The 273,697-nt window shown below is 46.2% G+C and overlaps 6 protein-coding genes and 10 long non-coding RNA genes across 20 annotated transcripts in view; 6 read left to right on the top strand and 10 right to left on the bottom strand.

The window, feature by feature from the left end:
- The window catches only part of LOC135823287 (uncharacterized), a 15,174-nt gene extending 10,708 nt beyond the window's left edge, over positions 1-4,466 (top strand). The window contains exons 4-5 of the long non-coding RNA XR_010554649.1: positions 3,491-3,545; positions 4,300-4,466. This is a non-coding gene — a long non-coding RNA (uncharacterized LOC135823287). The remainder of the gene's footprint in view (positions 1-3,490; positions 3,546-4,299) is intronic.
- Positions 4,467-6,250: 1,784 nt separating this feature from the next.
- On the bottom strand, positions 6,251-17,420 carry LOC135822317 (uncharacterized). Of its 2 annotated transcripts, none has more exons than XM_065335057.1 (10): positions 14,446-17,420; positions 13,655-13,807; positions 12,900-13,056; positions 10,968-11,105; positions 10,456-10,629; positions 9,874-10,023; positions 9,041-9,207; positions 8,721-8,795; positions 7,916-8,116; positions 6,251-7,163 (listed from the first exon to the last, which is right to left on the bottom strand). In XM_065335057.1, exons 1-4 carry the CDS (start codon positions 14,711-14,713, stop codon positions 11,060-11,062), a joined length of 624 nt encoding a protein of 207 aa, XP_065191129.1. In that variant the 5' UTR covers positions 14,714-17,420; the 3' UTR covers positions 6,251-7,163; positions 7,916-8,116; positions 8,721-8,795; positions 9,041-9,207; positions 9,874-10,023; positions 10,456-10,629; positions 10,968-11,059. The 2 variants fall into 2 exon arrangements, with proteins under 2 accessions (XP_065191129.1, XP_065191130.1); XM_065335058.1 differs by having other exon boundaries at positions 12,900-13,053; positions 14,446-17,414.
- A 13,675-nt stretch (positions 17,421-31,095) lies between these two features.
- On the top strand, positions 31,096-43,427 carry LOC135822315 (uncharacterized). The gene is made up of 3 exons (XM_065335056.1): positions 31,096-35,180; positions 39,000-39,194; positions 42,857-43,427. Exon 1 carries the CDS (start codon positions 34,605-34,607, stop codon positions 34,911-34,913), a length of 309 nt encoding a protein of 102 aa, XP_065191128.1. The 5' UTR covers positions 31,096-34,604; the 3' UTR covers positions 34,914-35,180; positions 39,000-39,194; positions 42,857-43,427.
- Positions 43,428-46,641: 3,214 nt separating this feature from the next.
- On the bottom strand, positions 46,642-161,699 carry LOC135823436 (uncharacterized). Of its 3 annotated transcripts, XR_010554704.1 has the most exons (11): positions 161,639-161,699; positions 160,561-160,618; positions 160,194-160,251; positions 159,826-159,883; positions 159,460-159,517; positions 159,093-159,150; positions 50,037-50,094; positions 49,668-49,725; positions 49,302-49,359; positions 48,749-48,806; positions 46,642-47,240 (listed from the first exon to the last, which is right to left on the bottom strand). It is a non-coding gene; the product is annotated as an uncharacterized LOC135823436 (long non-coding RNA). The 3 variants fall into 3 exon arrangements; XR_010554703.1 differs by lacking the exons at positions 49,668-49,725; positions 50,037-50,094 and adding an exon at positions 158,726-158,783; XR_010554702.1 differs by lacking the exons at positions 46,642-47,240; positions 48,749-48,806; positions 49,302-49,359; positions 49,668-49,725; positions 50,037-50,094 and adding exons at positions 158,172-158,230; positions 158,726-158,783.
- On the top strand, positions 131,147-151,742 carry LOC135822313 (uncharacterized). Its single transcript, XM_065335055.1, has 4 exons — positions 131,147-131,356; positions 144,337-145,011; positions 148,796-148,990; positions 151,263-151,742. Exon 2 carries the CDS (start codon positions 144,457-144,459, stop codon positions 144,763-144,765), a length of 309 nt encoding a protein of 102 aa, XP_065191127.1. The 5' UTR covers positions 131,147-131,356; positions 144,337-144,456; the 3' UTR covers positions 144,766-145,011; positions 148,796-148,990; positions 151,263-151,742.
- A 7,766-nt stretch (positions 161,700-169,465) lies between the features above and the next one.
- Positions 169,466-174,820, bottom strand: LOC135822837 (uncharacterized). The gene is made up of 5 exons (XR_010554553.1): positions 174,761-174,820; positions 174,394-174,451; positions 171,563-171,620; positions 169,833-169,890; positions 169,466-169,523 (listed from the first exon to the last, which is right to left on the bottom strand). It is a non-coding gene; the product is annotated as an uncharacterized LOC135822837 (long non-coding RNA).
- A 6,170-nt stretch (positions 174,821-180,990) lies between these two features.
- LOC135823378 (uncharacterized) lies at positions 180,991-186,722 on the bottom strand. The gene is made up of 3 exons (XR_010554687.1): positions 185,469-186,722; positions 181,357-181,414; positions 180,991-181,048 (listed from the first exon to the last, which is right to left on the bottom strand). It is a non-coding gene; the product is annotated as an uncharacterized LOC135823378 (long non-coding RNA).
- A 3,345-nt stretch (positions 186,723-190,067) lies between these two features.
- Positions 190,068-193,430, bottom strand: LOC135823406 (uncharacterized). The gene is made up of 4 exons (XR_010554697.1): positions 193,371-193,430; positions 190,802-190,859; positions 190,435-190,492; positions 190,068-190,125 (listed from the first exon to the last, which is right to left on the bottom strand). It is a non-coding gene; the product is annotated as an uncharacterized LOC135823406 (long non-coding RNA).
- A 6,893-nt stretch (positions 193,431-200,323) lies between these two features.
- LOC135823745 (uncharacterized) lies at positions 200,324-205,222 on the bottom strand. Its single transcript, XR_010554742.1, has 3 exons — positions 205,125-205,222; positions 203,288-203,345; positions 200,324-200,381 (listed from the first exon to the last, which is right to left on the bottom strand). It is a non-coding gene; the product is annotated as an uncharacterized LOC135823745 (long non-coding RNA).
- A 26,479-nt stretch (positions 205,223-231,701) lies between these two features.
- Positions 231,702-237,576, bottom strand: LOC135823907 (uncharacterized). Its single transcript, XR_010554797.1, has 5 exons — positions 237,094-237,576; positions 235,611-235,652; positions 232,434-232,491; positions 232,068-232,125; positions 231,702-231,759 (listed from the first exon to the last, which is right to left on the bottom strand). It is a non-coding gene; the product is annotated as an uncharacterized LOC135823907 (long non-coding RNA).
- A 2,282-nt stretch (positions 237,577-239,858) lies between these two features.
- Positions 239,859-259,282, top strand: LOC135822312 (uncharacterized). 2 transcript variants are annotated; one of them, XM_065335054.1, is made up of 4 exons: positions 239,859-240,069; positions 248,852-249,652; positions 253,995-254,189; positions 258,760-259,282. In XM_065335054.1, exon 2 carries the CDS (start codon positions 248,972-248,974, stop codon positions 249,278-249,280), a length of 309 nt encoding a protein of 102 aa, XP_065191126.1. In that variant the 5' UTR covers positions 239,859-240,069; positions 248,852-248,971; the 3' UTR covers positions 249,281-249,652; positions 253,995-254,189; positions 258,760-259,282. The 2 variants fall into 2 exon arrangements, with proteins under 2 accessions (XP_065191126.1, XP_065191125.1); XM_065335053.1 differs by lacking the exon at positions 239,859-240,069 and having other exon boundaries at positions 240,643-249,652.
- LOC135823624 (aspartate and glycine-rich protein-like) lies at positions 253,646-256,153 on the top strand. Its single transcript, XM_065336469.1, has 3 exons — positions 253,646-253,707; positions 253,995-254,189; positions 255,823-256,153. Exons 1-3 carry the CDS (start codon positions 253,646-253,648, stop codon positions 256,151-256,153), a joined length of 588 nt encoding a protein of 195 aa, XP_065192541.1.
- LOC135823623 (uncharacterized) lies at positions 256,388-258,792 on the top strand. Its single transcript, XM_065336468.1, has 3 exons — positions 256,388-257,106; positions 257,974-258,271; positions 258,760-258,792. The coding sequence occupies exons 1-3, from the start codon at positions 256,388-256,390 to the stop codon at positions 258,790-258,792; spliced, it is 1,050 nt and encodes a 349-aa protein (XP_065192540.1).
- A 2,384-nt stretch (positions 259,283-261,666) lies between the features above and the next one.
- LOC135823837 (uncharacterized) lies at positions 261,667-264,236 on the bottom strand. The gene is made up of 3 exons (XR_010554775.1): positions 264,144-264,236; positions 263,777-263,834; positions 261,667-262,291 (listed from the first exon to the last, which is right to left on the bottom strand). It is a non-coding gene; the product is annotated as an uncharacterized LOC135823837 (long non-coding RNA).
- Positions 264,237-264,540: 304 nt separating this feature from the next.
- Positions 264,541-265,645, bottom strand: LOC135822287 (uncharacterized). The gene is made up of 3 exons (XR_010554467.1): positions 265,613-265,645; positions 264,877-264,934; positions 264,541-264,568 (listed from the first exon to the last, which is right to left on the bottom strand). It is a non-coding gene; the product is annotated as an uncharacterized LOC135822287 (long non-coding RNA).
- Positions 265,646-273,393: 7,748 nt separating this feature from the next.
- Positions 273,394-273,697, bottom strand: part of LOC135823424 (uncharacterized) — an 869-nt gene continuing 565 nt past the window's right edge. Inside the window, exon 3 of the long non-coding RNA XR_010554699.1 lies at positions 273,394-273,527. This is a non-coding gene — a long non-coding RNA (uncharacterized LOC135823424). The remainder of the gene's footprint in view (positions 273,528-273,697) is intronic.

The following is a 273,697-nucleotide window of genomic DNA, read 5'->3' as shown; positions in this document are numbered from 1 at the left end:
GAGGAGGCAGGTTTGGCCCTCGACTCTTTGGGCGCGATCAAAGTTTGTCGGAATCAGAAAGAAAAGGAGCACGGGACATCACGTTGCTGATGCTGGGGCTCACGAAATCAAAACACATCATTTTCGACTTGCAAAACCAACGTCGGTGCGAAAATTCGACATTTTGATGTTCGACAAATGACCGAAGAACGCTGAGCCGAAATTCGGAATGCAAAACCTCAATATTGCGGAGCTTTCCGGAGCTCCGAGTTGTTGTTTGGAATCCAGCAAGAGAACAACATTACATTGGCGCTGCGAGCAAACGCCTGATCCTCGCCATGTCCCTACTGTCACTACCGCCTCCGAAGCCATTCCCGATCTACAGCAGAAAACCCGGCCGACGTCGTCGGTCGCAACCCGCAGCCTCATCCCGACTTACCAAACATCGGCGCACAGGAAGACACTGCGTACATACATGCCCTAGCTACAGCAGCTAAGCCGAATGCGTTGGCTCTGAAGGAGATTGCGGACGCCACCACCGCAATCAAACCACCGCAGACACCACACTGCAAGCCATCCTTTCCTCTCTGCAATCTGGCCGCTGGGATTCCAACCACACCACGGTCCGCCCGTACTTTGCCCTCCGCCGTGAACTGTCTGAGAGTGACGGTCTACTACTCCGCAACGACCGTCTCGTCATTCCCACGGCCCTCCAACGGCGTACCCTGCAGCTTGCACATGCGGGCCACCAAGATATTGTCCGCACCAAGCAACGGCTCAACAGCAAGGTTTGGTGGCCCAACATGGCTACTTAAGCCGAAGCACTCTGCCGGCAATGTATTCCGTGCCAAGCAACTCTCTCAACGACACCGCTACGTCCGGGAGTCCGTGCCCACACCACCGTCCACCAAACCAAGAGCTAGTCTCGGACAACGGTCCTCAGTTCCGTTCTTCGGCTTTTGCTGATTTCCTCGCGCAACACGCTATCCAGCACCGCCACACCCCTCCTTTGTGGCCACAAGCAAACGGAGCAGTCGAGCGCCTCAACCGTACCATTGGCAAAGTTCTGCGAACTGCCAAACTAGCTGGCGAAGACATCAATGTTGCATTAGACCAATCGCTCCTAGCGTACCGCACCACGCCACACCCTGCCACTCACGAGGCACCGGCAACACTCATGTTTGGTCGCCCCATCCGCGACAGCATACCCTGCATTACGCCAGCCGCACCAGACTTGCCTTCAGCTGCCCACCGTGACCAGCAATTCCGCCAATCCCAGTGCGACGCTGCCAATGCCACCCGCCGGTCAAACACCCCCATCCTCACTCCTGGTCAGCGCGTCTTACGCCGCAATGAGCAGGCACACAAGCTCTCACCACAGTGGGATCCCAACCCCTGGATCGTGGACCAGACCTCTGGGTCTACAGTGACGATCTACAACTCGGCAACTGGCCAAAGATCGACTCGCCATAATTATGTCGTTCGTCAAGCCCGTAATTGTTGTCACGCCGCCAGCCCATCACCCACTACCAGCTGAAAGTGCTGCCACCACACCTTACAAAATTACAACAAAATCACATGCAAGAAGTCCTTTCACTTTGACTACTGCTCGTTGCGTGACATCACTCCTCACCAAAGGACTTCCTGGGGATCACAATCCTAAACAGACAAATGTACGAATACCGCAACTGACTCCGGTGTTCTGCACGCCACGATCAATACGACTGCGTGCCAGACACAGCTGATCATCGTCGCTGTACTCTTCCCTGAGCACGTTACCCTGTCGCTGCATCCTGCGACGGACATTACATAGTTCCACCAACTTGGTGGCTTGATGTTCCCATTGACGTCGACCATGCGGTGTTGCCATTGACGACCTTCAACTTCAGGTCCTTGCCGTGGTCCGCACCATTCAAGAGATGGGCCACATTTGGTGTACTTTCACCCAGTTGGTCACTTATCTTAACCTTGCCGACTTTCCACTGCCGGACTGTTGCTTCAACAACTGGCGGAGAGCACATACGCATATCATCACTCTTCCTTGCAAACATCATTTCCGTCTCCACCACGACCTTGGCTGACACCCCCAAGGCACTGTCCACTGTGCCGCCGGGCTGGTGGAGCGACGGACCGATTCTCCAGTGACGGTCGTCGTCCACAAGGCTGTTGGAGTGCGCATCCAAGATGTGCTAGAGCTGTTCAGTGTCGTGCAATGTTATCGCATGAGCTGATTGTTTAGTAACTGGTGGTGTTAGTGGACAGTATAGCGTAACTTGTAGTTCCTTGGTCTTTTTCTTGTGTATAAACAAACCAGTAAGCTAACGATAAACTAGTTACACTGAGACAATTCGACTGGCACAAATTACAACAAAATCACATGCAAGAAGTCCTTTCACTTTTACTACTGCTCGTTGTGTGACAACCACCATCATCAGTGTGCGCATTGCGCCTGGTTTGGTGCATGCCTGGTGGAATCTGACATAGCGGCAGATGCATTGGGCACGTCGGGTAACACCTAACGCATTGAAAATGACTCAACTATGACTTGGTTCGATTGCAACAAACCTAATGATAGTGGTACCGAAACATTCGGGTAACCGGAGTAAGTGCCAATTGATATTTTTGCCTCCAGTCAGTCAAGTGATTCAATTGCAATAAAATTATATACTTAACACACCCATCTGCACGCACACTACACAGCATTGAGAGCATTGAGTTGTGGGGATAGGAGTGGTTTGTCAATCGCTGTTTGCCAGGCTCGCAGTGAGTATTATTTTTAGTGGCAGCAGGGTGAGTGACCCTGGCCGCATATTTATGTTGGCGTCCGACCCTGTCGCATCTTTTGAGAGCCGGGTGGGCTATGTGAGCCGCACTGGCAGGATGAGCCTGGTGAGCGAGATTGACTCCCCTCTTTATTCAGTTATTTAAACTGAAGAGATGTGATATTGAATGTTGGTTATTGTGATACAGCCGTCCCTCTCTAATCCGGCACTTTATAATCCAGCACCCTCGATAAACCAGCACAATTTTCAGTAGCCAAAATGTCCTCTTCATGCACATTGCAGCAGTAAATCAGATTTGTTAATCCAGCACCCTCCCTAATCCAGCAGATTTTCGTGGCACAAATGGTGCCGGATTATAGAGGGACCACTGTACCAAGAGGAAAGTGAAGATGTGCCTCAGCATGATGCAGCACAGCAGAAAAGAAGCAGAGGGCATGGGAGGGTGGGCTTTGAAGAGAGTCACCAGTCAGCCATGCAAATCTGAGCAGGAAGCCAACTGTGAAGTGTCCGGCGCGGCGCATGCGCCTTCTGTGTTAACTTATTTTTGCGAGCTCGCAAAAATTATATACGTACGGTGGAACTCACTTAGTACGTACCCGGGTAAGACATACACCTGCATAGCACGGTCCTCTTTTGTCGCACGGATCGTCCTCCCATAAGCGCATATTCAGATGTGTACGGATACCTTCTGTTCATGTGATTCATTGTCGCTGTGTTACTGTATGCAGATCTCACTCAGCTCTGCTCTCCGAGCATGCTGCTTCCAACACGACTTCCCGAAAGGTATGTATGGTGGCTAATAATGCGAGAGTCTTTACAGATTCCAGTGCTCTCATGCCTTTTGCGAGTTCCTTTTGTAAGTCAAATGGAACATGGTTTGTGGTCAATACTTCAGCAGTAGTGGTGCGAGAATATTCGGGTGTCAAATTGCTCGGAATTGATGTATGATAACGGAGAATATACCAACATGTGAATCACTTGGAGATATGGTTTGCCTGGTTCTGTTCACACTCACTAGGCTAGACCCTCTCGAATATTGTACCACAGTTTTGGCCCAGGAGTAGTAAAGGGCACGGGGCAAGCTATGTCGGGACCTGCTGTAAAGCCCGCCATACACGAGCTGTACGTCTTATCGGATGGGATATACCCCTGATATTGCTGATAATGAATGGCCCAGTTTCATTGTACTGCTGTCCGCGATATTATATCCTTAGTGGCATTGTTAACTTCTCATTGCTTGTGGGGACGCATGGATCATACGTCCATCCAACACCTGCCAATCGGAATCCACCGACAACGCTGTCGGTTGGGTTGGACCACAATCGGTTGGATTTTGAGTCCAAGATGCCGCCTAGGTAGCACACAGCATTGCTAATCTGATTTTAAATTCGCTGCGCAAATCCTAGCATACTGCCCGTAAATGCATCTAACTCCCAGGGTGCTTATGAGTTTTTAGGTCTATGTGGTACTTGTGTCGCATTGGCAGCCACTGTTCTGTTCTGTATTTTCTGGTGTATGTGTCGTTGAATCTCCACAGAAAATGTGCTCGCGCATTAGAAGGAGGTGAAAGATGCACCTGCAGGAGAATACATGCTGAAGAGAAGGCAGAAACATGCCCGGATCCACCAGAACTAGTGCTGGCAAGTCAACAGAGGCGAGTACTGATAATGTTCCAGATTGTGGTAGGATCACATAAGCAAAATTGACACTGGGAGGCACGGCGGTGGGTCAGCTCATGGCCAGCGCCAATTCCAGTGGATATCACGTGCATCCAGTTCTAGTACTATAGTATGACTGCTACAAAGTAGTGCGGCCCAAATAGAACTCGGGTCGGGTGCCGAAGAACTGGGGGGGGGGGGGGGGGGGGCATGTGTCGATGAATGGTAATAACTCCGGAAATCATGCTGGTGTATCGAGGGCGTTGGCCAATGAAGTGCTGGATTGATGGTGGACGACTGTACTGCAATCTTGACTGGTCCCACTATCGCAGAGACAGCACTTCCTGGTGCAACCACCCTATCCTGCAATCTATATAATAATTATTATAAGAGATTAGTGTGAACGATTTTAGCATGATGCAAGTCAGCTTATTGTGCTGGGGGCCTGGCTACATGTCACTATAGCTTTTTATGGACTCAATCACCGCATTACGCTGCCTTGCGTTGACTTGATTGAGCACTCCTTTTGGTTAGTGTCAAAGGTATATGTAATATGTATCTGCCTTCGTGCAAAGCTCTCTTTGTACGTGTCTTGCAGATAGCTCGCTGACTTTGATGCTTTGAGCCATTTTCGCTGACTTTGATGCTTTGAGCCATTTTCAAATTGCTTTTTTTGTTCATTTCATATAGACCGTATTGCCATTTGTTTAACCTCCCGCTCTGAGCTCCACTGATGAGACCTAAAAAGGTTGAAACAGCTGTCCGGAGATTGAGCGTCAGTATTATGGATTTAGAATACACGACCTGGGGACAGCACTAGTACTGTCTAGCTGTTTCGTCCTTTGTGGACTCATCAGCGAATCACGGAGAAATAACTCTCAACTAAGGATGAACCTAGCAGCCATGAAAATAGATAAATAATGCCTCCAAGCCAGAATTCAAGGCTACATGTGTAGGCCCGAATGTGCCTTGCCCGAGTGCTGAAACTGATGTCATTGAGATAAGCATAGAACATCTGGCAAAGGAACTACTAAAGCCCCCACGAGCACGATATTCTACTTCAACAAGGAAGAATTTTGAAAGCATGCACAGCCCTACATGTATAATGTTGGTATAGGTAAGCCTTGTTTGATAAATTAACATGTTGATCGGTTGACAGCATGTTACAAGGCAGGGGACGCACCGTGTAAGAAAACAGTGCTCCTGATACACTAGTGTGTCCTCGGCTTTGTCACATGCTGTCAACCGATCAACACATACAACGTTGCATGCAAAACGGCTGCAGCCTCGAAGTACGGAGTGCTATTTTGGAAAATGCTAGATAAACAGCCTGTACATATACAGGTGTTCTATCAACTAGTGCCATTATGACAACGGTAGCTGAATGATACATGTACATAAACCCGGGGTCATCATTGCAAGAACCTGCCCGAAGTAATATTCAACTACATGACTGTATACACCATCATGTATACGCCATCTTCGTAGTAACCGAGTCTACCCCTCACCCACTTCACTACTGCCACTGTGACCACAAGTGCGCACAAACAGAGGACCTTAGAGGACCTACTTCTAACTACAGTGCTGGCCAAAGAAATCCAACCTTATGAATAAAATTGCGCCGGGCAATACGCAGCCCTAGTAGTATACATGTACATACTGGACCGGTCTGTGCTCTCGAACGCGGCACTACTTTATTAACGAGGTTGGATTTCTCTGGCCAGCACTGTACAAAATACACACATGCACACACACACAACACTGCTAGGCTTTCCACCACACTAGGTTTTGAAACCGAAGAGTGGCAAAATTCAGGGCCAGACTAGAAAATCTGGGGAGACCTGATGGTTTTTCTTAAGCAAAACACAGGCAACACTCTGCAGCCTCACAGCCTCAGGCAGGTTCACGAGTGCACAAAATTAAAAATAATTGTTGATGCACCACGAATACAGTCGGGCGTCACAGACCGTGACCCAGGAATGTACGTGTATACCTCTAGGAACACCACAGCCAATAACGTTTTAAAAAGAAACGCAGTGTCAATAGACTCGAGTCTCTGCTTTTCTGGAATACAGATTCTGCTACACACGTATTGCTCACTATCCAGTGGGATGTGCATCTAAGAAAGTGGTACAAGAAGTCAAGGAACTAAGCCTAAGGCCAGATTGCTGAAAGGTCTTGTATAACTGACGAGCCTGACCCCTTGGAAACAACAGTCGTGGATGCGTGGCTCTACTGTAATAAATGTACAGGTACACAAACAATTTGAATGCAGAAATAACAACAACAAACTGGGAGAGGTGTAGGAAAATATACTCGGACCCTAGTGAATTTGCTTGTGTATTAGCTTGAAAACTTTGGGTACACTTGTTGGGTACACTTGTTGAGAGACCTATCTGCATGCAGATAAAAATTAATATGGAGTGCCGTTGTCACCGACGACTTTTCCAGTAAAGTCGCGGCTAACATCTTCTCAGGTATTCCCAGGTCTTCGCTAAGGGGGAATGATATCATGTGCGTCTTCTATTGCTGATGTCGCTACGCTCGATGGTGGTGCTGATGTACTGATTGTGGTGGAAGATATTGAGATGCCGTATGTCTCAAACCTTTTCGCCAAGTCTCCGCGGCCATCGCGCAAGAGGGTCGGGAGCACCACAACTGCAACGCCACAGATCCAAGGATCGATTCTCGGACAAAACATTCTTCAGATTGCCAAAGGTCCCCAGTGCTTGGCAATACTGGCCTGTACAGCAGGAACACACCACACATACGCCCACACACCATGTACCATGTAAACGCCCGTTGCAGGAGAAGCACGCAAATCTGCAAATGAATTGAATGTGCTCCCACAGATTTTCTCGTATAGGAACAATAGCTGATCTGAATCTGAATATAACAGATCAAGACTAGTGCCAGATAACAGTCTAATCCGCACAAGGCAACTGGCGCAGCCATGTGAATCTCGAGCCAAATGGACAAACATGTCCCCAATTATCAGCAAACGGGTGTGCGTTACAGGATTGGCCTGGCAACTTCAAACAGGCACAATCCACTAACGTGGTGCCCCGTCAACTTCAACGGGAACACACCGATACAAACACAGCCCCACAACAGCAAAACGGGAACGCCGTTACAAATATGGTGCCCTGGCAACTTAACGGGAACGCACCAACGCACGCTGGCCTGGCACCTTCAAACAGGCACAACTGACAAAACACGGCATCCGGCAATAGCAAGTGGGTAGGTACACCGTTACAAGAACAGTCCATCGCACCAAAATGCTAGTGCCACAACATTATAGCAGCAGCACGCCAGACATGCATACATGGCACTCCCAAAAGCAGATACCTGGAGTCAAATTCATCCATCACACTGTTTGTTAGGGCTGAATTTTCCAGTGACAATAGCAAATCCCGCCTAAGGCACATGTGATGAGATCTGTACACCAACTATAGTCACAGAATCAATGCACATTAGCAGAGCATAAGAACTCACTTGCGCTCATACCCTGTCACGTAGAGATGCTACTCTACGTGTACTGGTCCGATGTCCATTGGTGTGGTATGCCGGCCACTTGCCAGATGTAGAGCTTTTAAGCCGTCCTTTGCCACCGTCTGCTTGCCGTATCACCATCTCACTTGCAACTCTGGACTCCAGGACTGTCGCTCCAACAATGGGCATGGAGCGAGAGCTAACCTGATAACAGTTGAGAGCGTGACAGAGTATCTTATTTAAATAAGGCCGAGTAAGGTGGATCCCTTTGGCAAAAGTGAACACAGGCTTAGTGCTACAGGCATGGGCTGTCATGTACCGGAATAGCCAATACCGGGCATGTTTCGTCGACAGTAGATGGAACTGCGACGGCTCCACCGTATATGGCCGCATCTTAGTGACCTTCAGGCACAACGTGACCAAGTCAGGTGCGAGACTTTTTTTTAACTGTGGTATCTAGTTACAGTGGTGGACAGTTACTCATAACTCGTATCCATATGTCCTTTTCCCTTCTACTAAAAGCTCTATCCGCGAATATGCCGAGGCGGCTTGCCGTCTCTCTCTCTATACCATGCAACACCGCTGTTGAGCGAGCAGCTTTTAGGCCAGCCCCATTGCACAACAGGTAATAGGCTACTAATAGCCTAACGCAGCTAGGTAAACACGAATCGATGAAAGAGGCAGACTTCTTAGAACAAAGAGACTAGTTGTGAAGGACACAACATTTTCAGCAGTCAGCATTAGGAGAAATTGCCACAAGGAAATTGTTCTGGCAAAACTCTTAATTATGCAGCAATACTAGGCTTACATGTTTGTGTCATGCGTTCTGAGACGGAGTCCTTGACTAGCTCGTCACTGGCCGCACTCAGAGCAGCAGTCGTCACTACACATGGGTTGGGAAGCAATGGACAAAATTAACACTTGCCATGCACACATGCACTGCTTACCAGCTAAGTTAATATGTCATACTGTACTGCAGCAAGCGAGGAACTGGCAATACCTGCACCAGGCCTATCTACTGTGACCCATGCCATTGTGAATGAGAAGAGGCAGCATTTGACAGTATGAGCGGTGTGATGAACGGGAATGCATAATACAAGCCAGTCGAGCATTGGTACATGTACTTACGGACGCAAGTTGGCTGCACACTGCTCCACTGACCGTTGATTTCACAAGCACGCCCAAAAGGACATAGGGAGATGTGCACACAAACGTGGTCGTGTTGCTGAACATCAAGCCGTTCACGGTCATTGAGCCCAGTGCCGGTGGTGACAGGGCCCGGCAGTCGGTTTGACCTGCACAAGCACAGAGTGCACAGAGCAGAGGCATTCAGTGCATGCATGTTTGGCCTAGGGGTGAAACGAGTGCCAAAATTGAGGACTTGAGTACTCTTTGAAAAAACGAGCGAGTATTTGAGCGAGTACGAGTATTTTACTGACAACATAAAACAATGTACTGTACACACTCTCGTAACACTGAACGTACTACACCTGATACACATGTAGTCTTGCATGCAGCCTAGTGCAGGAAATAGTCTGAACTACTGTCTTTTGTTGGTAAGTAGGGACAAGTAATAATTTCACGCTTGCATGGGTTATCAGTACTGGTCAGAGTAACAGAAGTGCTTGATGTACAAGCATACAGTACACGGTGCATAAGATACTTTGAGTATTTTGCGAAACGAGTACTCACTCCTTTCGAATTTTCGAGCGAGCGCTCGAGTATTCGATATACTCGTTTCACCCCTAAAACGTTTGCGTTTGTGTGCGTGGCACAGACGTTGGTTTTGAGTACATTGTAGTACACGCATTGTGTAAAGGAAATTGATGCGAAGACTGCCTCAACATGGCCATGCAAAGTAATAAAATGGATACAGCAGTGAATAGCGGTCAACAGTAGCTCTACATTTTGCTTGTAATAGAAGTCATGGTACTACTATCAGTGCTGCTGCTGGTGCTTACCTGGAGCTGGTGTGACCTTGCCTGGGCAGTACTGTGCATCAGAGCCATCAGCACAGTCGTACCAAACACCGTCGCAGCGCTGTGATGGCAGGATACAGCCACTGGAACGCAGGCAGGGCAGGTAGCCAGACTGGCACTGCAGTTGAATGGCTGGATACACGTACCCATACACACAACACACAAAGCAGTCAAGAGATGAAGAAAGTGTCTGCTCGGCACATCTTTCGTACAGTCAAGAGATATTAGTATATTTGGAGGAGGTGGTAGCCTAAAACAGGCTCGACAAAAGTTACCGGCTTATGCCAACAACTCAGTGTTCTGGTACCCGGTGAAACACCCTAACCATACACCTACAAGTATAACATAATTATATCCTAAGGACTCAGGCTGAGATGCCCGACTGGTCCTGGGTCCTGTGATTAGCACGATCATCATTTGTGATGATGAAAAGTGGCAGGTAACACCCAGACTATTACATGCTCTGTAAATAGGAAAGATCAACGCCACCAGAATCTGCCTTCCTACAAGCCTGAAGCTTCTCTACACAAGAGGGATATATTGGCTCTCTTGAAATCAACTTACGATTACAGGAGGCAGCTGCCCCACTCCAGGAACCGTCAATCTGGCAGATGCGCACAATGCTTCCCTGCAGGTTGTATCCGGAATTTCAGCCGAAGACGACGCTGCCTCCAGCAGAATAGTTTGTGCCCTGGGAGTAGCTGTTGGTCGGTTTAGCTAGCGGTGTGCACACACCGGCTGTACACGTCACAGGCACGTACACACACACAGGCACGTACACACACAGGTACACACAGGCACGTACACACACAGGCACACACACACAGGCACACACACACAGGCACACACACACACACACACACACACACACACAGGCACACACACAGGCACACACCATCAGGAAACCAATGCCAACAATTAACATCTGCCATTGTGTGTACTTTGCGAGCACAACGTAAGGAAATCCAAGAAGAAGTAAACCAGTGTCCTGGAGAAGCAGTGGCCTTGTAATGTCCTTACTCCACAATATGCATTCATTGTGATACATGCCGATTTGATCACATGCTTCAACTTACGTCCAGTCGTGCCGCATTGATATTCGTCTGTCTTGTCGGGACACTCAAAGAAAATGCCATTGCAGAACTTGGAAGAGGCCAGGCAGGTACCATCACGATAATATGGCTGGAAGCCACTCTTGCAAGTGAGACAGACCACTGTGCACACAAAAGTCAACAAAAAAATCAGTAACAACGCAAATGTAGAGTATCACATCTTTACCTATACTCAGCAGGCGAAGAAACAACACTTTTAAAAAAGAACATGCCAAATAAACATTTCTTGCATGTACGCACAAAAAAAGGTTAGGGTCAAGGTTAGGGTCAGCACAACAAATGCACACAGTGCGCGAGCAGCACTGACTACAGTCCATTTCAAAACTATAGACGCGTACCTAGGCAAAAACCGTTATGCCAGCATCTATACCACATAAAATCTGTGATCACTTTGTGCATAAATTTTTCCAAATTGGGCGTCTGTTATCCAATCCTTTAGAAACTATATGAGAGTAATTGTGGAGCGATCCTGAGCAATATTCCGAAAACTATTCTCAAAAAGTTCCAGCCAAATTTGAAATATTTCAAAAACCCTACGCGTCTATAGTTTTGAAATGCACTGTACATTGCAGTACAGTCACGTACATGGTCCCAGTGTAGATCACAGAAGTCACAGCAAAGAACATCAGTAGTAGTAGTAGTATTCTTTTATTTTCCATCGGAAGCCTCAACAGTGATGAACACAACTCTTTTAAGAGGGCCGATAACAGAGTAGAGGGGTGTGGGGTGAGAAAAATAATAATAAGAGATATTTAAACTAAACTAAACTGATACTTCGAACAATAAAGCAGCAGTAAGCAGTAAGCAGTAAACACAGGTATACAATACAAGCGATGCAGATTAATGAGGCCGTTTGCTGAAAAGAAGATCAAAATACTTCTGAAAAGACGCTGCGTCTTTAAGCATGGTCATCATGGATATGTCATGACCCGGATCAGACTCGTTGTGAAAGCGACCATGCATTGAGTTCAGCAGCCAAAAGCTGGGCTCCGAAATATCCTAGAGTTCTGTAAGAACCATGACTAGTCCTACGAAGGATTTGGCACTTTCGTTAGTTGAGCAATCATGGCTTACAACTCGTGGCTTAGAGTCGCAAGTGTTGTCGTACGTCGGCAACACCTTCAGTACAAGTCGTCAGCATTGTACTCACTACACTGTTGAGCTTGAGGGGACCCTGCTTAGTCCTGCAAGGGAGCTGATACCTTTGTTAGTCGAGCAAGCATGGCACCTCTTCTCGCGTCGTACGACGTAAAGGGTCCTGCAAGTGTTTCGCGCACTGCGGACTCCGTTATCCCTTTTTGGGAGAGGTCGCGGCTTGACCGTGCAGCGCCCTACGGGGTAATGAGAGGGAAGAGCCTACGGGGCAGAAGATGAAGGGTGACCCAATCAAGACACCGTACGAAGGCGGCGCGCTCTAGCTGCGGCAACATCCGACAGCGTACTCCAGGCTCCGTCGCACGATCGCCGTACGAATAACCTCGGACATCACTCATAGTTGTAACTCTTTCATGTAATGTGGGTGAGCGAGCTCCCCGAAGCTATACTAATATTTCCTACTAATTATTATATCACAATTATACTATAACCAAAATCACATAAAATCCGCCTTCTTCCAACTAATAAAGGCATCTTTGATCGCTCCCCTTCAACCTTCGACTACCTTGTGTGAGCCGGAAAACAGGTGTGAGCTAGCAACTTGGATGGCGACTATATTGGTCGTCTACCTGGGTAGCCACTAGACTGATCTAAGCCTAGTCACAAACCCGCCGAAGCGCGGCCATGACAGATAATGCAAGAATTAAAGAGATGTTTTTAAAAACGAATTTAAACTAGGAACGCAGTAAACACAGTTATACAATACAGGCGGTGCAGATCAATGAGAGTAACGTTACTTACATGTGCAGACGGGTGGTACACCATCCCACTTGCCACTCAGCTGGCAGGTGTGGGTGGCAGGTCCCTGGAGAAAGTATAGCTAGTAGCAGCCAAACGCAATCTGGCTGCCATAGCTGGTCATGCTGGCTCCCTGGATGTAGCCATTTGGTGGAGTCTGCTGGGTCAGACAGTCACACACACACACACGCACGCACGCACGCGCACACACACACACACACACACACAAGAAAGCAAGCAAGAAAGCAAATGAAATAGAACACAAATAATTGTCTTTCAAAGATATTCATCCAGCATCTAACAGCTGAGCAAAGGCCACTTACGAGTTCAGTAAGGGAGGAAGCATGTCTTTTGGTACCAAGATGGAAAGGAAATCATTGAAGACTGAGGGAGTTGCAATGAGCTCTCCAGAGACCGACAGCAGTTTTTATGCCATCAGCTGGTAAAGATTTGGTGGGGAAAAAGGTGTCATACGTAGCAGACCAACTGACACTTCACTGGTGCTGCATTAGCACCTTTCACAGCTGTAAATCACCTTGCAGCTGAGCACACAGCCCATGTCACACTCCATAGGCTGTAGCCTGGCAGGCTAAGGTGTGAATACCATCCATTGCATCCAGAACACCTAGCTACACTCATACACATGCAAGCCATGCAGTGGGGCTGCATGCCTGTCAACAGTGTGTGACACATGCATGCACATTCAGCCGCGATGCAGGAGTCACAGAACTATTTCACCCTCTACACGCTCGTCTTACCTGGTGCTGCAGTGCCGTGTGTGCTAGTGCGGTTGCTCTCGTCGGAGCCATCCGGGCAGTCATACCACACACCGTCGCAGACCTTGGTGGTCGAGATGCAACCACCACTGCCACCGCACTTGAACTCGTGGTACTTGCAGGGAATATCAGGGACTGAAGATAAAAGAGAAAGAAAATGAACACATCCGTCAAGGGACAATTGTTAATGATACGCTGCTACAAGAGCATGCTTCGTTTATCTTTGCACAGCAGTAGCAATTTAATATCATTCAAATAGATACCGTAAAGTCGCGGATAAAAGCCGGGCTTATAAGCACATAAGCCGGTTTCTGCATCAGGCTTCAATGCAAACCAGGCTTGTATGCAAACCAGGCTTATATGCACCACTGATATTTTTGCTAGGCTTGTATGCACATCGGCCGATCCGGGCTTGCATAGACATGATAGAAGCCAGGCTTCTACCTGCGACACGCGTAGATCTACCACTGACTACCGGTATGGCGGCAGTTTTACTATGCACTGTACATAGCGCATACACTCTTGACCTACCCGATCCGCGCTTGCATAGAAGCCAGGCTTCTACGCGCGACAGGCTTATATGCATTTGACCCGTTTGATTTTCAGGCTTCTATCCGTGATGTGCTTGTATGCAAACCCGGCTTTTATCCGCGACTTTACGGTATTCAACACAATACTTGGCCTGCCAGCCTGATAGCATGATAACATGATAACATGATAGGAGGTATTAGGAAGTATTAGGAACACATGACAATAGCATTGGCACCGCTTACTTGAGCATGTAGCAGGAACGCTGCTCCACGTTCCGGAGACGTCGCAGTAGCGCACGACGCTGCCCTGGAGTACGTAGGGTACATTGCAGGCGAAGAAGAGACCAGTGCCGGGCGTGACACCTGTTCCGGTCACCTTGCCGTTGAAAGGCGCTGTCAGTGCTGTGCAGTTCTTACCTACAGGGGCCAGGGTAGGGCAGGGCAGGGCAGGGCAGCAATGTGCTGTCTGAATTTTTTTATTGTTCAGACAGCACATTGCTAGTTTTAACATGTAATTGCCAGACTCAGCTTTAGCCAGCAAACAAGTTAAAGTTTTTGCCGTAAGAAGAATGCAATGGCCATAATTTTTTTTCGGCAAGACCAATGGTTGGATGCAGTTTGGTTGGTCCTTTCCTACGGACTAGTCGACGCTGATGGGAAAAGTGGCACCCCTGAGGCAGCTACGGATGCTAGAACTCTACAGCCAGACCAGCACCAATGATAAAACCAAAGGATACACCACACCAGGAAGCAAGTCAAATAAAGATGTGTGAACAATGACCACACACCACAGAAAAAGACACAGAACAAAAACTCAATTACGGACACCATAGACACTGCAAAATCCAAACAGAAGCAAAATACCAACTCCCTGAGGACACTGAGCATGAGGCAAACGAGCAAGCAATCTCTTGCCGATGTTCCACCTTGTAACAACAATTTGCCGGGCCGCGCTGGCCACCGGACTGTATGGTAGGGATATTACACCTGGACCTCAAGACCAACGGGCGAAGGACAGCAGGCCGGGCCCAGGTAAATACAATGAGGAACACTGTATACAACTACAGAAATAACTAGTGTTTAAGCCGAACACGGATTCTTTGAACGAATAATCTATCGACCAATTTCGCCCTCCATCGAACGAATATTCTATATTCTATCGTACGCATGATGGCATTTTTCAACACTTTTTCAGCACTTTTTAAGTAGTTAAAAAAATTGCTGATTATCGGGTTTTGTTATGTGGAGGTGCAAAACCGGATAACATGTACCGCCAAGAGTACATAACCCCCCCCCCCCCCCAGAGTGTGCAACGCCTGATCCAGCTCTGCATATCGCATAGGGTCTTGGTCGAGCGTAATTGGATCTTCACTGCATCCATGTTTCCCTCGTATGGAAAGAACAGAAGTATTACTAGATACCGATAGGCGATAGGCGATAGGTGATTACAACTTAGAGGAGAAGAGATTGAGAAGAAACACTGCGAGCAGATCTACGCAGTGCAAATATCAGTAGGGTCAGCACTGAGCATAGATCTTTTTTTTTCTTCTTTTTTTTTCGATTTCTGATAATTCCTACGACTATTCGATTATTCGTTCACCCCACGAATATTCTAAATTATTCGATTATTCGATTATTCGTTTCAACACTAGAAATAACCCAAACCCATGCCAATCTGACCAACATACCTTCCCTGCGCATCCATGCCAGGCCCGTCGCACCGACTTTGGAGGTGGGGCGGCCATGCAAGGGGGTCCGGGGGCCCTCCGCGGTAAAAATGTCAAAAATTGAAGCCAATTGCAAGCATTTCCGGGCATTTGGTGCCATTTCAGTGTAACTACAATGAAAGACTCTTTTATTCTGTAACAAACCACGGGGATCGGGGATGGGGATCGGGGACGGGATCGGGGATCGGGGACAAGGATTCTTCATTATTTGCCACGTTTGAGCTGAGCTGCGATCATCGCGCTTTGTTGCAGTGTGCTAAAAAAAACAAGAACAAAAAACCGCCAAAAAAGTGGGGCGGCCCGGCCTTGCATGCCTGGTGTACGGTGTGAAAGATGAAAGATGGAGCTCTTGTATACACGGGCCCGGAAAGCCTGCTTCGGCTGCTCGGCAGCAGCTTCGTAGTGGTGGTCAAGGGTCGAAGACCGACGGATACGGATCAACTCCCCAGTGATCACACCTTTACCCATACTACGGGGGTGGTCACTACCGGCAAGCAGATACAGGAAACGATTGGTGACCTTGAAATGAGGCTTCACCGCCATGTATCTCTTACTACGGGAAACTGTGGTGTCCAGGAAATCAATGTCATCATGTGCCAGTTCATGCGCAAACTCGAGGGCCGAACACTTATTAATCCTGTCTAAAGCACGCTGAACTTGACCTTCGCAACCATGCAATGAAACAAAAATGTCACTGATAAAGCGTCTATAAACCTGAACCTCTAACCCCTCCCCCTCTAAGATCGGCAAAATGTACCGATTCTCCAAATACAGCATAACAATGTCGGCATAGACCACTGCTGCAGGCGAACCCATAGCAGTCCCTTGGATCTGCGGACACAAATCGTTATCATACACGAACTCGTTAGTCTTCCGAATGACTGACATCAAGGAAGTCAATGCTGTTGTTAACCGTGTACGAAGGGCCGGGGCATCCACCTTGTATACCTGTGTGTGATATACCACGACAATGCCACGTGACCGAGCTCGTTGGGGATGTTGGTGTTAAGGCTGGTCACATCTATACTCAAAAATAAATGATCGTCCCGCACAGACAAACCTTCTACCAAGTTGATGAAATCCGTAGCTCAGGCCAGAACAGTAATTTCCTCACGTACATACAGGTTCAGTAGAAAGTCAATGAACTTAGCGGGATAGGAGCCAAGACTATTCAGACTAACAATAGGCCTAACCTTCAGGGCACAGGGCTTATGTGTTTTGATAAGTCTCCTGAAAACGGGCATGCGCCCCCGGTGCGACTAAGAACAGTGACATATAGTAGTGGTCATACGATGCTCAATGCGATGCCTAGTCATGGTGAGTGAACAATTGACTCGGGTCGCGCACACGAAGTCCCAACACAGCCTTGAGCCTGTTGGTTGCCATCCGCACTTTCTATGGTCTTTTGAAATCAAACCGCGACCATTACAATAATGCGATCTAAACCATAATGAGCATAAGCATGCTAACGCAAGTTAGCAGGCAGCCCAGCGAGCTGGCCCGACTGCACGCATGCGCGAGTCACATGGTCATGCGCCCTCCAAGATCCTGTACAATGTCTCTAGCATGTCATTGCTGTTTTCGACTTTCGAGCATGCAACTTGCGGAACATGCGTTCCCAAACAATTTCCTCCACAATTGTGCTCGCCCCGGTGTATCTTGCTAAGCTCAATGTTAAAAGTGCATTCTGCCGAATTCCCGTCCGCCCGGAGGATTGGTCCTTGTTGATCCGCTGGCAGGATCAATACTTTTATGAGAGTGCCCTGCCCTTCAGACTGTATTACACTCCAGTCCAGCTATATGGAACTCTGTCGCATCCGCCAGTGAATGGATTATGTGCTAGCAGTCCGCACTCCCACGCCTGTTGCATTACGGGGAATACCTCAACTAACGTTACTTCCTCAGTGCATGCTCTGGACTTGTGTTAGCTTGCCAGCAATTCGCTATTCTGCTCCGAGCGTTTACATACTTCGATGTTTCTCTGGTCCCAGCAAAAGTGGAGGGTCCAGCTCAAGTCCTGACGTTATTGGCATCATCCCATTACGGGGAGTACCTCGACTAACGTTTCTGTCTCCATGCATGCTCTGAATGCTTGATGTTATGGCCTGGAGAGCACGATGAAAGTGGTGCTCTTCAAGCGCAGTATTTCTCAAGCTCAACTGATGAGAGATAAATTCCACGAAACACTGTGCATTGAACAGTGACTGGTGCTTTCTTGCACGTTTGCCGGTCGAAGGCTCAATGGGTATGGCGTGTGCCCTGGATGACAGTCGTCAAGCCGTCAACTGGCGTCGAGTGTCAAGCCGAGTCACTGACAATTCACTGACACTGACAGACTCAGTGGATAGCACGATATTCAGTCTAGGGAGCAACCAACAGTTTCCATGGTTACGTTCCTCGTATTGTTGGTTTGTCTTGTTTGATGACGTCAACAGAATACGTATCTAATATTGACTGAGTACGAGGTCAATATAGGAAATAAAAGCCGAGTAAAAGCCCGAGGCGAAGCCGAGGTCTTTTACGAGATTTTTATTTCCTATACTGACCAAGTACGAAGTCAATATTAGATTTATCACGACAAACAGTCCGTATTTCAAATTCCAGAACGACAACCTCATGAATCCCGGTTTTATGATTGCACAATTGTTGCACCACCACCTACTCATGCAGTGACAATGCTGCACTAGGCACAGTTCAACTGCGCAACCCCTAAGCAGTCAAATATAAGCAGTCAATATAGCCCTAAGGAATGAAATATGCAGGAATATTGGACTTCTTAGGTATCGAAAATCAATGGGAGTCAATACTAAGAGAGTGATAAAGGCATAATATTATCTGCCTACTCGCCACTCGTCAGTCAGTTTGTGGTCGGCCGCCCAGCTAGCCAGGCAGGCTAGCTGTCCATGATCCATGTCAGCTTCATTTTTATGCGCTACTAGTACTGCACTGGGTACTGGAGGATCGCTTTCCGAAATGTTTACGAACGGGGCGTTTTCGGCATGCGGCTGCGCCGTTTGTGGTACTGGTGCAGTGGTGGCCGATTGCGATCAAAAAGTTCACCACCTAGTGTTGAGGCGAGAGAGAGAGAGAGAGAGAGAGAGAGAGAGAGAGAGAGAGAGAGAGCTCTTCATGTCTGTACTTGTAGGTCCATGACATGTCATTGTATGTGTACTACTACTACTAGACTGCAAACAGGGAGGTGAGAACGGGAATGCATACGGTACCCAGTGCGGAACTGGACTACACTACAAGTCTGTACTGTAGTCTACAGACTACACACACACACACACACACACACACACACACACACACACACACACACACGCACACACACGCACACACACACACACACACTCAATGCAGTGTACGTCTAACGCCATAACAAGGTGCTGAACACTCGCAGACACAATCAAACACTCAGTTGCGAGAGCAAGACGATTGTGTGTTACACTATTATATTAGTGCAATGGCAAGGTTCAACTTTGAGACTCAGCTCCAAGAGAGACTTGGTGTCCCAGACTCCATTTGGCTTGGATTCGTCCAAGTTGACCTGAACAAACCCGAGATATGCCGTGGTTCGGATGCCACGGTTTATACAAGTGAGTTGGAGGGTCTCCCTGTTGCTGTGAAGGTCTTACATAGTATTCTACTCCAACAGGGCAATGTCGGGCGTACAGCTCTTTTGCAGCAATTCGGCACTGAGTGCCTAGTCATGCGCCGACTGCAACATGAAAGAATTGTGCGACTCCTCGGGATCGGCATTGCTCCCAATCAATCTCCGTGTATAGTGGTAGAACTGATGGCCGGCTCGCTATTTGATCGAATTGGAGTTGAGCCAAGAGAGCCATTCGCTCAAAGCCTTCAGTATTTAGTCGACGTGGCAGAAGGCTTGCGCATTCTACACGGCAAGAACATTTTGCACCGCGATTTGAAACCACGTAACATCTTGGTCACGGCAGGGCGAGCCAAGATAGCTGATGTTGGTTTGGCCCGCACTCTTCATGGTAGTCAAGGTGCGGACGTCACGGCTTTGACCCGGTGCCCCGGTACGCCTTATTTTATGCCGCCAGAGAGCCTACAAGTAGGAACAGCATACGACGAGAAACTGGTTGTGTTTTCTCTAGGAGTGGTGATGCTGTCGCTGCTTGTGGGACGACCACCATCCCCAACTGAAGCTACTGTTCTCCTGGAAAATGGAACGCGGAGATCAGTTCCGGAGGGTCGCCGACGCAAGGCAGACCTGGATCGACTGGGCTCGGATCACCCACTACATTCTCTAATCTTGTCGTGTCTGCATGACAATCCTGGGTCTAGACCCACATCGGCTGATGTTCACATGCACTTACTGCAGACCTCACCTCACTCTATGGTATGGATGTACTCACATAGTATTACATGACTTTGTACTCACTGTGCTGTACTGTTACCATACAGCCTAGCTGGGTATACCGTAAAGTCGCGGATAAAAGCCGGGTTTGCATACAAGCACATCGCGGATAGAAGCCTGAAAATCAAACGGGTCAAATGCATATAAGCCTGTCGCGCGTAGAAGCCTGGCTTCTATGCAAGCGCGAATCGGGTAGGTCAAGAGTGCATGCGCTATGTACGGTGCATAGTAAAACTGCCGTCATACCGGTAGTCAGTGGTAGATCTACGCATGTCGCGCGTAGAAGCCTGGCTTCTATGTGCATACAAGCCTGGCAAAAATATCAGTGATGCATATAAGCATGGTTTGCATACAAGCCTGGCTTGCATTAAAGCCTGATGCAGAAAGCGGCTTATGTGCTTATAAGCCCGGCTTTTATCCGCGACTTTACGGTACATGAACTTTAGCCTGCCTGCGCGTGAAATCCAAAAAAATCCTCGTGTTCTGGCCTGTGCAACGAATTAAAATTCCCCCGAATAAAACAATTAAGTGCGGGAAACAATGCAAGCCGTGACCGCGGCTTGCATTTTTTGTATCAAGCAGCGAAGCGAAAGCTGGTGATGAGCCGCGGCCTCGCTGGACCAGCTCGTAATGATGACGGTTCATGCCGTGGATGATGTGCGGCGGAGCGGCAGTGGAACTCAGCCCTTAGGCAAAGGAAATTTTTCATTAATTTGTTTATGCTGCATAGATGGAGAGCTGCACACCCTGGCTTATGGACTCTCGCCTACAGTGTAGACGTACTGCTAGTGTTATGCATTACAGAAGACACGAAAAACGAGAACATAATTATGGCGAGAAAGTAATTACTGGCTAAGAATTGCCCTAAGACTTACCGATTCTCAGTGCTCCATACCAGGAAGTAGTACAATACCTACTCCCTGCTCCATACGAGTGTTTTCGCCTCATTCTCTGCATCCTTTACCCCAGGAGTCTCGTCCATTTAGCGGCTCAAATGCTTGAGCTCCGGATAGCGGAAAATAGCTCGTCGTCCATTAGCGGCTCTAATAGTACCTGGTCTGAAGTGTCGCAGTCTAGCAACTATGATTTTTTCCAGGAGGGTACGGGTTGCAAACCCAAAGAGACCCTAAGCTTCGTCTATCAAACAAAACAATTGCCCTAAAAAAATAGAAGAGGAAAAGAGTGAGCGAGCTGGTCTGAGCGCGCTACTTTTCAAAAAACAGAAGCTGAAAGCCATCAAAGTCAAAGCATTCTGGCTTGCGCATTTGTGCAGGTCACGAGCGCTAGCGCGCTAGTCGCAGCAAACGCTCGCAGGCCAGAGTTGGCGCTACTTGTGCTGTTTGCCGCACGCGGCAGCTGGATGGATCACGTGATCCAAGCTGACAAATAAGGTCCGATGGTTCAGCTACATTGAGCCACAAGCATACTAGACTGTAGTACTACTAGTACTACTACTCGTAGCCGTGGTCTACCAAGTACTGAAGTAGGTCTACCATGGTCTACTGCCTGCTACTGTGCTACTGCTAAGTGCTACTGTGCTACTGCTAAGTGCTAGTGCTGGCAAAACAACTGCATTTCAGGTCAGTGAAACCATAGTAACCACGCAAGCGGAGCACGGAATTTCGGAAATACTCGGAAGTGATCTGATCTGATCTGAGTGCGTACAGGTCAAGTAAGTTCCGGACCCAGTGTAAGAGTTACACCCAGTTCCAACCGGTTTCATCCAGTTCCAACCACTTTCATCAGGTTCTAACCAGTTTCACCCAGTTCCAACTACATAGCCCATAGGTAACCATGCAGCGACGACCGGTCCTTGCACGTTTGCACTGGTTTCAACGGGTTTTCGCGCCGGAACGAAAATAATGGCACAACACCGACTCAGCACGCATGCGCCTCATAATGGATGAGAACTGCATCTCCGTCTTTGCAGCTGTCCTAGGCTAGCGCCTGCATTTGCATCAAACAAACTACCATTTTTTTGTTTGTGAAAAAGGGAGAGCCTGCTTCCATGCGACAGCTAGCTGCCGCTTGAATGGACCGTACAATTATTTGATTAGTTTACCAATAACGACGCTGGGACTGTCGAAAGAAATCGTTCACGGAAAAAGGACCCCACTAGTACTTGAACAAATTCGGAAGAGAAAGATGAAGTGAACACATCAACCGATAGAGAAATGTCGAGCGCAAAAAGGTAGGTAAGTTGCCTTTATTGGAAATGGTGGAAATCTGTGTTCCCGCATTGTAGATGTCCTTTTCTTAGTACCTTGTGAACGGTAGGGCCAGCCTAGTAACTACAAACCCAGTAATTCGGTGTGTTAGTTGCTCAGTGCTGAAGTGTGCGAGTCTGATATGCTTGATAATGTGGGGCAGCCAAATGCTTCCAGGCCAGTTTATTTGCCATATGTTTTGCTTCGAAGTCAGTCGACGAGTCAGTCTTGCATTCAACCTCACTCCTTCAGGGAAAGTGTGGGGCTTTGATATGCTTGATAATGCGGGGCAGCCAAGTGACTCCATGCCCGGTGATTCGGGATGCATGTTGCTTGGCAGTGAACGAGTCGATGAGTCAGTCATGCATTCAACCTCACTCCTTCAAGGGAAGTGTGGGGCCCTGATATGCTTGATAATGTGGGGTAGCCTTGTCACCCATTACCTGGTGATTCGGGATGTGTGTTGCTTGGCAGTGTACGATGACTCCTTCTTGCGTTCAACCCCACTCCTTCAAGGGAAGTGTGGGGCTCTGATATGCTTGATAATGCGGGGCAGCCAAGTGACTCCATGCCCTTTGATTCGGGATGTGTGTTGCTTGGCAGTGAACGAGTCGATGAGTCAGTCTTGCATTCAACCTCACTCCTTCAAGGGAAGTGTGGGCCTCTGATATGCTTGATAATGCGGGGCAGCCAAGTGACTCCATGCCCTGTGATTCGGGATGTGTGTTGCTTCGCAGTGAACGAGTCGATGAGACAGTCTTGCATACAACCTCACTCCTTCAAGGGAAGTGTGGGGCTCTGATATGCTTGATAATGTGGGGAAGCCTTGTCACCCCATTCCTCGTGATTCGGGATGTGTGTTGCTTGGCGGTGTACGATTACTCCTTCTTGCGTTCAACCCCACTCCTTCAAGGGAAGTGTGGGGCTCTGATATGCTTGATAATGCGGGGCAGCCAAGTGACTTCATGCCCGGAGATTCGGGTTGTGTGTTACTTGGCATTGAACGAGTGGATGAGTCAATCTTGTATTCAACCTCACTCCTTCAAGGGAAGTGTGGGGCTCTGATATGCTTGATATGTGGGGAAGCCTTGTCACTCCATTCCTGGTGATTCGGGATGTGTGTTTCTTGGCAGTGAAGGAGTCGATGAGTCCTTCTTGCGTTCAACCTCACTCCTTCAAGGGAAGTGTGGGGCTCCGATACGCTTGATAATGCGGGGCAGCCAAGTGAGTCCATGCCCAGTGATTCGGGATATGGGTTGCTTGGAAGTGAAGGAGTCGATGATTCATTCTTCCTTTCAACCTCACTCCTTCAAGGGAAGTGTGGGGCTCTGATATTCTTGATAATGCGGGGCAGCAAAGTCACTCCATGCCCGGTGATGCGGGATGTGTGTTGCTTGGCAATGAACAATGAGTCCTTCTTGCGTTCAACCTCACTCATTTAAGGGAACATTGGGGCTATGATATGCTTGATAAAGTGGGGAAGCCTTGTCACTTCACACCTGGTGATTCGGGATGTGTGTTGTTCGGCAGTGAACGATGAGTCATTCTAGCGTTTAACCTTAATCCTTCAATGGAAGTGTTGGGCTCTGATATGCTTGATAATGCAGTAGCCAAGTGACTCCATTCCCGGTAATTCGGGATGTGCGTTGCTTGGCCGTGAGCGAGTCGAAGAGTCAGTCTTGCATTCAACCCCACTCCTTCAAGGGAAGTGTGGGGCTCTGATATGCTTGATAATGTGGGAAAGCCTTGTCACTCCGTACCTGGTGATTCGGGATGTGTGTTGCTTGGCAGTGAACGAGTCGATGAGTCAGTCTTGCATTCAACCTCACTCCTTCAAGGGAAGTGTGGGCCTCTGATTTGCTTGATAATGCGAGGCAGCCAAGTGACTCCATGCCCGGCAATTCGGGATGTGCGTTGCTTGGCCGTGAACGAGTCGAAGAGTCGGTCTTGCAGTCAACTTCACTCCTTCAAGGGAAGTGTGGGGCTCTGATATGCTTGACGATGTGGGGCAGCCTTGTAACTCTATACCTGGTTATTCGGGATGTGTGTTGCTTGGCAGTGAACGGTGAGTCCTTCTTTAGTTCAACCTCGCTCCTTCAAGGGAAGTGTGGGACTCTGATATGCTTGATAATGCGGGGAAGCCAAGTGACTCCATGCCTTGGCAATGAACGAGTCGATGATTCAGTGTTGCATTCATCCTCACTCCTTCAAGGGAAGAGTGAGGCCCTGATATGCTTGACCATGTGGGGCAGCCTTGTAACTCCATACCTGGTGATTCGGATGTGTGTTGCCTGTCAGTGAACGATAAGTCATTCTTGCGTTCAACCTCACTCCACCAATGAAAGTGTGAGGCTTCTATATGCATGACAATGCCGGGCAGCCAAGTGACTCCATGTCCGGTGATTCAGGTTGTGTGTTGCTTGGCAGTGAACGAGTCGAGGAGTCAATCTTACACTCAAGCTCACTCCTTCTAGGGAAGTGTGGGGCTCAAATATGCTACATAATGTGGGGAAGCCTTGTAACTCCATAACTGGTGATTCGGGATGTGTAGTGCTTGGCAGTATACGATGAGTCCTTCTTGCGTTCAACCTCACTCCTTCAGGGGAAGTGTGGGGCTCTGATATGCTTGATAATGCGGGGCAGCCAAGTAACCCCATGCCCAGTGATTCGGGTTGTGTGTTGCTTGGCATTGAAGAAGTCGATGAGTCAGTCTTGCACTCCACCTCACTCCTTCAAGGGAAGTGTGGGGCTCTAAAATATGCTTGATAATGCGGGGCAGCCAAGTGACTCCATGCCCTTTGATTCGGGATGTGTATTGCTTGGCAGTGAACGAGTCGATGAGTCAGTCTTGCATTCAACCTCACTCCTTCAAGGGAAGTGTGGGGCTCAGATATGCTTGATAATGTGGGGTAGCCTTGTCACCCATCACCTGGTGATTCGGGATGTGTGTTGCTTGGCAGTGTACAATGACTCCTTGCGTTCAACCCCACTCCTTCAAGGGAAGTGTGGGGCTCTGATATGCTTGAGCAGCCAAGTGACTCCATGCGCGGTGCTTCGGGATGTGTGTTGCTTGGCAGTGAACGAGTCGATGAGTCAGTCGTGATTCGGGATGTGTGTTGCTCGGCAGTGTACGATGACTCCTTGCGTTCAACCCCACTCCTTCAAGGGAAGTGTGGGGCTCTGATATGCTTGATAATGCGAGGCAGCCAAGTGACTCCATGCCCGGTGATTCGGGATGTGTGTTGCTTGGCATTGAACGAGTCGATGAGTCAGTCATGCTTTCAACCTCACTTCTTCAAGGGAAGTGTGGGGCCTGATATGCTTGACAAAGTGGGGAAGCCTTGTAACTCCATACCTGGTGATTCGGGATGTGTGTTGCTTGGCAGTGAACGAGTTGATGAGTCAGTCTTGCATTCAACCTTACTCCTTCTTCAAGGGAAGTGTGGGGCTCTGATATGCTTGATAATGTGGGGTAGCCTTGTCACCCATTACCTGGAGATTCGGGATGTGTGTTGCTTGGCAGTGTACGATGACTCCTTCTTGCGTTCAACCCCACTCCTTCAAGGGAAGTGTGGGGCTCTGATACGTTCGATAATGTGGGTCAGCCAAGTGAATCCATGCCCGGTGATTCGGGATGTGTGTTGCTTGGCAGTGAACGAGTCGATGAGTCCGTCTTGCATTCGACCTCACTCCTTCAAGGGAAGTGTGGGGCTCTGATATGCTTGATAATGTGGGGCAATCAAGTGACTCCATACCTGGTGATTCGGGATGTGTGTTGCTTGGCAGTGTACGATGACTCCTTCTTGCGTTCATCCCCACTCCTTCAAGGGAAGTGTGGGGCTCTGATATGCTTGATAATGCGAGGCAGCCAAGTGACTCCATGCCCCGCAATTCGGGATGTGCGTTGCTTGGCCGTGAACGAGTCGAAGAGTCAGTCTTGCATTCAACCTCACTCCTTCAAGGGAAGTGTGGGGCTCTGACATGCTTGATAATGCGGGGCAGCCAAGTAACTCCATGCCCTTTGATTCGGGATGTGTGTTGCTTGGCGGTGAACGAGTCGATGATTCAGTCTTGCATTCAACCTCACTCCTTCAAGGGAAGTGTGGGGCTCTGATATGCTTTACAATGTGGGGTGGCCTTGTCACCCATAACCTGGTGATTCGGGATGTGTGTTGCTTGGCAGTGTACGATGACTCCTTGCGTTCAACCCCACTCCTTCAAGGGAAGTGTGGGGCTCTGGTATGCTTGATAATGCGGAGTAGCCAAGTGACACGATGCCTGGTGATTCGGGATGTGTGTAGCTTGGCAGTGAACGAGTCGATGAGTCAGTCTTGCATTCAACCTCACTCCTTCAAGGGAAATGTGTAGCTCTGATATGCTTGATAATGTGGGGAAGCCTTGTCACCCCATTCCTCGTGATTCGGGATGTGTGTTGCTTGGCAGTGTACGATGAATCCTTCTTGCGTTCAACCCCACTCGTTCAAGGGAAGTGTGGGGCTCTGATATGCTTGACAATGCGAGGCAGCCAAGTGACTCCATGCCCGGTGATTAGGGTTGTGTGTTGCTCGGCATTGAACGAGTCGATGAGTCAGTCATGCATTCAACCTCACTCCTTCAAGGCAAGTGTGGGGCCTGATATGCTTGACAAAGTGGGGAAGCCTTGTAACTCCATACCTGGTGATTCGGGATGTGTGTTGCTTGGTAGTGAACGAGTTGATGAGTCAGTCTTGCATTCAACCTCACTCCTTCAAGGGAAGTGTGGGGCTCTGATATGCTTGATAATGTGGGGTAGCCTTGTCACCCATTACCTGGTGATTCGGGATGTGTGTTGCTTGGCTAAGATGACTCCTTCTTGCGTGCAACCTCACTCCTTCAAGGGAAGTGTGGGCTCTGATATGCTTGCTAATGTGGGGAAGCCTTGTCACCCCATTCCTCGTGATTCGGGATGCGTGGTGCTTGGCAGTGTACGATGACTCCTTCTTGCGTTCAACCCCACTCCTTCAAGGGAAGTGTGGGGCTCTGATATGCTTGATAATGCGAGGCAGCCAAGTGACTCCATGCCCGGCAATTCGGGATGTGCGTTGCTTGGCCGTGAACGAGTCGAAGAGTCATTCTTGCAGTCAACCTCACTCCTTCAAGGGAAGTGTGGGGCTCTGATATGCTTGATAAAGCGGGGCAGCCAAGTGACTCCATGCCCTTTGATTCGGGATGTGTGTTGCTTGGCAGTGAACGAGTCGATGATATAGTCTTGCATTCAACCTCACTCCTTTAAGGGAAGTGAGGGGCTCTGATATGCTTGATAATGTGGGGTAGCCTTGTCACCCCATTCCTCGTGATTCGGGATGTGTGTTGCTTGGCAGTGTACGATGACTCCTTCTTGCGTTCAACCCTACTCCTTCAAGGGAAGTGTGGGGCTCTGATATGCTTGATAATGCGAGGCAGCCAAGTTACTCCATGTCCGGTGATTCGGGTTATGTGTGGCTTTGCATTGAACGAGTCGATGAGTCAGTCATGCATTCAACCTCACTTCTTCAAGGGAAGTGTGGGGCCTGATATGCTTGACAAAGTGGGGAAGCCTCGTAAGTCCATACCTGGTGATTCGGGATGTGTGTTGCTTGGCAGTGAACGAGTTGATGATTCAAATCTTGCATTCAACCTCACTCCTTCAAGGGAAGTGTGGGACTCTGATATGCTTGATAATGCGGGGAAGCCAAGTGACTCTATGCCCTTTGATTCGGGATGTGTGTTGCTTGGCAGTGAACGCGTCGATGATTCAGTCTTGCATTCAACCTCACTCCTTCAAGGGAGGTGTGGGGCTCTGATCCGCTTGATAATGTTCGGTAGCCTTGTCACCCATCACCTGGTGATTCGGGATGTGTGTTGCTTGGCAGTGTACAATGACTCCTTGTGTTCAACCCCACTCCTTCATGGGAAGTGTGGGGCGCTGATATTCTTGATAATGCGGGGCAGCCAAGTGACTCCATGCCCGGTGATTCGGGTTGTGTGTTGCTTGGCAGTGAACGAGTCGATGAGTCAGTCTTGCATTCAACCCCACTCCTTCAAGGGAAGTGTGGGGCTCTGATATGCTTGATAATGTGGGGCAGTCAAGTGACTCCATACCTGGTGATTCGGGATGTGTGTTGCCTGGCAGTGTACGATGACTCCTTCTTGCGTTCAACCCCACTCCTTCAAGGGAAGTGTGGAGCTCTGATATGCTTGATAATGCGAGGCAGCCAAGTGACTCCATGCCCGGCAATTCGGGATGTGCGTTGCTTGGCCGTGAACGAGTCGAAGAGTCAGTCTTGCAGTCAACTTCACTCCTTCAAGGGAAGTGTGGGGCTCTGATATGCTTGATAATGCGGGGCAGCCAAGTGACTCCATGCCCTTTGATTCGGGATGTGTGTTGCTTGGCAGTGAACGAGGCGATGATATAGTCTTGCAAGTGACTCCATGCCCGGCAATTCGGGATGTGCGTTGCTTGGCCGTGAACGAGTCGAAGAGTCAGTCTTGCAGACAACCTCACTCCTTCAAGGGAAGTGTGGGGCTCTGATATGCTTGATAATGCGGGACAGCCAAGTGACTCCATGCCCTTTGATTCGGGATGTGTGTTGCTTGGCAGTGAACGAGGCGATGATATAGTCTTGCATTCAACCTCACTCCTTCAAGGGAAGTGTGGGGCTCTGATATGCTTGATAATGTGGGGTAGCCTTGTCACCCATCACCTGGTGATTCGGGATGTGTGTTGCTGGGCCGTGTACGATGACTCCTTGCATTCAACCCCACTCCTTCAAGGGAAGTGTGGGGGTCTGATATGCTTGATAATGCAGAGCAGCCAAGTGACTCCGTGCCTGGTGATTCGGGATGTGTGTAGCTTGGCAGTGAATGAGTCGATGAGTCAGTCTTGCATTCAACCTCACTCCTTCAAGGGAAATTTGGGGCTCTGACATGCTTGATAATGTGGGGAAGCCTTGTCACCCCATTCCTTGTGATTCTGGATGTGTGTTGCTTGGCAGTGTACGATGACTCCTTCTTGCGTTCAACCCCACTCCTTCAAGGGAAGTGTGGGGCTCTGATATGCTTGATAATGAGAGGCAGCCAAGTGACTCCATGCCCGGTGATTCGGGTTGTGTGTTGCTTGGCGTTGAACGAGTCGACGAGTCAGTCATGCATTCAACCTCACTCCTTCAAGGGAAGTGTGAGGCCGTATATGCTTGACAAAGTGGGGAAGCCTTGTAAGTCCATACCTGGTGATTCGGGATGTGTGTTGCTTGGCAGTGAACGAGTTGATGAGTCAGTAGTGCATTCAACCTCACTCCTTCAAGGGAAGTGTGGGGCTCTGATATGCTTGATAATGTGGTGTAGCCTTGTCACCCATTACCTGGTGATTCGGGATGTGTGTTGCTTGGCAGTGTACGATGACTCCTTCTTGCGTTCAACCCCACTCCTTCAAGGGAAGTGTGGGGCTCTGATATGCTTGATAATGCGGGGCAGCCAAGTGACTCCATGCCCGGTGATTCGGGATGTGTGTTGCTTGGCAGTGAACGAGTCAATGATTCAGTCTTGCATTCAACCTCGCTCCTTCAAGGGAAGTGTGGGGCTCTGATATGCTTGAAAATGTGGGGCAGTCAAGTGACTCCATACCTGGTGATTAGGGATGTGTGTTGCTTGGCAGTGTATGATGACTCCTTGCGTTCAACCCCACTCCTTCAAGGGAAGTGTGGGGCTCTGATATGCTTGATAATGCGAGGCAGCCAAGTGACTCCATGCCCGGTGATTCGGGTTGTGTGTTGCTTGGCATTGAACGAGTCGATGAGTCAGTCATGCATTCAACCTCACTCCTTCAAGGGAAGTGTGGTGCCTGATATGCTTGACAAAGTGGGGAAGCCTTGTAACTCCATACCTGGTGATTCGGGGATGTGTGCTGCTTGTAAGTGAACGATGAGTCATTCTAGCGTTCAACCTCACTCCTTCAAGGGAAGTGTGGGGCTCTGATATTCTTGATAATGCGGGGCAGCCAAGTGACTCCATGCCCGGTAATTCGGGATGTGCGTTGCCTGGCAGTGAACGAGTCGAAGAGTCAGTTTTGCGTTCAACCTCACTCCTTCAAGGGTGGGGCTCTGATATGCTTGATAATGCGAGGCAGCCAAGTGACTACATATCCGGAAATTCGGGATGTGTGTTGCTTGGCCGTGAACGAGTCGAAGAGTCAGTCTTGCAGTCAACCTCACTCCTTCAAGGGAAGTGTGGGGCTCTGATATGCTTGATAATGCGGGACAGCCAAGTGACTCCATGCCCTTTGATTCGGGATGTGTGTTGCTTGGCAGTGAACGACGCGATGATATAGTCTTGCATTCAACCTCACTCCTTCAAGGGAAGTGTGGGGCTCTGATATGCTTGATAATGTGGGGTAGCCTTGTCACCCATCGCCTATTGATTCGGGATGTGTGTTGCTGGGCAGTGTACGATGACTCCTTGCATTCAACCCCACTCCTTCAAGGGAAGTGTGGGGGGCTCTGATATGCTTGATAATGCGGAGCAGCCAAGTGACTCCATGCCTGGTGATTCGGGATGTGTGTGGCTTGGCAGTGAATGAGTCGATGAGTCAGTCTTGCATTCAACCTCACTCCTTCAAGGGAAATGTGGGGCTCTGACATGCTTGATAATGTGGGGAAGCCTTGTCACCGCATTCCTCGTGATTCGGGATGTGTGTTGCTTGGCAGTGTACCATGACTCCTTCTTGCGTTCAACCCCACTCCTTCAAGGGAAATGTGGGGCTCTGATATGCTTGATAATGCGAGGCAGCCAAGTGACTCCATGCCCGGTGATTCGGGTTGTGTGTTGCTTGGCATTGAACGAGTCGACGAGTCAGTCATGCATTCAACCTCACTCCTTCAAGGGAAGTGTGGGGCCGTATATGCTTGACAAAGGGGGGAAGCCTTGTAACTCCATACCTGATGATTCGGGATGTGTGTTGCTTGGCAGTGAACGAGTTGATGAGTCAGTCTTGCATTCAACCCCACTCCTTCAAGGGAAGTGTGGGGCTCTGATATGCTTGATAATGTGGGGTAGCCTTGTCACCCATTACCTGGTGATTCGGGATGTGTGTTGCTTGGCAGTGTACGATGACTCCTTCTTGCGTTCAACCCCACTCCTTCAAGGGAAGTGTGGGGCTCTGATATGCTGGATAATGCGGGGCAGCCAAGTGACTCCATACCCGGTGATTCGGGATGTGTGTTGCTTGGCAGTGAACGAGTCGATGAGTCAGTCTTGCATTCGACCTCACTCCTTCAAGGGAAGTGTGGGGCTCTGATATGCTTGATAATGTGGGGTAGCCTTGTCACCCATTACCTGGTGATTCGGGATGTGTGTTGCTTGGCAGTGTACGATGACTCCTTCTTGCGTTCAACCCCACTCCTTCAAGAGAAGTGTGGGGCTCTGATATGCTTGATAATGCGGGGCAGCCAAGTGACTCCATGCCCGGTGATTCGGGATGTGTGTTGCTTGGCAGTGAACGAGTCGAAGAGTCAGTCTTGCATTCAACCTCGCTCCTTCAAGGGAAGTGTGGGGCTCTGATATGCTTGATAATGTGGGGCAGTCAAGTGACTTCATACCTGGTGATTCGGGATGTGTGTTGCTTGGCAGTGTACGATGACTCCTTCTTGCGTTCAACCCCACTCCTTCAAGGGAAGTGTGGGGCTCTGATATGCTTGATAATGCGAGGCAGCCAAGTGACTCCATGCCCGGTGATTCGGGTTGTGTGTTGCTTGGCATTGAACGAGTCGATGAGTCAGTCATGCATTCAACCTCACTCCTTCAAGGGAAGTGTGGGGCCTGATATGCTTGACAAAGTGGGGAAGCCTTGTAACTCCATACCTGGTGATTCGGGGATGTGTGCTGCTTGTCAGTGAACGATGAGTCATTCTAGCGTTCAACCTCACTCCTTCAAGGGAAGTGTGGGGCTCTGATATGCTTGATAATGCGGGGCAGCCAAGTGACTCCATGCCTGGTAATTCGGGATGTGCGTTGCCTGGCAGTGAACGAGTCGAAGAGTCAGTCTTGCATTCAACCTCACTCCTTCAGGGGAGGTGTGCGGCTCTGATATGCTTGATAATGTGGGGTAGCCTTGTCACGCATCACCTGGTGATTCGGGATGTGTGTTGCTTGCCAGTGGACGATGAGTCCTTCTTTCGTCCAACCTCACTCCTTCAAGGGAAGTGTCGGGCTCCGACATGCTTGATAATGCGGGTCAACCAAGTTACTCCATGACTGGTGATTCGGGTTGTGTGTTGCTTAGCATTGAACGAGTCGATAAGTCAGTCTTGCATTCAACCTCACTCGTTCAAGGGAAGTGTGGGGCCTTTGTAATGCTTGACAATGCGGGGATGCCTTGTCACTCCTTACCTAGTCATTCGGGATGTGTGTTGCATGGCAGTGAAGGGGTCGATGAGTCCTTCTTGCGTTCAACCTCACTCCTTCAAGGGAAGTGTGGGGCCCTGATGTGTTTGACAATGTGGGGCAGCCTTGTAACTCCATACCTGGTGATTTGGATGTGTGTTGTGAACGATGAGTCATTCTTACGTTCAACCTCACTCCTTCAATGAAAGGGTGGGGCTTCTATATGCATGATAATGCGGGGAAGCCAAATGACTCCATGCCCGGTGATTCAGGATGTGTGTTGCTTGGCAGTGAACGTGTCGAGGAGTCAAACTTACACTCAACCTCATTCCTTCAAGGGAAGTGTGGGGCCCTGATATGCTTGACAATGTGAGGAAGCCTTGTAACTCCATACCTGGTAATTCGGGATGTGTGTTGTTTGGCAGTGAACGATGAGTCATTCTTGCATTCTACCCCACTCCTTCAAGGGAAGTGTGGGGCTCTGATATGCTTGATAATGCTGGGCAGCCAAGGGACTCCATGACCGGTGATTCAGGTTGTGTGTTGCTTGGCATTGAACGATTCGATGAGTCAGTCCTGCATTAAACCTCACTCCTTCAAGGGAAGTGTAGGGCCCTGATATGCTTGACAATCCGGGAAAGCCTTGTAACTCCATACCTCGTGATTCGGGACATGTGTTGTCTGGCAGTGAACGTTGTGTCATTCCAGCGTTCAACCTCACTCCTTCAAGGGAAGTATGGGGCTCTGATATGCATGATAATGTGGGGCAGCTAAATGACTCCATGCATGGTAATTCGGGATGTGCGTTGCTAGGCAGTAAACGAGTCGAAGAGTCAGTTTTGCATTCAACCTCACTCCTTCAAGGGAAGTGTGGGGCTCTGATATGCTTGATATTGTGGGAATGCCTTGAAACTTGTAACTTGTAACTCCATACCTGGTGATTTCGGATGTACGTTGCCTGTCAGTGACCGATGAGTCACTAAACAACCTCAATCCTTCATGGGAAGTGTTGGGCTCTGATATGCTTGATAATGCGGGGCAGCCAAGTGACTTCATGCCCGGCAATTCGGGATGTGCGTTGCTTGGCAGTGAACGAGTCAAAGAGTCAGTCTTGCATTCAACCTCACTCCTTCAAGGGAAGTGTGGGGCTCTGATATGCTTGATAATGTGGGGCAGCCAAGTGACTCCATGACCGGTGATTCGGGTTGTGTGTTGCTTGGCAGTGAACGAGTCTATGAGTCGGTCTTACATCAAATATCTGGCGACACTTTGTCTAAATAGGCAAACCACTTAGGGTCCAGCAATTCGATTGTGGAGTCTGATCCTCTGTCTGCCTGTCTCTCCCTCTCTCATTGTCTCTCTCTCTCTTTCCCTGTCTCTCCCTTTCTGTCTCTCTTTGTCTGTCTGTCTCTCTCTCTCCCCCCTCTCTCTGTCTCTCTCACTCTCTCTCACTTTCTCTGTCTTTCTCTCTCTCTCTCTCTCTCTCTCTCTCTCTCTCTCTCTCTCTCTCTCTCTCTCTCTCTATCTATCTGTCTATCTATCTATCTCTTCTACGACGTCATCGAGGTCTGCTGCGGCGTCATCAAGGTCTCCTACAGCATCATCTTGATCTGCTGCATCATCATCGAGGTCTGCTACAGCGTCATGGAGGTCGGCTACAGCGTCATGGAGGTCTGCTAAAGCGTCATGGAGTCCTGCTACAGCGTCAAGGAGATCTGCTACAGCGTCATGGGGGTCTGCTACAGCGTCATGGAGGTCTGCTACAGCGTCATCCAGGTCTGCTACAGCATCATCGAGGTCTGCTACAGCGTCATCGAGGTCTGCTACAGCGTCATCAAGGTCTGCTACAGCATCATCGAGGTGTGCTACAGCGTTATCGTTATCTGCTGCATCGTCATCGAGGTGTGCTACAGCGTCATCAAGGTCTGCTACAGCGTCATCGAGGTCTGCTACAGCGTCTTGGAGGTCTGCTACAGCTTCATGGAGGTCTGCTAAAGCATCATCGAGGTCTGCTACAGCGTCATGGAGGTCTGCTTCAGCGTCATGGAGGTTTGCTACAGCATCTTGGAGATCTGCTACAGCGTCATCGAGGTCTGCTACAGCGTCATCGAGGTCTGCTACAGCGTCATGGAGATCTGCTACAGCTTCATGGAGGTCTGCTACAGCTTCATGGAGGTCTGCTACAGTGTCATCAAAATCTGCCGCAGAGTCATCGAAGAGACCATCCACACGTGATGCTGGCTTCCGTTGCTCGTCACACTGGTAAGTTAGCTCATAATATGTTTGCTTTCAAAATGTTTGAAATGCTTACAGGGCACTGGTAGCCTGTCACAAGCGTTTACGTACGTGTACATCAAATATCTGCAACACAATATGACCCGCGCTCTGCGAAAACCGACCTTAGGTGCTTCGTATTTTTTTCGAGAAAAAGATCAAAACGTCACGGTCTGTCGATTTTTGAAGATCACAACGTCAGAGTCATGGCGGAACGAAGCAGAAGACGGTCGCTCGCTCAAATAATTGCTGTGGGCTTCTCCCAGGGGTTTCATCCGAACTCCTTCACGATGAATAGTCATTTTTTGCCCTGGTCCAATCGCAGTTTTGATGACAGCATTGCTGAGGAGAGTCGAATGTGGAGTCGCAGGTCGCAACGCTGATCGAGCTGGACGGCCATGCGGAGGAGAATTTCGATCAGGCGTCAGTTTTGCCACCAGCCCAGGCCCTCAATGCCGGCAATAAACAGAGTGCAGACCAAGAAAAATCGGTTCAAGTACTGTCTACAATCCAGGAGGCGCGCGACAAGTTTGACAAGGGCTGTAGTTGTTCCGCTCTGGTGCTGTTTCAAGAGCGTGACACTTGAAACCTTGCTTTACATTTACAGCGCACACAGCGCACGTCCTCACCAAGTCAGAGCGCTGCTTGTGTGTAGGCGGAAAGCTAGACGTGCTCAGGAGACGTGGTGAGGCTACCCAGCGCGTCCAGCATGCTGGGAGATGTGATAGATGGGGCTCAACAATACTACTCTGAACTACTGAAGGCTACAGTCAGTGGCTGGTGTGGAAGTCATGTACATGCATGTCAGGAAGTCTTTGTGTATGCCTCCAGCCCAGAATCAAGCCCTGGGTGCTGAAATCTGTGCAGGCTGCTGTCAGTGCAAGTGAAATCAGCCCAACACAGGAACTGAATGAACTCTGGAATGAACTGCCTGTGGAAGATGTTGTGGAGCTGAAGCATTTTATAGAGCATTATGATAGCTCATGGCCTCCCTTAACCTGCAGATCCACATGGGCACAACAAGCCAGTACCAACCTACATGTATTTGCCCAGTATCACTACGAAGAAGCTTGTTCATCAGGCGTTCACAAAGCCTGGTGGCAAACCTGTATACAGTACGTTTGGCAAGATTTGGAAAAGAGACTGCCATGATATCACCGATTATGAAACAATGTGTGCGGCAGATGTAGACATAACTAGATCAGTGTTCTACTACCAGTACCAGATATAACTATCAATATCCTTTAACCCGGCATTAATCTGAGCTTCTTCACTACTTTGCACCTGCCTCTACCCATCACTCCGGCTGCCATATCCTCATACAGAGCCAAATACCTCTTCGAGCAGATTCGTGAACAACACCATCCACAGAACAGAGATAGAATGTGTCTATCTCCACAACAGGAAGATCCAATGCCATCATAAACCTTTCCTTTTGAAGATTATGACATACAGATTTATTCTGCAAAGTTTGGTTGCAATCATGCTGCTTGAATTCTCACAGCATTGGCTCTGTCAGGGCCGCGCTTGGCGGGTTTGTGACTTGGCTTAGATCAGTCTAGTGGCTACCCAGGTAGACGACCAATATAGTCGCCATCCAAGTTGCTAGCTCACACCTGTTTTCCGGCTCACACAAGGTAGTCGAAGGTTGAAGGGGAGCGATCAAAGATACTTTTATTCGTTGGAAGAAGGCGGCTTTTATGTGATTTTGGTTATAGTATAATTGTGATATAATAATTAGTAGGAAATATTTAGTATAGCTTCGGGGAGCTCGCTCACCCACATTACATGATAGTGTTACAAATATGAGTGATCTCCGAGGTTATTCGTACGTCGATCGTGCGACGGAGCCTGGAGTACGCTGTCGGATGTTGCTGCAGCTAGAGCGCGCCGCCTTCGTACGGTGTCTTGATTGGGTCACCCTTCATCTTCTGCCCCGTAGGCTCTTCCCTCTCATTACCCCGTAGGTCGCTTCACGGTCAAGCCGCGACCTCTCCCAAAAAGGGATAACGGAGTCCTCAGTGCGCGAAGCACTTGCAGGACACTTTACGTCGTACGACGCGAGAAGAGGTGCCATGCTTGCTCGACTAACAAAGGTATCAGCTCCCTTGCAGGACTAAGCAGGGTCCCCTCAAGCTCAACAGTGTAGTGAGTACAATGCTGACGACTTGTACTGAAGGTGTAGCCGCCGTACGACAACACTTGTGACTCGAGGCCACGAGTTGTAAGCCATGATTGCTCAACTAACGAAAGTGCCAAATCCTTCGCAGGACTAATCATGGTTCTTACAGAACTCTAGAATATTTCGGAGCCCAGCTTTTGGCTGCTGAATCTCATTGCGTGGTCGCTTTCACGACGAGTCGAGTCCGGGTCATGACAGCTCCAAAATGTAGCATAAAATCCAGGATTTTAGCTTTTTTTCCTCAAAAATTGTAGGAAAAGTGCAAAGAAATTGTCATTGTATCTAACTGAATATGTATGCAATCCACCTCAAACTTCACCAGAAGTTGAAGAAAGGGTCATGGGTCAACAATCCAGCACAAACTCAATTTCGCCAAAATAGCTAAGGTCGGTTTTTGCAGAGCACTGGTCATATGACTTTATAGGCAAACCACTTAGGGCCCAGCAATTCGAGTTTGGAGTCTGATCTTCTGTCTGCCTGATTCTCTCTCTCTCTCTCACTCACTCTATCTCGCTGTCTCTCTCTCTCTCTCTCTCTCTCTCTCTCTCTCTCTCTCTCTCTCTCTCTCCCGCTCGCTCTCACGTTCGCGTTCTCTCTCTCTCTCTCTCGCTCTCTCTCTCTCTCTCTCTCTCTCTCTCTCTCTCTCTCTCTCTCTCACATACACACACTTTGGTGATGTGGCTGGACCTCTCGTGGAAATCCCTTTTGTATGGTGGTACTGGTAACGATTTGAAATTTCTTCTTCCGTCAACCCTTGACGTACTACCTTCTCCGACGAACCTTCACCGTTGGGGAAACACGGTAGTGGATCCGTACTGTAGTTTGTGCCGTGCATGGGCCTGTACTACGCACCACGTGCTTGGCACATGCCGCGTAGCACTGGACCAGGGACGTTACACCTGGAGGCACGACAACGTACTCTGGGTCATCGTCAGAAACATGCGTGAGGAGATTCGAATCCGCACTGCTGCAAACACCGTACAAACCGAAATTCTAATGAGCTTGACTTCATCTCGTTTTGCAATGCGGGAGAGAAGCCAGTTCGCGTTCAGCCAGACGAAAGTTGGTTACGACTGATCTCCTGTCAGCGGCCTCAGACTGGAAACGTCTTGTCGACTCAGTGCAACAATTTCTTTCCCTAGCTGTGTTGCACTTACCACCCTAAGACCAGATAATTATAGTTCTGTACTCTACGAGTCGTAGGATTGTATTCTGGATGGAGTTGACAGTTTTTGCTGAGGACAGATTCAGTGTTAGTAACCAGGACAGGCGGCGGCATGCAGATCTGGCCGATCAATGCCGAGCAAATGGGTGGCAGGTTGTTTGTTTTTTGGTTGAGGTAGGTGTGCGTGCTTTCAATGAATTTCAATTTCCACAACAGTAGTTTCCAGCAACAAAAAAAAAACAGAAAAGAAAATGTGTATGAGCAGAGCTGTGAAGCCAAGACATCACTGATGGCATCATGCAAAAAAACAAAGACAAGAAAACGCAGCCGAAAAGGTGTGAAACACTTCTTGTCTACTCGCATTTTTTGAAATGCACTCTCTCCGGGACGGCGATTGGGAGGCCACAAGAACATGCTGAATTCACGCTGTGTATGTCTTCATTTTCAACTTCCTCCGCAGACGTGCATCAAACTGGACAGTGGACAAGTGCAACACACTATCGCTATTGCAACCAAGGACTGTGATGCAGTGGGCATCGGCATCCAGCTGGGGATCGGACACAGAGCAGAGTTGCGGACATGCAAGCCCAGTGCACACGTGCTGCGTGGAGGAGACAAACTTCACTTTGGTTGCCCTTCATGGAGCGTTGGAAGAGTAAGTCGTAAAATGGCTTTGACGTGATCTTCTAGTCTTGTAGACGACATTTAGCTAGTACATATCCTGCCAAGTGTAGTTGTGAGACTTCCAATGCTGTCTGTCAATAGTCAGTGTGTGTACTGCAGTTGCGCTCGCTGAAATCCCACATGAAATGTATATTTGGCGCTCCGTAACGATAAGGCCCTCGACCATGTTGACACCATGTTAAGCGCGATGCACAATATCGCTCCTGCGACGTGATGAGTGACGAGCGATGTGATCGACGGTCATTTTCTGCAAAACGTTGCATTGAAGGCTGCCGCAGCTCCGCCGAAGGTTGCATCGCGGGGAAAATGAGCCAAGTTCAACTTCTGCGACGAGCGACGAGTGATGCGCATCACTTTCTACACGGCAGGCGCACGTGACACAAGTTTTGCGGCTCGCGTACGGTTTTGGACTGTGCGTGCACTCCTGGATTTCGCTGGGATGTGCCGTGCATTGTGCATCGAAGATTCTTTGCACGATATGAAAAGACTGTCTTTCGACGCTCATCGCCTCGGAGAAGTGATATAGTGCATCGCGCTTTAGTTGTACAAGTACTGGTGTGCATGTCCAGCTGTACATTCATCCATTTACTGTAATGCTGTGTGAGGTTTATCCTGTAAAACACGCAGGAAGTCGCAAAAGTTGCACTTTGGTCAACTACTGTGGCAGTGGCCTTGCGACTGCATGTGACTATACGCAATGAGCATTTCCTTGTCTCGAGTATCACATGTCACATAACAAAATACAGATAGTGTCAATGGTGCTTCAAGCGAGGTTCTCAAGAATAACGCGGCCATTTCATTCTGTGTGAGCCCGGCGAATGCCATACTAGTAATATGCTGTGGAAAAGAATGCAATCATTCAAAACGAATGTTTACCGCCATCTTCGCAGCACAAACTGGCTCTGGGCAGTCGATTCCCTATGAATAGTATGACGCTAAGACAGTTTCTCCCCCACAATCGCTCGTGTTAAGCCTTGGGTTTTTGCATCTTTCTCACCTGTACAGCTCTATCTTCTTCTTTTTTCATTGTTTTTGGTGCGTGTTTTTGGCCGTGACGCCGAGACCTCAGGTCGGCAGAGTCATCAATGCCCCACCATCACTGCTGCGTCTCGGTGCAGCGCCTATCTTCTTCTTTTTTCATTGTTTTTGGTGCGTGTTTTTGGCCGTGACGCCGAGACCTCAGGTCGGCAGAGTCATCAATGCCCCACCATCACTGCTGCGTCTCGGTGCAGCGCCTGCTCATTAGTTGTCACGTTTGTCCTAGTCTCCGTACCATTGTCTTTCCTTATTCTTTTCGAGCTGGTTATGTGAACGTAGTAAAAAAAAAATAAAATAAATAAAAAAAAAAGTGCTGACGTCACGCTGCTTGAACACTCCTACTTACACGAAACACGGAATATGTGAAATAGGTCCAGTTTGGATTTGTCGTAACTCAAAGTTTCATGCCACTGCAATCATCAGACAAATGATAATAAAAACCTAAGACTAGTCATTATGAATCAGATCATGCGTGATACTTAGCACTTAGATTGACATTACTCTACTCGATTCAACGAATGAAGGCCAATATCACACAGATGTTATGGATGATGTGAGGGATAAGTAATGGAATAATGTTGGCACTGACATATGAGCCGCAATCAGCGAAAACGACCCTTAGAGATTTCGTAATTTTTTTCGAGGAAAAGGTCGATTTGTGATCAACGATTTTTTGATCGCGCTGCAAACATGCACAGCGCGACACGACTTCTTGAACTCTTTGCTTGAAGTAATTTATTTTGAAGTTGAAGGGGTGTCGAGTGGCGACTCCAGTGTTCCTTGATCTTGTTGCGATGGCTCCGGACGCCAGACCTGTTCGCAGAGCACACACGGCAGTCATTGTCTACAGCTAGCTCGAGCCTGGTGGGGAGTGGATGCTGAAGTAGCCGCTGAAGTTCAGAATGAGGATGAAACGTTCTTTGGTGCCGACATCGATGTCGACAGCGAGGCGGATCGCAGCCGTCATCTCCTGCTGCGATGCGGCTCAAGGTGGCCTATGACTCGTCAGAGTCGGAAGATGAGGAGTCGTCACCTGAGATAAATTCTGTGGCTGGGGCTAGTGACGGCAGCGACGTCGTGTCTTCAGCTGCGGAGGAAGAAATGGAAGACGAGATTGCGGAACGACTCCACGCAGGATGAAGCTGCGAATATGTCGATCATCTCTCCGCACTCATTAGCTATTCTTTGTCATTATAGCTGCTTACTTCACTATTTCAAAAGTATTCAAGCTGCCCACCCACCTTCGAATGCTGAATATTCATTGTACACATACATCGTATACATACATTGCACCAATTTGGAGTACATATTGTATATTGGTGTATACACCCGTTTAGAATCGGAATATTGATTTTTTTCTTGGCTGAGGTCCTTCAGTAGATGTGGTTCAACAAATTTCTAACCAAAAAGGAATTTTGAAAATGTTGACCCTAAGGGCTGTTTTCGCTGGTTGAGGCCCATATGTCAAACTAGTCTTAGTTGTGATGGATAAATATAAATATTAGCACTGATGAATGCCAAAACCAGTCATGACTGTGCCGGGTACTGTCCTTGCGTGGCAGATACGACTGGCTACTACTTGTTCTAGTATGTCACGCTAGGTGTGAAGTTTTTTATCTACTCCCTCCACGTCCTTAAAATTGTCGCTTCCCAGAGCGATTTTTCAAATCTATTTTGTCCACTCGAAGGGCAAAGAAATCAGCTAGAAATTGAGGCAGAGTATTGTGGACGGACGGGCTTTAGTTTGCGGCCTGCGCATAAGACATGCTAGCCAGTTCACACCGTAATACTGGTGGGTGGAACTGTACATAATCAGTCCAGTATGGCCGCACTCTCCGAACAGGTGCTGGTCTTCTGCATTCAATTTTATAATAATTATTATCCCGTACTGCAGTTGAGTAACTCAATCTAAACTCCCACATCACACATGCTGTAATAGAGCTGGTAGTCAACACAGCAGCAGGGATGGTGATGGTGATGGGGATGGTGATGGGGATGGGGATGGTGATGGGGATGGGGATGGGGATGGGGATGGGGATGGTGATGGGGATGGGGATGGGGATGGTGATGGTGATGGTGATGGTGATGGTGATGGTGATCTATTCACTGTACTTTATGGTATAACAGGGTTGCCGCCGGGGTTGCCACGCTACAAGAACATGCCAAATTCTCAGTTTTGTAGGATAGCGTCAATCATATCCCAACCCTTCTGGGCAGACATTGTTCAGAAGGAGCTCAGATGGGGAAAATGTTCGTATAATGAGAGAGTGACATAGGGCTCATACAAGGACTATGTATATGTACATGCATGCCATACAGTTTCATCGTCGAAAATGCATACCACCCTGCATTGACGCCGGGCATTCTAGCAGCACACACTTACCTGGTATATCTACAGACTACACGACTGCACTGGTGAACTCAAGTACTGCATTGTGCATCTTTTTTTGTTTTGTTTTTTCGAAACTTTGGAGGACCTGCCATTCCAGGTAATCGGCCTTCCGGCTGCCATTCCAATACTTGATCTTGCGGATAGATGATGTGGGGATAATCTATGTTCCACTGTATTCGTGTGATATTTTTCTTTGCCTTCAGACGTGCATCGGACTGAACTGTTGGCCACTGTAATGCATGCCATTGCTGCTGCAAACATCTACAGTGATGCAGTGGACATCAACAATCAACTTTTAATTTTTCATGTGTCTGAAAAAATATTTTTTCCGAGTGTGCTGCTTGTTTGCCGCTTGTTGCCGCTATCTTGGTTGTTGTGTGTGGATCATGGTCGTCGTTATGTCATAGCAGTGGGCTTGTGCACGTGTGTGTGATGAGGAGATGCTCCCCGCATGAAACTAACGGTTGCCAGCATGACTGCTTGTACCCCATGGCCTTACAAGGAGCGCAACATGTATTCTTCCCCTATTGTCAACCACTCAGCAGTTTACAGATTGTTGAATTCTAATGCCAGGAGAGCTGGGTGATTGGATGTGACATCGTTGCTTGTAACGTGCAGTGTACCATGCTTCTGTGGCATTATACTGTGCAGGGCCTCGGGGGCCTTCCTGCCGCTTGAAACGTACACCCCATGCTACTGTCATATTCGATTAGTTGTTCAGTATAATTCTATTGTTAGCAGTAAGGTGAGTGTGTGTGTGTGTGTGTGTGTGTGTGTGTGTGTGTGTGTGTGTGTGTGTGTGTGTGTGTGTGTGTGTGTGTGTGTGTATGTGTGTGTGCCAGCTAGTTCGGTTGGTTGGTAAACTTATGCCTGATTGTGTTGGGTCTGTTGCCAACTGGCTTGGCTGCTTGAAGGTGTAATGTTGTACCTGCCACCTTTGTTGGTTCCAGGGTTCATATACTTTCTATTTGAAGTATACATACCTGTTAACCATGGACTGCTTCTGGCTAGATTAACTCTTGTGTAATCAATGGTACTAGTGAAGCTTTTATCAGATCCACTCTGACTTAGCCACTCACACTAGTAGCAAGTATTACCTTCACGGGGGGGCAGGGGTAACTGCAGTTGGATCCCGGGACGGATACCCTGATGCCGTCAATCCTTTTTCTGCACCTTGTCCTCACCCACTTACTGAGGTGTGGTGAGCCCATAAGTGGGGTCATTTTCAAGTCCACCCAGAGTTTTGGGGATTTCAGGGGGTATCGGCCGTTGGGCGGTTCAATAACCAATTGAGTCATCTTTCCAAGATTCCTTTTGAGTCTCTCTCCCCTCTCCCGGGGAGACTCACGTGACCAGTTTTGGCAGTGAGCAACAAGTACAGTGTGTGTGTGTGTGTGTGTGAAAGAAATGAAAAAGACCAAAAATAGGGATTCACTGGCCAGAAAATGTCACTCCAAATAGCTGTATGGTGTAGACCAGGCTGAATAGTGACGGTCAATTCTTCAGCTTTGCAAGCTGTTGAATGGTGTGATCCCAGCACAAGTTGCTATGGCTTCTGCCGTAGCATTGCTATCATCGCCTCTGGCGATGGGCGTCAAAGGTGTGTGTGTGTGTGTGTGTGAGCGATGGGAGAAAGGAGATATTTGGATGTTACGGCATTCAGTGTCTGGTTTGAGTGCTGTTTGAAATAGGGTTGTGATTGGGTACTAGGGTATCCATACCGGTATGGTTGCCTCCACGGAATTGCAGCTTTTAGCAGAGTGTGCTTATATGTGTGTGGGGGGGGGGGGGAGGGGGGCTATGCAACCCTGCTTTGGTTGTAGAGTTGGTCAATGAAATCCTTTCCCGTGAGTCAAGTAGGCGCTGCCCTATTCGCAGCCCAGCCCGGTGGGCACAGGTCTAGGGCAACATACTTTTTAAGTGACTCGTTCGTGGGATTTAATTGCACGGTAAAGGAGTAAGGACTTCAGCCCTCGGCAATCCTTCTTAGTGTGCTGATGACCGAAGTCCCTACTCATACTGAACTCTGATTGCTTGAATTTTAGAATTCCCCAAGCCGGCGAAGAGAATTCTAATGTCGGGAGAGCTGGGTGATTGGATGTGACATCGTGTACCATGCTTCTGCGGCATTGTCCTGTGCAGGGCCTCGGCGCCTCCCTGCTGCTTGAAACGTACACCCCATGCTACTGTCATATTCGATTAGCTGTGCGGTATAATTATAATGTTAGCGGTAAGGTGTTTGTGTGTATGTGAGCGTGTGTTTGTGTGTGTGTGTGAGAAAGCGATGGCAGAAAGGAGATACTTGGATGTCTGGCTCGAGTCCTGTTTGAAATAGGGTTGTGATTGGGTACTAGGGTATGCGTCCCTGCTTCAGGTAGAGTGTTGCTCAAAACCATGCCAGTTAGAGACACTGTGGCACCGAAAACAGTCCTTCCTACTTCCTCATACTGAACTCTGATTGACTGAATTTTAGAATTCTCTAAGCCGGCAGGGAGAATTCTGAAATGACTGGTCAACCGCCCTCAGCCAATCATAGTTCAGCAAGTGTTTTCTTCTTGGCCTGCTGATGTCTGAACTCTTGCTGTTTTTTTTGCATGAGGGAGGAATGTCTGAACTCTCGTTGTTTCTGCCCTAGAGAAGAAAATGATTACTTGTATAGCCTATCCTTGCACTGCACTTCACACCTGAAATGACTGGCCAACCGCCCTCGGCCAATCAGAGAGCAGCAAGTGTTTGCTTCTTACATTTTCTTCTCTAGGCCTGTTTCTCCTTCCTCACGCAGAATGCTGATGGCTGAACTCCTGTTGTTTCTGCGTGAGGAAGGAGAAACAAGCCTAGAGAAGAATGCTTCCTCATACTGAACTCTGATTGACTGAATTTTAGAATTCTCTAAGCCGGCAGGGAGAATTCTGAAATGACTGGTCAACCGCCCTCAGCCAATCATAGTTCAGCAAGTGTTTTCTTCTTGGCCTGCTGATGTCTGAACTCTTGCTGTTTTTTTTGCATGAGGGAGGAATGTCTGAACTCTCGTTGTTTCTGCCCTAGAGAAGAAAATGATTACTTGTATAGCCTATCCTTGCACTGCACTTCACACCTGAAATGACTGGCCAACCGCCCTCGGCCAATCAGAGAGCAGCAAGTGTTTGCTTCTTACATTTTCTTCTCTAGGCCTGTTTCTCCTTCCTCACGCAGAATGCTGATGGCTGAACTCCTGTTGTTTCTGCGTGAGGAAGGAGAAACAAGCCTAGAGAAGAATGCTGATGTCTGAACTCCTGTTGTTTCTGCGTGAGGAAGGAGAAACAAGCCTAGAGAAGAATGCTGATGTCTGAACTCCTGTTGTTTCTGCGTGAGGAAGGAGAAACTGGCCTAGAGAAGAATGCTGATGTCTGAACTCCTGTTGTTTCTGCGTGAGGAAGGAGAAACTGGCCTAGAGAAGAATGCTGATGTCTGAACTCCTGTTGTTTCTGCGTGAGGAAGGAGAAACTGGCCTAGAGAAGAATGCTGATGTCTGAACTCCTGTTGTTTCTGCGTGAGGAAGGAGAAACAAGCCTAGAGAAGAAAATCTAAATTCTGGCCATCCCAAACCCCGACCACCATCCCCTCCTGGAATGATTACTTTTATAGCCTATCCTGGCACACTGCACTTCACACCTGAAATGACTGGCCAACCGCCCTCGGCCAATCAGAGAGCAGCAAGTGTTTGCTCTTGGCTTGCTGATGGCTGAACTCTTGTTGTTTCTGCATGAGGAAGGAGAAACAAGCAGGAAAATTCTACCGGAGAAGAAAATCTTAGAAGTCTCTTCTCCGGCTTGCTGATTGATCTCTGTCTCTCTCCCCCCCCCCCTCTCTCTCTGTCCATTTACAAAAGGAGTTAATTTTGACAAAATCTATCTCCGAATTGGAATATTTGAACAGGCGCTTTAGCTGATTCTGTTTATTGCCATCTTTTAAAATCTATCTCCACTAATCTATCTCACCGTGCTGGACATGGCAATCTTGGCTGAGGTATCGAAAAGTTGGAAACTCAGATTTACAAGGTTTTGTCTAGACTTTCCCGTTAGCAACAGTAAATAGCGTGCACCAAGGTCATTAGAAATCTCCATACATAAAGTACACTACATTGGCACCAGCAATGCAATGCAGTATTATAATCCAGTGGAGTGCGGGCCAGCGGATTTTGTCCCGTGACCAAAGCAGTCGAGTGTGCACATCTTTAGCAGCCCGGCAGTATATTATTCATAGGAGTGAAGTACAAGTTCCATTATAATCGAACAGGCCACCCATCCCAATACAATGAAGTGCTGGTCATATTTCGCTATACCAGACACAATGTATCTGCACAGTAACACAAAGCGTATGTATATTCTAAAATGCAAAGCAGTGTGCGTGCGGAGTGTTCTTTCAAGAGGGCACGAGTCATTGTAATCTCCAGGTACCTTGTCAACTCTTCCTTATAGAAACATGTTCAGATGTAATTAAAGCTGCTCGAGGTCCTGTTCATTTGGCTCCCGGTCTGCAGGGTTGTGGTTGGAAATTCTTTGCACAGCCTTTCATCACCACAACTTTTGTGTCTCAGTTGGCCTCCTCCTGAGAAAAACGAGAGTAACGAACAAGAAAATACACCCGTGCATACACACATGCATGCAAAAGTGCACACATTTATACACACACACCAACACACACACACACACACACACACACACACACACACACACACACACACACACACACACACACACACATCTTTATTATTATTTATTTATTTATTACAGCATCTCATAGCACAGTGAGAACACCGGCCAATATACACACACACACACATATACAAACATACACAAACATATACATATACAAACATACATGTTCATACATGTACACACACATTTTGTAATTGTACTTGCTTCCTTCCATAACTGGTCACATGAGTCTCCCCGGCAGAGGGGAGAGAGATGAAAAAGGAATCTTGGAAAGATGTCTCAATTGGCTATTAAACTGCTTAACGGCCGACACCCCCTGAATTCGTCAAACTCTTGGTGAACTTGACTTGGACTGGGTGGAAAATATTCCACTTCTGGGCTCGCCACACCTCAGTATGTGGGTGAGGACAAGGTGCAGAACCAGGGTTGACGGCATTAGGGCATCCGTCCCGGGATCCAATTGCAGTTACCACTGCCCCCGGTGACGGTCATACTTACTTACTTACACACCCACACACACACAAACACCATGTACCATGTACCATGTACCATGTATACAACCGTCGCAAGAGAAGCACGCAAATCTGCAAATGCACTGGATGTGCTCCCACAGATTTTCTCTTATAGCAACGATAGCGAACAAGACACACACACACACACACACACACACGATTGGACCATTGGATGCCCATCGCCAGAGGCAATGGTTGCGATGCTACGGCAGAAGCCATAGCAGCTTGTGCTGGGATTGCACCATTCAACAGCTTGCACGGCTGAAGAATTGACCGCCACTATTCAGCCTGGTCTACACCACACAGCTATGAAGTGGCTTTTTCTGGCCAGTGAATCTCTACACACACACCTCAGACCTCAGACTTGCCCATCGCGGAAGCGATGATAGCGAACAGCTATGTTAGGCATAGCAACTTGTACTGGGATTACACCACACACGCACGCACGCACGCACGCACGCACGCACCAAACATGGCAATGAGCTACACATATCTTCCTATTACAGTAGAGTCGCGTGTCCAAGAATGTTGTTTCCAAGGGGTTAGTCTGGGGCATTCTTATTTTGTTGGGCAATCTGGCTGCGTTCTTATAGCACGTTCTAGGAAACAATTCGTACTGGATCATATCTATCCCAAAAGCCGCCGGAAAATCAACACTGCCATTCTTAACTTAGGGCTGTGGCGTTCACAGCATTTCATGCAGGACGTTCTAGGGCTCGACGTTCTTCATTGCGCGACTCTACTGTACTTCACTGTACTCTACTGTACTAAAATTACCTAATGCCCAAATCAATGCGATCCCTCACATCACAACCGGGTCATGTTATAGAGAGGTACGTTGAAAGTGACACGTGGGTACAAATGGTCAAAAGCGACAATTTCTCACCTTTCTTCCCGTTTGAAGCTCAAGAACTGACCATCGCCACCCTCCTCTTGTTGTGTAGCTGGACATAGGGAAGTGCACCAAGAAAAAAAGCCACATTTCATTAAACAACTCGCCCCGGGCTGCTGAAAGCTGAAAAGAAACAATCTCCCAGTTTTGGGCCTTTTTGCCCGTGATTCTTCACTTTGCGACTAAAATATTCACAGCAGTGCCACATTTTCGGCGTCACTGAATGCGGGTGCCAGCGGCCTGCAAGCAAACCAAAAATAAAATCAATGCGACCACTCACATCACAGCTGGGTTATGTTCAATGCGACGATACGTGACTGGCTTGAGGACAGTTCCATAGTGCACGGTAGGGCGCCCAGCTCTGGTTGCACGCCGTAGCGGCGTGAGCTGGGCGCGGTGAGGGTTGGTGACAACTACAGTTTCCGTCTTCCTCCTCCGGAAACTTCCATTCAATGCGACTACTCACATCACTGCCGGATCATGTTATAGAGAGGTACGTGGAAAGTGACACGTGGGCACAAATGGTCAAAAAGCGACAATTTCTCACCTTTCTGCCCGTTCGAAGCTCAACAACTGACCATCGCCACCCTCATCTTGTTGTGTAGCTGGATATAGGGAAGTGCACCAAGAAAAAATGCCACATTTCAATAAAAAACTTGCCCAGGGCTGCGGAATGCTGAAAAGAAACAATCTCCCAGTTTGGGCTTTTTTGCCCGTGATTCTTCACTTTGCGACTAAACTATTCACAGCAATGCCAAACTTTCGGCGTCACTTAATGCGGGTGCCAGCGCCCTACAAGCAAACCAAAACTAAAATCAATGCGACCACTCACATCACAGCCGGGTCATGTTATAGAGAGGTACGTTGAAAGTGACACGCGGGCACAAATGGTCAAAAAGCAACAATTTCTCACCTTTCTGCCCGTTCAAAACTCAAGAACTGACCATCGCCACCCTCATCGTGTTGTATAACTGCACATAGGGAAGTGCACCAAAATAATGCCACATTTCAAAAAAAACAACGCCCCCAGGGCTGCTGAATGCTGAAAAGAAACAATCTCCCAGTTTTTGGGCTTTTTCTGCAGGTGATTCTACACTTTGCGACTAAACTATTCACAACAGCGCCAAATTTTCGGAGTCGCTGAATGCTGGTGCCAGCGGCCTACAAACAATCCAAAAATTAAATTATCACTCCCCCTCACATCACAGCCGGGTCATGTTATAGAGAGGTACGTTGAAAGTGACACGTGGGCACAAATGGTCAAAATGCGACAATTTCTCACCTTTCTGCACGTTCGAAGCTCGACAACTGACCATCGCCACCCTTATCTTGTTGTGTAGCTGGACATAGGGAAGTGCACGAAGAAAAAATGCCACATTTCAATAAACAACTCGCTCAGGGCTGCTGAATGCTAAAAAAAAAACAATCTCCCAGTTTTGGGTCTTTTTGCCCGTGATTCTTCACTTTGCGACTAAACTATTCACAGCAATGCCAAATTTTTGGCGTCACTGAATCCGGGTGCCAGTGGTCTACAAGCAAACCAAAAATCAAATCAATGCGACCACTCACATCACAGCCGGGTCATGTTATAGAGAGGTACGTTGAAAGTGACACGCTGGCACAAATGGTCAAAAAGCAACAATTTCTCACCTTTCTGCCCGTTCGAAACTCAAGAACTGACCATTGCCACCCTCATCGTGTTGTATAACTGGACATAGGGAAGTGCACCAAAAAAAAGCCACATTTCAATAAACATCGCGCCCAGGGCTGCTGAATGCTGAAAAGAACCAATCTCCCAGTTTTGGGCCTTTTTGCCCGTGATTCATCACTTTTGCGAATAAACTATTCACAGCAGTGCCAAATTCTCGGTGTCACTGAATGCTGGTGCCAGCGGCCTCTTTTTGCCCGTGATTCATCACTTTTGCGACTAAACTATTCACAGCAGTGCCAAATTCTCGGTGTCACTGAATGCTGGTGCCAGCGGCCTACAAGCAAACCAAAAATTTAATTATCACTCCCCCCCTCACGTGACCGCGGACTCCTGCATATACACTCTCACAATAACCACACAACTGTTTGGGGATAGCGCGCTTCTTGTATCATGCCAAACTTGACACAACGAGTCCAGCTTGACTCAGCTGAGTCCCTAACTGCTATTTACTGCTCTAACCTGAAGCCGTGCCTGGAAGAAGGGAAAGAGCGAAAAAAGAAAAAAAATCTGGCCTTCTGCAAGCAATAGCAAGTAATGAGTGCCGGCTGTGTAAAGTCGCACAACCGTGAAGTCGACCGGATGATGGTGTGTGTCTGGCACACATCTTGCTCTGCTGCTCCACCTGCGCATACCTGATATGGTGGTGCGCTTACGGGCGGGATGCCTGGGCCCCAGATGCCTCCCTGATGCGCCACGGGGTGCAGTCGAAGCACCTGTATCACTTCGGTGATCCAAATGCGAATGCAGCCTTGCCGGTCACCCGCCGGCATGCCGTCTACGCGACCAGCCTGAGACTGGCCCTGCCGCATTTGGCGCTTCTAAAATCTGCAATCCGGTAGAGAGCTCACTGGGCTGCCAAATACGTGACTGGCTTGAGGACAGTTCCATCTATCTCCTATCTAGGAGTTTGGGGCTTTTTACCCCGTGAATCTTCACTTTGCGACTAAACTATTCACAGCAGTGCCAAATTTTCTAGGTCACTGAATGCGGGTGCCAGCGCCCTACAAGCAAACCAAAAATGAAACAAATGCGACCACTGAAATTACAGCTGGGTCATGTTATAGAGAGGTACGTTGAAATTGAAAGGTCAGCACAAATGGTCAAAATCCGACATTTTCTCACCTTTCTGCCCGTTCGCAGCTCAGAAAATGACAATGAACATCCTCATCTCGTTGTGTAGCTGGACATAGAAAATAGCACCATGAAAAAGAACCACATTGCTCTAAAGAACTCACCCAGGGCTGCTGAAAGCTGAAAAAGAACCTATCTAGAAGTTTGGGGCTTTTTACCCGTGAATCTTCACTTTGCGACTAAACTATTCACAGCAGTGCCAAATTTTCTGGGTCACTGAATGCGGGTGCCAGCGCCCTACAAGCAAACCAAAAATCAAACCAATGCGACCACTGAAATTACAGCTGGGTCATGTTATAGAGAGGTACGTTGAAATTGAAAGGTCAGCACAAATGGTCAAAATCCGACATTTTCTCACCTTTCTGCCCGTTCGCAGCTCAGAAAATGACAATGACCATCCTCATCTCGTTGTGTAGCTGGACATAGAAAATAGCACCATGAAAAAGAGCCACATTTCTCTAAAGAACTCACCCAGGGCTTCTGAAAGCTGATAAAGAACCTATCTAGAAGTTTGGGGCTTTTTACCCGTGAATCTTCACTTTGCGACTAAACTATTCACAGCAGTGCCAAATTTTCTGGGTCACTGAATGCGGGTGCCAGCGTCCAACAAGCAAACCAAAAATGAAACCAATGCGACCACTGAAATTACAACTGGGTCATGTTATAGAGAGGTACGTTGAAATTGAAAGGTCAGCACAAATGGTCAAAATCCGACATTTTCTCACCTTTCTGCCCGTTCGCAGCTCAGAAAATGACAATGACCATCCTCATCTCGTTGTGTAGCTGGACATAGAAAATAGCACCATGAAAAAGAGCCACATTTCTCTAAAGAACTCACCCAGGGCTGCTGAAAGCTGAAAAAGAACCTATCTAGGGGTTTGGGGCTTTTTACCCGTGAATCTTCACTTTGCGACTAAACTATTCACAGCAGTGCCAAATTTTCTAGGTCACTGAATGCGGGTGCCAGCGCCCTACAAGCAAACCAAAAATGAAACCAATGCGACCACTGAAATTACAGCTGGGTCATGTTATAGAGAGGTACGTTGAAATTGAAAGGTCAGCACAAATGGTCAAAATCCGACATTTTCTCACCTTTCTGCCCGTTCGTAGCTCAGAAAATGACAATGACCATCTTCATCTCGTTGTCTAGCTGGACATAGAAAATAGCACCATGAAAAAGAGCCACATTTCTCTAAAGAACTCACCCAGGGCTGCTGAAAGCTGAAAAAGAACCTATCTAGAAGTTTGGGGCTTTTTACCCGTGAATCTTCACTTTGCGACTAAACTATTCACAGCAGTGCCAAATTTTTGGGGTCACTGAATGCGGGTGCCAGCGCCCTACAAGCAAACCAAAATGAAACCAATGCGACCACTGAAATAACAGCTGGGTCATGTTATAGAGAGGTACGTTGAAATTGAAAGGTCAGCACAAATGGTCAAAATCCGACATTTTCTCACCTTTCTGCCCGTTCGCAGCTCAGAAAATGATAATGAACAACCTCATCTTGTTGTGTAGCTGGACATAGAAATTAGCACCATGAAAAAGAGCCACATTTCTCTAAAGAACTCACTGAGGGCTGCTGAAAGCTGAAAAAGAACTTATCTAGAAGTTTGGGGCTTTTTACCCGTGAATCTTCACTTTGCGACTAAACTATTCACAGCAGTGCCAAAAAGAGCCACATTTCTCTAAAGAACTCACCCAGGGCTGCTGAAAGCTGAAAAAGAACCTATCTAGAAGTTTGGGGCTTTTTACCCGTGAATCTTCACTTTGCGACTAAACTATTCACAGCAGTGCCAAATTTTCTGGGTCACTGAATGCGGGTGCCAGCGCCCTACAAGCAAACCAAAAATCAAACCAATGCGACCACTGAAATTACAGCTGGGTCATGTTATAGAGAGGTACGTTGAAATTGAAAGGTCAGCACAAATGGTCAAAATCCGACATTTTCTCACCTTTCTGCCCGTTCGCAGCTCAGAAAATGACAATGACCATCCTCATCTCGTTGTGTAGCTGGACATAGAAAATAGCACCATGAAAACGAGCCACATTTCTCTAAAGAACTCACCCAGGGCTGCTGAAAGCTGAAAAAGAACCTATCTAGAAGTTTGGGGCTTTTTACCCGTGAATCTTCACTTTGCGACTAAATTATTCACAGCAGTGCCAAATTTTCTGGGTCACTGAATGCGGGTGCCAGCGCCCTACAAGCAAACCAAAAATCAAACCAATGCGACCACTGAACTTACAGCTGGGTCATGTTATAGAGAGGTACGTTGAAATTGAAAGGTCAGCACAAATGGTCAAAATCCGACATTTTCTCACCTTTCTGCCCGTTCGCAGCTCAGAAAATGACAATGACCATCCTCATCTCGTTGTGTAGCTGGACATAGAAAATAGCACCATGAAAAAGAGCCACATTTCTCTAAAGAACTCACCCAGGGCTTCTGAAAGCTGATAAAGAACCTATCTAGAAGTTTGGGGCTTTTACCCGTGAATCTTCACTTTGCGACTAAACTATTCACAGCAGTGCCAAATTTTCTGGGTCCCTGAATGCGGGTGCCAGCGCCCTACAAGCAAACCAAAAATGAAACCAATGCGACCACTGAAATTACAGCTGGGTCATGTTATAGAGAGGTACGTTGAAATTGAAAGGTCAGCACAAATGGTCAAAATCCGACATTTTCTCACCTTTCTGCCCGTTCGCAGCTCAGAAAATGATAATGAACAACCTCATCTTGTTGTGTAGCTGGACATAGAAATTAGCACCATGAAAAAGAGCCACATTTCTCTAAAGAACTCACTGAGGGCTGCTGAAAACTAAAAAAGAACTTATCTAGAAGTTTGGGGCTTTTTACCCGTGAATCTTCACTTTGCGACTGAACTATTCACAGCAGGGCCAAATTTTCTGGGTCACTGAATGCGGGTGCCAGCGCCCTACAAGCAAACCAAAAATCAAACCAATGCGACCACTGAAATTACAGCTGGGTCATGTTATAGAGAGGTACGTTGAAATTGAAAGGTCAGCACAAATGGTCAAAATCCGACATTTTCTCACCTTTCTGCCCGTTCGCAGCTCAGAAAATGACAATGACCATCCTCATCTCGTTGTGTAGCTGGACATAGAAAATAGCACCATGAAAAAGAGCCACATTTCTCTAAAGAACTCACCCAGGGCTTCTGAAAGCTGATAAAGAACCTATCTAGAAGTTTGGGGCTTTTTACCCGTGAATCTTCACTTTGCGACTAAACTATTCACAGCAGTGCCAAATTTTCTGGGTCACTGAATGCGGGTGCCAGCGTCCAACAAGCAAACCAAAAATGAAACCAATGCGACCACTGAAATTACAACTGGGTCATGTTATAGAGAGGTACGTTGAAATTGAAAGGTCAGCACAAATGGTCAAAATCCGACATTTTCTCACCTTTCTGCCCGTTCGCAGCTCAGAAAATGACAATGACCATCCTCATCTCGTTGTGTAGCTGGACATAGAAAATAGCACCATGAAAAAGAGCCACATTTCTCTAAAGAACTCACCCAGGGCTGCTGAAAGCTGAAAAAGAACCTATCTAGGGGTTTGGGGCTTTTTACCCGTGAATCTTCACTTTGCGACTAAACTATTCACAGCAGTGCCAAATTTTCTAGGTCACTGAATGCGGGTGCCAGCGCCCTACAAGCAAACCAAAAATGAAACCAATGCGACCACTGAAATTACAGCTGGGTCATGTTATAGAGAGGTACGTTGAAATTGAAAGGTCAGCACAAATGGTCAAAATCCGACATTTTCTCACCTTTCTGCCCGTTCGTAGCTCAGAAAATGACAATGACCATCTTCATCTCGTTGTCTAGCTGGACATAGAAAATAGCACCATGAAAAAGAGCCACATTTCTCTAAAGAACTCACCCAGGGCTGCTGAAAGCTGAAAAAGAACCTATCTAGAAGTTTGGGGCTTTTTACCCGTGAATCTTCACTTTGCGACTAAACTATTCACAGCAGTGCCAAATTTTTGGGGTCACTGAATGCGGGTGCCAGCGCCCTACAAGCAAACCAAAATGAAACCAATGCGACCACTGAAATAACAGCTGGGTCATGTTATAGAGAGGTACGTTGAAATTGAAAGGTCAGCACAAATGGTCAAAATCCGACATTTTCTCACCTTTCTGCCCGTTCGCAGCTCAGAAAATGATAATGAACAACCTCATCTTGTTGTGTAGCTGGACATAGAAATTAGCACCATGAAAAAGAGCCACATTTCTCTAAAGAACTCACTGAGGGCTGCTGAAAGCTGAAAAAGAACTTATCTAGAAGTTTGGGGCTTTTTACCCGTGAATCTTCACTTTGCGACTAAACTATTCACAGCAGTGCCAAAAAGAGCCACATTTCTCTAAAGAACTCACCCAGGGCTGCTGAAAGCTGAAAAAGAACCTATCTAGAAGTTTGGGGCTTTTTACCCGTGAATCTTCACTTTGCGACTAAACTATTCACAGCAGTGCCAAATTTTCTGGGTCACTGAATGCGGGTGCCAGCGCCCTACAAGCAAACCAAAAATCAAACCAATGCGACCACTGAAATTACAGCTGGGTCATGTTATAGAGAGGTACGTTGAAATTGAAAGGTCAGCACAAATGGTCAAAATCCGACATTTTCTCACCTTTCTGCCCGTTCGCAGCTCAGAAAATGACAATGACCATCCTCATCTCGTTGTGTAGCTGGACATAGAAAATAGCACCATGAAAACGAGCCACATTTCTCTAAAGAACTCACCCAGGGCTGCTGAAAGCTGAAAAAGAACCTATCTAGAAGTTTGGGGCTTTTTACCCGTGAATCTTCACTTTGCGACTAAATTATTCACAGCAGTGCCAAATTTTCTGGGTCACTGAATGCGGGTGCCAGCGCCCTACAAGCAAACCAAAAATCAAACCAATGCGACCACTGAACTTACAGCTGGGTCATGTTATAGAGAGGTACGTTGAAATTGAAAGGTCAGCACAAATGGTCAAAATCCGACATTTTCTCACCTTTCTGCCCGTTCGCAGCTCAGAAAATGACAATGACCATCCTCATCTCGTTGTGTAGCTGGACATAGAAAATAGCACCATGAAAAAGAGCCACATTTCTCTAAAGAACTCACCCAGGGCTTCTGAAAGCTGATAAAGAACCTATCTAGAAGTTTGGGGCTTTTACCCGTGAATCTTCACTTTGCGACTAAACTATTCACAGCAGTGCCAAATTTTCTGGGTCCCTGAATGCGGGTGCCAGCGCCCTACAAGCAAACCAAAAATGAAACCAATGCGACCACTGAAATTACAGCTGGGTCATGTTATAGAGAGGTACGTTGAAATTGAAAGGTCAGCACAAATGGTCAAAATCCGACATTTTCTCACCTTTCTGCCCGTTCGCAGCTCAGAAAATGATAATGAACAACCTCATCTTGTTGTGTAGCTGGACATAGAAATTAGCACCATGAAAAAGAGCCACATTTCTCTAAAGAACTCACTGAGGGCTGCTGAAAACTAAAAAAGAACTTATCTAGAAGTTTGGGGCTTTTTACCCGTGAATCTTCACTTTGCGACTGAACTATTCACAGCAGGGCCAAATTTTCTGGGTCACTGAATGCGGGTGCCAGCGCCCTACAAGCAAACCAAAAATCAAACCAATGCGACCACTGAAATTACAGCTGGGTCATGTTATAGAGAGGTACGTTGAAATTGAAAGGTCAGCACAAATGGTCAAAATCCGACATTTTCTCACCTTTCTGCCCGTTCGCAGCTCAGAAAATGACAATGACCATCCTCATCTCGTTGTGTAGCTGGACATAGAAAATAGCACCATGAAAAAGAGCCACATTTCTCTAAAGAACTCACCCAGGGCTTCTGAAAGCTGATAAAGAACCTATCTAGAAGTTTGGGGCTTTTTACCCGTGAATCTTCACTTTGCGACTAAACTATTCACAGCAGTGCCAAATTTTCTGGGTCACTGAATGCGGGTGCCAGCGTCCAACAAGCAAACCAAAAATGAAACCAATGCGACCACTGAAATTACAACTGGGTCATGTTATAGAGAGGTACGTTGAAATTGAAAGGTCAGCACAAATGGTCAAAATCCGACATTTTCTCACCTTTCTGCCCGTTCGCAGCTCAGAAAATGACAATGACCATCCTCATCTCGTTGTGTAGCTGGACATAGAAAATAGCACCATGAAAAAGAGCCACATTTCTCTAAAGAACTCACCCAGGGCTGCTGAAAGCTGAAAAAGAACCTATCTAGGGGTTTGGGGCTTTTTACCCGTGAATCTTCACTTTGCGACTAAACTATTCACAGCAGTGCCAAATTTTCTAGGTCACTGAATGCGGGTGCCAGCGCCCTACAAGCAAACCAAAAATGAAACCAATGCGACCACTGAAATTACAGCTGGGTCATGTTATAGAGAGGTACGTTGAAATTGAAAGGTCAGCACAAATGGTCAAAATCCGACATTTTCTCACCTTTCTGCCCGTTCGTAGCTCAGAAAATGACAATGACCATCTTCATCTCGTTGTCTAGCTGGACATAGAAAATAGCACCATGAAAAAGAGCCACATTTCTCTAAAGAACTCACCCAGGGCTGCTGAAAGCTGAAAAAGAACCTATCTAGAAGTTTGGGGCTTTTTACCCGTGAATCTTCACTTTGCGACTAAACTATTCACAGCAGTGCCAAATTTTTGGGGTCACTGAATGCGGGTGCCAGCGCCCTACAAGCAAACCAAAATGAAACCAATGCGACCACTGAAATAACAGCTGGGTCATGTTATAGAGAGGTACGTTGAAATTGAAAGGTCAGCACAAATGGTCAAAATCCGACATTTTCTCACCTTTCTGCCCGTTCGCAGCTCAGAAAATGATAATGAACAACCTCATCTTGTTGTGTAGCTGGACATAGAAATTAGCACCATGAAAAAGAGCCACATTTCTCTAAAGAACTCACTGAGGGCTGCTGAAAGCTGAAAAAGAACTTATCTAGAAGTTTGGGGCTTTTTACCCGTGAATCTTCACTTTGCGACTAAACTATTCACAGCAGTGCCAAAAAGAGCCACATTTCTCTAAAGAACTCACCCAGGGCTGCTGAAAGCTGAAAAAGAACCTATCTAGAAGTTTGGGGCTTTTTACCCGTGAATCTTCACTTTGCGACTAAACTATTCACAGCAGTGCCAAATTTTCTGGGTCACTGAATGCGGGTGCCAGCGCCCTACAAGCAAACCAAAAATCAAACCAATGCGACCACTGAAATTACAGCTGGGTCATGTTATAGAGAGGTACGTTGAAATTGAAAGGTCAGCACAAATGGTCAAAATCCGACATTTTCTCACCTTTCTGCCCGTTCGCAGCTCAGAAAATGACAATGACCATCCTCATCTCGTTGTGTAGCTGGACATAGAAAATAGCACCATGAAAACGAGCCACATTTCTCTAAAGAACTCACCCAGGGCTGCTGAAAGCTGAAAAAGAACCTATCTAGAAGTTTGGGGCTTTTTACCCGTGAATCTTCACTTTGCGACTAAATTATTCACAGCAGTGCCAAATTTTCTGGGTCACTGAATGCGGGTGCCAGCGCCCTACAAGCAAACCAAAAATCAAACCAATGCGACCACTGAACTTACAGCTGGGTCATGTTATAGAGAGGTACGTTGAAATTGAAAGGTCAGCACAAATGGTCAAAATCCGACATTTTCTCACCTTTCTGCCCGTTCGCAGCTCAGAAAATGACAATGACCATCCTCATCTCGTTGTGTAGCTGGACATAGAAAATAGCACCATGAAAAAGAGCCACATTTCTCTAAAGAACTCACCCAGGGCTTCTGAAAGCTGATAAAGAACCTATCTAGAAGTTTGGGGCTTTTACCCGTGAATCTTCACTTTGCGACTAAACTATTCACAGCAGTGCCAAATTTTCTGGGTCCCTGAATGCGGGTGCCAGCGCCCTACAAGCAAACCAAAAATGAAACCAATGCGACCACTGAAATTACAGCTGGGTCATGTTATAGAGAGGTACGTTGAAATTGAAAGGTCAGCACAAATGGTCAAAATCCGACATTTTCTCACCTTTCTGCCCGTTCGCAGCTCAGAAAATGATAATGAACAACCTCATCTTGTTGTGTAGCTGGACATAGAAATTAGCACCATGAAAAAGAGCCACATTTCTCTAAAGAACTCACTGAGGGCTGCTGAAAACTAAAAAAGAACTTATCTAGAAGTTTGGGGCTTTTTACCCGTGAATCTTCACTTTGCGACTGAACTATTCACAGCAGGGCCAAATTTTCTGGGTCACTGAATGCGGGTGCCAGCGCCCTACAAGCAAACCAAAAATGAAACCAATGTGACCACTGAAATTACAGCTGGGTCATGTTATAGAGAGGCACGTTGAAATTGAAAGGTCAGCACAAATGGTCAAAATCTGACATTTTCTCACCTTTCTGCCCGTTCGCAGCTCAGAAAATGACAATGACCATCCTCATCTCGTTGTGTAGCTGGACATAGAAAAAAGCACCATGAAAAAGAGCCACATTTCTCTAAAGAACTCACCCAGGGCTGCTGAAAGCTGAAAAAGAACCTATCTAGGAGTTTGGGGCTTTTTACCCCGTGAATCTTCACTTTGCGACTAAACTATTCACAGCAGTGCCAACTTTTCTGGGTCACTGATTGCGGGTGCTAGCGCCCTACAAGCAAACCAAAAATGAAACAATGCGACCACTGAAATTACAGCTGGGTCATGTTATAGAGAGGTACGTTGAAATTGAAAGGTCAGCACAGATGGTCAAAATCCGACATTTTCTCACCTTTCTGCCCGTTCGTAGCTCAGAAAATGACAATGACCATCCTCATCTCGTTGTGTAGCTGGACATAGAAAATAACACCATGAAAAAGAGCCACATTTCTCTAAAGAACTCACCCAGGGCTGCTGAAAGCCGAAAAAGAACCTATCTAGAAGTTTGGGGCTTTTTACCCGTGAATCTTCACTTTGCGACTAAACTATTCACAGCAGTGCCAAAATATCTGGGTCACTGAATGTGGGTGCCAGCGCCCTACAAGCAAACCAAAAATCAAACCAATGCGACCACTGAAATTACAGCTGGGTCATGTTATAGAGAGGTACGTTGAAACTGAAAGGTCAGCACAAATGTACAAAATCCGACATTTTCTCACCTTTCTGCCCGTTCGCAGCTCAGAAAATGACAATGACCATCCTCATCTCGTGTAGCTGGACATAGAAAATAGCACCATGAAAAAGAGCCACATTCCTCTAAAGAACTCACCCAGGGATGCTGAAAGCTGAAAAAGAACCTATCTAGAAGTTTGGGGCTTTTTACCCGTGAATCTTTACTTTGCGACTAAACTATTCACAGCAGTGCCAAAATATCTGGGTCACTGAATGCGGGTGCCAGCGCCCTACAAGCAAACCAAAAATCAAACCAATGCGACCACTGAAATTACAGCTGGGTCATGTTATAGAGAGGTACGTTGAAATTGAAAGGTCAGCACAAATGGTCAAAATCCGACATTTTCTCACCTTTCTGCCCGTTCGCAGCTCAGAAAATGACAATGACCATCCTCATCTCGTTGTGTAGCTGGACATAGAAAATAGCACCATGAAAAAGAGCCACATTTCTCTAAAGAACTCACCCAGGGCTGCTGAAAGCTGAAAAAGAACCTATCTAGAAGTTTGGGGCTTTTTACCCGTGAATCTTCACTTTGCGACTAAACTATTCACAGCAGTGCCAAATTTTCTGGGTCACTGAATGCGGGTGCCAGCGCCCTACAAGCAAACCAAAAATGAAACCAATGCGACCACTGAAATTACAGCTGCGTCATGTTATAGAGAGGTACGTTGAAATTGAAAGGTCAGCACAAATGGTCAAAATCCGACATTTTCTCACCTTTCTGCCCGTTCGCAGCTCAGAAAATGACAATGACCATCCTTATCTCGTTGTGTAGCTGAACATAGACAAGACCACCAAGAAAAAGACCCACATTTCTCTAAAGAACCCGCCCAGGGCTGCTGAAAGCTGAAAAAGAACCTATCTAGAAGTTTGGGGCTTTTTACCCGTGAATCTTCACTTTGCGACTAAACTATTCACAGCAGTGCCAAATTTTTAGGGTCACTGATTGTGAGTGCCAGTGCCCTACAAGCAAACCAAAAATGAAACCAATGCGACCGCTGACATTACAGCTGGGGCATGTTATAGAGAGGTACGTTGAAATTGAAAGGTCAGCACAAATGGTCATAATCCGACATTTTTTTCTCACCTTTCTGCCCGTTCGCAGCTTAGAAAATGACAAGGACCATCCTCATCTCGTTGGTTAACTGGACATGGAAAAGAGCACCATGAAAAAAGTCATACTTCTCTAAAGAACTCGCGCAGCGCTGCTGAAAGCTGAAAAGAACCTATCTAGAAGTTTGGGGCTTTTTACCTGTGAATCTTCACTTTGCGACTAAACTATTCACAGCATTGCCAAATTTTCTGGGTCACTGAATGCGGGTGCCAGCGCCCTACAAGCAAACCAAAAATGAAACCAATGCGACCACTGAAATTACAGCTGGGTCATGTTATAGAGAGGTACGTTGAGATTGAAAGGTCAGCACAAATGGTCAAAATCCGACATTTTCTCACCTTTCTGCCCGTTCGCAGCTCAGAAAATGACAATGACCATCCTCATCTCATTGTGTAGCTGGACATAGAAAATAGCACCATGAAAAAGAACCACATTTCTCTAAAGAACTCACCCAGGTCTGCTGAAAGCTGAAAAAGAACCTATCTAGAAGTTTGGGGCTTTTTATCCGTGAATCTTCACTTTGCGACTAAACTATTCACAGCAGTGCCAAAATATCTAGGTAACTGAATGTGGGAGCCAGCGCCCTACAAGCAAACCAAAAATCAAACCAATGCGACCACTGAAATTACAGCTGGGTCATGTTATAGAGAGGTACGTTGAAATTGAAAGGTCAGCACAAATGGTCAAAATCCGACATTTTCTCACCTTTCTGCTCGTTCGCAGCTCAGAAAATGACAATGACCATCCTCATCTCGTTGGTTAGCTGGACATAGACAAGAGCACCATGAAAAAGAGTCACATTTCTCTAAAGAACTCGCCCAGGGCTGCTGAAAGCTGAAAAAGAACCTATCTAGAAGTTTGGGGCTTTTTACCCGTGAATCTTCACTTTGCGACTAAACTATTCACAGTAGTGCCAAATGTTTTGGGTCACTGAATGCGGGTGCCAGCGCCCTACAAGCAAACCAAAAATGAAACCAATGCGACTACTGAAATTACAGCTGGGTCATGTTATAGAGAGGTACGTTGAAATTGAAAGGTCAGCACAAATGGTCAAAATCCGACATTTTCTCACCTTTCTGCCCGTTCGCAGCTCAGAAAATGACAATGACCATCCTCATCTCGTTGGTTAGGTGGACATAGACAAGAGCACCACGAAAAAGAGTCACATTTCTCTAAAAAACTCGCCCAGGGCTGCTGAAAGCTGAAAAAGAACCTATCTAGAAGTTTGGGGCTTTTTACCCGTGAATCTTCACTTTGCGACTAATCTATTCACAGTAGTGCCAAAGGTTTTGGGTCACTGAATGCGGGTGCCAGCGCCCTAAAGGCAAACCAAAAATGAAACCAATGCGACCACTGAAATTACAGCTGGGTCATGTTATAGAGAGGTACGTTGAAATTGAAAGGTCAGCACAAATGGTCAAAATCCGACATTTTCTCACCTTTCTGCCAGTTCGCAGCTTAGAAAATGATAATGACCATCCTCATCTCGTTGGTTAGCTGGACATGGACAAGAGCACCATGAAAAAGAGTCACATTTCTCTAAAGAACTCGCCCAGGGCTGCTGAAAGCTGAAAAAGAACCTATCTAGAAGTTTGGGGCTTTTTACCCGTGAATCTTCACTTTGCGACTAAACTGTTCACATCAGTGCCAAATTTTCTGGTTCACTGGATGTGGGTGCCAGCGCCCTACAAGCAAACCAAAAATCAAACCAATGCGACCACTGAAATTACAGCTGGGTCATGTTATAGAGAGGTACGTTGAAATTGAAAGGTCAGCACAAATGGTCAAAATCCGACATTTTCTCACCTTTCTGCCCGTTCGCAGCTTAGAAAATGACAATGACCATCCTCATCTCGTTGGTTAGCTGGACATAGACAACAGCACCATGAAAAAGAGTCATATTTCTCTAAAGAACTCGCCACGGGCTGCTGAAAGCTGAAAAAGAACCTATCTAGAAGTTTGGGGCTTTTTACCCGTGAATCTTCACTTTGCGACTAAACTATTCACAGCAGTGCCAAATTTTCTGGTTCACTGAATGTGGGTGCCAGCGACCTACAAGCAAACCAAAAATGAAACCAATGCGACCACTGAAATTACAGCTGGGACATGTTATAGAGAGGTACGTTGAAATTGAAAGGTCAGCACAAATGGTCAAAATCCGACATTTTCTCACCTTTCTGCCCGTTCGCAGCTCAGAAAATGACAATGACCATCCTCATCTCGTTGTGTAGCTGGACATAGAAAATACCAGCATGAAAAAGAGCCACATTTCTCTAAAGGACTCACCCAGGGCTGCTGAAAGCCGAAAAAGAACCTATCTAGAAGTTTGGGGCTTTTTACCCGTGAATCTTCACTTTGCGACTAAACTATTCACAGCAGTGCCAAATTTTTAGGGTCACTGATTGTGGGTGCCAGCGCCCTACAAGCAAACCAAAAATGAAAGCAATGCGACTGCTGACATTACAGCTGGGTCATGTTATAGAGAGGTACGATGAAATTGAAAGGTCAGCACAAATGGTCAAAATCCGACATTTCCTCACCTTTCTGCCCGTTCGCAGCTTAGAAAATGACAATGACCATCCTCATCTTGTTGTGTAGCTGGACATAGACAAGAGCACCAAGAAAAAGATCCACATTTCTCTAAAGAACTCGCCCAGGGCTGCTGAAAGCTGAAAAAGAACCTATCTAGAAGTTTGGGGCTTTTTACCCGTGAATCTTCACTTTGCGACTAAACTATTCACAGCAGTGCCAAATTTTTGGGGTCACTGATTGTGGGTGCAGGCACCCTACAAGAAAACCAAAAATGAAACCAATGCGACCGCTGACATTACAGCTGGGTCATGTTATAGAGAGGTACAGTAAAACCTGTAACTAACGACCACCCCTTGGTGCCCGGAAAAGTGGTCGTTAGTGGCAGGTGGTCTTTAGTTAGAGGTTTGCACCGCGCGACCATATATGGATCCCATTATATGATATGTATGTCAAAATGCAGATAATACAATCCCCCACCACTTGCGCACTGACATTCTTCTTTCAGATCATACAACACTTGGAGAGAGAGAAAATCAAGTTTTTTATACACCGGAAGCGATACGACCTTTTGACACGTATGTCGACTCACCGGGTTTCCAGAGCAGCGCTGGCCTGGCCAGGCAGTGCAGTGAGTAGTGTGTACCAGTACGTGATGCGGCGATGTTGCGATGTTGCGAGTTTTCGCACCTTTCACTGTAGACTATTATCCGCCATCGTATCCTGGCCTGTGTCACAGACTGTCAGTGTGACCTGGTGTAGTGGTGAGTCTTGTGACTGAGCTGTGTGATTGCACTTCGACAGAGAGCCGCTCAGTCTTAGTTTCTCCTTCGAGTAGTAACATCGATCAAAGAGCGCCTTGGATGGGCTCTCCAAGACGTTTCCTATCATGTTTGTTCTTGACAGCATTTGAAATTATGACAGGTGTAGTGCAATCCACACTGATTCCACAGTAAAAATGAGACTGCGCTCATTTGTCCAGCTGTAGTATCGGCTAGCTTGTGTGTTTCTGAACATTCAAGCGATGCCAACGCGAATCCCGCGAATTATTATTATTATTATTAGTATCGAAACGACCATGGAAAATCATCAAAATTTCGAGAAGGAGCTTCAAGCAATGCTTGATTTGCTACATCGCGGTCGCTAGTTACGGGTCAAAATTCGACATTGGGACAAGAAAAGGCGGTCGCTGGTCGCGTTCAGCAGGTAGTCGCTAGTCACAGTGCATTTTGAATGTGAGACCGTCCGTGCCTGACGAAGTGGTCGGTAGTACCAGGCCGGTCGCTAGTCACGGTGGTCGTTAGTTACAGGTTTTACTGTACGTTGAAATTGAAAGGTCAGCACAAATGGTCAAAATCCTACATTTTCTCACCTTTCTGCCCGTGCGCAGCTCAGAAAATGACAATGACCATCCTCATCTCGTTGGTTAGGTGGACATAGACAAGAGCACCACGAAAAAGAGTCACATTTCTCTAAAAAACTCGCCCAGGGCTGCTGAAAGCTGAAAAAGAACCTATCTAGAAGTTTGGGGCTTTTTACCCGTGAATCTTCACTTTGCGACTAATCTATTCACAGTAGTGCCAAAGGTTTTGGGTCACTGAATGCGGGTGCCAGCGCCCTAAAGGCAAACCAAAAATGAAACCAATGCGACCACTGAAATTACAGCTGGGTCATGTTATAGAGAGGTACGTTGAAATTGAAAGGTCAGCACAAATGGTCAAAATCCGACATTTTCTCACCTTTCTGCCCGTTCGCAGCTTAGAAAATGATAATGACCATCCTCATCTCGTTGGTTAGCTGGACATGGACAAGAGCACCATGAAAAAGAGTCACATTTCTCTAAAGAACTCGCCCAGGGCTGCTGAAAGCTGAAAAAGAACCTATCTAGAAGTTTGGGGCTTTTTACCCGTGAATCTTCACTTTGCGACTAAACTGTTCACATCAGTGCCAAATTTTCTGGTTCACTGGATGTGGGTGCCAGCGCCCTACAAGCAAACCAAAAATCAAACCAATGCGACCACTGAAATTACAGCTGGGTCATGTTATAGAGAGGTACGTTGAAATTGAAAGGTCAGCACAAATGGTCAAAATCCGACATTTTCTCACCTTTCTGCCCGTTCGCAGCTCAGAAAATGACAATGACCATCCTCATCTCGTTGTGTAGCTGGACATAGAAAATACCAGCATGAAAAAGAGCCACATTTCTCTAAAGGACTCACCCAGGGCTGCTGAAAGCCGAAAAAGAACCTATCTAGAAGTTTGGGGCTTTTTACCCGTGAATCTTTACTTTGCGACTAAACTATTCACAGCAATGCCAAATTTTTAGGGTCACTGATTGTGGGTGCCAGCGCCCTACAAGCAAACCAAAAATGAAACCAATGCGACCGCTGACATTACAGCTGGGTCATGTTATAGAGAGGTACGTTGAAATTGAAAGGTCAGCACAAATGGTCAAAATCCGACATTTTCTCACCTTTCTGCCCGTTCGCAGCTTAGAAAATGACTATGACCATCCTCATCTCGTTGGTTAGCTGGACATAGACAACAGCACCATGAAAAAGAGTCACAATTGTCTAAAAAACTCGCCCAGGGCTGCTGAAAGCTGATAAAGAACCTATCTAGAAGTTTGGGGCTTTTTACCCGTGAATCTTCACTTTGCGACTAATCTATTCACAGTAGTGCCAAAGGTTTTGGGTCACTGAATGCGGGTGCCAGCGCCCTAAAGGCAAACCAAAAATGAAACCAATGCGACCACTGAAATTACAGCTGGGTCATGTTATAGAGAGGTACGTTGAAATTGAAAGGTCAGCACAAATGGTCAAAATCCGACATTTTCTCACCTTTCTGCCCGTTCGCAGCTTAGAAAATGATAATGACCATCCTCATCTCGTTGGTTAGCTGGACATGGACAAGAGCACCATGAAAAAGAGTCACATTTCTCTAAAGAACTCGCCCAGGGCTGCTGAAAGCTGAAAAAGAACCTATCTAGAAGTTTGGGGCTTTTTACCCGTGAATCTTCACTTTGCGACTAAACTGTTCACATCAGTGCCAAATTTTCTGGTTCACTGGATGTGGGTGCCAGCGCCCTACAAGCAAACCAAAAATGAAACCAATGCGACCACTGAAATTACAGCTGGGTCATGTTATAGAGAGGTACGTTGAAATTGAAAGGTCAGCACAAATGGTCAAAATCCGACATTTTCTCACCTTTCTGCCCGTTCGCAGCTTAGAAAATGACAATGACCATCCTCATCTCGTTGGTTAGCTGGACATAGACAACAGCACCATGAAAAAGAGTCATATTTCTCTAAAGAACTCGCCACGGGCTGCTGAAAGCTGAAAAAGAACCTATCTAGAAGTTTGGGGCTTTTTACCCGTGAATCTTCACTTTGCGACTAAACTATTCACAGCAGTGCCAAATTTTCTGGTTCACTGAATGTGGGTGCCAGCGACCTACAAGCAAACCAAAAATGAAACCAATGCGACCACTGAAATTACAGCTGGGACATGTTATAGAGAGGTACGTTGAAATTGAAAGGTCAGCACAAATGGTCAAAATCCGACATTTTCTCAACTTTCTGCCCGTTCGCAGCTCAGAAAATGACAATGACCATCCTCATCTCGTTGTGTAGCTGGACATAGAAAATACCAGCATGAAAAAGAGCCACATTTCTCTAAAGGACTCACCCAGGGCTGCTGAAAGCCGAAAAAGAACCTATCTAGAAGTTTGGGGCTTTTTACCCGTGAATCTTCACTTTGCGACTAAACTATTCACAGCAATGCCAAATTTTTAGGGTCACTGATTGTGGGTGCCAGCGCCCTACAAGCAAACCAAAAATGAAACCAATGCGACCGCTGACATTACAGCTGGGTCATGTTATAGAGAGGTACGTTGAAATTGAAAGGTCAGCACAAATGGTCAAAATCCGACATTTTCTCACCTTTCTGCCCGTTCGCAGCTTAGAAAATGACTATGACCATCCTCATCTCGTTGGTTAGCTGGACATAGACAACAGCACCATGAAAAAGAGTCACAATTGTCTAAAGAACTCGCCCAGGGCTGCTGAAAGCTGAAAAAGAACCTATCTAGAAGTTTGGGGCTTTTTACCCGTGAATCTTCACTTTGCGACTAAACTATTCACAGCAGTGCCAAATTTTTAGGGTCACTGATTGTGGGTGCCAGCGCCCTACAAGCAAACCAAAAATGAAACCAATGCGACCGCTGACATTACAGCTGGGTCATGTTATAGAGAGGTACGTTGAAATTGAAAGGTCAGCACAAATGGTCGAAATCCGACATTTTCTCACCTTTCTGCCCGTTCGCAGCTTAGAAAATGACAATGACCATCCTCATCTCATTGTGTACCTGGACACAGAAAATAGCACCATGAAAAAAAGCCACATTTCTCTAAAGAACTCACCCAGGGCTGCTGAAAGCTGAAAAAGAACCTATCTAGAAGTTTGGGGCTTTTTACCCGTGAATCTTCACTTTGCGACTAAACTATTCACAGCAGTGCCAAATTTTCTGGGTCACTAAATGTGGGTGCCAGCGCCCTACAAGCAAACCAAAAATGAAACCAATGCGACCGCTGACATTACAGCTGGGTCATGTTATAGAGAGGTACAGTACGTATCGCCTATAAGGTTGGCGGCTATAGTAATATACCGGATATAGTGATCAATTTCTCAAATTCATTTTCATTTGCCATAACTAAGTATACACAGTTATCGCGTATAGTAATAATCGTCTATAGTAATATATCGCCTATAGTGATCAAATTCTTATTTCAAAAGACATTTATTACATTATTTTTGCATCGATTATAGTGATTGATGTAAAATCAAGTGGTGTCAGAGGAAAACAGGGTGTTACTTCTTCGTGAAGAACTAACTTGTCCAGTGTTGTTTGGTGAGTTCTGCTTGTACAAGTTGCCAAATATGCCTCCATCGTGAGGAAATGCTGATGCTGTGTGACATGAGCTGTAGCCACCCATGCAGTGCGTATGTGCACGGCGCCCTGAGTCGTTTGACACCCCACTCGCATACATTGTATGCAGTATCGGTCATAGTGATATATCGCTTGTAGTGATAAAATGCTCAAAATCAAACACCAACGCTATAGGCGATACTGACTGTACGTTGAAATTGAAAGGTCAGCACAAATGGTCAAAATCCGACATTTTCTCACCTTTCTGCCCGTTCGCAGCTTAGAAAATGACAATGACAATCCTCATCTCGTTGGTTAGCTGGACATAGACAACAGCACCATGAAAAAGAGTCACATTTCTCTAAAGAACTCGCCCAGGGCTGCTGAAAGCTGAAAAAGAACCTATCTAGAAGTTTGGGGCTTTTTACCCGTGAATCTTCACTTTGCGACTAAACTATTCACAGCAGTGCCAAATTTTTAGGGTCACTGATTGTGGGTGCCAGCGCGCTACAAGCAAACCTAAAATGAAACCAATGCGACCGCTGACATTACAGCTGGGTCATGTTATAGAGAGGTACGTTGAAATTGAAAGGTCAGGACAAATGGTCAAAATCCGACATTTTCTCACCTTTCTGCCCGTTCGCAGCTTAGAAAATGACAATGACCATCCTCATCTCATTGTGTAGCTGGACATAGAAAATAGCACCATGAAAAAAAGCCACATTTCTCTAAAGAACTCACCCAGGGCTGCTGAAAGCTGAAAAAGAACCTATCTAGAAGTTTGGGGCTTTTTACCCGTGAATCTTCACTTTGCGACTAAACTATTCACAGCAGTGCCAAATATTCTGGTTCACTGAATATGGGTGCCAGCGCCCTACAAGCAAACCAAAAATGAAACCAATGCGACCACTGAAATTACAGCTGGGTCACGTTATAGAGAGATACGTTGAAATTGAAAGGTCAGCACAAATGGTCAAAATCCGACATTTTCTCACCTTTCTGCCCGTTCGCAGCTCAGAAAATGACAATGACCATCCTCATCTCGTTGTGTAGCTGGACATAGAAAATAGCACCATGAAAAAGAGCCACATTTCTCTAAAGAACTTACCCAGGGCTGCTGAAAGCTGAAAAAGAACCTATGTAGAAGTTTGGGGCATTTTACCCGTGAATCTTCACTTTGCGACTAAACTATTCACAGCAGTGCCAAATTTTCTGGGTCACTGAATGCGGGTGCTAGCGCCCTACAAGCAAACCAAAAATGAAACCAATGCGACCACTGAAATTACAGCTGGGTCACGTTATAGAGAGGTACGTCGAAATTGAAAGGTCAGCACAAATGGTCAAAATCCGACATTTTCTCACCTTTCTGCCCGTTCCCAGCTCAGAAAATGACAATGACCATCCTCATCTCGTTGTGTAGCTGGACATAGAAAATAGCACCATGAAAAAGAGCCACATTTCTCTAAAGAACTTACCCAGGGCTGCTGAAAGCTGAAAAAGAACCTATGTAGAAGTTTGGGGCATTTTACCCGTGAATCTTCACTTTGCGACTAAACTATTCACAGCAGTGCCAAATTTTCTGGGTCACTGAATGCGGGTGCTAGCGCCCTACAAGCAAACCAAAAATGAAACCAATGCGACCACTGAAATTACAGCTGGGTCACGTTATAGAGAGGTACGTCGAAATTGAAAGGTCAGCACAAATGGTCAAAATCCGACATTTTCTTACCTTTCTGCCCGTTCGCAGCTCAGAAAATGACAATGACCATCCTCATCTCGTTGTGTAGCTGGAAATAAAAAATAGCACCATGAAAAAGAGCCATATTTCTCTAAAGAACTCACCCAGGGCTGCTGAAAGCTGAAAAAGAACCTATCTAGAAGTTTGGGGCTTTTTACCCGTGAATCTTTACTATGCGACTTAACTATTCACAGCAGTGCCAAATTTTTAGGGTCACGGATTGTGGGTGCCAGCGCCCTACAAGCAAACCAAAAATGAAACCAATGCGACCGCTGAAATTACAGCTGGCTCATGTTATAGAGAGGTACAGTACGTATCGCCTATAAGGTTGGCGGCTATAGTAATATACCGGATATAGTGATCAATTTCTCAAATTCATTTTCATTTGCCATAACTAAGTATACACAGTTATCGCGTATAGTAATAATCGTCTATAGTAATATATCGCCTATAGTGATCAAATTCTTATTTCAAAAGACATTTATTACATTATTTTTGCATCGATTATAGTGATTGATGTAAAATCAAGTGGTGTCAGAGGAAAACAGGGTGTTACTTCTTCGTGAAGAACTAACTTGTCCAGTGTTGTTTGGTGAGTTCTGCTTGTACAAGTTGCCAAATATGCCTCCATCGTGAGGAAATGCTGATGCTGTGTGACATGAGCTGTAGCCACCCGTGCAGTGCGTATGTGCACGGCGCCCTGAGTCGTTTGACACCCCACTCGCATACATTGCATGCAGTATCGGTCATAGTCATATATCGCTTGTAGTGATAAAATGCTCAAAATCAAACACCAACGCTATAGGCGATACTGACTGTACGTTGAAATTGAAAGGTCAGCACAAATGGTCAAAATCCGACATTTTCTCACCTTTCTGCCCGTTCGCAGCTTAGAAAATGACAATGACCATCCTCATCTCGTTGGTTAGCTGGACATAGACAACAGCACCATGAAAAAGAGTCACATTTCTCTAAAGAACTCGCCCAGGGCTGCTGAAAGCTGAAAAAGAACCTATCTAGAAGTTTGGGGCTTTTTACCCGTGAATCTTCACTTTGCGACTAATCTATTCACAGCAGTGCCAAATTTTCTGGGTCACTGAATGCGAGTGCCAGCGCCCTACAAGCAAACCAAAAATCAAACCAATGCGACCACTGAAATTACAGCTGGGTCATGTTATAGAGAGGTACGTTGAAATTGAAAGGTCAGCACAAATGGTCAAAATCCGACATTTTCTCGCCTTTCTGCCCGTTCGCAGCTCAGAAAATGAAAATGACCATCCTCATCTCGTTGTGTAGCTGGACATAGAAAATAGCACCATGAAAAAGAGCCACATTTCTCTAAAGAACTCACCCAGGGCTGCTGAAAGCTGAAAAAGAACCTATCTAGAAGTTTGGGGCTTTTTACCCGTGAATCTTCACTTTGCGACTAAACTATTCACAGCAGTGCCAAATTTTTAGGGTCACTGATTGTGGGTGCAAGCGCGCTACAAGCAAACCTAAAATGAAACCAATGCGACCGCTGACATTACAGCTGGGTCATGTTATAGAGAGGTACGTTGAAATTGAAAGGTCAGCACAAATGGTCAAAATCCGACATTTTCTCACCTTTCTGCCCGTTCGCAGCTTAGAAAATGACAATGACCATCCTCATCTCATTGTGTAGCTGGACATAGAAAATAGCACCATGAAAAAAAGCCACATTTCTCTAAAGAACTCACCCAGGGCTGCTGAAAGCTGAAAAAGAACCTATCTAGAAGTTTGGGGCTTTTTACCCGTGAATCTTCACTTTGCGACTAAACTATTCACAGCAGTGCCAAATTTTCTCGGTCACTGAATGCGGGTGCCAGCGCCCTACAAACAAACCAAAAATGAAACCAATGCGACCACTGAAATTACAGCTGGGTCATGTTAAAGAGAGGTACGTTGAAATTGAAAGGTCAGCACAAATGGTCAAAATCCGACATTTTCTCACCTTTCTGCCCGTTCGCAGCTCAGAAAATGACAATGACCATCCTCATCTCGTTGTGTGGCTGGACATAGAAAATAGCACCATGAAAAAGAGCCACATTTCTCTAAAGAACTCACCCAGGGCTGCTGAAAGCTGAAAAAGAACCTATCTAGAAGTTTGGGGCTTTTTACCCGTGAATCTTCACTTTGCGACTAAACTATTCACAGCAGTGCCAAATTTTCTCGGTCACTGAATGCGGGTGCCAGCGCCCTACAAGCAAACCAAAAATGAAATCAATGCGACCACTGAAATTACAGCTGGGTCATGTTATAGAGAGGTACGTTGAAATTGAAAGGTCAGCACAAATGGTCAAAATCCGACATTTTCTCACCTTTCTGCCAGTTCGCAGCTCAGAAAATGACAATGACCATCCTCATCTCATTGTGTAGCTGGACATAGAAAATAGTACCATGAAAAAAGCCACATTTCTCTAAAGAACTCACCCAGGGCTGCTGAAAGCTGAAAAAGAACCTATCTAGAAGTTTGGGGCTTTTTACCCGTGAATCTTTACTATGCGACTTAACTATTCACAGCAGTGCCAAATTTTTAGGGTCACTGATTGTGGGTGCCAGCGCCCTACAAGCAAACCAAAAATGAAACCAATGCGACCACTGAAATTACAGCTGGGTCATGTTATAGAGAGGTACGTTGAAATTGAAAGGTCAGCACAAATGGTCAAAATCCGACCTTTCTCACCTTTCTGCCCGTTCGCAGCTCAGAAAATGACAATGACCATCCTCATCTCGTTGTGAGGCTGGACATAGAAAATAGCACCATGAAAAAGAGCCACATTTCTCTAAAGAACTCACCCAGGGCTGCTGAAAGCTGAAAAAGAACCTATCTAGAAGTTTGGGGCTTTTTACCCGTGAATCTTCACTTTGCGACTAAACTATTCACAGCAGTGCCAAATTTTCTCGGTCACTGAATGCGGGTGCCAGCGCCCTACAAACAAACCAAAAATGAAACCAATGCGACCACTGAAATTACAGCTGGGTCATGTTAAAGAGAGGTACGTTGAAATTGAAAGGTCAGCACAAATGGTCAAAATCCGACATTTTCTCACCTTTCTGCCCGTTCGCAGCTCAGAAAATGACAATGACCATCCTCATCTCGTTGTGTGGCTGGACATAGAAAATAGCACCATGAAAAAGAGCCACATTTCTCTAAAGAACTCACCCAGGGCTGCTGAAAGCTGAAAAAGAACCTATCTAGAAGTTTGGGGCTTTTTACCCGTGAATCTTCACTTTGCGACTAAACTATTCACAGCAGTGCCAAATTTTCCGGGTAACTGAATGTGGGTGCCAGCGCCCTACAAACAAACCAAAAATGAAACCAATGCGACCACTGAAATTACAGCTGGGTCTTGTTATAGAGAGATACGTTGAAATTTAAAGGTCAGCACAAATGGTCAAAATCCGACATTTTCTCACCTTTCTGCCCGTTCGCAGCTCAGAAAATGACAATGACCATCCTCATCTTGTTGTGTAGCTGGAAATAGAAAATAGCACCATGAAAAGAGCCACATTTCTCTAAAGAACTCACCCAGGGCTGCTGAAAGCTGAAAAATAACCTATCTAGAAGTTTGGGGCCTTTTACTCGTGAATCTTCACTTTGCGACTAAACTATTCACAGCAGCGCCAAATTTACTGGGTCACTGAATGCGGGTGCCAGCGCCCTAAAAGCAAACCAAAAATGAAGCCAATGCGACCACTGAAATTACAGCTGGGTCATGTTATAGAGAGGTACGTTGAAATTGAAAGGTCAGCACAAATGGTCAAAATCCGACATTTTCTCACCTTTCTGCCCATTCGCAGCTCAGAAAATGAAAATGACCATCCTCATCTCGTTGTGTAGCTGGACATAGAAAATAGCACCATGAAAAAGAGCCACATTTCTCTAAAGAACTCACCCAGGGCTTCTGAAAGCTGATAAAGAACCTATCTAGAAGTTTGGGGCATTTTACCCGTGAATCTTCAATTTGCGACTGAACTATTCACAGCAGTGCCAAATTTTCTGGGTCACTGAATGCGGGTGCCAGCGCCCTACAAGCAAACCAAAAATGAAACCAATGCGACCACTGAAATTACAGCTGGGTCATGTTATAGAGAGGTAAGTTGAAATTGAAAGGTCAGCACAAATGGTCAAAATCCGACATTTTCTCACATTTCTGCCCGTTCGCAGCTCAGAAAATGACAAGGACCATCCTCATCTCGTTGTGTAGCTGGACATAGACAAGAGCACCAAGAAAAAGACCCACATTTCTCTAAAGAACTCACCCAGGGCTGCTGAAAGCTGAAAAAGAACCTATCTAGAAGTTTGGGGCTTTTTACCCGTGAATCTTCACTTTGCGACTAAACTATTCACAGCAGTGCCAAATCTTTAGCGTCACTGATTGTGGGTGCCAGCGCCCTACAAGCAAAGCAAAAATCAAACCAATGCGACCGCTGACATTACAGCTGGGTCATGTTATAGAGAGGTACGTTGAAATTGAAAGGTCAGCACAAATGGTCAAAATCCGACATTTTCTCACATTTCTGCCCGTTCGCAGCTTACAAAATGACAATGACCATCCTCATCAAGGTTGTGTAGCTGGACATAGACAAGAGAACCAAGAAAAAGATCCACATTTCTCTCAAGAACTCACCCAGGGCTGCTGAAAGCTGAAAAAGAACCTATCTAGAAGTTTGGGGCCTTTTACCCGTGAATCTTCACTTTGCGACTAAACTATTCACAGCAGTGCCAAATTTTCTGGGTCACTGAATGCGGGTGCCAGCGCCCTACAAACAAACCAAAAATGAAACCAATGCGTCCACTGAAATTACAGCTGGGTCTTGTTATAGAGAGGTACGTTGAAATTGAAAGGTCAGCACAAATGGTCAAAATCCGACATTTTCTCACATTTCTGCCCGTTCGCAGATCAGATAATGACAATGACCATCCTCATCTCGTTGTGTGGCTGGACATAGAAAATAGCACCATGAAAAAGAGCCACATTTCTCTAAAGAACTCACCCAGGGCTGCTGAAAGCTGAAAAAGAACCTATCTAGAAGTTTGGGGCCTTTTACCCGTGAATCTTCACTTTGCGACTAAACTATTCACAGCAGTGCCAAATTTTCTGGGTCACTGAATGCGGGTGCCAGCGCCCTACAAACAAACCAAAAATGAAACCAATGCGACCACTGAAATTACAGCTGGGCCTTGTTATAAAGAGGTACGTTGAAATTGAAAGGTCAGCACAAATGGTCAAAATCCGACATTTTCTCACCTTTCTGCCCGTTCGCAGCTCAGAAAATGACAATGACCATCCTCATCTCGTTGTGTAGCTGGACATAGAAAATAACACCATGAAAAATAACCACATTTCTCTAAAGAACTCACCCAGGGCTTCTGAAAGCTGATTAAGAACCTATCTAGAAGTTTGGGGCTTTTTACCCGTGAATCTTCACTTTGCGACTAAACTATTCACAGCAGTGCCAAATTTTTGGGGTCACTGATTGTGGGTGCCAGCGCCCTACATGCAAACCAAAAATGAAACCAATATGACCGCTGACATTACAGCTGGGTCATGTTATAGAGAGGTACGTTGAAATTGAAAGGTCAGCACAAATGGTCAAAATCCGACATTTTCTCACCTTTCTGCCCGTTCGCAGCTCAGAAAATGACAATGACCATCCTCATCTCGTTGTGTAGCTGGACATAGAAAATAGCACCATGAAAAAGAGCCACATTTCTCTAAAGAACTCACCCAGGGCTGCTAAAGCTGAAAAAGAACCTATCTAGAAGTTTGGGGCTTTTTACTCGTGAATCTTCACTTTGCGACTGAACTATTCACAGCAGTGCCAAATTTTTAGGGTCACTGATTGTGGGTGCCAGCGCCCTACAAGCAAACCAAAAATCAAACCAATGCGACCACTGACATTACAGCTGGGTCATGTTATAGAGAGGAACGTTGAAATTGAAAGGTCAGCACAAATGGTCAAAATCCGACATTTTCTCACCTTTCTGCGAGTTCGCAGCTCAGAAAATGACAATGACCATCCTCATCTCGTTGTGTAGCTGGACATAGACAAGAGAACCAAGAAAAAGATCCACATTTCTCTAAAGAACTCACCCAGGGCTGCTGAAAGCTGAAAAAGAACCTATCTAGAAGTTTGGGGCTTTTTACCCGTGAATCTTCACTTTGCGACTAAACTATTCACAACAGTGCCAAATTTTTGGGGTCACTGATTGTGGGTGCCAGCGCCCTACATGCAAACCAAAAATGAAACCAATGCGACCGCTGCCATTGCAGCTGGGTCATGTTATAGAGAGGTACGTTGAAATTGAAAAGTCAGCACAAATGGTCAAAATCCGACATTTTCTCACCTTTCTGCCCGTTCGCAGCTCAGAAAATGACAATGACCATCCTCATCTCGTTGTGTAGCTGGTAATAGAAAATAGCACCATGAAAAAGAGCCACATTTCTCTAAAGAACTCGCCCAGGGCTGCTGAAAGCTGAAAAAGAACCTATCTAGAAGTTTGGGGCTTTTTACCCGTGAATCTTCACTTTGCGACTTAACTATTCACAGCAGTGCCAAATTTTTGGGGTCACTGATTGTGGGTGCCAGCGCCCTACATGCAAACCAAAAATGAAACCAATATGACCGCTGACATTACAGCTGGGTCATGTTATAGAGAGGTACGTTGAAATTGAAAGGTCAGCACAAATGGTCAAAATCCGACATTTTCTCACCTTTCTGCCCGTTCGCAGCTCAGAAAATGACAATGACCATCCTCATCTCGTTGTGTAGCTGGACATAGAAAATAGCACCATGAAAAAGAGCCACATTTCTCTAAAGAACTCACCCAGGGCTGCTAAAGCTGAAAAAGAACCTATCTAGAAGTTTGGGGCTTTTTACTCGTGAATCTTCACTTTGCGACTGAACTATTCACAGCAGTGCCAAATTTTTAGGGTCACTGATTGTGGGTGCCAGCGGCCTACAAGCAAACCAAAAATCAAACCAATGCGACCACTGACATTACAGCTGGGTCATGTTATAGAAAGGAACGTTGAAATTGAAAGGTCAGCACAAATGGTCAAAATCCGACATTTTCTCACCTTTCTGCCCGTTCGCAGCTTAGAAAATGACAATGACCATCCTCATCTCGTTGTGTAGCTGGACATAGACAAGAGAACCAAGAAAAAGATCCACATTTCTCTAAAGAACTCACCCAGGGCTGCTGAAAGCTGAAAAAGAACCTATCTAGAGGTTTGGGGCTTTTTACCCGTGAATCTTCACTTTGCGACTAAACTATTCACAGCATTGCCAAATTTTTGGGGTCACTGATTGTGGGTGCCAGCGCCCTACATGCAAACCAAAAATGAAACCAATGCGACCGCTGACATTGCAGCTGGGTCATGTTATAGAGAGGTACGTTGAAATTGAAAAGTCAGCACAAATGGTCAAAATCCGACAGTTTCTCACCTTTCTGCCCGTTCGCAGCTCAGAAAATGACAATGACCATCCTCATCTCGTTGTCTAGCTGGTAATAGAAAATAGCACCATGAAAAAGAGCCACATTTCTCTAAAGAACTCGCCCAGGGCTGCTGAAAGCTGAAAAAGAACCTATCTAGAAGTTTGGGGCTTTTTACCCGTGAATCTTCACTTTGCGACTAAACTATTCACAGCAGTGCCAAATTTTGGGGTCACTGATTGTGGGTGCCAGCGCCCTACATGCAAACCAAAAATGAAACCAATATGACCGCTGACATTACAGCTGGGTCATGTTATAGAGAGGTACGTTGAAATTGAAAGGTCAGCACAAATGGTCAACATCCGACATTTTCTCACCTTTCTGCCCGTTCGCAGCTCAGAAAATGACAATGACCATCCTCATCTCGTTGTGTAGCTGGACATAGAAAATAGCACCATGAAAAAGAGCCACATTTCTCTAAAGAACTCACCCAGGGCTGCTAAAGCTGAAAAAGAACCTATCTAGAAGTTTGGGGCTTTTTACCCGTGAATCTTCACTTTGCGACTAAACTATTCACAGCAGTGCCAAATTTTTGGGGTCACTGATTGTGGGTGCCAGCGCCCTACATGCAAACCAAAAATGAAACCAATGCGACCGCTGACATTGCAGCTGGGTCATGTTATAGAGAGGTACGTTGAAATTGAAAAGTCAGCACAAATGGTCAAAATCCGACATTTTCTCACCTTTCTGCCCGTTCGCAGCTCAGAAAATGACAATGACCATCCTCATCTCGTTGTGTAGCTGGTAATAGAAAATAGCACCATGAAAAAGAGCCACATTTCTCTAAAGAACTCGCCCAGGGCTGCTGAAAGCTGAAAAAGAACCTATCTAGAAGTTTGGGGCTTTTTACCCGTGAATCTTCACTTTGCGACTAAACTATTCACAGCAGTGCCAAATTTTTGGGGTCACTGATTGTGGGTGCCAGCGCCCTACATGCAAACCAAAAATGAAACCAATATGACCGCTGACATTACAGCTGGGTCATGTTATAGAGAGGTACGTTGAAATTGAAAGGTCAGCACAAATGGTCAAAATCCGACATTTTCTCACCTTTCTGCCCGTTCGCAGCTCAGAAAATGACAATGACCATCCTCATCTCGTTGTGTAGCTGGACATAGAAAATAGCACCATGAAAAAGAGCCACATTTCTCTAAAGAACTCACCCAGGGCTGCTAAAGCTGAAAAAGAACCTATCTAGAGGTTTGGGGCTTTTTACTCGTGAATCTTCACTTTGCGACTGAACTATTCACAGCAGTGCCAAATTTGTAGAATCACTGATTGTGGGTGCCAGCGCCCTACAAGCAAACCAAAAATCAAACCAATGCGACCACTGACATTACAGCTGGGTCATGTTATAGAGAGGTACGTTGAAATTGTAAGGTCAGCACAAATGGTCAAAATCCGACATTTTCTCACCTTTCTGCCCGTTCGCAGCTTAGAAAATGACAATGACCATCCTCATCTCGTTGTGTAGCTGGACATAGACAAGAGAACCAAGAAAAAGATCCACATTTCTCTAAAGAACTCACCCAGGGCTGCTGAAAGCTGAAAAAGAACCTATCTAGAAGTTTGGGGCTTTTTACCCGTGAATCTTCACTTTGCGACTAAACTATTCACAGCAGTGCCAAATTTTCTGGGTCACTGAATGCGGGTGCCAGCGCCCTACAAGCAAACCAAAAATGAAATCAATGCGACCACTGAAATTACAGCTGGGTCATGTTATAGAGAGGTACGTTGAAATTGAAAGGTCAGCACAAATGGTCAAAATCCGACATTTTCTCACCTTTCTGCCCGTTCGCAGCTCAGAAAATGACAATGACCATCCTCATCTCGTTGTGTAGCTGGACATAGAAAATAGCACCATGAAAAAGAGCCACATTTCTCTAAAGAACTCACCCAGGGCTGCTAAAGCTGAAAAAGAACCTATCTAGAAGTTTGGGGCTTTTTACCCGTGAATCTTCACTTTGCGACTAAACTATTCACAGCAGTGCCAAATTTTTGGGGTCACTGATTGTGGGTGCCAGCGCCCTACATGCAAACCAAAAATGAAACCAATGCGACCGCTGACATTGCAGCTGGGTCATGTTATAGAGAGGTACGTTGAAATTGAAAAGTCAGCACAAATGGTCAAAATCCGACATTTTCTCACCTTTCTGCCCGTTCGCAGCTCAGAAAATGACAATGACCATCCTCATCTCGTTGTGTAGCTGGTAATAGAAAATAGCACCATGAAAAAGAGCCACATTTCTCTAAAGAACTCGCCCAGGGCTGCTGAAAGCTGAAAAAGAACCTATCTAGAAGTTTGGGGCTTTTTACCCGTGAATCTTCACTTTGCGACTAAACTATTCACAGCAGTGCCAAATTTTTGGGGTCACTGATTGTGGGTGCCAGCGCCCTACATGCAAACCAAAAATGAAACCAATATGACCGCTGACATTACAGCTGGGTCATGTTATAGAGAGGTACGTTGAAATTGAAAGGTCAGCACAAATGGTCAAAATCCGACATTTTCTCACCTTTCTGCCCGTTCGCAGCTCAGAAAATGACAATGACCATCCTCATCTCGTTGTGTAGCTGGACATAGAAAATAGCACCATGAAAAAGAGCCACATTTCTCCAAAGAACTCACCCAGGGCTGCTAAAGCTGAAAAAGAACCTATCTAGAGGTTTGGGGCTTTTTACTCGTGAATCTTCACTTTGCGACTGAACTATTCACAGCAGTGCCAAATTTGTAGAATCACTGATTGTGGGTGCCAGCGCCCTACAAGCAAACCAAAAATCAAACCAATGCGACCACTGACATTACAGCTGGGTCATGTTATAGAGAGGTACGTTGAAATTGTAAGGTCAGCACAAATGGTCAAAATCCGACATTTTCTCACCTTTCTGCCCGTTCGCAGCTTAGAAAATGACAATGACCATCCTCATCTCGTTGTGTAGCTGGACATAGACAAGAGAACCAAGAAAAAGAGCCACATTTCTCTAAAGAACTCACCCAGGGCTGCTGAAAGCTGAAAAAGAACCTATCTAGAAGTTTGGGGCTTTTTACCCGTGAATCTTCACTTTGCGACTAAACTATTCACAGCAGTGCCAAATTTTTGGGGTCACTGATTGTGGGTGCCAGCGCCCTACATGCAAACCAAAAATGAAACCAATGCGACCGCTGACATTGCAGCTGGGTCATGTTATAGAGAGGTACAATGAAATTGAAAAGTGAGCACAAATGGTCGAAATCCGACATTTTCTCACCTTTCTGCCCGTTCGCAGCTCAGAAAATGACAATGACCATCCTCATCTCGTTGTGTAGCTGGTAATAGAAAATAGCACCATGAAAAAGAGCCAAATTTCTCTAAAGAACTCGCCCAGGGCTGCTGAAAGCTGAAAAAGAACCTATCTAGAAGTTTGGGGCTTTTTACCCGTGAATCTTCACTTTGCGACTAAACTATTCACAGCAGTGCCAAATTTTTGGGGTCACTGATTGTGGGTGCCAGCGCCCTACATGCAAACCAAAAATGAAACCAATATGACCGCTGACATTACAGCTGGGTCATGTTATATAGAGGTACGTTGAAATTGAAAGGTCAGCACAAATGGTCAAAATCCGACATTTTCTCACCTTTCTGCCCGTTCGCAGCTCAGAAAATGACAATGACCATCCTCAGCTCGTTGTGTAGCTGGACATAGAAAATAGCACCATGAAAAAGAGCCACATTTCTCTAAAGAACTCACCCAGGGCTGCTAAAGCTGAAAAAGAACCTATCTAGAGGTTTGGGGCTTTTTACTCGTGAATCTTCACAGCAGTGCCAAATTTTTAGGGTCACTGATTGTGGGTGCCAGCGCCCTACAAGCAAACCAAAAATCAAACCAATGCGACCACTGACATTACAGCTGGGTCATGTTATAGAGAGGTACGTTGAAATTGTAAGGTCAGCACAAATGGTCAAAATCCGACATTTTCTCACCTTTCTGCCCGTTCGGAGCTTAGAAAATGACAATGACCATCCTCATCTCGTTGTGTAGCTGGACATAGACAAGAGAACCAAGAAAAAGATCCACATTTCTCTAAAGAACTCACCCAGGGCTGCTGAAAGCTGAAAAAGAACCTATCTAGAAGTTTGGGGCTTTTTACCCGTGAATCTTCACTTTGCGACTAAACTATTCACAGCAGTGCCAAATTTTTGGGGTCACTGATTGTGGGTGCCAGCGCCCTACATGCAAACCAAAAATGAAACCAATGCGACCGCTGACATTGCAGCTGGGTCATGTTATAGAGAGGTACGTTGAAATTGAAAAGTCAGCACAAATGGTCAAAATCCGACATTTTCTCACCTTTCTGCCCGTTCGCAGCTCAGAAAATGACAATGACCATCCTCATCTCGTTGTGTAGCTGGTAATAGAAAATAGCACCATGAAAAAGAGCCACATTTCTCTAAAGAACTCGCCCAGGGCTGCTGAAAGCTGAAAAAGAACCTATCTAGAAGTTTGGGGCTTTTTACCCGTGAATCTTCACTTTGCGACTAAACTATTCACAGCAGTGCCAAATTTTTGGGGTCACTGATTGTGGGTGCCAGCGCCCTACATGCAAACCAAAAATGAAACCAATATGACCGCTGACATTACAGCTGGGTCATGTTATAGAGAGGTACGTTGAAATTGAAAGGTCAGCACAAATGGTCAAAATCCGACATTTTCTCACCTTTCTGCCCGTTCGCAGCTCAGAAAATGACAATGACCATCCTCATCTCGTTGTGTAGCTGGACATAGAAAATAGCACCATGAAAAAGAGCCACATTTCTCTAAAGAACTCACCCAGGGCTGCTAAAGCTGAAAAAGAACCTATCTAGAGGTTTGGGGCTTTTTACTCGTGAATCTTCACTTTGCGACTGAACTATTCACAGCAGTGCCAAATTTTTAGGGTCACTGATTGTGGGTGCCAGCGTCCTACAAGCAAACCAAAAATCAAACCAATGCGACCACTGACATTAAAGCTGGGTCATGTTATAGAGAGGTACGTTGAAATTGAAAGGTCAGCACAAATGGTCAAAATCCGACATTTTCTCACCTTTCTGCCCGTTCGCAGCTTAGAAAATGACAATGACCATCCTCATCTCGTTGTGTAGCTGGACATGGACAAGAGAACCAAGAAAAAGATCCACATTTCTCTAAGGAACTCACCCAGGGCTGCTGAAAGCTGAAAAAGAACCTATCTAGAAGTTTGGGGCTTTTTACCCGTGAATCTTCACTTTGCGACTAAACTATTCACAGCAGTGCCAAATTTTTGGGGTCACTGATTGTGGGTGCCAGCGCCCTACATGCAAACCAAAAATGAAACCAATATGACCGCTGACATTACAGCTGGGTCATGTTATATAGAGGTACGTTGAAATTGAAAGGTCAGCACAAATGGTCAAAATCCGACATTTTCTCACCTTTCTGCCCGTTCGCAGCTCAGAAAATGACAATGACCATCCTCATCTCGTTGTGTAGCTGGACATAGAAAATAGCACCATGAAAAAGAGCCACATTTCTCTAAAGAACTCACCCAGGGCTGCTAAAGCTGAAAAAGAACCTATCTAGAGGTTTGGGGCTTTTTACTCGTGAATCTTCACTTTGCGACTGAACTATTCACAGCAGTGCCAAATTTTTAGGGTCACTGATTGTGGGTGCCAGCGCCCTACAAGCAAACCAAAAATGAAACCAATGCGACCACTGACATTACAGCTGGGTCATGTTATAGAGAGGTACGTTGAAAGTGAAAGGTCAGCACAAATGGTCAAAATCCGACATTTTCTCACCTTTCTGCCCGTTCGCAGCTTAGAAAATGACAATGACCATCCTCATCTCGTTAGTTAGCTGGACATAGACAACAGCACCATGAAAAAGAGTCAGATTTCTCTAAAGAACTCGCCCAGGGCTGCTGAAAGCTGAAAAAGAACCTATCTAGAAGTTTGGGGCTTTTTACCCGTGAATCTTCACTTTGCGACTAAACTATTCACAGCAGTGCCAAATTTTTGGGGTCACTTATTGTGGGTGCCAGCGCCCTACATGCAAACCAAAAATGAAACCAATGCGACCGCTGACATTGCAGCTGGGTCATGTTATAGAGAGGTACGTTGAAATTTTAAAGTCAGCACAAATGGTCAAAATCCGACATTTTCTCACCTTTCTGCCCGTTCGCAGCTCAGAAAATGACCATCCTCATCTCGTTGTATAGCTGGACATAGAAAATAGCACCATGAAAAAGAGCCACATTTCTCTAAAGAACTCACCCAGGGCTGCTGAAAGCTGAAAAAGAACCTATCTAGAAGTTTGGGGCTTTTTACCCGTGAATCTTCACTTTGCGACTAAACTATTCACAGCAGTGCCAACTTTTTAAAGTCACTGATTGTGGGTGCCAGCGCCCTACAAGCAAACTAAAAATGAAACCAATATGACCGCTGACATTACAGCTGGGTCATGTTATAGAGAGGTACGTTGAAATTGAAAGGTCAGCACAAATGGTCAAAATCCGACATTTTCTCACCTTTCTGCCCGTTCGCAGCTTAGAAAATGACAATGACCATCCTCATCTCGTTAGTTAGCTGGACATAGACAACACCACCATGAAAAAGAGTCACATTTCTCTAAAGAACTCGCCCAGGGCTGCTGAAAGCTGAAAAAGAACCTATCTAGAAGTTTGGGGCTTTTTACCCGTGAATCTTCACTTTGCGACTAAACTATTCACAGCAGTGCCAAATTTTCTGGTTCACTGAATGTGGGTGCCAGCGACCTACAAGCAAACCAAAAATGAAACCAATGCGACCACTGAAATTACAGCTGGGACATGTTATAGAGAGGTACGTTGAAATTGAAAGGTCAGCACAAATGGTCAAAATCCGACATTTTCTCACCTTTCTGCCCGTTCGCAGCTCAGAAAATCACAATGACCATCCTTATCTCGTTGTGTAGCTGGACATAGAAAATACCAGCATGAAAAAGAGCCACATTTCTCTAAAGAACTCACCCAGGGCTGCTGAAAGCTGAAAAAGAACCTATCTAGAAGTTTGGGGCTTTTTACCCGTGAATCTTCACTTTGCGACTAAACTATTCACAGCAGTGCCAAATTTTTGGGGTCACTGATTGTGGGTGCCAGCGCCCTACATGCAAACCAAAAATGAAACCAATGCGACCGCTGACATTGCAGCTGGGTCATGTTATAGAGAGGTACGTTGAAATTGAAAAGTCAGCACAAATGGTCAAAATCCGACATTTTCTCACCTTTCTGCCCGTTCGCAGCTCAGAAAATGACAATGACCATCCTCATCTCGTTGTGTAGCTGGTAATAGAAAATAGCACCATGAAAAAGAGCCACATTTCTCTAAAGAACTCGCCCAGGGCTGCTGAAAGCTGAAAAAGAACCTATCTAGAAGTTTGGGGCTTTTTACCCGTGAATCTTCACTTTGCGACTAAACTATTCACAGCAGTGCCAAATTTTTGGGGTCACTGATTGTGGGTGCCAGCGCCCTACATGCAAACCAAAAATGAAACCAATGCGACCGCTGACATTGCAGCTGGGTCATGTTATAGAGAGGTACGTTGAAATTTTAAAGTCAGCACAAATGGTCAAAATCCGACATTTTCTCACCTTTCTGCCCGTTCGCAGCTCAGAAAATGACAATGACCATCCTCATCTCGTTGTGTAGCTGGTAATAGAAAATAGCACCATGAAAAAGAGCCACATTTCTCTAAAGAACTCGCCCAGGGCTGCTGAAAGCTGAAAAAGAACCTATCTAGAAGTTTGGGGCTTTTTACCCGTGAATCTTCACTTTGCGACTAAACTGTTCACAGCAGTGCCAAATTTTCTGGTTCACTGAATGTGGGTGCCAGCGCCCTACAAGTAAACTAAAAATGAAACCAATATGACCGCTGACATTACAGCTGGGTCATGTTATAGAGAGGTACGTTGAAATTGAAAGGTCAGCACAAATGGTCCAAATCCGACATTTTCTCACCTTTCTGCCCGTTCGCAGCTCAGAAAATGACAATGACCATCCTCATCTCGTTGTGTAGCTGGACATAGAAAATACCAGCATGAAAAAGAGCCACATTTCTCTAAAGAACTCACCCAAGGCTGCTGAAAGCTGAAAAAGAACCTATCTAGAAGTTTGGGGCTTTTTACCCGTGAATCTTCACTTTGCGACTAAACTATTCACAGCAGTGCCAAATTTTTGGGGTCACTGATTGTGGGTGCCAGCGCCCTACATGCAAACCAAAAATGAAACCAATGCGACCGCTGACATTGCAGCTGGGTCATGTTATAGAGAGGTACGTTGAAATTGAAAAGTCAGCGCAAATGGTCAAAATCCGACATTTTCTCACCTTTCTGCCCGTTCGCAGCTCAGAAAATGACAATGACCATCCTCATCTCGTTGTGTAGCTGGTAATAGAAAATAGCACCATGAAAAAGAGCCACATTTCTCTAAAGAACTCGCCCAGGGCTGCTGAAAGCTGAAAAAGAACCTATCTAGAAGTTTGGGGCTTTTTACCCGTGAATCTTCACTTTGCGACTAAACTGTTCACAGCAGTGCCAAATTTTCTGGTTCACTGAATGTGGGTGCCAGCGCCCTACAAGCAAACCAAAAATGAAACCAATGCGACCACTGAAATTACAGCTGGGTCACGTTATAGAGAGGAACGTCGAAATTGAAAGGTCAGCACAAATGGTCAAAATCCGACATTTTCTCACCTTTCTGCCCGTTCGCAGCTCAGAAAATGACCATCCTCATCTCGTTGTATAGCTGGACATAGAAAATAGCACCATGAAAAAGAGCCACATTTCTCTAAAGAACTCACCCAGGGCTGCTGAAAGCTGAAAAAGAACCTATCTAGAAGTTTGGGGCTTTTTACCCGTGAATCTTCACTTTGCGACTAAACTATTCACAGCAGTGCCAACTTTTTAAAGTCACTGATTGTGGGTGCCAGCGCCCTACAAGCAAACTAAAAATGAAACCAATATGACCGCTGACATTACAGCTGGGTCATGTTATAGAGAGGTACGTTGAAATTGAAAGGTCAGCACAAATGGTCAAAATCCGACATTTTCTCACCTTTCTGCCCGTTCGCAGCTTAGAAAATGACAATGACCATCCTCATCTCGTTAGTTAGCTGGACATAGACAACACCACCATGAAAAAGAGTCACATTTCTCTAAAGAACTCGCCCAGGGCTGCTGAAAGCTGAAAAAGAACCTATCTAGAAGTTTGGGGCTTTTTACCCGTGAATCTTCCATTTGCGACTAAACTATTCACAGCAGTGCCAAATTTTCTGGTTCACTGAATGTGGGTGCCAGCGACCTACAAGCAAACCAAAAATGAAACCAATGCGACCACTGAAATTACAGCTGGGACATGTTATAGAGAGGTACGTTGAAATTGAAAGGTCAGCACAAATGGTCAAAATCCGACATTTTCTCACCTTTCTGCCCGTTCGCAGCTCAGAAAATCACAATGACCATCCTTATCTCGTTGTGTAGCTGGACATAGAAAATACCAGCATGAAAAAGAGCCACATTTCTCTAAAGAACTCACCCAGGGCTGCTGAAAGCTGAAAAAGAACCTATCTAGAAGTTTGGGGCTTTTTACCCGTGAATCTTCACTTTGCGACTAAACTATTCACAGCAGTGCCAAATTTTCTGGTTCACTGAATGTGGGTGCCAGCGACCTACAAGCAAACCAAAAATGAAACCAATACGACCACTGAAATTACAGCTGGGACATGTTATAGAGAGGTACGTTGAAATTGAAAGGTCAGCACAAATGGTCAAAATCCGACATTTTCTCACCTTTCTGCCCGTTCGCAGCTCAGAAAATCACAATGACCATCCTCATCTCGTTGTGTAGCTGGACATAGAAAATACCAGCATGAAAAAGAGCCACATTTCTCTAAAGAACTCACCCAAGGCTGCTGAAAGCTGAAAAAGAACCTATCTAGAAGTTTGGGGCTTTTTACCCGTGAATCTTCACTTTGCGACTAAACTATTCACAGCAGTGCCAAATTTTTGGGGTCACTGATTGTGGGTGCCAGCGCCCTACATGCAAACCAAAAATGAAACCAATGCGACCGCTGACATTGCAGCTGGGTCATGTTATAGAGAGGTACGTTGAAATTGAAAAGTCAGCACAAATGGTCAAAATCCGACATTTTCTCACCTTTCTGCCCGTTCGCAGCTCAGAAAATGACAATGACCATCCTCATCTCGTTGTGTAGCTGGTAATAGAAAATAGCACCATGAAAAAGAGCCACATTTCTCTAAAGAACTCGCCCAGGGCTGCTGAAAGCTGAAAAAGAACCTATCTAGAAGTTTGGGGCTTTTTACCCGTGAATCTTCACTTTGCGACTAAACTGTTCACAGCAGTGCCAAATTTTCTGGTTCACTGAATGTGGGTGCCAGCGCCCTACAAGCAAACCTAAAATGAAACCAATGCGACCACTGAAATTACAGCTGGGTCACGTTATAGAGAGGAACGTCGAAATTGAAAGGTCAGCACAAATGGTCAAAATCCGACATTTTCTCACCTTTCTGCCCGTTCGCAGCTCAGAAAATGACAATGACCATCCTCATCTCGTTGTGTAGCTGGACATAGAAAATAGCACCATGAAAAAGAGCCACATTTCTCTAAAGAACTCACCCAGGGCTGCTGAAAGCTGAAAAAGAACCTATCTAGAAGTTTGGGGCTTTTTACCCCGTGAATCTTCACTTTGCGACTAAACTATTCACAGCAGTGCCAAATTTTCTGGGTCACTGATTGTGGGTGCCAGCGCCCTACAAGCAAACCAAAAATCAAACCAATATGACCGCTGACATTACAGCTGGATCATGTTATAGAGAGGTACGTTGAAATTGAAAGGCCTGCACAAATGGTCAAAATCCGACATTTTCTCACCTTTCTGCCCGTTCGCAGCTTAGAAAATGACAATGACCATCCTCATCTCGTTAGTTAGCTGGACATAGACAACAGCACCATGAAAAAGAGTCACATTTCTCTAAAGAACTCGCCCAGGGCTGCTGAAAGCTGAAAAAGAACCTATCTAGAAGTTTGGGGCTTTTTACCCGTGAATCTTCACTTTGCGACTAAACTATTCACAGCAGTGCCAAATTTTTGGGGTCACTGATTGTGGGTGCCAGCGCCCTACATGCAAACCAAAAATGAAACCAATGCGACCGCTGACATTGCAGCTGGGTCATGTTATAGAGAGGTACGTTGAAATTTTAAAGTCAGCACAAATGGTCAAAATCCGACATTTTCTCACATTTCTGCCCGTTCGCAGCTCAGAAAATGACAATGACCATCCTCATCTCGTTGTGTAGCTGGTAATAGAAAATAGCACCATGAAAAAGAGCCACATTTCTCTAAAGAACTCGCCCAGGGCTGCTGAAAGCTGAAAAAGAACCTATCTAGAAGTTTGGGGCTTTTTACCCGTGAATCTTCACTTTGCGACTAAACTGTTCACAGCAGTGCCAAATTTTCTGGTTCACTGAATGTGGGTGCCAGCGCCCTACAAGCAAACCAAAAATGAAACCAATGCGACCACTGAAATTACAGCTGGGTCACGTTATAGAGAGGAACGTCGAAATTGAAAGGTCAGCACAAATGGTCAAAATCCGACATTTTCTCACCTTTCTGCCCGTTCGCAGCTCAGAAAATGACAATAACCATCCTCATCTCGTTGTATAGCTGGACATAGAAAATAGCACCATGAAAAAGAGCCACATTTCTCTAAAGAACTCACCCAGGGCTGCTGAAAGCTGAAAAAGAACCTATCTAGAAGTTTGGGGCTTTTTACCCGTGAATCTTCACTTTGCGACTAAACTATTCACAGCAGTGCCAACTTTTTAAAGTCACTGATTGTGGGTGCCAGCGCCCTACAAGCAAACTAAAAATGAAACCAATATGACCGCTGACATTACAGCTGGGTCATGTTATAGAGAGGTACGTTGAAATTGAAAGGTCAGCACAAATGGTCAAAATCCGACATTTTCTCACCTTTCTGCCCGTTCGCAGCTTAGAAAATGACAATGACCATCCTCATCTCGTTAGTTAGCTGGACATAGACAACACCACCATTAAAAAGAGTCACATTTCTCTAAAGAACTCGCCCAGGGCTGCTGAAAGCTGAAAAAGAACCTATCTAGAAGTTTGGGGCTTTTTACCCGTGAATCTTCACTTTGCGACTAAACTATTCACAGCAGTGCCAAATTTTCTGGTTCACTGAATGTGGGTGCCAGCGACCTACAAGCAAACCAAAAATGAAACCAATGCGACCACTGAAATTACAGCTGGGACATGTTATAGAGAGGTACGTTGAAATTGAAAGGTCAGCACAAATGGTCAAAATCCGACATTTTCTCACCTTTCTGCCCGTTCGCAGCTCGGAAAATCACAATGACCATCCTTATCTCGTTGTGTAGCTGGACATAGAAAATACCAGCATGAAAAAGAGCCACATTTCTCTAAAGAACTCACCCAGGGCTGCTGAAAGCTGAAAAAGAACCTATCTAGAAGTTTGGGGCTTTTTACCCGTGAATCTTCACTTTGCGACTAAACTATTCACAGCAGTGCCAAATTTTTGGGGTCACTGATTGTGGGTGCCAGCGCCCTACATGCAAACCAAAAATGAAACCAATGCGACCGCTGACATTGCAGCTGGGTCATGTTATAGAGAGGTACGTTGAAATTGAAAAGTCAGCACAAATGGTCAAAATCCGACATTTTCTCGCCTTTCTGCCCGTTCGCAGCTCAGAAAATGACAATGACCATCCTCATCTCGTTGTGTAGCTGGTAATAGAAAATAGCACCATGAAAAAGAGCCACATTTCTCTAAAGAACTCGCCCAGGGCTGCTGAAAGCTGAAAAAGAACCTATCTAGAAGTTTGGGGCTTTTTACCCGTGAATCTTCACTTTGCGACTAAACTGTTCACAGCAGTGCCAAATTTTCTGGTTCACTGAATGTGGGTGCCAGCGCCCTACAAGCAAACCTAAAATGAAACCAATGCGACCACTGAAATTACAGCTGGGTCACGTTATAGAGAGGAACGTCGAAATTGAAAGGTCAGCACAAATGGTCAAAATCCGACATTTTCTCACCTTTCTGCCCGTTCGCAGCTCAGAAAATGACCATCCTCATCTCGTTGTATAGCTGGACATAGAAAATAGCACCATGAAAAAGAGCCACATTTCTCTAAAGAACTCACCCAGGGCTGCTGAAAGCTGAAAAAGAACCTATCTAGAAGTTTGGGGCTTTTTACCCGTGAATCTTCACTTTGCGACTAAACTATTCACAGCAGTGCCAACTTTTTAAAGTCACTGATTGTGGGTGCCAGCGCCCTACAAGCAAACTAAAAATGAAACCAATATGACCGCTGACATTACAGCTGGGTCATGTTATAGAGAGGTACGTTGAAATTGAAAGGTCAGCACAAATGGTCAAAATCCGACATTTTCTCACCTTTCTGCCCGTTCGCAGCTTAGAAAATGACAATGACCATCCTCATCTCGTTAGTTAGCTGGACATAGACAACACCACCATTAAAAAGAGTCACATTTCTCTAAAGAACTCACCCAGGGCTGCTGAAAGCTGAAAAAGAACCTATCTAGAAGTTTGGGGCTTTTTACCCGTGAATCTTCACTTTGCGACTAAACTATTCACAGCAGTGCCAAATTTTCTGGTTCACTGAATGTGGGTGCCAGCGACCTACAAGCAAACCAAAAATGAAACCAATGCGACCACTGAAATTACAGCTGGGACATGTTATAGAGAGGTACGTTGAAATTGAAAGGTCAGCACAAATGGTCAAAATCCGACATTTTCTCACCTTTCTGCCCGTTCGCAGCTCGGAAAATCACAATGACCATCCTTATCTCGTTGTGTAGCTGGACATAGAAAATACCAGCATGAAAAAGAGCCACATTTCTCTAAAGAACTCACCCAGGGCTGCTGAAAGCTGAAAAAGAACCTATCTAGAAGTTTGGGGCTTTTTACCCGTGAATCTTCACTTTGCGACTAAACTATTCACAGCAGTGCCAAATTTTTGGGGTCACTGATTGTGGGTGCCAGCGCCCTACATGCAAACCAAAAATGAAACCAATGCGACCGCTGACATTGCAGCTGGGTCATGTTATAGAGAGGTACGTTGAAATTGAAAAGTCAGCACAAATGGTCAAAATCCGACATTTTCTCGCCTTTCTGCCCGTTCGCAGCTCAGAAAATGACAATGACCATCCTCATCTCGTTGTGTAGCTGGTAATAGAAAATAGCACCATGAAAAAGAGCCACATTTCTCTAAAGAACTCGCCCAGGGCTGCTGAAAGCTGAAAAAGAACCTATCTAGAAGTTTGGGGCTTTTTACCCGTGAATCTTCACTTTGCGACTAAACTGTTCACAGCAGTGCCAAATTTTCTGGTTCACTGAATGTGGGTGCCAGCGCCCTACAAGCAAACCTAAAATGAAACCAATGCGACCACTGAAATTACAGCTGGGTCACGTTATAGAGAGGAACGTCGAAATTGAAAGGTCAGCACAAATGGTCAAAATCCGACATTTTCTCACCTTTCTGCGCGTTCGCAGCTCAGAAAATGACAATGACCATCCTCATCTCGTTGTGTAGCTGGACATAGAAAATAGCACCATGAAAAAGAGCCACATTTCTCTAAAGAACTCACCCAGGGCTGCTGAAAGCTGAAAAAGAACCTATCTAGAAGTTTGGGGCTTTTTACCCCGTGAATCTTCACTTTGCGACTAAACTATTCACAGCAGTGCCAAATTTTCTGGGTCACTGATTGTGGGTGCCAGCGCCCTACAAGCAAACCAAAAATCAAACCAATATGACCGCTGACATTACAGCTGGATCATGTTATAGAGAGGTACGTTGAAATTGAAAGGCCTGCACAAATGGTCAAAATCCGACATTTTCTCACCTTTCTGCCCGTTCGCAGCTTAGAAAATGACAATGACCATCCTCATCTCGTTAGTTAGCTGGACATAGACAACAGCACCATGAAAAAGAGTCACATTTCTCTAAAGAACTCGCCGAGGGCTGCTGAAAGCTGAAAAAGAACCTATCTAGAAGTTTGGGGCTTTTTACCCGTGAATCTTCACTTTGCGACTAAACTATTCACAGCAGTGCCAAATTTTCTGGTTCACTGAATGTGGGTGCCAGCGACCTACAAGCAAACCAAAAATGAAACCAATGCGACCACTGAAATTACAGCTGGGACATGTTATAGAGAGGTACGTTGAAATTGAAAGGTCAGCACAAATGGTCAAAATCCGACATTTTCTCACCTTTCTGCCCGTTCGCAGCTCAGAAAATCACAATGACCATCCTCATCTCGTTGTGTAGCTGGACATAGAAAATACCAGCATGAAAAAGAGCCACATTGCTCTAAAGAACTCACCCAGGGCTGCTGAAAGCTGAAAAAGAACCTATCTAGAAGTTTGGGGCTTTTTACCCGTGAATCTTCACTTTGCGACTAAACTATTCACAGCAGTGCCAAATTTTTAGGGTCACTGATTGTGGGTGCCAGTGCCCTACAAGCAAACCAAAAATGAAACCAATGCGACCGCTGACATTACAGCTGGGTCATGTCATAGAGAGGTACGTTGAAATTGATAGGTCAGCACAAATGGTCAAAATCCGAAATTTTCTCACCTTTCTGCCCGTTCGCAGCTCAGAAATTGATAATGACCATCTTCATCTCGTTGTGTAGCTGGATATAGAAAATAGCACCATGAAAAAGAGCCACATTTCTCTAAAGCACTCACCCAGGGCTGCTGAAAGCTGAAAAAGAACCTATCTAGAAGTTTGGGGCTTTTTACCCGTGAACCTTCACTTTGCGACTAAACTGTTCACAGCAGTGCCAAATTTTCTGGGTCACTCAATGCGGGTGCCAGCGCCCTACAAGCAAACCAAAAATTAAACCAATGCGACCACTGAAATTACAGCTGGGTCATGTTATAGAGAGGTACGTGTAAATTGAAAGGTCAGCACAAATGGTCAAAATCCAACATTTTCTCACCTTTCTGCCCGTTCCCAGCTCAGAAAATAACAATGACCATCCTCATTTCGTTGTGTAGCTGGACATAGAAAATAGCACCATGAAAAAGAGCCACATTTCTCTAAAGACCTAACCCAGGGCTGCTGAAAGCTGAAAAAGAACCTATCTAGAAGTTTGGGGCTTTTTACCCCGTGAATCTTCACTTTGCGGCTAAACTATTCACAGCAGTGCCAAATTTTTTAGGGTCACTGAATGTGGGTGCCAGCGCCCTACAAGCAAACCAAAAATGAAACCAATGCGACCACTGAAATTACAGCTGGGTCACGTTATAGAGAGGTACGTTGAAATTGAAAGGTCAGCACAAATGGTCAAAATCCGACATTTTCTCACCTTTCTGCCCGTTCGCAGCTCAGAAAATGACAATGACCATCCTCATCTCGTTGTGTAGCTGGACATAGAAAATAGCACCATGAAAAAGAGCCACATTTCTCTAAAGAACTCACCCAGGGCTGCTGAAAGCTGAAAAAGAACCTATCTAGAAGTTTGGGGCTTTTTACCCGTGAATCTTCACTTTGCGACTAAACTATTCACAGCAGTGCCAAATTTTTGGGGTCACTGAATGTGGGTGCCAGCGCCCTACAAGCAAACGAAAAATGAAACCAATATGACCGCTGACATTACAGCTGGGTCATGTTATAGAGAGGTACGTTGAAATTGAAAGGTCAGCACATATGGTCAAACACCGACATTTTCTCACCTTTCTGCCCGTTCGCAGCTTAGAAAATGACAATGACCATCCTCATCTCGTTGGTTAGCTGGACATAGACAACAGCACCATGAAAAAGAGTCACATTTCTCTAAAGAACTCGCCCAGGGCTGCTGAAAGCTGAAAAAGAACCTATCTAGAAGTTTGGGGCTTTTTACCCGTGAATCTTCACTTTGCGACTAAACTATTCACAGCAGTGCCAAATTTTCTGGGTCACTCAATGCGGGTGCCAGCGCCCTACAAGCAAACCAAAAATGAAACCAATGCGACCACTGAAATTACAGCTGGGTCACGTTATAGAGAGGTACGTCGAAATTGAAAGGTCAGCACAAATGGTCAAAATCCGACATTTTCTCGCCTTTCTGCCCGTTCGCAGCTCAGAAAATGACAATGACCATCCTCATCTCGTTGTGTAGCTGGACATAGAAAATAGCACCATGAAAAAGAGCCATATTTCTCTAAAGAACTCACCCAGGGCTGCTGAAAGCTGAAAAATAACCTATCTAGAAGTTTGGGGCTTTTTACCCGTGAATCTTCACTTTGCGACTAAACTATTCACAGCAGTGCCAAATTTTTAGGGTCACTGATTGTGGGTGCCAGCGCCCTACAAGCAAACCAAAATTGAAACCAATATGACCACTGACATTACAGCTGGCTCATGTTATAGAGAGGTACGTTGAAATTGAAAGGTCAGAACAAATGGTCAAAATCCGACATTTTCTCACCTTTCTGCCCGTTCGCAGCTCAGAAATTGATAATGACCATCTTCATCTCGTTGTGTAGCTGGACATAGAAAATAGCACCATGAAAAAGAGCCACATTTCTCTAAAGCACTCACCCAGGGCTGCTGAAAGCTGAAAAAGAACCTATCTAGAAGTTTGGGGCTTTTTACCCGTGAACCTTCACTTTGCGACTAAACTGTTCACAGCAGTGCCAAATTTTCTGGGTCACTCAATGCGGGTGCCAGCGCCCTACAAGCAAACCAAAAATGAAACCAATGCGACCACTGAAATTACAGCTGGGTCATGTTATAGAGAGGTACGTGTAAATTGAAAGGTCAGCACAAATGGTCAAAAGCCGACATTTTCTCACCTTTCTGCCCGTTCGCAGCTCAGAAAATGACAATGACCATCCTCATCTCGTTGTGTAGCTGGACATAGAAAATAGCACCATGAAAAAGAGCCACATTTCTCTAAAGAACTCACCCAGGGCTGCTGAAAGCTGAAAAAGAACCTATCTAGAAGTTTGGGGCTTTTTACCCGTGAATCTTCACTTTGCGGCTAAACTATTCACAGCAGTGCCAAATTTTTCGGGTCACTGAATGTGGGTGCCAGCGCCCTACAAGCAAACCAAAAATGAAATCAATGCGACCACTGAAATTACAGCTGGGTCACGTTATAGAGAGGTACGTTGAAATTGAAAGGTCAGCACAAATGGTCAAAATCCGACATGTTCTCACCTTTCCGCCCGTTCGCAGCTCAGAAAATGACAATGACCATCCTCATCTCGTTGTGTAGCTGGACATAGAAAATAGCACCATGAAAAAGAGCCACATTTCTCTAAAGCACTCACCCAGGGCTGCTGAAAGCTGAAAAAGAACCTATCTAGAAGTTTGGGGCTTTTTACCCGTGAATCTTCACTTTGCGACTAAACTGTTCACAGCAGTGCCAAATTTTCTGGTTCACTGAATGTGGGTGCCAGCGCCCTACAAGCAAACCAAAAATGAAACCAATGCGACCACTGAAATTACAGCTGGGTCACGTTATAGAGAGGAACGTCGAAATTGAAAGGTCAGCACAAATGGTCAAATTCCGACATTTTCTCACCTTTCTGCCCGTTCGCAGCTCAGAAAATGACCATTGTCATCTCGCTGTGTAGCTGGACATAGAAAATAGCACCATGAAAAAGAGCCACATTTCTCTAAAGAACTCACCCAGGGCTGCTGAAAGCTGAAAAAGAACCTATCTAGAAGTTTGGGGCTTTTTACCAGTGAATCTTCACTTTGCGACTAAACTATTCACAGCAGTGCCAAATTTTTAAAGTCACTGATTGTGGGTGCCAGCGCCCTACAAGCAAACCAAAAATGAAACCAATATGACCGCTGACATTACAGCTGGGTCATGTTATAGAGAGGTACGTTGAAATTGAAAGGTCAGCACAAATGGTCAAAATCCGACATTTTCTCACCTTTCTGCCCGTTCGCAGCTTAGAAAATGACAATGACCATCCTCATCTGGTTGTGTAGCTGGACATAGAAAATACGAGCATGAAAAAGAGCCACATTTCTCTAAAGAACTCACCCAGGGCTGCTGAAAGCTGAAAAAGACCTATCTAGAAGTTTGGGGCTTTTTACTCGTGAATCTTCACTTTGCGACTAAACTATTCACAGCAGTGCCAAATTTTTAGGGTCACTGATTGTGGGTGCCAGCGCCCTACAAGCAAACCAAAAATCAAACCAATGCGACCGCTGACATTACAGCTGGGTCATGTTATAGAGAGGTACGTTGAAATTGAAAGGTCAGCACAAATGGTCAAAATCCGACACTTTCTCACCTTTCTGCCCGTTCGCAGCTTAGAAAATGACTATGACCATCCTCATCTCGTTGGTTAGCTGGACATAGACAACAGCACCATGAAAAAGAGTCACATTTCTCTAAAGAACTCGCCCAGGGCTGCTGAAAGCTGAAAAAGAACCTATCTAGAAGTTTGGGGCTTTTTACCCGTGAATCTTCACTTTGCGACTAAAATATTCACAGCAGTGCCAAATATTCTGGTTCACTGAATATGGGTGCCAGCGCCCTACAAGCAAACCAAAAATGAAACCAATGCGACCACTGAAATTACAGCTGGGTCATGTTATAGAGAGGTACGTTGAAATTGAAAGGTCAGCACAAATGGTCAAAATCCGACATTTTCTCACCTTTCTACCCGTTCGCAGCTTAGAAAATGACAATGACCATCCTCATCTCGTTGTGTAGCTGGACATAGAAAATACCAGCATGAAAAAGAGCCACATTTCTCTAAAGAACTCACCCAGGGCTGCTGAAAGCTGAAAAAGAACCTATCTAGAAGTTTGGGGCTTTTTACTCGTGAATCTTCACTTTGCGACTAAACTATTCACAGCAGTGCCAAATTTTTAGGGTCACTGATTGTGGGTGCCAGCGCCCTACAAGCAAACCAAAAATGAAACCAATGCGACCGCTGACATTACAGCTGGGTCATGTTATAGAGAGGTACGTTGAAATTGAAAGGTCAGCACAAATGGTCAAAATCCGACACTTTCTCACCTTTCTGCCCGTTCGCAGCTTAGAAAATGACTATGACCATCCTTATCTCGTTGGTTAGCTGGACATAGACAACAGCACCATGAAAAAGAGTCACATTTCTCTAAAGAACTCACCCAGGGCTGCTGAAAGCTGAAAAAGAACCTATCTAGAAGTTTGGGGCTTTTTACCCGTGAATCTTCACTTTGCGACTAAACTATTCACAGGAGTGCCAAATTTTTAAAGTCACTGATTGTGGGTGCCAGCGCCCTACAAGCAAACCAAAAATGAAACCAATATGACCGCTGACATTACAGCTGGGTCATGTTATAGAGAGGTACGTTGAAATTGAAAGGTCAGCACAAATGGTCAAAATCCGACATTTTCTCACCTTTCTGCCCGTTCGCAGCTTAGAAAATGACAATGACCATCCTCATCTCGTTGTGTAGCTGGACATAGAAAAAACCAGCATGAAAAAGAGCCACATTTCTCTAAAGAACTCACCCAGGGCTGCTGAAAGCTGAAAAAGAACCTATCTAGAAGTTTGGGGCTTTTTACCCGTGAATCTTTACTATGCGACTAAACTATTCACAGCAGTGCCAAATTCTTAGGGTTACTGATTGTGGTTGCCAGCGCCCTACAAGCAAACCAAAAATGAAACCAATGCGACCGCTGACATTACAGCTGGGTCATGTTATAGAGAGGTAGGTTGAAATTGAAAGGTCAGCACAAATGGTCAAAATCCGACATTTTCTCACCTTTCTGCCCGTTCGCAGCTCAGAAAATGACAATGACCATCCTCATCTCGTTGGTTAGCTGGACATAGACAACAGCACCATGAAAAAGAGTCACATTTCTCTAAAGAACTCGCCCAGGGCTGCTGAAAGCTGAAAAAGAACCTATCTAGAAGTTTGGGGCTTTTTACCCGTGAATCTTCACTTTGCGACTAACCTATTCACAGCAGTGCCAAATATTCTGGTTCACTTAATATGGGTGCCAGCGCCCTACAAGCAAACCAAAAATGAAACCAATGCGACCACTGAAATTACAGCTGGGTCATGTTATAGAGAGGTACGTTGAAATTGAAAGGTCAGCACAAATGGTCAAAATCCGACATTTTCTCACCTTTCTGCCCGTTCGCAGCTCAGAAAATGACAATGACCATCCTCATCTCGTTGGTTAGCTGGACATAGACAACAGCACCATGAAAAAGAGTCACATTTCTCTAAAGAACTCGCCCAGGGCTGCTGAAAGCTGAAAAAGAACCTATCTAGAAGTTTGGGGCTTTTTACCCGTGAATCTTCACTTTGCGACTAAACTTTTCACAGCAGTGCCAAATATTCTGGTTCACTTCATATGGGTGCCAGCGCCCTACAAGCAAACCTAAAATGAAACCAATGCGACCACTGAAATTACAGCTGGGTCATGTTATAGAGAGGTACGTTGAAATTGAAAGGTCAGCACAAATGGTCAAAATCCGACATTTTCTCACCTTTCTGCCCGTTCGCAGCTCAAAAAATTACAATGACCATCCTCATCTCGTTGTGTAGCTGGACATAGAAAATAGCACCATGAAAAAGAGCCACATTTCTCTAAAGAACTCACCCAGGGCTGCTGAAAGCTGAAAAAGAACCTCTCTAGAAGTTTGGGGCATTTTACCCGTGAATCTTCACTTTGCGACTAAACTATTCACAGCAGTACCAAATTTTCTGGGTCACTCAATGCGGGTGCCAGCGCCCTACAAGCAAACCAAAAATGAAACCAATGCGACCACTGAAATTACAGCTGGGTCACGTTATAGAGAGGTACGTCGAAATTGAAAGGTCAGCACAAATGGTCAAAATCCGACATTTTCTCACCTTTCTGCCCGTTCGCAGCTCAGAAAATGACAATGACCATCCTCATCTCGTTGTGTAGCTGGACATAGAAAATAGCACCATGAAAAAGAGCCATATTTCTCTAAAGAACTCACCCAGGGCTGCTGAAAGCTGAAAAAGAACCTATCTAGAAGTTTGGGGCTTTTTACCCGTGAATCTTTACTATGCGACTAAACTATTCACAGCAGTGCCAAATTCTTAGGGTCACTGATTGTGGTTGCCAGCGCCCTACAAGCAAACCAAAAATGAAACCAATGCGACCGCTGACATTACAGCTGGGTCATGTTATAGAGAGGTACGTTGAAATTGAAAGGTCAGCACAAATGGTCAAAATCCGACATTTTCTCACCTTTCTGCCCGTTCGCAGCTCAGAAAATGACAATGACCATCCTCATCTCGTTTGTTAGCTGGACATAGACAACAGCACCATGAAAAAGAGTCACATTTCTCTAAAGAACTCGCCCAGGGCTGCTGAAAGCTGAAAAAGAACCTATCTAGAAGTTTGGGGCTTTTTACCCGTGAATCTTCACTTTGCGACTAAACTATTCACAGCAGTGCCAAATATTCTGGTTCACTTAATATGGGTGCCAGCGCCCTACTAGCAAACCAAAAATGAAACCAATGCGACCACTGAAATTACAGCTGGGTCATGTTATAGAGAGGTACGTTGAAATTGAAAGGTCAGCACAAATGGTCAAAATCCGACATTTTCTCACCTTTCTGCCCGTTCGCAGCTCAGAAAATGATAATGACCATCTTCATCTCGTTGTGTAGCTGGACATAGAAAATAGCACCATGAAAAATAGCCACATTTCTTTAAAGAACTCACCCAGGGCTGCTGAAAGCTGAAAAAGAACCTATCTAGAAGTTTGGGGCTTTTTACCCGTGAATCTTCACTTTGCGACTAAACTGTGCACAGCAATGCCAAATTTTATGGGTCACTGAATGCGGGTACCAGCGCCCTACAAGCAAACCAAAAATGAAACCAATGCGACCACTGAAATTACAGCTGGGTCATGTTATAGAGAGGTACGTTGAAATCGAAAGGTCAGCACAAATGGTCAAAATCCGACATTTCTCACCTTTCTGCCCGTGCGCAGCTCAGAAAATGACAATGACCATCCTCATCTCGTTGTGTAGCTGGACATAGAAAATAGCACCATGAAAAAGAGCCACATTTCTCTAAAGAACTCACCCAGGGCTGCTGAAAGCTGAAAAAGAACCTATCTAGAAGTTTGGGGCTTTTTACCCGTGAATCTTCACTTTGCGACTAAACTCGTCACAGCAGTGCCAAATTTTCTGGGTCACTGAATGCGGGTGCCAGCGCCCTACAAGCAAACTAAAAATGAAATCAATGCGACCACTGAAATTACAGCTGGGTCATGTTATAGAGAGGTACGTTGAAATTGAAAGGTCAGCACAAATGGTCAAAATCCGACATTTTCTCACCTTTCTGCCCGTTCGCAGCTCAGAAAATGACAATAACCATCCTCATCTCGTTGTGGAGCTGGACATAGAAAATAGCACCATGAAAAAAAGCCACATTTCTCTAAAGAACTCACCCAGGGCTGCTGAAAGCTGAAAAAGAACCTATCTAGAAGTTTGGGGCTTTTTACCCGTGAATCTTCACTTTGCGACTAAGCTATTCACAGCAGTGCCAAATTTTATGGGTCACTGAATGAGGGTGCCAGCGCCCTACAAGCAAACCAAAAATGAAACCAATGCGACCACTGAAATTACAGCTGGGTCATGTTATAAAAGAGGTACGTTGAAATTGAAAGGTCAGCACAAATGGTCAAAATCCGACATTTTCTCACCTTTCTGCCCGTTCGCAGCTTAGAAAATGACAATGACCATCCTCATCTCGTTGTGTGGCTGGACATAAAAAATAGCACCATGAAAAAGAGCCACATTTCTCTAAAGAACTCACCCAGGGCTGCTGAAAGCTGAAAAAGAACCTATCTAGAAGTTTGGGGCTTTTTACCAGTGAATCTTCACTTTGCGACTAAATTATTCACAGCCGTGCCAAATTTTCTGGGTCACTGAATGTGGGTGCCAGCGCCCTACAAGCAAACCAAAAATGAAACCAATACGACCACTGAAATTACAGCTGGGTCATGTTATAGAGAGGTACGTTGAAATTGAAAGGTCAGCACAAATGGTCAAAATCCGACATTTTCTCACCTTTCTGCCCATTCGCAGCTTAGAGAATGACAATGACCATCCTCATCTCGTTGTGTAGCTGGACACAGAAAATAGCACCATGAAAAAAGCCACATTTCTCTAAAGAACTCACCCAGGGCTGCTGAAAGCTGAAAAAGAACCTATCTAGAAGTTTGGGGCTTTTTACCCGTGAATCTTCACTTTGCGACTAAACTATTCACAGCAGTGCCAAATTTTCTGGGTCACTCAATGCGGGTGCCAGCGCCCTACAAGCAAACCCAAAATGAAACCAATGCGACCACTGAAATTACAGCTGGGTCACGTTATAGAGAGGTACGTTGAAATTGAAAGGTCAGCACAAATGGTCAAAATCCGACATTTTCTCACCTTTCTGCCCGTTCGCAGCTCAGAAAATGACAATGACCATCCTCATCTCGTTGTGTAGCTGGACATAGAAAACAGTACCACGAAAAAAAGCCACATTTCTCTAAAGAACTCACCCAGGGCTGCTGAAAGCTGAAAAAGAACCTATCTAGAAGTTTGGGGCTTTTTACCCGTGAATCTTTACTTTGCGACTAAACTATTCAGAGCAGTGCCAAATTGTTAGGGTCACTGATTGTGGGTGCCAGCGCCTTACAAGCAAACCAAAAATGAAACCAATGCGACCGCTGACATTACAGCTGGGTCATGTTATAGAAAGGGACGTTGAAATTGAAAGGTCAGCACAAATGGTCAAAATCCGACATTTTCTCACCTTTCTGCCCGTTCGCAGCTTAGAAAATGACAATGACCATCCTCACCTCGTTGGTTAGCTGGACATAGACAACAGCACCATGAAAAAGAGTCACATTTCTCTAAAGAACTCGCCCAGGGCTGCTGAAAGCTGAAAAAGAACCTATCTAGAAGTTTGGGGCTTTTTACCCCGTGAATCTTCACTTTGCGACTAAACTATTCACAGCAGTGCCAAATTTTCTGGTTCACTGAATGTGGGTGCCAGCGCCCTACAAGCAAACCAAAAATGAAACCGATGCGACCACTGAAATTACAGCTGGGTCATGTTATAGATAGGTACGTTGAAATTGAAAGGTCAGCACAAATGGTCAAAATCCGACATTTTCTCACCTTTCTGCCCGTTCGCAGCTCAGAAAATGACAATGACCATCCTCATCTCGTTGTGTGGCTGGACATAGAAAATAGCACCATGAAAAAGAGCCACATTTCTCTAAAGAACTCACCCAGGGCTGCTGAAAGCTGAAAAAGAACCTATCTAGAAGTTTGGGGCTTTTTACCCGTGAATCTTCACTTTGCGACTAAACTATTCACAGCAGTGCCAAAATATCTGGGTCACTGAATGTGGGTGCCAGCGCCCTACAAGCAAACCAAAAAATGAAACCAATGCGACCACTGAAATTACAGCTGGGTCATGTTATAGAGAGGTACGTTGAAATTGAAAGGTCAGCACAAATGGTCAAAATCCGACATTTTCTCACCTTTCTGCCCGTTCGCAGCTCAGAAAATGACAATGACCATCTTCATCTCGTTGTGTAGCTGGACATAAAAAATAGCATTATGAAAAAGAGCCACATTTCTCTAAAGAACTCACCCGGGGCTGCTGAAAGCTGAAAAAGAACCTATCTAGAAGTTTGGGGCTTTTTACCCGTGAATCTTCACTTTGCGACTAAACTATTCACAGCAGTGCCAAATTTTCTGGCTCACTGATTGTGGGTGCCAGCGCCCTACAAGCAAACCAAAAATGAAACCAATGCGACCACTGACATTACAGCTGGGTCATGTTATAGAGAGGTACGTTGAAATTGAAAGGTCAGCACAAATGGTCAAAATCCGACATTTTCTCACCTTTCTGCCCGTTCGCAGTTTAGAAAATGACAATGACCATCCTTATCTCGTTGGTTAGCTGGACATAGACAACAGCACCATGAAAAAGAGTCACATTTCTCTAAAGAACTCGCCCAGGGCTGCTAAAAGCTGAAAAAGAACCTATCTAGAAGTTTGGGGCTTTTTACCCGTGAATCTTCACTTTGCGACTAAACTATTCACAGCAGTGCCAAATATTCTGGTTAACTGAATATGGGTGCCAGCGCCCTACAAGCAAACCAAAAATGAAACCAATGCGATCACTGATATTACAGCTGGATCATGTTATAGAGAGGTACGTTGAAATTGAAAGGTCAGCACAAATGGTCAAAATCCGACATTTTCTCACCTTTCTGCCCGTTCGCAGCTCAGAAAATGATAATGACCATCTTCATCTCGTTGTGTAGCTGGACATAGAAAATAGCACCATGAAAAAGACCCACATTTCTCTAAAGAACTCACCCAGGGCTGCTGAAAGCTGAAAAAGAACCTATCTAGAAGTTTGGGGCTTTTTACCCGTGAATCTTCACTTTGCGACTAAACTGTTCACAGCAGTGCCCAATTTTCCGGGTAACTGAATGCGGGTGCCAGCGCCCTACAAGCAAACCAAAAATGAAACCAATGCGACCACTGAAATTACAGCTGGGTCATGTTATAGAGAGGTACGTTGAAATTGAAAGGTCAGCACAAATGGTCAAAATCCGACATTTTCTCACCTTTGTGCCCGTTCGCAGCTCAGAAAATGATAATGACCATCTTCATCTCGTTGTTTGGCTGGACATAGAAAATAGCACCATGAAGAAGAGCCACATTTCTCTAAAGAACTCACCCAGGGCTGCTGAAAGCTGAAAAAGAACCTATCGAGAAGTTTGGGGCTTTTTACCCGTGAATCTTCACTTTGCGACTAAACTGTTCACAGCCGTGCCAAATTTTCTGGGTCACTGAATGCGGGTGCCAGCGCCCTACAAGCAAACCAAAAAATGAAACCAATGCGACCACTGAAATTACAGCTGGGTCATGTTATAGAGAGGTATGTTGAAATTGAAAGGTCAGCACAAATGGTCAAAATCCGACATTTTCTCACCTTTCTGCCCGTTCGCAGCTCAGAAAATGACAATGACCATCCTCATCTCGTTGTGTAGCTGGACATAGAAAATAGCATTATGAAAAAAGAGCCACATTTCTCCAAAGAACTCACCCATGGCTGCTGAAAGCTGAAAAAGAACCTATCTAGAAGTTTGGGGCTTTTTACCCGCGATTCTTCACTTTGCGACTAAACTACTCACACAGCAGTGCCAAATTTTCTGGGTCACTGAATGCGGGTGCCAGCGCCCTACAAGCAAACCAAAAATGAAACCAATGCGACCACTAAAATTACAGCTGGGTCATGTTACAGACAGGTACGTTGAAATTGAAAGGTCAGCACAAATAGTCAAAATCCGACATTTTCTCACCTTTCTGCCCGTTCGCAGCTCAGAAAATGACAATGACCATCCTCATCTCGTTGTGTAGCTGGACATAGAAAATAGCACCATGAAAAAGAGCCACATTTCTCTAAAGAACTCACCCAGGGCTGCTGAAAGCTGAAAAGAACCCATCTAGAAGTTTGGGGCTTTTTACCCGTGAATCTTCACTTTGCGACTAAACTATTCACAGCAGTGCCAAATTTTCTGGGTCACTGAATGAGGGTGCCAGCGCCCTACAAGCAAACCAAAAATGAAATCAATGCGACCACTGAAATTACAGCTGGGTCATGTTATAGAGAGGTACGTTGAAATTGAAAGGTCAGCACAAATGGTCAAAATCCGATATTTTCTCACCTTTCTGCCCGTTCGCAGCTCAGAAAATGATAATGACCATCTTCATCTCGTTGTGTGGCTGGACATAGAAAATAGCACCATGAAAAAGAGCCACATTTCTCTAAAGAACTCACCCAGGGCTGCTGAAAGCTGAAAAAGAACCCATCTAGAAGTTTGGGGCTTTTTACCCGTGAATCTTCACTTTGCGACTAAACTATTCACAGCAGTGCCAAATTTTCTGGGTCACTCAATGCGGGTGCCAGCGCCCTACAAGCAAACCAAAAATGAAACCAATGCGACCACTGAAATTACAGCTGGGTCACGTTATAGAGAGGTACGTCGAAATTGAAAGGTCAGCACAAATGGTCAAAATCCGACATTTTCTCACCTTTCTGCCCGTTCGCAGCTTAGAAAATGACAATGACCATCCTTATCTCGTTGGTTAGCTGGACATAGACAACAGCACCATGAAAATTAGTCACATTTCTCTAAAGAACTCGCCCAGGGCTGCTGAAAGTTGAAAAAGAACTTATCTAGAATTTTGGGGCTTTTTACCCGTGAATCTTCACTTTGCGACTAAACTGTTCACAGCAGTGCCAAATTTTCTGGGTCACTGAATGCAGGTGCCAGCGCCCTACAAGCAAACCAAAAATGAAACTAATGCGACCACTGAAATTACAGGTGGGTCACGTTATAGAGAGGAACGTCGAAATTGAAAGGTCAGCACAAATGGTCAAAATCCGACATTTTCTCACCTTTCTGCCCGTTCGCAGCTCAGAAAATGACAATGACCATCCTCATCTCGTTGTGTAGCTGGACATAGAAAATAGCACCATGAAAAAGAGCCACATTTCTCTAAAGAACTCACCCAGGGCTGCTGAAAGCTGAAAAAGAACCTATCTAGAAGTTTGGGGCTTTTTACCCGTGAATCTTCACTTTGCGACTAAACTATTCACAGCAGTGCCAAATTTTCTGGGTCACTGAATGCGGGTGCCAGCGCCCTACAAGCAAACCAAAAATGAAACCAATGCGACCACTGAAATTACAGCTGGGTCATGTTATAGAGAGGTACGTTGAAATTGAAAGGTCAGCACAAAGGGTCAAAATCCGACATTTTCTCACCTTTCTGCCCGTTCGCAGCTCAGAAAATGACAATGACCATCTTCATCTCGTTGTGAAGCTGGACATAGAAAATAGCATCATGAAAAAAGAGCCACATTTCTCCAAAGAACTCACCCATGGCTGCTGAAAGCTGAAAAAGAACCTATCTAGAAGTTTGGGGCTTTTTACCCGCGATTCTTCACTTTGCGACTAAACTACTCACACAGCAGTGCCAAATTTTCTGGGTCACTGAATGCGGGTGCCAGCGCCCTACAAGCAAACCAAAAATGAAACCAATGCGACCACTAAAATTACAGCTGGGTCATGTTATAGAGAGGTACGTTGAAATTGAAAGGTCAGCACAAATGGTCAAAATCCGACATTTTCTCACCTTTCTGCCCGTTCGCAGCTCAGAAAATGACAATGACCATCCTCATCTCGTTGTGTAGCTGGACATAGAAAATAGCACCATGAAAAAGAGCCACATTTCTCTAAAGAACTCACCCAGGGCTGCTGAAAGCTGAAAAAGAACCCATCTAGAAGTTTGGGGCTTTTTACCCGTGAATCTTCACTTTGCGACTAAACTATTCACAGCAGTGCCAAATTTTCTGGGTCACTGAATGAGGGTGCCAGCGCCCTACAAGCAAACCAAAAATGAAATCAATGCGACCACTGAAATTACAGCTGGGTCATGTTATAGAGAGGTACGTTGAAATTGAAAGGTCAGCACAAATGGTCAAAATCCGACATTTTCTCACCTTTCTGCCCGTTCGCAGCTCAGAAAATGATAATGACCATCTTCATCTCGTTGTGTGGCTGGACATAGAAAATAGCACCATGAAAAAGAGCCACATTTCTCTAAAGAACTCACCCAGGGCTGCTGAAAGCTGAAAAAGAACCCATCTAGAAGTTTGGGGCTTTTTACCCGTGAATCTTCACTTTGCGACTAAACTATTCACAGCAGTGCCAAATTTTCTGGGTCACTCAATGCGGGTGCCAACGCCCTACAAGCAAACCAAAAATGAAACCAATGCGACCACTGAAATTACAGCTGGGTCACGTTATAGAGAGGTACGTCGAAATTGAAAGGTCAGCACAAATGGTCAAAATCCGACATTTTCTCACCTTTCTGCCCGTTCGCAGCTTAGAAAATGACAATGACCATCCTTATCTCGTTGGTTAGCTGGACATAGACAACAGCACCATGAAAATTAGTCACATTTCTCTAAAGAACTCGCCCAGGACTGCTGAAAGCTGAAAAAGAACTTATCTAGAAGTTTGGGGCTTTTTACCCGTGAATCTTCACTTTGCGACTAAACTGTTCACAGCAGTGCCAAATTTTCTGGGTCACTGAATGCAGGTGCCAGCGCCCTACAAGCAAACCAAAAATGAAACTAATGCGACCACTGAAATTACAGGTGGGTCACGTTATAGAGAGGAACGTCGAAATTGAAAGGTCAGCACAAATGGTCAAAATCCGACATTTTCTCACCTTTCTGCCCGTTCGCAGCTCAGAAAATGACAATGACCATCCTCATCTCGTTGTGTAGCTGGACATAGAAAATAGCACCATGAAAAAGAGCCACATTTCTCTAAAGAACTCACCCAGGGCTGCTGAAAGCTGAAAAAGAACCTATCTAGAAGTTTGGGGCTTTTTACCCGTGAATCTTCACTTTGCGACTAAACTATTCACAGCAGTGCCAAATTTTCTGGGTCACTGAATGCGGGTGCCAGCGCCCTACAAGCAAACCAAAAATGAAACCAATGCGACCACTGAAATTACAGCTGGGTCATGTTATAGAGAGGTACGTTGAAATTGAAAGGTCAGCACAAAGGGTCAAAATCCGACATTTTCTCACCTTTCTGCCCGTTCGCAGCTCAGAAAATGACAATGACCATCCTCATCTCGTTGTGAAGCTGGACATAGAAAATAGCACCATGAAAAAGAGCTACATTTTTCTAAAGAACTCACCCAGGGCTTCTGAAAGCTGAAAAAGAACCTATCTAGAAGTTTGGGGCTTTTACTCGTGAATCTTCATTTTGCGACTAAACTATTCACAGCAGTGCCAAATTTTCTGGGTCACTGAATGCGGGTGCCAGCGCCCTACAAGCAAACCAAAAATGAAACCAATGCGACTACTGAAATTACAGCTGGGTCATGTTATAGAGAGGTACGTCGAAATTGAAAGATCAGCACAAATGGTCATAATCCGACATTTTCTCACATTTCTGCCCGTTCGCAGCTTAGAAAATGACAATGACCATCCTCATCTCGTTGGTTAGCTGGACATAGACAAGAGCACCATGAAAAAGAGCTACATTTCTCTAAAGAACTCACCCAGGGCTGCTGAAAGCTGAAAAAGAACTTATCTAGAAATTTGGGGCTTTTTACCCGTGAATCTACACTTTGCGACTAAACTATTCACAGCAGTGCCAAATTTTCTGGGTCACTGAATGCGGGTGCCAGCACCCTACAAGCAAACCAAAAATGAAACCAATGCGACCACTGAAATTACAGCTGGGGCATGTTATAGAGAGGTACGTTGAAATTGAAAGGTCAGCACAAATGATCATAATCCGACATTTTCTCACCTTTCTGCCCGTTCGCAGCTTAGGAAATGACAATGACCATCCTCATCTCGTTGGTTAGCTGGACATAGACAAGAGCACCATGAAAAAGAGTCACATTTCTCTAAAGAACTCGCCCAGGGCTGCTGAAAGCTGAAAAAGAACCTATCTAGAAGTTTGGGGCTTTTTACCCGTGAATCTTCACTTTGCGACTAAACTATTCACAGCAGTGCCAAATGTTTTCGGTCACTGAATGCGGGTGCCAGCGCCCTACAAGCAAACCAAAAATGAAACCAATGCGACCACTGAAATTACAGCTGGGTCATGTTATAGAGAGGTACGTTGAAATTGAAAGGTCAGCACAAATGGTCAAAATCCGACATTTTCTCACCTTTCTGCCCGTTCGCAGCTCAGAAAATGACAATGACCATCCTCATCTCGTTGTGTGGCTGGACATAGAAAATAGCACCATGAAAAAGAGCCATATTTCTCTAAAGAACTCACCCAGGGCTGCTGAAAGCTGAAAAAGAACCTATCTAGAAGTTTGGGGCTTTTTACCCGTGAATCTTCACTTTGCGACTAAACTATTCACAGCAGTGCCAAATTTTCTGGGTCACTGAATGCGGGTGCCAGCGCCCTACAAGCAAACCAAAAATGAAACCAATGCGACCACTGAAATTACAGCTGGGTCATGTTATAGAGAGGTACGTTGAAATTGAAAGGTCAGCACAAATGGTCAAAATCCGACATTTTCTCACCTTTCTGCCCGTTCGCAGCTCAGAAAATGACAATGACCATCCTCATCTTGTTGTGTAGCTGGACATAGAAAATAGCACCATGAAAAAGAGCCACATTTCTCTAAAGAACTCACCCAGGGCTGCTGAAAGCTGAAAAAGAACCTATCTAGAAGTTTGGGGCTTTTTACCCTTGAATCTTCACTTTGCGACTAAACTATTCACAGCAGTGCCAAATTTTTAGGGTCACTGATTGTGGGTGCCAGCGCCCTACATGCAAACCAAAAATGAAACCAATGCGACCGCTGACATTACAGCTGCGTGATGTTATAAAGAGGTACGTTGAAATTGAAAGGTCAGCACAAATGGTCAAAATCCGACATTTTCTCACCTTTGTGCCCGTTCGCAGCTCAGAAAATGACAATGACCATCTTCATCTCGTTGTGTAGCTGGACATAAAAAATAGCACCATGAAAAAGAGCCACATTTCTCTAAAGAACTCACCCAGGGCTGCTGAAAGCTGAAAAAGAACCTATCTAGAAGTTTGGGGCTTTTTACCCGTGAATCTTCACTTTGCGACTAAACTATTCACAGCAGTGCCAAATGTTTTCGGTCACTGAATGCGGGTGCCAGCGCCCTACAAGCAAACCAAAAATGAAACTAATGCGACCACTGAAATTACAGGTGGGTCACGTTATAGAGAGGAACGTCGAAATTGAAAGGTCAGCACAAATGGTCAAAATCCGACATTTTCTCACCTTTCTGCCCGTTCGCAGCTCAGAAAATGACAATGACCATCCTCATCTTGTTGCGTGGCTGGACATAGAAAATAGCACCAAGAAAAAGAGCCACATTTCTCTAAAGAACTCACCCAGGGCTGCTGAAAGCTGGAAAAGAACCTATCTAGAAGTTTGGGGCTTTTTACCCGTGAATCTTCACTTTGCGACTAAACTATTCACAGCAGTGCCAAAATATCTTGGTCACTGAATGTGGGTGCCAGCGCCCTACAAGCAAACCAAAAAATGAAACCAATGCGACCACTGAAATTACAGCTGGGTCATGTTATAGAGAGGTATGTTGAAATTGAAAGGTCAGCACAAATGGTCAAAATCCGACATTTTCTCACCTTTCTGCCCGTTCGCAGCTCAGAAAATGACAATTATTTATTTATTTATTTATTTATTTCACCGTCCAATGGCAGAAGCCAATGCAAAGGATGGGGCGTTAGCCAGCCATGGCAAGAGAAGAAAAAAAAATGAAGGAAAGAAGATGATAATCGGAAGAAAATAATGCATCAGCGGGGTGAAATGTATCACTATGTTGACCATGGTGGAGAGCGGCGAGATAAGCTAGCAAAAGAGGCGAGCGAGCCTACAACGTGGCATGACATTTAACATGGTCTATGAACTGTCTAATATTGGATATTGTCTTCATTTCCATGGGCAGCTTGAGGCAATACGAGTATGCAGAGAAGATAGGAGATTTGGTAAACATAGTTGACAAAGCTCTGGGAAGTACTATGCCATTGCGAGTGTCCCGTGCGAAAGTAAACCAATTATACTTGGTGAGATGTTCAGGGACAATGTTGAGTTTAATACGATGGACCAGAACGCATGACTGTCTCTGCGACAGGATAGAGATGGGGCTGGTGGAGGCCAAACTATATAGATCAGTAGAGGGAAAAAGAGAGGGTTTACGAAAAATAATTTTCAACACACGTTTATGATATATTTCTAGTGTCTGTACAGCAGATTTACTAAGCAGGGAATGCCAAGCAGTGGCGCCGTACAGAAAGATAGGAAGGAGGTAGCATTTATAAAAGAGACGAATACATTCGGGGGACAAGTGGGAGCAGTGAGACATCAGGCAACCTACAGATTTGCTAACTTTGTTGCATACAAAATCTACGTGAGAATTCCAGGACAATTGCGAGTCAAATACAACACCCAAATGCCTGTGTGTATCTACAATATTAATGTTAATAGCCGAATCAAGTCCGGGAAGGGTAAATGCGGGAGGGTGGTCTAGTTGAGGGAGAAAGACTATTTCTGTTTTCAAGATATTGGGTTTCAGACGCCATGACAACATCCATTTATGAACAACATTGATTCCATTCTGAAGCTTCGTACACAGGTTTGCAATGTCGGCGTCAAACTGAATGAGGGCTGTGTCATCAGCAAATAGTGACAAACCATCTATACAGTCAGGTAGATCGTTTATATACAACAAGAATAGTAGAGGCCCCAGTATAGATCCCTGGGGGACTCCCGACTTCACAGGCAGTGGGTCTGAGAGTACCCCTTCGACTGACACTGATTGCGTTCTATCTGTTAGGTAGTCCGTAATCCACGCCAGAGACGCTCCGGAAACATTGTACATCGCAGATAATTTAGCTAGGAGTCCACGGAACCATACCGTGTCAAACGCCTTTGCTAGGTCGAAAAAACACATACCAACATGTTGGTGATCATGACGAAGGGCCACAATGTCCTGCACAAGGCGTGTCAGCTGCATGGTGGTTGAGTCTCCTCGTCGAAAACCAGATTGGACTGGGGCAAGGGCCGGCGACACATGAGCATAAAGCTTATCAAAGAATAATCGCTCACATAGTTTCGATACACAGGACAACAAGGAGATAGGACGGTAATTGCTGGCTTGTGACTTGGAGCCTTTGCTCTTGTAAACCGGAACAACCTTCGCGAGTTTCCATGCTGCTGGAAATTTACCAGTCGAAAAGGACACATTAAAAATACGGCAGAGGGGGTACGATATCGACGGGGCAAGTTTCTTCAGGACATCATTCGTAATGGTGTCCAAGCCAGGACTGCGGCGAGACTTTAGTCGGGCGATAGCCTTTCTAACATCCGCAGTTGTGGTGATGACCTGAACAAATGTTTCATGAAGTTGGCTGTGGGCACGAAGAGCTGGAAGTGATAACGACGGATCATCCGGCACAGCAACGGAGGCGAACTGCTGGTTGAGGACTGTAGCCTTGTCGAAACTGCCAGAAACTGGATGACCGCCTTCATCAATGAGGTGAGGAAGGCCACGATCCTGCTGACGATTCCGCTGAGAACGAACAAACTGGTACATGTTAAGGTTACCTGACGCCATGCTGGCCTGTATAGATGCCAAATAGTCACGGTGAAGAGATCGAGATAAGTTTCGTACTCTGTTACGCTGAACTTTGAAGGCAGACTGGTTAGCTGGGGTTGGGAACTTCCTATATCGGCTGTAGAGTTCGTACTTCAACTTAATGGCAAGTACTAAATCTCGATTAACCCACGGAGGATATTTCCTAGATACAGCTCGCTGGGTGGAGGAAGAGATTTTCCGATAAGGCGACAGGTAGTGGGAAAATGCATCATTCAAGGAAGAGGAGAATCTGGCTAATGCGTCGTCGACATCTGGTGTGTCCATGAGATCATACCAGTTGAGCGAGGAAAGATACATATTTACTGCTACCCAGACAGAAGGTGGCACTTGCGCAAAATTGTATGGAGTGGCTGGGGAACTACGGGCAGGATAGCATGGTACTTCCTTTGCAGGCGTTCGGGTTACAGTTCTGTAGAAAAGGGTGGTAACTACCTGTGAATGGTCGGACGCACCAAGCGGGGCAGCATCGTCGACAGAGAATACTGATTGAGGACGATTGGTAGCGAGCAAGTCTAGGCACGACAGGGTTCCGTTAGGAGAGGTGTGAGTGGGAAAATCTACCAGCTGGGAGAGACCGAAGCTGGAGAATGTATGCGACAGTTCCTTTCCAGCGTGTGATGTAGCCTCACCGCTCCACCAGTCAGAGTTGTGAGCCACAATGACCATCCTCATCTCGTTGTGTAGCTGGACATAGAAAATAGCATCATGAAAAAAGAGCCACATTTCTCCAAAGCACTCACCCATGGCTGCTGAAAGCTGAAAAAGAACCTATCTAGAAGTTTGGGGCTTTTTACCCGCGAATCTTCACTTTGCGACTAAACTACTCACACAGCAGTGCCAAATTTTCTGGGTCACTGAATGCGGGTGCCAGCGCCCTACAAGCAAACCAAAAATGAAACCAATGCGACCACTGAAATTACAGCTGGGTCATGTTATAGAGAGGTACGTTGAAATTGAAAGGTCAGCACAAATGGTCAAAATCCGACATTTTCTCACCTTTCTGCCCGTTCGCAGCTCAGAAAATGACAATGACCATCCTCATCTCGTTGTGTAGCTGGACATAGAAAATAGCACCATGAAAAAGAGCCACATTTCTCTAAAGAACTCACCCAGGGCTGCTGAAAGCTGAAAAAGAACCCATCTAGAAGTTTGGGGCTTTTTACCCGTGAATCTTCACTTTGCGACTAAACTATTCACAGCAGTGCCAAATTTTCTGGGTCACTGAATGAGGGTGCCAGCGCCCTACAAGCAAACCAAAAATGAAATCAATGCGACCACTGAAATTACAGCTGGGTGATGTTATAGAGAGGTACGTTGAAATTGAAAGGTCAGCACAAATGGTCAAAATCCGACATTTTCTCACCTTTCTGCCCGTTCGCAGCTCAGAAAATGATAATGACCATCTTCATCTCGTTGTGTGGCTGGACATAGAAAATAGCACCATGAAAAAGAGCCACATTTCTCTAACAAACTCACCCAGGGCTGCTGAAAGCTGAAAAAGAACCCATCTAGAAGTTTGGGGCTTTTTACCCGTGAATCTTCACTTTGCGACTAAACTATTCACAGCAGTGCCAAATTTTCTGGGTCACTGAATGCGGGTGCCAGCGCCCTACAAGCAAACCAAAAATGAAACCAATGCGACCACTAAAATTACAGCTGGGTCATGTTATAGAGAGGTACGTTGAAATTGAAAGGTCAGCACAAATGGTCAAAATCCGACATTTTCTCACCTTTCTGCCCGTTCGCAGCTCAGAAAATGACAATGACCATCCTCATCTCGTTGTGTAGCTGGACATAGAAAATAGCACCATGAAAAAGAGCCACATTTCTCTAAAGAACTCACCCAGGGCTGCTGAAAGCTGAAAAAGAACCCATCTAGAAGTTTGGGGCTTTTTACCCGTGAATCTTCACTTTGCGACTAAACTATTCACAGCAGTGCCAAATTTTCTGGGTCACTGAATGAGGGTGCCAGCGCCCTACAAGCAAGCCAAAAATGAAATCAATGCGACCACTGAAATTACAGCTGGGTCACGTTATAGAGAGGTACGTCGAAATTGAAAGGTCAGCACAAATGGTCAAAATCCGACATTTTCTCACCTTTCTGCCCGTTCGCAGCTTAGAAAATGACAATGACCATCCTTATCTCGTTGGTTAGCTGGACATAGACAACAGCACCATGAAAATCAGTCACATTTCGCTAAAGAACTCGCCCAGGGCTGCTGAAAGCTGAAAAAGAACCTATCTAGAAGTTTGGGGCTTTTTACCCGTGAATCTTCACTTTGCGACTAAACTGTTCACAGCAGTGCCAAATTTTCTGGTTCACTGAATTCGGGTGCCAGCGCCCTACAAGCAAACCAAAAATGAAACCAATGCGACCACTGAAATTACAGCTGGGTCATGTTATAGAGAGGTACGTTGAAATTGAAAGGTCAGCACAAATGGTCAAAATCCGACATTTTCTCACCTTTCTGCCCGTTCGCAGCTCAGAAAATGATAATGACCATCTTCATCTCGTTGTGTGGCTGGACATAGAAAATAGCACCATGAAAAAGAGCCACATTTCTCTAAAGAACTCACCCAGGGCTGCTGAAAGCTGAAAAAGAACCTATCTAGAAGTTTGGGGCTTTTTACCCGTGAATCTTCACTTTGCGACTAAACTGTTCACAGCAGTGCCAAATTTTCTGGGTCACTGAATGCGGGTGCCAGCGCCCTACAAGCAAACCAAAAATGAAACCAATGCGACCACTGAAATTACAGCTGGGTCATGTTATAGAGAGGTACGTTGAAATTGAAAGGTCAGCACAAATGGTCAAAATCCGACATTTTCTCACCTTTGTGCCCGTTCGCAGCTCAGAAAATGACAATGACCATCTTCATCTCGTTGTGTAGTTGGACATAAAAAATAGCACCATGAAAAAGAGCCACATTTGTCTAAAGAACTCACCCAGGGCTGCTGAAAGCTGAAAAAGAACCTATCTAGAAGTTTGGGGCTTTTTACCCGTGAATCTTCACTTTGCGACTAAACTATTCACAGCGGTGCCAAATTTTCTAGGTCAATGAAGGTGGGTGCCAGCGCCCTACAAGCAAACCAAAAATGAAACCAATGCGACCGCTGACATTACAGGTAGGTCATGTTATAGAGAGGTACGTTGAAATTAAAAGGTCAGCACAAATGGTCAAAATCCGACATTTTCTCACCTTTCTGCCCGTTCGCCGCTTAGAAAATGACAATGACCATCCTCATCTCGTTGTGTAGCTGGACATAGACAAGAGCACCATGAAAAAGAGTCACATTTCTCTAAAGAACTCGCCCAGGGCTGCTGAAAGCTGAAAAAGAACCTATCTAGAAGTTTGGGGCTTTTTACCAGTGAATCTTCACTTTGCGACTAAACTATTCACAGCAGTGCCACATTTTTTGGGTCACTGAATGCGGGTGCCAGCGCCCTACAAGCAAACCAAAAATGAAACTAATGCGACCACTGAAATTACAGCTGGGTCATGTTATAGAGAGGTACGTTGAAATTGAAAGGTCAGCACAAATGGTTAAAATCCGACATTTTCTCACCTTTCCGCTTGTTCGCAGCTCAAAAAATGACAATGACCATCCTCATCTCGTTGTGTAGCTGGACATAGAAAATAGCACCATGAAAAAAAGCCACATTTCTCTAAAGAACTCACCCAGGGCTGCTGAAAGCTGAAAAAGAACCTATCTAGAAGTTTGGGGCATTTTACCCGTGAATCTTCACTTTGCGACTAAACTATTCACAGCAGTGCCAAATTTTCTGGGTCACTGAATGCGGGTGCCAGCGCCCTACAAGCAAACCAAAAAATGAAACCAATGCGACCACTGAAATTACAGCTGGGTCATGTTATAGAGAGGTACGTTGAAATTGAAAGGTCAGCACAAATGGTCAAAATCCGACATTTTCTCACCCTTCTGCCCGTTCGCAGCTCAGAAAATGACAATGACCATCCTCATCTCGTTGTGTGGCTGGACATAGACAAGAGCACCATGAAAAAGAGTCACATTTCTCTAAAGAACTCGCCCAGGGCTGCTGAAAGCTGAAAAAGAACCTATCTAGAAGTTTGGGGCTTTTTACCCGTGAATCTTCACTTTGCGACTAAACTATTCACAGCAGTGCCAAATTTTCTGGGTCACTGAATGCGGGTGCCAGCGCCCTACAAGCAAACCAAAAATGAAACCAATGCGACCACTGAATTTACAGCTAGGTCATGTTATAGATAGGTACGTTGAAATTGAAAGGTCAGCACAAATGGTCAAAATCCGACATTTTCTCACCTATCTGCCCGTTTGCAGCTCAGAAAATGACAATGTCCATCCTCATCTCATTGTGTGGCTGGACATAGAAAATAACACCATGAAAAGGAGCCACATTTCTCTAAAGAACTCACCCAGGGCTGCTGAAAGCGGAAAAAGAACCTATCTAGAAGTTTGGGGCTTTTTACCTGTGAATCTTCACTTTGCGACTAAACTATTCACAGCAGTGCCAAATTTTCTGGGTCACTGAATGCGGGTGCCAGCGCCCTACAAGCAAACCAAACATGAAACCAATGCGACCACTGAAATTACAGCTAGGTCATGTTATAGAGAGGTACGTTGAAATTGAAAGGTCAGCACAAATGGTCAAAATCCGACATTTTCTCACCTTCCTGCCCGTTCGCAGCTTAGAAAATGACAATGACCATCCTCATCTCGTTGTGTAGCTGGACACAGAAAATAGCACCATGAAAAAGAGCCACATTTCTCTAAAGAACTCACCCAGGGCTTCTGAAAGCTGATAAAGAACCTATCTAGAAGTTTGGGGCTTTTTACCCGTGAATCTTCACTTTGCGACTAACCTATTCACAGCAGTACCAAATTTTCTGCCTCACTGAATGCGGGTGCCAGCGCCCTACAAGCAAACCAAAAATGAAACCAATGCGACCACTGAAATTACAGCTGGGTCATGTTATAGAGAGGTACGTTGAAATTGAAAGGTCAGCACAAATGGTCAAAATCCGACATTTTCTCACCTTTCTGCCCGTTCGCAGCTCAGAAAATGACAATGACCATCCTCATCTCGTTGTGTGGCTGGACATAGAAAATAGCACCATGAAAAAGAGCCATATTTCTCTAAAGAACTCACCCAGGGCTGCTGAAAGCTGAAAAAGAACCTATCTAGAAGTTTGGGGCTTTTTACCCGTGAATCTTCACTTTGCGACTAAACTATTCACAGCAGTGCCAAATTTTCTGGGTCACTGAATGCGGGTGCCAGCGCCCTACAAGCAAACCAAAAATGAAACCAATGCGACCACTGAAATTACAGCTGGGTCATGTTATAGAGAGGTACGTTGAAATTGAAAGGTCAGCACAAATGGTCAAAATCCGAGATTTTCTCACCTTTCTGCCCGTTCGCAGCTCAGAAAATGACAATGACCATCCTCATCTCGTTGTGTAGCTGGACATAGTAAATAGCACCATGAAAAAGAGCCACATTTCTCTAAAGAACTCACGCAGGGCTGCTGAAAGCTGAAAAAGAACCTATCTAGAAGTTTGGGGCTTTTTACCCGTGAATCTTCACTTTGCGACTAAACTGTTCACAGCAGTGCCAAATTTTTAGGGTCACTGATTGTGGGTGCCAGCGCCCTACAAGCAAACCAAAAATGAAACCAATGCGACCGCTGACATTACAGCTGCGTGATGTTATAAAGAGGTACGTTGAAATTGAAAGGTCAGCACAAATGGTCAAAACCGACATTTTCTCACCCTTCTGCCCGTTCGCAGCTCAAAAAATGACAATGACCATCCTCATCTCGTTGTGTAGCTGGACATAGAAAATAGCACCATGAAAAAAAGCCACATTTCTCTAAAGAACTCACCCAGGGCTGCTGAAAGCTGAAAAAGAACCTATCTAGAAGTTTGGGGCATTTTACCCGTGAATCTTCACTTTGCGACTAAACTATTCACAGCAGTGCCAAATTTTCTGGGTCACTGAATGCGGGTGCCAGCGCCCTACAAGCAAACCAAAAAATGAAACCAATGCGACCACTGAAATTACAGCTGGGTCATGTTATAGAGAGGTACGTTGAAATTGAAAGGTCAGCACAAATGGTCAAAATCCGACATTTTCTCACCCTTCTGCCCGTTCGCAGCTCAGAAAATGACAATGACCATCCTCATCTCGTTGTGTGGCTGGACATAGACAAGAGCACCATGAAAAAGAGTCACATTTCTCTAAAGAACTCGCCCAGGGCTGCTGAAAGCTGAAAAAGAACCTATCTAGAAGTTTGGGGCTTTTTACCCGTGAATCTTCACTTTGCGACTAAACTATTCACAGCAGTGCCAAATTTTCTGGGTCACTGAATGCGGGTGCCAGCGCCCTACAAGCAAACCAAAAATGAAATCAATGCGACCACTGAATTTACAGCTAGGTCATGTTATAGATAGGTACGTTGAAATTGAAAGGTCAGCACAAATGGTCAAAATCCGACATTTTCTCACCTATCTGCCAGTTTGCAGCTCAGAAAATGACAATGTCCATCCTCATCTCATTGTGTGGCTGGACATAGAAAATAACACCATGAAAAAGAGCCACATTTCTCTAAAGAACTCACCCAGGGCTGCTGAAAGCGGAAAAAGAACCTATCTAGAAGTTTGGGGCTTTTTACCTGTGAATCTTCACTTTGCGACTAAACTATTCACAGCAGTGCCAAATTTTCTGGGTCACTGAATGCGGGTGCCAGCGCCCTACAAGCAAACCAAACATGAAACCAATGCGACCACTGAAATTACAGCTAGGTCATGTTATAGAGAGGTACGTTGAAATTGAAAGGTCAGCACAAATGGTCAAAATCCGACATTTTCTCACCTTCCTGCCCGTTCGCAGCTTAGAAAATGACAATGACCATCCTCATCTCGTTGTGTAGCTGGACACAGAAAATAGCACCATGAAAAAGAGCCACATTTCTCTAAAGAACTCACCCAGGGCTTCTGAAAGCTGATAAAGAACCTATCTAGAAGTTTGGGGCTTTTTACCCGTGAATCTTCACTTTGCGACTAACCTATTCACAGCAGTACCAAATTTTCTGCCTCACTGAATGCGGGTGCCAGCGCCCTACAAGCAAACCAAAAATGAAACCAATGCGACCACTGAAATTACAGCTGGGTCATGTTATAGAGAGGTACGTTGAAATTGAAAGGTCAGCACAAATGGTCAAAATCCGACATTTTCTCACCTTTCTGCCCGTTCGCAGCTCAGAAAATGACAATGACCATCCTCATCTCGTTGTGTGGCTGGACATAGAAAATAGCACCATGAAAAAGAGCCATATTTCTCTAAAGAACTCACCCAGGGCTGCTGAAAGCTGAAAAAGAACCTATCTAGAAGTTTGGGGCTTTTTAACCGTGAATCTTCACTTTGCGACTAAACTATTCACAGCAGTGCCAAATTTTCTGGGTCACTGAATGCGGGTGCCAGCGCCCTACAAGCAAACCAAAAATGAAACCAATGCGACCACTGAAATTACAGCTGGGTCATGTTATAGAGAGGTACGTTGAAATTGAAAGGTCAGCACAAATGGTCAAAATCCGAGATTTTCTCACCTTTCTGCCCGTTCGCAGCTCAGAAAATGACAATGACCATCCTCATCTCGTTGTGTAGCTGGACATAGTAAATAGCACCATGAAAAAGAGCCACATTTCTCTAAAGAACTCACGCAGGGCTGCTGAAAGCTGAAAAAGAACCTATCTAGAAGTTTGGGGCTTTTTACCCGTGAATCTTCACTTTGCGACTAAACTGTTCACAGCAGTGCCAAATTTTTAGGGTCACTGATTGTGGGTGCCAGCGCCCTACAAGCAAACCAAAAATGAAACCAATGCGACCGCTGACATTACAGCTGCGTGATGTTATAAAGAGGTACGTTGAAATTGAAAGGTCAGCACAAATGGTCAAAATCCGACATTTTCTCACCTTCCTGCCCGTTCGCAGCTCAGAAAATGACAATGACCATCCTCATCTCGTTGTGTAGCTGGACATAGAAAATAGCACCATGAAAAAGAGCCACATTTCTCTAAAGAACTCGCACAGGGCTGCTGAAAGCTGAAAAAGAACCTATCTAGAAGTTTGGGGCATTTTACCCGCGAATCTTCACTTTGCGACTAAACTATTCACAGCAGTGCCAAATTTTCTGGGTCACTGAATGCGGGTGCCAGCGCCCTACAAGCAAACCAAAAAATGAAACCAATGCGACCACTGAAATTACAGCTGGGTCATGTTATAGAGAGGTACGTTGAAATTGAAAGGTCAGCACAAATGGTCAAAATCCGACATTTTCTCACCTTTCTGCCCGTTCGCAGCTCAGAAAATGACAATGACCATCCTCATCTCGTTGTGTAGCTGGACATAGAAAATAGCACCATGAAAAAGAGTCACATTTCTCTAAAGAACTCGCCCAGGGCTGCTGAAAGCTGAAAAAAACCTATCTAGAAGTTTGGGGCTTTTTACCCGTGAATCTTCACTTTGCGACTAAACTATTCACAGCAGTGCCAAATTTTCTGGGTCACTGAATGCGGGTGCCAGCGCCCTACAAGCAAACCAAAAATGAAACCAATGCGACCACTGAAATTACAGCTGGGTCATGTTATAGAGAGGTACGTTGAAATTGAAAGGTCAGCACAAAGGGTCAAAATCCGACATTTTCTCACCTTTCTGCCCGTTCGCAGCTCAGAAAATGACAATGACCATCCTCATCTCGTTGTGAAGCTGGACATAGAAAATAGCACCATGAAAAAGAGCTACATTTTTCTAAAGAACTCACCCAGGGTTTCTGAAAGCTGATAAAGAACCTATCTAGAAGTTTGGGGCTTTTACCCGTGAATCTTCATTTTGCGACTAAACTATTCACAGCAGTGCCAAATTTTCTGGGTCACTGAATGCGGGTGCCAGCGCCCTACAAGCAAACCAAAAATGAAACCAATGCGACTACTGAAATTACAGCTGGGTCATGTTATAGAGAGGTACGTTGAAATTGAAAGGTCAGCACAAATGGTCAAAATCCGACATTTCCTCACCTTTCTGCCCGTTCGCAGCTTAGAAAATGACAATGACCATCCTCATCTCGTTGGTTAGCTGGACATAGACAAGAGCACCATGAAAAAGAGCCACATTTCTCTAAAGAACTCAACCAGGGCTGCTGAAAGCTGAAAAAGAACTTATCTAGAAATTTGGGGCTTTTTACCCGTGAATCTAAACTTTGCGACTAAACTATTCACAGCAGTGCCAAATTTTCTGGGTCACTGAATGCGGGTGCCAGCGCCCTACAAGCAAACCAAAAATGAAACCAATGCGACCACTGAATTTACAGCTGGGTCATGTTATAGAGAGGTACGTTGAAATTGAAAGGTCAGCACAAATGGTCAAAATCCGACATTTTTTCACCTTCATGCCCGTTCGCAGCTTAGAAAATGACAATGACCATCCCCATCTCGTTGTGTAGCTGGACACAGAAAATAGCACCATGAAAAAGAGCCACATTTCTCTAAAGAACTCACCCAGGGCTTCTGAAAGCTGATAAAGAACCTATCTAGAAGTTTGGGGCTTTTTACCCGTGAATCTTCACTTTGCGACTAAACTGTTCACAGCAGTACCAAATTTTCTGCCTCACTGAATGCGGGTGCCAGCGCCCTAAAAGCAAACCAAAAATGAAACCAATGCGACCGATGAAATTACAGCTGGGTCATGTTATAGAGAGGCACGTTGAAATTGAAAGGTCAGCACAAATGGTCAAAATCCGACATTTTCTCACCTATCTGCCCGTTTGCAGCTCAGAAAATGACAATGTCCATCCTCATCTCGTTGTGTGGCTGGACATAGAAAATAGCACCATGAAAAAGAGCCACATTTCTCTAAAGAACTCACCCAGGGCTGCTGAAAGCGGAAAAAGAACCGATCTAGAAGTTTGGGGCTTTTTACCCGTGAATCTTCACTTTGCGACTAAACTATTCACAGCAGTGCCAAATTTTTAGGGTCACTGATTGTGGGTGCCAGCGCCCTACAAGCAAACCAAAAATGAAACCAATGCGACCGCTGACATTACAGCTGGGTCATGTTATAGAGAGGTACGTTGAAATTGAAAGGTCAGCACAAATGGTCAAAATCCGACATTTTCTCACCTTTCTGCCCGTTCGCAGCTCAGAAAATGACAATGACCATCCTCATCTCGTTGTGTAGCTGGACATAGAAAATAGCACCATGAAAAAGAGCCACATTTCTCGAAAGAACTCACCCAGGGCTGCTGAAAGCTGAAAAAGAACCTATCTAGAAGTTTGGGGCTTTTTACCCGTGAATCTTCACTTTGCGACTAAACTATTCACAGCAGTGCCAAATTTTTAGGGTCACTGATTGTGGGTGCCAGCGCCCTACAAGCAAACCAAAAATGAAACCAATGCGACTGCTGACATTACAGCTGGGTCATGTTATAGAGAGGTACGTTGAAATTGAAAGGTCAGCACAAATGGTCAAAATCAGACATTTTCTCACCTTTCTGCCCGTTCGCAGCTTAGAAAATGACCATGACCATCCTCATCTCGTTGGTTAGCTGGACATAGACAAGAGCACCATGAAAAAGAGTCACATTTTTCTAAAGAACTCGCCCAGGGCTGCTGAAAGCTGAAAAAGAACCTATCTAGAAGTTTGGGGCTTTTACCCGTGAATCTTCACTTTGCGACTAAACTATTCACAGCAGTGCCAAATTTTCTGGGTCACTGAATGCAGGTGCCGGCGCCCTACAAGCAAACCAAAAATGAAAACAATGCGACCACTGAATTTACAGCTGGGTTATGTTATAGAGAGGTACGTTGAAATTGAAAGGTCAGCACAAATGGTCAAAATCCGACATTTTCCCACCTTTCTCCCCGTTCGCAGCTCAGAAAATGACAATACCCATCCTCATCTCGTTGTGTGGCTGGACATAGAAAATAGCACCGTGAAAAAGAGCCATATTTCTCTAAAGAACTCACCCAGGGCTGCTGAAAGCTGAAAAAGAACCTATCTAGAAGTTTGGGGCTTTTTACCCGTAAATCTTCACTTTGCGACTAAACGATTCACAGCAGTGCCAAATTTTCTGGGTCACTGAATGAGGGTGCCAGCGCCCTACAAGCAAACCAAAAATGAAACCAATGCGACCACTGAAATTACAGCTGGGTCATGTTATAGAGAGGTACGTTGAAATTGAAAGGTCAGCACAAATGGTCAAAATCCGACATTTTCTCGCCTTCCTGCCCGTTCGGAGCTCAGAAAATGACAATGACCATCCTCATCTCGTTGTGTGGCTGGACATGGAAACTAGCGCCATGAAAAAGAGCCATATTTCTTTAAAGAACTCACCCAGGGCTGCTGAAAGCTGAAAAAGAACCTATCTAGAAGTTTGGGGCTATTTACCCGTGAATCTTCACTTTGCGACTTAACTACTCACACAGCAGTGCCAAATTTTCTCGGTCACTGAATGCGGGTGCCAGCGCCCTACAAGCAAACCAAAATGAAACCAATGCGACCACGGAAATTACAGCTGGGTCATGTTATAGAGAGGTACGTTGAAATTGAAAGGTCAGCACAAATGGTCAAAATCCGACATTTTCTCACCTTTCTGCCCGTTCGCAGCTCAGAAAATGACAATGACCATCCTCATCTCGTTGTGTAGCTGGACATAGAAAATAGCACCATGAAAAAGAGCCACATTTCTCTAAAGAACTCACCCAGGGCTGCTGAAAGCTGATAAGGAACCTATCTAGAAGTTTGGGGCTTTTTACCCGTGAATCTTCACTTTGCGACTAAACTATTCACAGCAGTGCCAAATTTTCTGGGTCACTGAATGCGGGTGCCAGCGCCCTAAAAGCAAACTAAAAATCAAATCAATGCGACCACTGACATTACAGCTGGATCATGTTATAGAGAGCTACGTTGAAATTGAAAGGTCAGCACAAATGGACAAAATCCGACATTTTCTTACCTTTCTGCCCGTTCGCAGCTCAGAAAATGACAATGACCATCCTCATCAGGTAGTGAAGATTCACTCGTAAAAAGCCCCAAACTTCTAGATAGGTTCTTTTTCAGCTTTCAGCAGCCCTGGGTGAGTTCTTTAGAGAAATGTGGCTCTTTTTCATGGTGCTATTTTCTATGTCCAGCTACTTAACGAGATGAGGATGGTCATTGTCATTTTCTGAGCTGCGAACGGGCAGAAAGGTGAGAAAATGTCGGATTTTGACCATTTGTGCTGACCTTTCAATTTCAATGTACCTCTCTATAACATGACCCAGCTGTAATTTCAGTGGTCGCATTGGTTTCATTTTTGGTTTGCTTGTAGGGCGCTGGCACCCGCCTTCATTGACCTAGAAAATTTGGCACTGCTGTGAATAGTTTAGTCGCAAAGTGAAGATTCACGGGTAAAAAGCCCCAAACTTCTAGATAGGTTCTTTTTCAGCTTTCAGCAGCCCTGGGCGAGTTCTTTAGAGAAATGTGACCCTTTTTCATGGTGCTCTTGTCTATGTCCAGCTAACCAACGAGATGAGGATGGTCATTGTCATTTTCTAAGCTGCGAACGGGCAGAAAGGTGAGAAAATGTCGGATTCTGACCATTTGTGCTGACCTTTCAATTTCAACGTACCTCTCTATAACATGACCCAGCTGTAATGTCAGCGGTCGCATTGATTTGATTTTTGGTTTGCTTTTAGGGCGCTGGCACCCGCATTCATTGACTTAGAAAAATTTGCACCGCTGTGAATCGTTTAGTCGCAAAGTGAAGTTTCACGGGTAAAAAGCCCCAAACTTCTAGATAGGTTCTTTTTCAGCTTTCAGCAGCCCTGGGTGAGTTCTTTGGAGAAATGTGGCTCTTTTTCATGGTGGTATTTTCTATGTCCAGCTACACAACGAGATGAGGATGGTCATTGTCATTTTCTGAGCTGCGAACGGGCAGAAAGGTGAGAAAATGTCGGATTTTGAGCATTTGTGCTGACCTTTCAAATTCAATGTACCTCTCTATAACATGACCCAGCTGTAATTTCAGTGGTCGCATTGGTTTCATTTTTGGTTTGCTTGTAGGGCGCTGGCACCCGCATTCAGGGACCCAGAAAATTTGGCACTGCTGTGGATAGTTTAGTCGCAAAGTGAAGATTCACAGGTATAAAGCCCCAAACTTCTAGATAGGTTCTTTTTCAACACATTAATACTCAGCACAGATTTAATGGCTTTCGCATGATCTCTCACAAGGTGCGGAGTTCCACGACCCCTACTGTTTCTGATGATCGCTTACCGTAAAACTCGGAGTAAAAACACTTTTTCGTCCTCTCATTATTGTTAGAGTGTAAACGTAGTTAGAGATCATTCCCAGTGCTTAACGTGCTGGGATGGTACACTGACACTGAACCAAACCTAAATCATGCATTTTGAAGTGGTGTGAGCCAGGAAAATTCATGCTGACATGTAGCAGTGGTGCTGATGGCGACAGCAGTAGCGGTTTGATGTAAGGTCACTGACCTTGGGCTGTCCTTGCTGTCTCGTCTGGGAATCCTTAGCCACCTGAGAACACATGAGAGAATGAAGAAGGCGGCGTATGGTGCCAGAGTCAACCAGGTGGAGAGAGCATCATTCACCCCACTGGTGTTTTCGACCTCGGGTGTGGCGGGCAAGGAAGTCACTATATTTCTGAAGTTGCTAGCTGCTTTGGTTGTAGACAAAAAAACAAAGACTTGGTATATTCTGCCGTGAAGGCCCGTGATGGGTGAATTACGCACCCGGGTTTCGTTTTGCCTGCTGCGATCGGCAGTCACGTGCTTTAGGGGTGCAGGGCCTCTTACATTCGCCGCAAGTTCGGGAGCCCCTTTGCAGCATATTGCCGCCGGCCGACTTCCCCTTTGCATGCCGGTAGGCAATCTTATTAGATAACGATTTCTTGTGAAGCTTTTGTGTTCAATCTTACATTTCAAATGAGTGTTCGATTATTCCCGAATTTGGGTTGTCTTTTTGCTTTGACTCTAAGGGATGAATTTACTGTCAGGTTTTTGCATAGCAGTTTTTGCTATGCAAAATCTCAATTGTGGCGTAAGCTACAAAAAGGCATGGATAGCCTGTATGTGTATGTATGGCAGTTTTCTGTGTGTCACTGTGATTTTGAGTAGCAGTAGATCGATTTGGCGTAGCAAACTGCGATGCGATACCGGATAAATTCATCCCTGACTCTTACTTCATGGTTTCACGAGATTGGCCCAATTGGTGTTGTGAATAAACCCATTCTCAAGCAGCAGCTGTGTTGGTGGCTACAGCAGCAGCAGATGCAGTGCTGGTTGGGACAGCAGCAGTAGCAGGGGTGCTGATGAGGACAGTAGCAGAAGGGGAGGTGTGGGTGGCGAAAGCAGCGGCAACAGCAGTGGTAGTGCTGTAGGCGACAGCAGCAGCAGCAGCAGCAGCAGTAGCAGCAGCGGTTCTGGTGGCGACAGCAGCAAAAGCGGCGGCTGTGGTGGTGACAACAGCAGCAATAGAGGCGTTGCTGGAGGCGACAGCCGTAGCAGCCGTGATTTGGTGGTGACAGCAGCAACAGCAGCAGCGGTAGCGGCAGTGTGGGGCGACAGCAATAGCGGCAGCGGTGCTGGTGGTGACAACAGCAGCAGTAGAGGCGTTGCTGGTGGCGACAGCCACAGCAGCAATGGTGATTCGGTGGTGACAGCAGCAGTAGCGGTGGTGCTGGTGGTGACAACAGCAGCAGTAGAGGCGTTGCTGGTGGCGACAGCCACAGCAGCAGCGGTGATTTGGTGGTGACAGCACCAGCAGCAGTAGCGGTGGTGTGGGTTGTCAGCAGCAGCAGCAGCAGTTCTGCTGGTGGTGACAGCATCAACAGTAGCGGCGGTGCTGGTACCAACAGCTAGCTTGACCTTGATTTTTATTCAGTGATAAATTTAGCAGCATTCATGTCCAGGTAACCATGGTAACTAGTTGTGTATTTGTACAGCTATTTTTCAACCTCACCTTTCTTCCAAGTCCATGTCTCAATAAATCCGTGAACGCGCTAGAAACCTATCCTCTTCCACAGATGTAGCATTTGAAATTGAAGGTAGAAATAGCGAACTGCTGCATTCCTTCATAAGTACGTTACTTACGGACTAGGCACCACGCTTGCCAATAACCGGCCTGTTCTGACCACTATGTTCTCGTCACGTAGAGGCAAATACTAGTAGTAAGATTGTGAAAATAAATTCTAGCTTGCTTCACCACAAATAAATTTTAGCTTGCTTCGCCACAAATAAATTTTAGCTTGCTTCGCCACAAATAAATTTTTAGCTTGCTTCGACGAGGAAACGCTTGCAGTGTAGATACTCAGGATGACATAGTCTGGTCGAAAGCAGGAAGCAGCAGCACGACGACAAGCCTCTGGCTCTACTCCTACCGCTATACTACTGATGCTTGAGTCTTTACCTCTTTAGTTTTTACTTCTCAGCTTTGCTGCTAGCTCGGCGTAGCTGTGCTCGCTGTGCAGATCTGTGTGACTGACTGTCTGTCCGCAGAGCTACAACAAAGCTGTATGTAGTGGGCATGATTACAGTTGGCCCTATGCCAGGCTATGGCCCATGTACTGTTAGGCGGCAGTGCAGTGCGCAGATCTACGCTTCCGCATGTCCCGCTCGTGCAGCTCAGTGCAGCTGCGAGCTCACTGCCCACTGGTCACCGCCGCGACCTGGTGACTGGAGTCGTTAGTGACCGAAGCATGCATCTACTCTCACGCACGCACTCTCCGCTAGCGCTACGCCTATGCATCGCATGTGCTTGGGCAAGTAAGTAGTAAAGTAGTTGGGGAGCTTGGTTGTTTCAGGCTTCGATTGAGTCACACTGCACTGTCTGTAACACGGTAACCATGACTTTGAGTTTTGACTTCCGCTCCTGGAAGCGAAGGCCAGATCCCAGCCAGGGTTTTCATAACCCTGGCTGGGATCTGGCCTTCGATTCCAGGAGCGGAAGTCAAAACTCAAAACCTGCATAACTAATTACTAATGCAGGGCCAGACCCAGCCCATGCAGGGCCAGACCCAGGCTAGCGATTCATGCCCACATGTAGTAATGTTGTAGATCTACTTCAGTACTTGTACTAAGTAAGTTGTAGATCTACCATGTGTACTGCCGTGCTAGGCAGTCTGGCCATGGCCCAACAGGCAACAACACAATCATCATGGTGATTTCGACAGTCTTTGCACGCGTAGACCACTGGCACTGTCTGTATAGACCTACGCGTCGCGCACACGTCTGTGGTAGCGTATACCGTGTGTATACTGACTAGTGACCATGGTGACAGTACTAGTGTAGACCTACTGACTCAGTGACTGTCAACAGAGTCAGTCTGTGTAGTGATGGCTACATAGACTAGTCATATACGAATACTAGACTATACTAGTACTACTACTACTGTACTAGTCTATACTATTAATAGTCTATACTATTACTATAGTCTATACTATTACTATAGTCTATACTATTACTATAGTCTATACTATTACTAGTCATAGTACAAGTCATGTAGGTGTCACCATGGTCACACAGAATGTGCCCGCTAAGTGCACCTAGCTGGGCCGGGGCACACAGAGTGTAGAGTGTAGCGTAGATCTGGTAGACACTAGTAGTTATACTCGTAGATCTACTCGTAGCCGTGGTCTACCAACTTGAAGTAGGTCTACCATGGTCTACTGCCTGCTACTGTGCTACTGCTAAGTGCTACTGTGCTACTGCTAAGTGCTAGTGCTGGCAAAACAACTGCATTTCAGGTCAGTGAAACCATAGTAACCATGCAAGCGGAGCACGGAATTTCGGAAATACTTGGAAGTGATCTGATCTGATCTGAGTGCGTACAGGTCAAGTAAGTTCCGGACCCAGTGTAAGAGTTACACCCAGTTCCAACCGGTTTCATCCAGTTCCAACCACTTTCATCAGGTTCTAACCAGTTTCACCCAGTTCCAACTACATAGCCCATAGGTAACCATGCAGCTACGACCGGTCCTTGCACGTTTGCACTGGTTTCAACGGGTTTTCGCGCCGGAACGAAAATAATGGCACAACACCGACTCAGCACGCATGCGCCTCATAATGGATGAGAACTGCATCTCCGTCTGTGCAGCTGTCCTAGCGCCTGCATTTGCATCAAACAAACTACAATTTTTTTGTTTGTGAAAAAGGGAGAGCCTGCTTCCATGCGACAGCTAGCTGCCGCTTGAATGGACCGTAGAATTATTTGATTAGTTTACCAATAACGACGCTGGGACTGTCGAAACAAATCGTTCACGGAAAAAGGACCCCACTAGTACTTGAACAAATTCGGAAGAGAAAGATGAAGTGAACACATCAACCGATAGCGAAATGTCGAGCGCAAAAAGGTAAGTAAGTTGCCTTTATTGGAAATGGTGGAAATCTGTGTTCCCGCATTGTAGATGTCCTTTTCTTAGTACCTTGTGAACGGTAGGGCCAGCCTAGTAACTACAAACCCAGTAATTCGGTGTGTTAGTTGCTCAGTGCTGAAGTGTGCGAGTCTGATATGCTTGATAATGTGGGGCAGCCAAATGCTTCCAGGCCAGTTTATTTGCCATATGTTTTGCTTCGAAGTCAGTCGACGAGTCAGTCTTGCATTCAACCTCACTCCTTCAGGGAAAGTGTGGGGCTCTGATATGCTTGATAATGCGGGGCAGCCAAGTGACTCCATGCCCGGTGATTCGGGATGCATGTTGCTTGGCAGTGAACGAGTCGATGAGTCAGTCATGCATTCAACCTCACTCCTTCAAGGGAAGTGTGGGGCTCTGATATGCTTGATAATGTGGGGTAGCCTTGTCACCCATTACCTGGTGATTCGGGATGTGTGTTGCTTGGCAGTGTACGATGACTCCTTCTTGCGTTCAACCCCACTCCTTCAAGGGAAGTTTTTTTTTTGTTTTTTTTTTTTTTACTATTATTCACAAACCCAACTCGTAAAATAAATAATTATGTGGACAAAAACAAACAGCTACTGAGCAGGGGCTGCACTGGGCAGCAGTGATGGTGAGGTACCAGGGGCTCCACCGACCAAAGGTCTCGGCTTCAATGCCACAAGCACGCACCAGGAAAAAGAAACAGAAATGTAAAGCACAGCTAGATCTAGCTATGGGGAAGTAGAATGGGTAAAAGTACCGGTAGGTGTTTAGAAAAATAAAAACAAGATGAAAAGAGATTGTTTATTATCAGTGTTTGGACTGATGTACAATGTACATGTCAACTTCATCAACCAAAACTTATGAACTTTTTTAATAGATCTGAAACGAAACTCCCACAAAGAAGTGTAAAGAAAACAAGCTAAAAAACAGAAAAATAATAAGGCACCCATTTTGATAATCCAGGGGATGGCCCACGCCTGGTAAAAGAATAAGCAGAGAAAAGAAAAGAATCATAACAAGTTTTTCCATGTATGCAAAACACAGCTGAGCACTCTGAGCAAGGCCAGGTACGCGGATTAGCGGGTCCGGCAAGCGACGAGCTCGAAAAATTACAGGGAATCTGTTGCCCAGTACCAGTTGCTGTCTCTCAGGTGTCGGTAGACCTTTGTCTTGAATGACTGAAAACGTGTTTTGTGTGGGCGCTGCGACAGCAGCCTGTCAGGAAAGGAGTTCCATGCGCCAATACAGCAGTACGGGAACGACCGCTTCACGACGGATGGAGCTGAGACAGGGAGCGTGTCTGACAGTTGATAGGCGTGGCTGGTGGCATTATTGTGCTGGTTCCTGGTTCTGGGGTTGGCTGGAGAAACGCGAAGTGTGGGGCTCTGATATGCTTGATAATGCGGGGCAGCCAAGTGACTCCATGCCCTTTGATTCGGGATGTGTGTTGCTTGGCAGTGAACGAGTCGATGAGTCAGTCTTGCATTCAACCTCACTCCTTCAAGGGAAGTGTGGGCCTCTGATATGCTTGATAATGCGGGGCAGCCAAGTGACTCCATGCCCTGTAATTCGGGATGTGTGTTGCTTGGCAGTGAACGAGTCGATGAGACAGTCTTGCATACAACCTCACTCCTTCAAGGGAAGTGTGGGGCTCTGATATGCTTGATAATGTGGGGAAGCCTTGTCACCCCATTCCTCGTGATTCGGGATGTGTGTTGCTTGGCAGCGTACGATGACTCCTTCTTGCGTTCAACCCCACTCCTTCAAGGGAAGTGTGAGGCTCTGATATGCTTGATAATGCGGGGCAGCCAAGTGACTTCATGCCCGGAGATTCGGGTTGTGTGTTACTTGGCATTGAACGAGTGGATGAGTCAGTCTTGTATTCAACCTCACTCCTTCAAGGGAAGTGTGGGGCTCTGATATGCTTGATAATGTGGGGAAGCCTTGTCACTCCATACCTGGTGATTCGGGATGTGTGTTTCTTAGCAGTGAAGGAGTCGATGAGTCCTTCTTGCGTTCAACCTCACTCCTTCAAGGGAAGTGTGGGGCTCCGATATGCTTGATAATGCGGGGCAGCCAAGTGAGTCCATGCCCAGTGATTCGGGATATGGGTTGCTTGGAAGTGAAGGAGTCGATGATTCATTCTTCCTTTCAACCTTCGCGTTTCTCCAGCCAACCCCAGAACCAGGAACCAGCACAATAATGCCACCAGCCACGCCTATCAACTGTCAGACACGCTCAAGGGAAGTGTGGGGCTCTGATATTCTTGATAATGCGGGGCAGCAAAGTCACTCCATGCCCGGTGATGCGGGATGTGTGTTGCTTGGCAATGAACAATGAATCCTTCTTGCGTTCAACCTCACTCATTTAAGGGAACAGTGGGTCTCTGATATGCTTGATAAAGTGGGGAAGCCTTGTCACTCCATACCTGGTGATTCGGGATGTGTGTTGTTCGGCAGTGAACGATGAGTCATTCTAGCGTTCAACCTTAATCCTTTAATGGAAGTGTTGGGCTCTGATATGCTTGATAATGCGGTAGCCAAGTGACTCCATGTAACTCTATACCTGGTTATTCGGGATGTGTGTTGCTTGGCAGTGAACGATGAGTCCTTCTTTAGTTCAACCTCACTCCTTCAAGGGAAGTGTGGGACTCTGATATGCTTGATAATGCGGGGAAGCCAAGTGACTCCATGCCCGGCGATTCGGGACGTGTGTAGCTTGGCAATGAACGAGTCGATGATTCAGTGTTGCATTCATCCTCACTCCTTCAAGGGAAGAGTGAGGCCCTGATATGCTTGACAATGTGGGGCAGCCTTGTAACTCCATACCTGGTGATTCGGATGTGTGTTGCCTGTCAGTGAACGATGAGTCATTCTTGCGTTCAACCTCACTCCATCAATGAAAGTGTGAGGCTTCTATATGCATGACAATGCCGGGCAGCCAAGTGACTCCATGTCCGGTGATTCGGGTTGTGTGTTGCTTGGCAGTGAACGAGTCGAGGAGTCAATCTTACACTCAAGCTCACTCCTTCTAGGGAAGTGTGGGGCTCAAATATGCTACATAATGTGGGGAAGCCTTGTAACTCCATAACTGGTGATTCGGGATGTGTAGTGCTTGGCAGTATACGATGAGTCCTTCTTGCGTTCAACCTCACTCCTTCAGGGGAAGTGTGGGGCTCTGATATGCTTGATAATGCGGGGCAGCCAAGTAACCCCATGCCCAGTGATTCGGGTTGTGTGTTGCTTGGCATTGAAGAAGTCGATGAGTCAGTCTTGCACTCCACCTCACTCCTTCAAGGGAAGTGTGGGGCTCTGATATGCTTGATAATGCGGGGCAGCCAAGTGACTCCATGCCCTTTGATTCGAGATGTGTATTGCTTGGCAGTGAACGAGTCGATGAGTCAGTCTTGCATTCAACCTCACTCCTTCAAGGGAAGTGTGGGGCTCAGATATGCTTGATAATGTGGGGTAGCCTTGTCACCCATCACCTGGTGATTCGGGATGTGTGTTGCTTGGCAGTGTACGATGACTCCTTGCGTTTAACCCCACTCCTTCAAGGGAAGTGTGGGGCTCTGATATGCTTGATAATGCGGAGCAACAGAGTGACTCCATGCCCGGTGCTTCGGGATGTGTGTTGCTTGGCAGTGAACGAGTCGATGAGTCAGTCTTGCATTCAACCTCACTCCTTCAAGGGAAGTGTGGGGCTCTGATATGCTTGATAATGCGGGGCAGCCAAGTGACTCCATGCCCTTTGATTCGGGATGTGTGTTGCTTGGCAGTGAACGAGTCGATGATTCAGTCTTGCATTCAACCTCAATCCTTCAAGGGAAGTGTGGGGCTCTGATATGCTTGATAATGTGGGGTAGCCTTTTCACCCATAACCTGGTGATTCGGGATGTGTGTTGCTTGGCAGTGTACGATGACTCCTTGCGTTCAACCCCACTCCTTCAAGGGAAGTGTGGGGCTCTGATATGCTTGATAATGCGGAGTAGCCAAGTGACACCATGCCTGGTGATTCGGGATGTGTGTAGCTTGGCAGTGAACGAGTCGATGAGTCAGTCTTGCATTCAACCTCACTCCTTCAAGGGAAATGTGGGGCTCTGATATGCTTGATGATGTTGTGAAGCCTTGTCACCCCATTCCTCGTGATTCGGGATGTGTGTTGCTTGGCAGTGTACGATGAATCCTTCAGGGGAAGTGTGGGGCGCTGATTTGCTTGATAATGCGGGGCAGCGAAGTAACCCCATGCCCAGTGATTCGGGTTGTGTGTTGCTTGGCATTGAAGAAGTCGATGAGTCAGTCTTGCACTCCACCTCACTCCTTCGAGGGAAGTGTTCGGCTCTAATATGCTTGATAATGCGGGGCAGCCAAGTGACTCCATGCCCTTTGATTCGGGATGTGTGTTGCTTGGCAGTGAACGAGTCGATGATTCAGTCTTGCATTCAACCTCACTCCTTCAAGGGAAGTGTGGGGCTCTGATATGCTTGATAATGTGGGGTAGCCTTGTCACCCATAACCTGGTGATTCGGGATGTGTGTTGCTTGGCAGTGTACGATGACTCCTTGCGTTCAACCCCACTCCTTCAAGGGAAGTGTGGGGCTCTGATATGCTTGATAATGCGGAGTAGCCAAGTGACACCATGCCTGGTGATTCGGGATGTGTGTAGCTTGGCAGTGAACGAGTCGATGAGTCAGTCTTGCATTCAACCTCACTCCTTCAAGGGAAATGTGGGGCTCTGATATGCTTGATGATGTTGTGAAGCCTTGTCACCCCATTCCTCGTGATTCGGGATGTGTGTTGCTTGGCAGTGTACGATGAATCCTTCAGGGGAAGTGTGGGGCGCTGATTTGCTTGATAATGCGGGGCAGCGAAGTAACCCCATGCCCAGTGATTCGGGTTGTGTGTTGCTTGGCATTGAAGAAGTCGATGAGTCAGTCTTGCACTCCACCTCACTCCTTCGAGGGAAGTGTTCGGCTCTGATATGCTTGATAATGCGGGGCAGCCAAGTGACTCCATGCCCTTTGATTCGGGATGTGTGTTGCTTGGCAGTGAACGAGTCGATGAGTCAGTCTTGCATTCAACCTCACTCCTTCAAGGGAAGTGTGGGGCTCAGATATGCTTGATAATGTGGGGTAGCCTTGTCACCCATCACCTGGTGATTCGGGATGTGTGTTGTTTGGCAGTGTACGATGACTCCTTGCGTTCAACCCCACTCCTTCAAGGGAAGTGTGGGGCTCTGATATGCTTGATAATGCGGAGCAGCAAAGTGACTCCATGCCCGGTGCTTCGGGATGTGTGTTGCTTGGCAGTGAACGAGTCGATGAGTCAGTCTTGCATTCAACCTCACTCCTTCAAGGGAAGTGTGGGGCTCTGATATGCTTGATAATGCGAGGCAGCCAAGTGACTCCATGCCCGGCAATTCGGGATGTGTGTTGCTTGGCCGTGAACGAGTCGAAGAGTCAGTCTTGCATTCAACCTCACTCCTTCAAGGGAAGTGTGGGGCTCTGATATGCTTGATAATGCGGGGCAGCCAAGTGACTCCATGCCCGGTGATTCGGGATGTGTGTTGCTTGGCAGTGAACGAGTCGATGATATAGTCTTGCATTCAACCTCACTCCTTCAAGGGAAGTGTGGGGCTCTGATATGCTTGATAATGTGGGGTAGCCTTGTCACCCATCACCTGGTGATTCGGGATTTGTGTTGCTGGGCAGTGTACGATGACTCCTTGCGTTCAACCCCACTCCTTCAAGGGAAGTGTGGGGCTCTGATATGCTTGATAATGCGAGGCAGCCAATTGACTCCATGCCGGGTGATTCGGGATGTGTGTTGCTTGGCATTGAACGAGTCGATGAGTCAGTCATGCATTCCACCTCACTTCTTCAAGGGAAGTGTGGGGCCTGATATGCTTGACAAAGTGGGGAAGCCTTGTAACTCCATACCTGGTGATTCGGGATGTGTGTTGCTTGGCAGTGAACGAGTTGATGAGTCAGTCTTGCATTCAACCTCACTCCTTCTTCAAGGGAAGTGTGGGGCTCTGATATGCTTGATAATGTGGGGTAGCCTTGTCACCCATTACCTGGAGATTCGGGATGTGTGTTGCTTGGCAGTGTACGATGACTCCTTCTTGCGTTCAACCCCACTCCTTCAAGGGAAGTGTGGGGCTCTGATACGCTTGATAATGTGGGTCAGCCAAGTGAATCCATGCCCGGTGATTCGGGATGTGTGTTGCTTGGCAGTGAACGAGTCGATGAGTCAGTCTTGCATTCGACCTCACTCCTTCAAGGGAAGTGTAGGGCTCTGATATGCTTGATAATGTGGGGCAGTTGAGTGACTCCATACCTGGTGATTCGGGATGTGTGTTGCTTGGCAGTGTACGATGACTCCTTCTTGCGTTCATCCCCACTCCTTCAAAGGAAGTGTGGGGCTCTGATATTCTTTATAATGCGAGGCAACCAAGTGACTCCATGCCCTGCAATTCGGGATGTGCGTTGCTTGGCCGTGAACGAGTCGAAGAGTCAGTCTTGCATTCAACCTCACTCCTTCAAGGGAAGTGTGGGGCTCTGATATGCTTGATAATGCGGGGCAGCCAAGTGACTCCATGCCCTTTGATTCGGGATGTGTGTTGCTTGGCAGTGAACGAGTCGATGATTCAGTCTTGCATTCAACCTCACTCCTTCAAGGGAAGTGTGGGGCTCTGATATGCTTTATAATGTGGGGTGGCCTTGTCACCCATAACCTGGTGATTCGGGATGTGTGTTGCTTGGCAGTGTACGATGACTCCTTGCGTTCAACCCCACTCCTTCAAGGGAAGTGTGGGGCTCTGATATGCTTGATAATGCGGAGTAGCCAAGTGACACGATGCCTGTGATTCGGGATGTGTGTAGCTTGGCAGTGAACGAGTCGATCAGTCAGTCTTGCATTCAACCTCACTCCTTCAAGGGAAATGTGGGGCTCTGATATGCTTGATAATGTGGGGAAGCCTTGTCACACCATTCCTCGTGATTCGGGATGTGTGTTGCTTGGCAGTGTACGATGAATCCTTCTTGCGTTCAACCCCACTCGTTCAAGGGAAGTGTGGGGCTCTGATATGCTTGATAATGCGAGGCAGCCAAGTGACTCCATGCCCGGTGATTCGGGTTGTGTGTTGCTCGGCATTGAACGAGTCGATGAGTCATTCATGCATTCAACCTCACTCCTTCAAGGCAAGTGTGGGGCCTGATATGCTTGACAAAGTGGGGAAGCCTTGTAACTCCATACCTGGTGATTCGGGATGTGTGTTGCTTGGCAGTGAACGAGTTGATGAGTCAGTCTTGCATTCAACCTCTCTCCTTCAAGGGAAGTGTGGGACTCTGATATGCTTGATAATGCGGGGAAGCCAAGTGACTCTATGCCCTTTGATTCGTGATGTGTGTTGCTTGGCAGTGAACGAGTCGATGATTCAGTCTTGCATTCAACCTCACTCCTTCAAGGGAGGTGTGGGGCTCTGATATGCTTGATAATGTGGGGTAGCCTTGTCACCCATCACCTGGTGATTCGGGATGTGTATTGCTTGGCAGTGTACGATGACTCCTTGCGTTCAACCCCACTCGTTCATGGGAAGTGTGGGGCGCTGATATGCTTGATAATGCGGGGCAGCCAAGTGACTCCATGCCCGGTGATTCGGGTTGTGTGTTGCTTGGCAGTGAACGAGTCGAAGAGTCAGTCTTGCATTCAACCTCACTCCTTCAAGGGAAGTGTGGGGCTCTGATATGCTTGATAATGTGGGGCAGTTGAGTGACTCCATACCTGGTGATTCGGGATGTGTGTTGCTTGGCAGTGTACGATGACTCCTTCTTGCGTTCATCCCCACTCCTTCAAAGGAAGTGTGGGGCTCTGATATTCTTTATAATGCGAGGCAACCAAGTGACTCCATGCCCTGCAATTCGGGATGTGCGTTGCTTGGCCGTGAACGAGTCGAAGAGTCAGTCTTGCATTCAACCTCACTCCTTCAAGGGAAGTGTGGGGCTCTGATATGCTTGATAATGCGGGGCAGCCAAGTGACTCCATGCCCTTTGATTCGGGATGTGTGTTGCTTGGCAGTGAACGAGTCGATGATTCAGTCTTGCATTCAACCTCACTCCTTCAAGGGAAGTGTGGGGCTCTGATATGCTTTATAATGTGGGGTGGCCTTGTCACCCATAACCTGGTGATTCGGGATGTGTGTTGCTTGGCAGTGTACGATGACTCCTTGCGTTCAACCCCACTCCTTCAAGGGAAGTGTGGGGCTCTGATATGCTTGATAATGCGGAGTAGCCAAGTGACACGATGCCTGTGATTCGGGATGTGTGTAGCTTGGCAGTGAACGAGTCGATCAGTCAGTCTTGCATTCAACCTCACTCCTTCAAGGGAAATGTGGGGCTCTGATATGCTTGATAATGTGGGGAAGCCTTGTCACACCATTCCTCGTGATTCGGGATGTGTGTTGCTTGGCAGTGTACGATGAATCCTTCTTGCGTTCAACCCCACTCGTTCAAGGGAAGTGTGGGGCTCTGATATGCTTGATAATGCGAGGCAGCCAAGTGACTCCATGCCCGGTGATTCGGGTTGTGTGTTGCTCGGCATTGAACGAGTCGATGAGTCATTCATGCATTCAACCTCACTCCTTCAAGGCAAGTGTGGGGCCTGATATGCTTGACAAAGTGGGGAAGCCTTGTAACTCCATACCTGGTGATTCGGGATGTGTGTTGCTTGGCAGTGAACGAGTTGATGAGTCAGTCTTGCATTCAACCTCTCTCCTTCAAGGGAAGTGTGGGACTCTGATATGCTTGATAATGCGGGGAAGCCAAGTGACTCTATGCCCTTTGATTCGTGATGTGTGTTGCTTGGCAGTGAACGAGTCGATGATTCAGTCTTGCATTCAACCTCACTCCTTCAAGGGAGGTGTGGGGCTCTGATATGCTTGATAATGTGGGGAAGCCTTGTCACCCATCACCTGGTGATTCGGGATGTGTATTGCTTGGCAGTGTACGATGACTCCTTGCGTTCAACCCCACTCGTTCATGGGAAGTGTGGGGCGCTGATATGCTTGATAATGCGGGGCAGCCAAGTGACTCCATGCCCGGTGATTCGGGTTGTGTGTTGCTTGGCAGTGAACGAGTCGAAGAGTCAGTCTTGCATTCAACCTCACTCCTTCAAGGGAAGTGTGGGGCTCTGATATGCTTGATAATGTGGGGCAGTCAAGTGACTCCATACCTGGTGATTCGGGATGTGTGTTGCCTGGCAGTGTACGATGACTCCTTCTTGCGTTCAACCCCACTCCTTCAAGGGAAGTGTGGGGCTCTGATATGCTTGATAATGCGAGGCAGCCAAGTGACTCCATGCCCGGCAATTCGGGATGTGCGTTGCTTGGCCGTGAACGAGTCGAACAGTCAGTCTTGCAGTCAACCTCACTCCTTCAAGGGAAGTGTGGGGCTCTGATATGCTTGATAATGCGGGGCAGCCAAGTGACTCCATGCCCTTTGATTCGGGATGTGTGTTGCTTGGCAGTGAACGAGGCGATGATATAGTCTTGCATTCAACCTCACTCCTTCAAGGGAAGTGTGGGGCTCTGATATGCTTGATAATGTGGGGTAGCCTTGTCACCCATCACCTGATGATTCGGGATGTGTGTTGCTGGGCAGTGTACGATGACTCCTCGCATTCAACCCCACTCCTTCAAGGGAAGTGTAGGGCTCTGATATGCTTGATAATCCGGAGCAGCCAAGTGACTCCGTGCCTGGTGATTCGGGATGTGTGTAGCTTGGCAGTGAATGAGTCGATGAGTCAGTCTTGCATTCAACCTCACTCCTTCAAGGGAAATGTGGGGCTCTGACATGCTTGATAATGTGGGGAAGCCTTGTCACCCCATTCCTCGTGATTCGGGATGTGTGTTGCTTGGCAGTGTACCATGACTCCTTCTTGCGTTCAACCCCACTCCTTCAAGGGAAGTGTGGGGCTCTGATATGCTTGATAATGCGAGGCAGCCAAGTGACTCCATGCCCGGTGATTCGGGTTGTGTGTTGCTTGGCGTTGAACGAGTCGACGAGTCAGTCATGCATTCAACCTCACTCCTTCAAGGGAAGTGTGGGGCCGTATATGCTTGACAAAGTGGGGAAGCCTTGTAAGTCCATACCTGGTGATTCGGGATGTGTGTGTCTTGGCAGTGAACGAGTTGATGAGTCAGTCTTGCATTCAACCTCACTCATTCAAGGGAAGTGTGGGGCTCTGATATGCTTGATAATGTGGGGTAGCCTTGTCACCCATTACCTGGTGATTCGGGATGTGTGTTGCTTGGCAGTGTACAATGACTCCTTCTTGCGTTCAACCCCACTCCTTCAAGGGAACTGTGGGGCTCTGATATGCTTGATAATGCAGGGCAGCCAAGTGACTCCATGCCCGGTGATTCGGGATGTGTGTTGCTTGGCAGTGAACGAGTCGATGAGTCAGTCTTGCATTCAACCTCGCTCCTTCAAGGGAAGTGTGGGGCTCTGATATTCTTGATAATGTGGGGCAGTCAAGTGACTCCATACCTGGTGATTCGGGATGTGTGTTGCTTGGCAGTGTACGATGACTCCTTGCGTTCAACCCCACTCCTTCAAGGGAAGTGTGGGGCTCTGATATGCTTGATAATGCGAGGCAGCCAAGTGACTCCATGCCCGGTGATTCGGGTTGTGTGTTGCTTGGCATTGAACGAGTCAATGAGTCAGTCATGCATTCAACCTCACTCCTTCAAGGGAAGTGTGGGGCCTGATATGCTTGACAAAGTGGGGAAGCCTTGTAACTCCATACCTGGTGATTCGGGGATGTGTGCTGCTTGTCAGTGAACGATGAGTCATTCTAGCGTTCAACCTCAATCCTTCAAGGGAAGTGTGGGGCTCTGATATGCTTGATAATGCGGGGCAGCCAAGTGACTCCATGCCTGGTAATTCGGGATGTGCGTTGCCTGGCAGTGAACGAGTCGAAGAGTCAGTTTTGCATTCAACCTCACTCCTTCAGGGGAGGTGTGCGGCTCTGATATGCTTGATAATGTGGGGTAGCCTTGTCACCCATCACCTGGTGATTCGGGATGTGTGTTGCTTGCCAGTGGACGATGAGTCCTTCTTTCGTCCAACCTCACTCCTTCAAGGGAAGTGTCGGGCTTCGATATGCTTGATAATGCGGGTCAACCAAGTTACTCCATGACTGGTGATTCGGGTTGTGTGTTGCTTAGCATTGAACGAGTCGATAAGTCAGTCTTGCATTCAACCTCACTCGTTCAAGGGAAGTGTGGGGCCTTGATATGCTTGACAATGCGGGGATGCCTTGTCACTCCTTACCTAGTCATTCGGGATGTGTGTTGCTTGGCAGTGAAGGGGTCGATGAGTCCTTCTTGCGTTCAACCTCACTCCTTCAAGGGAAGTGTGGGGCCCTGATGTGTTTGACAATGTGGGGCAGCCTTGTAACTCCATACCTGGTGATTTGGATGTGTGTTGTGAACGATGAGTCATTCTTACGTTCAACCTCACTCCTTCAATGAAAGGGTGGGGCTCTATATGCATGATAATGCGAGGAAGCCAAATGACTCCATGCCCGGTGATTCAGGATGTGTGTTGCTTGGCAGTGAACGTGTCGAGGAGTCAAACTTACACTCAACCTCATTCCTTCAAGGGAAGTGTGGGGCCCTGATATGCTTGACAATGTGGGGAAGCCTTGTAACTCCATGCCTGGTAATTCGGGATGTGTGTTGTTTGGCAGTGAACGATGAGTCATTCTTGCATTCAACCCCACTCCTTCAAGGGAAGTGTGGGGCTCTGATATGCTTGATAATGCTGGGCAGCCAAGGGACTCCATGACCGGTGATTCGGGTTGTGTGTTGCTTGGCATTGAACGATTCGATGAGTCAGTCCTGCATTAAACCTCACTCCTTCAAGGGAAGTGTGGGGCCCTGATATGCTTGACAATCCGGGAAAGCCTTGTAACTCCATACCTCGTGATTCGGGACGTGTGTTGTCTGGCAGTGAACGTTGTGTCATTCCAGCGTTCAACCTCACTCCTTCAAGGGAAGTATGGGGCTCTGATATGCATGATAATGTGGGGCAGCTAAATGACTCCATGCATGGTAATTCGGGATGTGCGTTGCTAGGCAGTAAACGAGTCGAAGAGTCAGTTTTGCATTCAACCTCACTCCTTCAAGGGAAGTGTGGGGCTCTGATATGCTTGATATTGTGGGGATGCCTTGAAACTTGTAACTTGTAACTCCATACCTGGTGATTTCGGATGTACGTTGCCTGTCAGTGACCGATGAGTCACTAAACAACCTCAATCCTTCATGGGAAGTGTTGGGCTCTGATATGCTTGATAATGCGGGGCAGCCAAGTGACTTCATGCCCGGCAATTCGGGATGTGCGTTGCTTGGCAGTGAACGAGTCAAAGAGTCAGTCTTGCATTCAACCTCACTCCTTCAAGGGAAGTGTGGGGCTCTGATATGCTTGATAATGTGGGGCAGCCAAGTGACTCCATGACCGGTGATTCGGGTTGTGTGTTGCTTGGCAGTGAACGAGTCTATGAGTCGGTCTTACATCAAATATCTGGCGACACTTTGTCTAAATAGGCAAACCACTTAGGGTCCAGCAATTCGATTGTGGAGTCTGATCCTCTGTCTGCCTGTCTCTCCCTCTCTCATTGTCTCTCTCTCTCTTTCCCTGTCTCTCCCTTTCTGTCTCTCTTTGTCTGTCTGTCTCTCTCTCTCTCTCCTCTCTCTCTCTGTCTCTCTCACTCTCTCTCACTTTCTCTGTCTTTCTCTCTCTCTCTCTCTCTCTCTCTCTCTCTCTCTCTCTCTCTCTCTCTCTCTCTCTCTCTCTCTCTCTGTCTCTCTCTCTCTCTCTCTCTCTCTCTCTCTCTCTATCTATCTATCTATCTATCTGTCTATCTATCTATCTCTTCTACGACGTCATCGAGGTCTGCTGCGGCGTCATCAAGGTCTCCTACAGCATCATCTTGATCTGCTGCATCATCATCGAGGTCTGCTACAGCGTCATGGAGGTAGGCTACAGCGTCATGGAGGTCTGCTAAAGCGTCATGGAGTCCTGCTACAGCGTCAAGGAGATCTGCTACAGCGTCATGGGGGTCTGCTACAGCGTCATGGAGGTCTGCTACAGCGTCATCCAGGTCTGCTACAGCATCATCGAGGTCTGCTACAGCGTCATCGAGGTCTGCTACAGCGTCATCAAGGTCTGCTACAGCATCATCCAGGTCTGCTACAGCGTTATCGTGATCTGCTGCATCGTCATCGAGGTGTGCTACAGCGTCATCAAGGTCTGCTACAGCGTCATCGAGGTCTGCTACAGCGTCTTGGAGGTCTGCTACAGCTTCATGGAGGTCTGCTAAAGCGTCATGGAGGTCTGCTACAGCGTCATGGAGGTCTGCTACAGCGTCATGGAGGTCTGCTACAGCATCTTGGAGGTCTGCTACAGCGTCATGGAGGTCTGCTACAGCGTCTTGGAGATCTGCTACAGCGTCATGGAGGTCTGCTACAGCTTCATGGAGGTCTGCTACAGTGTCATCAAAATCTGCCGCAGAGTCATCGAAGATACCATCCACACGTGATGCTGGCTTCCGTTGCTCGTCACACTGGTAAGTTAGCTCGTAATATGTTTGCTTTCAAAATGTTTGAAATGCTTACAGGGCACTGGTAACCTGTCACAAGCGTTTACGTACGTGTACATCAAATATCTGCAACACAATATGACCCGCGCTCTGCGAAAACCGACCTTAGGTGCTTCGTAATTTTTTCGAGAAAAAGATCAAAACGTCACGGTCTGTCGATTTTTGAAGATCACAACGTCAGAGTCATGGCGGAACGAAGCAGAAGACGGTCGCTCGCTCAAATAATTGCTGTGGGCTTCTCCCAGGGGTTTCATCCGAACTCCTTCACGATGAATAGTCATTTTTTGCCCTGGTCCAATCGCAGTTCTGATGACAGCATTGCCGAGGAGAGTCGAATGTGGAGTCGCAGGTCGCAACGCTGATCGAGCTGGACGGCCATGCGGAGGAGAATTTCGATCAGGCGTCAGTTTTGCCACCAGCCCAGGCCCTCAATGCCGGCAATAAACAGAGTGCAGACCAAGAAAAATCGGTTCAAGTACTGTCTACAATCCAGGAGGCGCGCGACAAGTTTGACAAGGGCTGTAGTTGTTCCGCTCTGGTGCTGTTTCAAGAGCGTGACACTTGAAACCTTGCTTTACATTTACAGCGCACACAGCTCACGTCCTCACCAAGTCAGAGCGCTGCTTGTGTGTAGGCGGAAAGCTAGACGTGCTCAGGAGACGTGGTGAGGCTACCCAGCGCGTCCAGCATGCTGGGAGATGTGATAGATGGGGCTCAACAATACTACTCTGAACTACTGAAGGCTACAGTCAGTGGCTGGTGTGGAAGTCATGTACATGCATGTCAGGAAGTCTTTGTGTATGCCTCCAGCCCAGAATCAAGCCCTGGGTGCTGAAATCTGTGCAGGCTGCTGTCAGTGCAAGTGAAATCAGCCCAACACAGGAATTGAATGAACTCTGGAATGAACTGCCTGTGGAAGATGTTGTGGAGCTGAAGCATTTTATAGAGCATTATGATAGCTCATGGCCTCCCTTAACCTGCAGATCCACATGGGCACAACAAGCCAGTACCAACCTACATGTATTTGCCCAGTATCACTACGAAGAAGCTTGTTCATCAGGCGTTCACAAAGCCTGGTGGCAAACCTGTATACAGTACGTTTGGCAAGATTTGGAAAAGAGACTGCCATGATATCACCGATTATGAAACAATGTGTGCGGCAGATGTAGACATAACTAGATGTTCTACTACCAGTACCAGATATAACTATCAATATCCTTTAACCCGGCATTAATCTGAGCTTCTTCACTACTTTGCACCTGCCTCTACCCATCACTCCGGCTGCCATATCCTCATACAGAGCCAAATACCTCTTCGAGCAGATTCGTGAGCAACACCATCCACAGAACAGAGATAGAATGTGTCTATCTCCACAACAGGAAGATCCAATGCCATCATAAACCTTTCCTTTTGAAGATTATGACATACAGATTTATTCTGCAAAGTTTGGTTGCAATCATGCTGCTTGAATTCTCACAGCATTGGCTCTGTCAGGGCCGCGCTTGGCGGGTTTGTGACTTGCTTAGATCAGTCTAGTGGCTACCCAGGTAGACGACCAATATAGTCGCCATCCAAGTTGCTAGCTCACACCTGTTTTCCGGCTCACACAAGGTAGTCGAAGGTTGAAGGGGAGCGATCAAAGATACTTTTATTCGTTGGAAGAAGGCGGCTTTTATGTGATTTTGGTTATAGTATAATTGTGATATAATAATTAGTAGGAAATATTTAGTATAGCTTCGGGGAGCTCGCTCACCCACATTACATGATAGTGTTACAAATATGAGTGATCTCCGAGGTTATTCGTACGTCGATCGTGCGACGGAGCCTGGAGTACGCTGTCGGATGTTGCTGCAGCTAGAGCGTGCCGCCTTCGTACGGTGTCTTGATTGGGTCACCCTTCATCTTCTGCCCCGTAGGCACTTCCCTCTCATAACCCCATAGGGCGCTTCACGGTCAAGCCACGACCTCTCCCAAAAAGGGATAACGGAGTCCGCAGTGCGCGAAGCACTTGCAGGACCCTTTACGTCGTACGACGCGAGAAGAGGTGCCATGCTTGCTCGACTAACAAAGGTATCAGCTCCCTTGCAGGACTAAGCAGGGTCCCCTCAAGCTCAACAGTGTAGTGAGTACAATGCTGACGACTTGTACTGAAGGTGTAGCCGCCGTACGACAACACTTGTGACTCGAGGCCATGAGTTGTAAGCCATGATTGCTCAACTAACGAAAGTGCCAAATCCTTCGCAGGACTAATCATGGTTCTTACAGAACTCTAGAATATTTCGGAGCCCAGCTTTTGGCTGCTGAATCTCATTGCGTGGTTGCTTTCACGACGAGTCGAGTCCGGGTCATGACAGCTCCAAAATGTAGCATAAAATCCAGGATTTTAGCTTTTTTTCCTCAAAAATTGTAGGAAAAGTGCAAAGAAATTGTCATTGTATCTAACTAAATATGTATGCAATCCACCTCAAACTTCACCAGAAGTTGAAGAAAGGGTCATGGGTCAACAATCCAGCACAAACTCAATTTCGCCAAAATAGCTAAGGTCGGTTTTTGCAGAGCACTGGTCATATGACTTTATAGGCAAACCACTTAGGGCCCAGCAATTCGAGTTTGGAGTCTGATCTTCTGTCTGCCTGATTCTCTCTCTCTCTCTCTCACTCACTCTATCTCGCTGTCTGTCTCTCTCTCTCTCTCTCTCTCTCTCTCCCGCTCGCTCTCACGTTCGCGTTCTCTCTCGCTCTCTCTCGCTCTCTCTCTTTCTCTCTCTCTCTCTCTCTCTCTCACATACACACACTTTGGTGATGTGGCTGGACCTCTCGTGGAAATCCCTTTTGTATGGTGGTACTGGTAACGATTTGAAATTTCTTCTTCCGTCAACCCTTGACGTACTACCTTCTCCGACGAACCTTCACCGTTGGGGAAACACGGTAGTGGATCCGTACTGTAGTTTGTGCCGTGCATGGGCCTGTACTACGCACCACGTGCTTGGCACATGCCGCGTAGCACTGGACCAGGGACGTTACACGTGGAGGCACGATAACGTACTCTGGGCCATCGTCAGAAACATGCGTGAGGAGATTCGAATCCGCACTGCTGCAAACACCGTACAAACCGAAATTCTAATGAGCTTGACTTCATCTCGTTTTGCAATGCGGGAGAGAAGCCAGTTCGCGTTCAGCCAGACGAAAGTTGGTTACGACTGATCTCCTGTCAGCGGCCTCAGACTGGAAACGTCTTGTCGACTCAGTGCAACGATTTCTTTCCCTAGCTGTGTTGCACTTACCACCCTAAGACCAGATAATTATAGTTCTGTACTCTACGAGTCGTAGGATTGTATTCTGGATGGAGTTGACAGTTTTTGCTGAGGACAGATTCAGTGTTAGTAACCAGGACAGGCGGCGGCATGCAGATCTGGCCGATCAATGCCGAGCAAATGGGTGGCAGGTTGTTTGTTTTTTGGTTGAGGTAGGTGTGCGTGCTTTCAATGAATTTCAATTTCCACAACAGTAGTTTCCAGCAACAAAAAAAAAACAGAAAAGAAAATGTGTATGAGCAGAGCTGTGAAGCCAAGACATCACTGATGGCATCATGCAAAAAAACAAAGACAAGAAAACGCAGCCGAAAAGGTGTGAAACACTTCTTGTCTACTCGCATTTTTTGAAATGCACTCTCTCCGGGACGGCGATTGGGAGGCCACAAGAACATGCTGAATTCACGCTATGTATGTCTTCATTTTCAACTTCCTCCGCAGACGTGCATCAAACTGGACAGTGGACAAGTGCAACACACTATCGCTATTGCAACCAAGGACTGTGATGCAGTGGGCATCGGCATCCAGCTGGGGATCGGACACAGAGCAGAGTTGCGGACATGCAAGCCCAGTGCGCACGTGCTGCGTGGAGGAGACAAACTTCACTTTGGTTGCCCTTCATGGAGCGTTGGAAGAGTAAGTCGTAAAATGGCTTTGACGTGATCTTCTAGTCTTGTAGACGACATTCAGCTAGTACATATCCTGCCAAGTGTAGTTGTGAGACTTCCAACGCTGTCTGTCAATAGTCAGTGTGTTTACTGCAGTTGCGCTCGCTGAAATCCCACATGAAATCCCACATGAAATGTATATTTGGCGCTCCGTAACGATAAGGCCCTCGACCATGTTGACACCATGTTAAGCGCGATGCACAATATCGCTCCTGCGACGTGATGAGTGACGAGCGATGTGATCGACGGTCATTTTCTGCAAAACGTTGCATTGAAGGCTGCCGCAGCTCCGCCGAAGGTTGCATCGCGGGGAAAATGAGCCAAGTTCAACTTCTGCGACGAGCGACGAGTGATGCGCATCACTTTCTACACGGCAGGCGCACGTGACACAAGTTTTGCGGCTCGCGTACGGTTTTGGACTGTGCGTGCCCTCCTGGATTTCGCTGGGATGTGCCGTGCATTGTGCATCGAAGATTCTTTGCACGATATGAAAAGACTGTCTTTCGACGCTCATCGCCTCGGAGAAGTGATATAGTGCATCGCGCTTTAGTTGTACAAGTACTGGTGTGCATGTCCAGCTGTACATTCATCCATTTACTGTAATGCTGTGTGAGGTTTATCCTGTAAAACACGCAGGAAGTCGCAAAAGTTGCACTTTAGTCAACTACTGTGGCAGTGTCCTTGCGACTGCATGTGACTATACGCAATGAGCATTTCCTTGTCTCGAGTATCACATGTCACATAACAAAATACAGATAGTGTCAATGGTGCTTCAAGCGAGGTTCTCAAGAATAACGCGGCCATTTCATTCTGTGTGAGCCCGGCGAATGCCATACTAGTAATATGCTGTGGAAGTGCTGACGTCACGCTGCTTGAACACTCCTACTTACACGAAACACGGAATATGTGAAATAGGTCCAGTTTGGATTTGTCGTAACTCAAAGTTTCATGCCACTGCAATCATCAGACAAATGATAATAAAAACCTAAGACTAGTCATTATGAATCAGATCATGCGTGATACTTAGCACTTAGATTGACATTACTCTACTCGATTCAACGAATGAAGGCCAATATCACACAGATGTTATGGATGATGTGAGGGATAAGTAATGGAATAATGTTGGCACTGACATATGTCAAACTAGTCTTAGTTGTGATGGTTAAATATAAATATTAGCACTGATGCATGCCAAAACCAGTCATGACTGTGCCGGGTACTGTCCTTGCATGGCAGATACGACTGGCTACTACTTGTTCTACTATGTCACGCTAGGTGTGAAGTTGTTTATGTACTTCCTCCACGTCATTAAAATTGTCGCTTCCCAGAGCGATTTTTCAAATCTATTTTGTCCACTCGAAGGGCAAAGAAATCAGCTAGAAATTGAGGCAGAGTATTGTGGACGGACGGGCTTTAGTTTGCGGCCTGCGCATAAGACATGCTAGCCAGTTCACACCGTAATACTGGTGGGTGGAACTGTACATAATCAGTCCAGTATGGCCGCACTCTCCGAACAGGTGCTGGTCTTCTGCATTCAATTTTATAATAATTATTATCCCGTACTGCAGTTGAGTAACTCAATCTAAACTCCCACATCACACATGCTGTAATAGAGCTGGTAGTCAACACAGCAGCAGGGATGGTGATGGGGATGGGGATGGTGATGGGGATGGTGATGGGGATGGGGATGGGGATGGGGATGGGGATGGGGATGGGGATGGGGATGGTGATGGTGATGGTGATCTATTCACTGTACTTTATGGTATAACAGGGTTGCCGCCGGGGTTGCCACGCTACAAGAACATGCCAAATTCTCAGTTTTGTAGGATAGCGTCAATCATATCCCAACCCTTCTGGGCAGACATTGTTCAGAAGGAGCTCAGATGGGGAAAATGTTCGTATAATGAGAGAGTGACATAGGGCTCATACAAGGACTATGTATATGTACATGCATGCCATACAGTTTCATCGTCGAAAATGCATACCACCATGCATTGACGCCGGGCATTCTAGCAGCACACACTAACCTGGTATATCTACAGACTACACGACTGCACTGGTGAACTCAAGGACTGCATTGTGCATCTTTTTATTGCTTATATTTTTTGAAACTTTGGAGGACCTGCCATTCCAGGTAATCGGCCTTCCGGCTGCCATTCCGATACTTGATCTTGCGGATAGATGATGTGGGGATAATCTATGTTCCACTGTATTCGTGTGATACTTTTCTTTGCCTTCAGACGTGCATCGGACTGAACTGTTGGCCACTGTAATGCATGCCATTGCTGCTGCAAACATCTACAGTGATGCAGTGGACATCAACGATCAACTTTAAATTTTTCATGTGTCTGAAAAAATATTTTTTTCTGAGTGTGCTGCTTGTTTGCCGCTTGTTGCCGCTATCTTGGTTGTTGTTTGTGGATCATGGTCGTCGTTATGTCATAGCAGTGGGCTTGTGCACGTGTGTGTGATGAGGAGATGCTCCCCGCATGAAACTAACGGTTGCCAGCATGACTGCTTGTACCCCATGGCCTTACAAGGAGCGCAACATGTATTCTTCCCCTATTGTCAACCACTCAGCAGTTTACAGATTGTTGAATTCTAATGCCGGGAGAGCTGGGTGATTGGATGTGACATCGTTGCTTGTAACGTGCAGTGTACCATGCTTCTGTGGCATTGTCCTGTGCAGGGCCTCGGGGGCCTTCCTGCCGCTTGAAACGTACACCCCATGCTACTGTCATATTCGATTAGTTGTTCAGTATAATTCTATTGTTAGCAGTAAGGTGTGTGTGTGTGTGTGTGTGTGTGTGTGTGTGTGTGTGTGTGTGTGTGTGTGTGTGTGTGTGTGTGTGTGTGTGTGTGTGTGTGTGTGTGTGTGTGTGTGTGTGTGAAAGAAATGAAAAAGACCAAAAATAGGGATTCACTGGCCAGAAAATGTCACTCCAAATAGCTGTATGGTGTAGACCAGGCTGAATAGTGACGGTCAATTCTTCAGCTTTGCAAGCTGTTGAATGGTGTGATCCCAGCACAAGTTGCTATGGCTTCTGCCGTAGCATTGCTATCATCGCCTCCGGTGATGGGCGTCAAAGGTGTGTGTGTGTGTGTGTGTGTGTGTGTGTGTGAGCGATGGGAGAAAGGAGATATTTGGATGTTACGGCATTCAGTGTCTGGTTTGAGTGCTGTTTGAAATAGGGTTGTGATTGGGTACTAGGGTATCCATACTGGTATGGTTGCCTCCACGGAATTGCAGCTTTTAGCAGAGTGTGCTTATATGTGTGTGTGGGGGGGGGAGGGGGGCTATGCAACCCTGCTTTGGTTGTAGAGTTGCTCAATGAAATCCTTTCCCGTGAGTCAAGTAGGCGCTGCCCTATTCGCAGCCCAGCCCGGTGGGCACAGGTCTAGGGCAACATACTTTTTAAGTCACTCGTTCGTGGGATTTAATTGCACGGTAAAGGAGTAAGGACTTCAGCCCTCGGCAATCCTTCTTAGTGTGCTGATGACCGAAGTCCCTACTCATACTGAACTCTGATTGCTTGAATTTTAGAATTCCCCAAGCCGGCGAAGAGAATTCTAATGTCGGGAGAGCTGGGTGATTGGATGTGACATCGTGTACCATGCTTCTGCGGCATTGTCCTGTGCAGGGCCTCGGCGCCTCCCTGCTGCTTCAAACGTACACCCCATGCTACTGTCATATTCGATTAGTTGTGCGGTACAATTATAATGTTAGCGGTAAGGTGTTTGTGTGTATGTGAGCGTGTGTGTGTTTGTGTGTGTGTGTGAGAAAGCGATGGCAGAAAGGAGATACTTGGATGTCTGGCTCGAGTCCTGTTTGAAATAGGGTTGTGATTGGGTACTAGGGTATGCGTCCCTGCTTCAGGTAGAGTGTTGCTCAAAACCATGCCAGTTAGAGACACTGTGGCACCGAAAACAGTCCTTCCTACTTCCTCATACTGAACTCTGATTGACTGAATTTTAGAATTCTCTAAGCCGGCAGGGAGAATTCTGAAATGACTGGTCAACCGTCCTCAGCCAATCATAGTTCAGCAAGTGTTCTTGGTAAGGTGTTTGTGTTGTGTATGTGAGCGTGTGTTTGTGTGTGTGTGAGAAAGCGATGGCAGAAAGGAGATACTTGGATGTCTGGCTCGAGTCCTGTTTGAAATAGGGTTGTGATTGGGTACTAGGGTATGCGTCCCTGCTTCAGGTAGAGTGTTGCTCAAAACCATGCCAGTTAGAGACACTGTGGCACCGAAAACAGTTCTTCCTACTTCCTCATACTGAACTCTGATTGATAGAATTTTAGAATTCTCTAAGCCGGGAGGGAGAATTCTGAAATGACTGGTCAACCGCCCTCAGCCAATCATAGTTCAGCAAGTGTTTTCTTCTTGGCCTGCTGATGTCTGAACTCTTGCTGTTTTTTTGCATGAGGGAGGAATGTCTGAACTCTCGTTGTTTCTGCCCTAGAGAAGAAAATGATTACTTGTATAGCCTATCCTTGCACTGCACTTCACACCTGAAATGACTGGCCAACCGCCCTCGGCCAATCAGAGAGCAGCAAGTGTTTGCTTCTTACATTTTCTTCTCTAGGCCTGTTTCTCCTTCCTCACGCAGAATGCTGATGGCTGAACTCCTGTTGTTTCTGCGTGAGGAAGGAGAAACTGGCCTAGAGAAGAATGCTGATGTCTGAACTCCTGTTGTTTCTGCGTGAGGAAGGAGAAACTGGCCTAGAGAAGAATGCTGATGTCTGAACTCCTGTTGTTTCTGCGTGAGGAAGGAGAAACTGGCCTAGAGAAGAATGCTGATGTCTGAACTCCTGTTGTTTCTGCGTGAGGAAGGAGAAACAAGCCTAGAGAAGAAAATCTAAATTCTGGCCATCCCAAACCCCGACCACCATCCCCTCCTGGAATGATTACTTTTATAGCCTATCCTGGCACACTGCACTTCACACCTGAAATGACTGGCCAACCGCCCTCGGCCAATCAGAGAGCAGCAAGTGTTTGCTCTTGGCTTGCTGATGGCTGAACTCTTGTTGTTTCTGCATGAGGAAGGAGAAACAAGCAGGAAAATTCTACCGGAGAAGAAAATCTTAGAAGTCTCTTCTCCGGCTTGCTGATTGATCTCTGTCTCTCTCCCCCCCCCCCCTCTCTCTCTGTCCATTTACAAAAGGAGTTAATTTTGACAAAATCTATCTCCGAATTGGAATATTTGAACAGGCGCTTTAGCTGATTCTGTTTATTGCCATCTTTTAAAATCTATCTCCACTAATCTATCTCACCGTGCTGGACATGGCAATCTTGGCTGAGGTATCGAAAAGTTGGAAACTCAGATTTACAAGGTTTTGTCTAGACTTTCCCGTTAGCAACAGTAAATAGCGTGCACCAAGGTCATTAGAAATCTCCATACATAAAGTACACTACATTGGCACCAGCAATGCAATGCAGTATATAATCCAGTGGAGTGCGGGCCAGCGGATTTTGTCCCGTAACCAAAGCAGTCGAGTGTGCACATCTTTAGCAGCCCGGCAGTATATTATTGATAGGAGTGAAGTACAAGTTCCATTATAATCGAACAGGCCACTCATCCCAATACAATGAAGTGCTGGTCATATTTCGCTATACCAGACACAATGTATCTGCACAGTAACACAAAGCGTATGTATATTCTAAAATGCAAAGCAGTGTGCGTGCGGAGTGTTCTTTCAAGAGGGCACGAGTCATTGTAATCTCCAGGTACCTTGTCAACTCTTCCTTATAGAAACATGTTCAGATGTAATTAAAGCTGCTCGAGGTCCTGTTCATTTGGCTCCCGGTCTGCAGGGTTGTGGTTGGAAATTCTTTGCACAGCCTTTCATCACCACAACTTTTGTGTCTCAGCTGGCCTCCTCCTGAGAAAAACGAGAGTAACGAACAAGAAAATACACCCGTGCATACACACATGCATGCAAAAGTGCACGCATTTATACACACACACACACACACACACATCTTTATTATTATTTATTTATTTATTTATTACAGCATCTCATAGCACAGTGAGAACACCGGCCAATATACACACACACACACACATATACAAACATACACAAACATATACATATACAAACATACATGTTCATACATGTACACATACACAAACATATACATATACAAACATACATGTTCATACATGTACACACACATTTTGTAATTGTACTTGCTTCCTTCCATAACTGGTCACATGGGTCTCCCCGGCAGAGGGGAGAGAGATGAAAAAGGAATCTTGGAAAGATGTCTCAATTGGCTATTAAACTGCTTAACGGCCGACACCCCCTGAATTCGTCAAACTCTTGGTGAACTTGACTTGGACTGGGTGGAAAATATTCCACTTCTGGGCTCGCCACACCTCAGTATGTGGGTGAGGACAAGGTGCAGAACCAGGGTTGACGGCATTAGGGCATCCGTCCCGGGATCCAATTGCAGTTACCACTGCCCCCGGTGACGGTAATACTTACTTACTTACACACCCACACACACACAAACACCATGTACCATGTACCATGTACCATGTACCATGTATACAACCGTCGCAAGAGAAGCACGCAAATCTGCAAATGCACTGGATGTGCTTCCACAGATTTTCTCTTATAGCAACGATAGCGAACAAGACACACACACACACACACACACACGATTGGACCATTGGATGCCCATCGCCAGAGGCAATGGTTGCGATGCTACGGCAGAAGCCATAGCAGCTTGTGCTGGGATTGCACCATTCAACAGCTTGCACGGCTGAAGAATTGACCGCCACTATTCAGCCTGGTCTACACCACACAGCTATGAAGTGGCTTTTTCTGGCCAGTGAATCCCTACACACACACCTCAGACCTCAGACTTGCCCATCGCGGAAGCGATGATAGCGAACAGCTATGTTAGGCATAGCAACTTGTACTGGGATTACACCACACACACACACACACACACACACACACACACACACACACACACACACACACACACACACACACACACACACACACACACACACACACACACACACACACACACACACACACACACACACACACACACACACACACACACACACACACACACACACACACACACACACACACACACACACACACACACACACACACACACACACACACACACACACACACACACACACACACACACACACACACACACACACACACACACACACACACACACACACACACACACACACACACACACACACACACACACACACACACACACACACACACACACACACACACACACACACACACACACACACACACACACACACACACACACACACACACACACACACACACACACACACACACACACACACACACACACACACACACACACACACACACACACACACACACACACACACACACACACACACACACACACACACACACACACACACACACACACACACACACACACACACACACACACACACACACACACACACACACACACACACACACACACACACACACACACACACACACACACACACACACACACACACACACACACACACACACACACACACACACACACACACACACACACACACACACACACACACACACACACACACACACACACACACACACACACACACACACACACACACACACACACACACACACACACACACACACACACACACACACACACACACACACACACACACACACACACACACACACACACACACACACACACACACACACACACACACACACACACACACACACACACACACACACACACACACACACACACACACACACACACACACACACACACACACACACACACACACACACACACACACACACACACACACACACACACACACACACACACACACACACACACACACACACACACACACACACACACACACACACACACACACACACACACACACACACACACACACACACACACACACACACACACACACACACACACACACACACACACACACACACACACACACACACACACACACACACACACACACACACACACACACACACACACACACACACACACACACACACACACACACACACACACACACACACACACACACACACACACACACACACACACACACACACACACACACACACACACACACACACACACACACACACACACACACACACACACACACACACACACACACACACACACACACACACACACACACACACACACACACACACACACACACACACACACACACACACACACACACACACACACACACACACACACACACACACACACACACACACACACACACACACACACACACACACACACACACACACACACACACACACACACACACACACACACACACACACACACACACACACACACACACACACACACACACACACACACACACACACACACACACACACACACACACACACACACACACACACACACACACACACACACACACACACACACACACACACACACACACACACACACACACACACACACACACACACACACACACACACACACACACACACACACACACACACACACACACACACACACACACACACACACACACACACACACACACACACACACACACACACACACACACACACACACACACACACACACACACACACACACACATACACACACACACACACACACGCACACACCAAACATGGCAATGAGCTACACATATCTTCCTATTACAGTAGAGTCGCGTGTCCAAGAATGTTGTTTCCAAGGGGTTAGTCTGGGGCATTCATATTTTGTTGGGCAATCTGGCTGCGTTCTTATAGCACGTTCTAGGAAACAATTCGTACTGGATCATATCTATCCCAAAAGCCGCCGGAAAATCAACACTGCCATTCTTAACTTAGGGCTGTGGCGTTCACAGCATTTCATGCAGGACGTTCTAGGGCCCGACGTTCTTCATTGCGCGACTCTACTGTACTTCACTGTACTCTACTGTACTAAAATTACCTAATGCCCAAATCAATGCGATCACTCACATCACAACCGGGTCATGCTATAGAGAGGTACGTTGAAAGTGCCACGTGGGTACAAATGGTCAAAAGCGACAATTTCTCACCTTTCTTCTCGTTTGAAGCTCAAGAACCGACCATCGCCACCCTCCTCTTGTTGTGTAGCTGGACATAGGGAAGTGCACCAAGAAAAAAAGCCACATTTCATTAAACAACTCGCCCCGGGCTGCTGAAAGCTGAAAAGAAACAATCTCCCAGTTTTGGGCCTTTTTGCCCGTGATTCTTCACTTTGCGACTAAAATATTCACAGCAGTGCCACATTTTCGGCGTCACTGAATGCGGGTGCCAGCGGCCTGCAAGCAAACCAAAAATAAAATCAATGCGACCACTCACATCACAGCTGGGTTATGTTCAATGCGACGATACGTGACTGGCTTGAGGACAGTTCCATAGTGCACGGCAGGGCGCCCAGCTCTGGTTGCACGCCGTAGCGGCGTGAGCTGGGCGCGGTGAGGGTTGGTGACAACTACAGTTTCCGTCTTCCTCCTCCGGAAACTTCCATTCAATGCGACTACTCACATCACTGCCGGATCATGTTATAGAGAGGTACGTGGAAAGTGACACGTGGGCACAAATGGTCAAAAAGCGACAATTTCTCACCTTTCTGCCCGTTCGAAGCTCAACAACTGACCATCGCCACCCTCATCTTGTTGTGTAGCTGGATATAGGGAAGTGCACCAAGAAAAAATGCCACATTTCAATAAAAAAACTTGCCCAGGGCTGCGGAATGCTGAAAAGAAACAATCTCCCAGTTTGGGCTTTTTTGCCCGTGATTCTTCACTTTGTGACTAAACTATTCACAGCAATGCCAAACTTTCGGCGTCACTTAATGCGGGTGCCAGCGCCCTACAAGCAAACCAAAACTAAAATCAATGCGACCACTCACATCACAGCCGGGTCATGTTATAGAGAGGTACGTTGAAAGTGACACGCGGGCACAAATGGTCAAAAAGCAACAATTTCTCACCTTTCTGCCCGTTCAAAACTCAAGAACTGACCATCGCCACCCTCATCGTGTTGTATAACTGCACATAGGGAAGTGCACCAAAATAATGCCACATTTCAAAAAAACAACGCGCCCAGGGCTGCTGAATGCTGAAAAGAAACAATCTCCCAGTTTTTGGGCTTTTTTGCAGGTGATTCTACACTTTGCGACTAAACTATTCACAACAGTGCCAAATTTTCGGAGTCGCTGAATGCTGGTGCCAGCGGCCTACAAACAATCCAAAAATTAAGTTATCACTCCCCCTCACATCACAGCCGGGTCATGTTATAGAGAGGTACGTTGAAAGTGACACGTGGGCACAAATGGTCAAAATGCGACAATTTCTCACCTTTCTGCACGTTCGAAGCTCGACAACTGACCATCGCCACCCTTATCTTGTTGTGTAGCTGGACATAGGGAAGTGCACGAAGAAAAAATGCCACATTTCAATAAACAACTCGCTCAGGGCTGCTGAATGCTAAAAAAAACAATCTCCCAGTTTTGGGTCTTTTTGCCCGTGATTCTTCACTTTGCGACTAAACTATTCACAGCAATGCCAAATTTTTGGCGTCACTGAATCCGGGTGCCAGCGGTCTACAAGCAAACCAAAACTAAAATCAATGCGACCACTCACATCACAGCCGGGTCATGTTATAGAGAGGTACGTTGAAAGTGACACGCGGGCACAAATGGTCAAAAAGCAACAATTTCTCACCTTTCTGCCCGTTCAAAACTCAAGAACTGACCATCGCCACCCTCATCGTGTTGTATAACTGCACATAGAGAAGTGCACCAAAATAATGCCACATTTCAAAAAAACAACGCGCCCAGGGCTGCTGAATGCTGAAAAGAAACAATCTCCCAGTTTTTGGGCTTTTTTTGCAGGTGATTCTACACTTTGCGACTAAACTATTCACAACAGTGCCAAATTTTCGGAGTCGCTGAATGCTGGTGCCAGCGGCCTACAAACAATCCAAAAATTAAATTATCACTCCCCCTCACATCACAGCCGGGTCATGGTATAGAGAGGTACGTTGAAAGTGACACGTGGGCACAAATGGTCAAAATGCGACAATTTCTCACCTTTCTGCACGTTCGAAGCTCGACAACTGACCATCGCCACCCTTATCTTGTTGTGTAGCTGGACATAGGGAAGTGCACGAAGAAAAAATGCCACATTTCAATAAACAACTCGCTCAGGGCTGCTAAATGCTAAAAAAAAACAATCTCCCAGTTTTGGGTCTTTTTGCCCGTGATTCTTCACTTTGCGACTAAACTATTCACAGCAATGCCAAATTTTCGGCGTCACTGAATCCGGGTGCCAGCGGTCTACAAGCAAACCAAAAATCAAATCAATGCGACCACTCACATCACAGCTGGGTCATGTTATAGAGAGGTACGTTGAAAGTGACACGCGGGCACAAATGGTCAAAAAGCAACAATTTCTCACCTTTCTGCCCGTTCGAAACTCAAGAACTGACCATCGCCACCCTCATCGTGTTATATAACTGGACATAGGGAAGTGCACCAAAAAAAAGCCACATTTCAATAAACATCGCGCCCAGGGCTGCTGAATGCTGAAAAGAACCAATCTCCCAGTTTTGGGCCTTTTTGCGACTAAACTATTCACAGCAGTGCCAAATTCTCGGTGTCACTGAATGCTGGTGCCAGCGGCCTACAAGCAAACCAAAAATTTAATTATCACTCCCCCCCCCCCTCACGTGACCGCGGACTCCTGCATATACACTCACACAATAACCACACAACTGTTTGGGGATAGCGCGCTTCTTGTATCATGCCAAACTTGACACAACGAGTCCAGCTTGACTCAGCTGAGTCCCTAACTGCTATTTACTGCTCTAACATGAAGCCGTGCCTGGAAGAAGGGAAAGAGCGAAAAAAGAAAAAAAATTCTGGCCTTCTGCAAGCAATAGCAAGTAATGAGTGGCGGCTGTGTAAAGTCGCACAACCGTGAAGTCGACCGGATGATGGTGAGTGTCTGGCACACATCTTGCTCTGCTGCTCCACCTGCGCATACCTGATATGGTGGTGCGCTTACGGGCGGGATGCCTGGGCCCCAGATGCCTCCCTGATGCGCCACAGGGTGCAGTTGAAGCACCTGTATCACTTCGGTGATCCAAATGCGAATGCAGCCTTGCCGGTCACCCGCCGGCCTGCCGCCTACGCGACCAGCCTGAGACTGGCCCTGCCGCATTTGGCGCTTCTAAAATCTGCAATCCGGTAGACAGCTCACTGGGCTGCCAAATACGTGACTGGCTTGAGGACAGTTCCATCTATCTCCTATCTAGGAGTTTGGGGCTTTTTACCCCGTGAATCTTCACTTTGCGACTAAACTATTCACAGCAGTGCCAAATTTTCTGGGTCACTGAATGCGGGTGCCAGCGCCCTACAAGCAAAACGAAAATGAAACCAATGCGACCGCTGAAATTACAGCTGGGTCATGTTATAGAGAGGTACGTTAAAATTGAAAGGTCAGCACAAATGGTCAAAATCCGACATTTTCTCACCTTTCTGCCCGTTTGTAGCTCAGAAAATGACAATGACCATCCTCATCTCGTTGTCTAGCTGGACATAGAAAATAGCACCATGAAAAAGAGCCACATTTCTCTAAAGAACTCACCCAGGGCTGCTGAAAGCTGAAAAAGAACCTATCTAGAAGTTTGGGGCTTTTTACCCGTGAATCTTCACTTTGCGACTAAACTGTTCACAGCAGTGCCAAATTTTCTGGGTCACTGAATGCGGGTGCCAGCGCCCTACAAGCAAACCAAAAATGAAACCAATGCGACCACTGAAATTACAGCTGGGTCGTGTTATAGAGAGGTACGTTGAAATTGAAAGGTCAGCACAAATGGTCAAAATCCGACATTTTCTCACCTTTCTGCCCGTTCGCAGCTCAGAAAATGACAATGACCATCCTCATCTCGTTGTGTAGCTGGACATAGAAAATAGCACCATGAAAAAGAGCCACATTTCTCTAAAGAACTCACCCAGGGCTGCTGAAAGCTGAAAAAGAACCTATCTAGAAGTTTGGGGCTTTTTAAGCGTGAACCTTCACTTTGCGACTAAACTATTCACAGCAGTGCCAAATTTTCTGGGTCACTGAATGCGGGTGCCAGCGCCCTACAAGCAAACCAAAAATGAAACCAATGCGACCACTGAAATTACAACTGGGTCATGTTATAGAGAGGTACGTTGAAATTGAAAGGTCAGCACAAATGGTCAAAATCCGACATTTTCTCACCTTTCTGCCCGTTCGCAGCTCAGAAAATGACAATGACCATCCTCATCTCGTTGTGTAGCTGGACATAGAAAATAGCACCATGAAAAAGAGCCACATTTCTCTAAAGAACTCACCCAGGGCTTCTGAAAGCTGATAAAGAACCTATCTAGAAGTTTGGGGCTTTTTACCCGTGAATCTTCACTTTGCGACTAAACTATTCACAGCAGTGCCAAATTTTCTGGGTCACTGAATGCGGGTGCCAGCGCCCTACAAGCAAACCAAAAATGAAACCAATGCGACCACTGAAATTACAGCTGCGTCATGTTATAGAGAGGTACGTTGAAATTGAAAGGTCAGCACAAATGGTCAAAATCCGACATTTTCTCACCTTTCTGCCCGTTCGCAGCTCAGAAAATGACAATGACCATCCTCATCTCGTTGTGTAGCTGGACTTAGAAAATAGCACCATGAAAAAGAGCCACATTTCTCTAAAGAACTCACCCAGGGCTGCTGAAAGCTGAAAAAGAACCTATCTAGGAGTTTGGGGCATTTTACCCGTGAATCTTCACTTTGCGACCTAAACTATTCACAGCAGTGCCAAATTTTCTAGGTCACTGAATGCGGGTGCCAGCGCCCTACAAGCAAACCAAAAATGAAACCAATGCGACCACTGAAATTACAGCTGGGGCATGTTATAGAGAGGTACGTTGAAATTGAAAGGTCAGCACAAATGGTCAAAATCCGACATTTTCTCACCTTTCTGCCCGTTCGCAGCTCAGAAAATGACAATGACCATCCTCATCTCGTTGTGTAGCTGGACATAGAAAATAGCACCATGAAAAAGAGCCACATTTCTCTAAAGAACTCACCCAGGGCTGCTGAAAGCTGAAAAAGAACCTATCTAGAAGTTTGGGGCTTTTTACCCGTGAATCTTCACTTTGCGACTGAACTATTCACAGCAGTGCCAAATTTTCTGGGTCACTGAATGCGGGTGCCAGCGCCCTACAAGCAAACCAAAAATGAAACCAATGCGACCACTGAAATTACAGCTGGGTCATGTTATAGAGAGGTACGTTGAAATTGAAAGGTCAGCACAAATGGTCAAAATCCGACATTTTCTCACCTTTCTGCCCGTTCGCAGCTCAGAAAATGACAATGACCATCCTCATCTCGTTGTGTAGCTGGACTTAGAAAATAGCACCATGAAAAAGAGCCACATTTCTCTAAAGAACTCACCCAGGGCTGCTGAAAGCTGAAAAAGAACCTATCTAGGAGTTTGGGGCATTTTACCCGTGAATCTTCACTTTGCGACCTAAACTATTCACAGCAGTGCCAAATTTTCTAGGTCACTGAATGCGGGTGCCAGCGCCCTACAAGCAAACCAAAAATGAAACCAATGCGACCACTGAAATTACAGCTGGGGCATGTTATAGAGAGGTACGTTGAAATTGAAAGGTCAGCACAAATGGTCAAAATCCGACATTTTCTCACCTTTCTGCCCGTTCGCAGCTCAGAAAATGACAATGACCATCCTCATCTCGTTGTGTAGCTGGACATAGAAAATAGCACCATGAAAAAGAGCCACATTTCTCTAAAGAACTCACCCAGGGCTGCTGAAAGCTGAAAAAGAACCTATCTAGAAGTTTGGGGCTTTTTACCCGTGAATCTTCACTTTGCGACTGAACTATTCACAGCAGTGCCAAATTTTCTGGGTCACTGAATGCGGGTGCCAGCGCCCTACAAGCAAACCAAAAATGAAACCAATGCGACCACTGAAATTACAGCTGGGTCATGTTATAGAGAGGTACGTTGAAATTGAAAGGTCAGCACAAATGGTCAAAATCCGACATTTTCTCACCTTTCTGCCCGTTCGCAGCTCAGAAAATGACAATGACCATCCTCATCTCGTTGGCTAGCTGGACATAGACAAGAGCACCATGAACAAAGTCACATTTCTCTAAAGAACTCGCCACGGGCTGCTGAAAGCTGAAAAAGAACCTATCTAGGAGTTTGGGGCTTTTTACCCCGTGAATCTTCACTTTGCGACTAAACTATTCACAGCAGTGTCAAATTTTCTAGGTCACTGAATGCGGGTGCTAGCGCCCTACAAACAAACCAAAAATGAAACCAATGCGACCACTGAAATTACAGCTGGGTCATGTTATAGAGAGGTACGTTGAAATTGAAAGGTCAGCACAAATGGTCAAAATCCGACATTTTCTCACCTTTCTGCCCGTTCGCAGCTCAGAAAATGACAATGACCATCCTCATCTCGTTGTGTAGCTGGACATAGAAAATAGCACCATGAAAAAGAGCCACATTTCTCTAAAGAACTCACCCAGGGCTGCTGAAAGCTGAAAAAGAACCTATCTAGAAGTTTGGGGCATTTTACCCGTGAATCTTCACTTTGCGACTAAACTATTCACAGCAGTGCCAAAATATCTGGGTCACTGAATGCGGGTGCCAGCGCCCTACAAGCAAACCAAAAATCAAATAAATGCGACCACTGACATTACAGCTGGTTCATGTTATAGAGAGGTACGTTGAAATTAAAAGGTCAGCACAACTGGTCAAAATTCGAAATTTTCTCACCTTTCTGCCCGTTCGCAGCTCATAAAATGACAATGACCATCCTCATCTCGTTGTGTAGCTGGACATAGAAAAGAGCACCATGAAAAAGAGCCACATTTCTCTAAAGAACTCACCCAGGGCTGCTGAAAGCTGAAAAAGAACCTATCTAGAAGTTTGGGGCTTTTTACCCGTGAATCTTCACTTTGCGACTAAACTATTCACAGCAGTGCCAAATTTTCTGGGTCACTGAATGCGGGTGCCAGCGCCCTACAAGCAAACCAAAAATGAAACCAATGCGACCACTGAAATTACAGCTGGGTCATGTTATAGAGAGGTACGTTGAAATTGAAAGGTCAGCACAAATGGTCAAAATCCGACATTTTCTCACCTTTCTGCCAGTTCGCAGCTCAGAAAATGACAATGACCATCCTCATCTCGTTGGCTAGCTAGACATAGACAAGAGCACCAAGAAAAAGACCCACATTTCTCTAAAGAACCCGCCCAGGGCTGCTGAAAGCTGAAAAAGAACCTATCTAGAAGTTTGGGGCTTTTTACCCGTGAATCTTCACTTTGCGACTAAACTATTCACAGCAGTGCCAAATTTTCTGGGTCACTGAATTCAGTTGCCAGCGCCCTACAAGCAAACCAAAAATGAAACCAATGCGACCACTGAAATTACAGCTGGGTCATGTTATAGAGAGGTAAGTTGAAATTGACAAGAGCACCAAGAAAAAGACCCACATTACTCAAAAGAACTCACCCAGGGCTGCTGAAAGCTGAAAAAGAACCTATCTAGGAGTTTGGGGCTTTTTACCCGTGAATCTTCACTTTGCGACTAAACTATTCACAGCAGTGCAAAATTTTCTAGGTCACTGAATGCGGGTGCCAGCGCCCTACAAGCAAACCAAAAATGAAACCAATGCGACCACTGAAATTACAGCTGGGTCATGTTATAGAGAGGTACGTTGAAATTGAAAGGTCAGCACAAATGGTCAAAATCCGACATTTTCTCACCTTTCTGCCCGTTCGCAGCTCAGAAAATGACAATGACCATCCTCATCTCGTTGTGTAGCTGGACATAGAAAATAGCACCATGAAAAAGAGCCACATTTCTCTAAAGAACTCACCCAGGGCTGCTGAAAGCTGAAAAGAACCTATTTAGAAGTTTGGGGCATTTTACCCGTGAATCTTCACTTTACGACTAAACTATTCACAGCAGTGCCAAATTTTCTGGGTCACTGAATGCGGGTGCCAGCGCCCTACAAGCAAACCAAAAATGAAACCAATGCGACCACTGAAATTACAGCTGGGTCATGTTATAGAGAGGTACGTTGAAATTGAAAGGTCAGCACAAATGGTCAAAATCTGACATTTTCTCACCTTTCTGCCCGTTCGCAGCTCAGAAAATGACAATGACCATCCTCATCTCGATGTGTAGCTGGACATAGAAAATAGCACCATGAAAAAGAGCCACATTTCTCTAAAGAACTCACCCAGGGCTGCTGAAAGCTGAAAAAGAACCTATCTAGGAGTTTGGGGCTTTTTAACCCGTGAATCTTCACTTTGCGACTAAAATATTCACAGCAGTGCCAAATTTTCTGGGTCACTGAATGCGGGTGCCAGCGCCCTACAAGCAAACCAAAAATGAAACCAATGCGACCACTGAAATTACAGCTGGGTCATGTTATAGAGAGGTACGTTGAAATTGAAAGGTCAGCACAAATGGTCAAAATCCGACATTTTCTCACCTTACTGCCCGTTCGTAGCTCAGAAAATGACAATGACCATCCTCATCTCGTTGTGTAGGTGGACATAGAAAATAGCACCATGAAAAAGAGCCACATTTCTCCAAAGAACTCACCCAGGGCTGCTGAAAGCTGAAAAAGAACCTATCTAGAAGTTTGGGGCTTTTTACCCGTGAATCTTCACTTTGCGACTAAACTATTCACAGCAGTGCCAAATTTTCTGGGTCACTGAATGCGGGTGCCAGCGCCCTACAAGCAAACCAAAAATGAAACCAATGCGACCACTGAAATTACAGCTGGGTCATGTTATAGAGAGGTACGTTGAAATTGAAAGGTCAGCACAAATGGTCAAAATCCGACATTTTCTCACCTTTCTGCCCGTTCGCAGCTCAGAAAATGACAATGACCATCCTCAACTCGTTGGCTAGCAGGACATAGACAAGAGCACCATGAAAAAAGTCACATTTCTCTAAAGAACTCGCCACGGGCTGCTGAAAGCTGAAAAAGAACCTATCTAAAAGTTTGGGGCTTTTTACCCGTGAATCTTCACTTTGCGACTAAACTATTCACAGCAGTGCCAAATTTTCTGCGTCACTGAATGCGGGTGCCAGCGCCCTACAAGCAAACCAAAAATGAAACCAATGCGACCACTGAAATTACAGCTGGGTCATGTTATAGAGAGGTACGTTGAAATTGAAAGGTCAGCACAAATGGTCAAAATCCGACATTTTCTCACCTTTCTGCCCGTTCGCAGCTCAGAAAATGACAATGACCATCCTCATCTCGTTGTGTAGCTGGACATAGAAAAAAGCACCATGAAAAAGAGCCACATTTCTCTAAAGAACTCACCCAGGGCTGCTGAAAGCTGAAAAAGAACCTATCTAGAAGTTTGGGGCATTTTACCCGTGAATCTTCACTTTGCGACTAAACTATTCACAGCAGTGCCAAAGTATCTGGGTCACTGAATGGGGGTGCCAGCGCCATACAAGCAAACCAAAAAGCAAATAAATGCGACCACTGACATTACAGCTGGTTCATGTTATAGAGAGGTACGTTGAAATTAAAAGGTCAGCACAACTGGTCAAAATTCGAAATTTTCTCACCTTTCTGCCCGTTCGCAGCTCAGAAAATGACAATGACCATCCTCATCTCTAAACTATTCACAGCAGTGCCAAAATATCTGGGTCACTGAATGCGGGTGCCAGCGCCCTACAAGCAAACCAAAAATCAAACCAATGCGACCACTGAAATTACAGCTGGGTCATGTTATAGAGAGGTACGTTGAAATTGAAAGGTCAGCACAAATGGTCAAAATCCGACATTTTCTCACCTTTCTGCCCGTTCGCAGCTCAGAAAATGACAATGACCATCCTCATCTCGTTGTGTAGCTGGACATAGAAAATAGCACCATGAAAAAGAGCCACATTTCTCTAAAGAACTCACCCAGGGCTGCTGAAAGCTGAAAAAGAACCTATCTAGAAGTTTGGGGCATTTTACCCGTGAATCTTCACTTTGCGACTAAACTATTCACAGCAGTGCCAAAATATCTGGGTCACTGAATGGGGGTGCCAGCGCCCTACAAGCAAACCAAAAAGCAAATAAATGCGACCACTGACATTACAGCTGGTTCATGTTATAGAGAGGTACGTTGAAATTAAAAGGTCAGCACAACTGGCCAAAATTCGAAATTTTCTCACCTTTCTGCCCGTTCGCAGCTCATAAAATGACAATGACCATCCTCATCTCGTTGTGTAGCTGGACATAGAAAATAGCACCATGAAAAAGAGCCACATTTCTCTAAAGATCTCACCCAGGGCTGCTGAAAGCTGAAAAAGAACCTATCTAGAAGTTTGGGGCTTTTTACCCGTGAATCTTCACTTTGCGACTGAACTATTCACAGCAGTGCCAAATTTTCTGGGTCACTGAATGCGGGTGCCAGCGCCCTACAAGCAAACCAAAAATGAAACCAATGCGACCACTGAAATTACAGCTGGGTCATGTTATAGAGAGGTACGTTGAAATTGAAAGGTCAGCACAACTGGCCAAAATCCGACATTTTCTCACCTTTCTGCCCGTTCGCAGCTCAGAAAATGACAATGACCATCCTCATCTTGTTGGCTAGCTAGACATAGACAAGAGCACCAAGAAAAAGACCCACATTTCTCTAAAGAACCCGCCCAGGGCTGCTGAAAGCTGAAAAAGAACCTATCTAGAAGTTTGGGGCTTTTTACCCGTGAATCTTCACTTTGCGACTAAACTATTCACAGCAGTGCCAAATTTTCTGGGTCACTGAATGCGGGTGCCAGCGCCCTACAAGCAAACCAAAAATGAAACCAATGTGACCACTGAAATTACAGCTGGGTCATGTTATAGAGAGGTACGTTGAAATTGAAAGGTCAGGACAAATGGTCAAAATCCGACATTTTCTCGCCCTTCTGCCCGTTCGCAGCTCAGAAAATGAAAATGACCATCCTCATCTCGTTGTGTAGCTGGACATAGAAAATAGCACCATGGAAAAGAGCCACATTTCTCTAAGGAACTCACCCAGGGCTGCTGAAAGCTGATAAAGAACCTATCTAGAAGTTTGGGGCTTTTTACCTGTGAATCTTCACTTTGCGACTGAACTATTCACAGCAGTGCCAAATTTTCTGGGTCACTGAATGCGGGTGCCAGCGCCGTACAAGCAAACCAAAAATGAAACCAATGCGACCACTGAAATTACAGCTGGGTCATGTTATAGAGAGGTACGTTGAAATTGAAAGGTCAGCACAAATGGTCAAAATCCGACATTTTCTCAACTTTCTGCCCGTTCGTAGCTCAGAAAATGACAATGACCATCCTCATCTCGTTGTCTAGCTGGACATAGAAAATAGCACCATGAAAAAGAGCCACATTTCTCTAAAGAACTTACCCAGGGCTGCTGAAAGCTGAAAAAGAACCTATCTAGAAGTTTGGGGCTTTTTACCCGTGAATCTTCACTTTGCGACTAAACTATTCACAGCAGTGCCAAATTTTTAGGGTCACTGATTGTGGGTGCCAGCGCCCTACAAGCAAACCAAAATTGAAACCAATGCGACCGCTGACATTACACCTGGGTCATGTTATAGAGAGGTACGTTGAAATTGAAAGGTCAGCACAGATGGTCAAAATCCGACATTTTCTCACCTTTCTGCCCGTTCCCAGCTCAGAAAATGACAATGACCATCCTCATCTCGTTGGTTAGCTGGACGTAGACAAGAGCACCATGAAAAAGAGTCACATTTCTCTAAAGAACTCGCCCAGGGCTGCTGAAAGCTGAAAAAGAACCTATCTAGAAGTTTGGGGCTTTTTACCCATGAATCTTCACTTTGCGACTAAACTATTCACAGCAGTGCCAAATTTTCTGGGTCACTGAATTCAGTTGCCAGCGCCCTACAAGTAAACAGAAAAATGAAACCAATGCGACCACTGAAATTACAGCTGGGTCATGTTATAGAGAGGTACGTTGAAATTGACAAGAGCACCAAGAAAAAGACCCACATTTCTCAAAAGAACTCGCCCAGGGCTCCTGAAAGCTGAAAAAGAACCTATCTAGAAGTTTGGGGCTTTTTACCCCGTGAATCTTCACTTTGCGGCTAAACTATTCACAGCAGTGCCAAATTGTTAGGGTCACTGATTGTGGGTGCCAGCGCCCTACAAGCAAACCAAAAATGAAACCAATGCGACCACTGAAATTACAGCTGGTTCATGTTATAGAGAGGTACGTTGAAATTAAAAGGTCAGCACAAATGGTCAAAATCCGACATTTTCTCACCTTTCTGCCCGTTCGCTGCTCAGAAAATGACAATGACCATCCTCATCTCGTTGTGTAGCTTGACATAGACAAGAGCACCATGAAAAAGACCCACATTTCTCTAAAGAACTCACCCAGGGCTGCTGAAAGCTGAAAAAGAACCTATCTAGAAGTTTGGGGCTTTTTAACCGTGAATCTTCACTTTGCGACTAAACTATTCACAGCTGTGCCAAAATTTTTAGGGTCACTGATTGTGGGTGCCAGCGCCCTACAAGCAAACAAAAAATCAAACCAATGCCACCACTGACATTACATCTGGGTCATGTTATAGAGAGGTAGGTTGAAATTGAAAGGTCAGCACAAATGGTCAAAATCCGACATTCTCTCACCTTTCTGCCCGTTCCCAGCTCAGAAAATGACAATGACCATCCTCATCTCGTTGTGTAGCTGGACATAGAAAATTGCATCATGAAAAAGAGCCACATTTCTCTAAGACACTCACCCAGGGCTGCTGAAAGCTGAAAAAGAACCTATCTAGAAGTTTGGGGCTTTTTACCAATGAATCTTCACTTTGCGTCTAAACTATTCACAGCAGTGCCAAAATTTCTGCGTCACTGAATGCAGGTGCCAGCGCCCTACAAGCAAACCAAAAATGAAACCAATGCGACCACTGAAATTACAGCTGGGTCATGTTATAGAGAGGTACGTTGAAATTGAAAGGTCAGCACAAATGGTCAAAATCCGACATTTTCTCACCTTTCTGCCCGTTCGCAGCTCAGAAAATGACAATGACCATCCTCATCTCGTGGTGTAGCTGGACATAGAAAATAGCACCATGAAAAAGAGCCACATTTCTCTAAAGAACTCACCCAGGGCTGCTGAAAGCTGAAAAAGAACCTATCTAGAAGTTTGGGGCTTTTTACCCGTGAATCTTCACTTTGCGACTAAACTATTCACAGCAGTGCCAAAATATCTGGTTTACTGAATGCGGGTGCCAGCGCCCTACAAGCAAACCAAAAATGAAACCAATGCGACCACTGAAATTACAGCTGGGTCATGTTATAGAGAGGTACGTTGAAATTGAAAGGTCAGCACAAATGGTCAAAATCCGACATTTTCTCACCTTTCTGCCCGTTCGCAGCTCATAAAATGACAATGACCATCCTCATCTCGTTGTGTAGCTGGACATAGAAAATAGCACCATGAAAAAGAGCCACATTTCTCTAAAGAACTCACCCAGGGCTGCTGAAAGCTGAAAAAGAACCTATCTAGAAGTTTGGGGCGTTTTACCCGTGAATCTTCACTTTGCGACTAAACTATTCACAGCAGTGCCAAATTTTCTGGGTCACTGAATGCGGGTGCCAGCGCCCTACAAGCAAACCAAAAATGAAACCAATGCGACCACTGAAATTACAGCTGGGTCATGTTATAGAGAGGTACGTTGAAATTGAAAGGTCAGCACAAATGGTCAAAATCCGACATTTTCTCACCTTTCTGCCCGTTCGCAGCTCAGAAAATGACAATGACCATCCTCATCTCGTTGTGTAGCTGGACATAGAAAATAGCACCATGAAAAAGAGCCACATTTCTCTAAAGAACTCACCCAGGGCTGCTGAAAGCTGAAAAAGAACCTATCTAGAAGTTTGGGGCTTTTTATCCGTGAATCTTCACTTTGCGACTAAACTATTCACAGCAGTGCCAAAATATCTGGGTAACTGAATGTGGGTGCCAGCGCCCTACAAGCAAACCAAAAATGAAACCAATGCGACCACTGAAATTACAGCTGGGTCATGTTATAGAGAGGTACGTTGAAATTTAAAGGTCAGCACAAATGGTCAAAATCCGACATTTTCTCACCTTTCTGCCCAGTCGCAGCTCAGAAAATGACAATGACCATCCTCATCTCGTTGGTTAGCTGGACATAGACAAGAGCACCATGAAAAAGAGTCACATTTCTCTAAAGAACTCGCCCAAGGCTGCTGAAAGCTGAAAAAGAACCTATCTAGAAGTTTGGGGCTTTTTACCCGTGAATCTTCACTTTGCGACTAAACTATTCACAGCAGTGCCAAATTTTCTGGGTCACTGAATGCGGGTGCCAGCGCCCTACAAGCAAACCAAAAATGAAACCAATGCGACCACTGAAATTACAGCTGGGTCATGTTATAGAGAGGTACGTTGAAATTGAAAGGTCAGGACAAATGGTCAAAATCCGACATTTTCTCGCCCTTCTGCCCGTTCGCAGCTCAGAAAATGAAAATGACCATCCTCATCTCGTTGTGTAGCTGGACATAGAAAATAGCACCATGGAAAAGAGCCACATTTCTCTAAGGAACTCACCCAGGGCTGCTGAAAGCTGATAAAGAACCTATCTAGAAGTTTGGGGCTTTTTACCTGTGAATCTTCACTTTGCGACTGAACTATTCACAGCAGTGCCAAATTTTCTGGGTCACTGAATGCGGGTGCCAGCGCCGTACAAGCAAACCAAAAATGAAACCAATGCGACCACTGAAATTACAGCTGGGTCATGTTATAGAGAGGTACGTTGAAATTGAAAGGTCAGCACAAATGGTCAAAATCCGACATTTTCTCAACTTTCTGCCCGTTCGTAGCTCAGAAAATGACAATGACCATCCTCATCTCGTTGTCTAGCTGGACATAGAAAATAGCACCATGAAAAAGAGCCACATTTCTCTAAAGAACTTACCCAGGGCTGCTGAAAGCTGAAAAAGAACCTATCTAGAAGTTTGGGGCTTTTTACCCGTGAATCTTCACTTTGCGACTAAACTATTCACAGCAGTGCCAAATTTTTAGGGTCACTGATTGTGGGTGCCAGCGCCCTACAAGCAAACCAAAATTGAAACCAATGCGACCGCTGACATTACACCTGGGTCATGTTATAGAGAGGTACGTTGAAATTGAAAGGTCAGCACAGATGGTCAAAATCCGACATTTTCTCACCTTTCTGCCCGTTCCCAGCTCAGAAAATGACAATGACCATCCTCATCTCGTTGGTTAGCTGGACGTAGACAAGAGCACCATGAAAAAGAGTCACATTTCTCTAAAGAACTCGCCCAGGGCTGCTGAAAGCTGAAAAAGAACCTATCTAGAAGTTTGGGGCTTTTTACCCATGAATCTTCACTTTGCGACTAAACTATTCACAGCAGTGCCAAATTTTCTGGGTCACTGAATTCAGTTGCCAGCGCCCTACAAGTAAACAGAAAAATGAAACCAATGCGACCACTGAAATTACAGCTGGGTCATGTTATAGAGAGGTACGTTGAAATTGACAAGAGCACCAAGAAAAAGACCCACATTTCTCAAAAGAACTCGCCCAGGGCTCCTGAAAGCTGAAAAAGAACCTATCTAGAAGTTTGGGGCTTTTTACCCCGTGAATCTTCACTTTGCGGCTAAACTATTCACAGCAGTGCCAAATTGTTAGGGTCACTGATTGTGGGTGCCAGCGCCCTACAAGCAAACCAAAAATGAAACCAATGCGACCACTGAAATTACAGCTGGTTCATGTTATAGAGAGGTACGTTGAAATTAAAAGGTCAGCACAAATGGTCAAAATCCGACATTTTCTCACCTTTCTGCCCGTTCGCAGCTCAGAAAATGACAATGACCATCCTCATCTCGTTGTGTAGCTTGACATAGACAAGAGCACCATGAAAAAGACCCACATTTCTCTAAAGAACTCACCCAGGGCTGCTGAAAGCTGAAAAAGAACCTATCTAGAAGTTTGGGGCTTTTTAACCGTGAATCTTCACTTTGCGACTAAACTATTCACAGCTGTGCCAAAATTTTTAGGGTCACTGATTGTGGGTGCCAGCGCCCTACAAGCAAACAAAAAATCAAACCAATGCCACCACTGACATTACATCTGGGTCATGTTATAGAGAGGTAGGTTGAAATTGAAAGGTCAGCACAAATGGTCAAAATCCGACATTCTCTCACCTTTCTGCCCGTTCCCAGCTCAGAAAATGACAATGACCATCCTCATCTCGTTGTGTAGCTGGACATAGAAAATTGCATCATGAAAAAGAGCCACATTTCTCTAAGACACTCACCCAGGGCTGCTGAAAGCTGAAAAAGAACCTATCTAGAAGTTTGGGGCTTTTTACCAATGAATCTTCACTTTGCGTCTAAACTATTCACAGCAGTGCCAAAATTTCTGCGTCACTGAATGCAGGTGCCAGCGCCCTACAAGCAAACCAAAAATGAAACCAATGCGACCACTGAAATTACAGCTGGGTCATGTTATAGAGAGGTACGTTGAAATTGAAAGGTCAGCACAAATGGTCAAAATCCGACATTTTCTCACCTTTCTGCCCGTTCGCAGCTCAGAAAATGACAATGACCATCCTCATCTCGTGGTGTAGCTGGACATAGAAAATAGCACCATGAAAAAGAGCCACATTTCTCTAAAGAACTCACCCAGGGCTGCTGAAAGCTGAAAAAGAACCTATCTAGAAGTTTGGGGCTTTTTACCCGTGAATCTTCACTTTGCGACTAAACTATTCACAGCAGTGCCAAAATATCTGGTTTACTGAATGCGGGTGCCAGCGCCCTACAAGCAAACCAAAAATGAAACCAATGCGACCACTGAAATTACAGCTGGGTCATGTTATAGAGAGGTACGTTGAAATTGAAAGGTCAGCACAAATGGTCAAAATCCGACATTTTCTCACCTTTCTGCCCGTTCGCAGCTCATAAAATGACAATGACCATCCTCATCTCGTTGTGTAGCTGGACATAGAAAATAGCACCATGAAAAAGAGCCACATTTCTCTAAAGAACTCACCCAGGGCTGCTGAAAGCTGAAAAAGAACCTATCTAGAAGTTTGGGGCGTTTTACCCGTGAATCTTCACTTTGCGACTAAACTATTCACAGCAGTGCCAAATTTTCTGGGTCACTGAATGCGGGTGCCAGCGCCCTACAAGCAAACCAAAAATGAAACCAATGCGACCACTGAAATTACAGCTGGGTCATGTTATAGAGAGGTACGTTGAAATTGAAAGGTCAGCACAAATGGTCAAAATCCGACATTTTCTCACCTTTCTGCCCGTTCGCAGCTCAGAAAATGACAATGACCATCCTCATCTCGTTGTGTAGCTGGACATAGAAAATAGCACCATGAAAAAGAGCCACATTTCTCTAAAGAACTCACCCAGGGCTGCTGAAAGCTGAAAAAGAACCTATCTAGAAGTTTGGGGCTTTTTATCCGTGAATCTTCACTTTGCGACTAAACTATTCACAGCAGTGCCAAAATATCTGGGTAACTGAATGTGGGTGCCAGCGCCCTACAAGCAAACCAAAAATGAAACCAATGCGACCACTGAAATTACAGCTGGGTCATGTTATAGAGAGGTACGTTGAAATTTAAAGGTCAGCACAAATGGTCAAAATCCGACATTTTCTCACCTTTCTGCCCAGTCGCAGCTCAGAAAATGACAATGACCATCCTCATCTCGTTGGTTAGCTGGACATAGACAAGAGCACCATGAAAAAGAGTCACATTTCTCTAAAGAACTCGCCCAAGGCTGCTGAAAGCTGAAAAAGAACCTATCTAGAAGTTTGGGGCTTTTTACCCGTGAATCTTCACTTTGCGACTAAACTATTCACAGCAGTGCCAAATTTTCTGGGTCACTGAATGCGGGTGCCAGCGCCCTACAAGCAAACCAAAAATGAAACCAATGCGACCACTGAAATTACAGCTGGGTCATGTTATAGAGAGGTACGTTGAAATTGAAAGGTCAGCACAAATGGTCAAAATCCGACATTTTCTCACCTTTCTGCCCGTTCGCAGCTCAGAAAATGACAATGAACATCCTCATCTCGTTGTGTGGCTGTACATAGAAAGTAGCACCATGAAAAAGCGCCACATTTCTCTAAAGAACTCACCCAGGGGTTCTGAAAGCTGATAAAGAACCTATCTAGAAGTTTGGGGCTTTTTACCCGTGAATCTTCACTTTGCGACTAAACTATTCACAGCAGTGCCAAATGTTTTGGGTCACTGAATGCGGGTGCCAGCGCCCTAAAAGCAAACCAAAAATGAAACCAATGCGACCACTGAAATTACAGCTGGGTCATGTTATAGAGAGGTACGTTGAAATTGAAAGGTCAGCACAAATGGTCAAAATCCGACATTTTCTCACCTTTCTGCCCGTTCGCAGCTCAGAAAATGACAATGACCATCCTCATCTCGTTGTGTAGCTGGACATAGAAAATAGCACCATGAAAAAGAGCCACATTTCTCTAAAGAACTCACCCAGGGCTGCTGAAAGCTGAAAAAGAACCTATCTAGAAGTTTGGGGCTTTTTATCCGTGAATCTTCACTTTGCGACTAAACTATTCACAGCAGTGCCAAAATATCTGGGTAACTGAATGTGGGTGCCAGCGCCCTACAAGCAAACCAAAAATGAAACCAATGCGACCACTGAAATTACAGCTGGGTCATGTTATAGAGAGGTACGTTGAAATTGAAAGGTCAGCACAAATGGTCAAAATCCGACATATTCTCACCTTTCTGCCCGTTCGCAGCTCAGAAAATGACAATGACCATCCTCATCTCGTTGGTTAGCTGGACATAGACAAGAGCACCATGAAAAAGAGTCACATTTCTCTAAAGAACTCGCCCAAGGCTGCTGAAAGCTGAAAAAGAACCTATCTAGAAGTTTGGGGCTTTTTACCCGTGAATCTTCACTTTGCGACTAAACTATTCACAGTAGTGCCAAATGTTTTGGGTCACTGAATGCGGGTGCCAGCGCCCTAAAAGCAAACCAAAAATGAAACCAATGCGACCACTGAAATTACAGCTGGGTCATGTTATAGAGAGGTACGTTGAAATTGAAAGGTCAGCACAAATGGTCAAAATCCGACATTTTCTCACCTTTCTGCCCGTTCGCAGCTCAGAAAATGACAATGACCATCCTCATCTCGTTGGTTAGCTGGACATAGACAAGAGCACCACGAAAAAGAGTCACATTTCTCTAAAGAACTCGCCCAAGGCTGCTGAAAGCTGAAAAAGAACCTATCTAGAAGTTTGGGGCTTTTTACCCGTGAATCTTCACTTTGCGGCTAAGCTATTCACAGTAGTGCCAAATTTTTGGGTCACTGAATGCGGGTGCCAGCTCCCTACAAGCAAACCAAAAATGAAACCAATGCGACCACTGCAATTACAGCTGGGTCATGTTATAGAGAGGTACGTTGAAATTGAAAGGTCAGCACAAATGGTCAAAATCCGACATTTTCTCACCTTTCTGCCCGTTCGCAGCTCAGAAAATGACAATGACCATCCTCATCTCATTGTGTAGCTGGACATAGAAAATAGCACCATGAAAAAGAGCCACATTTCTCTAAAGAACTCACCCAGGGCTGCTGAAAGCTGAAAAAGAACCTATCTAGAAGTTTGGGACTTTTTACCCGTGAATCTTCACTTTTCGACTAAACTATTCGCAGCAGTGCCAAATTTTCTGGGTCACTGAATGCGGGTGCCAGCGCCCTACAAGCAAACCAAAAATGAAACTAATGCGACCACTGAAATTACAGCTGGGTCACGTTACAGAGAGGGACGTCGAAATTAAAAGGTTAGCACAAATGGTCAAAATCCGACATTTTCTCACCTTTCTGCCCGTTCGCAGCTCAGAAAATGACAATGACCATCCTCATCTCGTTGTGTAGCTGGACATAGAAAATAGCACCATGAAAAAGACCCACATTTCTCTAAAGAACTCACCCAGGGCTGCTGAAAGCTGAAGAAGGACCTATCTAGAAGTTTGGGGCTTTTTACCCGTGAATCTTCACTTTGCGACTAAACTATTCACAGCAGTGCAACATTTTCTGGGTCACTGAATTCGGGTGCAAGCCCTACAAGCAAACCAAAAATCAAACCAATGCGACCACTGAATTTACAGCTGGGTCATGTTATAGAGAGGTACGTTGAAATTGAAAGGTCAGCACAAATGGTCAAAATCCGACATTTTCTCACCTTTCTGCCCGTTCGCAGCTCAGAAAATGACAATGACCATCCTCATCTCGTTGTGTAGCTGGACATAGAAAATAGCACCATGAAAAAGAGCCACATTTCTCTAAAGAACTCACCCAGGGCTGCTGAAAGCTGAAAAAGAACCTATCTAGAAGTTTGGGGCTTTTTATCCGTGAATCTTCACTTTGCGACTAAACTATTCACAGCAGTGCCAAAATATTTGGGTAACTGAATGTGGGTGCCAGCGCCCTACAAGCAAACCAAAAATGAAACCAATGCGACCACTGAAATTACAGCTGGGTCATGTTATAGAGAGGTACGTTGAAATTTAAAGGTCAGCACAAATGGTCAAAATCCGACATATTCTCTCCTTTCTGCCCGTTCGCAGCTCAGAAAATGACAATGACCATCCTCATCTCGTTGGTTAGCTGGACATAGACAAGAGCACCATGAAAAAGAGCCACATTTCTCTAAAGAACTCGCCCAAGGCTGCTGAAAGCTGAAAAAGAACCTATCTAGAAGTTTGGGGCTTTTTACCCGTGAATCTTCACTTTGCGACTAAACTATTCACAGTAGTGCCAAATGTTTTGGGTCACTGAATGCGGGTGCCAGCGCCCTAAAAGCAAACCAAAAATGAAACCAATGCGACCACTGAAATTACAGCTGGGTCATGTTATAGAGAGGTACGTTGAAATTGAAAGGTCAGCACAAATGGTCAAAATCCGACATTTTCTCACCTTTCTGCCCGTTCGCAGCTCAGAAAATGACAATGACCATCCTCATCTCGTTGGTTAGCTGGACATAGACAAGAGCACCACGAAAAAGAGTCACATTTCTCTAAAGAACTCGCCCAAGGCTGCTGAAAGCTGAAAAAGAACCTATCTAGAAGTTTGGGGCTTTTTACCCATGAATCTTCACTTTGCGACTAAACTATTCACAGCAGTGCCAAATTTTCTCGGTCACTGAATGCGGGTGCCAGCGCCCTACAAGCAAACCAAAAATGAAACTAATGCGACCACTGAAATTACGGCTGGGTCACGTTACAGAGAGGGACGTCGAAATTAAAAGGTTAGCACAAATGGTCAAAATCCGACATTTTCTCACCTTTCTGCCCGTTCGCAGCTCAGAAAATGACAATGACCATCCTCATCTCGTTGTGTAGCTGGACATAGAAAATAGCACCATGAAAAAGAGCCACATTTCTCTAAAGAACTCACCCAGGGCTGCTGAAAGCTGAAGAAGGACCTATCTAGAAGTTTGGGGCTTTTTACCCGTGAATCTTCACTTTGCGACTAAACTATTCACAGCAGTGCCAAATTTTTAGGGTCACTGATTGTGGGTGCCAGCGCTCTACAAGCAAACCAAAAATGAAACCAATGCGACCGCTGACATTACAGCTGGGTCATGTTATAGGGAGGTACGTTGAAATTGAAAGGTCAGCACAAATGGTCAAAATCCGACATTTTCTCACCTTTCTGCCCGTTCGCAGCTTAGAAAATGACAATGACCATCCTCATCTCGTTGGTTAGCTGGACATAGACAAGAGCACCATGAAAAAGAGTCACATTTCTCTAAAGAACTCGCCCAGGGCTGCTGAAAGCTGAAAAAGAACCTATCTAGAAGTTTGGGGCTTTTTACCCGTGAATCTTCACTTTGCGACTAAACTATTCACAGCAGTGCCAAATTTTCTGGGTCACTGAATTCGGGTGCAAGCCCTACAAGCAAACCAAAAATCAAACCAATGCGACCACTGAAATTACAGCTGGGTCATGTTATAGAGAGGTACGTTGAAATTGAAAGGTCAGCACAAATGGTCAAAATCTGACATTTTCTCACCTTTCTGCCCGTTCGCAGCTCAGAAAATGATAATGACCATCTTCATCTCGTTGTGTAGCTGGACATAGAAATTAACACCATGAAAAAGAGCCACATTTCTCTAAAGAACTCACCCAGGGCTGCTGAAAGCTGAAAAAGAACTTATCTAGAAGTTTGGGGCTTTTTACCCGTGAATCTTCACTTTGCGACTAAACTATTCACAGCAGTGCCAAATAATCTGGGTCACTGAATTCGGGTGCAAGCCCTACAAGCAAACCAAAAATGAAACCAATGCGACCACTGAAATTACAGCTGGGTCATGTTATAGAGGTACGTTGAAATTGAAAGGTCAGCACAAATGGTCAAAATCCGACATTTTCTCACCTTTCTGCCCGTTCGCAGCTCAGAAAATGACAATGACCATCCTCATCTCGTTGTGAGGCTGGACATAGAAAATAGCACCATGAAAAAGAGCCACATTTCTCTAAAGAACTCACCCAGGGCTGCTGAAAGCTGAAAAAGAACCTATCTAGAAGTTTGGGGCTTTTTACCGGTGAATCTTCACTTTGCGACTAAACTATTCACAGCAGTGCCAAATTTTCTGGGTCACTGAATGCGGGTGCCAGCGCCCTACAAACAAACCAAAAATGAAACCAATGCGACCACTGAAATTACAGATGCGTCTTGTTATAGAGAGGTACGTTGAAAATGAAAGGTCAGCACAAATGGTCACAATCCGACATTTTCTCACCTTTCTGCCCGTTCGCAGCTCAGAAAATGACAATGACCATCCTCATCTTGTTGTGTAGCTGGAAATAGAAAATAGCACCATGAAAAGAGCCACATTTCTCTAAAGAAGTCACCCAGGGCTGCTGGAAGCTTAAAAATAGCCTATCTAGAAGTTTGGGGCCTTTTACTCGTGAATCTTCACTTTGCGACTAAACTATTCACAGCAGTGCCAAATTTACTGGGTCACTGAATGCGGGTGCCAGCGCCCTACAAGCAAACCAAAAATGAAGCCAATGCGACCTCTGAAATTACAGCTGGGTCATGTTATAGAGAGGTACGTTGAAATTGAAAGGTCAGCACAAATGGTCAAAATCCGACATTTTCTCACCTTTCTGCCCGTTCGCAGCTTAGAAAATGACAATGACCATCCTCATCTCGTTGGTTAGCTGGACATAGACAAGAGCACCATGAAAAAGAGTCACATTTCTCTAAAGAACTCACCCAGGGCTGCTGAAAGCTGAAAAAGAACCTATCTAGAAGTTTGGGGCTTTTTACCCGTGAATCTTCACTTTGCGACTAAACTATTCACAGCAGTGCCAAATTTTCTGGGTCACTGAATTCGGGTGCAAGCCCTACAAGCAAACCAAAAATCAAACCAATGCGACCACTGAAATTACAGCTGGGTCATGTTATAGAGAGGTACGTTGAAATTGAAAGGTCAGCACAAATGGTCAAAATCTGACATTATCACTCCCCCCTCACGTGACCGCGGACTCCTGCATATACACTCACACAATAACCACACAACTGTTTGGGGATAGCGCGCTTATTGTATTATGCCAAACTTGACACGCTGAGTCCAGCTTGACTCAGCTGAGTCCCTAACTGCAATTTACTGCTCTAACATGAAGCCGTGCCTCCCAAAAATAATGGGGGTGGCCTCGCCGCACGCTATCCCCTATTCTTGGTCCCGTCGATCTCTGTGCTGTTCGCTGTAGACCTGTTATGGCATGCCTGATTCGGTATACAGTGAAACCAGTAGTTAAAGACCACCGTGACCAGCGACCAGTCTGGTACTACCGACCACTTTGCCGGGCACGGACGGTCTCACAGTCATAATGGTTGTGCGGTGCAAGCCTGCAGCCAAGGACCACCTGCCACCAAGGACCGCTTTCCCTGGCTTAAAGGGGTGGTCGTTAGCCACAGGCTCAACCGCACATGTATCTCTTGCGGGTCAACCCTGACCACCTTCCGGCGGCCTGGAGCTGCCATCCGGGCACCTTCCTGGCCGCCAGATCCTGTGTCAGCTTGAGGGCGTCTACCAAGGGCATTGCCATGAAGGACTGCTAGGCTTTCCCCTGGTTGGTAGCTCCTGCTGGTGCTGGGCACTACTGAATACGCTGACGACTTGTCAGCTTCCGCGGGTAGTGTTCGCACGGGGGGATACCTGGGCGCCCCAAGCCGGGCAGACAACAGCCGAAGGGCTGTCGTGTTGGATACAAGTGTGACTAGCTACCCGCCTGGTACTATGGACACCTTCGCCGGGCACGGACGGTCTCACATTCATAGTTTGCGGTGCAAGCCTCCAACTAAGGACCACCTGCCCCTCAAGACCGCTTTCTCTGGCCCCAAGGGGTGGCCGCTTAGTCAAAGGCTCCACCGCACATGCATCTCTTGCGGGTCAACCCTGACCACCTTCCGGTGACCTAGATCTGCCGTCCAGGCCCCTTCCTGGTGGCCAGATCCTGTGTCAGCTTGAGGGGGTCTACCAAGGGAATTGCCATGAAGGACTGCTAGGCTTTCCCCTGATTGGTAGGTCCTGCTGGTGCTGGGCACTACTGAATACGCCGTCACAACTTTTCCGCTTCCACGGGTGGTGTTCGCACGAGGGGGATGCCTGGGTGCCCCCCGCAGAGCCGACAACAGAGCCAAGGGTTGGCGCGTCGTATACAATTATTAGTTTCTCAGTTATTCTTGTATTTTGCGGCTTCCCGCCCGCCGATCGTCCAAAAAAAAATATGGGGTGAGGCCCCTATCCTGCAGCAAGCAATAAATGTGGCCGGGAGTATGCGCTAAGGGCCAGTCAGGACCTGCTGGGTGCCCGAGCTACGGTGCTAACAAGCAAATGCGAACAAGCAAGCTCGAAAGGAGATCTTCGGTTGCACTCCCCATCTCAGCTGCAAACAAACCACGCTCCGAGGGAGAGCTGCCCCTGCATTTTGCAAGCCTGGCTGTAAATATACAAAGCTCCAAGGGGAAATGCCCCTGCATTTTGCAAACATAGCTGTACACATCCAATGCTCCCAGGGGAGCTGCCCCTGCATTTTGCAAACATAGCTGTAAACTTCCAAGGCTCCAAGGGGAGCTGCCCCTGCATTTTGCAAGCATAGCTATAAACATCCAAAGCCCAGGGGAGCTACCCCTGCGTTTTGCAAACCTAGCTGTAAACCAACAAAGCTCAAAGGGAAGCTGTCCCTGCATTTTGCACACATAGTTGTAAGCATCCAAGGCTCCAAGGGGGGCTGACCCTGCATTTGCAAACATAGCTGTAAACATCCAAAGCTCCCAGGGGAGCTGCTCCTGCATTTTGCGACCACACCTGTAAACATCCAACTTCAAAAGCTACCAGGGGAACTGCCCCTGCAGTTTGCAAGCATAGCTGTAAACATCCAAAGCTCCAAAGGGGAGCTACCCCTGCGTTTTGCAAACCTAGCAGTAAACCTACGAAGCTCAAAGGGGAGCTGCCCCTGCATTTTGCAAACATAGTTGTAAACGTAGAACTAGAAGGCTCCAAGGGGAGCTGCCCCTGTATTTGCAAATATAGCTGTAAACATCCAAAGTTCCAAGGGGAGCTCCCCCTACATTTGGCAAACCTAGCTGTAAACCTACAACGCTCTGAGGAGAGCTACCCCTGCATTTTGCAAACCTGGCTGTAAACATCCAAGCCCCAAGGGGAACTGCCCCTGCATTTAGCCAACATAGTGGTAAACATCCAAAGTTTCAAGGAGTGCTGCCCCTGCATTTTGTCCGCACAGCTGTAAACTAGTTTTAAAAGCTCCAAGGGGAGCTGCCCCTGCATTTTGCAAACATAGCTGTAAACATCCAAAGCTCCAAGGGGAGCTGTCCCTGCATTTTGTCGCGTAGCTGTCAACTAGCTAAAGCTCCAAGGAGAGCTACCCCTGCATTTTGCAAACGTGGCCGTAAACATACCCAGCTCCAAGCCCTTTTTTTTTGTTTCTTCCTCGCAAACATAGCTGTAAACATACCACGCACTAAGGGGAGCTGCCCCTGCTTTCTGCAAGCATCGCTGTAAACGATTACATACAAGGCTCGGAGGGGAGTTGCCCCTGCTTTTTGCAAACATAACTGTACCAGGCCCCAAGGGGAGCTGCCCCTGAATCTTGCAAACATAGCTGTGAACATACAAAGCTCAAAGGGGAGCGGCCCCTGCGTTTTGCAAACATAGCCGCAGCGCCGGGCATAACGTCACCCAGGCGAGGCGCGCTGCCTTGACCAATGCCGCCGCAAACAACACGCGCAAAGGGGCGCTGCCCCTGCATTTGCTCGCATAGCCGCCGTATCAGACCGCCGGGTCAGCCGCCATATCAGACCGCTGGGTCAGCCGCCATATCAGACCGCTGGGTCAGCCGCCGTATCAGACCGCTGGGTCAGCCGCCATATCAGACCGCCGGGTCAGTTGCCATATCGGACCGCTGGGCCGACTGCCATGTCGGGCCGCCGGGTCAACCGCCGCATGGGCTAGGGGCGCTGCCCCTGCCTCTGCCGCCGCCACAAACAGAGCTCAAAAGGGAACCACCCCTGCATTTGCTCGCAACGCCGCCGTATCAGGCCGCCGGGTATTCCGCCGCATAGGCGATTACGTAGGGGAATCGCCCCTGCCTCCGCTAGTACAACTGAATAAGCAGCATGGGCCAATCGCCCTGCCCGCCGGGTGCGCATAATGTGTGAGTGTGTGTGTGTAACGCACATACGTGTGTCTGCAATATGCCCTGCGCGGTCGTGACGGATTAATCCGTCGCACCTCGGGTAAAGTGTTAATTACTGAAAGTAAAACAAGGTCGCCAGCCCGCCAACACCGGCACGTACTGCCGGCTCGCCGTGGTACCTAAACAACAATGGCAACAGCGACGACAGCCGCAAGGAAAAAGATAACAGCTTGCCATGTCCAAACAAAGCCCCAAAACAGCAAAGTAGACCCCACATGCTGAGACTTGGTGTAATGCCGCCTAGTACGAGTAGGAAGGGGAGGGGAGCGACAGCACTTAGAGGCGAAGCAGGGCGAGGGATGGAGGAGAGGAGGATAAAGAGAGAGAGAGAGAGAGAGAGAGAGAGAGAGTATGTGTGTGTGTGTGTGTGTGTGTGTATGTATGTATGTATGTATGTATGTATGTATGTATGTATGTATGTATGTATGTATGTATGTATGTATGTATGTATGCGTGTGCGTGTGCGTGGGTGTGTGTGTGCATGCGTGCTTACCCACGTGTGCTGAGAGAGATAGACTACACAGCGAATGAAAAAGGAGGCACGCATTGGTTGAGAAGAAGTTCAGCCGGTTTGCTGCCATGATTAGTTGCTCCCGCATAGCATGAGTTCGGGACTAAGCCGAGTCGAGCAGCTGGATTAGGGAGCCGATGAGAGGAAATGGACTAATCGTCCGCGTGAAAGAGCGTCCGCAGCGGAGTTGTCCTTGACCGTAATATGGGTAGTCAGCGAGATAAGCCTTGTGTTCTGCTACCATGCGGGGGCTGAAGTGGGCTAGTTCCGTCACGGTTGGATTTCGGCAAGTCCCGGATTTCAGACTGCTCCAACTGCCTTTTGTCGCCGTGCAGTATGAATTTCTTGTCGGACTACTTAGGGCCCCAGAGGGCGTAAGCTCGTGTTGCAAGGCGCGATGGTTCTGAAAGTCTGCCAGGCCTCGACCCAGTTAGATTAGAGATTCAGTTTTTCTCTTGCCAGAAGAGGAGCCGCCAATGACAATTCCATTCGGTGATTGCCATCGGATTGATCGATTCTAACACGTTTGGCTGCTGGCTGCGTGTGGGCAGGACGGGAAGGAAGCATTGTGGCCAGCTCGAAGTATTCCGCACGCCGTATTGTCCTAATCGTCTCCCGTGCGCCAACACATGCGCCGGCCGGCATCATAGCGCCTCCAAGGAACTCAACTAAACTGGTCATACACGACAGTGTCCATGCCTGCATTTTCGGCCGGCATGCTCATCGCCCGAGGGTTGTTGGTCAGGGCCGACGCTGCCGTCGCCGCGGTCTCAAACGAGGAATACCAGCGATCCGCTGCTGAGTAGGATCCATGCTCAGGTACGGGCATAAACCATGTAAACCAACTAGCTTTAGAGTAAACGAGAGCAAAAAAATTCTGGCCTTCTGCAAGCAATAGCAAGTAATGAGTGACGGCTGTGTAAAGTCGCACAACCATGCAGTCGACCGGATGATGGTGAGTGTCCGGCACACATCTTGCTCTGCTGCTCCACCTGCGCATACCTGATACGGTGGTGCGCTTACGGGCGGGCTGCCTGGGCCCCAGATGCCTCCTTGATGCGCCACGGAGTGCCGTCGAAGCACCTGTATCACTTCGGTGATCCAAATGCGAATGCAGCCTTGCCGGTCGCCCGCCGGCCTGCCGCCTACGCGACCAGCCTGAGACTGGCCCTGCCGCATTTGGCGCTTCTAAACGCTGCGATCCGGTAGACAGCTCACTGGGCTGCCAAGTACGTGACTGGCTTGAGGACAGTTCCATACTGGGCAGGGCGCCCAGCTCAGGTCGCACGCCGTAGCGGCGTGAGCTGGGCGCGGTGAGGTTTGGTGATAACTACAGTTTCCTCCTTCCTCCTCCGGAAACTTCCATTTTTCTCACCTTTCTGCCCGTTCGCAGCTCAGAAAATGATAATGACCATCTTCATCTCGTTGTGTAGCTGGACATAGAAATTAACACCATGAAAAAGAGCCACATTTCTCTAAAGAACTCACCCAGGGCTGCTGAAAGCTGAAAAAGAACTTATCTAGAAGTTTGGGGCTTTTTACCCGTGAATCTTCACTTTGCGACTAAACTATTCACAGCAGTGCCAAATAATCTGGGTCACTGAATTCGGGTGCAAGCCCTACAAGCAAACCAAAAATGAAACCAATGCGACCACTGAAATTACAGCTGGGTCATGTTATAGAGAGGTACGTTGAAATTGAAAGGTCAGCACAAATGGTCAAAATCCGACATTTTCTCACCTTTCTGCCCGTTCCCAGCTCAGAAAATGACAATGACCATCCTCATCTCGTTGTGAGGCTGGACATAGAAAATAGCACCATGAAAAAGAGCCACATTTCTCTAAAGAACTCGCCCAGGGCTGCTGAAAGCTGAAAAAGAACCTATCTAGAAGTTTGGGGCTTTTTACCCGTGAATCTTCACTTTGCGACTAAACTATTCACAGCAGTGCCAAATTATCTGGGTCACTGAATGCGGGTGCCAGCGCCCTACAAACAAACCAAAAATGAAACCAATGCGACCACTGAAATTACAGATGGGTCTTGTTATAGAGAGGTACGTTGAAAATGAAAGGTCAGCACAAATGGTCAAAATCCGACATTTTCTCACCTTTCTGCCCGTTCGCAGCTCAGAAAATGACAATGACCATCCTCATCTTGCTGTGTAGCTGGAAATAGAAAATAGCACCATGAAAAGAGCCACATTTCTCTAAAGAAGTCACCCAGGGCTGCTGGAAGCTTAAAAATAGCCTATCTAGAAGTTTGGGGCCTTTTACTCGTGAATCTTCACTTTGCGACTAAACTATTCACAGCAGTGCCAAATTTACTGGGTCACTGAATGCGGGTGCCAGCGCCCTACAAGCAAACCAAAAATGAAGCCAATGCGACCACTGAAATTACAGCTGGGTCATGTTATAGAGAGGTACGTTGAAATTGAAAGGTCAGCACAAATGGTCAAAATCCGACATTTTCTCACCTTTCTGCCCGTTCGCAGCTCAGAAAATGACAATGACCATCCTCATCTCGTTGTGTAGCTGGACATAGAAAATAGCACCATGAAAAAGAGCCACATTTCTCTAAAGAACTCACCCAGGGCTTCTGAAAGCTGATAAAGAACCTATCTAGAAGTTTGGGGCTTTTTACCCGTGAATCTTCACTTTGCGACTAAACTATTCACAGCAGTGCCCAATTTTATGGGTCACTGAATGCGGGTGCCAGCGCCCTACAAGCAAACCAAAAATGAAACCAATGCGACCACTGAAATTACAGCTGGGTCATGTTATAGAGAGGTACGTTGAAATTGAAAGGTCAGCACAAATGGTCAAAATCCGACATTTTCTCACATTTCGTCCCGTTCGCAGCTCAGAAAATGACAAGGACCATCCTTTCTCTAAAGAACTCGCCCAGGGCTGCTGAAAGCTGAACATGGCCAGCAATCGAGGACATCTGAGAGTTGTAATTTTTGTACTCCTCCGAGGTGTGATTTTTGGCGTGCTGGGCCAAGCACAAGGAAGCCATCTGCAAAAAATCTGCAGAAAATGGTTGTTGTTTGATCCTTTGGTGTAATCTTTGTTTCTAGTCGAAGCTAGTTGCTGTTTGGAGCAGAAACGCTGAAATTGACTATTTTCTGCATGTACTCATACATGTACTCATGTACTCAGGCATGCAGTCTCACTCGTATTTTAGCTCTTTTTCTGGAATGGATGCTGCTCTGCGCCCCCTTGGTGAACATTTCCTGCGCTCGTGGAGCAGCTGAAAAGGACCACTGGTATGTCTGGTTCCTGGTTTGAAAGTGGAGAGTCGACTTTTGTGCCTTGAAAAAGGAGTAGAGAGCGATAAAGGTACGTCTGTGGCTTATTTTTGAATGCTCCTCGTACATTTTTGATCGTGATAGAAATTCTCAGACCAAAGTCAGACCAAAGTCAGCGCGATGATGGCCATACAGTTTTCTTGTGGATTTTTTAGTTGTTTCATCTCGTATCTCTGTCAGTATCGTGATGGTGAAGTGGAGAGGGTGATTTTCTTCCTCTAGGCTTCGTTCGGCTGACTTTGCTTCGTCCTCATTGAAAAGTGATCCTGGAAAAAAGTTCGATTTGCAAAATTATGTTGATTTTGAATGTACGTGATGACATGCGATTGCTGGCTATGAAAGAACCTATCTAGAAGTTTGGGGCTTTTTACCCGTGAATCTTCACTTTGCGACTAAACTATTCACAGCAGTGCCAAATTTTTAGGGTCACTGATTGTGGGTGCCAGCGCCCTACAAGCAAAGCAAAAATCAAACCAATGCGAACGCTGACATTACAGCTGGGTCATGTTATAGAGAGGTACGTTGAAATTGAAAGGTCAGCACAAATGGTCAAAATCCGACATTTTCTCACCTTACTGCCCGTTCGCAGCTTAGAAAATGACAATGACCATCCTCATCTCGTTGTGTAGCTGGACATAGACAAGAGAACAAAGAAAAAGATCCACATTCCGCAAAAGAACTCACCCAGGGCTGCTGAAAGCTGAAAAAGAACCTATCTAGAAGTTTGGGGCTTTTTACCCGTGAATCTTCACTTTGCGACTAAACTATTCACAGCAGTGCCAGCGCCCTACATGCAAACCAAAAATGAAACCAATATGACCGCTGACATTACAGCTGGGTCATGTTATAGAGAAGTACGTTGAAATTGAAAGGTCAGCACAAATGGTCAAAATCCGATATTTTCTCACCTTTCTGCCCGTTCGCAGCTCAGAAAATGACAATGACCATCCTCATCTCGTTGTGTAGCTGGACATAGAAAATAGCACCATGAAAAAGAGCCACATTTCTCTAAAGAACTCACCCAGGGCTGCTAAAGCTGAAAAAGAACCTATCTAGAAGTTTGGGGCTTTTTACTCGTGAATCTTCACTTTGCGACTGAACTATTCACAGCAGTGCCAAATTTTTGGGGTCACTGATTGTGGGTGCCAGCGCCCTACAAGCAAACCAAAAATCAAACCAATGCGACCGCTGACATTACAGCTGGGTCATGTTATAGAGAGGTACGTTGAAATTGAAAGGTCAGCACAAATGGTCAAAATCTGACATTTTCTCACCTTTCTGCCCGGTCGCAGCTTAGAAAATGACAATGACCATCCTCATCTCGTTGTGCAGCTGGACATAGACAAGAGAACCAAGAAAAAGATCCACATTTCTCTAAAGAACTCACCCAGGGCTGCTGGAAGTTGAAAAATAACCTATCTAGAAGTTTGGGGCTTTTTACCCGTGAATCTTCACTTTGCGACTAAACTATTCACAGCAGAGCCAAATTTTTGGGGTCACTGATTGTGGGTGCCAGCGGCCTACAAGCAAACCAAAAATGAAACCAATATGACCGCTGACATTACAGCTGGGTCATGTTATAGAGAGGTACGTTGAAATTGAAAGGTCAGCACAAATGGTCAAAATCCGACATTTTCTCACCTTTCTGCATGTTCGCAGCTCAGAAAATGATAATGACCATCTTCATCTCGTTGTGTAGCTGGACATAGAAAATAGGACCATGAAAAAGAGCCACATTTCTCTAAAGAACTCACCCAGGGCTGCTGAAAGCTGAAAAAGAACCTATCTAGAAGTTTGGGGCTTTTTAAGCGTGAACCTTCACTTTGCGACTAAACTGTTCACAGCAGTGCCAAATTTTCTGGGTCACTCAATGCGGGTGCCAGCGCCCTACAAGCAAACCAAAAATGAAACCAATGCGACCGCTGACATTACAGCTGGGTCATGTTATAGAGAGGTACGTTGAAATTGAAAGGTCAGCACAAATGGTCAAAATCCGACATTTTCTCACCTTTCTGCCCGTTCGCAGCTTAGAAAATGACAATGACAATCCTCATCTCGTTGATTAGCTGGACATAGACAAGAGCACCATGAAAAAGATTTACATTTCTCTAAAGAACTCGCCCAGGGCTGCTGAAAGCTGAAAAAGAACCTATCTAGAAGTTTGGGGCTTTTTACCCGTGAATCTTCACTTTGCGACTAAACTATTCACAGCAGTGCCAAATTTTCTGGGTAACTGAATATGGGTGCCAGCGCCCTACAAGCAAACCAAAAATGAAACCAATGCGACCACTGAAATTACAGCTGGGTCATGTTATAGAGAGGTACGTTGAAATTGAAAGGTCAGCACAAATGGTCAAAATCCGACATTTTCTCATCTTTCTGCCCGTTCGCAGCTCAGAAAATGACAATGACCATCCTCATCTCGTTGTGTAGCTGGACATAGAAAATAGCACCATGAAAAAGAGCCACATTTCTCTAAAGAACTCACCCAGGGCTGCTGAAAGCTGAAAAAGAACCTATCTAGAAGTTTGGGGCTTTTTACCCGTGAATCTTCACTTTGCGACTAAACTATTCACAGCAGTGCCAAATTTTTAGGGTCACTGATTGTGGGTGCCAGCGCCCTACAAGCAAACCAAAAATGAAACCAATGCGACCGCTGACATTACAGCTGGGTCATGTTATAGAGAGGTACGTTGAAATTGAAAGGTCAGCACAAATGGTCAAAATCCGACATTTTCTCACCTTTCTGCCCGTTCGCAGCTTAGAAAATGACAATGACCATCCTCATCTCGTTGGTTAGCTGGACATAGACAATAGCACCATGAAAAAGAGTCACATTTCTCTAAAGCACTCGCCCAGGGCTGCTGAAAGCTGAAAAAGAACCCATCTAGAAGTTTGGGGCTTTTTACCCGTGAATCTTCACTTTGCGACTAAACTATTCACAGCAGTGCCAAATTTTCTGCTTCACTGAATGTGGGTGCCAGCGCCCTACAAGCAAACCAAATATGAAACCGATGCGACCACTGAAATTACAGCTGGGTCATGTTATAGAGAGGTACGTTGAAATTGAAAAGTCAGCACAAATGGTCAAAATCCGACATTTTCTCACCTTTCTGCCCGTTCGCAGCTCAGAAAATGACAATGACCATCCTCATCTCGTTGTGTAGCTGGACATAGAAAATAGCACCATGAAAAATAGCCACATTTCTCTAAAGAACTCACCCAGGACTGCTGAAAGCTGAAAAAGAACCTATCTAGAAGTTTGGGGCTTTTTACCCGTGAATCTTCACTTTGCGACTAAACTGTTCACAGCAGTGCCAAATTTTCTGGGTCACTGAATGCGGGTGCCAGCGCCCTACAAGCAAACCAAAAATGAAACCAATGCGACCACTGAAATTACAGCTGGGTCATGTTATAGAGAGGTACGTTGAAATTGAAAGGTCAGCACAAATGGTCAAAATCCGACATTTTCTCACCTTTCTGCCCGTTCGCAGCTCAGAAAATGACAATGACCATCCTCATCTCGTTGTGTAGCTGGACATAGAAAATAGCACCATGAAAAAGAGCCACATTTCTCTAAAGAACTCACCCAGGGCTGCTGAAAGCTGAAAAAGAACCTATCTAGAAGTTTGGGGCTTTTTACCCGTGAATCTTCACTTTGCGACTAAACTATTCACAGCAGTGCCAAATTTTTAGGGTCACTGATTGTGGGTGCCAGCGCCCTACAAGCAAACCAAAAATGAAACCAATGCGACCGCTTCAATTACAGCTGGGTCATGTTATAGAGAGGTACGTTGAAATTGAAAGGTCAGCACAAATGGTCAAAATCCGACATTTTCTCACCTTTCTGCCCGTTCGCAGCTTAGAAAATGACAATGACCATCCTCATCTCGTTGGTTAGCTGGACATAGACAATAGCACCATGAAAAAGATTCACATTTCTCCAAAGAACTCGCCCAGGGCTGCTGAAAGCTGAAAAAGAACCTATCTAGAAGTTTGGGGCTTTTTACCCGTGAATCTTCACTTTGCGACTAAACTATTCACAGGAGTGCCAAATTTTCTGCTTCACTGAATGTGGGTGCCAGCGCCCTACAAGCGAACCAAAAATGAAACCGATGCGACCGATGAAATTACAGCTGGGCCATGTTATAGAGAGGTACGTTGAAATTGAAAAGTCAGCACAAATGGTCAAAATCCGACATTTTCTCACCTTTCTGCCCGTTCGCAGCTCAGAAAATGACAATGACCATCCTCATCTCGTTGTGTAGCTGGACATAGAAAATAGCACCATGAAAAAGAGCCACATTTCTCTAAAGAACTCACCCAGGGCTGCTGAAAGCAGAAAAAGAACCTATCTAGAAGTTTGGGGCTTTTTACCCGTGAATCTTCACTTTGCGACTAAACTATTCACAGCAGTGCCCAATTTTCTCGGTCACTGAATGCGGGTGCCAGCGCCCTACAAGCAAACCAAAAATGAAGCTAATGCGACCACTGAAATTACAGCTGAGTCACGTTATAGAGAGGTACGTCGAAATTGAAAGGTCAGCACAAATGGTCAAAATCCGACATTTTCTCACCTTTCTGCCCGTTCGCAGCTCAGAAAATGATAATGACCATCTTCATCTCGTTGTGTAGCTGGACATAGAAAATAGCACCATGAAAAAGAGCCACATTTCTCTAAAGAACTCGCCCAGGGCTGCTGAAAGCTGAAAAAGAACCTATCTAGAAGTTTGGGGCTTTTTACCCGTGAATCTTCACTTTGTGACTAAACTGTTCACAGCAGTACCAAATTTTCTGGATCGCTGAATGCGGGTGCCAGCGCCCTACAAGCAAACCAAAAATGAAACCAATGCGACCACTGAAATTACAGCTGGGTCATGTTATAGAGAGGTACGTTGAAATTGAAAGGTCAGCACAAATGGTCAAAATCAGACATTTTCTCACCTTTCTGCCCGTTCGCAGCTCAGAAAATGACAATGACCATCCTCATCTCGTTGTGTAGCTGGACATAGAAAATAGCACCATGAAAAAGAGCCACATTTCTCTAAAGAACTCACCCAGGGCTTCTGAAAGCTGAAAAAGAACCTATCTAGAAGTTTGGGGCTTTTTACCCGTGAATCTTCACTTTGCGACTAAACTATTCACAGCAGTGCCAAATTTTTAGGGTCACTGATTGTGGGTGCCAGCGCCCTACAAGCAAACCAAAAATGAAACCAATGCGACCGCTGACATTACAGCTGGGTCATGTTATAGAGAGGTACGTTGAAATTGAAAGGTCAGCACAAATGGTCAAAATCCGACATTTTCTCACCTTTCTGCCCGTTCGCAGCTTAGAAAACGACAATGACCATCCTCATCTCGTTGGTTAGCTGGACATAGACAATAGCACCATGAAAAAGAGTCACATTTCTCTAAAGAACTCGCCCAGGGCTGCTGAAAGCTGAAAAAGAACCCATCTAGAAGTTTGGGGCTTTTTACCCGTGAATCTTCACTTTGCGACTAAACTATTCACAGCAGTGCCAAATTTTCTGCTTCACTGAATGTGGGTGCCAGCGCCCTACAAGCAAACCAAATATGAAACCGATGCGACCACTGAAATTACAGCTGGGTCATGTTATAGAGAGGTACGTTGAAATTGAAAAGTCAGCACAAATGGTCAAAATCCGACATTTTCTCACCTTTCTGCCCGTTCGCAGCTCAGAAAATGACAATGACCATCCTCATCTCGTTGTGTAGCTGGACATAGAAAATAGCACCATGAAAAATAGCCACATTTCTCTAAAGAACTCACCCAGGACTGCTGAAAGCTGAAAAAGAACCTATCTAGAAGTTTGGGGCTTTTTACCCGTGAATCTTCACTTTGCGACTAAACTATTCACAGCAGTGCCAAATTTTCTGGGTCACTGAATGCGGGTGCCAGCGCCCTACGAGCAAACCAAAAATGAAATCAATGCGACCACTGAAATTACAGCTGGGTCATGTTATAGAGAGGTACGTTGAAATTGAAAGGTCAGCACAAATGGTCAAAATCCGACATTTTCTCACCTTTCTGCCAGTTCGTAGCTCAGAAAATGACAATGACCATCCTCATCTCGTTGTGTAGCTGGACATAGAAAATAGCACCATGAAAAAGAGCCATATTTCTCTAAATAACTCACCCAGGGCTGCCGAAAGCTGAAAAAGAACCTATCTGTAACAGTATAGACTTGATTGATTGGAGAATTCGTCGAATGATGTTCAAACCAGAGGTTATAAAGCAAAAGAAAGGTGAGAACCGCAGGAGTGAGAATAGTAGGAACACAAGGTGTTACCATAAGACAAGCAAGAAGTGTCAAGGTAAAACTATTACACTCTCCCGGCCCCATAGGAAGCCCAAGGTTCTATATGTGATAACACAATCCAGTTAGGAGATGCAATTGTGGAAAGGGGAATATTAAATAATCACTCATGCACATGCATAACCACATTGAAGTGTAATCCAACTCAACTTCATCACTCTCACAAGGAGATGACGCAAAACTATATCAGTCTATAACATAATTATTAACTATCTCAGTAAGAGATGCATATGGCTCAGCCCAGTTAGATCAAGGCTGCTGTCGTTGTGAGGCTAGATAGTTCTGCAGCGGTTTAATATTCCGACCAGACTCATCACATAGGTTGCCAGCGGGCTCCCACGTAGCTTCGCTGCTGGGGTAACCCTTCCAATGCACCAGGAAGTGTTGCTCACCACTGCGGTGTCGGTGATTCAAAACGGCTTCGGCAACATAGCGTGTGTGTCCATCTAGATCTGTGAAGGGCGGAGGCGGGGGTTGGTGTCTTCCAGGAATCGTGTTCTCTTCGTAGCGTTTAAGAGCAGTGACATTAAACACGGGATGGCAGCGAAGTTCACGGGGTAGTTCCAAGCGAAAAGCATTCGCTCCAATCTTAGCCTGGATACGATACGGACCAAACCACTTGGGTTGCAACTTCCGAGAGGGCTGGCCACGAGCTTCCGGGGTCAGTAGAAAGTCTCTGTAGACAAGAACGCTATCACCAACCTTCAAATCACTGGGCGTTCTCGTCTGGTCTGCGTATAGAGCTTGCCTTGCCTGGGCGTCGAGCATAGCATCTCGAGCTATCCTTAGTGCGGCTTCCTGCTCATGAAGCCAATCGACCGAATCACTCCTTTCCCCTCCCTTAAGAATGAATTCGGGCGGGGACTTAGGGTCAAACCCATAGTTCAGATAGAACGGTGTATTAGCTACAGATGACTGTTGTGAACTATTTATTGCAAACTCGCAGAGTGGTAGAAGCGAATCCCAATTGTCCTGTCTCAAGTTCACAAATGCTCTTAGAACATCTCCCACTTGCCGGTTAACTCTCTCTGTCAAACCATCCGTTTGAGGGTGGTTAGCAGTGCTGAATGCCAATTTAGTTCCTAGCTGAGAGAATACTTCTTTGAAAAAAGCTGCAGTGAATCGTGGATCGCGATCGGAAACAATGGTTGAGCTCAGCCCGTGCAGACGAAACACGTTTTGAATGTACAGTTGAGCGCTGCCCTTAGCATCAATCTTCGAGTTTGTTGGAACAAGATGTACGCATTTCGTAAGTCGGTCCACAAAGGTGTAAATTGCGTCGAAGCCACGAGAAGTAAGGGGCAATCCAACAATAAAATCCATTGAGATATCCTGCCAAGGACTATTAGGTATTGGAAGTGACTGGAGAAGCCCTGTTCGTGGCTGACCTCCCTTCGTTCGCTGGCAGAGATCACAGGTTTTGACAAATCTCTTGATATCGAGACCCATTCGGGGCCAGTAGAAAAAACGTGCTAGGCGGAAGTACGTTCGATCACGACCCGGGTGGCCAGCCGTTGCACACTCATGGTGTTCTTGAATGAGCTTTAACCGGACACCGCACTGTGGTATGCACAACCGGTTATTGGGGGATGCCTTGAGGTACAAGCGATCAGTGGATTCGTCCCAATAATAGCGATCATGCAAATTATCTCGGAGAGAATGCTTCAATCTTTCTATGATGGGAGTTAGCTCTTTGTCTCTCTGGTAGGCATCTGATATTGTATTGGACACGTCATCATTCATTGCTAAAGCATACTCAATAGCATTCAAACGTGGTACTGCATTCTCCACGAGGTTACTCTCATGGAGATCTGGGCGACGCGAAAGGGGATCTGCAGGGTTCTCTCTGCCGGGTCTGTGACGGACTGTGTAGTTATAGTCAGCTAGGAATTCAACCCATCGCGCCTCTCTCTTTGTAATGCTTGGTTTTGTTTTCAGATAAACTACCGCCATGTTGTCTGTAATGACCTCAAAGTGTTGAAAGAGGTAGATGCGCCAGGTCTTTAGCGCAAACACTACGGCCAATGTTTCTCTTTCTGTAGCTGTATAATTCTGTTCCGCAGCAGACAATTTTCGGCTAGCATAAGCCACTGGATGCCAGGCATCTTCCTCTAGTTCTTGGAGAAGAACACATCCCAAGGCGAAATCGCTTGCATCTGTTACCACTCTGAATGGTCGGTTCACATCAGCCAGCCGCAATAGGGGCGCATTCAACAAGGCATGCTTTAGCGATTCAAAGGCATGTTGCCGAGAGCTGTTCCACTCGAATCGTGCATGTTTTCCCGTTATCTCCTCTAAGTTCTTAGAGAGCGATGAGTATTGATCTATGAATCGCCTAAAATAATTCGTAAATCCAAGAAATTGCCTCACCTCTGTGACGGAAGTCGGAGCGGGCCAGACCTTTACTGCGGCAATCTTGTCTGGGTCAGGGGCGATGTGCAGTCCATCGATGCAATGTCCCAGGAACCGCACACTCTCCACGCCAAATTCACATTTTGACCGTTTGCAAAATAACTGGTTGTCCCGGAGCACGCTCAATACCGACCGGACATGCTGCATATGCTCCGACCACGTTTTGCTGAAGATGAGTATGTCATCTAGGAACACGACTACGAACTCCCTCAGATATGGTTGAAGAATCGTATTCATCATGGATTGAAATGTTGCCGGTGCATTGGTGAGACCAAATCCCATGACCCTAAATTGGTAATGCCCAAAGGGAGTGTTAATCGCGGTTTTGGGCACGTCCTCAGCTTGAATGCGAATCTGATTATACCCTGATCGGAGGTCTAGTTTCGTGAAGTACCTAGCGCCCTGTACAGTATCGAATAAATCATCCACATTGGGCAAGCACGCCTTGTTCTTAACAGTTATCTTGTTTAGCTCCCTCCAATCGCAGACCATGCGTAACGAACCATCAGCTTTCTTGACAAAAAACACCGGTGCACCAAAGGGGGACTTACTTGGTTCTACGAAACCCTTTTTCAAGAGTTCTGTGAGCTGTTTCTTCAATTCCTCCGTTTCTGGCCTGGGCAGGCGATAGGCAGGTCGCGATGGGGGTGATGAGCCTTCCTCCAGGCGGATTTCGTGGTCTACAGACCTCTCTGGTGGGAGTCTAGCTGGCAGATCATCCGGGAAAAGATCGTCATAGTCACGGAACATGGCCTTGAGATCTGGGTGCTCGTTCTGAGTGGATTTGTCGGGAGGTTCCTTGCCAATGCCGTCTTCTACGCTGACCCACGCCAGAACACCTTCGTCTCCACTCCTAAGGGCATGCCTAGCCTGACGACCAGATATGAACATCGCCTCCACAGGAGCGGTCGGTTCGCTTTGACTGGGCGACGCACAAGGCAAACCATTCGAGTTCAACCTGACTTCATTCGTCCGGAAGTTTATGTCTGGATTGTTACGCGTTAACCAAGGTTTCCCCAATATAGCGTCATAGCGATGAAGGGGGAACACCGTGAAGGTTTGGTTATCGCTGAAGTCGCCTACGATAACCTTCAATTCATGGGTCGTCTCCATGGGAAACGAGCTTGATGCTCCATCAGCCAGCGTGACATTCAGGTTTTCCGAGCCAATTTCGGTTGGCAGGTTAACTCTCCTGGCAAACTGTTCGGCAATGAAATCATGGGTCGAGCCCGAATCTATTAACATAAGCGCGCGACGACCGTTGATTTTGCCTTCTACACGCAGGAGCTCATGTTCCGTTTCCACATTGACGCTGGTAACCTGGGCCTCAATAGTTGGTGTAACATCTCGCTTGAAATTGGCTTCGGAGCATTCAGCATCATCGTCAACATCCTCCACAGCGAGGCTACTGAATCGGTTACGGGTAGAGACGGAGCACACACTACACGCAGGTGATGCCTTTTCTTGCTGCGTCAGTAATCGCATCGGCCTTACTGACGTCCACCGTTTGGGTGATCTCGATGCTGCGGGCAATTCTGGGCCATATGGCCTGGTCGACGACATGCGAAGCAGCCCCCCTGGGCTCGTAATGTCTCACGTTCCTCGGGGCTTAGTTTTGTTAGCTTTTTGCTACCTGATGGTGGTGCGAATCCCGGCGCGGTCGCCAGTGGTGGTCTGCGCTGAAATCGGCTGTCTGAGGCGACTGCTAGCGCTGACTGAACGGCGGCTGACAGTGTAGTGGGGTGTTCCTTCACTACCAAGGTCCGCATGTTACCGTGCAGGCCGTTGACAAATAGCAAGGCTCTGGAGAGTTCGTCAAGTTCCGGCACCTGTAAACTTAGCCGAGAAAACTCCGTTACGTACGATTCAATTGACCCACGCTGTTGGATAGAGAACATATCCAACCGCACTCTTTCCCCATCATAGTGCGGGCCATACACTCGCGCTAGGGCGCTTTTCAAAGAATGCCAATCCGAAAATTGCTCACCTGCTTCCAGGGAAGAAATTAGCCAAAGACGCGCATTCCCAGCGAGGTAGCTAGCCGCAAAGTTAACTTGGCTCTCCGGGTCACCTTGAGGTGAGCACTTCAAGGCTAACTCGACCGTAAATACCCATTCTTTGAACTCGGAAGGGTTGCCATGGAAAACATTCGGTTCTCTGGTAACGCGTTTGACGCTCGGGCTTGTCTGGGAGAGAGAACGCGATCGACACGGGGCTAGATCCGGAGGACTTGAGCTTGGTGTAGCAGGTAATTGATGTCGTCCAACTGTAGCAGCCACGTTGTCCCGAGCGCGGCGGATCTCACGGAAAGCGGCGTATAGCAGAGCAGTAGCGGCCAGGAGCACAAGGCACGTCAAAGGGCAAACGATGATCTCAACCATCCTCAAGCTACCAGTGTAACAGTATAGACTTGATTGATTGGAGAATTCGTCGAATGATGTTCAAACCAGAGGTTATAAAGCAAAAGAAAGGTGAGAACCGCAGGAGTGAGAATAGTAGGAACACAAGGTGTTACCATAAGACAAGCAAGAAGTGTCAAGGTAAAACTATTACACTATCTAGAAGTTTGGGGCATTTTACCCGTGAATCTTCACTTTGCGGCTAAACTATTCACAGCAGTGCCAAATTGTTAGGGTCACTGATTCTGGGTGCCAGCGCCCTACAAGCAAACCAAAAATCAAATCAATGTGACCACTGAAATTACAGCTGGTTCATGTTATAGAGAGGTACGTTGAAATTAAAAGGTCAGCACAAATGGTCAAAACCCGACATTTTCTCACCTTTCTGTCCGTTCGCAGCTCAGAAAATGACAATGACCATCCTCATCTCGTTATGTAGCTGGACATAGACAAGAGCACCATGAAAAAGACCCACATTTCTCTAAAGAACTCACCCAGGGCTGCTGAAAGCTGAAAAAGAACCTATCTAGAAGTTTGGGGCTTTTTAACCGTGAATCTTCACTTTGCGACTAAACTATTCACAGCAGTGCCAAAATTTTTAGGGTCACTGATTGTGGGTGCCAGCGCCCTACAAGCAAACCAAAAATCAAACCAATGCCACCACTGACATTACATCTGGGTCATGTTATAGAGAGGTACGTTGAAATTGAAAGGTCAGCACAAATGGTCAAAATCCGACATTTTCTCAACTTTCTGCCCGTTCGCAGCTCAGAAAATGACAATGACCATCCTCATCTCATTGTGTAGCTGGACATAGAAAATAGCACCATGAAAAAAAGCCACATTTCTCTAAAGAACTCACCCAGGGCTGCTGAAAGCTGAAAAAGAACCTATCTAGAAGTTTGGGGCTTTTTACCCGTGAATCTTCACTTTGCGACTAAACTATTCACAGCAGTGCCAAATTTTCTGGGTCACTGAATGCGGGTGCCAGCGCCCTACAAGCAAACCAAAAATGAAATCAATGCGACCACTGAAATTACAGGTGGGTCATGTTATAGAGAGGTACGTTGAAATTGAAAGGTCAGCACAAATGGTCAAAATCCGACATTTTCTCACCTTTCTGCCCGTTCGCAGCTCAGAAAATGACAATGACCATCCTCATCTCGTTGGCTAGCTGGACATAGGCAAGAGCACCAAGAAAAAGACCCACATTTCTCTAAAGAACCCGCCCAGGGCTGCTGAAAGCTGAAAAAGAACCTATCTAGAAGTTTGGGGCTTTTTACCCGTGAATCTTCACTTTGCGACTAAACTGTTCTTATCAGTGCCAATTTTTCTGGTTCACTGAATGTGGGTGCCAGCGCCCTACAAGCAAACCAAAAATGAAACCAATGCGACCACTGAAATTACAGCTGGATCATGTCATAGAAAATAGCACCATGAAAAAGAGCCACATTTCTCTAAAGAACTCGCCCAGGGCTGCTGAAAGCTGAAAAAGAACCTATCTAGGAGTTTGGGGCTTTTTACCCGTGAATCTTCACTTTGCGACTAAACTATTCACAGCAGTGCCAAATTTTCTGGATCACTGAATGCGGGTGCCAGCGCCCTACAAACAAACCAAAAATGAAACCAATGCGACCACTGAAATTACAGCTGGGTCTTGTTATAGAGAGGTACGTTGAAATTGAAAGGTCAGCACAAATGGTCAAAATCCGACATTTTCTCACCTTTCTGCCCGTTCGCAGCTCAGAAAATGACAATGACCATCCTTATCTCGTTGTGTGGCTGGACATAGAAAATAGCACCATGAAAAAGAGCCACATTTCTCTAAAGAACTCACCCAGGGCTGCTGAAAGCTGAAAAAGAACCTATCTCGAAGTTTGGGGCTTTTTACCCGTGAATCTTCACTTTTCGACTAAACTATTCACAGCAGTGCCAAATTTTCTGGGTCACTGAATGCGGGTGCCAGCGCCCTACAAGCAAACCAAAAAAAAACTAATGCGACCACTGAAATTACAGCCGGGTCACGTTATAGAGAGGGACGTCGAAATTAAAAGGTCAGCACAAATGGTCAAAATCCGACATTTTCTCACCTCTCTGCCCGTTCGCAGCTCAGAAAATGACAATGACCATCCTCATCTCGTTGTGTAGCTGGACATAGAAAATAGCACCATGAAAAAGAGCCACATTTCTCTAAAGAACTCACCCAGGGCTGCTGAAAGCTGAAAAAGAACCTATCTAGAAGTTTGGGGTTTTTTACCCGTGAATCTTCACTTTGCGACTAAACTATTCACAGCAGTGCCAAATTTTCTGGGTCACTGAATGCGGGTGCCAGCGCCCTACAAACAAACCAAAAATGAAACCAATGCGACCACTGAAATTACAGCTGGGTCTTGTTATAGAGAGGTACGTTGAAATTGAAAGGTCAGCACAAATGGTCAAAATCCGACATTTTCTCACCTTTCTGCCCGTTCGCAGCTCAGAAAATGACAATGACCATCCTCATCTTGTTGTGTAGCTGGAAATAGAAAATAGCACCATGAAAAGAGCCACATTTCTCTAAAGAACTCACCCAGGGCTGCTGAAAGCTGAAAAAGAACCTATCTAGAAGTTTGGGGCCTTTTACTCGTGAATCTTCACTTTACAATGACCATCCTCATCTCGTTGTGTAGCTGGACATAGGAAATAGCACCATGGAAAAAAGAGCCACATTTCTCTAAAGAACTCACCCAGGGCTGCTGAAAGCTGAAAAAGAACCTATCTAGAAGTTTGGGGCATTTTTCCCGTGAATCTTCACTTTGCGACTAAACTATTCACAGCAGTGCCAAATTTTCTGGGTCACTCAATGCGGGTGCCAGCGCCCTACAAGCAAACCAAAAATGAAACCAATGCGACCACTGAAATTACAGCTGGGTCATGTTATAGAGAGGTACGTCGAAATTGAAAGGTCAGCACAAATGGTCAAAATCCGACATTTTCTCACCTTTCTGCCCGTTCGCAGCTCAGAAAATGACAATGACCATCCTCATCTCGTTGTGTAGCTGGACATAGAAAATAGCACCATGAAAAAGAGCCACATTTCTCTAAAGAACTCACCCAGGGCTGCTGAAAGCTGAAAAAGAACCTATCTAGAAGTTTGGGGCTTTTTACCCGTGAATCTTCACTTTGCGACTAAACTATTCACAGCAGTGCCAAATTTTTAGGGTCACTGAATGTGGGTGCCAGCGCCCTACAAGCAAACGAAAAATGAAACCAATATGACCGCTGACATTACAGCTGGGTCATGTTATAGAGGTACGTTGAAATTGAAAGGTCAGCACATATGGTCAAAATCCGACATTTTCTCACCTTTCTGCCCGTTCGCAGCTTAGAAAATGACAATGACCATCCTCATCTCGTTGGTTAGCTGGACATAGACAACAGCACCATGAAAAAGAGTCACATTTCTCTAAAGAACTCGCCCAGGGCTGCTGAAAGCTGAAAAGGAACCTATCTAGAAGTTTGGGGCTTTTTACCCGTGAATCTTCACTTTGCGACTAAACTATTCACAGCAGTGCCAAATTTTCTGGTTCACTGAATGTGGGTGCCAGCGACCTACAAGCAAACCAAAAATGAAACCAATGCGACCACTGAAATTACAGCTGGGTCATGTTATAGAGGGGTACGTTGAAATTGGAAGGTCAGAACAAATGGTCAAAATCCGACATTTTCTCACCTTTCTGCCCGTTCGCAGCTCAGAAAATGACAATGACCATCCTCATCTCGTTGTGTAGCTGGACATAGAAAATAGCACCATGAAAAAAAGAGCCACATTTCTCTAAAGAACTCACCCAGGGCTGCTGAAAGCTGAAAAAGAACCTATCTAGAAGTTTGGGGCATTTTTCCCGTGAATCTTCACTTTGCGACTAAACTATTCACAGCAGTGCCAAATTTTCTGGGTCACTCAATGCGGGTGCCAGCGCCCTACAAGCAAACCAAAAATGAAACCAATGCGACGACTGAAATTACAGCTGGGTCACGTTATAGAGAGGTACGTTGAAATTGAAAGGTCAGCACAAATGGTCAAAATCCGACATTTTCTCACCTTTCTGCCCGTTCGCAGCTCAGAAAATGACAATGACCATCCTCATCACGTTGGTTAGCTGGACATAGAAAATAGCACCATGAAAAATAGCCACATTTCTCTAAAGAACTCACCCAGGGCTGCTGAAAGCTGAAAAAGAACCTATCTAGAAGTTTGGGGCTTATTACCCGTGAATCTTCACTTTGCGACTAAACTATTCACAGCAGTGCCAAATATTCTGGTTCACTGAATATGGGTGCCAGCGCCCTACAAGCAAACCAAAAATGAAACCAATGCGACCACTGAAATTACAGCTGGGTCATGTTATAGAGAGGTACGTTGAAATTGAAAGGTCAGCACAAATGGTCAAAATCCGACATTTTCTCACCTTTCTGCCCGTTCGCAGCTCAGAAAATGATAATGACCATCTTCATCTCGTTGTGTAGCTGGACATAGAAACTAGCACCATGAAAAAGAGCCACATTTCTCTAAAGCACTCACCCAGGGCTGCTGAAAGCTGAAAAAGAACCTATCTAGAAGTTTGGGGCTTTTTACCCGTGATCCTTAACTTTGCGACTAAACTGTTCACAGCAGTGCCAAATTTTCTGGGTCACTCAATGCGGGTGCCAGCGCCCTACAAGCAAACCAAAAATGAAACCAATGCGACCACTGAAATTACAGCTGGGTCATGTTATAGAGAGGTACGTGTAAATTGAAAGGTCAGCACAAATGGTCAAAATCCGACATTTTCTCACCTTTCTGCCCGTTCGCAGCTCAGAAAATGACAATGACCATCCTCATCTCGTTGTGTAGCTGGACATAGAAAATAGCACCATGAAAAAGAGCCACATTTCTCTAAAGAACTCACCCAGGGCTGCTGAAAGCTGAAAAAGAACCTATCTAGAAGTTTGGGGCTTTTTACCCGTGAATCTTCACTTTGCGGCTAAACTATTCACAGCAGTGCCAAATTTTCTGGGTCACTCAATGCGGGTGCCAGCGCCCTACAAGCAAACCAAAAATGAAACCAATGCGACCACTGAAATTACAGCTGGGTCACGTTATAGAGAGGTACGTTGAAATTGAAAGGTCAGCACAAATGGTCAAAATCCGACATTTTCTCACCTTTCTGCCCGTTCGCAGCTCAGAAAATAACAATGACCATCCTCATCTCGTTGTGTAGCTGGACATAGAAAATAGCACCATGAAAAAGAGCCACATTTCTCTAAAGAACTCACCCAGGGCTGCTGAAAGCTGAAAAAGAACCTATCTAGAAGTTTGGGGCTTTTTACCCGTGAATCTTCACTTTGCGACTAAACTATTCACAGCAGTGCCAAATTTTTAGGGTCACTGATTGTGGGTGCCAGCGCCCTACAAGCAAACGAAAAATGAAACCAATATGACCGCTGACATTACAGCTGGGTCATGTTATAGAGAGGTACGTTGAAATTGAAAGGTCAGCACATATGGTCAAAATCCGACATTTTCTCACCTTTCTGCCCGTTCGCAGCTTAGAAAATGACAATGACCATCCTCATCTCGTTGGTTAGCTGGACATAGACAACACCACCATGAAAAAGAGTCACATTTCTCTAAAGAACTCGCCCAGGGCTGCTGAAAGCTGAAAAAGAACCTATCTAGAAGTTCGGGGCTTTTTACCCGTGAATCTTCACTTTGCGACTAAACTATTCACAGCAGTGCCAAATTTTCTGGTTCACTGAATGTGGGTGCCAGCGACCTACAAGCAAACCAAAAATGAAACCAATGCGACCACTGAAATTACAGCTGGGTCATTAGTCCATCGGCCAAGTCTCAAAATCGAAAGTGGTGATGCACTGAGCTTCCAACTAAACGCGACCATACCCAGCACGTAGAGAATATATCAGAGAACACTATTCCGTTTGTTGGACGTGCCGAATTCAGTCCAGGGCGTCGATACAAAGCGTTCTTCGTCGCCGAGGTTTTTACTGTGCGCTCCATTTGAGAGTGCGCAGAGTTCTGATCGAGAGTTTTTTGAGCAGATTTTCAAATTTTTGAGGCTGTCAGCTGACAGCTGTCAACCCTAAATGGCACCTAGTATGTGACAGGCAATAGGTTTTGGTGCCTCCGTATGCCTTCTAATAAGTTCTATCTTCCTTCGTTTCACTTCGCTGCTTCGCCCACCACCTCAGGAGATGGCAGCGTACCTGCACTAGTCAGCTCTCGCTAACCCTGTCTCTCTTTCTCCGTCTTAGCGCTCGTCATTCGTGTCCTTCTGCTGGGGCGAGCTTGATACTGTTGTGTCGTAGTTTTTAGGCAATAGTGGCTGTTGTTCGCGTGACGATCAGGATTTATGGAGAAAGACGACGACTCGCCAAGTTCCCATGCAGCCACAGACGGCGTAGCAATTCTTACCGCCAACCCTTCGAGCAACGGAACCGGCCTGAGTTGGAAATCGTGTCTGTGCAATTGTGCCACGATACGGATGAAACACACAGGCTCACATGTGACGAGATGAAGATAATCTCAACAGGCTGACGGAAATCCAACAGGCTGACGGAAATCCAACAGGCTCACGGGAACGCTGCAGTTATGGTCGGAGACGCGGAGTTATTTAGTCACTGGTAAATGTTGCATCGAGTGCTGTGTGCTCTAACACAATTGTAAAATCATGAAAAGCGAAAATAATGCAATGGTGGGGCAGAGTGGTGTTCTGTGGAGGAGACGTCGCTGTCTCAGTATTCAACGCCGGACCCTGTATTTCAAGTCTGTGGTCATGCTCGATCATAAGTTCCTGTATGGCTCCAGTGCCTTCTCAGCATTGTTGGCGGGTAAGCACCTGGATCGTGTCCAAGTACTGCGGCTCTGGTGGCTTGAGGGAGGTACGGGTGCTCGCCATGCACCCCTGCCGGCAATCTGCTAGTGAAGCTTGGTACCTACTGTGTCCGGGAGATTTTCATCCAGAAGCTGATCTTCCTAGGCTGGAGCTGCTGCTACTCCTGTGCTAGCCCTCAACCACTGGCGCTCCTACTCGGCTCCATTGTGGGCCATTAACCACCCTGCCCGATTTCGCACTGTTGCTATTCCACACCGTCAGCATTTAACTCTGAGGTCAGACCTTGATCCCTCCCACCATATGCTATCTGTCTGTCTGCCTCTCTCTCTCACACACAGATGTGCGCGCATACACACACACACACACATGCACACACAGTGACACAAACATACACATAGCCAGCTTCTCTGTATTTGGTGATCATCATCTGTTTTCTGATGTGCAAGCTCACCTCTGATGCCGATTACTTCCTTGCTTAGATCCGGTCTGCTATTAGACCAGTCTGCTCTCCCTTCACTCGCTTGTAAATCCTACTTGGAGCAGTAAGGTTGTGTCACTGCTCCTACTGATGTCATTGTTGTGAAAGCAATATCATCGCCATTGGTGGTAATTTTCCACCGTGCATGAATTATTAACAATCATCATCTATATGTCACGGCCTAACCATCCTCGTAACTCCCCTCATCGTGACTAGTGCTGTACCGTTGAAACCTACTTTGCTTCAGTGTATATTCGCTCCAAAGCTCTTGTTTTGTTGCATAGTGATCTGACGCAGTGTGCTATAGCCTATCGGGTAATATGGATAAGATTAGTACAGTCGGCATCGCCTATGGAGTGACCAGGTACATGTATAAGGATACTAGTACATGTATACCGGCTTAACGATATCGGAACACAAATAGCACTATGTGTGCAATATTCCTTTCTAAGCTCACGCTGCGCGGTGCAGATAGGTCATGTGTCGTTGCCAACTTGCCGCATGTGCATGTGCAGCAGGAAGGCACCACATGTCGACTACTACTTATACTGTACAGCATTGTGTGCTTACATGCATCTACGGCCTTGTGGATGCAATTGACTCTCACATACATGTACATGAAATATTGCTTGTAGTGCGGTATCCGGTATTAACATACAATGGCTAAATATTTTTCTCGCAATAATGACCGTATTCACCACAAGTGTGTTTATGTCCAGAGCCAACTCAAGTCCTGTTTTATTTATGACCATGACAAGACGTCCGGGCTGAAATTCTTCTATGACATGCATGAACACTTGCCTTACAATTGTTCGTGATTGTACGAAGTACATATTCGCTGTTGCATCAATTTTGCAATATTTACATTGTAGTGCCACTAGTGGTATCACCTGCATGCGTATTGAGTCAAACAAGGTTACCTCTGTATAATTATGCTTATCGTGGCTATCAAGAGCTTCGATGCAAATTCCCAGCTGACGAATGGTGTCCAGCTTGTGTTCAGCTCAGCTGGCACTCACAACTCATAATAATTGCGTTCTAGACGCCAGATGAGATGTTTCAGCTACAATGTAGACAAAACCTTCCGTTTTCAAGAAAGCCGTCACTTCATCTTCTGTCCATCCTCAATAGCACGTTCAAGCAAATACGTCTGAAACACAGTAGCGACAATCCGACAGCGGCGACACGCCGTCTTCTCCGAATGAGCTTCTACCGTTCTAATTGAGTAATTCAGATTCCCCCAAAAATGTCAAAATAAATAATAGATTTCCACCAAGCTCGCTAGAATCTTGCGAACGGTCAACATGCAGGCATTTCAAGTGTTCGAGCGTGCGTAGATTCTGCTCAGCGGCTCAAGAACATTCGCCAAGCGAAAAAAAGTCGATGAGAAAGATGTAATGGTGGACGAAATTACGAAAATCGGAAGAAGGTATTCGACCCAGTTCGACTATCCTGGACTGGATTGGCAACGTCCAACAATCGGATTCGTATTCTATGGGGTCTCATGAGCTAGTGTGCCAAAGGGCGTTTAGTTGGAGCTTCAGTGCATCACTTTCGCCGAAAGAGGCCCTTTCTGAGATTTGGCCGATGGACTACATGTTATAGAGAGGTACGTTGAAATTGGAAGGTCAGCACAAATGGTCAAAATCCGACATTTTCTCACCTTTCTGCCCGTTCGCAGCTCAGAAAATGACAATGACCATCCTCATCTCGTTGTGTAGCTGGACATAGAAAATAGCACCATGAAAAAGAGCCATATTTCTCTAAAGAACTCACCCAGGGCTGCTGAAAGCTGATAAAGAACCTATCTAGAAGTTTGGGGCTTTTACCCGTGAATCTTTACTATGCGACTAAACTATTCACAGCAGTGCCAAATTTTTAGGGTCACTGATTGTGGGTGCCAGCGCCCTACAAGCAAACCAAAAATGAAACCAATGCGACCGCTGACATTACAGCTGGGTCATGTTATAGAGAGGTACGTTGAAATTGAAAGGTCAGCACAAATGGTCAAAATCCGACATTTTCTCACCTTTCTGCCCGTTCGCAGCTCAGAAAATGACAATGACCATCCTCATCTCGTTGGTTAGCTGGACATAGACAACGGCACCATGAAAAAGAGTCACATTTCTCTAAAGAACTCGCCCAGGACTGCTGAAAGCTGAAAAAGAACCTATCTAGAAGTTTGGGGCTTTTTACCCGTGAATCTTCACTTTGCGACTAAACTATTCACAGCAGTGCCAAATATTCTGGTTCACTGAATATGGATGCCAGCGCCATACAAGCAAACCAAAAATGAAACCAATGCGACCACTGAAATTACAGCTGGGTCATGTTATAGAGAGGTACGTTGAAATTGAAAGGTCAGCACAAATGGTCAAAATCCGACATTTTCTCACAGTTCTGCCCGTTCGCAGCTCAGAAAATGATAATGACCATCTTCATCTCGTTGTGTAGCTGGACATAGAAAATAGCACCATGAAAAAGACCCACATTTCTCTAAAGAACTCACCAAGGGCTGCTGAAAGCTGAAAAAGAACCTATCTAGAAGTTTGGGGCTTTTTACCCGTGAATCTTCACTTTGCGACTAAACTGTTCACAGCAGTGCCAAATTTTCTGGGTCACTGAATGCGGGTGCCAGCGCCCTACAAGCAAACCAAAAATGAAACCAATGCGACCACTGAAATTACAGCTGGGTCACGTTATAGAGAGGTACGTTGAAATTGAAAGGTCAGCACAAATGGTCAAAATCCGACATTTTCTCACCTTTCTGCCCGTTCGCAGCTCAGAAAATGACAATGACCATCCTCATCTCGTTGTGTAGCTGGACATAGAAAATAGCACCATGAAAAAGAGCCACATTTCTCTAAAGAACTCACCCAGGGCTGCTGAAAGCTGAAAAAGAACCTATCTAGAAGTTTGGGGCTTTTTACCCGTGAATCTTCACTTTGCGACTAAACTATTCACAGCAGTGCCAAATATTCTGGTTCACTGAATATGGGTGCCAGCGCCCTACAAGCAAACCAAAAATGAAACCAATGCGACCGCTGACATTACAGCTGGGTCATGTTATAGAGAGGTACGTTGAAATTGAAAGGTCAGCACAAATGGTCAAAATCCGACATTTTCTCACCTTTCTGCCCGTTCGCAGCTCAGAAAATGACAATGAACATCCTCATCTCGTTGTGTAGCTGGACATAGAAAATAGCATCATGAAAAAGAGCCACATTTCTCTAAAGAACTCACCCAGGGCTGCTGAAAGCTGAAAAAGAACCTATCTAGAAGTTTGGGGCTTTTTACCCGTGAATCTTCACTTTGCGACTAAACTCGTCACAGCAGTGCCAAATTTTCTCGGTCACTGAATGCGGGTGCCAGCGCCCTACAAGCAAACCAAAAATGAAATCAGTGCGACCACTGAAATTACAGCTGGGTCATGTTATAGAGAGGTACGTTGAAATTGAAAGGTCAGCACAAATGGTCAAAATCCGACATTTTCTCACCTTTCTGCCCGTTCGCAGCTCAGAAAATGACAATGACCATCCTCATCTCGTTGTGTGGCTGGACATAAAAAACAGCACCAAGAAAAAGAGCCACATTTCTCTAAAGAACTCACCCAGGGCTGCTGAAAGCTGAAAAAGAACCTATCTAGAAGTTTGGGGCTTTTTACCCGTGAATCTTCCCTTTACGACTAAATTATTCACAGCCGTGCCAAATTTTCTGGGTCACTGAATGCGGGTGCCAGCGCCCTACAAGCAAACCAAAAATGAAACCAATACGACCACTGAAATTACAGCTGGGTCATGTTATAGAGAGGTACGTTGAAATTGAAAGGTCAGCACAAATGGTCAAAATCCGACATTTTCTCACCTTTCTGCCCGTTCGCAGCTCAGAAAATGACAATGACCATCCTCATCTCGTTGGTTAGCTGGACATAGACAATAGCACCATGAAAAAGAGTCACATTTCTCTAAAGAACTCACCCAGGGCTGCTGAAAGCTGAAAAAGAACCTATCTAGAAGTTTGGGGCTTTTTACCCGTGAATCTTCACTTTGCGACTAAACTCGTCACAGCAGTGCCAAATTTTCTGGGTCACTGAATGCGGGTGCCAGCGCCCTACAAGCAAACCAAAAATGAAATCAATGCGACCACTGAAATTACAGCTGGGTCATGTTATAGAGAGGTACGTTGAAATTGAAAGGTCAGCACAAATGGTCAAAATCCGACATTTTCTCACCTTTCTGCCCGTTTGCAGCTCAGAAAATGACAATGACCATCCTTATCTCGTTGTGTAGCTGGACATAGAAAATAGCACCATGAAAAAAGCCACATTTCTCTAAAGAACTCGCCCAGGGCTGCTGAAAGCTGAAAAAGAACCTATCTAGAAGTTTGGGGCTTTTTACCCGTGAATCTTCACTTTGCGACTAAACTATTCACAGCAGTGCCAAATTTTATGGGTCACTGAATGAGGGTGCCAGCGCCCTACAAGCAAACCAAAAATGAAATCAATGCGACCACTGAAATTACAGCTGGGTCATGTTATAAAGAGGTACGTTGAAATTGAAAGGTCAGCACAAATGGTCAAAATCCGACATTTTCTCACCTTTCTGCCCGTTCGCCGCTCAGAAAATGACAATGACCATCCTCATCTCGTTGTGTGGCTGGACATAAAAAATAGCACCATGAAAAAGAGCCACATTTCTCTAAAGAACTCACCCAGGGCTGCTGAAAGCTGAAAAAGAACCTATCTAGAAGTTTGGGGCTTTTCACCCGTGAATCTTCACTTTGCGACTAAATTATTCACAGCCGTGCCAAATTTTCTGGGTCACTGAATGCGGGTGCCAGCGCCCTACAAGCAAACCAAAAATGAAACCAATGCGACCACTGAAATTACAGCTGGGTCATGTTATAGAGAGGTGCGTTGAAATTGAAAGGTCAGCACAAATGGTCAAAATCCGACATTTTCTCACCTTTCTGCCCGTTCGCAGCTCAGAAAATGACAATGACCATCCTCATCTCGTTGTGTAGCTGGACATAGAAAATAGCACCATGAAAAAGCCACATTTCTCTAAAGAACTCACCCAGGGCTGCTGAAACCTGAAAAAGAACCTATCTAGAAGTTTGGGGCTTTTTACCCGTGAATCTTCACTTTGCGACTGAACTGTCCACAGCAGTGCTAAATTTTCTGGGTCACTGAATGCGGGTGCCAGCGCCCTACAAGCAAACCAAAAATGAAACCAATGCGACCACTGAAATTACAGCTGGGTCATGTTATAGAGAGGTACGTTGAAAGTGAAAGGTCAGCACAAATGGTCAAAATCCGACATTTTCTCACCTTTCTGCCCGTTCGCAGCTCAGAAAATGACAATGACCATCTTCATCTCGTTGTGTAGCTGGACATAAAAAATAGCACCATGAAAAAGAGCCTCATTTCTTTAAAGAACTCACCCAGGGCTGCTGAAAGCTGAAAAAGAACCTATCTAGAAGTTTGGGGCTTTTTACCCGTGAATCTTCACTTTGTGACTAAACTATTCACAGCAGTGCCAAATTTTCGGGGTCACTGAATGCGGGTGCCAGCGCCCTACAAGCAAACCAAAAATGAAACCAATGCGACCACTGAAATTACAGCTGGGTCACGTTATAGAGAGGAACGTCGAAATTGAAAGGTCAGCACAAATGGTCAAAATCCGACATTTTCTCACCTTTCTGCCCGTTCGCAGCTCAAAAAATTACAATGACCATCCTCATCTCGTTGTGTAGCTGGACATAGAAAATAGCACCATGAAAAAGAGCTACATTTCTCTAAAGAACTCACCCAGGGCTGCTGAAAGCTGAAAAAGAACCTATCTAGAAGTTTGGGGCTTTTTACCCGTGAATCTTCACTTTGCGACTAAACTATTCTGAGCAGTGCCAAATTTTCTGGGTCACTCAATGCGGGTGCCAGCGCCCTACAAGCAAACCAAAAATGAAACCAATGCGACCACTGAAATTACAGCTGGGTCACGTTATAGAGAGGTACGTCGAAATTGAAAGGTCAGCACAAATGGTCAAAATCCGACATTCTCTCACCTTTCTGCCCGTTCGCAGCTCAGAAAATGACAATGACCATCCTCATCTCGTTGTGTAGATGGACATAGAAAATAGCACCATGAAAAAAACCCACATTTCTCTAAAGAACTCACCCAGGGCTGCTGAAAGCTGAAAAAGAACCTATCTAGAAGTTTGGATGACCGAATGGAATGTCTGGCCAAGGCACAAGCGTTCGTCACATTAAAGGATCATAAAGCCGACTTCCATGACAAGCTGCAATGCAGACTGATTAACCCCGCCAAGTCCGAAATAGGCGTCGTAAGCAAATCCATACTGGATGGTGTTATCGGCCCCATGCGGATCAGCGTATGTGAGAATCTGTGGCAGAACACGCAAGCGGTCATCGAGTGGTTCAAGGGCATTGAAGACAAGCCGCGGTACACCTTCGTCGTGTTCGACATCGTCGAGTTTTACCCCAGCATAACGAAAGACCTTCTGCTGGATGCCCTGTCGTACGCCGGGACGCACGTTCCAATGTCCAAGAAGGACATTGAGACGATACTGCACGCACGGAAGTCATTGTTGTTCGACGGCGGCAAAGCATGGATGAAGAAGGAGAAGGACGGGTCATTCGACGTAACAATGGGGTCGTACGACGGCGCAGAAGCCTGCGAGCTTGTTGGGGCATTAATCCTCAGCAAACTCCGTCCACTCCTGGGCGACCAGTGCGTGGGTCTTTACCGTGACGACGGACTAGCGATAATGAAGGACGCCACGGGTCATGATGCCGACCGCACGCGCAAACAGATCATACAGATATTCCAAGCACACGGCTTAAAAATAACAATCGAAACCAACAAGAAGATCGTCGACTACTTGGATGTGACCCTGAATCTCGCCACCGGAACATTCCAACCATACAGGAAACCGAATAGTACACCCCTGTACGTCGATGTGCGGTCCTGTCACCCACCGCAGGTGCTGAGACAAATACCCATTGGCATCAACAAGAGGCTGCAACGTATCTCATGCAATGAGGAAGTGTTCAACGATGCTAAAACGTTATACGAGGACGCACTGGCCTCAAGTGGCCACCCGAAAACCATGACATACAAGGATGAACCGAGCAACAAGAAGAAAAAAGCGAAGAAAGGGCGCAGCCGCGACGTCATCTGGTTTAACCCGCCGTACAGTACCACGGTCAAAACCAACGTTGGCGCAAAGTTTCTATACCTCGTCAAGAAACACTTCCCTGAAGGGTCGGCGCTACACAAGGTGTTTAACAAGAACACAACAAAAGTAAGCTACAGCTGTATGAAGAACGTAGCGTCGATTATCAAAGGGCACAATGCTGCAAAACTTCAGTCGCGACCGCCAGTTGTGCCATGCAATTGTCGGGTCAAGGCGTCGTGCCCCCTCAACGGTGACTGCCAGTCTTCCGACGTCGTGTACGAGGCACATGTAGCATCCAACGAAGTCAAGACCTACGTCGGCATGACTGCTACCACATTCAAGCAGCGCTACAACAAACACACTTCGGACTTCCGCCATGAAAAGTACGCCGCATCGACTAAGTTGTCCAAGCACATCTGGGATCTGAAAAACGAGAACCGCGGATTCGACATCAGATGGGAGATCAAGGATAGAGCACCTTCGTACAGTAACATCAGCAAGAAGTGTGGCCTATGCTTAACCGAAAAGTTCCACATCCTGAAAGCTTCAAAAGCTACCTCCCTAAACAAGAGAAGTGAGCTGGTATCTAAATGCCCTCACCAGCGCAAGTTTCTGCTGGCCACCCCTATTACATAGACAGCTATGACCGCTGCGGGGTTTTTGACGCGTGATTGCAGGAGTTTGTGTGCGCTTAGATTTGTCATACGAACGCAGATGCCTGTGTATACGTGTGGACATGTGTCTATAGGTGTGTGTATATGCGTGTGTGCGTGTGTTTGTGCGTGTGCGAGTTAGGGTGTTGTGGGTGGGTGGGTGTCCTGTGTGTGCGTGCGCCCGTGTGCAAGTTAGGGTGTTGTGGGTGAGTGTATGTGTGTGTTAGTGGGTGTATGTGTGTATGTGTGTGTGGGTGTTACTATGTGTGTGCGTGTTAGTATGTGTGTGTGTGTGTGTGTGTGTGTGTGGTGTGTGAGCGACATTAAGTGCGTACTTGTTAGTGCTAGACCTGCGCCTACTGCATCTGCCTCTGAAATAGCCCGTCCCTGTATACATTCACGCGATTACTCCTCTCGCTATCGTATTATCACACCTCTCTCCACTTAGATATACCAGCGCTGCCTCCTATTCCATTATCGTTGTCTGATGATTGGTTCAGCCATGAAACTCGGAGTCACAACGGAATAAATTTGCCAAGGTTTTTCATTGTGTGCCTTTGTGTACGCCGCTCTGCCTGAATCAGGCATTGAGCACTCTTGCAGAACCAAAGCATATTGCCTCTGTATCTAGAAGTTTGGGGCTTTTTACCCGTGAATCTTTACTTTGCGACTAAACTATTCACAGCAGTGCCAAATTTTTAGGGTCACTGATTGTGGGTGCCAGCGCCTTACAAGCAAACCAAAAATGAAACCAATGCGACCCCCGACATTACAGCTGGGTCATGTTATAGAGAGGTACGTTGAAATTGAATGGTCAGCACAAATGGTCAAAATCTGACATTTTCTCACCTTTCTGCCCGTTTGCAGCTTAGAAAATGACAATGACCATCCTTATCTCGTTGGTTAGCTGGACATAGACAACAGCACCATGAAAATCAGTCACATTTCTCTAAAGTACTCGCCCAGGGCTGCTGAAAGCTGAAAAAGAACCTATCTAGAAGTTTGGGGCTTTTTACCCGTGAATCTTCACTTTGCGACTAAACTGTTCACAGCAGTGCCAAATATTCTGGTTCACTGAATTCGGGTGCCAGCGCCCTACAAGCAAACCAAAAATGAAACCAATGCGACCACTGAAATTACAGCTGGGTCATGTTATAGAGAGGTACGTTGAAATTGAAAGGTCAGCACAAATGGTCAAAATCCGACATTTTCTCACCTTTCTGCCCGTTCGCAGCTCAGAAAATGATAATGACCATCTTCATCTCGTTGTGTGGCTGGACATAGAAAATAGCACCATGAAAAAGAGCCACATTTCTCTAAAGAACTCACCCAGGGCTGCTGAAAGCTGAAAAAGAACCTATCTAGAAGTTTGGGGCTTTTTACCCGTGAATCTTCACTTTGCGACTAAACTATTCACAGCAGTGCCAAATATTCTGGTTCACTGAATTCGGGTGCCAGCGCCCTACAAGCAAACCAAAAATGAAACCAATGCGACCACTGAAATTACAGCTGGGTCATGTTATAGAGAGGTACGTTGAAATTGAAAGGTCAGCACAAATGGTCAAAATCCGACATTTTCTCACCTTTCTGCCCGTTCGCAGCTCAGAAAATGACAATGACCATCTTCATCTCGTTGTGTAGCTGGACATAAAAATAGCACTATTAAAAAGAGCCACATTTCTCTAAAGAACTCAACCAAGGCTGCTGAAAGCTGAAAAAGAACCTATCTAGAAGTTTGGGGCTTTTTACCCGTGAATCTTCACTTTGCGACTAAACTATTCACAGCAGTGCCAAATTTTCTGGGTCACTGAATGCGGGTGCCAGCGCCCTACAAGCAAACCAAAAATGAAACTAATGCGACCACTGAAATTACAGGTGGGTCACGTTATAGAGAGGAACGTCGAAATTGAAAGGTCAGCACAAATGGTCAAAATCCGACATTTTCTCACCTTTCTGCCCGTTCGCAGCTTAGAAAATGACAATGACCATCCTTATCTCTTTGGTTAGCTGGACATAGACAACAGCACCATGAAAATCAGTCACATTTCTCTAAAGAACTCGCCCAGGGCTGCTGAAAGCTGAAAAAGAACCTATCTAGAAGTTTGGGGCTTTTTACCCGTGAATCTTCACTTTGCGACTAAACTGTTCACAGCAGTGCCAAATATTCTGGTTCACTGAATTCGGGTGCCAGCGCCCTACAAGCAAACCAAAAATGAAACCAATGCGACCACTGAAATTACAGCTGGGTCATGTTATAGAGAGGTACGTCGAAATTGAAAGGTCAGCACAAATGGTCAAAATCCGATATTTTCTCACCTTTCTGCCCGTTCGAAGCTCAGAAAATGACAATGACCATCCTCATCTCGTTGTGTAGCTGGACATAGAAAATAGCACCATGAAAAAAAGCCACATTTCTCTAAAGAACTCACCCAGGGCTGCTGAAAGATGAAAAAGAACCTATCTAGAAGTTTGGGGCTTTTTACCCGTGAATCTTTACTTTGCGACTAAACTATTCACAGCAGTGCCAAATTTTTAGGGTCACTGATTGTGGGTGCCAGCGCCTTACAAGCAAACCAAAAATGAAACCAATGCGACCCCTGAAATTACAGCTGGGTCATGTTATAGAGAGGTACGTTGAAATTGAATGGTCAGCACAAATGGTCAAAATCCGACATTTTCTCACCTTTCTGCCCGTTCGCAGCTTAGAAAATGACAATGACCATCCTTATCTCGTTGGTTAGCTGGACATAGACAACAGCACCATGAAAATCAGTCACATTTCTCTAAAGTACTCGCCCAGGGCTGCTGAAAGCTGAAAAAGAACCTATCTAGAAGTTTGGGGCTTTTTACCCGTGAATCTTCACTTTGCGACTAAACTGTTCACAGCAGTGCCAAATATTCTGGTGCACTGAATTCGGGTGCCAGCGCCCTACAAGCAAACCAAAAATGAAACCAATGCGACCACTGAAATTACAGCTGGGTCATGTTATAGAGAGGTACGTTGAAATTGAAAGGTCAGCACAAATGGTCAAAATCCGACATTTTCTCACCTTTCTGCCCGTTCGCAGCTCAGAAAATGATAATGACCATCTTCATCTCGTTGTGGGGCTGGACATAGAAAATAGCACCATGAAAAAGAGCCACATTTCTCTAAAGAACTCACCCAGGGCTGCTGAAAGCTGAAAAAGAACCTATCTAGAAGTTTGGGGCTTTTTACCCGTGAATCTTCACTTTGCGACTAAACTATTCACAGCAGTGCCAAATTCTGGGTGACTGAATGCGGGTGCCAGCGCCCTACAAGCAAACCAAAAATGAAACCAATGCGACCACTGAAATTCCAGCTGGGTCATGTTATAGAGAGGTACGTTGAAATTGAAAGGTCAGCACAAATGGTCAAAATCCGACATTTTCTCACCTTTGTGCCCGTTAGCAGCTCAGAAAATGACAATGACCATCTTCATCTCGTTGTGTAGCTGGACATAAAAATAGCACCATGAAAAAGAGCCACATTTCTCTAAAGAACTCAACCAGGGCTGCTGAAAGCTGAAAAAGAACCTATCTAGAAGTTTGGGGCTTTTTACCCGTGAATCTTCACTTTGCGACTAAACTATTCACAGCAGTGCCAAATTTTCTGGGTCACTGAATGCGGGTGCCAGCGCCCTACAAGCAAACCAAAAATGAAACTAATGCGACCACTGAAATTACAGGTGGGTCACGTTATAGAGAGGAACGTCGAAATTGAAAGGTCAGCACAAATGGTCAAAATCCGACATTTTCTCACCTTTCTGCCCGTTCGCAGCTTAGAAAATGACAATGACCATCCTTATCTCGTTGGTTAGCTGGACATAGACAACAGCACCATGAAAATCAGTCACATTTCTCTAAAGAACTCGCCCAGGGCTGCTGAAAGCTGAAAAAGAACCTATCTAGAAGTTTGGGGCTTTTTACCCGTGAATCTTCACTTTGCGACTAAACTGTTCACAGCAGTGCCAAATATTCTGGTTCACTGAATTCGGGTGCCAGCGCCCTACAAGCACACCAAAAATGAAACCAATGCGACCACTGAAATTACAGCTGGGTCATGTTATAGAGAGGTACGTTGAAATTGAAAGGTCAGCACAAATGGTCAAAATCCGACATTTTCTCACCTTTCTGCCCGTTCGCAGCTCAGAAAATGATAATGACCATCTTCATCTCGTTGTGTGGCTGGACATAGAAAATAGCACCATGAAAAAGAGCCACATTTCTCTAAAGAACTCACCCAGGGCTGCTGAAAGCTGAAAAAGAACCTATCTAGAAGTTTGGGGCTTTTTACCCGTGAATCTTCACTTTGCGACTAAACTGTTCACAGCAGTGCCAAATATTCTGGTTCACTGAATTCGGGTGCCAGCGCCCTACAAGCAAACCAAAAATGAAACCAATGCGATCACTGATATTACAGCTGGATCATGTTATAGAGAGGTACGTTGAAATTGAAAGGTCAGCACAAATGGTCAAAATCCGACATTTTCTCACCTTTCTGCCCGTTCGCAGCTCACAAAAATGATAATGACCATCTTCATCTCCTTGTGTAGCTGGACATAGAAAATAGCACCATGAAAAAGACCCACATTTCTCTAAAGAACTCACCCAGGGCTGCTGAAAGCTGAAAAAGAACCCATCTAGAAGTTTGGGGCTTTTTACCCGTGAATCTTCACTTTGCGACTAAACTGTTCACAGCAGTGCCAAATTTTCTGGGTAACTGAATGCGGGTGCCAGCGCCCTACAAGCAAACCAAAAATGAAACCAATGCGACCACTGAAATTAAAGCTGGGTCATGTTATAGAGAGGTACGTTGAAATTGAAAGGTCAGCACAAATGGTCAAAATCCGACATTTTCTCACCTTTCTGCCCGTTCGCAGCTCAGAAAATGACAATGACCATCCTCATCTCGTTGTGTAGCTGGACATAGACAAGAGCACCAAGAAAAAGACCCACATTTCTCTAAAGAACTCGCCCAGGGCTGCTGAAAGCTGAAAAAGAACCTATCTAGAAGTTTGGGGCTTTTTACCCGTGAATCTTTACTTTGCGACTAAACTATTCACAGCAGTTCCAAATTTTCTGGGTCACTGATTGTGGGTGTCAGCGCCCTACAAGCAAACCAAAAATGAAACCAATGCGACCGCTGACATTACAGCTGGGTCATGTTATAGAGAGGTACGTTGAAATTGAAAGGTCAGCACAAATGGTCAAAATCCGACATTTTCTCACCTTTCTGCCCGTTCGCAGCTCAGAAAATGACAATGACCATCCTTATCTCGTTGGTTAGCTGGTCATAGACAACAGCACCATGAAAAAGGGTCACATTTCTCTAAAGAACTCGCCCAGGGCTGCTGAAAGCTGAAAAAGAACCTATCTAGAAGTTTGGGGCTTTTTACCCGTGAATCTTTACTTTGCGACTAAACTATTCACAGCAGTGCCAAATTTTTAGGGTCACTGATTGTGGGTGCCAGCGCCTTACAAGCAAACCAAAAATGAAACCAATGCGACCCCTGAAATTACAGCTGGGTCATGTTATAGAGAGGTACGTTGAAATTGAATGGTCAGCACAAATGGTCAAAATCCGACATTTTCTCACCTTTCTGCCCGTTCGCAGCTTAGAAAATGACAATGACCATCCTTATCTCGTTGGTTAGCTGGACATAGACAACAGCACCATGAAAATCAGTCACATTTCTCTAAAGTACTCGCCCAGGGCTGCTGAAAGCTGAAAAAGAACCTATCTAGAAGTTTGGGGCTTTTTACCCGTGAATCTTCACTTTGCGACTAAACTGTTCACAGCAGTGCCAAATATTCTGGTGCACTGAATTCGGGTGCCAGCGCCCTACAAGCAAACCAAAAATGAAACCAATGCGACCACTGAAATTACAGCTGGGTCATGTTATAGAGAGGTACGTTGAAATTGAAAGGTCAGCACAAATGGTCAAAATCCGACATTTTCTCACCTTTCTGCCCGTTCGCAGCTCAGAAAATGATAATGACCATCTTCATCTCGTTGTGGGGCTGGACATAGAAAATAGCACCATGAAAAAGAGCCACATTTCTCTAAAGAACTCACCCAGGGCTGCTGAAAGCTGAAAAAGAACCTATCTAGAAGTTTGGGGCTTTTTACCCGTGAATCTTCACTTTGCGACTAAACTATTCACAGCAGTGCCAAATTCTGGGTCACTGAATGCGGGTGCCAGCGCCCTACAAGCAAACCAAAAATGAAACCAATGCGACCACTGAAATTCCAGCTGGGTCATGTTATAGAGAGGTACGTTGAAATTGAAAGGTCAGCACAAATGGTCAAAATCCGACATTTTCTCACCTTTGTGCCCGTTAGCAGCTCAGAAAATGACAATGACCATCTTCATCTCGTTGTGTAGCTGGACATAAAAATAGCACCATGAAAAAGAGCCACATTTCTCTAAAGAACTCAACCAGGGCTGCTGAAAGCTGAAAAAGAACCTATCTAGAAGTTTGGGGCTTTTTACCCGTGAATCTTCACTTTGCGACTAAACTATTCACAGCAGTGCCAAATTTTCTGGGTCACTGAATGCGGGTGCCAGCGCCCTACAAGCAAACCAAAAATGAAACTAATGCGACCACTGAAATTACAGGTGGGTCACGTTATAGAGAGGAACGTCGAAATTGAAAGGTCAGCACAAATGGTCAAAATCCGACATTTTCTCACCTTTCTGCCCGTTCGCAGCTTAGAAAATGACAATGACCATCCTTATCTCGTTGGTTAGCTGGACATAGACAACAGCACCATGAAAATCAGTCACATTTCTCTAAAGAACTCGCCCAGGGCTGCTGAAAGCTGAAAAAGAACCTATCTAGAAGTTTGGGGCTTTTTACCCGTGAATCTTCACTTTGCGACTAAACTGTTCACAGCAGTGCCAAATATTCTGGTTCACTGAATTCGGGTGCCAGCGCCCTACAAGCACACCAAAAATGAAACCAATGCGACCACTGAAATTACAGCTGGGTCATGTTATAGAGAGGTACGTTGAAATTGAAAGGTCAGCACAAATGGTCAAAATCCGACATTTTCTCACCTTTCTGCCCGTTCGCAGCTCAGAAAATGATAATGACCATCTTCATCTCGTTGTGTGGCTGGACATAGAAAATAGCACCATGAAAAAGAGCCACATTTCTCTAAAGAACTCACCCAGGGCTGCTGAAAGCTGAAAAAGAACCTATCTAGAAGTTTGGGGCTTTTTACCCGTGAATCTTCACTTTGCGACTAAACTGTTCACAGCAGTGCCAAATATTCTGGTTCACTGAATTCGGGTGCCAGCGCCCTACAAGCAAACCAAAAATGAAACCAATGCGATCACTGATATTACAGCTGGATCATGTTATAGAGAGGTACGTTGAAATTGAAAGGTCAGCACAAATGGTCAAAATCCGACATTTTCTCACCTTTCTGCCCGTTCGCAGCTCACAAAAATGATAATGACCATCTTCATCTCCTTGTGTAGCTGGACATAGAAAATAGCACCATGAAAAAGACCCACATTTCTCTAAAGAACTCACCCAGGGCTGCTGAAAGCTGAAAAAGAACCCATCTAGAAGTTTGGGGCTTTTTACCCGTGAATCTTCACTTTGCGACTAAACTGTTCACAGCAGTGCCAAATTTTCTGGGTAACTGAATGCGGGTGCCAGCGCCCTACAAGCAAACCAAAAATGAAACCAATGCGACCACTGAAATTAAAGCTGGGTCATGTTATAGAGAGGTACGTTGAAATTGAAAGGTCAGCACAAATGGTCAAAATCCGACATTTTCTCACCTTTCTGCCCGTTCGCAGCTCAGAAAATGACAATGACCATCCTCATCTCGTTGTGTAGCTGGACATAGACAAGAGCACCAAGAAAAAGACCCACATTTCTCTAAAGAACTCGCCCAGGGCTGCTGAAAGCTGAAAAAGAACCTATCTAGAAGTTTGGGGCTTTTTACCCGTGAATCTTTACTTTGCGACTAAACTATTCACAGCAGTTCCAAATTTTCTGGGTCACTGATTGTGGGTGTCAGCGCCCTACAAGCAAACCAAAAATGAAACCAATGCGACCGCTGACATTACAGCTGGGTCATGTTATAGAGAGGTACGTTGAAATTGAAAGGTCAGCACAAATGGTCAAAATCCGACATTTTCTCACCTTTCTGCCCGTTCGCAGCTCAGAAAATGACAATGACCATCCTTATCTCGTTGGTTAGCTGGTCATAGACAACAGCACCATGAAAAAGGGTCACATTTCTCTAAAGAACTCGCCCAGGGCTGCTGAAAGCTGAAAAAGAACCTATCTAGAAGTTTGGGGCTTTTTACCCGTGAATCTTCACTTTGGGACTAAACTATTCACAGCAGTGCCAAATTTTCTGGGTCACTGAATGCGGGAGCCCGCGCCCTACAAGCAAACCAAAAATGAAACCAATGCGACTACTGAAATTACAGCTGGGTCATGTTATAGAGAGGTAAGTTGAAATTTTAAGGTCAGCACAAATGGTCAAAATCCGACATTTTCTCACCTTTCTGCCCGTTCGCAGCTCAGAAAATGCCAATGACCATCCTCATCTCGTTGTATAGCTGGACATAGACAAGAGAACCAAGAAAAAGACCCACATTTCTCTAAAGAACTCGCCCAGGGCTGCTGAAAGCTGAAAAAGAACCCATCTAGAAGTTTGGGGCTTTTTTACCCGTGAATCTTCACTTTGCGACTAAACTATTCACAGCAGTGCCAAATTTTTAAGGGTCACTGAATGTCGGTGCCAGCGCCCTACAAGCAAACCAAAAATGAAATCAATGCGACCACTGAAATTACAGCTGGGTCATGTTATAGAGAGGTACGTTGAAATTGAAAGGTCAGCACAAATGGTCAAAATCCGACATTTTCTCACCTTTCTGCCCGTTCGCAACTCAGAAAATGACAATGACCATCCTCATCTCGTTGTGTGGCTGGACATAAAAAATAACACCATGAAAAAGAGCCACATTTCTCTAAAGAACTCACCCAAGGCTGCTGAAAGCTGAAAAAGAACCTATCTAGAAGTTTGGGGCTTTTTACCCGTGAATCTTTACTTTGCGACTAAACTATTCACAGCAGTGCTAAGTTTTCTGGGTCACTGATTGTGGGTGTCAGCGCCCTACAAGCAAACCAAAAATGAAACCAATGCGACCGCTGACATTACAGCTGGGTCATGTTATAGAGAGGTACGTTGAAATTGAAAGGTCAGCACAAATGGTCAAAATCCGACATTTTCTCACCTTTCTGCCCGTTCGCAGCTCAGAAAATGACAACGACCATCCTTATCTCCGTGGTTAGCTGGACATAGACAACAGCACCATGAAAAAGGGTCACATTTCTCTAAAGAACTCGCCCAGGGCTGCTGAAAGCTGAAAAAGAACCTATCTAGAAGTTTGGGGCTTTTTACCCGTGAATCTTCACTTTGCGACTAAACCCTTCACAGCAGTGCCAAATATTCTGGTTCACTGAATATGGGTGCCAGCGCCCTACAAGCAAACCAAAATGAAACCAATGCGACCACTGAAATTACAGCTGGGTCATGTTATAGAGAGGTACGTTGAAATTGAAAGGTCAGCACAAATGGTCAAAATCCGACATTTTCTCACCTTTCTGCCCGTTCGCAGCTCAGAAAATGACAATGACCATCCTCATCTCGTTGTGTGGCTGGACATAAAAATAGCACCATGAAAAAGAGCCACATTTCTCTAAAGAACTCACCCAAGGCTGCTGAAAGCTGAAAAAGAACCTATCTAGAAGTTTGGGGCTTTTTACCCGTGAATCTTTACTTTGCGACTAAACTATTCACAGCAGTGCTAAGTTTTCTGGGTCACTGATTGTGGGTGTCAGCGCCCTACAAGCAAACCAAAAATGAAACCAATGCGACCGCTGACATTACAGCTGGGTCATGTTATAGAGAGATACGTTGAAATTGAAAGGTGAGCACAAATGGTCAAAATCCGACATTTTCTCACCTTTCTGCCCGTTCGCAGCTCAGAAAATGACAATGACCATCCTTATCTCCGTGGTTAGCTGGACATAGACAACAGCACCATGAAAAAGGGTCACATTTCTCTAAAGAACTCGCCCAGGGCTGCTGAAAGCTGAAAAAGAACCTTTCTAGAAGTTTGGGGCTTTTAACCCGTGAATCTTCACTTTGCGACTAAACTATTCACAGCAGTGCCAAATATTCTGGTTCACTGAATATGGGTGCCAGCGCCCTACAAGCAAACCAAAATGAAACCAATGCGACCACTGAAATTACAGCTGGGTCATGTTATAGAGAGGTACGTTGAAATTGAAAGGTCAGCACAAATGGTCAAAATCCGACATTTTCTCACCTTTCTGCCCGTTCGCAGCTCAGAAAATGACAATGACCATCCTCATCTCGTTGTGTAGCTGGACATAAAAAATAGCACCATGAAAAAGAGCCACATTTCTCTAAGGAACTCACCCAGGCCTGCTGAAAGCTGAAAAAGAACCTATCTAGAAGTTTGGGGCTTTTTACCCGTGAATCTTCACTTTGCGACTAAACTATTCACAGCAGTGCCAAATTTTCTGGGTCACTGAATGCGGGTGCCAGCGCCCTACAAGCAAACCAAAAATGAAACCAATGCGACCACTGAAATTACAGCTGGGTCATGTTATAGAGAGGTACAGTAGGTATCGGTTATAGCGTGGGTATTTGAAAAACGACATTTGATTCTTATTGCCGATATTTCTTACACACGATAAATCACGTGTGACATATCATATGCACGTGTGACATACAGGTATCATAATTATAATTATGCGCGCACGTTTGGCATGTGGACACGTACAAATACTTCCTCCGCGTCATCGAAATTGGCGCAGTTTGACTTTTGATATAAAACGGGGTAAATACTCACCAGCAGTCGTACCACAGGTAAGGAATCGGACATAGACGATAGTCATCAGTATAGGGTCACAGCAAAGTTCTATTTTCTGCTGTTGGAAGCTGAAAATTTTGAACTAGACGCAATTTCTTCGCTGATGTCCCTGCGATGATATTTTCGACTCGCTGAGATCAGTCAGGCGTTGCATCCTGCACATTTCTCGCGTTTATAGCCATTCACTCGAAAACCCATCACTGTTTTACCTGAGCTGGGGGTGAGAATGACTTCGTGGAACAAGCGGCAGCGCTGGGAGAAACATTGAGGGGTCGGCAAACTAATGCAAGCAAGAGCGATAAAATTTATCGCTCTTGCATTCATGCAAGGAATGCTGAGGCACTCAGTACCTTCAGGGCCCGTGTAGACTCTGCGCGTACAATGATTATGCACTGTAGTGCTACAGTCCGTTTCAAAAAGATTTGCAATCCTGGCGATCGCCCGCGGAGTTTGGCGTCTTACCGTATGAGCACTCGAGCGCTGCCTGGAAAAACTCACTGTGAACTCGAAGAAATATTCCGCGCGAAAGCAGGAAAAATGATAACTCACTCACGTTGATACAGTCATGTACGTTTACAACAAACGAGTTCTTCCTCGTATCGATAATGGAGTCAGAGAGGACATGTCGAAACGAAAGTGTTGTAAATGTTGACGAGCGGCATGGGTCCCAATTCGTTTTGTGACCAAAATAGTTTCTTTGAGCTGCGATGCAATTTACTGACCGTGTGACAAAAACGACATCAACACGGACTCATTCCCAAGGCCATGACTTGGCAAAGCTATCCGTGTGACTTCGACGACATTTTGAGAAAAGCAGACGCTTGTGAACGCTGATAGAAGACAGCGTTGACTGCTAAATTCAAATAAATTGGCTATCTTGTAATACTAGAATAAATCTCAAAAAGCTACAGCGCGATGACTTCCATATTCACTCACACCATTGCAGTGTTGTGGGTGTGTTCACATGGCGTGAGCCAGTCAAGTGTCAGTCAGTTCGGCAGGAAGCGCGAGCTCCAACAACAACAACAAGTCGTTTGGTGCAGCCATCTTCTTTGTCTTGTACCAGCTTGATCACCAAAACAATGAAGAAAAAAGTTTGATTTGAGGATAGGTTGGGATTTGAACTCACAACTTCATGGTCAGCAGACAGCATTCATAACCACAAGGCAAAAGAGGAAAGGATAAATCGTGGGTTTTGATAAAAAATCGATACTGGCTTCCTGGGCAAATTGTAAACCATGGGAAAAGGCCGGAAACCTGGCCGAAATTCTAACTCCTTAACGGCTGATCCAATTTTTCCGAAACCTTCACAGAACAATTTGCCGTGTCCTAACAAGCCATTCTATGTACTTTGTTGTCAAAATTTCCCTTATCTTCATACTTTTTAAGACCCAAACCTGATTGTAAATCTTTTTGAAACAGACTATAGTGATGCACGTGCAGGTACTGTAGGTCTACCAGTGATGCTGAAAAAAGAGTGCGCGCTCGACGTACACTTACCTGCATGAGCAGTGACCACACGGCTAAAATGAACGGGCATCCCACGGCTAAAAAAAAAGTTCATTTCAAGATCGAGGTGATTCCGTCGACGGTAATCAACCGACCTCGCAACGATCGTGTATTCTTACTGCGTTGGCGGCGAAGTAGAAATCATCCAGAGCTAGCAGACGACAAGCATAGCAGCTCCTGTCCTGTGGAGAAAGTCAAAGCGGTTGAGATGAGGCGCAACCAACTGATACAACCTTCCTGGAACATTTGCGGAACGATATTTTTTCGTCCTTTGACATGAGCGATGGCGAGGCCTTCGTCTCCGTGTGAAAATCTCAGTCCAACTGTCCTGGAACGTTACTCTAGACTTCAGACTATCATCCTGTGTAATAATTTCTGTATGATTGAGCTTATGGAGTTGTCAGTAACAAGTGACAAGTCACTAGTCAAACTGCGACAATTTCGATGACGCGGAGGAAGTACTACAATCATGTAGGTCTACACATCACATGATACACACGGATCAGACTCGCCGGGTCGTGCTAGGCGACTGCGGAGCAGCAGATACGAGAGAAGTCAGAAGAAAGAGTCCGACTGGACAGAAAAAGTGATTCTCCTATGCTCAGTTGGACATAACTCTCTTTTTGTGTTGAATATTATTGAATTGAGTATGCACAGATCACAGATGTTATTACTACAGGCGATACACTTTGCACTAATCTGGCATATTTTGCTACACAAAATCCATTCTTAGGGCCGATATATTCTACTATGCGATAATACTGCTTGTAAGAATAAATATACACATAAAATAAGTCAAGTGTCAAGTTCGGCAAGAAGCGTGTGCTCCTCGTTGGAGCAACCAACTTCATGACATTACCGCCGAAGTCGCAACTTCTAAAATATGTGTTATAATTATGAAAAAATGAGTGTTTATTCTTGTAGGCAGTATATTCTTGTATACGACACACTATAACCGATACGCACTCTACGCTGAAATTGAAAGGTCAGCACAAATGGTCAAAATCCGACATTTTCTCACCTTTCTGCCCGTTCGCAGCTCAGAAAATGACAATGACCATCCTCATCTCGTTGTGTAGCTGGACATAGAAAATAGCATCATGAAAAAGAGCCACATTTCTCTAAAGAACTCACCCAGGGCTGCTGAAAGCTGAAAAAGAACCTATCTAGAAGTTTGGGGCTTTTTACCCGTGAATCTTCACTTTGCGACTAAACTATTCACAGCAGTGCCAAATTTTTAGGGTCACTGATTGTGGGTGCCAGCGCCCTACAAGCAAACCAAAAATGAAACCAATGCGACCGCTGACATTACAGCTGGGTCATGTTATAGAGAGGTACGTTGAAATTGAAAGGTCAGCACAAATGGCCCAATATCTGAGAAAATCGACCTTCCGGGCTGTTTTGGTGAAATTGATTTTTCTATTGTAAATTGGTGTCTAGCCTTTATAGAGTATTGTGACTTCGTTTCACGGCCATCAGACCAATATTCACCATGTAGAAATGCATTCTACAGTCAGGAGTCATGTTAATGAATTGTTCTTTTTTTACAATTTTGAAAGATCAGTGTGTTTGGAGCCACCAAAAATTGTTTCCACGTGATATCAATAGCCAACTAATAATAGTAAAGTGTTTTGACTGTTCAGGTACTTCATTTCCAACATTCCGTGACTTTATTGAAGTTAGTTGCGTAGTTGCAACAGCAGCAATAGCAGCATTAGAAGGAGAGGTGATTTATCTGTTCTCCTGGTGATGGACGTGCTTGACAGGATAGTCTGCAACAGATTTTGACGGAACACCATGATACATGTAACAGCATTCACATACTTATTGTGAAGGAGTCAAACAGAGCAAATGCGTCCAGATTCGCCTTGTTGCACTTTGTGGAGACTGACCATTTCAAAACATCAGTAACACAGCCTGACAAGCGTTTCACACCACCAACTCAAAAGTAACAGAATATTACTCGAGATTGCCCAGCCTCATGTGCTCCGTGTTGGTCTGATTCGCCATTATTAGCTCGAGTATCGAGCTTGCCATCCAAAACATTTTAGGATCATCGTCGCAAAGAAAACTCGCATCATTTCGTGCTGTTTTAGCAGGTCTGGCGTGACACTCAGGAAACAGTTTTGCCACTCGCGCAAGGGCGCCCAGCGACCTTGCAAGCGGCGTACCCTCATGAATCCACCTGGTTGTCCTTGCCTGGAGCTGTAGCAGCTATTGCTGAGGCAGACTGTGGTTGGCCTTGATGATGATCATACTCATCCAGGCCAAGTCCTCATCATCGTCGCCCCCGACAGGTAAGTACCGCGTGTCACTTGCGATCGATTCGCCTGACATGCGCTCCTACTACTAACTAGAAGCGCTGTCGCCGCTTGACAGGATATCCACAAAGAACGATGCATCACCGTCCATGGGATCACGGCTGCTGTGCTCCGTGAGCCCAATAACCAACTGACACAAGAATCGCCTTCAATTTTCTTCCGCCATTGTCGTCTCTGCACTTTGCTTTGACGGAATCGATTTTTTTGCGAACAAATTTGTTTTTAGTGTTTTCTCAAAAAAAACGCGTAGCCCCGAAGGTCGAAAGTCTCAGATATCGGGCCAAATGGTCAAAATCCGACATTTTCTCACCTTTCTGCCCGTTCGCAGCTCAGAAAATGACAATGACCATCCTCATCTCGTTGGTTAGCTGGATGTAGACAAGAGCATCATGAAAAAAGTCACATTTCTCTAAAGAACTCGCCCAGGGCTGCTGAAAGCTGAAAAAGAACCTATCTAGAAGTTTGGGGCTTTTTACCCGTGAATCTTCACTTTGCGACTAAACTATTCACAGCAGTGCCAAATTTTCTGGGTCACTTAATGCGGGTGCCAGCGCCCTACAAGCAAACCAAAAATGAAACCAATGCGACCACTGAAATTACAGCTGGGTCATGTTATAGAGAGGTACTTTGAAATTGAAAGGTCAGCACAAATGGTCAAAATCCGACATTTTCTCACCTTCCTGCCTGTTCGCAGATCAGGAAATGACAATGACCATCCTCATCTCGTTGTGTAGCTGGACATAGAAAATAGCACCATGGAAAAGACCCACATTTCTCTAAAGAACTCACCCAGGGCTGCTGAAAGCTGATAAAGAACCTATCTAGAAGTTTGGGGCTTTTACCCGTGAATCTTCACTTTGCGACTAAAATATCCACAGCAGTGCCAAATTTTCTGGGTCACTGAATGCGGGTGCCAGCGCCCTACAAGCAAACCAAAAATGAAACCAATGCGACCACTGAAATTACAGCTGGGTCATGTTATAGAGAGGTACGTTGAAATTGAAAGGTCAGCACAAATGGTCAAAATCCGACATTTTCTCACCTTTCTGCCCGTTCGCAGCTCAGAAAATGACAATGACCATCCTCATCTCGTTGTGAAGCTGGACATAGAAAATAGTACCATGAAAAAGAGCTACATTTTTCTAAAGAACTCACCCAGGGCTTCTGAAAGCTGATAAAGAACCTCTCTAGAAGTTTGGGGCTTTTACCCGTGAATCTTCACTTTGCGACTAAACTATTCACAGCAGTGCCAAAATATCTGGGTCAATGAATGCGGGTGCCAGCGCCCTACAAGCAAACCAAAAATGAAACCAATGCGACCACTGAAATTACAGCTGGGTCATGTTATAGAGAGGTACGTTGAAATTGAAAGGTCAGCACAAATGGTCAAAATCCGACATTTTCTCACCTTTCTGCCCGTTCGCAGCTTAGAAAATGACAATGACCATCCTCATCTCGTTGGTTAGCTGGACATAGACAAGAGCACCATGAAAAAGAGTCACATTTCTCTAAAGAACTCACCCAGGGCTGCTGAAAGCTGAAAAAGAACCTATCTAGAAGTTTGGGGCTTTTTACCCGTGAATCTTCACTTTGCGACTAAGCTATTCACAGTAGTGCCAACTTTTTGGGTCACTGAATGCGGTTGCCAGCGCCCTACAAGCAAACCAAAAATGAAACCAATGCGACCACTGAAATTGCAGCTGGATCATGTTATAGAGAGGTACGTTGAAATTTTAAGGTCAGCACAAATGGTCAAAATCCGACATTTTCTCACCTTTGTGCCCGTTCGCAGCTCAGAAAATGACAATGACCATCCTCATCCCGTTGTTTGGCTGGACATAGAAAATAGCACCATGAAAAAAGTCACATTTCTCTAAAGAACTCACCCAGGGCTGCTGAAAGCTGAAAAAGAACCTATCTAGAAGTTTGGAGCTTTTTACCCGTGAATCTTCACTTTGCGACTAAACTATTCACAGCAGTGCCAAATTTTCTGGGTCACTGAATGTGGGTGCCAGCGCCCTACAAGCAAACCAAAAATGAAACCAATGCGACCACTGAAATTACAGCTGGGTCATGTTATAGAGAGGTACGTTGAAATTGAAAGGTCAGCACAAAGGGTCAAAATCCGACATTTTCTCACCTTTCTGCCCGTTCGCAGCTCAGAAAATGACAATGACCATCCTCATCTCGTTGTGAAGCTGGACATAGAAAATAGCACCATGAAAAAGAGCTACATTTTTCTAAAGAACTCACCCAGGGCTTCTGAAAGCTGATAAAGAACCTATCTAGAAGTTTGGGGCTTTTACCCGTGAATCTTCACTTTGCGACTAAACTATTCACAGCAGTGCCAAAATATCTGGGTCAATGAATGCGGGTGCCAGCACCCTACAAGCAAACCAAAAATGAAACCAATGCGACCACTGAAATTACAGCTGGGTCATGTTATAGAGAGGTACGTTGAAATTGAAAGGTCAGCACAAATGGTCAAAATCCGACATTTTCTCACCTTTCTGCCCGTTCGCAGCTTAGAAAATGACAATGACCATCCTCATCTCGTTGTGTGGCTGGACATAGAAAATAGAACCATGAAAAAGAGCCACATTTCTCTAAAGAACTCACCCAGGGCTGCTGAAAGCTGAAAAAGAACTTATCTAGAAGTTTGGGGCTTTTTACCCGTGAATCTTCACTTTTCGACTAAATTTTTCACAGCAGTGCCAAATTTTCTGGGTCACTCAATGCGGGTGCCAGCACCCTACAAGCAAACCAAAAATTAAACCAATGCGACCACTGAAATTACAGCTGGGTCATGTTATAGAGAGGTACGTTGAAATTGAAAGGTCAGCACAAATGGTCAAAATCCGACATTTTCTCACCTTTCTGCCCGTTCGCAGCTTAGACAATGACAATGACCATCCTCATCTCGTTGGTTAGCTGGACATAGACAAGAGCACCATGAAAAAGAGTCACATTTCTCTAAAGAACTCCCCCAGGGCTGCTGAAAGCTGAAAAAGAACCTATCTAGAAGTTTGGGGCTTTTTACCCGTGAATCTTCACTTTGCGACTAAACTATTCACAGCACTGCCAAATTTTCTAGGTCACTGAATGCGGGTGCCAGCGCCCTACAAGCAAACCAAAAATGAAACCAATGCGACCACTGAAATTCCAGCTGGGTCATGTTATAGAGAGGTACGTTGAAATTGAAAGGTCAGCACAAATGGTCAAAATCCGACATTTTCCCGCCTTTCTCCCCGTTCGCAGCTCAGAAAATGACAATGACCATCCTCATCTCGTTGTGTGGCTGGACATACAAAATAGCATCATGAAAAAGAGCCAGATTTCTCTAAAGAACTCACCCAGGGCTGCTGAAAGCATATAAAGAACCTATCTAGAAGTTTGGGGCTTTTTACCCGTGAATCTTCACTTTGCGACTTAACTATTCACAGCAGTGCCAAAATTTCTGGGTCACTGAATGCGGGTGCCAGCGCCCTACAGGCAAACCAAAAATGAAACCAATGCGATCACTGAAATTACAGCTGGGTCATGTTATAGAGAGGTACGTTGAAATTGAAAGGTCAGCACAAATGGTCAAAATCCGACATTTTTTCACCTTTCTGCCCGTTCGCAGCTCAGAAAATGACAATGACCATCCTCATCTCGTTGTGTGGCTGGACATGGAAAATAGCACCCTGAAAAAGAGCCATATTTCTCTAAATAACTCACCCAGGGCTGCTGAAAGCTGAAAAAGAACCTATCTAGAAGTTTGGGGCTTTTTACCCGTAAATCTTCACTTTGCGACTAAACGATTCACAGCAGTGCCAAATTTTCTGGGTCACTGAATGCGGGTGCCAGCGCCCTACAAGCAAACCAAAAATGAAACCAATGCGACCACTGAAATTACAGCTGGGTCATGTTATAGAGAGGTACGTTGAAATTGAAAGGTCAGCACAAATGGTCAAAATCCGAAATTTTCTCGCCTTCCTGCCCGTTCGGAGCTCAGAAAATGACAATGACCATCCTCATCTCGTTGTGTGGCTGGACATGGAAACTAGCACCATGAAAAAGAGCCATATTTCTTTAAAGAACTCACCCAGGGCTGCTGAAAGCTGAAAAAGAACCTATCTAGGAGTTTGGGGCTATTTACCCGTGAATCTTCACTTTGCGACTTAACTACTCACACAGCAGTGCCAAATTTTCTGGGTCACTGAATGCGGGTGCCAGCGCCCTACAAGCAAACTAAAAATCAAATCAATGCGACCACTGACATTACAGCTGGGTCATGTTATAGAGAGCTACGTTGAAATTGAAAGGTCAGCACAAATGGACAAAATCCGACATTTTCTTACCTTTCTGCCCGTTCTCACCTCAGAAAATGACAATGACCATCCTCATCTCGCTGTTTACCTGGACATAGAAAATAGCACCATGAAAAAGAGCCACATTTCTCTAAAGAACTCACCCAGGGCTGCTGAAAGCGGAAAAAGAACCTATCTAGAAGTTTGGGGGTTTGCTTGTAGGGCGCTGGCACCCGCCTTCATTGACCTAGAAAATTTGGCACTGCTGTGAATAGTTTAGTCGCAAAGTGAAGATTCACGGGTAAAAAGCCCCAAACTTCTAGATAGGTTCTTTTTCAGCTTTCAGCAGCCCTGGGCGAGTTCTTTAGAGAAATGTGACCCTTATTCATGGTGCTCTTGTCTATGTCCAGCTAACCAACGAGATGAGGATGGTCATTGTCATTTTCTAAGCTGCGAACGGGCAGAAAGGTGAGAAAATGTCGGATTCTGACCATTTGTGCTGACCTTTCAATTTCAATGTACCTCTCTATAACATGACCCAGCTGTAATGTCAGTGGTCGCATTGATTTGATTTTTGGTTTGCTTTTAGGGCGCTGGCACCCGCATTCATTGACTTAGAAAAATTTGCACCGCTGTGAATCGTTTAGTCGCAAAGTGAAGATTCACGGGTAAAAAGCCCCAAACTTCTAGATAGGTTCTTTTTCAGCTTTCAGCAGCCCTGGGTGAGTTCTTTGGAGAAATGTGGCTCTTTTTCATGGTGCTATTTTCTATGTCCAGCTACACAACGAGATGAGGATGGTCATTGTCATTTTCTGAGCTGCGAACGGGCAGAAAGGTGAGAAAATGTCGGATTTTGAGCATTTGTGCTGACCTTTCAAATTCAACGTACCTCTCTATAACATGACCCAGCTGTAATTTCAGTGGTTGCATTGGTTTCATTTTTGGTTTGCTTGTAGGGCGCTGGCACCCGCATTCAGTGACCCAGAAAATTTGGCACTGCTGTGGATAGTTTAGTCGCAAAGTGAAGATTCACAGGTATAAAGCCCCAAACTTCTAGATAGGTTCTTTTTCAACACATTAATACTCAGCACAGATTAAATGGCTTTCGCATGATCTCTCACAAGGTGCGGAGTTCCACGGCCCCTACTGTTTCTGATGATCGCTTACCTTAAAACTCGGAGTAAAAACACTTTTTCGTCCTCTCATTATTGTTAGAGTGTAAACGTAGTTAGAGATCATTCCCAGTGCTTAACGTGCTGGGATGGTACACTGACACTGAACCAAACCTAAATCATGCATTTTGAAGTGGTGTGAGCCAGGAAAATTCATGCTGACATGTAGCAGTGGTGCTGATGGCGACAGCAGTAGCGGTTTGATGTAAGGTCACTGACCTTGGGCTGTCCTTGCTGTCTCGTCTGGGAATCCTTAGCCACCTGAGAACACACGAGAGAATGAATAAGGCGGCGTATGGTGCCAGAGTCAACCAGGTGGAGAGAGCATCATTCACCCCACTGGTGTTTTCGACCTCGGGTGTGGCGGGCAAGGAAGTCACTATATTTCTGAAGTTGCTAGCTGCTTTGGTTGTAGACAAAAAAACAAAGACTTGGTATATTCTGCCGTGAAGGCCCGTGATGGGTGAATTACGCACCCGGGTTTCGTTTTGCCTGCTGCGATCGGCAGTCACGTGCTTTAGGGGTGCAGGGCCTCTTACATTCGCCGCAAGTTCGGGAGCCCCTTTGCAGCATATTGCCGCCGGCCGACTTCCCCTTTGCATGCCGGTAGGCAATCTTATTAGATAACGATTTCTTGTGAAGCTTTTGTGTTCAATCTTACATTTCAAATGAGTGTTCTATTTATTTCCGAATTTGGGTTGTCTTTTTGCTTTGACTCTAAGGGATGAATTTAATGTCAGGTTTTTGCATAGCAGTTTTTGCTATGCAAAATCTCAATTGTGGCGTAAGCTACAAAAAGGCATGGATAGCCTGTATGTGTATGTATGGCAGTTTTCTGTGTGTCACTGTGATTTTGAGTAGCAGTAGATCGATTTGGCGTAGCAAACTGCGATGCGATACCGGATAAATTCATCCCTGACTCTTACTTCATGGTTTCACGAGATTGGCCCAATTGGTGTTGTGAATAAACCCATTCTCAAGCAGCAGCTGTGTTGGTGGCTACAGCAGCAGCAGATGCAGTGCTGGTTGGGACAGCAGCAGTAGCAGGGGTGCTGATGAGGACAGTAGCAGAAGGGGAGGTGTGGGTGGCGAAAGCAGCGGCAACAGCAGTGGTAGTGCTGTAGGCGACAGCAGCAGCAGCAGCAGCAGTAGCAGCAGCGGTTCTGGTGGCGACAGCAGCAAAAGCGGCGGCTGTGGTGGTGACAACAGCAGCAATAGAGGCGTTGCTGGAGGCGACAGCCGTAGCAGCCGTGATTTGGTGGTGACAGCAGCAACAGCAGCAGCGGTAGCGGCAGTGTGGGGCGACAGCAATAGCGGCAGCGGTGCTGGTGGTGACAACAGCAGCAGTAGAGGCGTTGCTGGTGGCGACAGCCACAGCAGCAATGGTGATTCGGTGGTGACAGCAGCAGTAGCGGTGGTGCTGGTGGTGACAACAGCAGCAGTAGAGGCGTTGCTGGTGGCGACAGCCACAGCAGCAGCGGTGATTTGGTGGTGACAGCACCAGCAGCAGTAGCGGTGGTGTGGGTTGTCAGCAGCAGCAGCAGCAGTTCTGCTGGTGGTGACAGCATCAACAGTAGCGGCGGTGCTGGTACCAACAGCTAGCTTGACCTTGATTTTTATTCAGTGATAAATTTAGCAGCATTCATGTCCAGGTAACCATGGTAACTAGTTGTGTATTTGTACAGCTATTTTTCAACCTCACCTTTCTTCCAAGTCCATGTCTCAATAAATCCGTGAACGCGCTAGAAACCTATCCTCTTCCACAGATGTAGCATTTGAAATTGAAGGTAGAAATAGCGAACTGCTGCATTCCTTCATAAGTACGTTACTTACGGACTAGGCACCACGCTTGCCAATAACCGGCCTGTTCTGACCACTATGTTCTGGTCACGTAGAGGCAAATACTAGTAGTAAGATTGTGAAAATAAATTCTAGCTTGCTTCACCACAAATAAATTTTAGCTTGCTTCGCCACAAATAAATTTTACCTTGCTTCGCCACAAATAAATTTTTAGCTTGCTTCGACGAGGAAACGCTTGCAGTGTAGATACTCAGGATGACATAGTCTGGTCGAAAGCAGGAAGCAGCAGCACGACGACAAGCCTCTGGCTCTACTCCTACCGCTATACTACTGATGCTTGAGTCTTTACCTCTTTAGTTTTTACTTCTCAGCTTTGCTGCTAGCTCGGCGTAGCTGTGCTCGCTGTGCAGATCTGTGTGACTGACTGTCTGTCCGCAGAGCTACAACAAAGCTGTATGTAGTGGGCATGATTACAGTTGGCCCTATGCCAGGCTATGGCCCATGTACTGTTAGGCGGCAGTGCAGTGCGCAGATCTACGCTTCCGCATGTCCCGCTCGTGCAGCTCAGTGCAGCTGCGAGCTCACTGCCCACTGGTCACCGCCGCGACCTGGTGACTGGAGTCGTTAGTGACCGAAGCATGCATCTACTCTCACGCACGCACTCTCCGCTAGCGCTACGCCTATGCATCGCATGTGCTTGGGCAAGTAAGTAGTAAAGTAGTTGGGGAGCTTGGTTGTTTCAGGCTTCGATTGAGTCACACTGCACTGTCTGTAACACGGTAACCATGACTTTGAGTTTTGACTTCCGCTCCTGGAAGCGAAGGCCAGATCCCAGCCAGGGTTTTCATAACCCTGGCTGGGATCTGGCCTTCGCTTCCAGGAGCGGAAGTCAAAACTCAAAACCTGCATAACTTATGCAGGGCCAGACCCAGCCCATGCAGGGCCAGACCCAGGCTAGCGATTCATGCCCACATGTAGTAATGTTGTAGATCTACTTGTACTAAGTTAGTAGTTGTAGATCTACCATGTGTACTGCCGTGCTAGGCAGTCTGGCCATGGCCCAACAACACAATCATCATGGTCATGTCGACAGTCTTTGCACGCGTAGACCACTGACGCACTGTCTGTATAGACCTACGCGTCGCGCACACGTCTGTGGTAGCGTATACCGTGTGTATACTGACTAGTGACCATGGTGACAGTACTAGTGTAGACCTACTGACACTACTGACTCAGTGACTGTCAACAGAGTCAGTCTGTGTAGTGATGGCTACATAGACTAGTCATAATTATACGAATACTAGACTATACTAGTACTACTACTAGTCTATACTATTACTATAGTCTATACTATTACTATAGTCTATACTATTCTGTCCCCGGGGAAAATTGCGGAAAAAAATCGCAAAAAAACGCGGGGAAAAACGCGGCATAATATGGCATAATTTGCGGTGAATTTGCGGTAAATATGCGGTAAATATGCGGTGAATGCGGCAATTTTCAGTGAGTATGTAGTGAAATCAATCAGTTACAAGTCTCTGGTGTATAAAGCACCCATTATTTGAGTAAAAAGCCGCCACGATGAGACGTTGCTGACCGAAAAGTGCACTGTGTGTACGTGTAGTGCAACAAAAAGTTCAAAAAAACGCGGGAAAATCGCGGAAAACGCGGTCTTTTAAAAAATCGCAAAAAACGCGGAAAAAAACGCGGCCGCGGAATCGCAATTTTCCCCGGGGACAGACTATTACTATAGTCTATACTATTACTATAGTCTATACTATTACTATAGTCTATACTATTACTAGTCATAGTACAAGTCATGTAGGTGTCACCATGGTCACACAGAATGTGCCCGCTAAGTGCACCTAGCTGGGCCGGGGCACACAGAGTGTAGAATGTAGCGTAGATCTGGTAGACACTAGTAGTTATACTCGTAGATCTACTCGTAGCCGTGGTCTACCAAGTAGGTCTACCATGGTCTACTGCCTGCTACTGTGCTAATGCTAAGTGCTACTGTGCTAGTGAGTGCGTTCGATTACACACTTGAATCGATTCATGAATCCATTCGCATGCATTCAAGTCGTTCGATTTCATGTCAGGAGCCCTGGAATCGATTCGGAATCCATTCACTCTATTCACATGGGGTGATGTGAATAGCGCGAATCGATTCATGAATCGATTCGTGAATCGATTCGCGTGCATAATCGAACGCACTCACTGCTAAGTGCTACTGCTAGTGCTGACAAAACAACTGCATTTCAGGTCAGTGAAACCATAGTAACCATGCAAGCGGAGCACGGAATTTCGGAAATACTCGGAAGTGATCTCATCTGATCTGAGTGCGTACAGGTCAAGTAAGTTCCGGACCCAGTGTAAGAGTTACACCCAGTTCCAACCGGTTTCATCCAGTTCCAACCACTTTCATCAGGTTCTAACCAGTTTCACCCAGTTCCAACTACATATCCCATAGCCTAGGTAACCATGCAGCTACGACCGGTCCTTGCACGTTTGCACTGGTTTCAACGGGTTTTCGCGCCGGAACGAAAATAATGGCACAACACCGACTCAGCACGCATGCGCCTCATAATGGTTGAGAACTGCATCTCCGTCTGTGCAGCTGTCCTAGGCTAGCGCCTGCATTTGCATCAAATAAACTACCATTTTTTTGTTTGTGAAAAAGGGAGAGCCTGCTTCCATGCGACAGCTAGCTGCCGCTTGAATGGACCGTAGAATTATTTGATTAGTTTACCAATAACGACGCTGGGACTGTCGAAACAAATCGTTCACGGAAAAAGGACCCCACTAGTACTTGAACAAATTCGGAAGAGAAAGATGAAGTGAACACATCAACCGATAGCGAAATGTCGAGCGCAAAAAGGTAAGTAAGTTGCCTTTATTGGAAATGGTGGAAATCTGTGTTCCCGCATTGTAGATGTCCTTTTCTTAGTACCTTGTGAACGGTAGGGCCAGCCTAGTAACTACAAACCCAGTAATTCGGTGTGTTAGTTGCTCAGTGCTGAAGTGTGCGAGTCTGATATGCTTGATAATGTGGGGCAGCCAAATGCTTCCAGGCCAGTTTATTTGCCATATGTTTTGCTTCGAAGTCAGTCGACGAGTCAGTCTTGCATTCAACCTCACTCCTTCAGGGAAAGTGTGGGGCTCTGATATGCTTGATAATGCGGGGCAGCCAAGTGACTCCATGCCCGGTGATTCGGGATGCATGTTGCTTGGCAGTGAACGAGTCGATGAGTCAGTCATGCATTCAACCTCACTCCTTCAAGGGAAGTGTGGGGCTCTGATATGCTTGATAATGTGGGGTAGCCTTGTCACCCATTACCTGGTGATTCGGGATGTGTGTTGCTTGGCAGTGTGCGATGACTCCTTCTTGCGTTCAACCCCACTCCTTCAAGGGAAGTTTTTTTTATTTTTTTTATTTTTTTATTTTTTTTACTATTATTCACAAACCCAACTCGTAAAATAAATAATTATGTGGACAAAAACAAACAGCTACTGAGCAGGGGCTGCACTGGGCAGCAGTGATGGTGAGGTACCAGGGGCTCCACCGACCAAAGGTCTCGGCTTCAATGCCACAAGCACGCACCAGGAAAAAGAAACAGAAATGTAAAGCAAAGCTAGATCTAGCTATGGGGAAGTAGAATGGGTAAAAGTACCGGTAGGTGTTTAGAAAAATAAAAACAAGATGAAAAGAGATTGTTTATTATCAGTGTTTGGACTGATGTACAATGTACATGTCAACTTCATCAACCAAAACTTATGAACTTTTTTAATAGATCTGAAACGAAACTCCCACAAAGAAGTGTAAAGAAAACAAGCTAAAAAACAGAAAAATAATCAGGCACCCATTTTGATAATCCAGGGGATGGCCCACGCCTGGTAAAAGAATAAACAGAGAAAAGAAAAGAATCATAACAAGTTTTTCCATGTATGCAAAACACAGCTGAGCACTCTGAGCAAGGCCAGGTACGCGGATTAGCGGGTCCGGCAAGCGACGAGCTCGAAAAATTACAGGGAATCTGTTGCCCAGTACCAGTTGCTGTCTCTCAGGTGTCGGTAGACCTTTGTCTTGAATGACTGAAAACGTGTTTTGTGTGGGCACTGCGACAGCAGCCTGTCAGGAAGGGAGTTCCATGCGCCAATACAGCAGTACGGGAACGACCGCTTCACGACGGATGGAGCTGAGACAGGGAGCGTGTCTGACAGTTGATAGGCGTGGCTGGTGGCATTATTGTGCTGGTTCCTGGTTCTGGGGTTCATTGGAGAAACGCGAAGTGTGGGGCTCTGATATGCTTGATAATGCGGGGCAGCCAAGTGACTCCATGCCCTTTGATTCGGGATGTGTGTTGCTTGGCAGTGAACGAGTCGATGAGTCAGTCTTGCATTCAACCTCACTCCTTCAAGGGAAGTGTGGGCCTCAGATATGCTTGATAATGCGGAGCAGCCAAGTGACTCCATGCCCTGTGATTCGGGATGTGTGTTGCTTGGCAGTGAACGAGTCGATGAGACAGTCTTGCATACAACCTCACTCCTTGAAGGGAAGTGTGGGGCTCTGATATGCTTGATAATGTGGGGAAGCCTTGTCACCCCATTCCTCGTGATTCGGGATGTGTGTTGCTTGGCAGCGTACGATTACTCCTTCTTGCGTTCAACCCCACTCCTTCAAGGGAAGTGTGAGGCTCTGATATGCTTGATAATGCGGGGCAGCCAAGTGACTTCATGCCCGGAGATTCGGGTTGTGTGTTACTTGGCATTGAACGAGTGGATGAGTCAGTCTTGTATTCAACCTCCCTCCTTCAAGGGAAGTGTGGGGCTCTGATATGCTTGATAATGTGGGGAAGCCTTGTCACTCCATACCTGGTGATTCGGGATGTGTGTTTCTTGGCAGTGAAGGAGTCGATGAGTCCTTCTTGCGTTCAACCTCACTCCTTCAAGGGAAGTGTGGGGCTCCGATATGCTTGATAATGCGGGGCAGCCAAGTGAGTCCATGCCCAGTGATTCGGGATATGGGTTGCTTGGAAGTGAAGGAGTCGATGATTCATTCTTCCTTTCAACCTCACTCCTTCAAGGGAAGTGTGGGGCTCTGATATTCTTGATAATGCGGGGCAGCAAAGTCACTCCATGCCCGGTGATGCGGGATGTGTGTTGCTTGGCAATGAACAATGAGTCCTTCTTGCGTTCAACCTCACTCATTTAAGGGAACAGTGGGGCTCTGATATGCTTGATAAAGTGGGGAAGCCTTGTCACTCCATACCTGGTGATTCGGGATGTGTGTTGTTCGGCAGTGAACGATGAGTCATTCTAGCGTTCAACCTTAATCCTTCAATGGAAGTGTTGGGCTCTGATATGCTTGATAATGCGGTAGCCAAGTGACTCCATGCCCGGTAATTCGGGATGTGCGTTGCTTGGCCGTGAGTGAGTCGAAGAGTCAGTCTTGCATTCAACCCCACTCCTTCAAGGGAAGTGTGGGGCTCTGATATGCTTGATAATGTGGGAAAGCCTTGTCACTCCGTACCTGGTGATTCGGGATGTGTGTTGCTTGGCAGTGAACGAGTCGATGAGTCAGTCTTGCATTCAACCTCACTCCTTCAAGGGAAGTGTGGGCCTCTGATATGCTTGATAATGCGAGGCAGCCAAGTGACTCCATGCCCGGCAATTCGGGATGTGCGTTGCTTGGCCGTGAACGAGTCGAAGAGTCAGTCTTGCAGTCAACCTCACTCCTTCAAGGGAAGTGTGGGGCTCTGATATGCTTGATAATGCGGGGCAGCCAAGTGACTCCATGCCCTTTGATTCGGGATGTGTGTTGCTTGGCAGTGAACGAGTCGATGATTCAGTCTTGCATTCAACCTCACTCCTTCAAGGGAAGTGTGGGGCTCTGATATGCTTGATAATGTGGGGTAGCCTTGTCACCCATAACCTGGTGATTCGGGATGTGTGTTGCTTGGCAGTGTACGATGACTCCTTGCGTTCAACCCCACTCCTTCAAGGGAAGTGCGGGGCTCTGATATGCTTGATAATGCGGAGTAGCCAAGTGACACCATGCCTGGTGATTCGGGATGTGTGTAGCTTGGCAGTGAACGAGTTGATGAGTCAGTCTTGCATTCAACCTCACTCCTTCAAGGGAAATGTGGGGCTCTGATATGCTTGATGATGTTGTGAAGCCTTGTCACCCCATTCCTCGTGATTCGGGATGTGTGTTGCTTGGCAGTGTACGATGAATCCTTCAGGGGAAGTCTGGGGATCTGATATGCTTGATAATGCGGGGCAGCGAAGTAACCCCATGCCCAGTGATTCGGGTTGTGTGTTGCTTGGCATTGAAGAAGTCGATGAGTCAGTCTTGCACTCCACCTCACTCCTTCAAGGGAAGTGTGGGGCTCTGATATGCTTGATAATGCGGGGCAGCCAAGTGACTCCATGCCCTTTGATTCGGGATGTGTGTTGCTTGGCAGTGAACGAGTCGATGAGTCAGTCTTGCATTCAACATCACTCCTTCAAGGGAAGTGTGGGGCTCAGATCTGCTTGATAATGTGGGGTAGCCTTGTCACCCATCACCTGGTGATTCGGGATGTGTGTTGCTTGGCAGTGTACGATGACTCCTTGCGTTCAACCCCACTCCTTCAAGGGAAGTGTGGGGCTCTGATATGCTTGATAATGCGGAGCAGCCAAGTGACTCCATGCCCGGTGCTTTGGGATGTGTGTTGCTTGGCAGTGAACGAGTCGATGAGTCAGTCTTGCATTCAACCTCACTCCTTCAAGGGAAGTGTGGGGCTCTGATATGCTTGATAATGCGAGGCAGCCAAGTGACTCCATGCCCGGCAATTCGGGATGTGTGTTGCTTGGCTGTGAACGAGTCGAAGAGTCAGTCTTGCATTCAACCTCACTCCTTCAAGGGAAGTGTGGGGCTCTGATATGCTTGATAATGCGGGGCAGCCAAGTGACTCCATGACCGGTGATTCGGGATGTGTGTTGCTTGGCAGTGAACGAGTCGATGATATAGTCTTGCATTCAACCTCACTCCTTCAAGGGAAGTGTGGGGCTCTGATATGCTTGATAATGTGGGGTAGCCTTGTCACCCATCACCTGGTGATTCGGGATGTGTGTTGCTGGGCAGTGTACGATGACTCCTTGCGTTCAACCCCACTCCTTCAAGGGAAGTGTGGGGCTCTGATATGCTTGACAATGCGAGGCAGCCAAGTGACTCCATGCCCGGTGATTCGGGATGTGTGTTGCTTGGCATTGAACGAGTCGATGAGTCAGTCATGCATTCAACCTCACTTCTTCAAGGGAAGTGTGGGGCCTGATATGCTTGACAAAGTGGAGAAGCCTTGTAACTCCATACCTGGTGATTCGGGATGTGTGTTGCTTGGCAGTGAACGAGTTGATGAGTCAGTCTTGCATTCAACCTCACTCCTTCTTCAAGGGAAGTGTGGGGCTCTGATATGCTTGATAATGTGGGGTAGCCTTGTCACCCATTACCTGGAGATTCGGGATGTGTGTTGCTTGGCAGTGTACGATGACTCCTTCTTGCGTTCAACCCCACTCCTTCAAGGGAAGTGTGGGGCTCTGATACGCTTGATAATGTGGGTCAGCCAAGTGAATCCATGCCCGGTGATTCGGGGTGTGTGTTGCTTGGCAGTGAACGAGTCGATGAGTCAGTCTTGCATTCGACCTCACTCCTTCAAGGGAAGTGTGGGGCTCTGATATGCTTGATAATGTGGGGCAGTCAAGTGACTCCATACCTGGTGATTCGGGATGTGTGTTGCTTGGCAGTGTACGATGACTCCTTCTTGCGTTCATCCCCACTCCAACAAGGGAAGTGTGGGGCTCTGATATTCTTTATAATGCGAGGCAGCCAAGTGACTCCATGCCCTGCAATTCGAGATGTGCGTTGCTTGGCCGTGAACGAGTCGAAGAGTCAGTCTTGCATTCAACCTCACTCCTTCAAGGGAAGTGTGGGGCTCTGATATGCTTGATAATGCGCGGCAGCCAAGTGACTCCATGCCCTTTGATTCGGGATGTGTGTTGCTTGGCAGTGAACGAGTCGATGATTCAGTCTTGCATTCAACCTCACTCCTTCAAGGGAAGTGTGGGGCTCTGATATGCTTTATAATGTGGGGTGGCCTTGTCACCCATAACCTAGTGATTCGGGATGTGTGTTGCTTGGCAGTGTACGATGACTCCTTGCGTTCAACCCCACTCCTTCAAGGGAAGTGTGGGGCTCTGATATGCTTGATAATGCGGAGTAGCCAAGTGACACGATGCCTGGTGATTCGGGATGTGTGTAGCTTGGCAGTGAACGAGTCGATGAGTCAGTCTTGCATTCAACCTCACTCCTTCAAGGGAAATGTGGGGCTCTGATATGCTTGATAATGTGGGGAAGCCTTGTCACCCCATTCCTCGTGATTCGGGATGTGTGTTGCTTGGCAGTGTACGATGAATCCTTCTTGCGTTCAACCCCATTCGTTCAAGGTAAGTGTGGGGCTCTGATATGCTTGATAATGCGAGGCAGCCAAGTGACTCCATGCCCGGTGATTCGGGTTGTGTGTTGCTCGGCATTGAACGAGTCGATGAGTCAGTCATGCATTCAACCTCACTCCTTCAAGGCAAATGTGGGGCTCTGATATCTGATATGCTTGATAATGTGGGGTAGCCTTGTCACCCATTACCTGGTGATTCGGGATGTGTGTTGCTTGGCAGTGTACGATGACTCCTTCTTGCGTGCAACCTCACTCCTTCAAGGGAAGTGTGGGGCTCTGATATGCTTGCTAATGTGGGGAAGCCTTGTCACCCCATTCCTCGTGATTCGGGATGTGTGGTGCTTGGCAGTGTACGATGACTCCTTCTTGCGTTCAACCCCACTCCTTCAAGGGAAGTGTGGGGCTCTGATATGCTTGATAATGCGAGGCAGCCAAGTGACTCCATGCCCGGTGATCCGGGTTGTGTGTTGCTTGGTGTTGAACGAGTCCACGAGTCAGTCATGCATTCAACCTCACTCCTTCAAGGGAAGTGTGGGGCCGTATATGCTTGACAAAGTGGGGAAGCCTTGTAAGTCCATACCTGGTGATTCGGGATGTGTGTTGCTTGGCAGTGAACGAGTTGATGAGTCAGTCTTGCATTCAACCTCACTCCTTCAAGGGAAGTGTGGGACTCTGATATGCTTGATAATGTGGGGTAGCCTTGTCACCCATTACCTGGTGATTCGGGATGTGTGTTGCTTGGCAGTGTACGATGACTCCTTCTTGCGTTCAACCCCACTCCTTCAAGGGAAGTGTGGGGCTCTGATATGCTTGATAATGCGGGGCAGCCAAGTGACTCCATACCTGGTGATTAGGGATGTGTGTTGCTTTGCAGTGTACGATGACTCCTTGCGTTCAACCCCACTCCTTCAAGGGAAGTGTGGGGCTCTGATATGCTTGATAATGTAGGGCAGTCAAGTGACTCCATACCTGGTGATTCGGGATGTGTGTTGCCTGGCAGTGTACGATGACTCCTTCTTGCGTTCAACCCCACTCCTTCAAGGGAAGTGTGGGGCTCTGATATGCTTGATAATGCGAGGCAGCCAAGTGACTCCATGCCCGGCAATTCGGGATGTGCGTTGCTTGGCCGTGAACGAGTCGAACAGTCAGTCTTGCAGTCAACCTCACTCCTTCAAGGGAAGTGTGGGGCTCTGATATGCTTGATAATGCGGGGCAGCCAAGTGACTCCATGCCCTTTGATTCGGGATGCGTGTTGCTTGGCAGTGAACGAGGCGATGATATAGTCTTGCATTCAACCTCACTCCTTCAAGGGAAGTGTGGGGCTCTGATATGCTTGATAATGTGGGGTAGCCTTGTCACCCATAACCTGGTGATTCGGGATGTGTGTTGCTGGGCAGTGTACGATGACTCCTTGCATTCAACCCCACTCCTTCAAGGGAAGTGTGGGGCTCTGATATGCTTGATAATGCAGAGCAGCCAAGTGACTCCGTGCCTGGTGATTCGGGATGTGTGTAGCTTGGCAGTGAATGAGTCGATGAGTCAGTCTTGCATTCAACTTCACTCGTTCAAGGGAAGTGTGGGGCCTTGATATGCTTGACAATGCGGGGATGCCTTGTCACTCCTTACCTAGTCATTCGGGATGTGTGTTGCTTGGCAGTGAAGGGGTCGATGAGTCCTTCTTGCGTTCAACCTCACTCCTTCAAGGGAAGTGTGGGGCCCTGATGTGTTTGACAATGTGGGGCAGCCTTGTAACTCCATACCTGGTGATTTGGATGTGTGTTGTGAACGATGAGTCATTCTTACGTTCAACCTCACTCCTTCAATGAAAGGGTGGGGCTTCTATATGCATGATAATGCGAGGAAGCCAAATGACTCCATGCCCGGTGATTCAGGATGTGTGTTGCTTGGCAGTGAACGTGTCGAGGAGCCAAACTTACACTCAACCTCATGCCTTCAAGGGAAGTGTGGGGCCCTGATATGCTTGACAAAGTGGGGAAGCCTTGTAACTCCATACCTGGTAATTCGGGATGTGTGTTGTTTGGCAGTGAACGTTGTGTCATTCTTGCATTCAACCCCACTCCTTCAAGGGAAATGTGGGGCTCTGATATGCTTGATCATGCTGGGCAGCCAAGGGACTCCATGACCGGTGATTCGGGTTGTGTGTTGCTTGGCATTGAACGATTCGATGAGTCAGTCCTGCATTAAACCTCACTCCTTCAAGGGAAGTGTGGGGCCCTGATATGCTTGACAATCCGGGAAAGCCTTGTAACTCCATACCTCGTGATTCGGGACGTGTGTTGTCTGGCAGTGAACGTTGTGTCATTCCAGCGTTCAACCTCACTCCTTCAAGGGAAGTATGGGGCTCTGATATGCATGATAATGTGGGGCAGCTAAATGACTCCATGCATGGTAATTCGGGATGTGCGTTGCTAGGCAGTAAACGAGTCGAAGAGTCAGTTTTGCATTCAACCTCACTCCTTCAAGGGAAGTGTGGGGCTCTGATATGCTTGATATTGTGGGGATGCCTTGAAACTTGTAACTTGTAACTCCATACCTGGTGATTTCGGATGTACGTTGCCTGTCAGTGACCGATGAGTCACTAAACAACCTCAATCCTTCATGGGAAGTGTTGGGCTCTGATATGCTTGATAATGCGGGGCAGCCAAGTGACTTCATGCCCGGCAATTCGGGATGTGCGTTGCTTGGCAGTGAACGAGTCAAAGAGTCAGTCTTGCATTCAACCTCACTCCTTCAAGGGAAGTGTGGGGCTCTGATATGCTTGATAATGTGGGGCAGCCAAGTGACTCCATGACCGGTGATTCGGGTTGTGTGTTGCTTGGCAGTGAACGAGTCTATGAGTCGGTCTTACATCAAATATCTGGCGACACTTTGTCTAAATAGGCAAACCACTTAGGGTCCAGCAATTCGATTGTGGAGTCTGATCCTCTGTCTGCCTGTCTCTCCCTCTCTCATTGTCTCTCTCTCTTTCCCTGTCTCTCCCTTTCTGTCTCTCTTTGTCTGTCTGTCTCTCTCTCTCCCCTCTCTCTCTGTCTCTCTCACTCTCTCTCACTTTCTCTGTCTTTCTCTCTCTCTCTCTCTCTCTCTCTCTCTCTCTCTATCTATCTATCTATCTGTCTATCTATCTATCTCTTCTACGACGTCATCGAGGTCTGCTGCGGCGTCATGAAGGTCTCCTACAGCATCATCTTGATCTGCTGCATCATCATCGAGGTCTGCTACAGCGTCATGGAGGTCGGCTACAGCGTCATGGAGGTCTGCTAAAGCGTCATGGAGTCCTGCTACAGCGTCAAGGAGATCTGCTACAGCGTCATGGGGGTCTGCTACAGCGTCATGGAGGTCTGCTACAGCGTCATCCAGGTCTGCTACAGCGTCATCGAGGTCTGCTACAGCGTCATCAAGGTCTGCTACAGCATCATCCAGGTCTGCTACAGCGTTATCGTGATCTGCTGCATCGTCATCGAGGTGTGCTACAGCGTCATCAAGGTCTGCTACAGCGTCATTGAGGTCTGCTACAGCGTCATTGAGATCTGCTACAGCGTCTTGGAGGTCTGCTACAGCTTCATGGAGGTCTGCTAAAGCGTCATCGAGGTCTGCTACAGCGTCTTGGAGGTCTGCTACGGCTTCATGGAGGTCTGCTAAAGCGTCATCGAGGTCTGCTACAGCGTCATGGAGGTCTGCTACAGCGTCATGGAGGTCTGCTACAGCGTCTTGGAGGTCTGCTACAGCGTCTTGGAGATCTGCTACAGCATCTTGGAGGTCTGCTACAGCGTCATGGAGGTCTGCTACAGCGTCATTGAGGTCTGCTACAGCGTCATGGAGGTCTGCTACAGCGTCATGGAGGTCTGCTACAGCTTCATGGAGGTCTGCTACAGTGTCATCAAAATCTGCCGCAGAGTCATCGAAGAGACCATCCACACGTGATGCTGGCTTCCGTTGCTCGTCACACTGGTAAGTTAGCTCGTAATATGTTTGCTTTCAAAATGTTTGAAATGCTTACAGGGCACTGGTAGCCTGTCACAAGCGTTTACGTACGTGTACATCAAATATCTGCAACGCGATATGACCCGCGCTCTGCGAAAACCGACCTTAGGTGCTTCGTAATGTTTTCGAGAAAAAGATCAAAACGTCACGGTCTGTCGATTTTTGAAGATCACAACGTCAGAGTCATGGCGGAACGAAGCAGAAGACGGTCGCTCGCTCAAATAATTGCTGTGGGCTTCTCCCAGGGGTTTCATCCGAACTCCTTCACGATGAATAGTCATTATTTGCCCTGGTCCAATCGCAGTTCTGATGACAGCATTGCCGAGGAGAGTCGAATGTGGAGTCGCAACGCTGATCGAGCTGGACGGCCATGCGGAGGAGAATTTCGATCAGGCGTCAGTTTTGCCACCAGCCCAGGCCCTCAATGCCGGCAATAAACAGAGTGCAGACCAAGAAAAATCGGTTCAAGTACTGTCTACAATCCAGGAGGTGCGCGACAAGTTTGACAAGGGCTGTAGTTGTTCCGCTCTGGTGCTGTTTCAAGAGCGTGACACTTGAAACCTTGCTTTACATTTACAGCGCACACAGCGCACGTCCTCACCAAGTCAGAGCGCTGCTTGTGTGTAGGCGGAAAGCTAGACGTGCTCAGGAGACGTGGTGAGGCTACCCAGCGCGTCCAGCATGCTGGGAGATGTGATAGATGGGGCTCAACAATACTACTCTGAACTACTGAAGGCTACAGTCAGTGGCTGGTGTGGAAGTCATGTACATGCATGTCAGGAAGTCTTTGTGTATGCCTCCAGCCCAGAATCAAGCCCTGGGTGCTGAAATCTGTGCAGGCTGCTGTCAGTGCAAGTGAAATCAGCCCAACACAGGAATTGAATGAACTCTGGAATGAACTGCCTGTGGAAGATGTTGTGGAGCTGAAGCATTTTATAGAGCATTATGATAGCTCATGGCCTCCCTTAACCTGCAGATCCACATGGGCACAACAAGCCAGCACCAACCTACATGTATTTGCCCAGTATCACTACGAAGAAGCTTGTTCATCAGGCGTTCACAAAGCCTGGTGGCAAACCTGTATACAGTACGTTTGGCAAGATTTGGAAAAGAGACTGCCATGATATCACCGATTATGAAACAATGTGTGCGGCAGATGTAGACATAACTAGATCAGTGTTCTACTACCAGTACCAGATAAAACTATCAATATCCTTTAACCCGGCATTAATCTGAGCTTCTTCACTACTTTGCACCTGCCTCTACCCATCACTCCGGCTGCCATATCCTCATACAGAGCCAAATACCTCTTCGAGCAGATTCGTGAGCAACACCATCCACAGAACAGAGATAGAATGTGTCTATCTCCACAACAGGAAGATCCAATGCCATCATAAACCTTTCCTTTTGAAGATTATGACATACAGATTTATTCTGCAAAGTTTGGTTGCAATCATGCTGCTTGAATTCTCACAGCATTGGCTCTGTCAGGGCCGCGCTTGGCGGGTTTGTGACTTGGCTTAGATCAGTCTAGTGGCTACCCAGGTAGACGACCAATATAGTCACCATCCAAGTTGCTAGCTCACACCTGTTTTCCGGCTCACACAAGGTAGTCGAAGGTTGAAGGGGAGCGATCAAAGATACTTTTATTCGTTGGAAGAAGGCGGCTTTTATGTGATTTTGGTTATAGTATAATTGTGATATAATAATTAGTAGGAAATATTTAGTATAGCTTCGGGGAGCTCGCTCACCCACATTACATGATAGTGTTACAAATATGAGTGATCTCCGAGGTTATTCGTACGTCGATCGTGCGACGGAGCCTGGAGTACGCTGTCGGATGTTGCTGCAGCTAGAGCGCGCCGCCTTCGTACGGTGTCTTGATTGGGTCACCCTTCATCTTCTGCCCCGTAGGCTCTTCCCTCTCATTACCCCGTAGGGCGCTTCACGGTCAAGCCGCGACCTCTCCCAAAAAGGGATAACGGAGTCCTCAGTGCGCGAAGCACTTGCAGGACCCTTTACGTCGTACGACGCGAGAAGAGGTGCCATGCTTGCTCGACTAACAAAGGTATCAGCTCCCTTGCAGGACTAAGCAGGGTCCCCTCAAGCTCAACAGTGTAGTGAGTACAATGCTGACGACTTGTACTGAAGGTGTAGCCGCCGTACGACAACACTTGTGACTCGAGGCCACGAGTTGTAAGCCATGATTGCTCAACTAACGAAAGTGCCAAATCCTTCGCAGGACTAATCATGGTTCTTACAGAACTCTAGAATATTTCGGAGCCCAGCTTTTGGCTGCTGAATCTCATTGCGTGCTTGCTTTCACGACGAGTCGAGTCCGGGTCATGACAGCTCCAAAATGTAGCATAAAATCCAGGATTTTAGCTTTTTTTCCTCAAAAATTGTAGGAAAAGTGCAAAGAAATTGTCATTGTATCTAACTGAATATGTATGCAATCCACCTCAAACTTCACCAGAAGTTGAAGAAAGGGTCATGGGTCAACAATCCAGCACAAACTCAATTTCGCCAAAATAGCTAAGGTCGGTTTTTGCAGAGCACTGGTCATATGACTTTATAGGCAAACCACTTAGGGCCCAGCAATTCGAGTTTGGAGTCTGATCTTCTGTCTGCCTGATTCTCTCTCTCTCTCTCTCTCACTCACTCTATCTCGCTGTCTCTCTCTCTCTCTCTCTCTCTCTCTCTCTCTCTCTCCCCCGCTCGCTCTCACGTTCGCGTTCTCTCTCTCTCTCTCGCTCTCTCTCTCTCTCGCTCTCTCTCTCTCTCTCGCTCTCTCTCTCGCTCTCTCTCTTTCTCTCTCTCTCTCTCTCTCTCTCTCACATACACACACTTTGGTGATGTGGCTGGACCTCTCGTGGAAATCCCTTTTGTATGGTGGTACTGGTAACGATTTGAAATTTCTTCTTCCGTCAACCCTTGACGTACTACCTTCTCCGACGAACCTTCACCGTTGGGGAAACACGGTAGTGGATCCGTACTGTAGTTTGTGCCGTGCATGGGCCTGTACTACGCACCACGTGCTTGGCACATGCCGCGTAGCACTGGACCAGGGACGTTACACGTGGAGGCACGACAACGTACTCTGGGCCATCGTCAGAAACATGCGTGAGGAGATTCGAATCCGCACTGCTGCAAACACCGTACAAACCGAAATTCTAATGAGCTTGACTTCATCTCGTTTTGCAATGCGGGAGAGAAGCCAGTTCGCGTTCAGCCAGACGAAAGTTGGTTACGACTGATCTCCTGTCAGCGGCCTCAGACTGGAAACGTCTTGTCGACTCAGTGCAACGATTTCTTTCCCTAGCTGTGTTGCACTTACCACCCTAAGACCAGATAATTATAGTTCTGTACTCTACGAGTCGCAGGATTGTATTCTGGTGGTACTGGTAACGATTTGAAATTTCTTCTTCCGTCAACCCTTGACGTACTACCTTCTCCGACGAACCTTCACCGTTGGGGAAACACGGTAGTGGATCCGTACTGTAGTTTGTGCCGTGCATGGGCCTGTACTACGCACCACGTGCTTGGCACATGCCGCGTAGCACTGGACCAGGGACGTTACACGTGGAGGCACGACAACGTACTCTGGGCCATCGTCAGAAACATGCGTGAGGAGATTCGAATCCGCACTGCTGCAAACACCGTACAAACCGAAATTCTAATGAGCTTGACTTCATCTCGTTTTGCAATGCGGGAGAGAAGCCAGTTCGCGTTCAGCCAGACGAAAGTTGGTTACGACTGATCTCCTGTCAGCGGCCTCAGACTGGAAACGTCTTGTCGACTCAGTGCAACGATTTCTTTCCCTAGCTGTGTTGCACTTACCACCCTAAGACCAGATAATTATAGTTCTGTACTCTACGAGTCGCAGGATTGTATTCTGGATGGAGTTGACAGTTTTTGCTGAGGACAGATTCAGTGTTAGTAACCAGGACAGGCGGCGGCATGCAGATCTGGCCGATCAATGCCGAGCAAATGGGTGGCAGGTTGTTTGTTTTTTGGTTGAGGTAGGTGTGCGTGCTTTCAATGAATTTCAATTTCCACAACAGTAGTTTCCAGCAACAAAAAAAAAACAGAAAAGAAAATGTGTATGAGCAGAGCTGTGAAGCGAAGACATCACTGATGGCATCATGCAAAAAAACAAAGACAAGAAAACGCAGCCGAAAAGGTGTGAAACACTTCTTGTCTACTCGCATTTTTTGAAATGCACTCTCTCCGGGACGGCGATTGGGAGGCCACAAGAACATGCTGAATTCACGCTGTGTATGTCTTCATTTTTCAACTTCCTCCGCAGACGTGCATCAAACTGGACAGTGGACAAGTGCAACACACTATCGCTATTGCAACCAAGGACTGTGATGCAGTGGGCATCGGCATCCAGCTGGGGATCGGACACAGAGCAGAGTTGCGGACATGCAAGCCCAGTGCACACGTGCTGCGTGGAGGAGACAAACTTCACTTTGGTTGCCCTTCATGGAGCGTTGGAAGAGTAAGTCGTAAAATGGCTTTGACGTGATCTTCTAGTCTTGTAGACGACATTTAGCTAGTACATATCCTGCCAAGTGTAGTTGTGAGACTTCCAATGCTGTCTGTCAATAGTCAGTGTGTGTACTGCAGTTGCGCTCGCTGAAATCCCACATGAAATGTATATTTGGCGCTCCGTAACGATAAGGCCCTCGACCATGTTGACACCATGTTAAGCGCGATGCACAATATCGCTCCTGCGACGTGATGAGTGACGAGCGATGTGATCGACGGTCGTTTTCTGCAAAACGTTGCATTGAAGGCTGCCGCAGCTCCGCCGAAGGTTGCATCGCGGGGAAAATGAGCCAAGTTCAACTTCTGCGACGAGCGACGAGTGATGTGCATCACTTTCTACACGGCAGGCGCACGTGACACAAGTTTTGCGGCTCGCGTACGGTTTTGGACTGTGCGTGCCCTCCTGGATTTCGCTGGGATGTGCCGTGCATTGTGCATCGAAGATTCTTTGCACGATATGAAAAGACTGTCTTTCGACGCTCATCGCCTCGGAGAAGTGATATAGTGCATCGCGCTTTAGTTGTACAAGTACTGGTGTGCATGTCCGGCTGTACATTCATCCATTTACTGTAATGCTGTGTTAGGTTTATCCTGTAAAACACGCAGGAAGTCGCAAAAGTTGCACTTTGGTCAACTACTGTGGCAGTGGCCTTGCGACTGCATGTGACTATACGCAATGAGCATTTCCTTGTCTCGAGTATCACATGTCACATAACAAAATACAGATAGTGTCAATGGTGCTTCAAGCGAGGTTCTCAAGAATAACGCGGCCATTTCATTCTGTGTGAGCCCGGCGAATGCCATACTAGTAATATGCTGTGGAAGTGCTGACGTCACGCTGCTTCAACACTCCTACTTACACGAAACACGGAATATGTGAAATAGGTCCAGTTTGGATTTGTCGTAACTCAAAGTTTCATGCCACTGCAATCATCAGACAAATGATAATAAAAACCTAAGACTAGTCATTATGAATCAGATCATGCGTGATACTTAGCACTTAGATTGACATTACTCTACTCGATTCAACGAATGAAGGCCAATATCACACAGATGTTATGGATGATGTGAGGAATAAGTAATGGAATAATGTTGGCACTGACATATGTCAAACTAGTCTTAGTTGTGATGGATAAATATAAATATTAGCACTGATGCATGCCAAAACCAGTCATGACTGTGCCGGGTACTGTCCTTGCGTGGCAGATACGACTGGCTACTACTTGTTCTACTATGTCACGCTAGGTGTGAAGTTTTTTATCTACTCCCTCCACGTCATTAAAATTGTCGCTTCCCAGAGCGATTTTTCAAATCTATTTTGTCCACTCGAAGGGCAAAGAAATCAGCTAGAAATTGAGGCAGAGTATTGTGGACGGACGGGCTTTAGTTTGCGGCCTGCGCATAAGACATGCTAGCCAGTTCACACCGTAATACTGGTGGGTGGAACTGTACATAATCAGTCCAGTATGGCCGCACTCTCCGAACAGGTGCTGGTCTTCTGCATTCAATTTTATAATAATTATTATCCCGTACTGCAGTTGAGTAACTCAATCTAAACTCCCACATCACACATGCTGTAATAGAGCTGGTAGTCAACACAGCAGCAGGGATGGTGATGGTGATGGGGATGGTGATGGTGATGGGGATGGGGATGGGGATGGGGATGGGGATGGGGATGGGGATGGGGATGGTGATGGGGATGGTGATGGTGATGGTGATGGTGATGGTGATGGTGATGGTGATGGGGATGGTGATGGGGATGGGGATGGTGATGGGGATGGTGATGGTGATGGTGATGGGGATGGGGATGGGGATGGGGATGGTGATGGTGATGGGGATGGTGATGGGGATGGTGATGGTGATGGTGATGGGGATGGGGATGGGGATGGTGATGGTGACCTCAACTTAATATAATGCTATTTGGTTTTTTCCCCTTTTATTACTCTGTGTTCATTGCTTGTTTTTGTATTGATTTACTTCCTTGACTGCTTTTGTGTTTCATCATTTTCCGGTTGGTTTTGTGTTGATTTCCCCTGTTCACTTTACATATTGTAATGATATACATTTGCTTTGCCCGTAAAAGAGGCTTTTCTCATGGTGATGGTGATGGTGATGGGGATGGTGATGGGGATGGTGATGGGGATGGGGATGGGGATGGTGATGGTGATGGTGACGGGGATGGCTGTCACTCAGCCTCAGGCCGCATACACCGTTTTTACGAAGGGTCTGTCATCCACATGGACATACCACTTGCGTTGCTCACCTTGTTCGGCTGAGATACTGGCCGAGCTTGATGAGAGGATCAATGATTGCCTGATACCTGCCCTTCTGGGGGATGGCGTTCGTCCTGGTAGCCCTGAGAGAGAGCTGATGTCATTTCCAGTGCGTCTTGGTGGTTTGGCCCTCCCTCTGTTGCAGGATAGTGCACCAGCAGAGCTCGCAGCATCCTTGAGCATCACAAAGCCTCTTGTTCAGCTACTGTTGACTGGCACATATGCGAACCCTCCAAGCGTGCCTGGTGATATGGCAAGGAGCGATTTGTCGGATACTGCCCAGTCAGAGGGCTCCGGTGATACAACCCAGGAGGTTGCCGACCGAGTGAGGCTCTCCAATCATGATCCCGTCCGCGATGCTGTTGGGGACACCCGCCAGCTGGCACGCTCGACTCGGACAAGCAAAATGCGGAGCCTATGCAGCCGGCAACAAGACATTAAGGCGGACTTGAGCTCGGAGCAACAATTTCTTGTTGAAATCGCGTCCGAAAAGGGAGTATCGTCATGGTTGACTGTTGCCCCGCGGTGGCAAGATGGAACCATCCTGAAGAAATCCGACTTCCGTGATGCCCTGTGCATCCGCTATGGGCGAAGGTTGAGTGGGCTACCCGATTCATGTGTTTGTGGTGTGCCTCTCAGCCCCGCTCATGCACTTACCTGTGCCACTGGCGGCTATACCATTGCCCGTCACAATGAGGTGCGGGACTTGGTTGCTGGACTACTGAGGGAGGCTGGAGTGGTGGACGTAGAGACGGAGCCCCGGCTATTGCCCTGCAGCAGTGAGCATTTGCCTGGTGGTCGTTCCCTCAACCGATGCGCAGAAGCTCGTCTGGATGTGCGGGCTCGCGGCTTTTGGTCGTGGCAACAGGACGCTTACTTTGATGTGCGGATCACTCATCCCGCAGCGTCTGTGTTGTCTCGATCACAAGCCCTGAGTCAGCTGAAGTCTCACGAGCGAAACAAGAAAAATCAATACGCCAGCCGTGTGGTTAACGTGGAGCGCGGCTCCTTCACGCCACTTGTGTTCTCGACGTACGGCTTTAGTGGCCCAGAAACTACTCAATTCCTGAAATCATTGGCCTCCCTGTTTGTTGAGCGCCATACTGAACTGAAGTACCCACTAGTAATGGGCATACTACGCACCCGTTTGTCTTTCTGCTTGCTGCGATGGGCAGTCACCTGCTTCCGCGGTTGCCGCGGTTCGTACGGCAAGAGGCGACAGCCGAACTCATTTCTGGCCCAGTGCCGCCAGGCGGAGTAGGGTGCTGCCTTTGGCCTCAACCTAATATAATGCTATTTTGGTTTTTTCCCCTTTTATTACTCTGTGTTCATTGCTTGTTTTTGTATTGATTTACTTCCTTGACTGCTTTTGTGTTTCATCATTTTCCGGTTGGTTTTGTGTTGATTTCCCCTGTTCACTTTACATATTGTAATGATATACATTTGCTTTGCCCGTAAAAGAGGCTTTTCTCATGGGGATGGGGATGGTGATGGTGATGGTGATGGGGATGGTGATGGGGATGGTGATGGGGATGGTGATGGGGATGGGGATGGGGATGGGGATGGTGATGGGGATGGTGATGGGGATGGTGATGGGGATGGGGATGGGGATGGTGATGGGGATGGTGATGGTGATGGGGATGGGGATGGTGATGGTGATGGGGATGGGGATGGGGATGGTGATGGGGATGGGGATGGGGATGGGGATGGGGATGGGGATGGGGATGGGGATGGTGATGGTGATGGTGATCTATTCACTGTACTTTATGGTATAACAGGGTTGCCGTCGGGGTTGCCACGCTACAAGAACATGCCAAATTCTCAGTTTTGTAGGATAGCGTCAATCATATCCCAACCCTTCTGGGCAGACATTGTTCAGAAGGAGCTCAGATGGGGAAAATGTTCGTATAATGAGAGAGTGACATAGGGCTCATACAAGGACTATGTATATGTACATGCATGCCATACAGTTTCATCGTCGAAAATGCATACCACCATGCATTGACGCCGGGCATTCTAGCAGCACACACTAACCTGGTATATCTACAGACTACACGACTGCACTGGTGAACTCAAGTACTGCATTGTGCATCTTTTTTTTGTTTTTATTTTTCGAAACTTTGGAGGACCTGCCATTCCAGGTAACCGGCCTTCCGGCTGCCATTCCAATACTTGATCTTGCGGATAGATGATGTGGGGATAATCTATGTTCCACTGTATTCGTGTGATATTTTTCTTTGCCTTCAGACGTGCATCGGACTGAACTGTTGGCCACTGTAATGCATGGCATTGCTGCTGCAAACATCTACAGTGATGCAGTGGACATCAACAATCAACTTATAATTTTTCATGTGTCTGAAAAAATATTTTTTCCGAGTGTGCTGTTTGTTTGCCGCTTGTTGCCGCTATCTTAGTTGTTGTGTGTGGATCATGGTCGTCGTTATGTCATAGCAGTGGGCTTGTGCACGTGTGTGTGATGAGGAGATGCTCCCCGCATGAAACTAACGGTTGCCAGCATGACTCCTTGTACCCCATGGCCTTACAAGGAGCGCAACATGTATTCTTCCCCTATTGTCAACCACTCAGCAGTTTACAGATTGTTGAATTCTAATGCCGGGAGAGCTGGGTGATTGGATGTGACATCGTTGCTTGTAACGTGCAGTGTACCATGCTTCTGTGGCATTATACTGTGCAGGGCCTCGGGGGCCTTCCTGCCGCTTGAAACGTACACCCCATGCTACTGTCATATTCGATTAGTTGTTCAGTATAATTCTATTGTTAGCAGTAAGGTGTGTGTGTGTGTGTGTGTGTGTGTGTGTGTGTGTGTGTGTGTGTGTGTGTGTGTGTGTGTGTGTGTGTGAAAGAAATGAAAAAGACCAAAAATAGGGATTCACTGGCCAGAAAATGTCACTCCAAATAGCTGTATGGTGTAGACCAGGCTGAATAGTGACGGTCAATTCTTCAGCTTTGCAAGCTGTTGAATGGTGTGATCCCAGCACAAGTTGCTATGGCTTCTGCCGTAGCATTGCTATCATCACCTCCGGCGATGGGCGTCAAAGGTGTGTGTGTGTGTGTGAGCGATGGGAGAAAGGAGATATTTGGATGTTACGGCATTCAGTGTCTGGTTTGAGTGCTGTTTGAAATAGGGTTGTGATTGGGTACTAGGGTATCCATACTGGTATGGTTGCCTCCACGGAATTGCAGCTTTTAGCAGAGTGTGCTTATATGTGTGTGGGGGGGGGGGGGAGGGGGGCTATGCAACCCTGCTTTGGTTGTAGAGTTGGTCAATGAAATCCTTTCCCGTGAGTCAAGTAGGCGCTGCCCTATTCGCAGCCCAGCCCGGTGGGCACAGGTCTAGGGCAACATACTTTTTAAGTGACTCGTTCGTGGGATTTAATTGCACGGTAAAGGAGTAAGGACTTCAGCCCTCGGCAATCCTTCTTAGTGTGCTGATGACCGAAGTCCCTACTCATACTGAACTCTGATTGCTTGAATTTTAGAATTCCCCAAGCCGGCGAAGAGAATTCTAATGTCGGGAGAGCTGGGTGATTGGATGTGACATCGTGTACCATGCTTCTGCGGCATTGTCCTGTGCAGGGCCTCGGCGCCTCCCTGCTGCTTCAAACGTACACCCCATGCTACTGTCATATTCGTTTAGTTGTGCGGTACAATTATAATGTTAGCGGTAAGGTGTTTGTGTGTATGTGAGCGTGTGTTTGTGTGTGTGTGTGAGAAAGCGATGGCAGAAAGGAGATACTTGGATGTCTGGCTCGAGTCCTGTTTGAAATAGGGTTGTGATTGGGTACTAGGGTATGCGTCCCTGCTTCAGGTAGAGTGTTGCTCAAAACCATGCCAGTTAGAGACACTGTGGCACCGAAAACAGTCCTTCCTACTTCCTCATACTGAACTCTGATTGACTGAATTTTAGAATTCTCTGAGCCGGCAGGGAGAATTCTGAAATGACTGGTCAACCGGAAATTTAGAATTCTCTAAGCCGGCAGGGAGAATTCTGAAATGACTGGTCAACCGCCCTCAGCCAATCATAGTTCAGCAAGTGTTTTCTTCTTGGCCTGCTGATGTCTGAACTCTTGCTGGTTTTTTTTTCTGCATGAGGGAGGAATGTCTGAACTCTTGTTGTTTCTGCATGAGGGAGGAGAAACAAGCCTGGAGAAGAAAATCTAAAATGAATATCTGAACTCTTGTTGTTTCTTTTTCTGCATGAGGGAGGAATGTCTGAACTCTTGTTGTTTCTGCATGAGGGAGGAGAAACAAGCCTGGAGAAGAAAATCTAAAATCTAAATTTCTGGCCATCCCAAACCCGACCACCATCCCCTCCTGGAATGATTACTTTTATAGCCTATCCTGGCACTGCACTTCACACTTGAAATGACTGGCCAACCGCCCTCGGCCAATCAGAGAGCAGCAAGTGTTTGCTTCTTAGATTTTCTTCTCTAGGCGGGCCTGTTTCTCCTTCCTCACGCAGAAAGCTGATGGCTGAACTCCTGTTGTTTCTGCGTGAGAAAGGAGAAACAAGCCTAGAGAAGAATGCTGATGGCTGAACTCCTGTTGTTTCTGCGTGAGAAAGGAGAAACAAGCCTAGAGAAGAATGCTGATGGCTGAACTCCTGTTGTTTCTGCGTGAGAAAGGAGAAACAAGCCTAGAGAAGAATGCTGATGGCTGAACTCCTGTTGTTTCTGCGTGAGAAAGGAGAAACAAGCCTAGAGAAGAAAATCTAAAATTCTGGCCATCCCAAACCCCGACCACCATCCCCTCCTGGAATGATTACTTTTATAGCCTATCCTGGCACACTGCACTTCACACCTGAAATGACTGGCCAACCGCCCTCGGCCAATCAGAGAGCAGCAAGTGTTTGCTCTTGGCTTGCTGATGGCTGAACTCTTGTTGTTTCTGCATGAGGAAGGAGAAACAAGCAGGAAAATTCTACCGGAGAAGAAAATCTTAGAAGTCTCTTCTCCGGCTTGCTGATTGATCTCTGTCTCCCCCCCCCCCCCTCTCTCTCTCTCTCTCCATTTACAAAAGGAGTAAATTTTGACAAAATCTATCTCCGAATTGGAATATTTGAACAGGCGCTGATTCTGTTTATTGCCATCTTTTAAAATCTATCTCCACTAATCTATCTCACCGTGCTGGACATGGCAATCTTGGCTGAGGTATCGAAAAGTTGGAAACTCAGATTTACAAGGTTTTGTCTAGACTTTCCCGTTAGCAACAGTAAATAGCGTGCACCAAGGTCATTAGAAATCTCCATACATAAAGTACACTACATTGGCACCAGCAATGCAATGCAGTATATAATCCAGTGGAGTGCGGGCCAGCGGATTTTGTCCCGTGACCAAAGCAGTCGAGTGTGCACATCTTTAGCAGCCCGGCAGTATATTATTCATAGGAGTGAAGTACAAGTTCCATTATAATCGAACAGGCCACCCATCCCAATACAATGAAGTGCTGGTCATATTTCGCTATACCAGACACAATGTATCTGCACAGTAACACAAAGCGTATGTATATTCTAAAATGCAAAGCAGTGTGCGTGCGGAGTGTTCTTTTAAGAGGGCACGAGTCATTGTAATCTCCAGGTACCTTGTCAACTCTTCCTTATAGAAACATGTTCAGTTGTAATTGAAGCTGGTCGAGGTCCTGTTCATTTGGCTCCCGGTCTGCAGGGTTGTGGTTGGAAATTCTTTGCACAGCCTTTTGCTTGTATTCATCATTGCCCAACTTTCATCACCACAACTATAGTGTCTCAGCTGGCCTCCTCCTGAGAAAAACGAGAGTAACGAACAAGAAAATACACCCGTGCATACACACATGCATGCAATAGTGCACACACTTATACACACACACACACACACACACATACACCAACACACACACACACACACACACACACACACACACACACACACACACACACACACACACACATATACACACACACATATACAAACATACATGTACACACACATTTTGTAATTGTACTTGCTCACTTCCATGACTGGTCACATGGGTCTCCCCGGCAGAGGGGAGAGAGATGAAAAAGGAATCTTGGAAAGATGTCTCAATTGGCTATTAAACTGCTTAACGGCCGACACCCCCTGAATTCGTCAAACTCTTGGTGAACTTGACTTGTACTGGGTGGAAAATATTCCACTTCTGGGCTCGCCACACCTCAGTATGTGGGTGAGGACAAGGTGCAGAACCAGGGTTGACGGCATTAGGGCATCCGTCCCGGGATCCAATTGCAGTTACCACTGCCCCCGGTGACGGTAATACTTACTTACTTACACACCAACACCCACACAAACACCATGTACAATGTACCATGCATACAACCGTCGCAAGAGAAGCACGCAAATCTGCAAATGCACTGGATGTGCTCCCACAGATTTTCTCTTATAGCAACGATAGCAACGATAGCGAACAAGACACACACACACACACACACACACACACACCATTGGACAATTGGACGCCCATCGCCGGAGGCGATGATAGCGATGCTACGGCAGAAGCCATAGCAGCTTGTGCTGGGATTGCACCATTCAACAGCTTGCACGGCTGAAGAATTGACCGCCACTATTCAGCCTGGTCTACACCACACAGCTATGAAGTGGCTTTTTCTGGCCAGTGAATCCCTACACACACACCTCAGACCTCAGACTTGCCCATCGCGGAAGCGATGATAGCGAACAGCTATGTTAGGCATAGCAACTTGTACTGGGATTACACCACACACACACACACACACACACACACACACACACACACACACACACACACACACACACATATACACACACACACACACACACACACGCACACACCAAACATGGCAATGAGCTACACATATCTTCCTATTACAGTAGAGTCGCGTGTCCAAGAATGTTGTTTCCAAGGGGTTAGTCTGGGGCATTCTTATTTTGTTGGGTAATCTGGCTGCGTTCTTATAGCACGTTCTAGGAAACAATTCGTACTGGATCATATCTATCCCAAAAGCCGCCGGAAAATCAACACCGCCATTCTTAACTTAGGGCTGTGGCGTTCACAGCATTTCATGCAGGACGTTCTAGGGCTCGACGTTCTTCATTGCGCGACTCTACTGTACTTCACTGTACTCTACTGTACTAAAATTACCTAATGCCCAAATCAATGCGATCACTCACATCACAACCGGGTCATGTTATAGAGAGGTACATTGAAAGTGACACGCGGGCACAAATGGTCAAAAGCGACAATTTCTCACCTTTCTTCCCGTTCAAAACTCAACAACTGACCATCGCCACCCTCATCTTGTTGTGTAGCTGGACATAGGGAAGTACACCAAGAAAAAATGCCACATTTCAATAAACAACTCGCCCAGGGCTGCTGAATGCTGAAAAGAACCAATCTCCCAGTTTTGGGCCTTTCTGCCCATGATTCTTCACTTTGCGACTAAACTATTCACAGCAGTGCCAAATTTTCGACGCCACTGAATGCGGGTGCGAGCGGCCCACTAGCAAACCAAAAATCAAATCGATGCGACCATTCACATCACAGCCGGGTCATGTTATAGAGAGGTACGTTGAAAGTGACATGTGGGCACAAATAGTCAAAAAGCGACAATTTCTCACCTTTCTGCCCGTTCGAAGCTCAACAACTGACCATCGCCACCCTCATCTTGTTGTGTAGCTGGACATAGGGAAGTGCACCAAGAAAAAATGCCACATTTCAATAAACAACTCGCCCAGGGCTGCTGAATGCTGAAAAGAACCAATCTCCCAGTTTTGGGCCTTTCTGCCCATGATTCTTCACTTTGCGACTAAACTATTCACAGCAGTGCCAAATTTTCGGCGCCACTGAATGCGGGTGCGAGCGGCCCACTAGCAAACCAAAAATCAAATCAATGCGACCATTCACATCACAGCCGGGTCATGTTATAGAGAGGTACGTTGAAAGTGACATGTGGGCACAAATAGTCAAAAAGCGACAATTTCTCACCTTTCTGCCCGTTCGAAGCTCAACAACTGACCATCGCCACCCTCATTTTGTTGTGTAGCTGGACATAGGGAAGTGCACCAAGAAAAATGCCACATTTCTATAAATAACTCGCCCAGGGCTGCTGAATGCTGAAAAGAACCAATCTCCCAGTTTTGGGCCTTTCTGCCCATGATTATTCACTTTCCGACTAAACTACTCACAGCAGTGCCAAATTTTCGGCGCCACTGAATGCGGGTGCGAGCAGCCCACTAGCAAACCAAAAATCAAATCGATGCGACCATTCACATCACAGCCGGGTCATAATATAGAGAGGTACGTTGAAAGTGACATGTGGGCACAAATAGTCAAAAAGCGACAATTTCTCACCTTTCTGCCCGTTTGAAGCTCAACAACTGACCATTGCCACCCTCATCTTGTTGTGTAGCTGGACATAGGGAAGTCCACCAAGAAAAAATGCCACATTTCAATAAACAACTCGCCCAGGGCTGCTGAATGCTGAAAAAAACCAAACTCCCAGTTTTGGACTTTTTTTGCCCGTGATTTTTCACTTTGTGACTAAACTATTCACAGCAATGCAAAATTTTCGGGGTCCCTGAATGCGGGTGCCAGCGCCCTACAAGCAAACAAAAACTAAAATCAATGCGACCCCTCACATCACAGCCGGGTCAAGTTATAGAGAGGTACGTTGAAAGTGACACCCGGGCACAAATGGTCAAAAAGCGACAATTTCTCACTATTCTGCCCGTTTGAAGCTCAACAACTGACCATTGCCAACCTCATCTTGTTGTGGAGCTGGACATAGGGAAGTGCAGCAAGAAAAAATGCCACATTTCAATAAACAACTCGCCCAGGGCTGCTGAATGCTAAAAAAAAAACAATCTCCCAGTTTTGGATCTTTTTGCCCGTGATTCTCCACTTTGCGACTAAATTATTCACAGCAGTGCAAAATTTTCGACGTCCCTGAATGCGGGTGCCAGCGCCCTACAAGCAAACAAAAACTAAAATCAATGCGACCACTCACATCACAGCCGGGTCATGTTATACAGAGGTACGTTGAAAGTGACACGTGGGCACAAATGTTCAAAAAGCGACAATTTCTCACCTTTCTGCTCGTTCGAAGCTCAACAACTGACCATCGCCACCCTCATTTTGTTGTGTAGCTGGATATAGGGAAGTGCAGCAAGAAAAATGCCACATTTCAATAAACAACTCGCCTAGTGCTGCTAAATGCTGAAAAGAAACAATCTCCCAGTCTTGGGCCTTTTTGCCCGTGATTCTTCATTTTCCGGCTAAACTATTCACAGCAATGCCAAATTTTTGGCGTCACTGAATGCGGGTGCCAGCGGCCTACAAGCAAACCAAAAATCAAATCAATGCGACCACTCACATCGCAGCCGGGTCATGTTATACAGAGGTACGTTGAAAGTGACACGTGGGCACAAATGTTCAAAAAGCGACAATTTCTCACCGTTCTGCCCGTTCGAAGCTCAACAACTGACCATCGCCACCCTCATCTTGTTGTGTAGCTGGATATAGGGAAGTGCACCAAGAAAAAATGCCACATTTCAATAAACAACTCGCCCAGGGCTGCTGAATGCTGAAAAGAAACAATCTCCCAGTTTTGGCCTTTTTTGCCCGTGATTCTTCACTTTGCGACTAAACTATTCACAGCAATGCCAAATTTTTGGCGTCAATGAATGCGGGTGCCAGCGGCCAACAAGCAAACCAAAACTAAAATCAATGCGACCACTCACATCACAGCCGGGTCATGTTATAGAGAGGTACGTTGAAAGTGACACGCAGGCACAAATGGTCAAAAAGCAACAATTTCTCACCTTTCTACCCGCTCGAAACTCTAGAACTGACCAATGCTACCCTCAACGTGTTGTATAACTGGACATAGGGAAGTGCGCCAAAAATAATGCCACATTTCAATAAACAACGCGCCCAGGGCTGCTGAATGCTGAAAAGAACCAATCTCCCAGTTTTGGGCCTTTTGCCCGTGATTCATCACTTTTGCGACTAAACTATTCACAGCAGTGCCAAATTTTCGGTGTCACTGAATGCTGGTGCCAGCGGCCTACACGCAAACCAACAATTTAATTATCACTCCCCCCCCCCCCCTCACGTGCCCGCGGACTCCTGCATATACACTCACACAATAACCACACAACTGTTTGGGGATAGCGCGCTTCTTGTATTATGCCAAACTTGACACACTGAGTCCAGCTTGACTCAGCTGAGTCCCTAACTGCTATTTACTGCTCTAACATGAAGCCGTGCCTGGAAGAAGGGAAAGAGCGAAAAAAGAAAAAAAATTCTGGCCTTCTGCAAGCAATAGCAAGTAATGAGTGGCGGCTGTGTAAAGTCGCACAACCATGAAGTCGACCGGGTGATGGTGAGTGTCTGGCACACATCTTGCTCTGCTGCTCCACCCGCGCATACCTGATATGGTGGTGCGCTTACGGGCGGGCTGCCTGGGCCCCAGATGCCTCCCTGATGCGCCACAGGGTGCAGTCGAAGCACCTGTATCACTTCGGTGATCCAAATGCGAATGCAGCCTTGCCGGTCACCCGCCGGCCTGCCGCCTACACGACCAGCCTGAGACTGGCCCTGCCGCATTTGGCGCTTCTAAACTCTGCAATCCGGTAGACAGCTCACTGGGCTGCCAAATACGTGACTGGCTTGAGGACAGTTCCATACTGCACGGCAGGGCTCCCAGCTCAGGTCGCACGCCGTAGCGGCGTGAGCTGGGCGCGGTGAGGGTTGGTGATAACTACAGTTTCCTCCTTCCTCCTCCGGAAACTTCCATTCAATGCGACTACTCACATCACAGCCGGATCATGTTATAGAGAGGTACGTTGAAAGTGACACGTGGGCACAAATGGTCAAAAAGCGACAATTTCTCACCTTTCTGCCCGTTCGAAGCTCAACAACTGACCATCGCCACCCTCATCTTGTTGTGTAGCTGGACATAGGGAAGTGCACCAAGAAAAAATGCCACATTTCAATAAACAACTCGCCCAGGGCTGCTGAATGCTGAAAAGAACCAATCTCCCAGTCTTGGGCCTTTTTGCCCGTGATTCTTCGCTTTGCGACTAAATTATTCACAGCAGTGCCAAATTTTCGGCGTCACTGAATGCGGGTGCCAGCGGCCTACAAGCAAACGAAGAATAAAATCAATGCGACCACTCACATCACGGCCGGGTCATGTGATGGAGAGGTACGTTGAAATTGATACGAGGCCACAAATGGTCAAAAAGCGACAATTTCTCACCTTTCTGCCGGTTCGAAGCTCAACAACTGACCATCGCCACCCTCATCTTGTTGTGTAGCTGGACGTAGGGAAGTGCACAAAGAAAAAATGCCACATTTCAATAAACAACTCGCCCAGGGCTGCTGAATGCTGAAATGAACCAATCTCCCAGTCTTGGGTCTTTTTGCCCGTGATTCTCCACTTTGCGACTAAATTATTCACAGCAGTGCAAAATTTTCGGCGTCACTAAATGCGGATGCCAGCGGCCGACAAGCAAACGAAGAATAAAATCAATGCGACCACTCACATCACGGCCGGGTCATGTTATGGAGAGGTACGTTTGAAAGTAGGGGTCAAACGGGTGTACCTTTAACCCTTTCCATGCCGGGGCCCCTTTTCTCCAATCGGCCGGCTGTCCAGTGCACTGACTCTCTTGGTGAGTTTGCGCGCACAGCTCTGAATGGAATTTATTCCCATTTCACTCCACCATGATGGATTTTCATCATCCTGGGCTCGTTGGAAAGATCAGGACCAAGCGAATCCATCATGGTAGATCTCAGCAACATAGACACAACAGGGCCACTTCCACCTCCTCTCCGAACTACTCCACCGTGCCTCGGAACGGCACAACTCAATCTCACGTTCTTGTTCGGCATCTTGCCCAAATAATTCAACCGATTTTCACCATTCGAACTGCGCTGCAAAGCTGAGATCCAAGCGCTTCATTTGATGTCCATCACGCATGCGTCGTGCAAAAGGGAAATCCCCTAGCACGCTCCAAAAAACTGCGAAGTCATGAACAAAAAAAATCGTGTTCGATCCGGCCCGTGATTTTGGTGTTCATCCTGTCGCCGCTCAGTGATTCTTTATCCCATCGCGACGCACATTATATCCACGGAAAGATGAGCTCAAGACCTTTCCAACGGTGTATTGATTGTTGCGATGCGTTTATGTTTCACAGAGTTACGATAGTTTGTACACTAGTCTATGCACTGCAATGTAACGTGCGCACTACGAGGACGAGATATCTCGTCCTTGGCCAATCGCGTGGGGGTCTGTAGGACGAGTTATCTCGTCCTTGGCACTGAAAGGGTTAACTAACGAACGGGTAATTTTCTTAACGGGCGGGTTAACAGGCACCCTTTAGCAGCCATATTATTTTTTTGCGCATTTCTCACATAAATCATGATTAATTTTAAATTTGTATATTCTCAGGTTGTATTTTGATACTACATTATGATTCGTGTATCATAATATTATTATGGCAATGAAGGTTCCAAATGAATGTCATCCGTGCATTTGCCCATGTACATAACTTCACAGGCAGTAACTTACAATCGTACATGATGGTCCTACAAGCTACATGTATTTTGATACATGTACGCAAATCAGCTGCAGATCGATGTGATTCAAGCCATGCAAGGCGTTGCATTCAGAAGATGTTCGCACCCATAGCTAGCTGGGGTGCCTGACACAGCTGATGTGCTGCTGGCCAGCTAGCTGCTAGTGCTAGCTTGTTGAACTCGTGAAATGAATCTTCACAAACCCGTAATCTTGTATGCAATATTTCAAACTACTTTTCAGCTCGTCGATTGAAGGAACAAACTACAACCATGAGTATCATACATGTAGCTACCACCTACGGACATCACCGTGTGTGACACTCCGACTGGTCCCTCAGCCTGGTGACACTAGTTCATCAAGTACTGTGGCAGGTTCGATGTTGGAGAACCATCGTAACTTTCTAGTTACTAGTACTCAGCTGCCACCTTGAACGAGTTTCAAGTCTTGCATTTTCTCACATCACAATCAAAAAACTCCAGTACGAGGATTTTTACTTGTACTAGAGTGGAAAGAACAACTGTCAAGTCTGTCTCTCAGCCTGCTCCTGCCTGATAAAGTCGAAAGCGGGAATGCACAGGAAAAAGGAAAAGAGTATCCGCACTCCTATTTTGAGTCTTGGAATACGATAGGATCACCTTTTTTCTTTTCTTTTTTTACAAACGGGTACCCTTTTACTAACGGTACCTGAGATTAACGCGCGGGTACCCGGTACACCCGTTTGACCCCTAGTTGAAAGTGACACGTGGACACAAATAGTCAAAAAGCGACAATTTCTCACCTTTCTGCCCGTTCGAAGCTCAACAACTGACCATCGCCACCCTGATCTTGTTGTATAGCTGGACATAGGGAAGTGCACCAAGAAAAAATGCCACATTTCAATAAACAACTCACCCAAGGCTGGTGAATGCTGAAAAGAACCAATCTCCCAGTTTTGGGTCTTTTTGCTCGTGATTCTTCACTTTGCGACTAAACTATTCATAGTAGTGACAAGTTTTCAGTGTCACTGAATGCGGGTGCCAGCGGTCTGCAAGCAAACCAAAAATCAAATCAATGCGACCACTCACATCACAGCTGGGTCATGTTATAGAGAGGTACGTTGAAAGTGACACGTGGGCACAAATGGTCAAAAAGCGACAATTTCTCACCTCTCTGCCCGTTCGAAGCTCAACAACCGACCATTATCACCGTCATCTTTTTGTGTAGCTGGACATAGGGAAGTGCACCAAGAAAAAATGCCACATTTCAATAAACAACTCGCCCAGGGCTGCTGAATGCTGAAATGAACCAATCTCCCAGTCTTGGGTCTTTTTGCCCGTGATTCTCCACTTTGCGACTAAATTATTCACAGCAGTGCAAAATTTTCGGCGTCACTAAATGCGGATGCCAGCGGCCGACAAGCAAACGAAGAATAAAATCAATGCGACCACTCACATCACGGCCGGGTCATGTTATGGAGAGGTACGTTTGAAAGTAGGGGTCAAACGGGTGTACCTTTAACCCTTTCCATGCCGGGGCCCCTTTTCTCCAATCGGCCGGCTGTCCAGTGCACTGACTCTCTTGGTGAGTTTGCGCGCACAGCTCTGAATGGAATTTATTCCCATTTCACTCCACCATGATGGATTTTCATCATCCTGGGCTCGTTGGAAAGATCAGGACCAAGCGAATCCATCATGGTAGATCTCAGCAACATAGACACAACAGGGCCACTTCCACCTCCTCTCCGAACTACTCCACCGTGCCTCGGAACGGCACAACTCAATCTCACGTTCTTGTTCGGCATCTTGCCCAAATAATTCAACCGATTTTCACCATTCGAACTGCGCTGCAAAGCTGAGATCCAAGCGCTTCATTTGATGTCCATCACGCATGCGTCGTGCAAAAGGGAAATCCCCTAGCACGCTCCAAAAAACTGCGAAGTCATGAACAAAAAAAATCGTGTTCGATCCGGCCCGTGATTTTGGTGTTCATCCTGTCGCCGCTCAGTGATTCTTTATCCCATCGCGACGCACATTATATCCACGGAAAGATGAGCTCAAGACCTTTCCAACGGTGTATTGATTGTTGCGATGCGTTTATGTTTCACAGAGTTACGATAGTTTGTACACTAGTCTATGCACTGCAATGTAACGTGCGCACTACGAGGACGAGATATCTCGTCCTTGGCCAATCGCGTGGGGGTCTGTAGGACGAGTTATCTCGTCCTTGGCACTGAAAGGGTTAACTAACGAACGGGTAATTTTCTTAACGGGCGGGTTAACAGGCACCCTTTAGCAGCCATATTATTTTTTTGCGCATTTCTCACATAAATCATGATTAATTTTAAATTTGTATATTCTCAGGTTGTATTTTGATACTACATTATGATTCGTGTATCATAATATTATTATGGCAATGAAGGTTCCAAATGAATGTCATCCGTGCATTTGCCCATGTACATAACTTCACAGGCAGTAACTTACAATCGTACATGATGGTCCTACAAGCTACATGTATTTTGATACATGTACGCAAATCAGCTGCAGATCGATGTGATTCAAGCCATGCAAGGCGTTGCATTCAGAAGATGTTCGCACCCATAGCTAGCTGGGGTGCCTGACACAGCTGATGTGCTGCTGGCCAGCTAGCTGCTAGTGCTAGCTTGTTGAACTCGTGAAATGAATCTTCACAAACCCGTAATCTTGTATGCAATATTTCAAACTACTTTTCAGCTCGTCGATTGAAGGAACAAACTACAACCATGAGTATCATACATGTAGCTACCACCTACGGACATCACCGTGTGTGACACTCCGACTGGTCCCTCAGCCTGGTGACACTAGTTCATCAAGTACTGTGGCAGGTTCGATGTTGGAGAACCATCGTAACTTTCTAGTTACTAGTACTCAGCTGCCACCTTGAACGAGTTTCAAGTCTTGCATTTTCTCACATCACAATCAAAAAACTCCAGTACGAGGATTTTTACTTGTACTAGAGTGGAAAGAACAACTGTCAAGTCTGTCTCTCAGCCTGCTCCTGCCTGATAAAGTCGAAAGCGGGAATGCACAGGAAAAAGGAAAAGAGTATCCGCACTCCTATTTTGAGTCTTGGAATACGATAGGATCACCTTTTTTCTTTTCTTTTTTTACAAACGGGTACCCTTTTACTAACGGTACCTGAGATTAACGCGCGGGTACCCGGTACACCCGTTTGACCCCTAGTTGAAAGTGACACGTGGACACAAATAGTCAAAAAGCGACAATTTCTCACCTTTCTGCCCGTTCGAAGCTCAACAACTGACCATCGCCACCCTGATCTTGTTGTATAGCTGGACATAGGGAAGTGCACCAAGAAAAAATGCCACATTTCAATAAACAACTCACCCAAGGCTGGTGAATGCTGAAAAGAACCAATCTCCCAGTTTTGGGTCTTTTTGCTCGTGATTCTTCACTTTGCGACTAAACTATTCATAGTAGTGACAAGTTTTCAGTGTCACTGAATGCGGGTGCCAGCGGTCTGCAAGCAAACCAAAAATCAAATCAATGCGACCACTCACATCACAGCTGGGTCATGTTATAGAGAGGTACGTTGAAAGTGACACGTGGGCACAAATGGTCAAAAAGCGACAATTTCTCACCTCTCTGCCCGTTCGAAGCTCAACAACCGACCATTATCACCGTCATCTTTTTGTGTAGCTGGACATAGGGAAGTGCACCAAGAAAAAAGGCCACATTTCAATAAACAACGCGCCCAGGGCTGCTGAATGCTGAAAAGAACCAATCTCCCAGTCTTGGGCCTTTTTGCCCGTGATTCTTCACTTTGCGACTAAACTTTTCACAGCAATGCCAAATTTTCGGCGTCACTGAATGCGAATGCCGGCGGCCTACAAGCAAACCAAAAATAAAATTAATGCAACCATTCACATCACGGCCGGGTCATGTTATGGAGAGGTAACGTTGATAGTGACACGTGGACAGAAATGGTTAAAAAGCGACAATTTCTCACCTTTCTGCCCATTAGAAACTCAAGAAATGACCACTGAATGATCGCCACCCTCATCTTGTTGTATGGCTGGACATAGGGAAGTGCACCAAGAAAAAATGCCACATTTCAATAAACAACTCGCCCAGGGCTGCTGAATGCTGAAAAGAAACAAACACCCAGTTTTGGGCTTTTTGCCCGTGATTCTTTACTTTGCGACTAAACTATTCACAGCAGTGCCAAATTTTTGGCGTCACTGAATGCGGGTGCCAGCGGCCTACAAGCAAAACAAAAATCACATCAATGCGACCACTCACATCATAGCTCGGTCATGTTATAGAGAGGTACGTTGAAAGTGACACGTGGGCACAAATGGTCAAAAAGTGACAATTTCCAAGTCACCTTTCTGCCCGTTCGAAGCTCAACAACTGACCATCGCCACCCTCATCTTGTTGTGTAGCTGGACATAGGGAAGTGCACCAAGAAAAAAAGGCCACATTTCAATAAACAACTCGCCCAGGGCTGCTGAATGCTGAAAAGAACCAATCTCCCAGTCTTGGGCCTTTTTGCCCGTGATTCTTCGCTTTGCGACTAAATTATTCACAGCAGTGCCAAATGTTCGGCGTCACG

Source organism: Sycon ciliatum, chromosome 8 (assembly GCF_964019385.1).
Source record: "Sycon ciliatum chromosome 8, ocSycCili1.1, whole genome shotgun sequence".
NCBI classification, from domain to species: domain Eukaryota; kingdom Metazoa; phylum Porifera; class Calcarea; order Leucosolenida; family Sycettidae; genus Sycon; species Sycon ciliatum.
This window is presented reverse-complemented; position numbering and strand designations above follow the sequence as displayed.

Coding starts and splice junctions, on each gene's coding strand:
- LOC135823624 (XM_065336469.1), top strand. CDS start 253,646: ATGCAGATCTGGCCGATCAATGCCGAGCAAATGGGTGGCAGGTTGTTT. Junction 253,708..253,994: donor TTGTTTGTTTTTTGGTTGAG/GTAGGTGTGCGT, acceptor CTTCCTCCGCAG/ACGTGCATCAAACTGGACAG. Junction 254,190..255,822: donor CTTCATGGAGCGTTGGAAGA/GTAAGTCGTAAA, acceptor ATGCTGTAATAG/AGCTGGTAGTCAACACAGCA.
- LOC135822313 (XM_065335055.1), top strand. CDS start 144,457: ATGGAGTCCTGCTACAGCGTCAAGGAGATCTGCTACAGCGTCATGGGG.
- LOC135822312 (XM_065335054.1), top strand. CDS start 248,972: ATGGAGTCCTGCTACAGCGTCAAGGAGATCTGCTACAGCGTCATGGGG.
- LOC135822317 (XM_065335057.1), bottom strand. CDS start 14,713: ATGTTAAAACTAGCAATGTGCTGTCTGAACAATAAAAAAATTCAGACA. Junction 13,808..14,445: donor CGTTCCTGCTACATGCTCAA/GTAAGCGGTGCC, acceptor TTTTATCTTCAG/TCCCTGATATTCCCTGCAAG. Junction 11,106..12,899: donor TGTACCACCCGTCTGCACAT/GTAAGTAACGTT, acceptor TTGTGTGCACAG/TGGTCTGTCTCACTTGCAAG.
- LOC135823623 (XM_065336468.1), top strand. CDS start 256,388: ATGGGGATGGTGATGGTGATGGTGACGGGGATGGCTGTCACTCAGCCT. Junction 257,107..257,973: donor TGCATCCGCTATGGGCGAAG/GTTGAGTGGGCT, acceptor TGCCCGTAAAAG/AGGCTTTTCTCATGGGGATG. Junction 258,272..258,759: donor GTGATGGTGATCTATTCACT/GTACTTTATGGT, acceptor CTTTGCCTTCAG/ACGTGCATCGGACTGAACTG.
- LOC135822315 (XM_065335056.1), top strand. CDS start 34,605: ATGGAGTCCTGCTACAGCGTCAAGGAGATCTGCTACAGCGTCATGGGG.